At 41.9% G+C, this 236,363-nt stretch overlaps 10 protein-coding genes and 1 long non-coding RNA gene across 37 annotated transcripts; 3 read left to right on the forward strand and 8 right to left on the reverse strand.

Annotated features, from left to right (window-relative positions):
- Window positions 1–13,456: 13,456 nt before the first annotated feature.
- Window positions 13,457–16,111, forward strand: cfap300 (cilia and flagella associated protein 300). 4 transcript variants are annotated; one of them, XM_030411439.1, is made up of 8 exons: window positions 13,457–13,507; window positions 14,175–14,240; window positions 14,341–14,422; window positions 14,589–14,661; window positions 14,791–14,948; window positions 15,048–15,220; window positions 15,315–15,381; window positions 15,650–16,111. In XM_030411439.1, the coding sequence occupies exons 2-8, from the start codon at window positions 14,233–14,235 to the stop codon at window positions 15,776–15,778; spliced, it is 690 nt and encodes a 229-aa protein (XP_030267299.1). In that variant the 5' UTR covers window positions 13,457–13,507; window positions 14,175–14,232; the 3' UTR covers window positions 15,779–16,111. The 4 variants fall into 4 exon arrangements, with proteins under 4 accessions (XP_030267299.1, XP_030267298.1, XP_030267297.1 ...); XM_030411438.1 differs by lacking the exon at window positions 13,457–13,507 and adding an exon at window positions 13,680–13,714; XM_030411436.1 differs by lacking the exon at window positions 13,457–13,507 and adding an exon at window positions 13,926–14,005.
- Window positions 16,112–16,399: 288 nt separating this feature from the next.
- kcnq4 (potassium voltage-gated channel subfamily Q member 4) lies at window positions 16,400–67,674 on the reverse strand. Of its 9 annotated transcripts, XM_030411581.1 has the most exons (16): window positions 66,566–67,674; window positions 36,804–36,894; window positions 35,617–35,743; window positions 35,325–35,500; window positions 34,594–34,719; window positions 33,553–33,663; window positions 33,378–33,473; window positions 33,148–33,236; window positions 32,385–32,510; window positions 31,992–32,012; window positions 31,383–31,439; window positions 29,385–29,614; window positions 29,195–29,294; window positions 21,278–21,409; window positions 20,044–20,182; window positions 16,400–19,634 (listed from the first exon to the last, which is right to left on the reverse strand). In XM_030411581.1, the coding sequence occupies exons 1-16, from the start codon at window positions 66,865–66,867 to the stop codon at window positions 19,431–19,433; spliced, it is 2,127 nt and encodes a 708-aa protein (XP_030267441.1). In that variant the 5' UTR covers window positions 66,868–67,674; the 3' UTR covers window positions 16,400–19,430. The 9 variants fall into 9 exon arrangements, with proteins under 9 accessions (XP_030267441.1, XP_030267442.1, XP_030267445.1 ...); XM_030411582.1 differs by lacking the exon at window positions 31,992–32,012; XM_030411585.1 differs by lacking the exon at window positions 32,385–32,510 and having other exon boundaries at window positions 66,566–67,673.
- Window positions 67,675–77,215: 9,541 nt separating this feature from the next.
- On the reverse strand, window positions 77,216–100,999 carry nfyc (nuclear transcription factor Y, gamma). 8 transcript variants are annotated; one of them, XM_030411594.1, is made up of 11 exons: window positions 100,879–100,999; window positions 89,651–89,760; window positions 89,448–89,516; window positions 87,320–87,433; window positions 84,914–85,009; window positions 82,849–83,025; window positions 80,084–80,152; window positions 79,512–79,670; window positions 79,162–79,266; window positions 78,949–79,008; window positions 77,216–78,460 (listed from the first exon to the last, which is right to left on the reverse strand). In XM_030411594.1, the coding sequence occupies exons 2-11, from the start codon at window positions 89,747–89,749 to the stop codon at window positions 78,341–78,343; spliced, it is 1,068 nt and encodes a 355-aa protein (XP_030267454.1). In that variant the 5' UTR covers window positions 89,750–89,760; window positions 100,879–100,999; the 3' UTR covers window positions 77,216–78,340. The 8 variants fall into 8 exon arrangements, with proteins under 8 accessions (XP_030267454.1, XP_030267450.1, XP_030267453.1 ...); XM_030411590.1 differs by having other exon boundaries at window positions 89,448–89,519; XM_030411593.1 differs by lacking the exon at window positions 100,879–100,999 and adding an exon at window positions 97,680–97,806 and having other exon boundaries at window positions 89,448–89,519.
- A 480-nt stretch (window positions 101,000–101,479) lies between these two features.
- Window positions 101,480–110,974, reverse strand: LOC115579083 (uncharacterized). 3 transcript variants are annotated; one of them, XM_030412565.1, is made up of 13 exons: window positions 110,569–110,974; window positions 110,098–110,166; window positions 107,676–107,700; window positions 105,445–105,531; window positions 105,206–105,345; window positions 104,978–105,097; window positions 104,354–104,399; window positions 102,993–103,959; window positions 102,753–102,873; window positions 102,591–102,656; window positions 102,370–102,471; window positions 102,001–102,265; window positions 101,480–101,879 (listed from the first exon to the last, which is right to left on the reverse strand). In XM_030412565.1, exons 1-13 carry the CDS (start codon window positions 110,620–110,622, stop codon window positions 101,644–101,646), a joined length of 2,298 nt encoding a protein of 765 aa, XP_030268425.1. In that variant the 5' UTR covers window positions 110,623–110,974; the 3' UTR covers window positions 101,480–101,643. The 3 variants fall into 3 exon arrangements, with proteins under 3 accessions (XP_030268425.1, XP_030268426.1, XP_030268428.1); XM_030412566.1 differs by lacking the exon at window positions 107,676–107,700 and having other exon boundaries at window positions 110,569–110,783; XM_030412568.1 differs by lacking the exons at window positions 105,445–105,531; window positions 107,676–107,700 and having other exon boundaries at window positions 110,569–110,634.
- A 161-nt stretch (window positions 110,975–111,135) lies between these two features.
- On the reverse strand, window positions 111,136–118,595 carry LOC115579566 (regulation of nuclear pre-mRNA domain-containing protein 1A). Its single transcript, XM_030413130.1, has 7 exons — window positions 118,180–118,595; window positions 115,799–115,928; window positions 115,349–115,455; window positions 115,002–115,096; window positions 114,617–114,743; window positions 113,877–114,052; window positions 111,136–112,258 (listed from the first exon to the last, which is right to left on the reverse strand). The coding sequence occupies exons 1-7, from the start codon at window positions 118,328–118,330 to the stop codon at window positions 112,160–112,162; spliced, it is 885 nt and encodes a 294-aa protein (XP_030268990.1). The 5' UTR covers window positions 118,331–118,595; the 3' UTR covers window positions 111,136–112,159.
- Window positions 118,596–119,211: 616 nt separating this feature from the next.
- Window positions 119,212–126,893, reverse strand: LOC115579477 (uncharacterized). Of its 2 annotated transcripts, XM_030413023.1 has the most exons (13): window positions 126,684–126,893; window positions 125,425–125,523; window positions 124,584–124,630; window positions 124,420–124,497; window positions 124,137–124,279; window positions 123,925–124,047; window positions 123,785–123,842; window positions 123,286–123,597; window positions 122,673–122,809; window positions 122,439–122,555; window positions 122,263–122,320; window positions 121,744–121,809; window positions 119,212–121,609 (listed from the first exon to the last, which is right to left on the reverse strand). In XM_030413023.1, exons 3-13 carry the CDS (start codon window positions 124,606–124,608, stop codon window positions 120,477–120,479), a joined length of 2,250 nt encoding a protein of 749 aa, XP_030268883.1. In that variant the 5' UTR covers window positions 124,609–124,630; window positions 125,425–125,523; window positions 126,684–126,893; the 3' UTR covers window positions 119,212–120,476. The 2 variants fall into 2 exon arrangements, with proteins under 2 accessions (XP_030268883.1, XP_030268884.1); XM_030413024.1 differs by lacking the exon at window positions 125,425–125,523.
- A 3,754-nt stretch (window positions 126,894–130,647) lies between these two features.
- On the reverse strand, window positions 130,648–188,797 carry LOC115579427 (uncharacterized). Of its 5 annotated transcripts, none has more exons than XM_030412960.1 (50): window positions 188,616–188,797; window positions 169,341–169,409; window positions 168,813–168,837; window positions 168,683–168,700; window positions 163,128–163,190; window positions 162,357–162,493; window positions 162,143–162,259; window positions 159,853–159,910; window positions 159,707–159,754; window positions 159,416–159,484; window positions 159,019–159,158; window positions 157,798–157,929; window positions 157,650–157,707; window positions 157,483–157,563; window positions 156,981–157,267; window positions 156,806–156,874; window positions 156,662–156,686; window positions 156,547–156,576; window positions 156,009–156,077; window positions 155,789–155,928; window positions 155,424–155,543; window positions 155,162–155,216; window positions 154,863–154,907; window positions 154,710–154,766; window positions 154,467–154,624; window positions 149,739–149,840; window positions 148,449–148,497; window positions 148,277–148,357; window positions 147,306–148,031; window positions 147,145–147,222; window positions 146,689–146,825; window positions 145,912–146,013; window positions 145,670–145,727; window positions 142,999–143,078; window positions 142,059–142,797; window positions 141,829–141,956; window positions 141,620–141,733; window positions 138,584–138,641; window positions 137,684–137,806; window positions 137,332–137,406; window positions 137,069–137,254; window positions 136,134–136,202; window positions 135,698–136,003; window positions 134,574–134,648; window positions 134,343–134,476; window positions 134,097–134,228; window positions 133,820–133,877; window positions 133,651–133,731; window positions 133,442–133,537; window positions 130,648–133,071 (listed from the first exon to the last, which is right to left on the reverse strand). In XM_030412960.1, exons 1-50 carry the CDS (start codon window positions 188,640–188,642, stop codon window positions 131,234–131,236), a joined length of 7,722 nt encoding a protein of 2,573 aa, XP_030268820.1. In that variant the 5' UTR covers window positions 188,643–188,797; the 3' UTR covers window positions 130,648–131,233. The 5 variants fall into 5 exon arrangements, with proteins under 5 accessions (XP_030268820.1, XP_030268818.1, XP_030268821.1 ...); XM_030412958.1 differs by having other exon boundaries at window positions 135,698–136,000; window positions 156,981–157,300; XM_030412961.1 differs by having other exon boundaries at window positions 134,163–134,228; window positions 156,981–157,300.
- Window positions 151,874–157,146, forward strand: LOC115579429 (uncharacterized). Its single transcript, XR_003983643.1, has 3 exons — window positions 151,874–151,936; window positions 155,430–155,537; window positions 157,013–157,146. It is a non-coding gene; the product is annotated as an uncharacterized LOC115579429 (long non-coding RNA).
- Window positions 188,798–191,412: 2,615 nt separating the features above from the next.
- On the reverse strand, window positions 191,413–205,072 carry fkbp9 (FKBP prolyl isomerase 9). Of its 2 annotated transcripts, XM_030413069.1 has the most exons (10): window positions 204,747–205,072; window positions 202,977–203,122; window positions 201,022–201,211; window positions 200,785–200,930; window positions 199,635–199,824; window positions 198,575–198,720; window positions 198,293–198,482; window positions 194,926–195,071; window positions 192,645–192,808; window positions 191,413–192,535 (listed from the first exon to the last, which is right to left on the reverse strand). In XM_030413069.1, the coding sequence occupies exons 1-10, from the start codon at window positions 204,953–204,955 to the stop codon at window positions 192,359–192,361; spliced, it is 1,704 nt and encodes a 567-aa protein (XP_030268929.1). In that variant the 5' UTR covers window positions 204,956–205,072; the 3' UTR covers window positions 191,413–192,358. The 2 variants fall into 2 exon arrangements, with proteins under 2 accessions (XP_030268929.1, XP_030268930.1); XM_030413070.1 differs by lacking the exons at window positions 202,977–203,122; window positions 204,747–205,072 and adding an exon at window positions 202,324–202,633.
- A 758-nt stretch (window positions 205,073–205,830) lies between these two features.
- crtap (cartilage associated protein) lies at window positions 205,831–212,430 on the forward strand. The gene is made up of 7 exons (XM_030411188.1): window positions 205,831–206,568; window positions 208,959–209,108; window positions 209,901–210,072; window positions 210,176–210,304; window positions 210,425–210,570; window positions 211,362–211,445; window positions 211,989–212,430. Exons 1-7 carry the CDS (start codon window positions 206,104–206,106, stop codon window positions 212,064–212,066), a joined length of 1,224 nt encoding a protein of 407 aa, XP_030267048.1. The 5' UTR covers window positions 205,831–206,103; the 3' UTR covers window positions 212,067–212,430.
- A 4,598-nt stretch (window positions 212,431–217,028) lies between these two features.
- Window positions 217,029–229,635, reverse strand: susd5 (sushi domain containing 5). The gene is made up of 5 exons (XM_030411232.1): window positions 229,102–229,635; window positions 227,721–227,898; window positions 223,205–223,314; window positions 221,586–221,774; window positions 217,029–220,356 (listed from the first exon to the last, which is right to left on the reverse strand). Exons 1-5 carry the CDS (start codon window positions 229,409–229,411, stop codon window positions 218,417–218,419), a joined length of 2,727 nt encoding a protein of 908 aa, XP_030267092.1. The 5' UTR covers window positions 229,412–229,635; the 3' UTR covers window positions 217,029–218,416.
- Window positions 229,636–236,363: the final 6,728 nt, after the last annotated feature.

The raw sequence follows: 236,363 nt of genomic DNA on the forward strand, positions 1-236,363 counted from the left end.
GTCCAGTGTAAAAGCTAAGGAAATGGTAAGTGTTTTTAATTCAATTATCAGACTTTCACCGCACTATCATCGAAGCAAAATGAATTCACGATGACTTATTTTGTGTTGTGTTTTTGTTGAATTAAAAACAATAAGGCTGTCATGTTTGACTTTGTCTGCTGTGCGTTTGGTCTCTTTTCTCTTGAATTACACGCTAAATACGAGAGCAGCGAGATGGAGCTCGGGTCCGCAGCCATAACTGTGCGAAAGTGTACAAAAAGAGCAGTTACACTTAATGAGCTGATTGACAAAAGGACTGCCATGTCCTTGTTGACGTATCACTGATCGGTTTCAGCCAGTGGTCGTGATGAGTGAGCCAATGGTTTCCGGATTCAAAACAAAAGAATTCTGATATCTGTGAGGCAAATAAATACACATCCATCAGACAGTTTCACACACTGTGCCGGGCATTTTTTCACTGTATACTGGCTGCCAGAATCCACTGTAAAAAGGAGTGTTTAGGCGATGAGGCAGGTTTGCTTTTCATACAACACTGTAATTATAGATTTATCGCCTGTTACACAACCTCCTGAAGAAAAGGTGCTCCGAGCTATGTTAACGGAGTTTTATTGTCCCCACTGACTCCGTCATTATTGCAGGTTTTACTGTACATGTTTACCTTGCAGTGAGGAGTGATTCGGCTGTGCTAACATGCGAAGAATGTTATTTTTGCGTAGCTACTGGCAGCAAATGCGTCAAGTGAAGAAGAATACGGCCATGATGCTCCGTTGACGGTAAATGCACAAGATCTGTAGGAGGAGGTGTGTGTGCGGGGACCCTAATGGACCCCTTCATCAGAAGAGGAAGTCACCGGATGAGGGAGCGTGTGCGTGATTCATTTCCATGTCATCAGTCAAGACGAAGCCAGTGAATCATCTCGAATGGCTGCTTGAGACGCGTTTCACAAGAACTGTAGGCGGCGTGTTGTAAGACTCACGTATGGGTTCACATTTCATATGTACAAACGTAGGCCTGACCCAGCATGCAGTGAGTCAGGCCTTCAACAAGACCTCCAGATGTTTAAGCGTGACACTTGATTCTCCGGGGCAGCCGCAGAAAAAAGAGGAACCAGATATCAGATGAGCAGCACTTCTGTTTGTGAGGTAATTTCCCCGAAAATAGCCTGAACTGTGGAGGCTGAGGGCACACATGGTAACAATAGAGTCTATACATGCACAAGAAACCCTTTGGCAGGAAAGTCGGCACACTTATACCCACATGCACACATGAAGACGCTTGTGTGTACTTACAGATGTGCGTGCATGCATATGGGTGGACACTAGATTTGTGTCATAAAGGAACTTTCAGGAAACATAATCTGGCATTGACAGACACACGGCGTGGGCCCGACACACACACAGTCATCCTGAGGAACAATCCCTCTCTTTCTCTCCCTCTCCCAGTCATTGCATCACAACCCTCCCATGATGCCGCGCAGCGAGGCCCAGAATCCCAGCTGCCCTGTGTCAGGGTGCAGCTATGCTCTCCCGACCCCGTGGAGGAGTGGACACGCATCCATCTCCACGTTCCCCGGTGCATTTCCCTCTTCCAGGAACATGCTGGACGCGGGCAGCTGATAGTAAACAAGAGTGGGCGTGCAGGGCGTCGCACACGTGGATGCAGAGCGCGGAGTGCTTCGTGGATGTTTCTAGAAGGCAGCTTGCAGAAGGTGTACGGAACAAAAACACCCACATGTCTGTGTTGATGAGAAGCACAGATATTTGGAAGAGTGTCCAAATTTCAGTGTGCTGTTTTTTCTCTCCTCTCCTCTCTGGGCTACGACACTTTTTAGCTCTGTTTTTGAGAGCAGTCGATGTACTTTTGCTCAGAGGCTACATGTCCCAAACACCAGCGACTTGATGGAGTGTAACACGAGATACATCAATACTAGTGCCCTTTCTCTCCATAATCCTCTTGTTCAGGTCGGTTTCAAGCTCGCATTCCCTCTCGTGTTGTGTAAAACAGGTCCCCATCCTGTCAGGGGATCTACTGCTATTTGGTACTTCTTCAAGAGCACTTGCTGAAACACCGTCCCATAGTCAGCGAAGCAAGGACGACACGCTAAACACACCAAGCCCAACATATCTACGTTTTATGACTTGTGATGAGGAAATACCTCCAGAAAATGAAAGAACACACACACACAGAGTAGGTTAATGATGATTTTTTTTCCCCCAAAAATGTTTGACAGGGCTGATAATATTGTGACCAAACAGGGCAGGTAACACCAAATATCTCTGATGAGACTGCAGTTACACTGCAAACAGGAGCCTTTCCTGATCGAAATCGAGGGATGAACAATGTGCAGATAAATCCACCTAGTCTCTGATGTGCGTTCTTTCATTTTCCGGACGACGTAGGTATGTTGGGTTTTATCGGTGTTTTTCCATTCATCTCCCTTAGACTTTAATACAGCCGTCGCCACGGTCTGGCACCAAAACTGACATTCAGCCACCTCAGGACCCTTCCTTCTTTCTTAGGCTCCTTGCAGTGAAAAAGGGCTTTATCTGATGTTAAAATATAATGCAGAAGTTAGCAGATTTGAAACTTAACTGTGAAAAGGGGATGCAGTGCAAGTTTTTTTTTTTGTCAGTTCCCAAAATGACTGGGCACACACTTTTAGTATGAGTCTGTAAATTCTCCCCAAAAAAAATCACACCATAAACACGTTTTTCACGGAGAGCATTATCTTGATACTGTACGTTCAGCGCAGCGTTTCTTTTTGTAAGCGAGGGACGTGTTCTTGTTTTGGCACCACCTGCAAGTTTTATAAGGAGCTGTTTGCGGCAGATAGGAGGTGTATTAGCGGTGGACTTTGACACCTGAGGACAGGGTGTGTTCAAGTTAGCCCGCAAGTGCACTTTGGTTAAGGTTAGAAGACGACTGTGGTTTCGGTTTAGCTGCATGGGGAAAACAAATTAAATATGCCGTCACTGAATGCAGATACGTTTAAATCACTGTGTTAATTAACTACTATGTGTATGAAACAATATTTGCACGTAAACCTAGACAAAGACCTTTTCCACAGTTTCCATTTAGATCAAACACTTTCACCATCACAAGATGAAAAATCGTCTTGCTCAGCATGTATTGCAGGATGTGATTGGCTGCGAAGGTCATCCTGTCTGTCACCTCTGCCCCCTCACATGTCTGTCACATCACATTTCATATTGATTGTGAAACCGCACAGACTTGCAGATTGATGAATGCTGACTGGGAAGTGACAAATCCTGAATCAGTCAGTTGTAGGAAAAAAAAAAATCCATCTCACAACTTCAGTAGTGTCAGCAAATCAGACAGAGGTTCTGCTCGGAGAGGTTCATGGCACAAGCTCAACAGACGCTGTTTTCAACGGGCGCTGGAAAAAACACACCTACTAAAGAGGAATTTCGGCGAAGATACAGTCAGTGCAAGTCAGTCATAGATAATAACTAATGTCACCAGCTATGTTGTTTAGCACCGATTAGTTCATTACTGACAGTCATCACTTAAAAGAATAAAACAAATAAAAGGATTAGCATTACACCCAATTCCTAAAAATACTAAAAACACTAGCATGTCATGACTTATTTAAAACCACAAAGGGGAGAAATAAAAAAAAAAAGTCTCCTCCAGCGCCGTCTTTTTTATCACTAGAGAGATCTGAAAACATCAAATAGTAGCTATAAATCCGTCCGAAAAGGTCCTTGTTGACATATTTTATCGCTTTAAATAAACTGATAACACCTTCACAGCCAATGATTACACATTACGAAACTAAATCAGCGCCTCGAGGTGTCTCTTTGTCTAATTAAGTGAAGACTAGTCAGAGTAGAAGTTACTGTATGAGGCAGGCAGAGGCTTGTTGCTTTGATATCTTTGTATTTTCCAGCTGCACGTACAAATCTCTGCAGTGTGAATCACACGCTAAAATATTACACATTGTTTGGACAAACTGTGTTGAAATCACCTCAACAAGAAATCACTGGAAGACTTATTTGGGGGAAGGATTCTTTAACTTCCAAAGGGAGGAAATGTAACATTGGACAGAGAAGGAAACACTTGTATAAGGATCTGGCCGGGTTTTAAAGATGTGTGTCCGCCGGGAGACGGGAGAGAAACATTCTCCCTCTGATACACACCCTTTTCCTCGCCTATGATGTCATCTCTTCCTTTAAAACAAAAAAGACAAGAGGAGGCATCAGGTGGCGCTTCATCCACCACTCTCCTCCTGCATCCCCACAGGGACTGACCCAGCCGTGATGGTCTTTACTCCCTCACTCAATACCTGTCACACATCCTTGCACTCATCTATCCATCCATTCAGAGACAGTACTTATCTCTTCTCTTTTGGAGCATAATACATCCACAAAGCCTGATCTATGGATCTATTTCAAGGCCTTGTTACACCACATTTAAAACTACAATTTTGCAACAATCAGTGCTCGGAGTGGGCCTGTACTCACCGGTATGGAGCACCGGCACCAGCTACTGTCTTCTGCTCTCTTTATATCAGCCGTTGTTGGTGATTCATTTGTCGCAAACTAAATTGCACTACTGAACTGAACTATACTGTATGGCCCATTGTCGCTGCCTAAATCCACCTTTAATTGGCTCCTGTTGGAATATCAACTGCTCCAAAAAGTAGGAATGGTTTGCAGACATAAAAAGTCTTTTGCGTGAGCTGTGAGAGGATCTTGTCCCATAAACAACCAAGCTAACCAGCCTGATACCTGACGGATGATCCTCTTGGTCTCCTCGCTCATCAATACTTCCTATATAATATACAAACAATGTTCAGCTTCATACCATAACATTATAACTACATAGAGCGTGTCATTATTAGTGTCATACCTGGTAGTTTTTCTGTAAAATGTGACACAAAGGATTGAAAATAGTGTCACATGGACATGGCGGCCATTTTCCTCTGACATCTCGCTCACGCCACATTTTTCAAGGTAAAACAACACATTCAGCAGCCCGTTAGCTTCTGTCAGACAACACCCACTGTTAGAGTAACTACATCTAAGCTAACATTACTGTTTGATAGTGTGACATGATGCGATAGGAAAGGCATAAATTAATTATAGAATATGATTACACAGTTTTGGATAAATTATTGTTATTATAGCCTGGGAGCGAAACACACTGGGGGGAATCATACACGTTAGCTAGGAAGTGGTTGAATGCTAACGATAGCTAACCGGTTGTTAAATATGATTTTTTACCTTTTATATATGGCCCAATGACCCTTTTAGATTTTCACTATTCATCATCTTTTCCGTTGCTGATCAACTGAAATAGTAACGATTTGTCAGATTACCTACATTCACGTGACAGTATTTTGCACTTCTCACCCTGAGCGAGACGTCAGAGGAAAGGGCTGCTGTGTGAATATTTTTCATTCCGTTTTGGGATTTTTTTTCTTCATGGAACTGAAGCACATTAGATTGAAGACAGTTTGGATAATGAATAGTATATACAGTAAATAGTGAGTGATTTCTGACAAGCAAACCTATTTCACAAACAGTTTGCAAGCTATCCAGTTAGCTAGGAGGGTGACGTCTCACCTCCTAATTTTCCTATTTCATCAACTGTCTTATCGATTGTTTATTATGACTGTATTGTATGAATATATTTTAATTGTTTCGTTTTATTCCCATTGGATTTTGTGGATTTCATCTCACTGGTAAGCACCTTGTATTGCCATTTTATTGGAAAAGCACTATACAAATAAAGTTAAAGTTTATTAACGAAAAAGATGACGTTCAGTCGTGAAAACAAAAATGCCAATGTGGGGGAGTAAATGGCCACGAAAAGAGAAAATACAAAGAAACCCGTAGAGCTTGGCTGACTAAGACCGGCAAATTAGCTGTTAGCTCGCCAGCTGCCAACCTGCCCTGAAAGTAGTCCCTATTCTTTACCAAACCACAGAAAATGCTATTGACAAAGAAGATAATCATGATGACAAGAGTTCAAGTATGTTAAGATCTCATGTTAATATCTAAAAGTGCTGAGTCACCTTATAAATATACTTTATATCAGAAAGATAGTCCCATCAGCAGCATGACTCATTGCAGCATGACTCTTACGCAGCTAGATTTTTTTTAAGAAGTATCTTTTCCACTTATAAAGTGTAAATCAGGCTCAGAAGAAGGAAGAGTTCTGTTTTATTTGGAGCGGACTGGGGTTCAGAGGGCCAGCGGTGAGACTCAGGGGGGCGGCAGCATCGGCGCTCCTCACCTCTCCTGTGTTTATCATCTGTTTATCCTGTCCAACTCGCACAACTGTTACACAAGCGACCTCCACGGGTATTCGAGAATGAAGAAACATATCATGGTTTAGAACAATTTGGTTTCTTTGTTTATGCTGGTAAATTAGGATTTTTAAAGGGCTTGCTGAGTGTTATTTCAGGCCAATATTGGACATTCTCTAGTAATCTGATCTCTGCTCTCACTCCTCTCTCAGTGCAGCGAGTTCTGGTTTTGTTGTTCGGACACAATGGGACAGCTGAAGGTCTCATCGGCTACAGGAAGTGGGTGTGAGTGCTTTAAATAAGCATACAAACACATGCATGACCAAGGATTCAGGGCAGATGGCAGTACGGGGACTGAATGAGCATTACCCCTTGTTTTTTGCCATTTCGTGCCACAGAAGCAAGACTGTCTCCATCAGAGGCTACAACAGGCTGGCAAACACTTGAGATTCCTGGACTCCTGCCGAACATCGAGCATCATGTTCCAGCCGTGTCGTTCTATTGCCATGGAGACCTCCACGGGAAAGGGCCAAACAGAAGTGTCGAGAAGCGAGGAAGACGAGGAAGAGTGTTTCGGGTTGTCTCACAAATGTCAAGAGAGCGAGAGAGACGATATAAATGGAAAGTGTTGCTAATATGAAACGCACTTAATATAAAATGCACTTGGGTCACATGTTTGTAAATGGAATCTATTAACAGCCTCAAGTGAACAAACGAGAGCACATTATCATCCATCGCCGCTTCTCACTCACTCAGCAGATGCCCCGGAGTGACTTAAAGGTTTAGTGCGAAGGATTTATGGGGATCTATTGGCAGCGATAGAATGTATTATTCATAATTATGTTTTCATTAGGGTGTAATCACCTGAGATTAAGCAATGTAAAGTGAGTGAAGGAGCCTTTTATAGCTACAGAGGAAGCGGTTACCAGATACAGCCGCTAGAGAGGGCTTTCCGCATTAACACATTTTTAGAGCCCACCATGAGCTCTAGCAAACTCTTGATAGGGGAAAGGGGAGGGGAAGGGTATTTAGTTGGTTGCAATCTACAACCTCAGCACTGGATGTCACTAAATGCTACACACTGGACCTTCTAATATTTTTTTCTACACATACACTCATGGAAAGCACTCGTCATGTATTTGGGGTTCAGTGTTTTTTTGCTCAAAGCCCCTTTGACAAATAGACTTTGACAAACCAACCTACCCCATTAGCTAGCTGACAGATGATAGTTAGCTGGCGTCACATCACCCTCAGCCAGGATGCTTGCGCCATATTTCTCTGGTAACGTTAAAACGATTTGGAAAAGGACAGACAGGTTGGTTGCTGACTTATTTTTAAGATGACATGAGTTATCCTCAGCTAGAAAACATCAACAGCTTCCTTTAATGAAAGCTTTGAAATGCCTCAGTTTACGTCTTTTCGCTTAACATTGTCAAGATATCCTTCCATCGTGTTGTGTGGTCCCTGATGTTGGCGTCTTGAAGCTATTTCCTGACTCCCAGAAACTATCTACCAAACTCTGCAGCACCCGGTTAAATTGGACCGGCGTTGCCATCTTTCTTCAAGCTTATTCGACCTAGCAACAGTAACTAAGGGTTGGCAGGACTTTGGATCGGTCAATTCATGTCGCCTCGCTACCCACCAAACACATCAACATCACTTTACTCATGCACAGTGGATGTTTGGGGTCTTTTCTCGAGATTAATAGCTGCAACATCAGTGGAGCTGTTTTCTATGTGATAAAATATGGTCAGAAGTATGTGGACACTTCAACAAAGCGTTGTAGTATTTGAGTTTATTCACCGCTACAGTCTATTGCATGTAAACAAAGGCAAAGTCTGTTTTAAAATTGTTTTTACATCCATTCAAATAGGTAAGACGATTTGCAGATGTTCTATTCGTGCTGCTTACGTTCCAGAAAATATGGGATAGTCACTACAATCCACCCATGTTTTGTTTTTTCTTTACAGAAGGACACCCACACATTGTATCTCTCCCTTGAGCAGAAACCATGGTGCCTCTAAACAAAACACTTCCTCTTGTGATGAGTGAAGAATGCAAGCAAACGTATACTGTTTTTATGACCCTGTTATAATCTATGTTCTGATGAGCTATGCATAAAATACCCAAAACAGAAGTTGTTGTTGAATGAAAAAACATCTGTTATAATTATAAGGCCCCTTAAAAACCCTGCACATGACATGAAACAAGGCTATTAGTCCAAACTCATGCATCAGCTATTACATGTAATGGCCCTGACCTCTGACCCTTTTGAACCTAAAACCTTTTTGTCAGTCAAACCATAACACTAACCCTGTTAGACCATCAACACTGATCCCCCAAGACCATCCCTATCTGATGACAGCACCTGTTATCCATCAATACATGTTTCGCTCAGTGTCTGGCAGCAGCACGGCGAGGAGACGCAGAGCAGACAGTCCGTCAGATATTATCATTAAAGGGCAGCCACATCAGTGAGGCTCTTCCCATACCTCAACCTCCATCTCTTTTGTCTCCTCCATTTGTCTCCTCCTGGGCGTGTTCCTACATGGTTCCTCAAGGATTCCCAGAATATCTTAGATACACTATCACACAGCGCGGGGGGAAAATAAAGGGAAAATAATTGAAGAGAGTGTGCTTAGAGGAAGACATAACAAGGTAGTTCAGATTTCTGATGTTCCTGTTTTTCGTTTCATCTGCGTCCTGTACGGCACATGAACACACTATAGGGGCGTTTCTCAACCTGTGGTTCAGAGCCTCCTACAAGGTCTCCAAATGAATCTGAGGGGTCTGGAGATGATTGCAGGGACCAGTGGCGTGCACAGACTTTTTGAAGGGCAGGGGCGAAAAGAAGGGCACTTTAGCACGCATTTTGGCTCCCAAGAGGGCACTTTAGCGCGCGTTTTGGCTCCCAAGAGGGCACTTTTGCGCGTGTTTTGGCTCCCAAGAGGGCAATTTAGCGCGTGTTTTAACCAGCAAAGGGGTCAGTTTAGTGTGTTTTGCCAAACAAGAGGGCACTTTGGCATGCTTTTTTGGCTCCCAAGAGGGCACTTTAGCACACGTTTTGGTTCCCAGGAGGGCACTTTAGCGTGCGTTTTTCAACAATTGGGCAAAGAGGGGGGGTGACTGCACATCACTGGCAGGGACAGAAGAAAGTCAGTCTGTTAAGTTTCTGCCATTTTTGCTTTTTCTTATGCAATTCTGTTTTTTTTTTTAATTAATCTTTATTAAGCAGTAGACAGATAGGAAATATGGGGGGATGTGACATGCAGCAAAGGACCTCCGGCCGGAATTGAACCGGGGTCAGCTGTGTTCATGGCATGCGCTCTAACCACTCGACCACCTGCGCGCCTGTGCAATCCTGGTTAATGCATCCCACTGAAAATCCTTCAAACTAAACGACAAGAGAAGAAAAGTCACTCTTTTGTAACAACTCACAGCACATTACATCTCCAGAATATATGATGAGGCATGGACATTGCCTTATTTTTAAGGTGTCACAAGCCAAAACATAATATAGAAAGTGGATTCTCATCAAATTAATAAAAAATACATTAATAACAATAATTACTGATATAGCGCATTTTTATGGATTAACTAGGTGCTTAACCACACCAATTTGCACATCACTGGTGGTCTCTACCCAGGGACAACTGATGGCGATTAGCTGAAGTTCACAGCCAATTTTGCAGTAGTACTACAGTATTTTTAAATGTACAGCATATTTACTATGTTTTCAAAAACATTGTTTTCATACAATATATCTTGCTATATATGTTTATTGCATATTGCCTGCCCTCAATAAACTATGCAAAAGAACAGCAAACATTAAATACAGTCAAGCAACCCATGTGGTATCCATTTTTTTTTTTTTTTTTATGTAACACAAAATAAAACAGGAAAACAAAGAAGGATGTACAGAAAGATAACTACGGAAGCCCTAAAGGGCCATGCATTCATTTTATTTCCTCCGTTTTTCCATGATAACGAGTTAATTTCATTTGATTTCCCGAGATAACAGGATAATTTTCTCAAGATAAAGAAACTTTGTGTTCCGGAGATAACAATATAATTCATTCGAGATCTCGGGATAATGACTGTGATATGATAGGCCTGAGATATCCATCACAGAAAAGATCCACGCAGTGATCTATGCTCCTGCTCCTCTGACATTGCTACACTGAATGATGTTTCCTGCAATGATTTAAAAATGTAAATGATCCAGGTTTAAATGGTTCATTCAGCCTTAGAATAAGGAAAGGACATTTAAAAAAATCTCTTACTTTGGAGGAATAACAAATATTTTGATTGTAAGGGGAAACATCAACAAGTGAAGCACAAAAAACAAAGAATGCACCTATACAAGTGTTGAATTAATATGTCAAACATGTTTGGGTCTACTCGCTGTATCTCATTTTGACATGATCCGCTCTCAAGCCTCACAATATGCAATACAAACACAGGAGCCGAGTGCAGAGTGACTGAGAATACCCGGCTTCCTTTGGGACTTTGACAAAGAATGAAAAGAAGTTCAGTACCAAGTTCACTCTCACCATGACATCATTAGGAAAAGTTTCAGATACTGATTCACTCAATATCAAAAAATCACAGCAGGATTTTTCCATTGTTCTGCGGGTCTAGGCAAAACGCGTGGTTCCTCTTTCTCATGAGGAGTGGCACTTCAACCGTGTCTACTGGCTATTTATAAGTCAAACAAACGTTCCTGCATTTCTGACTGTCATATGTCATTTTCTGTTTGCTGTCTTTCCTTCTGATACTATGTAGAAGGTAAGAAGCAGACAACTCAGGGTTTTTTTCTCAAGATTTGATTTGAGATTTGAGAAGGTGACGAAACAACCATCGAGAATAATTGCCTGCAACTCAACTTCATGCGGCTCGTCTTCATTTCTGCTGTATTTAAGATGACATTATAAGATGAGGCGAGAAGATAAAGAGAAGAAACCACCAACAAATGCTAAAGATTGATGGTATGGCTTCCTCCTGAAAGACTGTCTGGGTGGGGCTGCAGCAAAGTGGAGCCTCTTAATGGTTTGAGTGACATTAATGCAAAGCCTCCAGCATGTTCATCCTGCAGAGGCACAGGTGAGTACGGGAATTTACATCAGTGACCATAATCTCTTGCTCTCATCTAAGTAGAGTGATGGAGAGATAAGGAGAGAGGTTTCAGTCCAGAAATGTTGCTGACGAAGGTAAAACAAGGAATTTGGAGTGGATAATTATGGAAGTTTCCACGATAAAAACATTGAATAAAGTTTTTTTCATCAATTTTCTAGCAATATTCTATATTCTAAAATACAAATAGTGTTTCTTATTGTTTGTTCAGAACATCATAACTTCAGGTATAAGCAATTATGCTGACATTACTATAATGACATTATATTATACTGACACTTTATATGACAGCCCTGTATGAGTTCATATTCTACTTTGTCCATCAAGAATATTCAAACAGATACAGGTAAAAGCCTGCATTTTGGACATGAAGCAGAGATGCATCTCTCATTTTGCAACTGTCATCATTTGATAAAGTGTTGGTGAATCATAATCTCTGGCACGGAAACATGCGATCACAGACAGCAAACATTCCTCGGCTGTTACATTTTCTCACCTGCCTCGCCTGACTGCTGGCCAGGTTTCCGATTACATCCTGACTGATCGAATGAGCTGGAATCAAGTGCAATGATAACATAGCAATCAGCAGAGAGCGAGCGTGAAACTTTTGTTTCAGTGCCCGACTCAGTCATGTCAGCTTACATATCCCTGACGTACACTGTCAAAACATCAATTTGGCACAATTTTCTCTCTCCTTCAATCTCATGTTTGGGCTGTGGCAGCTGGATCTGGCCCCATCTTTGGCCCACTGAAATGACACCGTCTAGAGACACTAAATTATCCCAGGCTGTTTTCATTATAACGTTTAGACAGTTCAGTTTATTGCTCCAATTATCATCAATATTTCACGGATGGACTTATAATAAATATATGGCTAATGGGTTAACACAATTACATCATAAGACATGTAATGTTAATAGTGTCGTCTGGCCGATAAGGGACAGAAATATATTTTAACATCTTCAACCAGCGACAGATTTCATGGCAAGAAACAGGATCATTAATGTTCTTAACCAGGACATATTATATAGTTATGTTCACTAAAGTAAAGAATTAAGTAAGGAATCAGTTCCCCTCAAGCTTCAGTCTGCAGTCGACATTACAGTACATAAACGATGGACCGTAGAGGTCACCTTTGCGGATCACTGCTGCAGTCAGGTTGCTTAAAAGGAGTGAAGATAAATCCATTTTTAGTCCAAAAAGTTTCAAATCTAATCTCTGAGCCCTCCTCCTGCCAGTCATAGATCAGAGTCTGATGCGACTTGGGGTGTTAATTCCTCCAGAAGGTCTAGCTCTGCACCCGACAACCTTACCTTTTGTTTGGTTTTTGATGGAGAGACCCCAAGCAGCAGAAATGACATATTGTGCATTTAACATCTGACTCAATGACTTAATGTCACTATTGAACTGTGACTTCATTCATAGTCTCTGTCCAACATTTGATCATGGTTTTCTGATACAGCGACAGATTCTTCACACCAAAGGGAGTGGGTTTAAAAACACAACACAACATGGTTAGATTGTCATGACTTTAGGGTGTCCTCCCACACCGGATATTGTTAGCTCCCCTCATAGGGAATATCAGGGTCTGGACGTCCTATACTGGAATGTGGATCAAAAGGATCCCACATCCTCCACCATCCTGGAATGCTGGAAATGAAATGGGTATTTGAGCCTAGATGAATAAAGATACATGTAGGGATGTGAGTTAGGCTGTACAAGTGTAAACATGTACAAAAACACAGAGGCGAATGCAGCCCGTCTTCCTGGTGAGAGGATTCAGAAGACACCCTTTTGGATCTGGTGTCGAGATGGTCTGTAAACTTAATAAGGTCGATGGTAAAAAGAGATGTTGCCCTTTTTGTTCGTGGTGCTCAGGTGTTCCTGTCAGATTGAAAAAGATTTACAAGAGAACATTTCCTCACTTCTCATCCATGTCGGTGCTTTCGACCACTTCATGGTCTTAATCATCTAGAGCAAGTTTGCAACTGGACTCTGGGCTGATGTTGTTTTGCCAACTGCTTGTTGCCAAGGTGAAGAATGAAGCCCAATACATGATGGCATTGGCACAAACCCTCCTGTATGAACGAGAACAAAAAGGTGAGGGGAGAAAAGGAGGCCATGAGCTGGATGAGATCATCATGGAGATGGTGGTGCAAGGGGCACTGAGGTGGAAAGATGAATGAATATAAGAAACACAACAGAAATCAGAAACAGTGAAGCCTTCACCCAGTGAACAAAGTTTGTAAAGGAGGACAATGTCGCCCTCTGGTGGCTGTGAGGACACATGTCGCCTGTCCGCTGCAGGTGAACCTTTTTCAGCCCGTGAGACGCGATGGAATTAATTCGATATGTGTCTTGAGTTTAATACAAACACTTCTGGGGAAAAGAACACGACGTTAACTCGACAAAATCCCAATAAAAGTCAAATAAGTCGGCGATATTAATGCTAGCTTTTTGAAAGTGAACGTTTGCGGAGTCCGTTGTCAAGGCAACAAGTACACGAATCTTCTAAGATGGGTGGAGAAGCGTGATGAACCACTCCCTCATTACTCCATGTAACCGAGACAAACCGTTCGTAGAGGACGCTGGTTGGCTGTTAGTGAGCACACCTGCCGCTGATTGGCCCGTAATCGCCTACAAACCTGTCACTTATTTTCTGAACACGAGTGAACCCTCTGTTTTTTACAGGCTAACGACACCCAAATATAGAGTAAAAAAAGATGGCAGGAGAGAAATGCGACTTTGACAAAACTTTTTCTTTCAGTCCTCTTCCGTCCAAGAAACTCCTCTTTCTACAGGACAAAGACACTTTGGCGCTGTTTATGAAATGGTGAGGGGTTTCTTTTTGGTTTTTTTTGTAATGTCAGTCATTAACTTTGCTGTGTTGTGGGTTAGCTTAGCTTGTGATTTAATACCTGTGTTGATTTCAGGTCCATGCTGGGGAGGCTCTCTGCTCAGTCCTACAGCTTTGACCAGACATTTTACCCTTACAACAGTGAGAGGTTTGCACTGGTAAGACCCATCACACAACCCTTAAATTATAATGTAATTGGACTCTAGAAAAAATATGCTGCTTCTCAAGCTCATGAAAAACAACATTTACTGGCTGTCTGTTTTGATTAAGTATCTCAATTAGCTCAATCATATGTGAATGCTTGGTGTCCCCCTGTATGTGCAGTGTTTCTTCAGAGATCCTGATGTGGTATCCAGCCTGTCCAAAGAGCTGAAGGCCGGAGCCTGGGTGCCTCTCGGTATGTCATGTCCCCCCAGGAAGCCTTTTCATCACTGATAGTATGAAATTGATCCCATCTGCTGGACAATATTGGCAGTCAAATCTCAGTGGAATGTTTTGGACTTCTGTGTGTGTGTTTTTGTTGTAGACAAGCCAGTGGTGTGTGTTGATGTGGAGCCGGTGCCGTGCACTCAGGTCTCCATGGAGCTGTTTGACCCAATCTACTCTTGTGGGATCCTGAGGCCCTCTGGACATGTAGTTAAATGCTTTCATGATGTCTACCCCGACTATGATGAACTCAGACGGGTCAGTTACTTCTCTCCTCATCCACCTGTCTGTCTGTCTGTCTGTCTGTCTTAATGCTTTTTGGCACAGATTCAAACAAGTCTCTCTCTGCTACTCCAGATGTTGCAGGAAGAGGACTCCGAGCACTACTACGTGGTTGGGAGGGAGGAGCGCGGAGAGTTTCTGTTTCGCATCTTCGAGCACCTGTGTTTCGGAGGAGAGCTCTGTCAGTATGAAGACACCATCGATCCTTACATCAGCACCACAAAGCAAATCTATAAAGACCTGATCAGGTGGGCAGAATCTCAGCATCTCTGCTGGAATCCTACATGTCCATCACTAGCTTCGTCATGATCTAATAATTACTTACTACCCTTTGCAATGTAGTGTTCAGAAGGATCCAGAGACTAAGAAGATCAGTGTTGTGTCCACAGTCCTCAGAGTCTGGGCCTATGTAAGTGACTGGTTAAATGTCTTTTTTTTTTGCCACTTTTCATGCATACCAGTTCATGTATTTGTCAGATTAAATGCAGTTGTGACTTTGAATTGGATGATGATTCAAAGCCATTTTAAGATACCTGTTAAATTCAATTCATGTAAACATACTGTATATGTACTAATCTAACATCTGTATATTGATATGATTTGCGTATTATTTACAAACGGTGTTACTTGTTCAAAATATAGCTGTTCTTATAAAACTTTTATTATGTTTCCTGTAGGACGAGTCTGGGAGGTGTTACCCCGGGAGGCGAGAAGAGAAGCAGACGTTTGCTTATTTGATTGTCGACCCCTTCAAACGTCACGTGACTTTGTTCTACCACTGCTACGGTGTAGTAGTTTTCACGTAGTGACAGCAAAGAACTGATAATTGTCTTGCAGAACTTGTCAGACCCCTGGCGGACATATTTATGTAAAAACACATGAGCTCAGACTGGGAGCTTGAAGGATGAGAAAACTCTGCCGTCAGTCAGCTTTCCTGCTCAGCTGTGATTGGTAAATACTCAAGTCAGCCATACAGTACTTGAGTAAAAGTCTTAAAGTATCTGAAATTAAATGTACCTAATATACTTAGTATCTAAAGCACAAGTAAAAGTAAATTGTACTACATATACAGTATTTGCATGTATGTATGTATACTGTATACCCTGAGTCAACTGATTATAATAATATGATTATTATTATATTCATCATCTTTTTCATTATTTGGATTTAGTGTTTTTGTTAATCCACTTGCCAATAAAAAAAATTAATTAAAAGATGTGCCCTGACTCTGATGCAACATGCAATCTACAAAATAAATTGTCACTAATATTTTTAAATCAATGTAGCAGAGGAGAAAGTAAAATATTTGCCTCCAAAATGGAGTGGAGTGGACTTACAGGAGTTAGATTCCATTGCTGAAAATATGCCCCAAATCACACAGTGTTGATTGAAATAGTTTCAGCACAAAAAGGAGACCACAGTCAGCATACAGTCCAAAGAGCTTTATTGAAACAAATAAATTAATAAGTTAGTCAAGTGAGCTAATTTAACCTCAGCAGATACACATTTTCATATCTCTTTAAAATATCAAATAGAGGTGTGCATTAGATTAGAAAACAAAGTAAGCGCCATATTTCATCAACCAGTAGCTACATCAATTGGAATTGGAAGACTTTGTCGGCTTGGCCTTTTGCTTATTGCTTTGATCAGTGTGTTTCATTTCAACAACAGTTCTACGACCTAAGAGAGCAGTTAAAGGGCAACGAGCTGGAATGTCAAATGGCAGCAAGTCAGTGAACGATGGATCGTCGGGCGTCGTGAAGAAGAACAGAGTGATAAAAAGAGAAAAGAGAGAACGTGCAGATTGAGTCATGCATAGCATTCAGTCAGTTAGACAATCAGTTTCTCATACTCGGTTACCTAGACTAGCGCCCCCTAGTGGCCTCAGAGGTAGTTGTGTGGAAGCCATAATTTGCTCTATGTGACATGCTTATGTGCAGAGTTTGTCCTGTGACGATACAAATGTCCATGCCTCCAGCCTCTGGATCTGGTGTTGACATACAGTGAGGGTGTGGATGCGAGGAGGTTACAATGATATACTAAACATAGTATTAACAGTATTATTATCAGAAAATATCAAAGGTTGCAGCACCTAAACCCTAGAATTACAAGTTCACAACAATTGATTTGGAGGCGTTTCTTTAGATTGATCAAGGTTAGAGCATGGCTATCCTCATGTGTTACCCCTCTGAAACACTCTTTAAAGCAGCATTAATATTTAAGTTTGAGAACACAACTCTATCAGTAACAGACGAGGACATAGAAGGCACAGGTCATTTCCTTTTACAGGAGACATCCTTTTTAAGTTTTTTTTTTTTTTTTTTCTTCCTCTAACACTGGGGCCACCACTAACAACAACATGCAATACAGTGGTCTCACATACATTTTCCTGAAGCTCAACATTCCAGGTGACAGTGAAGTGTTCACTCTAATAATGCCTCTAATAAGTAGGCATCTCGGCTAGCGTTTTTTTTCTATTAAATGAATGCAAAATTGTATGATGCCAACAGCAATTTCTGAGGTGCCATTTTATTCCCAAATGGCAGCAAGAGCATCAACTGGAACAATGTAGTACATTCACTGATTGAAGTCTAGGCTTGGTTTGTACGTGAAAATGCAGCACCTGAGTCAACTGGCTTGACCGGACCAAATAACTGAATCACTTGCAGGGACAGACAGAGTGTTTTCTTAGTGGAAGCTGGCAGCAATTATCTGATGACGTTAAAAAAATATACACGAGTTCTGCGAGTGGTGAGTGCGAACCTGATCAGCTGTGAGTAGTTACAGTTGTGTCATCGATGATTCAACTCGACAAAAAAACGACGAAAGGAAAATGCTACATTTTGTGAAAGATCGTATTTAAATGAATTAAATATATTAACTTGTATCCTACATTCACTTAAACAACCAAAATCAATTTAAAAAAAAACAAACATTGAAATCTGCCATTATTAGTTACACAAAATCGAGTGCATGAACATAATTACAGTAAAGAAATCAAAACAGAAAGACAAAAAAAAAAACGTGTTATATTTATCAAGTGCCAAAAGTATTTAAGTAAAGGAATTGCTTTCATTGTGTTCGTATGTGTGTGCATTTTGTGCACTCTCCAGTTTTGTCCACAGGCACAGAGCGTCCGCTGTGCGTCAAACATGTACGAGAAAGAACCAGAAAAGACAGAAGAGAGTGAGGTGGACTGACCAAGCCCAGCCCGGCACGCTGTCTGTTTGTAGTAGAGCTGTAAGGCTGGAGCCATTTCCTAAGACACGTGCATTCATGAGGAGGATAGCCCGGATTTCATGCGTTAGACCTGGACACCTTACAGGTTGTTGGTTGTTTAAAACTGGCCAAAAAAGTCTCTGCATCCTCTCCGCAGCTGCGAGAGCACTTTGCGTCTGATGACTGTGAGAAAAAGGTTGTTGATGTATTACCGTCTGCCCGACCTGAGGGTAGATGTGAGCGGTGCGGAAAAAAACATGACATAAGGTTTTATCTACAGGACTGGTCTGAGGAACATGCACGTCTAGAGAGGTGGGCTGCAAGACAGAGAGGTTTAATGGGCTTGGTACTGGACACTGAAAGGACATTTTGGCTCTATGAATCCTAAATAAGTAACAACATCCTTCACTTGAATGCCACTCATTTCTTGGGGAGGGGGTATTTTTATTTAAATTCTTTTTTGCAAGTGGGCTTATTGGATAAATAACTTCTGAGAGAGGGAATGGAGATGAAAAGAAACAACAATGTACAATATACACCAGTCACTCTAACACATTCTCCTGGCTCTGTTTTGGGCGATTAAACCAGGGCTTACACGTTTTAAACTCCCTTGTCTGGGGGGGGGGGAAGGTGTACCGTGGAGTCTTGGTGCTTTGGCGAGGTGGCTGTCAGCCCAGTCTGTCCGTCCAGGTTGCTTCTTTGTCCATCTGGTGGTTCGGGACCCACTGCAACCATCTTAAGGTACTGAACAAATGACTGGCATGGCACTTGCAAACTGTCAGTCAGTTGATTTAAGCAGAAATGAAGACAGGAGGAAAAGATTTCTCCAGCGATTTACAAAAATCCAAAGCTAAGTGTCTGAGTATCTACAGCTGAAGCTTAAACGTAGACATAGATATATAGCGAGAGGTGAAAGCGGGGGAAAGTGGTTCAGTAGTCAAGTCATAGTTGTTCACGTGTCCTCTTCATCTCTATCCTCATCTCGCGGGCTGAGAGTGTGCAGTGCGCAGCCTTGGCTGAGGCTCCTTGTCAGGTGGGGCCATCTGGTGGCCTCTGGAAACACATTCGCGTCAGGAATAAAGAGGAGGGGATGAGGGGGTAAAACGAAAAACATCCCAGGCAGTTATGAAATGTAGTGATTGGAAGACAACCAGGTCGGGCTGCCCGGAGTGAGGGCTGCAGGGAGACGTACTGTAAAGGGTTTGTGTTCAAACAGTCCCAGGACCACTCGTCTCGCTGTCATTCCAAGTTGCCGCTCTCAGACATGGAGATGTTGAGCGTGTTAGCGGAGGGGAAGAGGTCTCTTTGGTCCGTGGGGCTGTGGTAGTCAGACGTCAAGTCGGGGTCCAGGAGGGTGGACAGGGTGAAGTTGGATGAGCCTTTCTTTAGGCACTGGGAGTAGAAGCTGAGCAGGAGGTCCAGCTTGTTTTCTATAGACTGTACCTGAACAAACACACATAGATCGAAATGTGTCAAGCTTCTTTGGCACTAGTTCATCTGTCTGTCTAATGAGATGAAACATGTTTCTAGAGGTTTGGGCGAATAGTAACATTTGTTATCATTCAGAAACAACATATACTGTGAGTCTAAGCCACTAGCCGTCAAATCCACTTGGGAGCTGTAGAAATAAAAGAATAATGAATGAAAACCTCCTGGCATAGCTGAACAGGGACTTCAGCTCTTAAATACCAAAGCGCACCATTTCCTGCTTTCAGTTTATTTCACTTCCTGTCCTTTTTACAGCTCGACCAATGTGAATGAAGCAATCCACTGAGGTTTTGTTCCTGATTCACATGTTCGTGTGGATAGCGCAGCTCCACAAATGCTCAACAAATCAAACTCTTTCCGTTACCTGTTTTTCCACCTTGACTACACGTCCCATCATGCTTAGCTCATCCAGTGGGTCCAGTTCTGGTGGCGTCTTCTCTCCCTTTTCAGGGCGCGCCTTCTTATCGGGCTGGCTGGCTCCTCGCCCAATTATCTGGTCCACCCTTATACACAACAACAGATAACAATGAATATGATGACTTAAGACTCACAGGTTGGTCAGTCTTTTTATTGAATTGGTGTAAGCTTAAAGGAGAAGTTTGAAATATGGGGAAATGTTCCCTTTCTTGCACTTTTTTCTTCCTTTTGTTCATATGAGCAACTCCACCCTCTCTGTACAGTAAATATCACCTACACCCTGCCAATGCTTCTGCTGGCTTAGCTTAGCGCAGAGACTGGAAACGGTAGGAAACAGCTAGCCTGGCGACAAAGGCGACAAAATCCACCTACCAGCACCTCTAAAGCAAAGTTACTTGAAGTTATCCATTACAAGACTATTTCTTGACCAGGAGCACAGTCTGGGTTGGCAGTGACAACAAAACTGCAGAAAGTCACTGTTCCTGGTCAAGAAATAGTCACTTTAACATTATATTTTTGTACTGATTAATAACCTTCAGAGGTGCTGGTAGGTAGATGTTATTACCTTTGGACAGAGCCAGGCAAGCTGTTTCACCTTGTGACCAGTCCTTATAATAAGCTGAGCTCATTTTGGCCTTTAGGGTTAGGGGTCTCTTCCCTCTCCACGACATATAAATGCTGATGTAGGTCACTGAAAATGTCTTGAAAACACCTTCCAGGGTGAAGACTCCATTTTCAGTGTTAACGCCTGGACATGCAGAAACAGAGGCAGACCGGCGATGTTCTGTGGAGAGCTGTCATGTTTCCCTGGCTCATCATTTTGTGTCTTTTAAGACGAAATGAAAGTAAAAATAATTCATAGTATTTTCTGCAACTAAGCGAGGTACCACAAGATAACAAATCTGTTTCCTGTTTCTGATTATGTGATATTTTATTTCAGCTGTATGGACAGAGATTATTTCTGATACAGTGCAACAATCGTTTCATGTACTTCAGTGTGTCGATAAGTGTATTTCCCAAAATGTCAGACTTCTGTTGAGAAGGTAGGTTCGAAGGCACATATGAAAATCAAGTTATTAAACAATATTAAAACAATATTTTGATTGAGAGGTGCAAAGGGCAAAACAATCTTACAAAGGAACCCTTTTTTCTTATCACTCTTTTTGTTGTGTGCAACCTACCGCATCTGCAGGCTCTTGATACGACCCAGCATATCCAGGTGCCCAGCCGAGTACTGCTCTATAACGTCCTTCACATCATACGGACGCAACGTCTCCTTGAACTTCCTCTTGGCCACCAGGAACTTTAAGATCCTTCAGAAAACACACGCGAGATTCACTGTTAGTGCTTCAATGAGGACCTTTAAAGAGCCTCGCACAGCACATCCGCACATTTAGACGTACAGTAAACCTTTGGGAAAATGCAGGACAGCTATCAAACGGTGCGGGGGACCCTGAGAATAACAAGATTAATCACAGTCACAGTGACCTTATCATCCACAAACAGCCCCATAAAGGGAGCGGAGTCACATCGTACTAAGCCATGTGGATATATTGTGATGATGACAACATCTCCAAGACACATTTGCTTATCAGTACTTGCTGTTTCAGCAAATCCGCAGACAGTAATGCGTGACACACACACACAGGCGCGCTCACACACACACACACACACACCTCTGAGCTTTCCCTTGTTTCTGCTCTTTTCTCAGTTTGACAGCCACGTTGTTGCCACTGGTGAACAACAGCTGCTCCGAGTCCCAGCGCACACAGCTCATCATCACCACCCACATGTGGGGGAATCACATGTAGGAATGTTGACCCAGCAGTACTGCACCCGGCGGGCACATCACTGACAACCTCCTCTGCGGGAGTCAGACATCATGATGGGGGGGGTAGAGCAGAGGATGTGCAAGAGATAATGGGAAGGGAGCGGAGGAAGGAAGTTAAGGCATGTGCTGCGCTGGGAGGGTCAGTCAATTCCCTTCTAATCACTTATGTGATAGGCAGCTCAGAGATGCTGGCTCCGCACAAGGTCTGGAAACACCAAATGTAAGCGAAAACAAAATATACACACTCAAGCTGTCATCTCGCCCTGTGATGGATTGCGCCACAAGTCAAGCTGGGAGAGATGGCGAGAGTGGAGGGCGACGAGAGGGGGAGCTAATTTTACGAGGGAATCCTATCTCACACGACCAGACCACTAAGTCCACTATAATACTCTCACTGGCCTTCAGGGGAGAAAGAAAAAGAAATCACATCAAAGGTCCGGGAGGCGGAAGATCAAAAACACTCAGCTGTTCTGGGAAAACGTCACAAACACAACAAAAAAAGATGCCACAAATGCAAATACATACACACCCTGCACACAGCTACACATGTGGGTTAAGCAGGAGCAAGTGAAACCTGAACTCTGAGAGCGGGGTCACTCTCTGAAATAAATGCCGTAACCTTTGTCGGGGTCTGCAGCGCTTGCATTTTTTTTCGTTTAGTGACCCATGTTGCCAAAAAAAAAAAAATGAAGGGAAGTGTGAGAGGAAGGAGAGGAGAAGCAGGAGGAGGAAAAGGAGGAGGAGGAGTGGGGGTGGCAGCGGCGCTCTGTTTCTTGATGACTCCTGCATTTGCGGGTATTTTTGCAGCCCGTCCTTTCTTATTCTGCAGGTAGATGCAGATTTTTTTGCCAGGGTGGGTCTCAGGTGTGGGTGAGAGAAAAGGTTGGGGTAAATGGGGGCGGGGGCTTTCTGATTTGGATCCTCGGAGGGTTTCCTCAAAACGCTGACTCTCTCTCTTGGCCTTTTCATGATACATGGTAAGGCTTGACTGTGGGCCCCCACTCCACACTGAAGAAAAAAAACAAAAAACTTCCAGCTAGAGTGCGAAAGTCACTGGCAGTGGTACAGTGCAGCTTGCACGGCTCACGGAGAGATATCACACCGCGCTAGTGTTCGGAAGTTGAGATGTGAAAGCACAGCGATGATTGCAGGGACAGGAGGTGTCATCAAAATGCTTGCATAGCTAGTCCAAATATTTTTTGCAATTCAGCAAAGGTGGATCCCTGATAGTCTCCAATGGCAGGGTTTTATCTGTGACTTGAAAATGACTGTTATGCTGACAGGAATCCTAGCTGGGCCAAGTCGGGTGAGCCACTGCGGAAGCAAGTCTGATTCTTCACCAGATTAGACTACCGGCCTGCAACGTGACCAAAATCTGACGTACAAGCTACAGCGCGTGTATTCTTACAGAAAAACACACTGCGTAGACGTTTTTATTTCTTTAAAAATATGCTTCAGAAACTGATGACGCTGACTCAAGATGAAATGGTTATAAATAGAAGTCATGTCCGAGCTATTTCTTTACAAAGTGGGAGCTTCATCTGAGACTGCAAATGGGCAGAAATTTAGTGTTTTGTGCTACATTTTTTGTTGTTCCTGAGGATGGTAGATCACAAAAAGATATCAGGCCTTGGCGCGCAGGTGGTCGAGTGGTTAAAGCGCATGGCATAAACGCAGCTGACCCCCGTTTGGTTCCAGCCAGAGGTCCTTTGCTGCATGTCGCCTCCCCCTCTCTCTCCCATGTTTCCTCTCTGTCTACTGCTAATAAAGGTGTCTATGCCACAAAAAATCTTAAAAAAAAAAAAAAAAAAGATATCAGGCCTGGTTTTTCTCATCTCTCCACATCTTGCGGACTCCGTACCCAAACGGAACAGTGTATACATTTACCCAGGCAGCCGGGCACTGATAAACCACATGCATCTCTCCGAAGTGAAGTCTCAGCACTAAGTCCTGCTGCAAAATTCTGTGAAATCACAGAAATCAATCATGGACCATGCTTGGCTAAGATGCTGCGTCTCTGTGATGGTGTGTGTGTGTGTGTGTGTGTGAAGCACCTGCTGTTTACACACCTGCGCCATCTACAGGGACTCCCTCTCTTCTATTGTCTGCACAGAGCAGCTGAGGTCAGAGTTATTTGCTGAGTCAAGCGCGAACCAGAGGAGAGGTCATTTAAAAATGCTCTCTGTGGCTTAACAATAATACATCACGCTGCATCCAAAGACCGGAGAGTATCTACCTGCTGTACATTCAGTTTAAGTTTTATCATGTGAATAGGATCATACAGCAAATTAAAGAGTTCAATTTGAAGCACTAGTGAGAGATTGAGGCTCCTAAAACATTTATGAACTGTTTTGACTTCTGTTGTTCGGTGTGATGGAGGGTTATAATTCCTCTTTTTTTTCCTTTTTTTTTTAAGTAAAACTTCTTAACTTGTTTTCATTGAGAAACAATGGTGGGGTGGTTAAGCTGTAGGTGCTTCATTGTGACATCCTGAAGTCTCAAACGCACCGTCTCTGAGGCGCACACGCAGCAGTTCCTGTAACTTAACGAGGCTCAGGTGTGAAAAATGCAGCGGCTGTGAGACGTCAGTGTGTAAAGTTGAGTCACCGCGTGGAGACGTCAGTGGCGCTGAGACCCGTCTTGGGACACCGTCGAAGCTAAACAGCCCGACTGCTCCTGAACTTTGCGGAGGAGCAGTTTGTTTATATCTGAGAATCCAACCAAGCAAAGTAAAGACCAGCGCTGGGGAGGCTTCATGCTAACATGCTAACGGACCTGATGGCTGCCATCTGGTGAACTGAAAAGCAGGTAACCACCTAATTGTTAATGACAAAAAATATATGTGTATAGATATAAAACTCTGTATTTCATGTGTTTCTGATGTAGGTTTTCCTCACAAAATGTTCCATTATCCTTATTATACTGCTGTTTTGTGACACATTTTACCTTTATCAAAAAATGGCAGTTTCTTGTGATTGGGATATTGCACTCGCCATATTGTGATTTCAACCATATTTTGATGAACTGTGCAACCCTTATTGTCTTGTTACAATTCTTATTATTACATCTGCTCCATCGTCCTCGTAAAAAGAGACCTGTTTTGTTTTTGTTTTTTTCTTTTCCTCCAGTGTTTTAGATTTGGTTTGTGCGCATACAACAGGTCTACAAAGTTGTAAGCCCAAACTCTGCGACCTCTTGACATCACACTACGTCATCGTGCCAGGTTACACCCCCGCCTTTCCGAAACCCCGCTGTTCCGAACATAGACTTCAATTCATCGTAATGGCGGGGTTTCCCTTTTTTTCAAAGACCCCGCTATTCCGAAAAGGCTATTGGGGAAACCCCTCCATTCCAAAACCCCCGCTTCCGAATGGACACAATCAGAAAAGAAACGGAGGCTGCGCATTTATCCTTTTTTCCTTTGTGGGTTCAAACGTTTCATGTGGCTGATTAACTGCAAAACAAGCCTACTTCATATTAATGACATAACGCTCATTATGCTTCAGCTGGACAAATGGCTATGTTGAATTGAATTTTTTTTATCATGCTAAATATCCGAAATTGTATGAAAATTGCTCCATTATACCGATACTGATCCAAGTTATGTTAAAACGAACGACCAGAGGGGTCATTCCCTGGCAGATCTCACCCATGGGCCACAGTTTATTTCAGAATTGTGCGAGTGCGGCTGGAAGTGGTGATTTCAGCACCACGGATAGCGCGTGTAAAAAGATTAGACAAACGATTAAATGTGTTTGCTGCAAGCGAAAATATACTACATAATAAATGAAGATAGTGACATAGGCCTATTAGCAATAAAAAACAATGAGTTGTGTGAGTGCGGCCGGTGAGCGGACGGCAGTGTTTGATGTAGGAAGTAATGTAAACTTGAAAATCAATTTCGGAACAGCGGTGTTTAATTTTGGAACAGCGGTGTTTTGAGGGGAGGGTGGGAACAGCGGTGTTACGGAGTGGGGGTGTTTCATAATGGTGGTATTCCGCAATGGAGGGGTGTCGGAATGTCAGGCTGTCCCCATCGTTGCCACACATTTATGCCTAGTGGCTAGTTTGGTACATAAGAATTAATGATGCACAGCTGCTCTGTTGATGGCTGCACGGAACAGTATGGTGCGACGGACAACTGTTTCTCAACATTTGTAAGCTTGAAACCACAGGGTATTTTTAACATGGCGAGGGTCTGTAGAAAGCTAGGAGCTAAAAACACAGGACCTGCTCTATTGTTGGCTGCAAGAATCAACGCATAAGTCTCATCTGCTCCCTGTGTGTGTGTGTGTGTGTGTGTGTGTGTGTGTGTGTGTGTGTGTGTGTGTGTGTGTGTGTGTGTGTGTGTGCGTGTTTAATCTCGGACAGTTTAGTGACTTCACATCACAAATTGCCTTGCGGTTAATTTTGTCATTTAGCATCGTCAATCAGGACTAAAGTTATAGTGAGAGAAGGTCAAGAGAATGTTAAGCCTCTTAGTTAACGTAAACTTTGTTATTATATGAATCCTGAATCTCTAAATATGCAAACATGTCTTTTTAGAAGCTGAAATACTTTCACACAAGGATGTCTCATACTTTACTGTTAAGTCCATTCTCAGTGGCATCCTCATCACACATGCGTAAGTTGAAAACTGGACTCTGCACATACATCTTTCTGCACAGTGAAGCTTAAACTCTCAACTGTGAGGAAGAGAAGAAAAAAGATAATTTTTGAGTGGAAGGGGACTTTAAAGATCTTCTTTTGTCGATACAGACAAGGCGCAAGAAAGCGCTGCGCCATGCAACAAAGATTCCCAAGTGGAATTGAACAGACGATGATGTGATTATATGCATTTTAACAGCTGGGCCACCACCATTTTCACACACACACACACACACACACACACACACACACACACACACACACACACACTGTTTATTTCCAAGCACATTCCCACTTCATTCAAGGGCTTCAGAGAGTACGTATGGTATCACACAGACAGCGTCACGCCACTATGAGAAATGCTGTGAGGGAAACAGCGCTGACATCGGGGAGCAGCAAGAGAGCCGCTCTAATCCGCTCTCATCAAACCTCTCCGGAGACCAGCGTGGCCCCAACACCAGATGTCTGCTAGCAGTTGTAGTTTTTTTTCTGCCACCATCAGTGAAAAACTCTACGCACTAACTCTGCAAATGTGCGTGGGTGTATGTGTGTGTGTATCAGGGGGAGATTAAAAACAGAAGGTTGTGTATTTTACACATCATCGATTAATTACTGACTATTGTAATCATGGTCTAATGTGCCAACAGAGCATTTCTTTGCACACACCCTAGTTACGCGTGTGTGGTTTCACCTTTCTTCAAGACTATAAGCTGAAGAAGGCCATGTAGATAGATAGATAGATAGATAGATAGATAGATAGATAGATAGATACTTTATTCATCCCCTCAGGGAAATTATATATATATATATATATATATATATATATATATATTTATTTATTTTTTCCATTCATTCAGCACGTCTAAGCACACACAGTGTAAGGACATCCACCTCTCATATACGGCTGTAACAACACATCACAGCTTATAGCCAAGGAATTACAGGAAGAGATGACACAATGACAGCAATCAATATCAATACCAGCAATGCTTTTAATCAATTGTTATTACAGTTGTCCTTGTCTAAACTGAACAATATCGTTTCTCCCTGTACAATCATAATGTACAATGATCCTTCAGCTTTACTGTATGGATATGTGTGTGTGTGTGTGTGTGTGTGTGTGTGTGTGTGTGTGTGTGTGTGTGTGTGTGTACTATCACGCCACCTTACACATGACCGGCCTGAATGAGCTAAGCAACAAGGTCACTCGAGGGAACTAACCCTGCCTGCAAGAGGGCTCAGTTTCCTCTCCTAAGTGGATGTTTCTACTCCGTCAGCTAAATCGACACACACCAGCGTCTAAATGGAGGAGCAGCATGTTGTTCAGCCATTAACGCAGCCCGTAAATACCTCGAGAAGAGCTTACGGGCTGAATACGCATGCATAGGTTGTTCACCTGACTGTACTCCATAAGTGACCAGGGGGCCCTTTAATGGCTCTCTGTATTGTTTGCTTCATCGAGGAAATGTTGTTGTGGTATATTGCATTGTATATAAGTAAACCTTACCGAGCTCTCTCCTGCACGCAACTTCAATATGTTATGTCCAAATAACCCCGAGGGATGCCCTGATGTTTTACACACCAAACCTTTTCAGATGTTTCAGTAGTAAATCCATAACCAAAGAAAAAGCAGATGAAGTTTTAAAAATATGCTTTACCAATCGGCAGAGAGGTCCTTTACTGTAGTGGTAACCATAGTTTTGCTAACATTTTTTTTTTTTACTTTTAACATTTTAACCCTCCTGTTTAGCATTATAGATCCCAGTACAAACATTTCTAACAAAATTTGATGTAGTTGTACAAACATTTACAGTATTTACTATGTGCTACTAGACCAAGAACTAGACAGCAATGAATATTGTGTGACTTTGTGCGGATTTTTTAATGTTTTGTTTATTTGTTTTAAAAAATGTCATTTTATTTGTAAAAAGTTTTATTTATCGAGTTATAGATATTGCTTTTGTCTTTTGGACATGAACTGTTTGGTAGTGGCTCACAATTTTTCAAGAAAGTATGATTTGTTAAAAAAAAAAAAAAAAAATCTAATCCACAGTAACGTTAGCTCCTCTTGACAAAATCGATCCACCGTTTCCTTACGTTGTCATCCGAAGGAAACTTAAATAAGCTAACAGCGCCGTCACCCTGCACACTGTGGCATCCAGGAAAGATGCACAAGCGATGTGGAGGAGACATGACTGTTTAGCTGACTGGTTGGCTGGTTAGCTAGCTGCAAACTATTGTAAGCAATGCTATCCAAGACTGGAGAGCGAGTGGGTGAACCGCTGAAGCTGACGTGCTGAACGTATTTATACGACTTCCGCAGCAGGGCCGGGTTTATGCAAATCATAGGTGATTTGCATGATTTCTGACCCGCCCATTAAATCCTGAACACAGAAATGTTGAAAAACAGTCTGTGAGCCTAGCTCCAAAATTAAATTCAACATGGCCGAATGGCTTTTACATGTTTTAAGTAAACACATTTATGACCTGTTTAATGTGTTTAGAAGAAAATGGCTGATTTTGCTTTACACGGACTTTAAACAGTGTGGGACCATTACAGGGTTGAGAAAGGACCACAGCTACAGTAACATTTTTAGGAAAATGAACACCATGTTCTCACCTCACTGCCCGAATAAGTGTCTTCACTGCTGGGATTACCTCCTCCATGGCCACGTCACAATAGGGTTTGTCCTCCACACTGTCCTCCCCAACGCCCTCCACTGAGCCAAGACAGAGGGAGAGATGCTATCATCAAGAAATGAGCCTCGTGAGTGTGAATAAACAGTGTTTTGAACGTATACGTTGTCTACCATCAGCAGGTGGACGTGGTTTTAGGCGGAGGGAGGTGCGGAAGCGTGTGCGGTCATTAAAGCTCCAGCTCTTCTGGACCTTCCCCGGGCTGGTGGCCTCAGGAACGTTCTCCTGGCTGGGAGAGTGGCGGACACTGGAGCCCTGGGGAAGCGGCGACGCCTTGTTCCGAATGGTTTGGGACGATCGGGAATTGTTCATCCTGATCCGATCCCGGAAGCCAATCTTACTGCTGACAGTGAGGATAAAATAGTCAAACATCTGAAGGCAGAGTATTAAGTTTGGATCATGATACGGACTGGGTTTTTTTTCTCAATGATCACAATGTCCATGCCTTTGACCTTAGCGGGAAACTAAGCTGTGTTATCCTGGGAGTTTAGGGAAGCAGCAGAGGGGCGCACTGAGCTTGTTAGAAAAGAGTTTGTTAGTGTTTAACACAAAAATACGGCCTCTGACTTTTACCACAAACACACAAAACAGGGACACAAACAGACATTTACATTTTGTCTCAGCGAAGGACAGACTAGCTGACTTATCTAGGAGGCACTCTGACCACAGGGACCACTCGATAATGCTAAAAACTGATTCTGCCCCGAGGATTTGCTCATTTAATGTGCCTATCATAGCACCTGATTCAGCAAAATCACACTGAAACCTGATTCAAGACTCGCAGTTGTGCTGGAGAGGCGGAAAATGTTCCACCCACCATCAGAATGAAGACACGCTCCCTTAATCCCTCCAACAGAGTGAATGAGCATCAGGACATCAGCTTTAAAGCGCAGCCTTACAAAAAGGTGTCTCATTAAGCACTCACCACAACCCAAGGCAGGACGGTATGTGAGGTCATCTATTTACAGGAAAGCTATTTGGCGGCCATTCTCCCCCTAACATTGCCGTTATAGCATGCTCTTGAGACCACTCCTCCTCTGTAGCCACTTACACGTTACACACTGTCACGGATCCATAAGGCGACGCAGACATCATGCACTGCAGAGCAATTCCTGCCCAGTCGTTCACTCCCATATTTTTTTTCTTACGATGATATACTCTTTGTTAGTGCGTGTGTGTTATGGCAGGCCATTTAAATTAAAATTTAAATAGTTAGGGGGATGTTTGTGGGAACAGCGTTTCATACGAGCAAGCTGAAACGCTTCAGGCACAGACTGGAGGAAATGGGGGAAGATAGAGTGAAAGACCTTTTGCATGCTGTCAGGAAGGGAAGCTAATGATTTGGATGCATTCAGGACCGTAAACTTCACTGAATCTTTCCAAAACATTGAGAGAGTATCGCATGCAAACAGAGACATTTTAGCACTTAGAAACCTTTTAAAAATACAGCACAAACACATAGATTTTCTAAGGTTATATGACTAATTTGAAACAGGAAAAGCATGCTGAATCATTTAAACCTTCTCTCCAAGAAAACACTTTAAATGAGGCAAATAACTGGACTGAAAACATAAAGCCAGTCAAGAGCGGGGGAAATTCTTTCGACTTCAGCCGAAGACGTTGAGTGAATGTTTAATTTTGTCGTTTCATCAGATAAGCTTGATGAAACTTTGGATCAAAAAAACACAGTCACAGTCATAAACCATCGAGGACTTCTGTTGTATTTTCAACGCATGGTTTATCGCGACTTTCAGGCCAAACTAAGCATAAGCAGCCCTAGTTTCTCCAGCACGAGACTGAGCTGGAGAAACATCCATTCACAGCATTTCTTCACAGTAAATAAATGATTCACTCAAGCATTTGTGGACCAGAGTACAGTGGCTGTTATGTGCGGGATATGGTTGGACATATGACAGATCATGGCATCTGCTACCTCAGGCAATTTTAATGATGACTGATGTGCAACATTAAGCAAGCCACTGCGCCAGTCCACAAATGTTGAGTGTTTCAGGTAAGATGAGCAGGTTGTGTGTGAGTTAAAGAAGAAGTAGGAGTGGTGTTATAGATTTGGTTTTATCGTTCCCCGTGCACAGGCTTGTTGCCGTGGATACCTCTGCTTGCGGCCAGCGTGAATCCGGAAGAGACCCCGTTTTTTAGAAAGGAGCTGACTGGGGAGACACACAAGGCAGAGGGAGAGAGGGTGAGGGGCAGAGAGGAGAGCAGGGAGTGTGTGTGTGAAGGAGGACATGAAGTCCTGGGACACAGCTTGGGTACACGGTGAACCCGTGAGGAAAGAACAGGAAGAGAGGGTGAGGTGTGGCATCTCAATACTCCAAATTGCCCTTTCCTAGTGTTAGAAGATATACTTCTTAGAGGCATTTTTGGATTATGGAGACACACACACACAGAGTGAGAAGTGAGGAGGTCGGTGTGAAGGATCATGCAAAGGTAGTAGGTGTCACCTGAGCATATTCATCGAGAGAGAGAGCCTGGTAAACATCAAGATGTGACAACAACCCCTCACATCAAAGTCATCTCAACCAGCAACACTTGCATGATACAGGTAAACTAATGTGCTTCTCTCATCTAATGCATGCATAATTCCATTAGTCCCTTCTTTTCCCTGGTTTATGCTACAGGAGTTATGAACCTGATGCAGCTCTAGCTATATGGATAACCCTTTAAACCAACAAGCACAGCTCTGGACTTGAAGAACAAACCTGCATGGAACTTCTGCCTTCCTGAGAACAGATGAAGGATGGAGGGTGGACGGCACGGAAAAGGTGTGATGGAGATAAAGGGAAAGAAAGAGGGAGACAGGAAGAGGCAACCAGTGAGTGAACAGCGGGAGGCGGTGGAGATGGCGAAAGTATGAGCTAAGCAGACAAAAATGCAGAGAAGCCAGGGGGGGCCTGCAACACAGTGGTCTCAGATCAGCGTTAGTGACACATTGTTAGATACACAACACGTCCATGCAGAAAAGCTCCGGAAACCTGGATTTTCTTTGTGCACCTGTTGAATGTTCTGGTCTGCGTGTGTGCATGAGTATGGGTAGACTTTATGCCACCTGTCTGGATGTACTGTGAGGCTGTGTGAGGTGGCGGGGTGCGTACCTGTCCCCCGACAGGTAGGGGGAGCTGTAGGGCCGCAGCCCAGACAGCAGCGTGTGGTTGGAGTTGTAGAGAACCTTCTTGGTGTTACGCTGTCGCTGGAGGTGACTGAACAGTAGCGTCAGTTCTCTGACAACCCACGTGCACAAATAAAACAAAACAAAAAAAACACATGACAAATGAAAACAAAAAACAACAAAATATGAAAAACTCAAACAACAAAAAGGCCACTTGAATGGTCCAAACGCTCAAAAGAAGAGGGATACTTGAGAGGAAGAAGTGAAAATATGAATTTAAGTGAACGTTTTGAATGTCTTGAGTTTCTGTATGTGTTTCTCATGTTCCCCTCCTTTTAAGCAAAACAGAAATTAGTTAAATTAATTAAATTAGAAACCACTGCGTAAAAACCAAAGTAATGGAAATGTAACTATATAGTTGTGACAGAAGCTTTTGAAATGAATGGGCCCCAATTGAAAATAGTCATTTAAAAATCAGAGGAAACACCAATCTTAAAACTTAAAACCACCACAGGGTTCCTGTCGGACAAAAGTTGTAGAGTAATTGTGCGATGTTCGATTTTTATATTTTTCATGATAATATGAATGTATGACCAGGAACCAAAAGTATCACTGATTATTGTGATGCAGCTCTGAAATCTCTGTCTGCATTTATTACAACACTTCAAACAAAGAACCGAAGACAACCACAGATTTCTAATGGCTGGATCCACTCAGCGCTGCACATGGAGACAGATGGGAGAACCTACCTGAACGAAGGCAACATGCTGTCATAGAAGTACCATGTGGCTGTCAGATAGGAGTGTTTGGCATCTGTAGAGTAGAGACGCCATGCAGCCTAAAGGAAGACACACACGCATGACACAGAAATAGAAAGTCAAACGCCGGAGTGTGAATTTATTAAACAATAATGATCTTTTAAATGATTTGGCATTCAACATCGTATCGCATACTGTTGACTGTTCACTGTGGCCGTTACCTGGATCAGGTTGGCAGCAGGCATCCTCCTCTTCTCAAAGTGCTTCTGCCGGTGCTGCTCTTGCACCTTCAAGGCAAAGCCCGACCCCAGAATTCCCTATGGGTCAGAGGTCAAATCAAAGTCATGAGAAGAGCCACAAGCATAGTTGGGAGTCAGTGCAATAAAAGAGACTTACCGCAGGCAGGGCGAAGAAGGAGACTCCCAGAAGAGCAAAGCTGGCAGCTAGGAGTCGCCCCTGCCAGGTTCGAGGGGTCTTGTCACCGTACCCGATAGTGGTTAGAGTAATCTGGGTGGGTGAAAAAAATATAGATGATCTCAACACGCACAAAATGATCACAAATGCAAAGTGTGTCATTACATTTGCACAATGCTACATTTGTGTTTCCTCTTAAACTCAATGATTAATGTGTTTTATATCTCAGTTTGGCACACAAGCTTAAGTTGTCCACAGTACAAAAACTCCACATGAGAAAATATTTGGTGTTGAACTCCAGGAGATTGGGTTGTCCAGTGATCGGAAGGTCACTGGTTCGATTCTCCACCTCCCCTGTCTGCACAAAGTGTCCTTTAGCAAGATACTAAACCCCAAACCGCTCCTGATGAGCAGGCCGGCACTTTGCATGGCAGCGTCTGCCATCAGTGTATGAACGTGTGTGGATGGGTGAATGTGACAAGTGCTGTAAAGTGATTTGAGTGGTCAGTAGACTGGGAGAGCACTATAGAAAGTCCATTCACCATCCATTAAATCACATGCTTTGGGGTCGTCAGTTATTAATCACGTAACTGTTAATGAAAGTTCACTGATCTTGATAAAATGATCTATAATCTTCCTGCCTGAATGTCACACATTCTCATGTCAATGTGCAGTTTATACAACCGTTTTTGACTAAATGTTCTACCTAATATCATGAATTCAAAGCTTGCCAACACTCAGTTCTCTGTTGATGCCGGAAAAATCCTCTGAACAGTTATCATAAATATTATATTTCAAAACCGCACACAGTTGTTAAGGACTGTAGTGTGCTTTTGTTCTGTATCATTGTTAATTGGTTGCACTTTTATTGTAATTATTATGTTATTGTTATATACTATACTCACCTGTATTGTCTGTATTGCCTGCTGCCCTCTTGTTTCTGATCTGTCTCTTTTTGGAAATAATTGACTTCAGTGGTAAATCTTACATCTTGTATGCATGTGTGCATTATGTAGTACTCACAGTCCCCCACCAGAGGGAGTCTGCATAGGTGACAAAGTCATCATTGCTGTCTTTCTCTGCCAGGTAAACGAGGAAGGAGGCAAAGATCAGGACCAGGAACCCTATGTACCAGGCTGTAATCAGCTCCTGAGAGAAAGCAACAGAGAGGTTGGTATCAATCACACCTGTCAGCAGCAGCAGCAGCAGCATCCTTACCGCCATAATCCCTGTTGTCATTACCATATCACTATCATCATTATTGGCTAAACTCCCACCATCATCACATTTGGGCTTCCACTTTGACTTGGCTGCACGGTTCTGCTTGGACGCCCGATGCATCAATTCATCATCATCACCGCCGTCTGACTGTGTTGTGCGGTCGACCGGTGGGTGTGAGGTGTTTGGGTCAGCACAAAAACGAACAACTAATTGCCCAAAATGAGCGGCTTAAGGGGAGCCTGGTGTTTGAATGTAATCACATAACAGCTGGTCATCAGTAGACTCACCACATATTCCTCAACACTGAGAGTTATTAAGTTATTTATCCAATTTATCCATCCTGTCCATAATGGCCGGCCTTTTAATACCTCCAGCCCTCAATCTCCTTCCTATTCTCATAATAACCGCATTGTGGCCACCACGCATTAGTAGACTTTAAATGTTTTACTATCCAGTGTCTCAAAAATAAACAAGACAAAGTGTGCATTTGTAATCAACCATGTGTAAAAAGCAACTATATTTAGCAGTCCCACCTTGCTGTGAGCATAAACAACTGAGCCCAGCAGTTTCCAGGTGCCTCCCCGTCGGTCCATACGAACCATACGCAAGATCTGCAGGAAGCGCATGCTGCGCAGGGCTGACGTGGCGAAGATGTTGCCTTGCGTCCCAGCTGCTATCACCGCCAACGATGCCACGAACACTATGAAGTCTACAGAGAGGGAACGCAGACAGAAGAGTCATTAAGAAGCGATAAGATTTCACTGTTTTCTTACGAGCACATACAGGACTCTGGGGTGGGTTTGCGCACTGTTCACACACACTCACCTATGACACAGAAGGGCTTCCTGGCAAATCTCAGCCTTCCCTGCCATCCTCGGTATCTGCAGCAACAGCCAGCCGCCCAGATCCTGATGAAGTACTCCAACCCAAACACCACAATCATCACAAACTCCTACAAACCACACACACACACACGCATACAGAGACACAGACACACAGGTCAGTGACATGCACCAGTGTGTAGAGTGTAGCGTTTGACACACTACCCAAACAAAATGACCACCACTTTGTAAAGAATTGTTTTGTACATGTTTTTCTTTCCATTTAAAAGTCAAATATATATATATATTTTTAAAGATAAAATCCTTACATTTAGGCAATAAATCTCATATTAATAAAACAACTGTAAGTTGTAAGCAATGTCACCAATCATGTGAAGCTGCCACACTGCCTCTACTGAGCTGAAATAAGGATTATACAGATCATACCTTTGAGTACTGTTAGCAGTCATGTGTAGCTGCTACATATCTGCACAACTATACTGACATTTTTTTTTATTTACCTGGTGGGTAAAATAAAGGCTGAAATGTTTCAAAGCAAGATTGTTTTATTCCATGAAAGACTGAATTCAAACCATTAAGTTCCACCATAGCAGTCACAGCCTATTAACACACCACTTTGTCAGTCTTCTCTCTATCTCTCTGTCTCTCTTGCTTCATCAGTCTTCAAGACTGTACAGGCAGTTTAAGGTGCACTGGACCAGTCAGTCATTAGGGCAAATGTTTGTGTAAGTAACGTCCACTAATGGCTGATTGCCTGCTAATGGCCGGGTGATTGATCGACAGAGCGAACTGAGGGAATGTGAAAGACAGGAGTCCCACCATTAAATAACACGCGAAGATGAGCAAGGTGGGAAGAGAGAGCTGAGAGAAGACAAGTCAGGTTCAGAAGGTGAAAGCGAGTGTCCATTACCTTTCACTAAAGCAGCTGGAGCACAGAGGAAGAGGGGAGATTATGGGATAGCTATTAGGATTAGTGGATCGTGTCTGTGATTTCCTGCTCAGTCAACAACACCTGAATCCTCCCACCTGCTTACATGGCTGTCTGTGCCTCCACTGGCAAACACGTCAACACATACGCAAGCACATACGCTGCAGTAAGCGAGACCCCGTGTATAATAAGAGTATGAAAATTGATGCTGAAGCAGTCACGTGTGCGTGACAGGGTCTCACCAGGATGAAGAGTCCTTGGTTGGCGAACTTCTGGTGTTCGGGGATGGTGGAGAACACAGACAGCACCAAGCAGCTGAACACCAACAGAAAACTGAAACACACAATCACACAAAGGTCAGCAGGTCAGTAAACGCATTTCAAAATACATACCAGGAATCAGAACAAGAATAAGAACTCTTAACTGATTAATCATCAGTGGGCTGAATAAAACTCATTAAAGTGTGTTTTTCTCCCTCTTTGAGTGATTAGCCAACAGAGAAAAATGCAAATAGACAGGAAGAGATGATTGTTGATCCATAAAACACCGGCACAGCAAGTCATAAACAATAGAGCAGCACAAGATTCAGAGCAATGTAAGCCAGTACAGTGCAGTTTTATTATAAATAACTAATAATATACATTAATTATTATGTTATAACATGCTCAGACTGAACATTTAAGTCAGGTCAACCTCATGGTAAGATATTTGTTTAATGTTAAACTCTTGTTTCTGGAGAAATACCTAGAGACTAGACAAAAGGCAGCATCTACAGATGTGCTGAAGTAGTTTACTCTCATCCTGCCGGTAAATTGCACAGTAGAAAAGTGTTCTCTTGTTTTAGCACTTGTTTCAGAGGAAGACTGGGACCCTGAAGCTCTTACTTGGACAAAAATGACTGTTCGACAGAAGTAATGGCCACTTCAGACTAAGATCTACTCCAGAATAATACAAAACATAAATTCTCGTAAATTGTGTCTTGTGCTCAAGGTGCTCTCATGTTAGTATAAACAGGAAGTCTCTGCCACGACACTGGAGAAGTGAGAAGTCTCCACAAAACGATCTCTATCGCTAACTTGGGCTCAGGGCGAAAAAAGAGACGCGATCATGTCGCCTGTATGAGGAACACACTGCTGAGCACACTGCAAACAGTCGAGGAAATGCAATCGTTTTCAATCCGCAAACATTTTATCACACACATTTGCTGTTCATAATTCCAACATTCCACCCACGGCGTGAATTCCTCTTTTAGGAGAAACATGAAAGATGCTGGAGCGCTCTTATGTTTAAACCCTTGTAGGAACAGGCTACAAACTACCTGTCAAATAACAAGTACTCCTTCAAAAGATGTCCCTCACTTATGATGATGCATTAACTTTAACTTCACAGTTAAAACATTTATGTTTTTAAATGGTGCGCTGCAGAAAAGACAGATGTTGGCACTTATGTGGTTACAGCCACACTGGCCCACTTAACCAGTGGAAAAATAGTTATTGTTAGATGTTGTTTGAGTGGAACCGCTGACAGCGAGATTAAAAAGATCTACGGTATCACCCGACAGAGGAGAGGTGGAATTTCATTTCAGATAAAGCCAGGAAATAAAGCCCATTTTGTGCTTTCATCATGTTTCGTCGATCATTATATCCTGCGCCTTACTCTACACTACGTACGCTAAGTTCTTTCTTTTTGTGGTATATCATGGGTTTTATCATATCCCATTTTTTGGTATTCAAAAAAGAATATAAAGTCAGTCAACCAGAACCCTAGAAATAACCTGTTATTGTAGTATAAGTTGACCCCAAAATGTGTGAAAAAAAAAATAAGAACTGAGAGGGAGAGAGAAGTGAGAACACGCCCCAGCGCTGCCTGCACTGTGCCATGTGAATAGCGAACAGCGAAGCAGGATTAGCCAGGTGGCAGCTGCTGGTCCAGCTGGTCTACATGTCAGAGCCCAAAGTTAGAGAACACTTGCTGCCCGTTAAACCAATTCTCATGGTCTCACACAATGGTGCCCTTTCTCTTCCATCAGTAATGCGATCAACAGGTCTCTCACCAGGCTAATGTGTGTGAAATGAAACGCACTTTAACCATTGCATTAAAAAGCTCATTAATCCGAAAAACAGGAAGAGAAACTTGCAAATCACAAATAAACACATTTCAGCCAGCAGAAGAGGGCATAAGAAAGAGCCATTTCCCCTCAAACTAAAACAAGGTAGGCTAAAAGTAATCAAAGTGAAACAGTGAAATTGTTTATGAAAAGTCATGGATCATGGTTAGAATAGTTAACATTAGTCAAAAGTCATGGAAAAACTGTTGAAATAGGCTGGTTTAAGATAGCTAAAATTAATTTGAAAAAAAAAAAACAGCTTAAATAGTTAATTTAAAGTAATGGATCAAAAGCTAAAGTAGTTAATGCAAAGGATAAAAAGTTTTAATAGTTAGCAAATGTAAAGGATAAAAAGTTTTAATAGTTAGCAAATGTAAAGGATAAAAAGTTTTAATAGTTAGCAAAATATAAAGCATAAACAGTAAAAATAGTTAAATTCTTCTACTTGAAGTGATAGAAGGAATGCAAATTTGACCAAATCAAACCTGAACACTGACAATCCATTTGTCAAGAAATTTAATAGCTATGTCACAACATCACTTTTTGTCATGTTAGCAAATGAAATGAAGAGTTTGATGGGTGGGGGGGTGATGAGGGGTTAGCCCTACTTCAGCTCATCTGATACGGATGCGGGAGTACCCAAGTCTTAAAAAAAGGGCAAGAACGACCCTTGAAGAGGATTGCTGAGTGAAAGTTCATAACCACAGGAACATAGGGATGGTACATTACCAAAACAGAATTTCTGGTAATTCAAATATCTGATTAGAGTCCGCCGTGTTCGATCTGAAAAGCCTGATTCCCCGACATCTATTCTCTCTGTCTGACACTGCATGCAAAAACAGCGGTTTGTGTGTGGAGCTGATGAATGATCAACATCTCTGACAGCTTTGGTTCCGTATGCCCGCCCGGCCACAGTTTCCAGATGGCGAGACATTAAAATAAGAAGTCAAAGTAGATCTTAGACAGCTAGAAAGACGGCGGACACCAAGTGTGAATAAACAGAAACGCCCAAATTACTACTGTATATTTCTCAGCCCAGCGAGCCGTGCACGGAGAAGAGCTTGTGCTTCAGCCGCGGTGGAGTTAGTTTAAGACAACACACCCCGATGACTCTCTGCAAACTATGCATTTTGGCCGTTCATCAGTAATATGCTGACTAAACCGTCTGTCTTTTTCCCCTCAATTAACTCAATGCACTATGTGTATTTGGGGGGGCAGCATCTCAGGTGGTTTCATTCATTGACTCATGCTTTATGACAGGAAACAAGTTGCAGCGCAGGTAGTTGGATCGACACCTCGGCTTTTTACAAAATGCAGACGCACCATTCCCGTACAAATAAGTTATGAAGGCAACTCCGTATTTAACTGAATGTGATACCGTCCCTCACATGCAGTAACTCCAAAACACCGCGCAGAGTTACTGCCAACACAGCTCCACAGAACTGTTTACGCAGTCGGTTTGAGTAATCACAATGTAGAATTCTGCTTGGTGTCGTGTAACAAACCCCTCAAACCTCACCTCATTCAGACCACAAGCCACAGGCAGGCCTCAATTCACAATATCTGCCAAACTCACACATGGCTGCAATACACCACTAACACCATCTATGTCGCAGTCCTCCAAGAAAATGTCTGTGTCTTAAAGAACGAGTGAGGCTGACAATGTTATATCATTACTGTGGTATTTCTACCACTATGGGGAAAAGGATATTCTTTATTTCGATTGTTACTTGTTCACAAATCCCAAAGAAAAGACCAAAACCAGCTATGTATTCATCAATCTCTTCATACTCTCCAACTTCCCAGGTCGGTCTGTGGCTCTGAGCTTCGAGCCAAGTTGTTGCTGCTCATAACATAAATCTGTCACTAATCTATCGTTGCACTTTCATTCATCTTGCTAGCCATCAGTCAGTCTGTCAGTCGGTCCATTATTCCAAGTGTAAATCCACCGTGGTGTCCTCCATTGGTTTATAGCCTACCATCTTGAAACCTTGATTTTGCCATTACAGTCATTGCCATCCTGGTTTCTCTGAAGCCAAAAGTGCACATGTTTGGAGAGGTTGTAGCTGGAGAGCAAACACATTGCCGAGCCTGTATCCTGATTTGATCTGACTGAGAACCCGAGGACATGCCGTGGCAGTGAGTGTCTTGTCAATCACATGGTAGCCATGCCCTGAAGCACAGCCTGCTTTATTGTCTATCTTACTCTAAATGAGACCACAATTTACAAAATGAACGGAATATCTTCTAAAAAGCAACTGAAGTACAAGATTCGAGTCAATATTAATTCCAGTTTTAAACAGTCATTCATCTGACATCATCTACTTATGACTTGTACATAATTCATGAATGCAAATCCACAAATGCCTTCTTTGATCACCTCATCGTAAGTGTTTAGCTACACTTCCTCATACTGGATTGGATTTAAGTGACCTCAGAACGCCCGCCAGGACGACGCCTTTGCCCGTATTTGCTTAGTTGAATAAATAAATATATAAATGAACAAATACATTAATAAATAAATACATAAATAAATGAAATGAGGAGACTTTTAGGCCATGCAGAAAGGGAGTCACATTTCTGCTGAGGGCACACTTTCTCCACCGCCGCCCGCCCATCCACCCCTAGTACCAACATCCGCCATCCGCCATCCCTCCCTCCTTTCAGGGAAATGTCAATTAAGAGCAAAGCATCAGTCGAAATCCACCAAATCAGCAGGGTTGGTCCCATGGGGACATCAGGGTAGAAATCTGCTCAGCTCTGAGTGCTTTACGGATGAGCCTCAACAAAATGTCTCCATAATAAAATATTTCCATAAAAAACATTCACGGTTTAGGATTTAGAGAGGAGATGAAGTAATAACAGATTAACATTGTTCTCATGGCCAAGAAGAGTACATAAATCTTTAAAAATCTGTTTACAGGCGATGATCACAATGCCACCGCTCTGCATATGCGACTCAGGATGGTGTCTCGTCTGCTACAATGAGCCTGGACATGTGACCTGACCCAGGGTTGCAGTAAGGATACAGTAGAGTAAAAGCCTGACTCAATATACATGTCATAAGTGGGCATGTTAATGTATAGATGCACCACATATCGAGCAGCCAATCAAAGTCGCCATGACATAATGATTAAAACAATTTCTGAAAGTCATCCACTCGGGAGGTTTACTGTAAGGCTGTCTGCATTAGTAATTGCTCCAGAAGTTTTCATAAAGAATAATGCATGCTCGGCTGTATACACAGAATATCTGACTTTTCTCCAAAAGCGGAGCGAGTGCAATTTGTCTCGTGGACACTGCGGAGAATCAAGGAAAAAGCAAAAAGCAAGCGCAAGTAAGACAAAGAAAGAAAGACAGAAAGAAAGAGCGCACATAACTCTTTGCATTGTCATCTCTGTAAGTGTTATTCATTCACATTCACATCCCAGGTACAATATTATCTCTCCCCTGAAACTCTAACCGATCACTGTTACACACCACAAGCCCCTGTGTGTATAAAGTGCATACAATTTGGCTCCCGGCCTGTAAAGCTCCAGAGGGCCATGGCGCTGCTGGTGGGGCAGACAACAAACAAATGTACAGCAGACTACAGGGCAAACAGATTGCTTTTAACGGAAACTAGACAGGGTGCGTTCACTGCTGTTTTCCTGTAAAGCATACATATGTGAAAACCAAGCTATCACATCGCTTTGATTGGACTGTTGAAGCACTTTTAGTGAGATAAATAGGCATTACTAGTGCTGGTAAACATGTATGACACAGTGTGTGTTCCTGTATGTGCTCACTCTCCGCTTCACGCCAGTCACCGTGCCTGGAAAGAGAGAAGCTGAGCTGGACTGTGGGGGAATGTACTTTTGATTCAATCATCACTGGATGATAAAGCAGCTATCAGTTACACACAACAGAGGAGGCGGAGGGAGAGGAGAGGGGAGGGCGACGAAGAAGGCTGAAAGGGAAGATGCGGAGAAACTGAGGAAACTGAGGTAGAAAGATGTGAGGGCAGACAGATGATGATTGAAAGAGAAAGAAGGAGCAGCCTGAAGAGAAGGCTGTAAATCATATCCCAATATTTGCAGGCTATTATCGCAGTAAACAGTGTATCATTTGATGTTTTGAAATCTCCTCAAAAGATGCTAGGATGGGGTGACAAATTCAAACGTTGGAAAATGTAGAATGTTGATTCTAAATGTTATAGAAAAAGTCTCAATGGCATGATTTCCGGTTTGGAAGAGATAAGCTACTCTATGTCTAACGGTCCCTTTGTGGATCATGTCAGGGTGTCTTAACAGTGCATTTATTCATGTCTGAGTCTGAGAGAAACACTGTACAGCCAACAGTTGCTTCCACTACCTTCAACTGACGGATGGACTTTGTGTCAGTCCCTTTTTGTGACTGTGCTTGGTGTCCTCTGGCTTTTGAATACTCCACTAGAACTTTTGTGTCGTTGTGTACTGCTTAGTCATCGTATTTTGGTTTGCATGTTCAATTTCCTTATTTCCCTCCCCTTATTGTGAAGTACCTAATATATTTTACCCTGTTGTTTTTGTATGTGTGGGAGGGTACGTTTTGTTTTTTTGTGTGTGTGTTTTTGTATTTTGTATACTTATACAGTATTGGAAATGTCTTGATTATGAGAAGCATCACTATATGGACTTGGGAGATATTCAATAAACGCAGTGACAGATCATAATCCGGAATTTGCAGCCTATGTTGATTGTGGATTTTCTGGCCTCGGTTGCACAATAAAGTTGTAAAGTAACGTTTGCAGCGTCACCCTCTTGTATTGGACTGTGGGCAAAGACAAGTGGTCGATCTAAATCTGCCTCACAGCTATTATGAGGCACGTTAACTGTTTTCACCCTGAACTTACGTCTATAACCATAAAGAATACAGCAAGGACAGCTAATCAATAATGGACTAATAAAACGTTATCAACTTTGCCGTCCAGTTCTGAGAGGAGCAGGCAGCAGAATCATGTTTGTGATGTTCTCATGCCCTGTATGAGAGACGCCATGTGAAAATGTTTGTAGAACACCAAAGTCGTAATGCAAAACAGCAGAATCTTAATCGATTCTAATGATCCGCACCTCAAGTAGACATAATGACGACTGTAAGTGGGTAAAGTCAAGTATTAGAACAAGTAGAAAAGTCTGGTAAGTTCAGGAAATGACATCACTTCTCTATAAAGCTTAAAAGCATTGGACTGTGGGCAAAGACAAGCGGTCGATCTAAATCTGCCTCACAGCAATTACGAGGCACGTTAGCTGTTTTCACCCTGAACTTACGTCTACAGCCATAAAGTATACAGCAAGGACAGCTAATCAGTCATGGGCCGAGAAAATTTTATCAGCTTTGCCGTCCAACTCTGAGGAGCACGCAGCAGAATCATGTTTGTGATGTTCTCATGCCCTGTCTGAGAGACGCCATGTGAAAATGTTTGTAGAACAGCAGAATCTTAATCGGTATATAGTCTCATATTGCGATAATGATACAATATCGCTGCCGTGGAATGACTTAGAAAGAGGAATGGGAGAGAGCGAGCAGGAGAGGGATGAAGTTGGACATAGAGTGAAAGGACCCTCAGGTCAGGTCACTATACCTGTACATGTACAAGTGTATGTGTATGTGTGGCGCCAGACCTGATCAATGAGGCTCTGACAACAGCTTTCAGGAATTGACCCGCAAACTGTGCACACGCAGCAGGTGAACAAACACACAAACAGTCCAGTTATTGAACACACACCTGCAGTGACACCTTCCACAAGGACATCCGCAGGAACACACAGAGACCTGCTTAAACAAACGTACAGGAAAGGCTAAATCAGAGCGTGAGATTTATTTATAGCCGAGGATCACCGACATGTATGTGCACGTGTGTCAAAGTGTTGCACTTCACAACTTCTGCGTGTTTACAAAAGTGCAACTCACACACACCTGCCCTACACAATGCTAACGGCACCTAAGCGCTGACAAACAAGCAATAAAGAGAGGAACTATTGAGCCGCGTCGGGAGAGGAGTAAAGAGGCGAGCTAACGGTGAGTGAGAAGGAGGAGTGAGCCGAGAAAAGTGAAGGGGGAGGGAGCGGAGAAAAGAGGGGAGAAAGGTGGAAACAGTAGAAAGATATTAATAGCATTTCTCTCTCTTTAAATAGCGACTGCAGGCAAAATGTGCACAGGTAGGCTGCAAGAGCACTGCGCAGCACGGCTCAGAACACAGCTCCTGTTAGTTACCCCTACCTCCTCCTCCTCCTCCTTCTTCTTCTGGGACAGCAAACTTTTTTTGAGGCAGGAACAAAAAAAAAAAACAACACCACACAAACCAATCTGAGATGAAAAGTGCTTTTTCACGAGGAAAGGAGCTGACTGAGCGATTCAGAGGCTCCTGTACAGGGGGAGGAAGAGAGAGAGGGAGTGAGAGAAAACTTGACATGAGAGAGGAATGTGTTTGTTTTCCTCTGAATGCCACAACCTTCAGGAATATTACATGGCTAGATCAATTATTTACATAACTGAGAGTAACAGAGTTGCGTAATGCGCTCTGGTCACACAAAGGTGCACCCCGAGCGACGGGACACTTCCACGCAAATAATTTGCTTTATTACCTACACCGACCCAAAAGTGCCACACTCTCCGCTGCAGACACAAACCTCCTGTTTAAATAGGCGCTGTCGCACAACACACACACACACACACGCGCGCACATCCACACACACTGACTGCCACGCTGTTCCACCGTCTGTCCGCGGATGATGCATTTCAAACAGAGTGCCAATTAGACTGATACATTTTCCTTGCTGGAGAATGTCACTCGCAGTCACAGAAGCCATGGAAGTATCTGCCATCAACACACACACACACACACACACACAGTGTCTTTACTCTAACTCAGCCAATGTTACATCACATCATAATTGAGTTCTTTGTTCCCTGCTTTTGATTCATTGAAACTCTTCCTTTAGTAGCATCAAACACCGGGTAAACAGAAGGCTTCTTCCCTTCCCTGAATGTTTGCTCCCTGAAACTGTGCACACTGCGATACACACAGTGAAGTTCCTGCAGTCTTTAACTGTAGCGTAAGCAGCAGCGAGGATCTCGGTGATTCATTGGTGCCTTCAGAGAATACAAAGAAACACTTCAATTGGTCTTTTTTTTACAGAGAATGAGGCTTAATTACGCGAAGGCAATCCATGAACTCCAAGTGACATTTCCAATAACGAGCCAGTTGTTTCCAGCATTTTATAGTTTCGAGGTATTAATTCCAAATGCAGCCGTTTGGGAATAATTAGATCACAAGCGGGACAGAAAACACTCGAGCACAAACCTCTCCGTTGAATTTACTTCTCTGGGTTATGCTGTGTAAAATACCCAACTCAAAAGGGCGCTATGTAGTTTTGGAGAAGAAATTCAAACTCAGATGTTAATATTTACAATATTAACAAGGTAATAATACAAACTAAGAAATATTTATTTTTTCCATAAATGAATAAACAAGCTAATATCAGAAGAAATTAAGGTCCCCAGAACGCTGTTGGCAGGGTCCGCCACATACAAATAAAGTAAAACAGTATGAGATTGTGTGGTCCTCTCAGATCGTTTCATTAATTGAGTTTATTCAGTCACGAAAATAAATAGTTTGTTTATTTAGTTTTTTTAGGTGTAAAAAATATATATCAGTCGATGAAGATCTTTCTTTCCCAAAACTGCATAGTGCACCTTTAACTATAAGTCAAAACTTCACTTCCACTGCAGTCAGAACATTTGTGAGGAGTGAGGTCAGAGGGATTGTATCCGTTACGAAAAGTTATAAACTTTTAAACCTTAAGAGGTTTTCAGATGTCACGTTGAAGTCCATTAGCTGGCTTAGATACTTTTGTCCATTTTGGTAAATCTAGCACAATGAAAAACTGTGGAGTAGAGCTGGAACGATAAATGGGCCATAGTATTTGTCAGGCTGTACTGCAGGACATGACCTTGGCGTCCTCAGTGGCTCTGACAGCAGCTTTACTTCCTGAAACAAGTAACAGTTCTCTTGGCCTGTATGTAAACCAGTCCTAAAATAACATGAAAATGTTGCAAAATAAGCAGATCTGCACTGCATACTGGAGAAATGATTATCTCTTTCACTTGCCCATGAGAAAGAGGATCTAGAGACTGAGCTGGAGTTATTTGTGTGTATTTGCAGGACAGAGGAACATCATGTGTGACAGTTACACCACAAAACTACAGCCTGGATGACAGGGATTGCCTTGGCGTGTTATTGCAGCAGTTGCTCTTCTGTATACTTAATCTTTCACACCTGCATCATGACTAATGTAAACCCCTCTTCTCATCATCATCTCACTGATTCATGCAGCGTAATTAAGCAGCATTTAATTCTCTCTTGACACACATAAACTCCGGCTTTGTACCTCCCTGAATATACGCACTGCTTACACACATATGGCGCAATAAATGCATACTATAGATTCACGGAGCACTTGGTTATAAGGAGCAGTGACACTGGCGGTTTGCTTTGCCTCAGTGACATGACTCACTAAGGCACGGATGGTTAGAGAGGGAAGAACTATGTCCAGCGTGGTCACATATCTAGCCAGTAAATGGAGCAAAATTAAAGCGTAACCACAGATAAAGGATGAATTCATGATGTGAGAAAAGGGTTCATCATGGCTGGATTGGCGTGTGTGTGTGTGTGTGTGTGTGTGTGTGTGTGTGTGTGCTTGTGCGTGTAACAAGAACTAGATTAATAGCAATTAAGCACAATTTCTTGGTGATTGGAGGCAGTTTGACCTGGTGGGAATATCAGATGAGTGCGGTTTATGACATCAGGACAATTCCGTGTGAAATTGTCCACATACAATTAGAGAAGATTTATGTGATAATGGAAAAAGACTTGGGGGGGAAAATGAAGCCCTGGGGTTTTTATGCATAATACTGACATCAGTTCTCCACTAAGGTGGCAGAAACTGTGAACATCGTAAAGACCTGAATGGGCTTATAATAAGGTGTGAGCACAGGGAGGATGTGCTCCATTGTTTCTGATGCTTTTTTTCATTTCTTTGCTACTTATAGGCTTGCTGTCAGTGAATTGTATCACACAAAGCTTGGAGACACGGCCGGGGTCGAGGCGAAGTGCTGAGAGAGCGCTGACATTTAGCTGCGGTATTGTTAGCGCCATCTAGCCAATTAGCACAGAGCGGTAGGTGCACCGGTGTGTTTGTATAACGCTGACATTTCACCATTGAACCAGTGACTGCGCTCAACTTTCACGCAGCTTGGATCAGCAGAGCTAGAGGTTGGTGAGGGGTCTTTGTTGACACCAAATGGGAGACAGAGGGAATTCTTGGGACTTAAAAAGTGACAAAGTATTTTAAACCAGAAGAAATTTCAACTTCAACAAGAAAACATACCAGTGGAGGCCAGGACCGAATCATGCGACGTGCCAGAGGTTTATTGGGAGTGAAACCCCCCACGACCCAAAACGCATGTACACCCTACACTCCTTCAACCCCCCTTCCTTGACCAGGCCTACGACCAAATTTCAGGCCAATCATCATTACTCTGTGACAGGTCTAATCTTGTTACCATGGCAGCAGGGATCTCCGGTGATGGATTACAGAGGGTCAGGGGCGTCTCTCGAGGACTGAGAAACAACAAAAGGAAAGCGGTGACTGTAACATTTGAACTCAGGGTAATGGGATTGACGCAGCGGTTTGAGGCACGCGGCGTGAGAGAGTGAACCGGGGTCACGCACAACCCCGGTGGTCAGCGGATCTTGAGGAGGAGCTGACAGGATTTACAGAGGACACAATGAGGTGCAGTAGTGTTAAGGCCACTGTTAATAATGCGACGGGTTGAGGGTGCTGTGAGAAAATAATGATCTGTTATCCCATCCTAATAGTGTAGTTACTAAGTAAGTAAGTATTACTAAGTAATTCTCGAAAGCATTTGTATCAGCAAAAAGAGACTGAACGATGATGGATTTTTGAAGCAGATACCAATATTAAAGGATCATTTCGCCCAATAATGAAAATTCAGTCTTTATCTACTCACAGCTGCGACTCACAGCACTTCACTCACTCACTCACTACACTTGACTTTCCGTGGGAGTGAGTAGATAATGACTGAAGTTTAATTTCTGGGTAAACTTTTCCCTCAACAGATACAATAGATAGAGTTTTAAACTATATAGAATTGAAGTAGAGACATTGTGCCATCACTCTCTCAATACTCGGTACTCCCTATACTGTATAATAGACACCAGGGCTCTGTCAATTAATCAGTAAATTGTTGGGTCCATGCCAATCCCAGTGTCCTACAGCTCAAGACGGCATCTTCACATGTCTTGTATTGTCTGAACATCAGTCCAACACCCAGACAGATATTGTGTTTACAGTTTTAGAGGACAAAGGACAAGTGAGGACTACAAGACCTGCTGCTTAAACCACCATATTTTTTTTTTGTCACTGCTGTTAATGTAGTTGTAGATCTTTGACTGGAGCAATTGATGCTGATGGTCAGTGAAAACATACATGGGTTTGAGTTTAACAACTGATCTACAACAACTGATTTTTAAATCTGTGTGAGCAAGCGGTAAAGTTTAACACACGTCTTTAGTAAAAGGCAAGCCATCCACGCCACACTACCACTCTGCTGTTAGTTTGCAACCAAGTCAACGACCCCATGTCTTTGATGGTGATGTCGGTACAGCACAGATACGCAGTAGCTATGCGGGTGGTGACTGAAGGCCTCGCTATCTGTCTGTTAACGTTATCTCTGCTGTGATTACAAACACTGGTACCCGGGTCTCATCACATGGAGGGGCTGCACTGCGTTACTCCCCAGCCCAGCGTCAGCGCCGCTTTCTCTGCCTGTCAGACTGAACATCTTTGTATAACTGTCAGTGTCTTTATGTTATGTGTTGTTTTTCAGACAGAGTCCAGGGACGTGTGAAAAGGGCTTACATCACTCTCCGGTGAAACCCCAGCACATCGTACACAAACATGACACACACTTGCAGGGACTTTACCTTTTTAGACAAAAAAAAAAAAAAACACTTCCTGAACGAGACATGTTGGCCAACACTGGGGCTTTTTCTTTATTGTTTAATTGTATTTTAATCCCTTATACATTCAGCAAACAGACTTGAACGATCCGAGAAAGTGGGTGAGAGAGCACCGCAGACACATGTTTTTTTTATTAGTAGTTTAAAGGTTGCTGCTTGTCATGCATTGCTACATCCGCTTACAGTAAACACAGTGTTTTAAATCATACTGCACTGAATTATGTCATTGCAAATAGAACAGCTGACCCTTGTTCACTTATACGGCACAGGAAGTATGGTTTCAACACTTGGACCTGGCTGAAATTTTGGGTCATAAATATCTCACCAGTGCACAGTAGTGTAGTGTTGTTGTTTTTCCCTCTGACACACTCATTCCCCTGCGGGCTGACAGAAATGCGTAGCAGGATGAAGAGCATTTATGAAGTTTACTCTCTCCGGCCTCATGTTGATAAGTTCCTCCTTCATGTTGCTGGACTGGATGCTCGGACGTCCACGTTTGCTTTCAAGATATTAGTATCACAACAAACTGTGATATGTCATAGAAATCATGTTTTAAGTTGTTGTTATACTCTCCTTTTTGTACACCAACTATCTCCTCCTCCTCCTTCTCCTCCTCCTCCTCCTCCTCCTCCTCCTCTTCCTCCCCCTCCTCCTCCCTGTCTCTCAAGTGTAGCTGAAACAGAGCCAGGATCAGAGTGGACCACTTGTGGGCCTCTCAGCCTCACCCTCTCCCCTCTTTAACTCATTACGACCAATTAGGTGACAGGCCAAGGAGGGAAAGGCTGGATGAGAACGGGGAGATAATACTCTTCTGAATTATTCATCCCTCTGCTGAGTCGCACCCTACCTCCACCCCGCTGCTGGTCTCTCACTGCCCAGACCTCCTAGATCATATTCTTGTTGCTATTCTCTGTCTTCTGTCCCTCCCGTCTCTCACCTGACTCTCTGTTAGACGATGTCCACTCTAAAGGTCAGGGTGTGTTTTGAAATGAACAATATGTCCAACCAATGTTTTCTGAAAGGCCACAAATAGCCGCATGAAGAATCAAAAAAGGGTCTTTGCTAAAAGGAAGTTGCTAAATTTCTCACGTTTGCTGGTCAACTGTTGCAACTGAGTGTTTGTCAGATTGTCAATCGTTAACATAAATGTCAGACGCAGTCCTTGCAATTCCAGCGTCTGGAAGAAAGTTTTAGATGCTGTGAAATCATCCGCGAGGAAAGATAATTACATTTGTTTTGGCCTCCCATACATATGAAAACAGCAAGAATGATTTTTCGCACTTCGCAGCCAGCCTTCATACAGGGTAACAAGAATATCAGCTACAAGTCTTAGCATAACATTTTGTTGTCATTATTATGTGGGGGCTTTACGTGCCTTTATTTGCGAGGATAGCTGAATCATTGACAGGAGAGGGAGGGGATGACATACAGCAAAGGGCCCGCAGCAGGGACACAGCCTGGGGAAACGACTTTAGCAACTGAGCCACAGCTAAAGCTTATGACAGTCTCTTCTCGAAGGTATCGATTGTGTCACACACTAAACTGACAATGATAGTTGTGTGACGAAAGATAAGAGAGAGCATGAGAAAGTCAAAGTGATATCTTGCTCTGTACATCTGGCCAATCGCTGCATGAAATACGACAAGACTGCCGGGCAGTATCACTAATGGCAATATCGGGAAGATGTGATTGAATGTGGATTTAGAAACTGTCCAACCCTCCAGAAAAATTTTGCCTATAGCTGTAGTTTATTCTCTTCGCTCTGGGATCCCATCCACACTAAACTACAGGTATATGGTTTTATGTAGACTAACTATTCAAGTGTCATAAAGTTGAAATTCGTCAGCGATTATAAAACAGTGTTTTGATAAACCACGTTCATTAGTTTAACAGGTTGCATTCATGACCAACGATCAAAATCCTGTTTAACGCTTGTTTAAAAAAGATAAAATAAAATTTAAACTGAAATATTTGTAAAAGAGAACAACAACATTGTGAGTTTGGATGTATCAAAACAAATCATAGGTGTTCATGGAGAGCAGAGGGGGCCAGTGTGAAGGTTTCACCTGCTGTAACAGCCGTCTGTCCCACCTCAGACCAGATGTTGGCCGTGTTTTATTTCAATCAAGACGCAAAAAGAAAGATTTATTTAATTTTCTGTTCTTGTTTCTGCCGTGACATTTTCAGATTCGGTCTTGGTCGTCAGGTAAGTTGTGCTTGTACAGATAGCTTTCCTTACTGCTCTGCTCAGTTTTATTTGCCTTGACTGAAGTGCACTCTGGGACAAAGGACACAGCGCGGACGTCGCAGGACACCACAAGGTCTGGCACCCGGGGGCCAAAATGATCGATTGAGCGCTGATAAGTAGCAAAGAGTGAGAGAGAAGGAGTCCTAAGAGGAGACAGAGGAAGAGAGCGAGAACAGACATTGTGCCTTAACAGATGTATATGGATAGAAACAGGAAGGAGGGGGGTGAGGAGACAAGTAGCAGAGACCACAAGGAGCGAGTTATCAGTCAGACATATAGATAATGAGAAAAAATAGTGGACAAGAGAAAGAGAGAGGTGGCTGAATAATGGATTGGACAGACGAGGGGACAGCGAGACGAGGAGAGCCAGAATGGAAAAGAGAGAGAGAGAGAGAGAGAGAGAGATGAGGTATCGTCTGTGAGGTCTCATCACACACTTGCTGACATTGCTTTAATCTCTGGGCCAAGAGGAGACCAGAGGGCCCACCGACGCACATACACACACACACACACACACACACACACACACACACACACACTGTCATGGGGTGAACATGGTCGCCGGCATGTAGTGACAGATTTACAGCATGTTTACAGCGGCTGGTTTCTGCAAAGGGAGTAAAAAAAAGAATAAATTCCAAAAGTCAGGCAGGACTCCTGTGTGACATCACAACATACAAGAATGAGGACAGTTTGATGTGGCAGGTTTGTGTTTACATGTTTTGACATCAAGAGAAACCTTTTCACCATCAATAACCATTCATTATATTTAATCTGGGTTGTAAAAAGGGGTGTGAATTAGTGTGATGTGAGCTGCGGCAGATGCAGAAGGAAGACAGGAGCGAGATGACTTTTGGATTAAGTTTGTCCTCCCCTCCTCCTCCCCTTGAAGTGAAGCCTGCTGACATGGAATAACTTTTTTCTGTGCAGGGCAGGAAGGAACAAAACGAAAGCAAACAAATAACGATAATAGGGGAGGCGTAGAGGGAGAGGCAAAAAAGTGAAAGACAGACAAACGGGTTCAGCGACGAGATGCAAAGAGAACAAAGTTCTGGTGTAAACAGACTGAGATAAGCGAACAGAGGCGCACATTACAGCAACAGGAAGAAGAAAAAGTAACCGCAGATATAGAGGAAATGAAACTGTGTTCAAGTGGAAGAATTGTGCAAAGAAGGCATTTAGAGCAAGAGGGGGCATAACACAGGAAATAAACAATCTCACAAGAGTGGCAGGGCAGCCTGCGTAATTATGGCTCCGTCGTTAACATTTGATTATTGTTTATGCTCTGCCCACAGCGCCATTGGCCAGGCATTTACACACACACACACACACACACACACACACACACACACACACACACACACACACACACTCCATAACCCTACACATGCATGACTGAACATACATTTCGCAAATGTGCGCACGACAGTCAAGACCTTTTCTGACAGCATGCACACTCAGCCACATGAGCGATAACACACACACACGCACACACACACACATATATATATACATATCTACACATACACATTGCAAAGCGCTTTCTGCAGGCGAGGCAGGCCTTATAAATACGGTCCCACATTGTGATTTTGTTTGAGCAGCGTCTCCATGGCGCTGCTTCCTCACATGTTTATAGTGAGTGCCGTTATAAATTAAAATGATCTTAACAACACTTAAGATGGGCCTTGCATGCGGGCGCAGCCAGGCAGGGACAACAGGGGAGAGACACAGAGACCTGGGCTATCCCAGAATCTCCAGAGACAAGAGACAGACAACATGCAGAGAGAGAGGGAGAAGGAAGAAGAAAGAAAGGGCAGAGGTAAAGCAGCTCCTGACGAAGGTATTCTGAAAAAGCCGAGGATGTTTGAGCCGTCCGTGTGTGCCTCTACAACCACGCATACACCTCAGGTATGCCTGCACAGTCATGCAGCCTGAAAACTATATCCACAGCCCTCACGTGGCTGACGGGTAAAGTTACAAACACGTGGACGGAGAATAAAATGTAATACCAGAACAATAACCAGCCGGAGAGACACAGCCTGATATACAGAAGCTATTTGAGGCCGGACCTGAGCACGTCAATGAGCCCGGCCCACCTGTGCAGGGACAAGCTACGCACACCAGATTCAGTTCATTCAACCTTTATGTGACTTACACAGTAAAAATGCTCACATCTACTTCGTTTTCACACTTAAAAAGCTTGATGAGTTGAGTGTAGAGATTCCCAGCAGCAACTATGTTTGTGTTATATAAGGATAGAAGAGAGCGTAACGCCTGCACACTCACTCCATGCCACAAAAGTTTAACAAAGACAACGTTTTGATCCAACTCGGATCTTCATCAGCTCGAACCCCTCATCCACGCAATTGCCCAACAGACTTGCATCTACATGATGTGTGCATAACCAGCCTCTCCTTTCACTGATATAACAACATACCAGTAGCAAGACAAGATATTAAAATGTCGACTGTCAGAGATGTAGGCAATGTTGCAAATCAGTGAGCTCATGATAACTCACTTTTTATATAACTTTCCCCAAAATATGATCAACTACATTGATTTGTCAGGTGTTTTATTTGCTGGATTGGCCAAAAAAGTGACAGGCAATTTCTCAATTGATTTTCGATGAAGTGTACAGTATCACGACATATATCAATCTGACTGAATATCATTATCATATCATCAAGGATTGTATATCAGCCGTATCACTTCCTCCAACAAGCAACAGCAACTAATGATGATTTCCTCAATTAAGCTGCACAATTGTTTATTAAAGTGAAATCATTATCTTTTTGGAAAGTGCTTATGCTGCCATCTTGACCAGAACTCCCTGGGGGAAGAGATTTTCTATCCTAACTTTCATAGCGAAATATAGGACAAAGATAATAAATTAGTTGTTTGGTTTGTAAATGTCAGAAAATCATGAAAGAAATGCCAATCAGTGTTTCCTCAAGTTGAAGATGACGTCCTCAAACGTCTTGTCTTATCAGAGAGGTAAAGTTCTTTTTTTTTTTTTTTTACAACTATTCAATTTATTGTTGCAGTTTACTACTGACAAACAATTTAAACTACATTACTCATAACTTGAACATTATCATCTCTGAAGCCATCTTTAAATGCAGCACTACAGCACTTCCTGTTTATTTTGATTCTATTTCCTCAGCATCAGCAGCTTATCCTCTCAGTTCATCATTCATCTTTTAATGCTGCAGAGTCTTGGACATACAGACCAGTAAATCAGATAAGGAGCAGACTTTCCCACATTAGTATAAACTAACATGTTGATTCCTTAGAAGCGGTTCACTACAGTCAGTTTCCACGGTATTCAGCGTCGGATGATAATCTGCAGTGTGCAGGTGCAGCCTCTCATTAAGGTCAGACCTTAAGTGTGCGGCTCAGAGATGATGGTAAGTCTAAAGCTATTGATTTATTGTTTGCATGCATTACGATCCGCTCTGCAGACACTGGCGACACTGGCCGTGCCATCTAAGCAGTCTTCGTCACTCCAGTAAACACAGAACACCTTGATGAACACTCATCGCATTCATTTTTGCCATTAGACAGAAAGTGATAGGCGTGTGTGGACCTTCAAGGCTCAGCTGATCACAGACACTGAGGAAATCGCTTGAACTTTGAGAGTAAAACGTGCAAAGCTGCCTGCCAGGGATGGTTACTGGACAGAAGATGACAGTATGCCTGAGCTAAGGATGGTGTCTGACCTTCTAAACAGATTTAACAGAGGCGTTTAACTGTGTAACATTTACAGAGGGTGACGTTACAGAGCAGCTTTCCCATGGCTCGTGACACAATACATTTCCAGTCCAAAGAAGAGCCACGCTTTACTGGCAGGGCCGTCTATCGTCACCAAAGTCCTAATTGTCCTGTTTTACCTAACTGCTGGGTTGCAGGGTTTTGACAGTCCGCCGTATCGTTGATTTAAAGCAGGGCAGTGTGAGAACCAAAGCGGGGGCAGCACAGTAAAGTGTTTAAAGAGAAAAGCTCCCACAGAGGAGGTGTTGGGTGAAAGCTAGCAGCGAAACAGAGGAAAGCTCGTATTGATCACTCAACACGAATCAAGATTGAACTTCTTGTCCGACAGTGTCTCTCTTTTTGCCATATGGTGCAAACACACTGATTAGAGAGAAGTTTTCAAGTTGTTATGGTCAAATTTCAATGAAATGCAGGCATTTAAAATTACAAATTATGCCTCAAAAACACGCTTTCTCTGTAAGTTTAGGAGGTATTTTGATGCATGAAGTGGCAGGTGAACTCTTTACTGCTATCTTTGCAGCCGAGTTTAAAAAGGAAGCCCAGTGTTCAGTTCAGTCTCCTCTTTTGGCACAGCACAGAACAGATGTATCATCAGTAATTAGAGGCACGTCTTTTCCTGCTTTGTCGCTTGTTCAATCTCTGAATTTGAACATCAACATATTCTTATGCTCACGTGTGGGTTTATAAATGTAATGTTACTAATAATATGATAATAACAAACTTCATTTATAAAGCACTCTTCTTAAAGGCGCAAGAGTACATACCAGTAGGCCTGGATCTGAAATGTGCAAAAAGAGCGCTGCCTTTCTATAATAATATTTAAAATTATACTCTTAAACTAACAGAGAGCCGACGTTGTGGGGCCGGCACAGGGGTAATGACTACATTTATACGTACCCATGATCGGAAAACAAAACTTCCTGATATATTCAGGCAGATCCGATCAAATACTGATGACATCACATTTACAACCTGCATTAACACGTTTTTCCTTTATCTGGACAACGCGTCTGCGTGCGGATCACATTTGCAATCAGTGCAAAGGGGGTCTATGTACCAGCTCCTCAGCCTCGCTGTACACACAGAAATGTGTCAGCAGATAAGAGGAACATGTAGCTTGAACAATACAGTCTCCTGAGAACACTGGCAAAAATCCCAGAAAATTAACAAAACCTCCACCTCCGGCATTTTGTTCAAGTGAATGACTGCTACGAGAAAACTACACAACAATTTGTCCAAATTTGCAGCTCCTGTTGTATGTTTACACACTCACCACCTCTGCAGAAATCACTGATGCTATATACTGCAGAGAGCTGTAGTATTAAGAAGTACAGTAGAAGGGAGCTTGGGGAGAGACAGTCTCTCTCCTGATTTTCCTGGCTGGGAAAGCAGATCTGGAGTGTTTAGAGCGTCTTGACTAGTCAAAATAAACTCTTGGCATTTCCCTCCAACCTTCACGGCCAAATGCCACAGTATTCCTGGCCGGCTTCGGCGACAATAACATTACATAAACACAGATTACTGTAGATTAGGGGGTGTCAAGACCCCGACTGATCACCTGTCAGCAGGAGAATCAGACAGGGCCATTGTGTGTACTCTGATTTCACCTTCAGCCTTTCTACATGTTCTGCACTGTCAAGTAAATAAACAACAGCAGTTTGCTCTCCCCCCTCATGATCATAGTGTCTGTGTGTGTAGGTATACGTGTGTGTGCATGTCCTGTTCCTGGGTGAAAGTGAGCAAAGAGAGCAGGGCTGGATATTGGGGGGGAAACCTGATTCCTGGTTGGCCTTCCCAGGACAGACAGTCCCCTCTCTGGGGAGACACATTTTGCCCCGAAAGGAGAAATTAATACATCAGCTAACCTCGACTCTCCTCTCTTTCTGACCAACTCCTGTTCTCCCTTCATGCACACATGAAACACTCCCTTCCCTCCTCTGAAAGACGATCACACGATGAACACCTTCATCCTGACACATCTTTTTCTCTCCATTTTGGCGTTAAAGAGGCTGCCTTTCAAGCAAGCATCAGCCCTGCTTAAGTGCCCTTGAGCACGACACTGGATCCCTCGCAGCTGCAGGGGTGCTGTTGTGGTAGGGGACAAGCGGAAAGAGAATTTTCCAACAGGGATCGATAAAGTATCACGTTATAATCCTCGGCCACCAAAATCAGGCTCCCTCCTACGCCCTCCTCCGTCTTCTGCTTGTCCTCTGCGTCACACTTTGGTGTTAGCGGGCAGCAAAGCTGCACCGCGGAAAAATAAAGCCACAGCGGGAAGGGGAAGGCAAGGAGGTTAAAGCAGTTGCTGCAGAATGTGACAGGCCACCGGAAGAGACGTCAGGACACATGACAAGGGACCTTCAGACACACAGACTGTGACACACACACACACAGACACCCCCACACACACACACACGACAGGTGTGAATTGGGTGGAAACAGCAGAATTAGCAAGAGTTTGGGGAAATTATGGATTCTTAGACGTATCGTGATTTTTTTCTTGATTACAGACATTATAGGACAGTTTCAACATCATGTAACAGATTTGTAAAACTAATCGGTTATAAAACATGTGCGTCACATTTACGTTCTAAGTCATGGAACTTCTGGTACCGTTTTTTTTTTTTTTTTGGTTTAGTCATTTCAAGTTCCATTTTGTACAGTACTCTCAAGTGTCATGTCTTACTATCCACTTCCTCTGTTTCTGCTCATCTGTTTCTGTGTCATGGCCCTGCTTTTGTAAGTTTTTGTAAGTTTTTAAAGCCTAGCTTTTTGTTTTTTTGTACCGGCTAGCTTCTGTGTCTTGCGTTTGGGTCCTTTGTTAACCAACACTTCTCAAGTTTTGGTAAGAATTGCTGAGCCTGAGCAAAGATAATGGAAGTACATGTATCTGTTTATGTCCCTATTTCCATAAAGAGATGTACAGAACAATTTCTCTAAATTGTGCTTTCTGACCTTAAAAAATTTGATTTTTTTTGGTAATAAAACTGAATATCAGTGATGCATGTTATTTTGTAATACACCGCTGATCAACTGTTTTCCCCACAGGAAACACATAACATCTGATCAAGATGCCTTGACTTAAAAACGAAAGTGTGTCTGTTTCCAAAATCGCAACAACACAAATCAGCCAAAATCATCTTCTCTGTGTTCCTGACCAATCCAGTTGTCCAGTAGTCTGACCTCAATCTCATTAGCGGCTCAACTGGATGTTGGCTCCTCCTTCACTCAAATCAGAGGAAATGCCACAGATGCTATAGGAAAGACGCATTACTGGGTGCTGCACAATTGGTGACTTGCGTAGACTCACACTTTTTTAAGGTACAGGTCTCCAAAATTATTTAATAAAGTCTCAAATTTAGAACTGCAACTGATAACTTTAATTCGCTATTCAATAAAATACTAATTTTGTCAACAAAATGTCAGAAGGTTGTGGAAAATGTCCATTATAATGTGTAAGAAATGTATAATCATATATGACAAAGAGAAGCAGTTAATTGTCACACTTGAGAAACTGAAGCACAAAAATGTCATTGTCAAAAGGTGTTTTTCTTGCAAAATAACCATCTATTATCAAAAGGGTGGCGGATAAAATATTCTGTCAATAAATCGATTTAATGCATTTTAAATTTACTAACTTGAATCTTGTATGAGACCTTTTTAATGTACTTATCTATCCACATTTTTCTCAAGGCTTCTAGCTGATCTTGCATGCTCTTAAACGCAAGCAGACCAGCCAGTCAGGTCTGAGAGGAAGAAGAGGGAAGAGAGAGAGAAGCAGTCAGTGAGGAAGGGGAAGTCAATTAGACAGGGCAGAACAGCAAATGAGAGATGATATTCCCACTCAGGACGAAAGGGAAGGAGGGAACAATGGAGGACAGAGAGGGAGCAATGGAAGAGCAGAGCCGTTTGGACCATAAAGTATCCTTAATGGAGCAGAATTTACACGACCTGCTGAGGTGAACAGATTAAAAAATAAAAAATAAAAAAAAAACAGCAGCGGAAAAGGAACAACAAGCATCCAATGTGCAGTCCTGAGCAGGTTAAAAACCCCGCACAAAGTGCCGAGTGGCTTTCTCCCCTCGCTACTTTACGGTTTTCTTCACTCCACCCTTCTTCCTCTCTTACTTAGTCATCAATAAAAACACATTCATGTGCGGACTAAAAAAGCAAACAACAAAAACAAAAAGCTATTTTCTGATTTTCATGACTTAGACCATTAATAATAAAAAAAATAAAATAAAAAAGGGCCAACATCAAGCGTTTTTTTGGAGGATGCTGGCGGCAGTGAGGGGGGGGGGCGATTTTAGTGGATTTTGTGTCGCATGGCTGAAAACCTGGAAAAGCAGACCAGACTGTTTCCATGACCCAGGTGAGCAATTAGATTAGCTGGCTTGGATAGGGTTCACAGGGAGGGAAAACTGCAAGGATAGACAGATAGAGGGAACACATTCAATCAACACGCTGTCTGGGCTAAATGAGTTTAATAATGTCAGAAAGGCAATTCACCTTTAATGAAACGCTCGCGAGCTGCATTCTGTGTACAGCACTGTTAGCACAAAAGATGTGCGAGGAATGAACCGTATATATCAAAGCTTCTTCGACCAAACCGTCAGCCGAAAGGTTATGGAGAGCACGCGGAGTCCTGTTGAGGGTATCTCCCTCCGCATCTATAAATAATGTGGCTTTAGACCTAAGCTTTCATAAACAGACACCATCACTGATGGTTGTGCCATAAAAGGTTAAAGTGGAGGCATTCCCACACAGGGTGGACACTGAAGGGTTTATCTGGTACAGATTTATCCGACATATGAGGCGTTTACTTCCGAAACTGGTGAAGATACTGTTTCAGATCAGAGGCAGGGTTCTCCCTGTCCCACCTCCCGGATAGAATAGTGATGATTTCTTTAATAGCATTAACGATGCATTATCAAAAGCTGCAGTGTTCTCTCATACATACAATTGTTGCAGAGTCTGGTGTATTTGTTCAGGTTTACATCTAAATGTGCAGTTTGCAAGACAGACAGCTTTAAGTGGTACTGCCGGGATTTAGTTTCTCACTTGCACAAAGTTTAGCGATAAAGTTGAGAGAAACTGAAGCAGCGAAGGCCAAGATATCCTCACTATCAGTCCCTATGTGGAAGCTCCACGAACACTTCAGCCCACTCTCTTTCCATGAAACTTGATAACTTCTTTCTGTCAGATCCTTCCTCCGTGCTTACCTCCACAACTTCCATTTCTAAAACAGAAGAAAAAAACAATTGAATTTGTCTTTCAGGAAGCTTCCCAAAATAAAATGTGTTTACATGCAAATTACTAAACTTAAGCTGCCATAGTAATAATGACAGGCGCAAAGGAGGACGTCAGGGGCCGTTGTCATAAAGCATGAAAGTCTGCATAGAGAGGTAGAGGATGGATGGAAGGGTCGACGACGCATCAGATATTGTACTCTGCAGATCACTGGTCATTTTCTGCTTCAACTTACTACAAGACTGGTGTCCCTTATGACTTTAAACGTTCCCAAACTAAATCACAACAATGGTCGCCTAACCTACATATTTCACCCTTTCTCCCAGTGCGCTCCCAATTGGTGATTTCTCCTGTTACTCTCCTGATTTCATAGTGACACAAATAGAATGGGAGCGTCTCAGTTTGTTGTTGGTCGGGTGTTATGATATCTGGCAAGCCAACCCAGGGGCAGAGGCGAGCGCGCGCAAACAACTCTGCCTGACGCGCGATCCCTCATCCCTGGGCTTTCTCAAACCTTTAAGTGAAGGTAGGACATTTGCTGATACTCCAGAAAATCTCCTTCTTCTTCACAGCCCTATGACGGCAGATTTGATCTTACCGAAGTGCTCATTTTAACTCAAACCACGATTGTTCCCTATATCTAACCACATTGTTTTAAACGTAGGGTTGTGACATTCATACACTAATTTATTTCATTTGTAACAGACGAATGATGTCATCCTGTCCATAATTGCCACCAAGTCGTCATCTGTTTTTTTTTTCCCAGGCTTGACAAAGCATACAGAGAGCAACAGAGTAGGAAATCATAGTAGGTTTAGCCGTGACTGTTATTATTTCAGTTTGTTAGAGTCATGGAATCATCTTTGACTTGACAGCGGCCAATGAACAGACAGCCACAAGATATTCTCATGATCGAAATGTGCTATTGTTTCGATTAGCCTGTCAGCACTGTTTGCTCAGAGCTCCTCATGTAAAGACCTTTCTCTTCAACCCACTGATACGGATGATACTGCTCGAGCTCCAGTCTAAAAACTCCTTGTTATAATTTTGCTCCACATCTCTGCTCCTCCTCTGTGAGACATCAATAATACATGACCGGTATATTTTCACCCTCCTCAGACCCAATCAATCACTCTGACTGGTCAGTGCTCGGTCTTGGCTGCTTTTCCTGTCCATTCACATGTACTATCACTGCAGTTTTAGGCTGTACCAGGCTTAAATGGGGTATGGGCAGCCAAAGTCAGGATTAAGACTCAACATGACTTCTTGGATTTCCAAAGTGGAACCATGTAGTATGACCGGATCAGGGGGCTGTAGCCTGATTTTAGTCTGGGGTTCCACGGCCCCAAAGGACCCCCAACTGCGATGGATTACTATTTACAAAACAGGCGGCTTCTTGTGAGGGTCTATATGTGGCACTGCCTATGGTGGAAATGGGTAAGAGGTCAAAGGTGAGGGGAAACACTGAAACCGATCCCTCTCAATGTTGTCAGTCAACTGGCTTGCTCATAGATCAGGTTTACATACAGACACGCCGCATGCAAAAACACACACACACAGATGACAGGAAGAGTTAGTGCCACGGATAGAAAAAAAAATCTGAAAATCGTTCTCTGTTTCTTTTCTCATTTTAAACGTATATGGGCCTTTAACTAAGAAGATGTTCAAAAATACTCCCCTCTTCTCTGGGAAATTGTAGGTTTGGGTAAATCAGGGTTAATCGTCTGTTTAAGTACCTGGTCTGGAACTAAAAGGTTAAAACACTGCAGACCACTGATTGGTCAGTCCAAACAACTAGAGTTGTCTCATCGTCTGACTTTTGATTTCCTTTTTCTCGCTACCTGCAGCCTTTTTCTCAAGAAACGTTTGTTTCCGTGTTGTAATAAACAACCACACATGTGTGGTGTGCTGGCAAGTGTGTGGCCAAGAGTTATCTATTTAATAAATGCATCAGCTTCTCAGGAGTTGTTTCCCAACTGCTGGAAAAGAGAACCAGTAACACGCCCACCTGCAGCATAACCGCAGCAGAATGGCAAAACAGATCTGGCGGTTAGGTCCAGATATGGGTTAAGAACGGGTTCAGAGGTTACTATACTGAAAGTACTTTGCAGGAAGAGAAACTAAGGGTATAGGTGTATGCTTTCTGTTACTTTTCTCTGTTACTGTCAGCAATAAATACCCTTATGTGTCTATATATAATCGCATTGGGAGAGTGTATCTGTTGACGTATATCTGCAAATCGTGCAGAAAATAAACAATAGAAATCTGTCACGGTAAACACAAATGAACATCGTGTTCACCTGCTGCCTAACTAACTGCTTCCTCGAAACACACACCGATACTGTTTATATGTCAAGTACAATACAATGAGGTTCTTGGAAACCTGCTGTTCTTACAACCAAAACTTTCTTAATGGGTCCCCTTCTTTTTTTTCTTTTTTGCTTTTCTTATTTGATGAACTTCACCAGCTCAGGCAGCACAGACCATCCCTCCTGCTGACATTGTGGTTTCCCCTCCAGGCGAAACAAAGCGATGGGATTCAAAGGTGACAAAGAGGTCCGGGGCTCTTACTGCTGGTAAGTAAGTGAGAGGACCATAACGGGACAAGAGGCACTTAACATTTCAGACGGTCCACGCACCGTTTGAACCAGAGCCTGAAAGAACCTGTAGTGTCGTCTTGGCAACCGATCAAGTTGGTGAGCGGAGGAATTCTTTACAGATTCACAGACATTTTCCGGGAACGCTATTGAACACTCTTTTAACACGTTTGTGTGGTTGGTGCCTTTTTCGCAAGGCTTTGAGGAGAGGAGAGGAGAGGAGAGGAGAGGAGAGGAGGAACTCAGTGCCAGCCCTCAATTAGCATACAGCTGTTACACTTGCAGGGGGGTGTGTTTGCAGCAGTGTCTCACACACAGGAGACAGTTGACGTAGAGACAGGAAACAGTTTACACTCATGCAACTTAAACCACAGGATGTTAAAGTTACCGACGACCTCTATCTGCGAGAGAAATCTGCCTGTTAGAGGAGGCATCTTGTGTGCAGCTGTGACAGGTGAGGAGCGTGGTGGGACTTAAGTAGGTGCCCGTGGAGAGACATGACAGCGGAGAGCTACTTCGCCCCTTTTCTATACGTATCCAACACACACCTGCGAGGAGAGGCTATCTAGAAGCTGCGCATCTGTTCCAGCTTCCCCGGTTACAATGCTGGACTAATTAAAGGGATCAGGGGAAGTTAGCACAGCGCCCCACACAGCAGTGTACGGCTCAATTTAATTACAATAGATCAACGCCGCCTTAATTGAGCTTCACCGCACAGTGGATTTTTTTCCTCACACACGGTACAGCTCTCAGCATGCCGAGCGCCTCGCATGCAATCAATCAAAACAAATGCACAGCTCAGGGTGGTACAGCATCATGGGAATGGTGCACACAGATAGACATATGTGCACCAACATGTCAAAGTGCTGTCAAAGGATTTCTGAAAAAACAGAAGAAGATTTTACAACCTGTTAAGACGGCAACATGAAACAGGCCATCACAGACAGCGGCTCACTTCTAAAGTCAGGCCAGCTCCGTCTTTGAGGCATCCGAAACATGATCTGGGCACCTAAGAGCGCCTGCCCTGCCTTCTCTTTCTGACTTAGAAATAACAACAGCAGAGCTGCCATCCGCTCCAACACCCAGTCATGTCAGGGAGAATGTCACCACCAACTACCCTGCAAAGGCCAACAGTCTTAATGAGAAACGCACAGGGTGCTGGTGGTGCACGACATGTAGTTCTGCAGGCATGCTGCAAAGGCATGTTTGCAGTCCCCAGAAGGAAGGAAGAACCAATATAGAGACGTGAAAGAGGTGGAGGTGAAGGACGATCCGCGTTCACTGCGAACGGCACATGATGAGAGCACGTATGAGAGTCGTGGCTCTGCATGGGGATTTCCCTCTGTTATAAACACATGATGGTATTGGCAGGGAGACCGTTGCACTCGTCTAAACAACGACACAGAAAGCACGGCCCGGTCCAAGAGCTCCCACACTTAATGCTCTGTCCAAAGTGTGCCAGGCGCGGAAACAGCTGGATGACAGCTGCCGGTGCACAACCAGTCCGCGGAAGAGACTTAAATCAACTGAAAAAACTTGGAGTGAACTTTGACCGCTTACCCTTAGAGACACTTGGGCGAATCATTCACACCAAGTTTGCGCTTCTTAAAAATCAAAAGGCGGTTCAGTACAGTTTGATCTGGTCAAGCGAGTGCTGTATGTTTTACGGATAAGTCTCGAGCTGTTGGTCTTTCAGAAGGGAACAGCCACTGCCACCAGTGAGCTCACACTTTCCCAGTGTTTACATGTAGTGTACATTATAGAGCATATGGCACACAGGTACTTAAGAGCCTTGACAGAACAGTTTCTACAGTACAGCGTGGGAGTCGTTTTAGCTGCAGCTCTACTGTATGTTCACTGCATGTGTTTCATTGGTTAGCTTATCCTTCGCCAGGTTAACAAAGCCGCCGGGTAATGTGTTCAGAAGTGTGCGTTTTCACTTGTGCATTATTTACCTCACCTGTCAGAAAAGTGCTGCAACAAACAAGTCCAGTCACAGTCAAGTTTTTAATACACTCACACCTCCCTCGCATGAATACACTGACGTAGTTGTTTGACTTCCTGCCTTTACACACTTTTCAATACATCATTCACACCTCTACACCACGAACTGTAAACCCATTACTCAGGCAAAAACTGAAGAGGAACAAACTGCAAAGTAATTTATAAGATGTACTATAGAAGGGGTTTTGATTTTAATTATGATTTTTTTTAAAAAATACCAATAACCCCCTGTGGTTTAGGACAAATTCAATTAGGTAACAATGGTCTTCCTGATGATTTAGTCAGACAGAGACAGGGGGAAATTGAACAAGGGACCCCGTGTTGTGATGATGTATGGCATGTGACTGTGCTAATTGCGGCATAAGCAACTCTGCTTGGTTAATTGGCAAATTCATCAAATGACTGCTGGCAGATCAAAGCACAAGATTGGAGGCAAGTTTTAATATGGTGTATCCAATCGCATGTGGCTTTACTCCCTGACTTCACCAGACTTTAGAGGAGCACTATGTAGTTTAGGAAGAGAAATTTAGAAACCCAGAGAGCTCATATTTACAATATTAATCAGGTAATAATACAAACTCATAAATCTGTATTATTTCCATAACTGAATAAACAAGCTGTTCTCAGAGATAAATGGGTCTCCAAAACAAAGTTTGAAACTAGAAAGGTGGCAGGGTCCGCCACATGTAAACAGTGAAAGGGTGAAAGTGAAAAAGTATGCAGTTGTGTTGTCCTTTATGGTCAGTTTGTATATTCAGTTTATTTCAGTTGTGAAAGGGGAAGACACTTTGATTATTCAGATGGTTTAGGCATGACAATCTAACGATCAATTTAGCGTTTCTTCCCCAAAACTACATAGTGCCCCTTTAAAAAGTTGCTATTGGGAAGGAAAACACAGAAAATAGCCACATGTGCGGTTAAATTTGTCACTGACACATAAGAAACTATAATGATTCACTTACATGAACGCGTGGTAGATGAATGCGCATCCTCTCGGTCTCTCTAGCACGTTGTACAGACAGTTCTGCAACTTTCTGAAGCGCTTGCTTGTACCGGACGCGTTGGCCCGGGGTCCCGGGGGCCCGGGCAGCGGGGTGCCCAGCAGCCCTGTGCGGTGAGACGGGTGCCCGCGCTCCGGGGTGGACGGCTCGCTTCTCTCCGTGTGGACGGCGGTGAGAGCCACGAACTCTACCCGCCTGTCGTCGTTCGGAGCCGGGGGGACCAGCATTCTGATGCCGCCGTTGTTTGACGGACTTCCTAACATCTTCACTCAGAAACGCGGTTAAAAACTACATATGACCGGACTCTGGTTCACTCGATCAGCCGCAGGAGCGCACAGCAAAGTTTGACCGAGTCATAGTCCGGGTTTGTCTTGGCTTTTTAAAGTGGACTTGAACTAGTCTACCGATCAAAACACGTGGGTAAATTTCATCCCTGCTGGTTTCTCGGTCTCGGTTTGGTTTGTTTTTCAAGATTTCAAAGTTATCTGTAAATCAAGTCGCACACGAAAAGATGCGCAATGGTGGGACAAGTGCGTCGCGCTGAAATGTGACCTTCAGCGATCATTGTGGGAAAAGTCAGATATGAGAAACGGGCGGAGAGGCGACACACGCACCGACGGCGAGAAAACAAACCACGTTGCGCCGCTAACAACCTGCCATCACTTGATCCACAACCATAAATACACTATAGACGTGCGCTTATAAATGTGAGCTATACGAAGCAGGCGAGCGCAGTGGACACGCAGTGGCTCTCCAACTCTTGTCCAGCTACGGCAACCACACTTCTCTCATTAAGTTCGTCTCAGCTCTTCCTACACTTTGCACTGGCGGACTCCGCTATCATCCGCCTGCTCTCCTCTCCTTGTGCGCCTCTCTGGTCCAGCGCTCCTCCGCTCCGGCAGGCGGGGTGGAGCGCGCAGAGGTGCAGATCATCAGTGTGATGTCAAGAATCGCACACGAGCAGCTCTAAAAACTCGGCGCGAAGCGGTTTCGAATGCACGCCTTGTCGGTGTTTGCATGCGGTGTGATAAATGCTTGCAAAGGTGAAACACCGGCACCACCAGCACCACCTCTCTCCGGTGAGAGGCGAGGACTCCGCGCTCGGGATGGATATGAGTGGGATGCACGCAGTGACAGGGAGAGGGAGACAGTGATTTTTTTTTGTCCTAGTAAGGATGAGAGGTTCTTCTACTACAGCTGATAACTTCGATGAGATCTGCTGCTTGTGCGTATCGATGTGTAGATGATATATCGGGGAGGAGAAGTGCCACAGATTCTTGAGTCCAGTGGTGGAATGTAAATAAGCGCGAATCTGAGTACAAGTTCAAGGTGCTCGTACTTCATACTTCTACTCCACCAAAATTACAGTGACACATTGTTCTTCCTTCTCCAATGCTTTTCAGATTGCATCTTTTTTTTTTTTTATCTTTCTGATAAAGGCCTAAGTTTTCCTTTATTAGTTGAGAAAATACACTATAATAATAAAGTAATTTAAAATAAAAACACTCTTGGATGAGCCGGAAAATTGACTCAGCTACGGCAGCAAAATGCAACATGCACATTAAGGAAGTGGTTGTTTTAATCCAAAAACAGCAGATATAATAGTAAAACACTGACCGAGAACATTTTACTGAACAATAAGAACTTTTCATAATTGAGACTTTTTTTAAAAACTCACATACTTTTGTGCAGGACCTTTATTTGTAGTTGAGTGATAGTACTTTTACTTGAACTGGCAATAGACAAGTTTCCTGCTTAACGTATAATTATGAGGCAAATTTTAATTGCACAATGTCATGGCTATAGAATAATGAAACCATCAGCATTTACAGTCGTTCCATATAAACCTCGCTGCACAGCTCTGTCTGCCACCGGGAAGGTTTAGTGGTGATCCATTTCTATTGTGGACTAAATGATTCAATAATCCCATATCTTAAACACTAGGGGGGGGAAAGTACAGGCCTTTCTCTTGTAGTTAAGTATTTTCGTATTAGTACTTTTACCTAAGTAAAGGAATCTGAATATTTCTTCCACCTGTCTAAGTCAGAGGTGCCCAAACTTTTACCCTTCGAGGGCCAAAACTGAGACTTAATGGTGGACCACTGGCAAAAGCCACACATAATGTATTATATTGTATTGTTAAGATGCAAAATGGTACTAGGTTCCCAAGTTCCCTTATTGACTGACTTTCCATGCAAACTGTTACTCTCCCCGCCACTCTCAAATTCTGAAAAATTATTCATAATTTGGGTTCCTACAGTTTTTTCTATTTAAAGATATCATATGACAGGGTGGCCCAGTTTGTTTTGCTGAAAATACTTTGTTCCTTTGGCCTCACATTGGCCAGAAAATGTTACTTGTGTTTATTGTTGGAGGGGGTTTGAATCCATTAGTTTGGGACAGCAGCAGAGACAGGTGCTGAGGGACGCAGCGACAACGCAGATCACAGCCTCCTCGTCGGCGAACAGAGCTTTCTAAATCTATGACGGTGACACACACAGAAGCTTGTGGTTATGACAGAAATACTGGGGCTATGGAGCACAGTGCTCTGTAGAGAGATCACCTGTCATGAGGGCCTCCAAGGAATGCATTGTGAGGGTGGTCCCCAAACTCCTGCTGGAGCTTATTGTATCATCTGACCACCAAAAGTGACATCAGCAAGTGCTAAGATAATTCACAATGATCTAATATCTCCATTAAGTTAGAACTGGGACAAATGTAAACCTGCAGGTACTTTATGTTCAATTCTTAGAGAAGAAAAAGAAAGGAGCAGTTTGCCAAAGAATCTGTTCTCTCTCTCCAGAACCTCATCGCTCACATCGCTGGTCCCCGCTTCAGTGAAGCATTCCTCAGTGACAACACGACTGTAAAATGCAGGTAAAATAAATTATCCCCAAATCGAAAAATACACATTATCTACCTCCATCAAACAGACAAACTGACCATATACTGTAGACGAGTGTTGAGCATTATGCAAGCTTTACAGTGTTCCATAACAACAGCAGAGGCAGGTCACTCATCTTAACTATGTGCGTTCCTGTCCATTGTGGCGGCTGCAGTTTATGGAACATGCAGGTCTGTGGGATGACGTGTGGGAATGCAACTGGACTCTCTCACAAGTCACAAATCTAGACATTATTCCCAGGGCCCCCCTACCATTACATAACTTAACATCCCTAATCCTAAACTCTTTACTTAGCATCACACGTACAGACTGATGGGCCTACTGTTAACTATGAAATGGAATCAGTTGTTGACAGCTGTGCTGCTTAGAGCAATGTGTTAATACAGGCTGGGGACTGTTTAACATGACAAATCAGTCTGAAATGTGAGGGGAACTTTTCATATTACCGGTTGTTTTTTTTTTGTGTTTTTTTTTTGTAGATAATACTGCACTTACTTTCATTGATTTCTAGCTGCAGCGACAGATTTCTTGGAGATGGTTTTGAGACATGTCCTGCCCTTGTCATGGGCTGTCCCACACAGGTTCCTAAATCATTCCCAAATCAAATTCTTGAACATGTTACCAACATTTTATTGTAGACAACAAGATACATGTGTAGGAGGGCCCTTGTTGGGAACAGAGCAGTATGCATGAACAAAGAGTGAACAAAGAGTCAAAAGCAAAACGAGCATACTGGCCAAAAAGAGGGTGAAGATGGGGACTAGTGTTCCACGGACTGCATGGAGACTATGGAAAGGAGGGGAGGCTCATTGAACTCACCATCAATCCCTCCAGTCACAGACCTAGAACTACACTTACATCAGAGACAATAAATGCATTGTGGTTTGAGCAGCAGAGTAACTCTGAAATGTTAAAAGTCTTGTAGTCCTCACTAGTCCTTTGTCCTCTTAGGCTGTAAACAACATATCTGTCTGGGTTTTGGACTGATGTTCGGACAAAACAAGACATTTAAAGACATTGACCAGATCTGTGGGAAACTGGGACAGGCTCTCTATGGGCTCTCTCAACAATTAACTGAATCACTATATAGAGATGAATGATGTCCCTTAGCTCAATTCTGGCTGGTGACCTTTGCTGAATGCAAAAACACAACAAAATGTTAGCTGTCCTCCTCTGGAAGAAGTTTAGTGCTCATTTAGCTTTTGTGTGCATATGCACGTTTGTTCCATTTTAAATTCCGTTGGTCCATACAAGTTATTAAAATTACGTATTTTTTGGGGCGCCGTTTAGCTCAGTTGGTAAAGCGGGCGTCCCATGTGCAGAGGCTTTGTCCACGCTGCGGCAGCCCTGGGTTCGAGTCCCGGCCTGGGCGCCCTTTGCCGCTTATCTCTCCCCCTCTCTCTCATTCCGTTTCCCGTCATATCTTCAGCTGTACTATCAATAAAGCTGATAAAAGGCCCCAAAAAAATTATGTATTTTTTGTAGTTCGCACCATGGCAGTCAGATTCAAACTGTTTAGGTATTCATAATTGACATTTGTGTGGCAGTTTGACCAAGGTACAGATCACTAAGGAGGTCCACATCACTACATGTTGACTGGCTCATAAACTCTTAGTTCAGATATTCATGACAATACTTAACACTCTTTGGGTCATCAACGTGGCCTGGTGGTCTGGGATCTGTGCCACATGGACACAACGTTCTAAGTTGCATCCACCTCTTTCTTTTACCTCACATTATTTTTTCTGATACTCAACTGTTCTTTATGGTGGAGTAGCACCCTGGGTGATTTGAGGACAGGGATGGTTGGTTGGTCGGTTGGTTGCTCAGTGGCTTGGTTGGTGGCTGTGTGGATTGTTTGTTTGGCGGCTGGGTTGATTGATTGAATAAATGGTTAGCTGGTTGGTTGGTTGGTTGGTTGGTTGCTAGTTTGCATGGTTTGTTAGACCACACAAAAACTACTGAACGGTTTTCTACAAAACCTGGATGGATAATTTCACAGTGAATGTAAAGTGACAGCGATGTATTTAGGTGGCAGAAGGAATGCTGAGTGTCATTGTAGCTTATAAATTAAACTCTTTACATGTAAGTGGATTCATTTACATAGTGAATTATTGAAGGACTGAGTCTTTAAGCAACCAAGTGTGTTTCTGCCCTCTTGGAATAGTAATGTAGATGTTAATTACAAACATTAAGGACATGTGGATCTAATTTAAGAAGAAGGTCATCTAAAAGTACAAGCTTATGGAGCTTAACCACGCCACGCTGACAGGAGGAGGTACAATCTAAACATCAACACAACGGCATCCTGTACTGGGAATCTCCCACCACAAGCCCTCTGGTTTCCTCTCCTCCTTCAGTTCCCCCTGTAGTCCACACCAGGTCAGGGGGGTCGGCGGAGGATGGAGGTGTCGACGGACAGGCCAGCCCTGCTCGTACCCTCGGGGATTTACATGAAAGTTTCACCCCACTCTTTCTATTACGGTACCAGCCCTGCTCAACTGTTACTCTCCTCCCGCGATCAACACCTAGAGCTGGGCGGAGTATCCCACGTGGTCTCTGGGATGAAGGCTGCCCCTGTGACAACACGCAACAGCTGAGCAAGGTCAGACTGTAAAATCTGAATGTGGAACAGATGGTTGAAATTTGCCCAACCAGACCATAAGGTAAGGGCTCAGACACACTCATATGAACAAATTCAGTGGCACTCAGAGTGGAATTACAGTTAGGGATGACCCAGAGAGGACTACAGGGGCCCAGTGTGGGGGGGTAGCTGCTGTGATCCCCACCTCTCCCCTCTCTCTGTTGTTTTTCCACTGCAGTCCTCACTCAGAGCATTCACTCACGCCCCAAAGAGCCTGCTGAGCTCTGGGGAGTCGACAGCCACTCAGGGAATCTATGGGAACTTAAAAATACTCACATCAGCAATTGTGCGCTACACATAGTACAGTGCAAACCTGCTCCTTCCGACCCCCAACAGCCTTCTATTTCCGCACTTGGTTGTTTCCTTACACCACTTAATGGCTTTCCCAGACCACACTTGTTTGCCTTTGTTTAATCTCTTTTTATCTGTTTCCTCCTCTTTAACCCAGATTTCTTTCAGCAGAAAACATCAGAGAGGGAAGAGGAGGGGAGGACAGATGAACTGTTGATATACTGTCAGTTGTGTTGGATTACTGTTGTCTGGTTTTGAATGACATTGCGTCAAACTGTGCTGTGTTTGGAGCAAGGACTACCGCTGAGCCACACGCCGCAACCGTCATGTCGACACCGTAAAAGTGTCAGCTGACGTGAAGCAGTTTTCCTGCGTTAATCAATCTGACAGTCAGTGACATGAATATGTAAGTGTCAACCACCACATCCGGTGACTGGGTCAGGAAATTACAGGAGTTTTGGTCGAGACCTCACTCAGTGGCCCATTCATGACCAGTCAAAAGATCCTTTGTAACTCACTTCCACTCTCAGTGCTTTTAAAGCAGTGAGTGAGCACACTCTTAATAGGAGTATGCAGCGTGTTACTGACAAGCAGTTAGAGGGGTGGAGGGGACTGCAGAGTAGACACTACCTCACTTAGGTCAGGCAAAATCAACTCTGAGTTATAAAAAGATTGAGCAGAAATACTGGAAAGTGTTATAACATGAAAAAACACACAACCCACACACGCATACACACACACACAGACAAATCAAGTGACTTGATTTAGCCCATAAGGGGAAAAAAGTCAAAGTCTACAGGGTTTAAAGTGTTGGGAAATAGTGAAATACATGTGATCAAAGTAGTAATTTAACTACATTTTGCTTTAGCTTGCTGGTAGTTTAAATGCATTTTTCTGTATTTAAGTGGTTATGTTTGTTTGTTTTTTAACTATTTATCTGTTACTAATTCTTACAATTTTGGATAAAAAAAAAATACCATTGCTGTAATTAAACCCAATTTGATAAGCCCCGCCCCTTTTCTTTTACCTTAACCCCTGAAGTAAGATTCAACAAAACTGACGAGTAAGACAACTGGTCCATTTTTGACACAAGCACACAAGTCAGCTAATTGAATAAAAACTTGAAACTCTTTAGATGATATGCTAAAGAGTTTCAAGTTGAGTTTTTTTTTTTCAATTAGCTTTGGGGCTTTGTAGCCTTTATTTAGACAGGGCAGCTGGACAGGAAATGTGGGGGAGAGAGAAGAGAAGACATGCAGCAAAGGGCCACCGGTTGGATTCAAACCAAGGCTTCTGCTAAGGATTCAGTTGCTGCGTCTCAATTCACGGTCTGCATCCTTCGGAGGCCGCATTTGAAGGCCAATTACATCACAACACGGTTGATGCACGGCTACTATCCTTCGTGGCCTAACATATTCCAAGATACTTTGCGTGCCCAAAAAACAAGAAAGAAAGAGAGAAAATGCCAACATCACGTGGCGTAGATCATCACTTTTGCGGGCCTGGGGGGCAAAAATCGTGATGTAAGGGTAAAACATCTGGTGACGCATCCAGGAAACGCTCCAAAGGCTAGACCGTCCCATTTAACAACAGCTGACAAGGTTAACAAGGTCTCTCCAAAGGACTCGCCTTTGTAGACCACAAATGCTGCGTCCTTCAAAGGATGCAGACCCTGATTTGAGACACAGCAATTCTCTGTGCGTGGGGTGCATACAAGGACTGGGTATCACCAGGTACCTCGCAATACGATACTATCGCAATATTTTGCCCACGATAACGATAATATCACAATACAGCGATTCTGCGATAATCGATATATTGCAAGAAATTTCATCCACGATACATCACGATATCTGTGTCACTGAAGAAATTAAGAATTTATTGACTGCACTGAATCCATTTCACAGGAATTACAAAACAATGTTAATCAATTTCACATGAATGACAGCCAAGTAAAACAAAGTGTATACTGCACAGTGGCTCTTCTTAATACACACACTGACCGCAACTTAAATATTATTCAATATCAATATTTGAAGCCAGTGTATCGGTAACGTACCGAAATATCGCCATTTATCATAGTATCAATATTTTGGTGCACCCCTAGTGCATTCTCTACCAGGTGAGATACCAGGGCGCCCCGAGGTTGATATTGTTTTCCTGAGCTATGGTAACATCATTAAAAATCCAGATTTTTTTCGGTCAAAAATATAACATCTGTTGCAATTTTGGCCTTCCCCAGTTGGGATTGTTTGTTAGGACAGGTTTAGGTCAGGTTTATGGGTAATCCAGGATACTTGACTGTCAGCTCATCCTTGAAAATGTTGGCTGTAATTTTTAATTTGTCAGGGCAAGGCACATTTATTCGTATAGCACAATTCAGACACAAGGCAACTCAAAGTGCTTTACAGGGGCATAACAATTACATTAAAAGATATTAAAAAAGGACTTTAAAATACTTTAAAAGCAAATAGGAAGACATCAAGAAACACAACATTAAAACAAGTTAAGAAATAGGAAAGTAGGCTAAAATAGCATAGATTTAAAAGAGACAAGACTAGAAAATAATAGTCACAATTGCTTCAGTGAAAGGCAGTGGCAAACAGAAAGGTCTTCAGCCTTGATTTAAAAGAGGTGAGAGTTGGAGCAGACCTACAGTTTTCATGGAGTTTGTTCCGCGTGATAACTGAACGGAAGATCGAATCAGAAATGTCTGTCTGCTATTTATCCAACTAAATTGTTTTGGTTGAGTTGCCAAGTTTTGGAGATATGGCGGGAGACGTGTTCCTTCTCTTAACTATGATGGAAGTAGATGGCACTCTGCTTTTGGTGCTCAAAGCGCCAAAAACACATTTACATGGCTAAATACATAGATAACTAATCTAGCTAACATTGCAGGTCTTCCAAGGAGGACGTCATTATTTCTTCCATCCCACACTGTCACAAGCCATTCTTCCCAGAGCTGATGCACGCTACGTTCTGTGCTGCAGTCAGAAGGTGTAGTTTGATAAAGACAATAGTACCTCCATGAAACTGCTCACAAGGTCTGTGGATTATCTTGAGAAACTGGGTCATGATTTCTGAGTAGAGCCATTGCTGTTGAGTGTTAAGTTAATTCTGTTTTTCAGATGAATTTAAATGCAAGTATTTAATTTGTCCCAAGAGCTCCTTGTGAACGGTGATAAGGGATAAGAGAATTTCACTACCTGAATCACTGAGGTGTCACATTATTCTTACACAACACTAACATGCCAGGACCTGGGAAAACCATTGCATTATGGGTTGATGGTGATTAACAGAAACTCTCCCGACACCTCAGCAAGAGAGGAAAAGAGGATCAAACACAGACCCCCATCTTAGTGAAACGTCCATTCCTGTTAAGGCTTTGTCCCTAACTTAGTCTGACCAACTGGTGTTGTGGCCCAATCACAAGGGCCGGACTGCAGTCAGGGCAGACGGCCCCAGTTCATCTGGCCATGGTTGCCTTGATCTGACCAGACGAGCCAGCCAAGAAAAATACCAGCAGACAATCCTTTTCATGCTCGACTTAAGCTCAAACATTCTCACAATCCTCGCTGCTCTTATTAGAAACAGCCGAACATGAGTCTGCACTTGTTAATGCAGTTATTGTTCAGTGATTAAGTCGATTAAGAAAGGGCCCTCCAGTTTGACTAATGTTTACTTGTGGCTCTGACTGCCGTGGCTTAACCAGACAATTGTGCCGTTAGCGGTCACTTTGGGTGAGGGGAAATTCATTTCCTACACATCTAGATAGGAAAGGACGCTTCAAAGTGATACGTCTGAGCTTTGACTTTCAATGCTGACACAATGTTGAATGTGAGACCTTTAACTTGGTGTAAAGTGGGACATTATGAGCAACCTGCATCTCCCTCTGCCTGCTTAATTTTCTCTACCACCATAATTACCTCTCTTCCTTTTAAGATTTAGGTCGGATAAGGAATGCAGTCTGATCTCGCAGGAGCTGAGCTGTCTCCAGCCAAATAACTCGTGACTCTATTGTTAACCGCTTGCCCTTTTGTAGCGCATGAAGCTTTTCCAGCACTCGAGGAGGGCAGCAGAAATAAGATTAGTGGCATTCATATTGTCTGGTTCAGGGGCAAGGGGGAGGAGATATCGATTGCATGTGTTTTTGCCAGTGCATTACAGTTGTGTCTACGCTCCTTAAACAATGCACCTGGTGGAAAAGTGGAAACCCGTATTTAGCAATAAATCAGGTGCTCTAATACAGTACATCAGAGGCAGTTAGCTTTTTAGATCAGTGCTGCCCTCCTGTGGCCATCTCAGAAATCAACACGCCTCACAACAACAACGGCACAGTGAAAACCAGTATTTGTGTCCCCAATTCAAATAAACCAGAATATCTAAAATATGTTTCGTCTGATTATATTGGTTCAGCTTTTTATCTTTATGTACTTCCAGGGGAAAGATATTCTTATACCCAGATCATCCTATACTGACGTTTTGGGTCGGCAGCTTGAGAAGGACACCAAACGAGAGCATCAGTATTCGAAAACTGGGGATAAGAATCAACAATCAACCGTCTCCCTCCTCTGCTGATGGGATGTGTCTACCTGGAAATACAGTAGGGGGGGGGGGGAGTTGCTTCAAGTCTTGGTGTGCTCTGGCATTTCTCTCCCGTCTCCCTGTCTATTCTCCACGCACTAGTAAAGTGCCTAAATGTACCTAAAATAAAACAGTGAAAACAAAGATTAGTACCTGATGACATGAACTCAAATACACCATTAAAACATGACTTTTAGACAAGTTATGGTTTTTATTTTTTTCTCACAAACAAAGTTTGTTTACAAAAAAGGAACGTCAAAAATAAAATTGTACCTATCTATTGCATGTCATGCTGGCAGTTTTAACTACATGCAAAAACAACAATAATAAGAAGAACATTGATAATAATCATTACTGTACAAAAAAATGTGGGGAAAGGTATGAGGTGTGAAACATCATCTCAAAAACAAAAACACTTGTATTGAAAAAATGAGTTCTATAAAAAAGGGTGTTTTTCTTTTCTTTTGCTCCAGACGGAGTCATGTGTTTGTACATGAGACTTAAAACAGGGCACAAGACTCCAAAACCACCTGGGTAGAAAGGTTGTGTGAGACTGCGTAGAGGCGGAGAGAAAAATTCCCCGCTCTAAAGACAGAGGGGTGAGAGAAGGGTGAAGGAAAGAAACAACATGGAAGAGTAAAGATGACAGTGATGCATGTGCTTGAAATACAAGCACACGCACGCAGTTATCCTATACAAATCGAAGCCCTTACAACATAAAGTCATGCTTCATCGTCAACGTGGTAAAACGACACAACAAAGAAACTACATGAAGTTATTGTTGAACCTTATAACCTCTTCTTTAGATCCCTTATGATTGACTTGCTGTAGAACGTGAAATCTGAGGTATATGGCTTCATTTCATCTTCAACTACATGAAGGACAATAAAGAGGGTATGATTCATGTGTTCGCGGAAGGAAAGGTAAAGAATCCCACGGTTCACTTCAACCACAGATATGCCAAGAGCAGGTGGTGTAGACAGAGATGGACACTTTTTTTATGCAAGAATGAGAGGAAGAATAGAGTTGGTCTGCGGAGAGACTGTTGTCAGGGGCTGTGGCAGTGGATGCATATATGGTGTTGGTGCATGGATGCAACTTAACGAGAAGTCAATCAGTGTCCCTTTGGTTTTTTTTCATCCAGTGCAATACATTTATTACTAAAAAAGAGTGTTATAACATTACAGGTCACTCGTCTACATGAGCAGTGCTTAGAATTTGATGTTTGTTGTCGAAGTCGGTGGCATCTGTCGGCATCACATGGGCTGGTATGCGTGTTGTGTGTGTGTGGAGAAAAGGTTTCCGGCTGGGCTCAGTCAGTGCTGACCTGCGTGACCTGTGCGTCAGCTGTCTGGTTGGTGGACTGAATGAACATTGGTTGGGTCAGCTCCTGTCCTGCTGGCATCGTCACCTGCTGAATCTGATACAACTGCTGTAAAACAGAGAAACAGACAAGGAGGATGATGGTCTCTGTGGCATCTAACCTAAAGGTTTAACATTATAAAATAAACTCTTGGGTTGTTACTAGGTGTTTCTTGGATTGTTTCATAAAAAGAAAATTAAAAAAAAAAATCTTTACTGATTGTATTAGAAATCCGATTCATTTTTATTCTATAATCAAATGTTTTTTTCCATCATACTTCGGGTTTTACATCAGATGATATTTGTCTATAACTTATCGTTATTGCTGCTTTCTTTGGCCTAGTGAATGAGGCATTTTTAATACCAATGTGTTTAACTGTTAGATCATGTTATATTATTTTTTTTGTTTTCTCAAAGGCCACATGTCAGCTGAGTCACAGCCATCTATGGCCACTTGTTAAAATGAGAAATGCTAGCAATGCTGACAAGCAAGAAATAATGACATTAGGTCAGATGCCAAAACCAAAATGTAACAGTTACATTTATTGCATTTCTTACCTGTCCATCAGTAAACTGGTTGAACTGCTGCTGTCCTTGCTGCACCTCTGCCTGTGTGATCTGAAAACAAAACACGTTACATGAGATTAAAGATTCAATTATTTTATTGTTTTACAACTTGGCTGTACAATAAATGTAACATCTGAACAATATAAATACTTTGTTATCTGATCATATGCTTTAATAAAGCCTTTTTGTTGCTACGGCGATTACCTGCTGGGTGTTGGCGAGAGTCTGAATCTGTCCTTGGACTACTTGCGCTCCGGAGACTGGCTGAGCTAGACGGATGTACTGTAGCTGGCCCGTGTTTAGTTGAACCTACACTCAGCCAACAGAGGGGGGAGACAGAGTTTGGTTTAGAGCAAAGGTCATTGGAACACAGAGGTCACAGCCATTTTCCTCCTCTGGACTACAACAATGGAAATCAGTCAATTGCCTCTGTTGAAATTGTTAACTTTGGTTTGATGATTGCCATCAAAGGATGGATAATTGACTAAAACATGGTTGTGCAATCCCTCCTCTATTTCCCATCACTTTTTATCCAGCTTGACACAATCTCTTACCGGGATTTGCTGGATCTCTCCGGTGTTGGTTATTATCTGCTGCATGACCTGCATGGTCTGGCCTTGGGCTTGAGCTGTCTGAGCTTGACCTTGTGCTGCTGCAGCTTGGACAATCTGTACCTGCTGGCCCTCACTCACCTGCATGGCCACAGGCGCACTCTAATGGAGAGAAAAAAGAAGGAGGAAAGAGACACATATAACATATTAGTTGCTGGTCCACAGCTGCTACAGGCATGTAGTTTATGAGTGACACAAAGCAAAGTACCAGGAAATCACAAATTTCCCTAGAATCAGATTTTAACCAAGAAGTTTAGCCTTAAATTTGAAAAGTCTGTTAAAGTATCATCAGGCAGGTACAAAAGAAGTCGGGACATAAGGTGATGATGCAGGTTTCAGGTCCTCTCTTTCTCTTCTGTCTGTCACACTATCTACAAAAAGGCCACCTGATCTCGTGCTGCGATCACCCCGACAGACCTGAGTCACCTGATCAGAACAGAGCTCGTAACAAGCACCGGCCCTCCGTGGGTACGAGTGTGTGTGGTTAGTGAACATATAAATGCATGTGTGTTTACCGTGATGGGTGTGCCCTGTGATTGCACCTGCACCTGCTGTAACTGCTGCATTGTGGCGCCTTGCAGCATCTGATGGCAGCGACAGAACAGAATGAGAAAATGAGAGAAAGACACACAGTGAGAAAAAAGCAGCGACAGCAACAACTTAACACATGAATGTAAGCGTGTGGGACTAGTGGCGCAGAGTAGAAGCTTCAGTGTCAGAGCAGCTGTGACAAATAAGCAGCAAAAAACATTAAATGGTATGTTTGTGAATGATAAAGAAGCTGAGGTGAAATGTCAGAAACGGGTTCAAAATAATAATCATGGCCAGGTTTTGGAGAATGCGTGTACATCACAGTGGCGTTTACATCAGCTTCAGGAATGTCGACTGTGGTTTCATAAGTGCTTTTGAGAGTTGGCGACCTGAGAGAAAAATGACAGAATTGGTACAACAGCGACTACGAGTGACTCTGAAAGCGCTGCACACGGACACGCAGATGCATAGATAAAGGGTTGAATTGAGATCTCTGCCCATCGTCTGTCCCCATGCTAAATCTCACCATCCTTTTCTTTTTCTAGATTCTAAAGCAGCTCTGCCAAAGTGGCAGATGTGTCCTAGCAAAAATATGAAAAAATAATTTATGCTGTTTTTAGTGACGCTTTGAGCAGGAGGTCAGCAAATGAAGAGAACTTAAATTCATCAAATTCTGTTTTGAATCTGAATAATACAATACAAAAATACTGCTTCTGGCCCGTGGTTCACTATTAAGTTTCAGTTTTGTCCCTCCAAGGTAAAAAGTGTAGGCACCCCTGCTCTCAAGCATTTCTAGATAACACTTCCCTCCATGGACCAAATCTACTGGCATGCGCCTGATGGGCCTGATGCAAACACTTGTGACTTAGAATACTGACAAATGGGAATGGTTTATAGCCATGTGGTAACAACAGAGGTATGAGATGCCTCCAAGTTGTTATTTTTTCACAAAAGCACAAACCAAGTACATTTTTGGCGAGTTGACTTCAAAATGTCCACTCTCTCCCTCGAGGTCCACCTTTAAAAGTGCCACCTTGTAAATAACCTACAATGGAGTTCACGTAAGGTGAGTGTCAAACTGTGACCTCCCTGCTCTCAGCGGGGACTGCAGCAGCAGCAGCAACGACGCTAGTGAATCAGGCCAGGTCTAAATGAGTATGACAGCTCAGCTAAAGGCAGTATGCTGAAGCAGCATGAAGCACCACGGCGGCCCAAGAGCGCGGCTACACGACATGCAGAGGCTGAGCTGGAGAGAGAGGGCTCGGCAGCAAAAGCAGCAGGAGTGAGACAATTAGAAAGAAAGACGACTCAAAGGTGTCCCCTGGTTTGGCATTTTTGTTATCGTACTGACTGGTGAAAAGACGCTACTAAAGAGAGGAAACACACTCCCCCCAAAAGTCTGTGAGTGAGTGAGTGCGTGTTATAAGCAGTGTGTGTTTTTGTATGTGTGTGCTAATGACTTGGTTCCATTAAGAAACAGCTATTGATTTCCACTTTTTGTTACTGTCAGCTCATTTCTCTTTCACTGGAATGCAATGACGAGCGAGGATGAGAAACATAAGAATAAAAACATACACACTTTGATAATCGTCCTTTGAATTTCTTCCTCTGTTTTGCCTTGCCCTTTAGTTATAAGGCAACACATTAACTGCTTACTTCATGCTTTTAGAATCATTCAGAATCATTATTTACACAGTGACACTGTATATGTAATATGTTTAAATTGTGGAGGCTGATTTGCAAAACTGGCACTGATAGCACGCACTTACAGAGACGTTCCTTGTTTGTCTGTAAACATTTAATTTCCATTACAAATCATATTCATTATTACCGGAGAAGGGAATATAACACTAAATGTTTCCTTTGTAGGGATTCACAGGGAGGGTGTTTGTCTGGTTATGTGCACTGGGTGTGTTCTGAGGTTCAGTTATTCTTGCTGGCGGGAGAGTGGCGAGCTACTGAATGTGAGCTCAGACTTGCATCAATAAAGTCAGGTGTGATGACCTCGAGTAAATCAGCCTTTCTCAGCATGATTTCAGGGCACACTGGGTGGAGTTTAGAATGTGCTGCCTGTACTATTTGGAGAAGGCAGTCTTTTCAGAGAGTGTTACACAGGCTGCATTTCCATCAGCGTACTGTATTTTTGTGAACATTTTTAAGTAGGGCATTAGAAAAGGTTGATGTAAACAGCAAAATTCAAAACAAGCTTTTTATACTGGTTTGAGGGGGATTACTGAACAAAAGTTAATGTGCTCAGCAGGATATGGAAACACCTTTTCTCAGTAATTTCTGACATGGCAAACACATCAAGAAGAAGCTGTGTAAAACACCCTTCTGTCTTCTTCCTCTTTGGGGTTTTTTGGTGATTGTCAAACCACTTTACAACCAGTTTACAACCAGTTTACAACTTCTACTTCTGCGACACTGATGCAGCCGTGATGCCGTTACAGACACACACATTACTGCAAGTTCAGGGCGAGCTTCGTCAACTGGTAATTTGTGTTTCTGTGGGGACTGTTAGCTGTAGTCGGGACTTCACTCTATTCTCCACATGGCCTTTATTATTTCTATTATTATCATAATTATTATTATTATAATTATTATTATCATTATTATCATCATTATTATTATCGCCATTACCACAGCTGTATAAGATCTCATATACAGCTGTGGTCTCATTTCTTTGAATCTTGCCGTGTGTCATTTGCACTCTGTGGGAAACTCTGTGAAAACAAGGCATCAGTAGTACCTGTCCTTGCTGTGGCTGTGCGATGATAATCTGTCCGGGCTGGATGGTCGTGGCCGTCTGTGCGCCGGCCTGCTGGGCCTGCTGTGTGCCCTGCACCTGCACGGCTCCAGGCTGCTGGGCCAGAGTGAAGTAGTACTGCACCGGCTCTGCTGGAGCTACTGACTGACGCATCTCCTCCTGAAGATGACACATGCACACACACACATAGAAGGGGGCCTATCAGTCCATTACATCTCCATGAATTATTGTTGCAGGTGTAACGGTAGAGGAGGGTAAGTCTGATAAATAACTGATGGGATGTGGCTGGAGAAGAGTAATGTAATCTGGCCATAAGATCCATTACATGCACCATACTGGTCAATACCATAGACTGCAGGTCTGGAGGCATGGTAGGCTGAACATGGTCATGTGTTTCCGGGGGAACCACAGGTGAACATCGTTGTTTTCATGCACTGGTCAATTTTGAGATTTTGGGATGCTTTGCTGACACAGCATGTCCTCTTTCAGACTTGTGGAAAGAAAACATCGAATATATGTATTTAGGTGTTTATTTTAATACATGATTCTGTTTTGGACATTGATGGTAACTAGCAGATGTATATTAGATAATGCATCATTTTAATTTTAAACATAATATATTAAGAAACTTGTTACACAAAAGGTTATGTCCTAATGTAAGTGGTCAACAGGGGACTTTTCACGTAACTATCGCGTATCTATTAGTGACTTTTTACCATATTCAGCCTCTTTTTGTCTTTTTATAACTTATATTTTTTATAACTTATATATGCTGTTTTCCCATTTTTCTCATCTTTTGAGCCAGAAATCTGCAAACTTTGATTCCAATCTATTCCGATCCATCTATTCGGATAGTTATTAAAGAGGAGTTTGCTCATAAATCATTCATGGCCTGATTTGTATAACATTTTATTCCAATCATCACTGTAAAGTAGTATCTATATACAGTATTTACTGTGGAGTGATAAAAAGATGTTCAAAATCCTTACTGCTATAAACCATGGACTTAAATAAGTCAGCAAATTGAAAGAACGATGTTGCACCTGGTTTACCCAATGTTCAGATTTATTTTCTGGAAATATTTGCAAATTAACACATTTTCATATTCATATAGAACATTTCTAAAAAGTTGTTATGCAGAAATAAATTGCCGTAATTCAAGTAATCAACTGGGAAACTTTAGTGGTGATATGCCATAGTTAAGATTTCTAGTCTCCACTTTAACTCCGATTAACCCATTTACATAACAACAACAAAAACATTATCAAACATTTGTGACTCTACTGTAATATACAGCAAGTAAACTTAATCTAATGTTTGTGACAGCTATTGATTCATGTGTGCAAATGTTCTTTCTGTCCGCCCTCATCCTGGGTCAGCCACATAACTGCAGCGGTAGAATTTCCAGGTTAGATGCCTGCATGGAGGCTTGAACACAGGTATAATAATGATAACACATCCAATTATCAGTTAACAGTGACCTGTATAATACTGCTTCATAACGAATGAGCAAGGTTTCAGCTTGATGAGGTATCTCCATCACCAGAAGCGTAAACACCCCTCTCCCAGCTCCATGACAACACAGCTGAGAGTGTAGGATGTTTACAAGCCTGGAGACAGTCTACTTGACAACACATTTAAAATCGCTCTCTCTCCTCCATCTGGTATGCTACGTTTTTATGTCAATGTCCTGCTAGAGCAAAACTTCCAACATGATATGATGTTTTCTATAACTAAGGGCACTTGACTTTATCCTTCCTGGATTAGTCACTTGTAGAGGACATGAAGTTGTGCGAGAGTCATCGCTGAGATTACTGTTGGCTGTCAGAGGCAATAAGATGCTGCAAACATCCGACTGAAAGCCCTAGCTGTCCAAACCCCAGCTTCCAGTCAAGGATGTTTACAGCACCTCCGGGTTGCCAACAATAGTAAAGTACCTGGGATTAAGACCCCCGTCAGCTCCTTTCCTTTGCTAACTGTCAGCAAATTATTTTCAAACGACACCTTGAGAATAATTTGCCTTTCCTGGCAGTGCGTGTTTTCCTACCTGCCGTTTAGGTGGCTTCAGGTCGTCGCGGGGCACAATGTCGATCAGGAAGTCAAACTGGTCAAACTTTGTAATGGCCATGGCAATGTCGTTCCTCTGCAAACACAACAGACACACATGGTCAAATGGTGAGGTCAGGCTTTATTTGTGCTAATTCAATATATGCAGGGACCTATATATAAACACGCTTCATGTCCTAAGGTCAACTTTCCCAGAATAGCCACACAAGAGGCTACTGTGGAATTGAAACCAAGTTCCCAGTAGCACTGTAGCAGGTATTTGCTTTCAAAACTGAGCTCATAAGGAAGAGATGATAAGTTTAAAGCTGAATCAACAAGTCAACGAAAATGTATCGCAGACTGTTTTAATAGTCGATTTATCTTTTGAGTCACCTCTCAAGCAAAAGATACCGAACAGTTGCTTGTTTCAGTTTCTCATGTGTGACGATTTGTTTCTTTCCAGTAGGTGGCGACTGATGGTGGACCTTTAAAGGCTGATACAATGGCAATAGTTTGGAGAAGAACAAGCTGAATGCAGATTGACTGGCCAATCAGAAAAGAGTCATATTTGTCTTTGTTTCTAAAGGTCAAATGTTACTCTTTCTGATTGGCCAGTCAATCTGTAGATAATCTGTAAATCTGTAAATAAATACATGAGTCTGTCATAAACACAGTCGCAGCCAACCGCCACTATCGGAACCAAGTCCGCCCATACCAATAGCTTGTAAAATGGCCAGCAATGAATCGGTCTTAAAATAATACTGCGATATTTGTGCGCTATATCATGACATACAATATATAACAATAAGCAATGGGATTTTTGATGAATAATCATCAGTAATGCGGATATAATGAGTAAGTGGGTAAAGGCAAGTATTATAATGTGTTATGTCACAATAACAATAATATTGATCCATTGCCATTCTTAATCAATCCACCTCTAGTTTCCAAATTAAATAGTGAAAACAATCATTACTTTAAGCTCTTACTATCTTATTTGAGAGTTCAAAAACTATTTTCAAACTAACAGTTGCTTAAGGGTAAAGGATTCTTAATGAACAATCACCCTTGCATCACATTCATAGAGCTTGTGTGTGTGTTGTGTGTGTGTGTGTGTGTGTGTGTGTGTGTGTGTGTGTGTGTGTGTGTGTGTGTGTGTGTTTGGTGGAAATGAACACGACGCCATGACGTGCTCCGGTCCTCGTCAGCACAGCCTCTGCTGCTTCCTATATCCACAGCAGTGTGCTGTCTCTGTGGAATTTTCCACAGGATATTGGCTGTCAGGACCCCCCACCATGGCCCTCCCTGCACTACAGTCTATTTTTAGTAGCTTGATTAATATCTGGTAACACCAGGTCACATCTACACTTGTTCTATTGATGAGCGTTGCTATGGCGACCCCAACTGGCGTGCCCTCTTCACAATAGGCCTCTGCATGTGTGTGCGTGTATGTGTGAACATGTGGAAATGGAGGTTTTCCCTCACTTAGGCACAAGAAAATCACACATTCGTGTGGTTCGACCGTCACGCATCCCTAATGCATTATCTTTGGTGTTAAATGTAGTTAACATGTAAAACCTGTACAGTAAATCAAGTTTCTATTTAAAGCACAAAGTGTAGAGTTCCAACAATGGAGAGTTTTATGCTAAAAAAAGGACTAAGTCAAGACAACAGCAAAGAGAATTCACTTCCAAAGTAGGTCTTCAACACCCCTCTAAGACTGACTGCGACGAGTGAGATAACACTTTTTTCCAGCCTCTTTTTCGTACCTGTGTTGGCATACACACACACACACATATCCATGGGCTAATCTCTCAGAGGTATGTGAATGGATAAAGTCGACTTAAGGGCTTTCATGTTCTGCTCCACAGTTTTCCCTCTCTTGACGTCCAGGTGAGACAAGCTCTTGTCTGATTTTCCCGAATGTTCCCATCAGTACATTCGTGTTCTCTGTTTTCCTTTCTCCACCTCACATCATTCCAGAGTCCATCTTATTCAACTTTGGGACAGCGGAGCAGGCAAAATGGCACCGGGGGAAAAGTGGGTCAGCAGCACCCGCCTAGCTTTGCTTTCAAAGTCAATGGAGGGAGAAAGAACTAAACAGAGGGATGGTCCTCAAGGGGATGCTGGTATGGGGGCCTCTGCTTGTGTATGTACACAGACACAGGCACAGCAAACAGCCCAATGCTGCAAGGGTATGGGAGAGGAGTCAAAAAGAAAAAGATGGTAGAAATATAAAGAAGGAAGTAAGAAGAGGTGTAATTATTAGTATGGACAGAAGTGACTATACCAACTGATGGCGCTAAAAGAGAGTAAGAAGAAACGTGATCTGATCAGGGCAAAGCACGCGAAGGAGAGAAAAAAGAACGACGGAAACGCTGTTCACACATATCATCGCGTGTCTGACCTGTAGCGTGCGTCTCTTGTTGTCCTCAGTGTGGATCCACGCTCTGAGGGTGAGCTCTGTGATGAAGATCTGAGCTGCCTTGGCAAACAGGACCGGAGCCTCTGCGCTGATCATCTGTGCAGAGGAGACGGAGAGTCAAATACGCCCACAAACATCAACCACATATCAGCTATAATGTGAGTCACTCAGGACCTAAGTGACAAATGGCCGCATCACATTCAAAAAATGCTGCAAGATGAGCATTCATCTCTAAAAAGACCAGCATCTTATGAGTAAAATTCAAATACTTTTCAAGCACTTTAACGGAACCAAAACCAACAATTTCCAAAATCACGATGCCTTAATTAGCACATCTAAACTGACAAAAACGGCTTTAAGTATTTCTTTGAACCCATAGCAATCAATGTATGTTGTGTATACTGTTTATTTTTCTTGCAGCTGCTCATGTTAACTTTGATTGTATGTTTTAATAATGATTATTAGATGCTTGCAAATTCTGGCGCCAATAGACTAACACATAAAAAGGTGGCATAGTGGCATAGTTTCTTACAACTATCAAAAGTGTGTTATTGTGTGGATGGCCCACACGATTATGTTGAAAATCTAGCATTTTAAAGGAGATCATTTCTCGTACAAACATGTTAATAATAAAGTGTAATCCAAAAACTCTACTCAAGCAGAGCAATATTGCTCAGCAGGGGAATGTCATCATTATTCACTAAACACTTGAACGTTATCATTCTTTTCAGTATAATTGTTGGTTACCTTCAAACCTTTGTTTGTGCCGGACAAGACCTCTTAATGGCACTCCACTTTTAAACGTAAAGCTGAAATGTACAGCCTTGACTGTAATAAAACCACAGCGCTCACATGGACACATGCAGTGAAAGCTGCTGTGTCAGGGTTGACAGAAGGGTCTTGACTTCAGTTATGTTAGGAATCGCCTGATCTCTTTACCACTTTAAGCTGCTGCTTAACTAAGGGGATAGTGCTTCTCTTGACACGACACATTCAAGCCACACACACACACACACACACACACACACACACACACACACACACACACACACACACAGACGTTCCGAGGCTTTCTCTTTAGAGACGATGAACTGTTGAGGCTGATAATCTGGTGCAATAAGGGAAACAGAGAAAAAGAAACGCCTCATTCTATTCAATGCAGCAGAAATGTTGGGAGATGGGTAAGTTCCTTTAAAAAAAACTTTATGGATACATGCTCACAAGACTACAGTATATCCTTAGCTGATCAAAATCAGTTTATTACTTTGTTTTATGCATTTTTATTCTGACACAAACCAAAATTTACGGCAATGTGAAATAGGTTTTTTTAAAAGTCAACAAGCGGCTTGAAATCTTGAAAACTGAAGGCATTCTAGGCTTCATGTATTGCAATTTCCCTTGCGTTGATGGATTATTCCTGTGTGCAAACTGTTATTGTGTTTTGATGTGAACCGATTTGATGTAAATAATGGACTCCTTATCAACGGATATGGCTGAAAACGCAAGAGCTGACAATATGTTCCTATTATAAAATAAGTCCAACAGGCCATTCATGGGCACTGTGTGGTCTGAGCAACAAAAGGTTACAAATTAAGAACATGATCGGGCACACAAGGCAATTCAACGAACATTATTCATAGACCTGTAAGGCATAAAAAATATCATAACTCTGTATTAAAAGGAACTGAGTAAGATCTGACATGTAGTTTAAAAACCAGATCAGACAACAGACTGAAGCTATATCTCACCTAATTCCCTTTAGTTATCCTTAAGAACACGTGTTTAAGGTTGTGAAAACGTCTATTTTGTCCCAAATAATGTTTTCCGTTAACTTAACCAAACAAAGACAGAACGCTACAGAGAAACGGAAAATAAGTGAATTTAGAGTAAAAATTATACATGCACTGTATCATGATATGTTCCAACGAGATATGAACCCTGATCAGAGTCAGATTTGTAGTAATTTGGATTGCTCAGTTTTGTGGCAGGAATTTTATTGGAGCTCTGTATCCTTTCACATACTTGCACCTAATAATAACAATAATAATAATAATAATAATAATAATAACAATGTTATCAAAATGAACAATTATTTAGGCTGTTCTCTTACCTTGACATCCTCATCCAGCTTCATGATTTTCTTGATTCGAGCCAGAGGTAACTCCTGCACACGAAAATCCTTCTGGAAATAATGGATAGCCGTTGTGTTAGGGACAGGCAATAGAGCATGATCAAGTTGTTCTTAAGTATTTGCTTGTGTGAATGTTTGAAACCAAATGTGTGCGTGTGTCTATTTCAATAGCCATAGCGTACCACAGTCAGGTTCCTGATCTCCTCCATGACCCGAGGCCAGAAGGACTGCAGGGTTTGCTGGGCATCGCTGCCCCCAGCTCCAAACGCATCGGCGGACATCCTCTACTCTGCTGCACAGAGGGAATGACAGGGGAGGAGAGAGGTGGAAGCACTAGGTTAGTTAGAAGAAAAACAGAAATACAAAGATGTGATTTGATGATTCAGGCAGGTCACAGGATACAGTGTCAGTCCGACCCAGGCCTGAGCTGCCCAGAGCGCTTCACGTGTGTCAGAACCACATATCCCATCACAGCCTATAATTATAATACAGTGAAATCTAAAATAGAGCCCCAGCGGACTTCTATTCTTGTTCTTGTGGGATATTGACATGCTCACCACCAGGCTGGCTGCAAACTCCCTGATTATGAATGGCTCTATCACCTTCAAGCACATAGCGGCAGCTCCTCTGTAAACACAAGTGTGTCATGTGGAAGTCAGTTGCTGCCAGTGACCCGATACACTGAGGACAACGCTAAAGCTACAGATCTGAGATATGCATTGGGTGTTTGTGTCACAGAGAAACAATTTCTTAACAACAGCGATCAACTTTTTTGTGGACGCACACCTTGAACACACGCAGAAAGTTGTACAATGAAGGAAGTCAACTGTAACACACACACACACACACACGCATGTAGACATAAAAGCCAGTGCTTCTACAAGGGGTCTGACGGTTTGAAAGAGGATCCAGCAGGTTACTATGGCATGCCAGGAATCTGCTGGGGGAATATTGGCCTGCCTGTCTGAGCATGCAGAGCTCGGAGTGTCTGGATCGCACTCTTTCACTCTCTCCCTTTACTCTCTACCTCGCTGAAAAGATCTGGCAGAAGGGAGAAGAAAAAGAAACGGGGGGGGGGCAGAACAAGAGATGAGTGTGTGGAGCTACTCAAGAGAGACGGGTTGTGTTTGTGTGCGTGTGTTGCTGAGGGAGGGCTAGTAGTGCCTTGTCCAGTTCAGCATTAATCCAGCGCTAAGACAAAGTGCCAAAGGCTTTAACAGGGGGAGGTAAGAGACCGACGGGGCCGCAGTCAGACTGCTGTGAAAACTGGCTATGTGGGTCAAACAAGACAGAAAGACAGAGACGCGGAGAGAGAGACATGACAGAACAAAGAAAAAGAGTGTTAGGAGAAGGGGGGGGTCTCCTCTTTATCTTCTCTTTCTCTCTCACTCTGGGCCAACAAGCGTGAATGGCTGCAGCTCTGGTCCAGCTGACAGGCCAACACAAAACAAAAGACAGCCTCCAAGTCTAGCCCTCCATCGAGTGTCAGCGTTGTAGGGGGTTGTTTTGACTTTGGGACCACATCAGCGCCTTTCTCCGTACCACTCAAGTGCGGTTGTAAATATTTTACACGGATAAATCACCAATTCAGAAAGCGGGCCTTTAACCCGATTGATTTTTGACAGGAAAGACTGCATCTCTGGCAGTTGTGGAAGTTACTGAATAATATAGAAGGAGCACTGCTGTGTCCTGTCCTGTCACAGGGTTTTGGACAGAGAGTACCCTAAATCAATGAGACAGAATGGCAGCGGGGGGGGGGGGGCTTTATATAAATCAATCAGGCCGCTTGTAGCTACAGCATGCCAGGCTAGTGATTGACCTTGACAATGTCTCCCCTTCTCTGTCTGACGCTCCAGTGTCCAGTTGCATTTCAAGGTTGATTGAGATCCTGCAGTCACTAGAACAATCCCAGCATTCCATGGGGCAGGAAGGACTGATGGGAATTGTAGTTTTTACATCTCTGCCCGTCAGATGAGCTAACATCTGGCCTTTTCTTTTTTTTTTTCCTAAATTGCAAACAGGGTGGCAATGAGAGCTTTTTGTTTTTTCCAGCTGAACAGCGTTTCAACACCCGTATCAGCACTTGATCTTGTGATCATTTTGAACAAGACAACCTTGTGTGTCTCTGTGTGTGTGTGTGTGTGTGTGTGTGTGTGTGTGTGTGCCGTCTGCCAGCTTGTGTGGTTCTCTCCTACTGGTAGCCTGATAAGGAGTAATAATTAGGCAATTCACTTGACAGCATTACAGACAACCATCAGGCCAATTACCATGGTAACAACGCAGTGGCCCAGAGGAAACGGAGGAGGAGTTAAAATAGAAAAGGATTCAATTGATAAATAAAAAAGATAAGAAAACAGGCAGGCCAACCCTCTTTATTCACATGCCTCCTCTTAAAACTCCTGCTTTTTGTTTTAAAACGCTCGGCGAGGGGAAGCTTGTTATTAAATCACACATACACCCCAACCCCCTCTCTCTCTGACCCTGTGACCTTCAATCTAAACATACGGCCAGGCACTAACCACAGCAGCAGCAGGAGGAAGGGGGGCGGAGGGGAAGTCAATGTATGTGAGAAGAAATGAGAAGGCAAGTGTGGTGAGAGGCAGGCTAAAGCGTGAGAGAGGGGGAAAACGAAACAGAACAACGTATGTGTGAGAGACAAGAGAAGGGCTGACTATCAACACGCCCTTGAGCACTGCTCCTCCAGCTAGCTAACATGTTCTACCTTCAGAACACCAATATTACCATATTTCCCAAGGCTTTGCATCGATGGAAAGTTTGCGTGGGAGCCTCTTCTGCTGACTTCTTGCAACACCTTCTATGGTCTGGGTCTGGACTAGTCAAACAAACACTCTGAGTGGGGCTATCCGCTGCACAGAGAAAATCAATTTTGAAACTCCCCGAAAGCTAATAAATGTCAGCGTTATAAACGTTGTAAAAGGTCTGGAGGTTGATGCAGGCAACTATCAGCAAGCCAGTGTCGAGATGCCTTATTTTATCTGCAGTGATAAGTCCTATTTGCTTCTGTATTGCTAATCTATAGGAAGTTTTGCAATGCTACTTAAATGGAAATCTGCGCTACGAATTTGTCAAAGCTCTTTAGTTCAGTTCAAGCCTGGCATTGTAAGTCCCTATGTATAAAGTGTGCTGTAAATGTATTGTGCTTTCAATGTGAGCTTCCGGATAACACTGTGCATCACTCTGTTGTAATGATCCTGACGAGCTCATATCTGCTGTGCTGTTCTAAGCTGCTATATTAGGGGACACTGTGTTTTTTTTTTGCGCTATGCATCTCTCCTCTCCTCCTCTTCCATGCGGTTCAGTTGTCCTTCAACGGGTCATCGAGACAGAGAGATGCCGGTGTTGGGTTTCCGATGAACTCTGCTGCGTGTGTGAGTCTTTGAGGACAAATGTGATGTCTGCGCTTTGTTCGACACTGTCCAACACAGCAACTTGCTCTTCCTCCTTTGAGTGGCTCTACATCTCTCTTCCCGTCTCCCCTCCAGTACTTCCCATCTCTCTCTGTCACCCGTGGGTGGGTTGCGCTTCTCCCTTTGCTCCGTCTTACTTACTTTCACCTGATCACCCCTCATCCAACTTCGCGGAGAAAGTCAATGCTGCTCCGCTTGCAGCAGCTGAATCAGCGCTAATGTTGCCGGGATGTTGCTGCCATCCCCGTCCTGCATGCATCCTCTCTCATTCGCCCTCCCTCCCTCCCTCCCTCTCTCGCTCACTGGCACGTCACATCGAGTGGCCACTCACAGCAGCATCAGCGACTCGCTCCAACTCTGACATCACACCACTTTACATGAGCCTTCAATTCCTGCCCAAATAAACCTGATAGCAGCACAGGCAGAAGACCGGAAAAAAACAACAAGATAGTATCACTTAGCCATATTAATTTGTACTCCAAGACTGGTAAAAGGGCAAGGAAAGGGCAAAGAGGCCATGTTTCCCACGTCACTTTCTGCACAAAGACATTTTTTAATGAATTTGTCTTTGGTTAAAGTAAAATGTTCTGCAGTTGAAATGCCCTCTTAATGACCTGATGAATCGGTACAAACTGAGCTTAATTTTGCAGAGTGCAGTTGACAGGTAATGAGACAGTTTAGGACAACCTGAGGACCTATTTGTGGCAGAGGAGTGAACTTTTCCCTGAGGTGGTTTACCATCACATTGTTGCATTGTTGTTTGGCTGAAGAAGAACTCATCTCACCCCAGAGTGGACACTTTACATAGGAACAGATGTGAATTGAGAGGACCTAACCAACATGGAAATAAAGACGCATATATTAAGTTTAGACAAAAAATGCACTGCAAGTACCATGGTCTGCAATGAGTTTGTATTTTTGAACCTCTGTCACAGAGGATCTTAATCTCAAAATTTGAGGACCTCAGCATTATACTGTTTTCAAGGCATACTGTGGTATATTACGTGGTATATTTTGCAATCCCACACAGCTCAGTGATACTCTGATTTATTTATTCATCAAAATCTAGATCACTACAACTTTTTTAGAAGCATATTTCAGATAATCCTTGATAGTTTAAATGGTGATTCATTACAGCTCTCTTTAAATTCAACATTACTGCAAGGACAGAAACAGATGATTTATTTCTCCCATACTGCGACCTTTAAGTAACTCTGCAGATAGTTACTCTTCGTGGTTACTAACAGCTAGAGCATAAGGCTGTACAAAGAGCCAGTATGTACCCACATGCAGTGGTTGCCAACTTGTTTCACTATTTATGATGAAATCAACCGAAACACATATTTTTTCTCTTTTATATCATATGGTACCGGCTATGTGATGAATGTTGCTACGATATCGTGTCTTTAGCATTTGTCATTTTTCCACATGCTGCTGTGTGAAACTGTCAGTGATGCAGAGTGGGCAGTTAGGCAGGAAGGTCACTAAAGGTTAAAGTCTGCTGGGTTTTAACTGGCGTTCTAAGCAGAAAAACAAATGCAACTCTGTTTGCAGAACACGCATTAACATAAAACAGGGATAAATCATTGGACCACCAAGCAACCGGAGATGTTAAACATTCAGTATGTCAGTTTTATTCTTATTTACTATAATCATATAGATTGAATAAATACTCGTATACTAGGTAACAAATGTCATACTGATCAGTTTTCGAATTATGACCATAAATCAGGTGCGTATTTACAAATTGTAAACTATTAAAGCGCTCACCTCGATGAACCCACTCACACATACCACACAGAAGCAAACTGGCATGGTTACAGCATGCAGGGTAAATGATCTACTAAGGAAAAACAAGAAGTTCTCAGCCAAGAATTACAGATTAACTACTGGGACATGCAAAACTATTTCACAGATGTTGGTGCAAATGTTTTGTGATATCAAAAAAAGGAAAGAACACAGCGATAATGACTGACATGCGCACTGTGACCTGCGATGCAACATCACTTTGGCGCGGCTGGACCGAACCGGCCAATCAAACGGCTCTGCAAACTTTGCCCTTGGTTCTGCTTCAAGCCAACTCCAGGAAGTGCTAGTCACTGATCTCCCAAGGTCATTCAACAGAGGAGAGAGAGAGAAACCAGAGAGGGAGGAGGGAGAGAGAGAGAGAGAGAGAGAGATGAAAGAGAGAAGGGGAGGGAGAGGGGGAGGATAGAAAAGGACAGGTTTTTCAACTTTCACTGCAGCACTTAAGTGACCCCAGTAGTTCAAGCTGTGTTCTTTCTAAGAAGCTTAATAAAAGCATCTGATACTGTACATATTAGCGATGTTTCGTATCCCCCTTTGAGTTTCACTTCTGCCGTGTCCTCTCATCTCCCTCTACATGTTTCCTTCTCGTTGCTGACAGAGAGACTGCAGGAGCCAATCTCACATTCCTGTGACCTTCATCCAATGCTAGGCCCAGTCTCTGGCGTCAGTGTAGGCAGGGCTAAAACTACCTGCATATTACATGCAGGAACATAGCTGACACCCCCTGGCAGCCCACACTGGCTTTAGTGACAGTTTACACATGTAAAAACACAGGGAGGGGGGGGGCAAGGGCAAAAGAGTGAACATTCAGCAGTCGTGGTCACCTTAGTGATTAGCGGAAAGCTACGTCAAAGTGTTTAGCGCCTTTCTTTACTTTTTTCTCTCCCCGGTGTGCCCACAGTATAGTCCGGGGCACAAATGATATTCAAATCGCATGCAGACAGCAGCCAACCCTGGGATTTGGCAGCGAGGGCTTCAACTTAAGAGTTATTTTTAGTCTCCCTCTCTCAATCTCCCGCACTCTCTCTCTCCCTCTTTCCCCAACGGGACTTGGTTTTGTCAAAGGCACCAATGGAAACTTTCAATTAGGGAGCAAGGGAGGGGGAGAGAAAAGGAGTCAGAGGAGAGCGAGAGAAGAGGCGCCCTCCAAAGATTCCATCAGAAGAGATCAGATCAAACTATTAGCCTCCTCTGCCCCTGAAGCTGACAGGCTGACAGTCTGTCCCATCTGGGTGTCTGGCACTGCCGGGGTGGGGGCCTGGGGGGGTCCTGAGGTCACTGCAACCAGCTGCACCTCCACCCCTGGGGACCCCTGACACCAACAGTGACAACAACACTGAGAGATATCCTCTCAGAGTCCTCCTTTTACAGCAAATCTCCTTTCAACACGGATGCCATCTTTGCCTCTCAGCTCTGCGTCACTGTCTGGCGCAAGCGTGTAAACAAGGACGTCCGGAGGAAAAGCGGGGGTCCGGGCAAGCTCCGGGAGCCACTGCTGCCACGGGCCCCCAAGGATATCAGCACCACCAAGACAGTGAAGTTCATCTGAGCACAGAGTCTGGCAGCCATGCAAGTGTTGAAGTCAGTGTGCATGGCGTTTCAAAGTCAAAAAACACAACAAGTGACAGCCAAAGACAGACACATTTCACTCTGCGCTGCTACTTTGCAAAAAAAAGCATGAACAACTATCGCAGATTTTTATAAAACCACCGTCCGTTCTGTAAAAAAAGGCATCAGCGTGTACTAAAGTGATAACTGAAGCAAATGGATGAGGCGCACGCACACACAACTCCAATCCTCCAAGGAGAGTACTACAGGACAGGAGAGGGAGGGGGGACTGAGGACGGCTGTAAAGGACAGACACCGTCTCATCACTGCAGAACGTGATGGAGAGACATCAGAAAGTGAACAGAGATAAACAATTTATTCCTAAACTCAAAGCCTAACAAACTTGACAGGTTGTCTCTTCTTTCTGTGTGTGTGTTTCCAGCGGTCGGACTTACCCCTGTGCCCTTCATGGTGAACGGTCTGCCCCGTTGGAGCAGAGCAGAACAGAGGGAAACAGATAGCCCTGTCCAAGTCTCCTTGAGAGCAGCGACGGCGGCAGGAAGAAGAGACACAGAGGCTGACAGAAAAACTCTCTCAAGCTCCTTCACTTCCTCCAGTCCCCCTGATCGTATCAACAGACAAAAGGCACTCTGGCTCCACTGGACAGCTTTAAAAAGGCTCTCAGCCTGGACACACAGAGAAGAGCAAGCCCCCCTTCCTCTACCCCTCCCCCTTCTCTGTATCCACTCTCCCTCTACACATTGGCCCGTCTCCTTCAGTACCCCCCCCCCCACGTCCTCCTCCTGCCTAAACATACTGCCCCGTCTTTCCTGTTTCTCTTCTGACCAAGTCCCCTCAACTCACTGACCTTCTCCCTTTCTCTGTCTTTTTTCACTACCTCACCCCTCTCCCCTCTCTCTCGCCAGTGACCCATGCGTTTGTCTTTGAGCTGACCCCTGGCCCAGGCGAGAGGGAACAGAAAGCCAGCAGCAGCAGCAGCAGGCAACAGCAGGCAAACAGTACAGCGGCACTCCCGACTCACAGACAAAAATCTCTAGCCTCCTTCCCCTTTAACATTCAAGAGTAATCAATCTAGCTTGCTACATGATACTCAAACCCCGCCTCACACCCGACTCCCACCTCACTCTGACACTTGCAGCCAATGAGAAGACAAGGTCCTGCTATGCAACTGGATGGTGCACACACCAATCAGCTCTGACACATCCCCCGCTCCTCCCCTTTCCTCCGCCCAACCCCCTTTTACCGACAGCCAACTTCCTGCTCTAAGTTACCTTGAGCTGCAGGATAGGGGTCAGGGAAAAGAAAAGAGGAAGAGAGAGTAGAGAGGAGAATAGGTGAAAAAGAGCAAATAAAGTTGTGGAAAGCTCTTCAGGGAGTGTGCGAGGGCGTGCTATTGGTGGCTTGCCTCGGCATTGTTTGTCCTCAGGCGGTCCCCTGCCTCTCCTGCTGCTGGACGGATGAGAATGGTTCCACGGGCTGCTCTCTGACAACTGCTCTCTGCTTATTTACAATGTCAAACTAAATGTCTCCCTCTGCCCCGCCTCCTCTCTGCCGCTACAGGCTGACAGAGCAGTGATGCAGGCAGCCGTGCTGTCCCTCACTGGCTGAGGCAAGTGCCAGAATGGATGCCGCATGTTGCATCCACATGATTTAAAGTACAAAAGCATACTAGGCAGACTCGCTGTCTCATACGTGTGCACAGGTATACATGCACATCCACACACGCATTTTGCCCTTGCTTTCTCATTGCTCACAGTCACACACCGCAAACATCCAGCCTCTAACCAGCCTACTTGTTATAATGAGATTCATTGTACTGTTAATATTGTGCTAGCAGAGGAAAAAAAAACAGTCTGCATCCATGATCACTCATTATTCACTTGGAATATGAATTAGTTTAACTTAATTCAACAAATGACTCAAGGGAACATTTAGTTATGCAACCACAACATCAATCCGATGAGCCCCAAATTATGGTGTCGATCAAATTTACACACAAACTAATTACTGCACAAAAGATCACTGCAGATCCTCAGAACAAGGTGAGGAAAAAAAAACAGCTGACTGGTGAGAAGCCACGGAGGAGGGGGGTAAGGAAAGAGTGCATTTGATTCTCCTGCTATTTGTGGATAAACAAGACTTGAGAGATATGGGAGAAAGTGTGTAAACAAAGACATTGTTGTCTTGACCCCAAAAAAGTACGCTCACAGCAGCTTCCACCATTAAAACGTCATCAGAAAAAAAACACGTCAGCAATGTCATACAATGCCCTTCTTGTTAACTCACCACCGGCTCAATGTGCATACTTTCTACACAGTAACCTTTACTTTAGAACACCAAAGCAGGTCACTGTCGCGAATGTGCATAACTCGTGCACCACCAGCTATATCGACAATTCCACATCCTATATGCAACCTTAATAGGACACAGAAAAACAAGATAATTAATTGTCTAGAACTGACAGAAACTGAAGGTGTGATTGTAAAGACATTTAGGCCAGAGAAGCCCTCAAGCGATCACTTGTGCAAAGGATGGTGGTATGACGTGAAGCTTTATGCTGCATATTACTGCAAATCCTGACTGTAGTGGGGAACACAACAAGCTTAACTGAGAGAGAAAGAGAGAAAACCTGCCCCATCAATGAAAAATCTAGTGGGGGAGGGGAACCGGAAGGATGGAGAAGGACAGAGAGGAGAGTTGTTACAGGATGGGAGGGGTGGAACAAGTGGAGAGAGGGCGAACGAACAAGATAGAGACTCAAGAGAAACAAAGCTAAATGTTCCCTTTTCTATTTTTGTGAGGAGCATGGGGACAAGAGCAGGTACTACAGCCATCCTGTTAATGATTAGAGTGGAGCTGCACAAAGATTAATCTCTCCAGCGTAGCTGCCATGCCAAAGCCGTGCTCAGTGTAGATGTAGTCTGGTTACCCAAAATGCCTCAGTAATGACACCTGGCAAGGTCACCATACAAATGAGACCTTCCCATGACTTGTGCCGCCCATAGCAGGGACATGTTTGCTCTCAGTGATGCTGTTTAGAGATAAACATACACCAGCCAGACTATGGGCTTCACAAACACGCAGCACCCGCAGGGCAGCCAGGCCAAGCCATGCATTCACCTACAAACATGCAAAAACACACGCACACCTGCATGACTTAGGGGTTAGCTGGCTGATTTGCACACTGGTTGCGCAGATTAAGCTCCCTAAGGTATGACTGACCCTCATTCAGTCATTTTAGAGTAAACGTGCACAGTGAACAGTGAAATGAGAACAGAACATTATTATACCTTTTATAGATAAATAAAGCAAACTCAGTTGTAGGAAAGGCTGGAAGCTGTACACACCATTTGTCTCCAATTCTAATAATGAACAGGACAGGCTGAGGCACCTTGGAAATGTTTATGTTCACTTGGGATATGGCAGCAATGGCCTTGTGGTTATATGGATCAATGATATAAAAAGGAATATATAATAAGTATTTTTTAATCATTGATGACAAAATCTTGCTAATCCAAAAAGTGCAGCGTCAAGTTAGTCGATTTTATTCTGTTCTTATATTGTGTCTGATTTTTAAAACTATAAAATTATGCGAGCAGCATATGGTATATACATTACGTTTCATTGAGAACAGCAGCGTTGCTTACATTGACCTGGGTCAGAAAACAAAGACACATTTAATAAATGGCATATCGATGTTACAATGCGTTTATCCCACGTCGTGTAACGTTAAGGGCAACTCTGTGGTCTGAGGCGTTAGCCTTTAATGCGATGTTTCACTTTAACTAGGTCGCTATAGTATGCATTATAAGCCAGTTCAGACGAACAAAGCGGCTAGCAGGAGACAGACACCGATGCCCCATCCCAGTCACGCATACGGAAGATTGTGATTATCAGTAAACCTTTGGTTGCCCTAAATAAACTTAGTATTGAACGCAATGTAGTTCGAAATGTGGCAAATCGGCTGCTACACACTGAGGACAAACACAGAGTTAGCACTACTGGCTAACGTTACGGTGACCACTGTCACTTCGTGCTAACGTTAGTGAAATTAACATTAGCTTGTTGGAGATGCACACTGGAGACTGTAGTGCAACACAGGTGGACATCCACCGAGCGTGTAATTTTAATTACCACTGGACAACGTGTCCTGCCATCAAATGAAAGTTTGCAAAGCTTTCCAAAGCTAGGAAGAAGCAATCTAACCAATAAAGACAACGTTTGGATCTGTCCTTCAGACCAATCAAACCTCGGACTAGATTCCACCAATCAAGGTTTTTAGGGCTAAAGCTCGTTCTGCAACTGACGCCATTCGGGGTCGGTTAGAAATAGCCAGTCCGCCTAACAATCAGTTACAGACGAGCCAACATGGTGGACACAAAACATCAGTTTCCTGACCGCCCGTGATCCCTTCAGCGGGCCACCAATAAGCGCCTCAGAGAGCGGGGAGGGAAATGGCGCCTATGTTCATCTTCCAAAACAATCGTCTATTGGTCAAGAACAGCAAATGAAAAGAAGCGAAGTAATTGCCGCCTCTTCCACCCAACACGGGCCCCATTCTTGTAAACGTTCTAGACAAACACGAATTTTAATTTCTTACTCACTTTGTTTTACGGGTTCGAAGAGAAGTCCGGCTCAGCGTATTATTTATTTTATTTAGCTAGCAAGGGGAAACAAGATGGCTGCGGCTCGAACCGGAAACAGTTCAGAGCGTATACGCCATGACGTCGCAGTTACGTTCCCTGGGCACCGGCGTCTCTCCACCGGTTGTCATTGATTTCACTAAATTTAAATGGGATATGGAACATATTGTATTTCCCAGTTTTATTACAGTGAAGCATTAGTGAACTGGTAGAGACTGCAGTGACTCAAATTTTAATGTAGCAGTTAGTGTGAGCCAGTTAAGCAACATACACAACTATGCTCTGCATTACACTGTTATAAAAAATGACTGATTAGCAACAACAGGTTAAACTGACGTGACAGATTAAGAGCCAAAATGTTATATTTACAGTTGACTTCAACATTGGATCCCAATATAAACAAATGCAGGAAACTCTATGATCAACTAGGATTTGTTGAATTATGCTGATGTTAAATAAATGTGCCACACAGTTAACAACTATTATTGCAAAAAACAATACAACTATTGGCATTTTTACTGCTGGTGATGATGGTGATATGAAGAATTGAAGAAACGAGGGCTGCAGTAGACAAGTTTTAATGTTTGAGTAAACAGACTTTAAACTTTTTTTAAGAACCAAAATTATTCACAAATATCTAAAACAAATTAAAAATAAAGAATGCAGTTTAACGTTAACCTATATTTCTATCCAAGTATTTTATCACATATCTGGAAAATATGTCGACTATTTCCTTCCCACAAGTTCCAGGAGTGTGGAGGTGATTTTGTCCAGGTTGGAGTACCGGGGACGAGGGCCCCTGTCCATCCAGGCTTGTTCCATGAGGAGGGAAGGTGCCGATGAGTGGGAGTCCGAAAACTCCTCCGCGGCATGTTGGTAGTCACGAGGGTGCATGGGTTCTTGAAACCTTTCTGGATAACGAGCTGGCTCATCTGGATGAGTAGCAGGTCGCCCAAAAACCTCTGAAATAGAAACCATAGAAAAAAACTTAAAATGACGATGAGTATGAACTAACTCAATGTCTGGTATGCAGTGTTTAAATAAAAATAAATTCTTCATACAAATATACATTTCATATTTTACCCTCATAACGGCTTCTGTTTGAGTTTGTGTGTCTGGGTTCCCCCTGTACAGGATGGCGGTATTCTTGCTGCCGCTCATCAGGTATATGCTCATGCTGCTCCCAGCCTCTTTCTCTGTGATCTTCTTGAAAGTAGGGCTCTTCTGGTCGTCTAAGGTCTAAATCTTCTCTGCGTGTTGTCTCATACTGGTATCTGGTAGACAGCTCTGGATCCGGCTTTAAGTTGTTGTAGTCTTTGGAGACAGCTGCTCTACCGCGGCTGTTTTGCTACAACAAAAAAACATGCATCTGTAATTAATTTCTACTGCTTCTTAGGGAATTTAACTACATGTTTCCTGAGAAAGTGTGACCCTACACAGGGCTGCACATACCCCATTTTTCTCAGATTTTTTGGCCTTGAATTCCTTCAGCAGGTCACACAGTTTGTTCTTTAGGAAGTCAGCCTCTTGCGCATTCTCAATTTCAACGTTTTTCTAATAGAGAAAAGTGGCGGGCGAAAAAGACATAGTTAGGACCCACCCTTTAATGAATGGTAATATAACTTATAGTACATCACTGCATGTGTGTTACAGTTAAGGATTCATTATCTCACCAGCATATCAAAGACAGCCGCTGACTCAGAGCCTCCTCTTTGGTAGCTTTCAGTATGATGCGCGCTCTAAAAAACACAAACAGGTTTGGCATCACTGTAAAATATATAGCGCATAATAAAAAATATTAGCAGGTTACTTGTCAATTGACTAATTAATATTACCTGTGAATCTGAGTAAATGTCAGAATTTTGTATTCTATGGATTTCAGGTCTCAATGGTGTACCAACTGGTCTTGGGTGGCTGCCAAACATTTGATTTGGAGGTCCATACTCATCACTGAACCTTTTCAGAGGAAATCAAACACGTCCAAAATGTCATCAACAACGTAACATGTTTCAAAAGTATCAAAAGTAAAACAAAGATATCCCTATATTTAAACAACAAGGTACATCTTCACTCACATCTCCTTTGTCGTTTCCATCTCTTCTGCAGTGGCATCAGAGAAGCGACTCTTTCTTTTCCTTTTCCCATGTTCTTCGTCATCAGCGGCCCGTTTCAGGAAGCGCCGGAATGGCTCTGGGATGTCAGGCATGGGCCTGCTAACTTCCACTTGTCTCTGGGAGTTGGGGGGTCCTGGTCTGCTTGGCCCAGGGTTAGCATCTGCCTCCTCTTGATATGGTTCTCTCATTTGGTGGCCGTAATCTCTAATTACACTAAACAAATGGTCACGAGAACTGTCACTCATATGCGCAGGGAAGCTCCTCCTCTTGGCCTCTGGTTCACTCGACCCCTGCCCAACTGCTCTATCCATACTGTCATGTCTACCAGATTCCCTGTCCAGAGACCAACGTTGGTTATTACGTTCTGGAAATAACGGCTGTGAAGGCTGAGGCTCGGCAGAACGAACTTGCCCACGCCTAACCTCCTCAGAGTAGAACTCCTTCAGCAGATCTCTTTCTGGGTAGGGCTTCCTGTAAGGAGGAGCCTCTTCAGGGTAATACTTTTCATGCTGAGCCTGGCCAGGGGGCATCTCCGCCATTGAATGATACCTTGGAGTGCCACCGGGCTCAAGTGTGGCTCTTCTTTGTGGATCTTCAACAAATTCCTCTTCATAGTCCCTAGGATAATCAGGTTCCATATACTCTCGTCTGCGCAAATCACTTTCCCTGTGATCGGCCCTCTGCAGCTCATCCCCTAAACGGTCATGGCTGAGAAATTCCTTCCGTTGGTGCATTGGTCTGGCTCGGTTCAACATGTAAGGGTCTTCTGGGTGGGATGGGGGAACATTTTGTTGCTCTTGGGGATACCTCCCCCGTTGAGAGAACTCTTCCTGAAAGTCCATGAGTTTTGGTAGGTTTGATGCCACATGTTGTTTGGCCAAAGTCTGAGAGATATTTCGGTCCCTATTTTGCCTCTGCCTAGGGGGAACTTTGAAACAAGAGTAAACATATTTTAGTTATTTAAAATAGTACTCAATATAGACTAATGTGCACATACAATAGTGCCTTTACAGCTGCAAAGGTCCTCAACATCTTCCTACGTGCTGCCACACGTAAACTGGTCAACTGCAGGTGATATTTGGCCCTCAAGTATTCTTTCTGATTTACAGCAGAGGTCAATTCATCATTTGTTGACAAAAATTACAAATACATAATAATTTTAAGTAGGTGAATGCAGTAAGTCACACTAGGTTCCCTGGACAGTATTAAATGCTCCCAAACACTGAATTATACAGCTTGTGGGACTACATGAAATCATTTGTTGTCATGTGTGAGCCTATTGAAGAAATTCCCAGTACACAGAATTCACCGTATGAACATACCTCTTGAGATGTTTGATTTGCCTTCTATTCCCCTTTTCGCCATCAGCTGAAACACAAAAAAACATCAACAATGCAAATTTCTCACAATATTATTTTGTTATGATTTTAAATGTTTGTGTGTATATGTATGTAGTATGTATATATATATACTAATATATATATACTAAATATATATATATATATATATATATACTAATATATATATATATATATATACTAATATATATATATATATATATATATATATATCTCTATATATCTCTCTCTCTCTCTCTCTCTCTCTCTCTCTATCTCTCTCTCTCTCCCCTCCTCTCTCTCTCTCTCTCTCTCTCTCTCTCTCTCTCTCTCTCTCTCTCTCTCTCCTCCTCTCTCTCTCTCTCTCTCTCTCTCTCTCTCTCTCTCTCTCTCTCTCTCTCTCTCTCCTCTCTCTCTCTCTCTATCTCTCTCTCTGTCTCTTCTCTCTGTCTCTCTGTCTCTCTGTCTCTCTCTCTCTCTCTGTCTCTGTCTCTCTCTCTCTGTCTCTCTGTCTATCTATATATATATATATATATATATATATATATATATATATATATATACACACACACACAACATCTGTGGTTGCTAAAATCTGTTATTTCCCACCACTGGAGTTCCTCGACCATCTTGTCTCTCTATTATCTGTGCTCTGGCTCGGATGATCTTCCCTCCTTGGGTGATTATGTTTTGTTTATCCCAGGTCACCAGGTCTGGTCGTTTCAGTTCCTACATACACACAAAAGGCAAGGCCTCCTTATTTTTTTTTTTCAAAAAGCAAAGCAGGAACTCAAATAGGTTTGACTGGAGTTTTCTAAAAATGGTCACAATGCTTACCACATATTTCTGCCGATGTTTGCGTCCAATCAAATGACGGACCATTTCAGTTAGGATTGTAGTCTGATGACACAGCCTACATGTATATCTGGGGCCATCCTGTGGATTAGTACAAGGCAATTCTTCCAAATAGCTCAAACCTAAGGACAAAAAAAGAAAACATTTGTTTTTTTAAAAATACATTTTATTAACTTAACATGGAACAAAATGGTTAAAAAATGTGGTATGAAGTTAACCACCAATGATAGGCTCTTCCAATTTCATGTAATCGAGATAATGTACGATGTCCTCAAATATCGGTACGTTGCGCTGTCTGGCAGCAAGCCCTAAGGAAACAGAACACTGGTATTAATTTCCTTAATACGCACTTGATGTCAACCATCTCCCTCAAGCATCAATAGTGCTTGATCCCATGTTCAATTTGTATAAACAGGCCATGTGTAATATGCAAAGACTGTTTTCTGTAGCTGCAGCAGAAGGGTTGAATTCCACAGAAATCTGGCTACTATAAACGAGTACCCATATATGTTGTTATGTATGATCTCCAACTAATCATCATTGAATGCTCCTGTCCTCCAATTCTGCTCTACTTACATCAGCAGAGAAAACAAATGTGGGATTCAATCCTCTGTATCCCATGATTGTTTGGTCTTCCTGTGTAGATATCTTAAGGTGAAGAAATGTTGACCAGGATGATTTTACGGTATTGAAAAATAAGTAACACCTGGTGTGGCACTACGGCCTTGGAGTCCTGTGACATCTTATGACAAACGCAGCAAAATTCGGACGTTGTTTTGATTATCAACAGTAGAGAAAAATTTCTTTTTCCAACCATACAAAAAAAAAACCCTGAAAAAAAGTTGTTTGCCCAGGCTGCACAATAACATACTTGCACAGGCATTGTCGGGAGACATTTTTGTGGCTGTTTCTTTTATATAAATGTGATAACACGAGGCAACAAAATGTCAGATCAAACAATCAGCTTGTTTGATGTGAAGAGTTGCCCAACACATTGCTGATATTTCTTGAACGCAATGGCTTCTCTGGGTTGAACCGCAGAGATTTTTAATGAGTGATGGTGCACTTGATTGGTCATCTTGTCCATCTTCAGTCTGATACTGCCTCGAATCTAAACAACTTCAATGTAGGAGTAGGGTTCAATTATTCCTAGCCCATCATTAGACACCCATGTGTCCACCTGAAAAGAGCGTCATTTTAAGTCGACACAGATGTTTATAGAAAAGCAGCTACGATGATGGGCAATATTGATAAGACGGAGACAGCCTTGGTAGCAGTTTCCATCTTGTCTAAAGTGGTTGCAACTGTTCTTGGTTCCGGCTCACAGCTTGACATTGCTTCACAGTCCAGCCATCGGCGATAAATGGCTAATCGTTACTCCCCCTTGTGGTGCTCCTTGGATTGATTGTTTTTCAACTTAGAAAGCGTTGTTTCATGTCACCATGTCAGATGTATCTCAGTGGAGTAGAAGGATTCAAAAGTCTGGACCCAGTTTAAGATATTCCAGCAATCTATGTAGCTGTAGTGATATATGTAGCTGCCAAAATTGACTGCAAAGAAATTTGGGGCTGCCTTGAAAGCACCAGTAAGCCTGTGCTGGCCAGTTCTTTGAGGTGACTACTCAAAGCCAGCCAGTTGTGCCCAGAAGAAGCCCAGCTCACAGGGTGCTGAGCACAGCTCACCTGCTATCCAAGTTCCTGATGCCATTGCATCTGGGGCTGTATCCAGTCCAGGTGGTAGCTATATAATCGTTCTCCCGCTGGTAAATGAGTGCAGGTGTCAATGGAGGTAATTTCCTCCTAGACAATCAGTGACTGATCACTATACTAGAAGTTTCTCATCCAACACTTTAAGTTAAATTTACGCAATTTTCTACACAGAAGAACTGTGCACATTATGTGATTACAAGACCCGAACTAACAAACTTTCAGCATGCCATAAAAGATATGCTTATCCATCAGTCAATGAGATCTCTTGTCCCAGAGATATTTTCCCCAGCATGCTTCAACTGCAGAGAGCAATCATCTCATTCCCCAAGACAAGGTGAACCGTGAAATGTCGACCCTCCATCATAAACAAGGTATAAACACAACAGGCCATCCAAGTGACAATGGCGCTGACAACCAGTTCTAGTTAACAACACTCTGGGTAGCTTAAGGCAGGATCAATACCCAGAATAATGTGCCAGTTCTGGCACTTAATTTATCATGAGACCTGCATCAGTCTGGAAATCAGATGTGCTGGATTTGGACAGCTGTTTAGCCATTATCCATTATAACTATTATTAACGGATCACAACCAGTGATCTAAACATGATCTAGGCTGAAACATTAAAACCAGGCAACAGATAAGAGCGACCTCTGTTACCTTTGTGTGTGGACTGAAAAGACAGCAAATATACTCAAGGCCAGAGTAGAACAAAATTACATGGCTGAGGATGACGTCTACTTACCCGCAGCAACCAAGGCATCCTCTTTCTGCCAGGAACAAAGGGAGAGCAATAAAAATTGAGTCAGTCAGTGCTGGGTAAACAGGATACTGGTTAGAGTTCACCACTGCTACAAACAGAGAAAGAGTTATATAATGGGAAAAAAAATTCACACATAATGGTTAGCCAGAACCACAGCCCACTTGAGGTGCAGCAGAGGTGAGCATCCTTACCCATTATGATTGAGTTTTGTTCATAATAAGTGCATAAGGAAATAAGGTAGGAAAGTTAAAAGGAATGTGCGTATCTGCAAGTTTTTTTTAACAGACCTGCATCTATGAAGCCCTTATCCTGGAAAAAGGTTATTGTAACTGTTGAAGACCAGTTCTGATGTGAAAATTAGTCTGGAAACAGGGAAGTCGTATCCAGTTTTCTTCAAGATAACCAAAATGACCAAAAGAGCCAGCAGCATTTGCTTGTGTGCATTACTTCAATGGTCAGTGCAGTCTGCCAGTACTGAAAAGGACTGAAGTGCTACACAGCATGAACACGGTATCAGTATCTGTAATGCTCAGTTGTCCAATTATTCCCAAATTGTTAAGTATTGTGTCAGTGAATCTCCACTAAGACAAGGCCACCCACTTGAAGGGTGTCATCATTTGGTGGCATGCAATTTTCCTTGGCATCTGCCACTTGAAAAATGAAGACAGGATGACAAAATGGATCAAGCAGAGGAAGAGGAAATTACTATTTATCCTTGAATGATGACAAAGCTCATCTGACGTCACTGCAACCTGCTTGGAAGCGGTCACAGTCTTTCTCAGGCACGACTCAAACACACCTCAGCACCTTTATACGGTCATGCAGACCAACGGGGTACAGTTTGACTCAGCTTGTCTAAAAGGGCCATTGAATAAGCCCAGTGTCCAGCAGTATGCACTGTATAGACAGTTGTCCAGAAATCCTAAAAGGCCTTGAGGTAACAAATTTCCAAAAGGAGTTGGAAACATTTCTCTGCAGACACAGATCATTTCCAGAACATGTTTCAGTTAATAAAAGTTCCAGTATGAGAAAACCACTCAGAGGACTTACAAAAATAATAAGATGATCTCTCACGAAATACTGTTTCACAGGACAACTAAGGTCACTTGACCAGATTTGTCAATTGGAGACTTAAGCTTTACTCAAATCGTTCCAGTGTCCATTAAAGTATTCAGGATTTCTACTTGTTGTTGTGAATAAAACCATCAACAATCAATCTGGAAATTGTCATGGCTACAACCTGTACTGTTGTAGCCTTGAGTCCCAATACTTGACGAGGACAAAGAAAAATGCAAGTTCAAGAACAGATGATGACCTCCAGAAAACACATGGCTTCTTCGGAATCAAGATAATCAACACCTACAGTTCTTGCAAATAAGTTTGCTCCATCATAATCGATTACATATGATGATGTGAGACAAGGAGGCAAATATGTGTGTGTGCCATAAACTTAGTCCATCCCTGTCCAGGACCATCTCCTGCACGGGGCAATGTGCCAACAGGAGCGCAAGCGCGGTTGTGTTGTGAATGAAAGCAGTAACATTGCAAGCACATAAAGGGTCAGGTCCCTTTGAGGAAAGATGCTTTGACTCTAACCAAAAGAAGCCCTCATAACTCTACTGATGTCGATTTGAATCTGATGTCTCTACTTCTGTCCAGTTCAGCATCCAACACTCTTCATATGTTCCTTTTAAATGTATCAGATTGATGTTTTGGGGCCATGTAGATCATGAAAGAACATTCAAACTTGTTCAATATCAAATACATTTCAAGAACACTACCACAAAGCAGTTCCTCACTCGCCATGTTCCTGAGAATAACAAGACGTCTTCCACAATTAACCGGCCTTGCCCCATCTTCTTCCTTCATTTGCGTTTCATGGCAGCTGGGATCCATACATGTTTAATTACCCCATCTGCTGGACTGTCCTTTTTCCAATCTATACCAGGATTGCCACAGCATGTGTGAAAAGGAGCAACAAGGAAGTGAACGTAGGTGCATGTGAGAATAGTGATAAATCACTAGCGGTGCCTGAAAGGTTACCCCAGTGCCGAACCAGGAACTGTGTGTGAAAGAGACAATAGCCTTCTTGGTGACCAAAGACAAAAGTCTGTAAGCTTTCATTTTCCCTGTGACTGAACACTTAACAGTCACTCAGTTGTGGTGGCCAGGATCCAAAATCCAGATGTTGTCAATGACTTCAACAATAGCGAAATATCACTTTAAGATGCTCCTTGTTTCCTGCTTTGAGTTTTTTCCCTAAGTTGTAGAAAACCTTTGAATGAACAAAAAGGAAATAAACACAAATCATGGTAAAAACTCCAGTTAGAACTGAGCATTAGTTGTAGACACACAGCTGCCATTGACCGTAGATCTTCCTCCATCAGTAAACATTGCTGTGTACCTTTAAATGTCCTGGTGAAGTCAGGTGTATCTTGAACAAGGTATCGCCTCTTATGGATTTTTCACAGACCTGAATTAAAAGAGAAAAAGTGCATCTATCAATATCCTACCCAACTACGATGTGTTACCAATTTATTAGGTGAGTTGCACATAATTTAAGTAGTCTATGTCATTTGCTGCTGTAACAGGGATGCTAACATGTTAGTGTCACGCAGTTCTAGCAGTCAGCAACACAAACCACAAATAAAAATACAGCTTACGCAAAAAGTATCGTTACTTATAACCCTTGTGAAGAGGAGGGTTTATTTGGTTTATTTCAGGTGGGTTGTTTATACTGTATTTGATGGCTGTAGACAGTAGCTAATTTAAGCCCATGTTTTAACCACACAGCATTTCTATCTTGCACCTTGCAGTCATTAACTTCATTAGCTAAGCTAGCTCGGTGCATGTGAGCTAACGTTGGCTAGTTTACCGTGCATTCGATAAATTCAGCCTCTTCGTCGTAAGGTGTTTCGAGAGAGTCCATTGCTGGGTGGATGTTAAACGACTTGCGTTAGCGGTAACGTTGCAAGACACCACTTGTAGCTTAGCTTAGCTCTGCGACGTTTATCAAGCTAGCAGAAACAACGGAAGATTCCGACGCTACCAAACGTGTTTCAAACGGCAAAGTTGTCAGTTAGCTCGCAATTCGCGCGTTGTTATCATGCTCACGCTATCAAATTAGCCTATGCGTGGTCTGTATTGCATGTATTGGACTTCATCTAGTTCTGTTTATGTCCGACGGAATTACTGAATTAACAAAACATGTGGGCACTTCCTGTATGTTCGCTCATCTCGTCCTTGAACACCCGCATGAGCGGGGTCGCCCTGGTAAGCAGCAACCAACGTCAAAGAACCAACACGGTATACAAAACGAGCGCACTCCACAGGAAACGCGGAAGTCTCGATTAAACCTGATGTGCGCCCATTTGCGCCCCCCTTCGGACAGGATGTTGGTTGCAATCAGACTCAATGGTACACACTGAGGACAGGACTGCAATGGTTTGCAAGTTTTCTGTTTATTTGGTTCTAAGAAGAGTTTGCTTAGTATGTACAAAAACAATCAGCTTAAGTCTGGCTTTGGAAACTGGGGCGCCTATCAAGCAGTGTGAGGCAACTGCACAGCATGGTGTGGACTTAAGGATCAATCTATGAAGCAGTATGATACAGTAAACAAGACAGCGCACTCCTTTGCTCAATATGTCAGTAAAGTGGGTTCAGCATCACTATAAAGAAGTGCCTCAGTAATTTGTCCGAGTGAACATCTTGCAAGCCATGTTGACATGGATACAAATCATAAGCACTTACAGGTAGAACGCCCATTATATTTACATGCAAATTTGACTATGTACACACACACACACACACGCACACACACACACAACCTCTCACAAAGAGGCTTTACGTAAACAATAATTACATATTTTGATTCGCTTTCAGGGACATGGCTTACTACTCAGTTTTAGAGTGGTTTCCTAATGAAGTTCTCATGAGAAGGCCATATCATACTGCATAATAAACAAATGCTGCAATGATCTATAACCAAGAGTTGGACAGATACATTTACAGGAATGGTAAAATAAAGTTATGACGGCAATCTAAAATACAGCAAATTATTATGAATGATCACACTAAGGGCATACACTCTGGTGCATAATCTTAAGTCAATATAAATACAAAAATATCACACCAGTATCACCCATATCACCTTAAAGCTGATGTGCAGGGGCCAAAGCATGAGAAGGCCTGTGTATGGTTATTGTAAACCTTATTTTACAATGTACTGACAACATACAGCACATTGGGATGAGCACGCAGACAAGAAAAAGAAGACATTTCTGTAAATAAACGCCATGTGGATAAATAATCTGTAGAGAACAGAATGAGGACCACAGGTCACCATACAGGGGCACACAGACACTTTCCAAAATCAGGTATGGTAAATGTCACTGATCAAATTAGATGGGTTGAGGTGTTTCAGGAGGCAGGAGGGTAAGGTATCTGATCAGGAGGTTAAACCTGAGTCAGTTTGAAGACTTGTAGAGTCCTCCTGGTAGATTGTTCAGGCGTGAACGCAACTCCTTCCGCACCTGGGTCACCCTCGCCAGTTTGCGTTTGTATTCCTGAAAAAGTCCACAGCAGAAAAAGACCATCAGAACAAAAGTCTGAGGGAGTTTTTTTTTTCTTTTTGTAAGTCTCAACAGCAGTTTAGACAAAGACAATTAGTAAAAAGTTGTAAGCAATGTGATTAAATATTCTGATTCATTGGTATGAAGACCATGTAAAAATTGAAATAAGCTCATGTCACTAATGCATTAACTTTCTATTGATTTGTACATCACAGGCTGTGGTGTCAGTTAATGTCTAACTGCAGTTAAATAACACAAGTTTTCATTTCTGGCCCAACACCCCCATGAAAACATGTGGTCTCATCTGACACCACCACCACTTATATGTAAAAGGTTGTGTGAGCCCATTAAGTACACATTTTTGGCTGTTAAGCTTACAACCCATTTGCCCTCATTTAAACTACTAAATATGTGAAGACATTTACTAAAAACCACAGGTTAATGCTGCCTGCTTTTACTTTCACTTCCATCCATGAAACACATTAATGGCTGCTACCAAGAAATACAACTTTTCTTCTTCTAATAGTTTTAAAGAATGTACTAAGCAAAGGGGGTTCATGTCTTTAGCCTCATTTGACTCTTTGTAGTAAATAAAACCAATAAGTCAAATGTTTCATCTTTGCTCTGGATTTGCTGCACACATGTGTTTATTTTACTGTCGACGTTTCCCAAACAGCCGATGCAAGTAAGTGTGTTGTGCAAGAACACATTTCCTTGGGCCACAGGAAGCTACTACATCACATCATGTCATCAGTACTGACAAAAACCTCCTCAATGAGTTACGTTTACAGGGGAAATAATCTTGCTTAATACTCAGATTCCCCAAACCTTCCTTTTCTTTTCTTTTCTTGGCTTTGTATTGACATTAATTAGTTTTCCCATTTTTGAGCACACCTACAACTGCTATTGGATTTAACTTATTTTAACCGAGGGTGAAGCTAGCATATACTTTGTGTACAAAAAAAAAGGAATATCATCATTGAAGACCATCTCTGAAATTGGAAATTCTGCACACCATGAGCTCCAAATACAGCAAAATAAAACCACTCACAAAATCAGTTTTATTTTTTATTTTCAGTTTGTTTTGTTTTTTATTACAAAAGACTGCGTGAAGATACAAATATGAAATACTTTTTCCTCTGGGTGTCCTGTGGATAAAGGCTGGACAGTTTAAAAGAATGTCCATAATAAAACAACAACAAAAAATCTGCAGTGAAGTTTTTCCAAGATCAAATATTTTGGTCCATACTTACCTTGTGGGAGGCAAGTGCACATTGAATGAAGACTGAAACGAGCTTAATGACCAAGGCTAAAAAAACAAGCATTTCCCAGTGATGGGAAAAACTTGGATTTCAATCAAGAATCTTTCTGCTTATTGTATTGGAAACTGAAAACTACAGTCTGATTTAGAAACAAACGGGCACTCTAGAGAAGTAAGCAACATGCTGAAATACATGAAAATAAATGTTATGTCAAAAAGGTTGATAGACAAGAAGTGTGAGCACACAGATACACGTATGGATGAACACAAAGAATCAATATTGGTGACTCAAAGGTGAGGAAGACGGATAAACAATCAGTAATTAAAGGAAAGAAAAAGTGATTTACGCACTTCAAGTTTCTGCTCGTTCTGGGTCAGGCCATCCTTCTGACTTTGCAGGAAGACCGTTAGTGTGCGTGTGAGCTGCCTCCTATCGTCAATCTCTGCCGCCAAGCGGCCACTGTAGTCTGCTAGCAGCATGCAGGCCTCTTCCACCAGCCGGGAGAGCCGCTCCCCTGACTCCTTATCTAAAGTGAGTAGTGGACAGACAGCAGGACATAATGCTTAAACATAACCAGTCAAGGGGGGTGAACTGGAAGTCATTCAGCTATTCATCAACACTGGTACAATGTAAATAAATACTGTATAATCACTGGCAAATCAAACATTGTTCCCTGTGGAAGATGGAGACATTATTGTCATCTGTGTAGTTTGAGACAGTTTAAGGCACCTCAGTGTTTTCAAGTGAAGGCAAGTGTGCTACCCTTTGAAGCCTTTTAATGTGTAAAGTGTCAAATTATATTGAATATATTGTTTTCCTAACAATGATCAATAAAGTTTAGTGAACCATCTCTGAATCTCGAGAATAATCATCTTCTGTTTACACAGCAGTCACCTCTCTTTTTTCAAATAAAAAACAAATACATAAATGTGAACTCTGGTCTCCTGTATTGAATAGCAGTGTGTCTACTTAGTACCCCACTCTAATATCCTAGAAAACAATTACTGTACTTTATGAGCTATTAGTACATGTGTTGTTGTGTGTGTGTATACATTTAGTATACAATGGCATGCTGTGCCTTGCCTCCTACCTGTGATCCTGTGAAGCAGTGACGTGTCCTGCACCTCAGCAGGAAGGGAGGAGATTCGCTGACGCAGCACTGAGTCGCCAGAGGCTGCATTTTCCAGCTCCTGAAGAGCTCGGATTAACTCTGCTGTCTGAGGGAGAGAGAGGGTGATAAGCAGGGAAGAGAGGTGAGAGGAGCAAAGGCAGGAGAGAGGCAAAGGAAGAAGGCAGAGGATAGTTAGAATGAGTTTGCGTCAAACATGACAAATATTGGAGAGGTGGCATGGAATGGAAGTACTGCAACGCATCCAGCAGCTGTATTAACTTATAGTAAAGTATCAGTAAATTACTTCTATGTGGCTAAGTGTACACTTTGTAAGTATGATTACACTATTTGTCTATGTCAGCACCTGTGGAGGCTCAGCTGGGGAACTCTGGGTGGCAAAGTCCTCATCATCTGGTTGGATCTCCTCGTATGTCCTCTTCTTACTCTTCTTTTCTCCATCTAGGATTTAAAAGAAAAGACAGAGAAAACGTCACAATGGTGCACATTTTCTTTAAAGGGGCTCTGTGTAGCTTTCAGAAAACCCTTTTAATTAATGCATCACAAATTTCTCATGGATCTTGGTGGAAAAAAATCAGGCACATTTAGATGGATGGTGATGAGTGAGTACAAAAGGGGACTGTTGGGCCTTGGCAGGGGTATGAGCAGTACTTACAGCCTGTGCTGCTACACGTTGGTGTTGAGTGAATTTACCTAGGACCTGTGAGAGCTGATCCAGCAGGTTGTTTTCGTACACAGCTCTCTCCTGCCAGATGGACAAAACCCGACCCAACTGTTTCTTACAGCCCTCCTCCCCATCTCTGGACAGAAAAAAACAGCTTTGTAACATCAAATTTATATTAAATAATTTTCAAGGATCAACAGCACCCTTGCAATACCGGCAGGGTGATGTGAATCACATTTTCATCTCCTGTTTTTAATGTCTCTAAATCATCCTTGAAGGAATCCGACTACAATTTCCTTTATTCATTTTAAAATCAAAATTGTATATTAATACATTAAAAATGTCATTATTTCAAAACCAGACAACCAATTAACAAACACATTACCCACTCTTACTCTAACCCACTACTAACTCAACAATACATCCTCTGGAGTCATTTACAGAAATGTAGACAATATAAACATACTAAGGATTCCGACCTGTATACATGTTTGAATGCATCAACGATGATCGGCGCAAAGTCCTGGGTGAACTCTGGTCCTTTCTTCTTGCTGTTCTGAATGACGTCGTTGGCCAAATAAAGGAAGGTCAGCTTGCGTGACACCTGAGCTGCATGCAATCAAATATACATATACACATATTACACTGAGGGATTTGGTTATGATTTACAAGTCTGAAAATTTAAGCTGTGCACCACAGTGGTAGGAAAGCACAACAGGTGTGTTTTAAATCACAGGTTTAACATTTTAAGATAATAACTAATGATTCATCAATTAACTTAAGAAAATGAAAAACTACAAATGAAAAGTACTACAGAGGTTTCAAGGAAAAACAATAGCAATACAAAATGCAATTCCATGTTGTTCACCCCCAAGTCAGACTATTGCATATGTAAGCAAATTCTCCCACAGCTTTCTTATTAAGAATGAGGCTATTCAGTCACACTCAGTCAGTCATACACCATAGTTTATTATTCACTATAGTTACATCTGAGCCCATAGGGGTTCAGAAGTAAAGGGAAATAATTTCTCATTTAATTATTTACTTTCCTCTCTCTAACGACTCAGCTTGTTTTTTTTTTTGTCTTTTTCCAGTGTTATCCACAAACATGTACTTCCTACAGTCACATCCTACAAGTAATAATGGCTATGTCTTTGTTGTTTTGGGACTGGTCACAGTCAACACTGAGCTCAGCATAAAGCTCCAGAGAACTGTTTCATCTCTATCCCCACAGCCATGCATGGCTAAGACTAGCTCCTAAAATACAACATCCACTTGAGATATCATTAGGTTGTTTACTTGCTCCCTGAGGAAAAGTGTGCTAGTATTAGCCACAACTAATACTGGCACACCGAAAAATATCCACAACAGCTCAATTATGTACTCATTATACTGTAACTATGATTTAATGTGGATCGGTCTGATCGGTCAATTAACGTAAAATACATACATGTTCCAACTGACATGCTTTGAATGGCACCTTACTACACAGACCAGCACGGTGAAAGACTCTTTTACAAGTGTGTGACATGTTGTGATTTAGAAAACTATTATGAAACCATAGTGACCATTAGCCAAAAATAAAATTAGATATAGAAAACCCAATTAACATTGCAATTCACTGATCGCACTGTGTTACTTATTCAATGTCGGAAAATGTAAAAATGAAAATGTATGTCACCTGTTTGGTGTCACCTGTTTGATGGCGTTAAGATGTCGTATATATTATTGATGACTTATTCTTAACTTAAGTATGTCTGTGCCTTAAAGAAAAACATGATTGAGAGACCACTTTTGACCTAGGTAATGGTTTTTTGTATCCCACAAGAAATCCAGGCCCTCCATCAGCTTCAAACAGCAGAAACTGTATTATCTGGCCAACTGCCCACATTGAAGGTTATTTAATTCTAATCCTGATCCAGGATTGTCCACTACTCCACATGGCTCGCCTATTTCTGGTATTCAGTGTTCTTTAAGAGTAAAGTGTTTAAAGTACAAAATCGCTGGAGGTGAACTTCTCAGCAGTCTGTCAGGAAAGAAAGTTGATGTCAGGTAAACTAAAACCTGCAAAAGCTGGGGGTTTATTTGGCCACTTGGGGCAGAAGAAACAAACACTGTGAACCAGACAGACATATTACCACCTTTGTAAGTTGATACAACAAATTTGGTAGTAAACAGTTGTACAGTGACATTTTGGTATTAAAATATCTCAATTGTAGCTGCTTTAAAGCTGCATTGGTCGATTTAATGGCCACTTGGGGGCAGTAGAACGTGACGTTAACATTGTTGTTAGGTCAAACGTGTTAACGAACAACTGCATAGTTACAGGGCTCACAGATGGGGAGCTACATGCCCTGTTTTTGTCTTCACCAACAGTGATAAATACTACAACAGCCTTAAATCAGCGCTTAACTATTGACTATACAGCTGTTATTTTGTTTACTAAGGCTTACATTATCTTAGTTAGAATTAAGAAATCTTAGGGGTCAATTTACATACTAATGTCATTAGACAAAACATGGCTAACACATAAATAGATGAACCCAGAAAACACTACTGGTTTCAGGACATCTCAACATTACTGTTAGCCAATACTGACCAGTCATATCCTTTTTTTTAACTTGTATTACTCGAAAGTTGGCTAGCGTTAGCATGGCTTTGCTAACAACAGCTCATGGTCGACCTACTCTAACCTTAGCTAAGATAGTTTGTATAATAACAGCTAACTTTAAGGCTTTAGCCGGAGTTAGCCAGCTCCTGTAGCAAAAGGCTAACGTTATAGGTCACTTGTTTGTGACTTATCCAATCATTTTAGCGGTCTTTAATTGTGGGTAAACTAGCTAGATCACGTCAAACTTACCTTTTTTCAGTTCGTTGAACCAAACATTAACAATGGTCTTCGAGTGTTTTCTATGATGAATGAGCCACAACGACAACGTCTGCACACTTTGCTGAGAGTTGCTAAGCTCGGATAGTTTCTTTTCTAAAGCCGCCTCAGAGAAAGCTGACATCTTGGCGAGATTTAGGAGTACGAGACCCTCGGAGAGACAGCTTAAAGGTTTCTCCCAGATGTGTTGTCCGCAGCAAGTTAGCAAGTCACTAGGGAAAATGTAGCCATCCAAAATAAATGTCAAACGCTGCCTATTTCTATGCAAAGACCGGGTGTTTAAGCTAACTAGCTACCGCCGTCCTCCAGTAGTGCGGGGCGGCTTCTTTAGCTCGGGGCGAAGCACGGCAACCTGCGTGAGGGGCTTCCGTACGGCAGCTGTGTAGCGTTCACTGCACATGGAATTTACAGATTTCAAATGTGAAAAATCCAACCTACCGATATCTGTAACTAACGTCAAGCATTAGCTCTGGCATAACATATATTTAAAGTATAACACATTCCTTTTTAAGTCCAGTTGAACGCAAGCAAATAAATACAATATAGTAATGTGACAACTGAGTGTGCACACACCCTTAGCCCCCCCCCTCAGGTGATAGGCAATAAGCGATTACTAATGTAGTCAATGCGTTTAGTGGAGGATAGGATAGCTATATTTCAACCTCCCACATGTAAAATACTAAAATGTGTTTACAAAAATCAACAGACTATATCAAATGGTCACAAATACAGTCCTTGTTTATAGCAACATAGTATTACTGCTGAATGATGCTTTCCGTGGGTTTATGTCCTTAAGCTGATAAGTTACCCTCATTGTATAGCAATTGTGTAATGGTCTGAACACATCTTCTTTCTGACGGCATCAATGGAGGGTTTGAAGACTTGGACATTGATGCTGGTGTACCATAGGGAGTCATGCTCGGTCAAAGGCTGTGTTAACAGGTGAACATGTTGTTGAGCTTGGAAACTTTATACAGCAGACTACAAACACTTCACAGTAAGCAGTTGTGGAAGAAGTTGAAATGTTTTACTTAAGTTACAAAGAACAGTGTGAAAATGCTGTTACAAGATAAAGCCCTGGATTCAAAATTCTGTTGAAGTAAAAGTACAATCTTTACAGCAAAATGTACTTAAAGTATAAAAAGTCCAAAAGCTCACAATGCATCCTGTTCCCTTTCAGATTGTTAAATTATGAAGACTTATAAATCTTTTTGACACAATCGATTATTGTGTGCAACAAGATTTTAAAACAAAAATAATCAGGACTTAACGGCTTTACTTGTTAGCTTTGTTACAGGACAGTTTACAATTTCATCATAAAGTACATAATGAGTGCACGTAGGGCGCAGCATAGCTTTTAACACTTTTTAATCAGCAACACACCCGAAAACCAGGTGAGGCCTTTAATATGTAACAATGAATCATATTTTTAAAAAAGTTGATCATATGTTTATGTTAAATCAATGTAACTACAGCATTTAAGTAAACACAGAAGTACACTATTTCACTTTGAAATGTACACCAGTCGAAGTATAAAGCAAGATAAAATGAATATGATTAAGTACAAGTTCCTCAACACTGCACTTATAGGCTGTACTGAAGTAAATGTATTTAGTTACCACAAATAACAAAAGAAAATCAATTTGATCTCATGGTCATTCATACATCATTGTCAACATACATAAACTATCTTCAGTGGTAGACAGAAGAGGTGAAAATCCAGCCATTATATATATATATATATATATGACCTTGTTTTTCAACATGGACATTTTTTACAAAAGCTGATACAAATGTATTCAAGCACAAACCTTAAGTGAACCGTCACTTATCTAATGAATGTTTGTAGTTATTCAGGCACAGCTTGTACATAACATATTGGTCCAAACGAAAATGTAGGTGTAGGTAGTTAAATATATTTAGTGACCGCTGTAAAGCACAGCCTGAATGAGAGTTCAAACTTTCACTCTTGTTGTTCTGCAGTAATACAATTTACAAAAAAAGAAAAGAAAAAAAAAAATTACTGAAAAACTGTACTACAAGCAAAACATCGCTCCAGTAGGAGATTCCCATTTCTGACAAAAATCAGACCCGTTTAGCTTGCTTTCGAACCCATGCTGTGAGTGCGATTTCATTAAATGGAGACGCTGGTCCCTTGAGCAGAAATTTGGTCTCAGTTTGGTGTGGCAATATATTCATAATATGAACAGGCGCACATAAATGGAGTTGTTCAATTTAAAATGACCAAACCAACAATTCTGAAATCAAGGTTAGCGTGAGCTCCATATCACAGCTGGATGAGGAAATTGCTGGTCAGGGTTTGTCACAGGTCCAGTATTGTGGTTTGGGTCAGACATCAGTCCTTGACCCACTTGCATGGCTTGCTGGGCCATAGGTTGCATCATGTAACTTTGCGGAGCTGTCTGGACATGACCAATGCTGCACCCCATGTGTGTTTGCCATTGTCTCTGTTCATACTGATGAAACGGTATTCTCTGCACTGGTGCAATGTTGCCACTGTGAGGAAGGGAACCTCCTACATGAGGATGCATGTTGACCCAAGAAACTCCTACATGTGAAGCTAGTTCTCCTGACAAATCATCCTGCCCCACACTGCCTGTCACAAGACTTGTGGGATTTTGTGCCATGTATTGATCGTGGGGCTGTTGTTGGTAATAATACTGAGTAGCATCTGAGTTCATCTCACCCAATCTCTCCTCTCTTGACACATCAGCTCTTGTGTCACCTCTATTCTGTGAGGTTGAACTGTACCACGGCTCAGTGAACCCCTCCCCATGTCCAAAGGAAGAGTTATACACTGGCCAGTCCTGAATGTGGGAAACAGAAGGCGACAGCCACTTATTTTGTGTCGGTGGGCCTTTATACATCTCACTTGATCTTTCTTGATAACCAAACTCTCTGTTGTCATTGTATTCCCCATAAAGCCTTGGGTCTTTTGTCAAAGTTTGGTATTCGGACTGGTTAAAATGCTCATTGTCATTGAAAACACCATCCACCTTTTGATGATAACAAGCAAAGTTTCTCTCCGGTTTCGTGTATTGACCAGCATCAGCATCTCCGCTACAGAGGTCTCGGTGATGTTCTTCTGGCGTAAGTTCTGCAACAGTATACAGAGTGTCCCTGTCAAACTCACACTCCTCTGCCTGAGACTCTGGCGAGGGGGTGAGATCTGAGTCGGATGGAGGCAAGTATCCGGATGCCACAGGCAGGCTGTCCACGCTGAAAGATGTCCTCTCCAGCAGCACTGAACCTTTGGTAAGAGGCAGGCTTACCTTAAACACAGTATTTTTCCATTTCCTCTTCCTTCTCTTTGATGTAACCTTCATCACTACGGCACACTTCTCCGGCATTCCTTGATTTGAAGTCTTGTCCACAGTTAGTCCTTAAAGAAAAGTGTTAATTGGACCCACAGAGCATTAAAGGAAATCACAAAAATATTCACTTACTTGAGAAAAAAATTTTTTTTCGACCCTTTCAAGTGTACTGTTGCTTCCAAAGACGCACACAAACACACACCTTTGGAAGCCATTCTCTTCTTTTGGATATTAGTACGTGTCCATCCATTGCACAGCATCTTTATGCCTTAAAGAGACAAAAAACAATACAACGGGTATACAAAGAAAAAAATACAAACATGTATAAGTCTTTGCACTCAATTACTGAGGTTAAAGAATAAGTTAAGAGTTCAAATAACTGGTTCAGTGGTTGAATGCTGGAAAAGAATCACTGAAATGTTTGAACAAAGATAAAATGATGGAGTTAAGTTCTATGAAAAGAAAAACAAAGAATACAGTTTAAAAAGGGTGAATAGACAGTTTCAAACTTCAGAGCTTGTGGAGCATCATTAGATGCACAGTGACAAGTATCACATGAAAAAAAAAAAACACAAACCACTGTAATGTGAAAGGCGAGAGTTAATTATGCATCATACTTACATCAAAAATCACTCCTCTTGAGCAGAGATTTGGAACTAAAGATGTAAACGCTTTTAAGGCCAAACAAGAAAACAGTGGATGGAAATGCATCTGTACTTACACCAGTGGTAACTTTTGCCAGTCAGTTGGACACAGAGTAATTCTGGTACGTTTACCACCTGGAAACATTACATGATAAACATGACAGATGAGTCCAAATGAATTTCAGATCTTGGTGGTAAAGGAAATAGGAGTCATAAGGCAAAGATAATCTGTGGATAAAAGTGAATATGATACCTTCAGCTCTCCTCTGCCCTCCTCTTGCTCCACTTCCCTGGCCAGCGATTGGAGAAGCTGACAATGATCATTAACGTCTGCCGTTATAACGTCCACCTGCTCAGGATGAGTTTCCATCTAAAAAACAGATGTTTTTTTAGTTCACTTATAGTTCAACCTAGCTTGTTCTCTAAAGACTTTGAATGGTAAAGGATTTGTGGTCTTTTACATATTAATGATTTGCAACAAACTGACCAAGTAGTTCCTGAGATGGGATGAACTGGTCAGGTGATCAATTATGTCCCTTTTGCTGGACCTGATGCGGCAGCAGTGACATAAGAAACAATATGTGCGGCCAGCTTCGCTTCTGCACTCGACCACGCGGAAAAGACCTGTTGCAAAAACATATAAGCAGAGTTTTTGGAAAATACACTGATTCACTTTCTACCAAAATTTTAAAACTAACTACAGTGATAACGTGGGTTACACGTTGTAGGCTTATTGCTGCTCGCTCTTAGAGTTAGACTTGATTCTGAGGCAAGATACCACCAGCTTTTTGCGTACATGTCGTCAGGTCTGCAAAAGTTTGATAACATGATCAATACCACTCTCAGACATGAGGGTGGTATTGATCATCTCATCTCAAACAGAGCGCGAAATAATGTCTTTCCTTAAATGGTTCACTTTCCTTTAAAATTATCCATACACATGTTGTTTGTACAATTTTAGTATTTTCTGAACAGCTTCAACGCTGCAACAATATGAGTAGAAGAATCTCATCTTACAACCTACTGTAGCTGTGTACTTACTTAAATACTGATGACAAAAGTCTGACATCACAGTTGTTGCTTTCTAGATTTGTGCTTACCAATAAGAGGCTTGCATCCTGTATAGTCATCAAGAGGGCTGTTTCTGTTCTCAGACAGCAAAGGAGGCTCAGGTGACACCTGGGCATCGTCCAACAGTGACGTACATGTGTTGTTTATCCAGCCGTCTGAGATCAGCGATGGGGGCTTGTTCGTATCTTCTAAACTCCCAACGATCGTCTTGGGTGATCTTGGTTGGTTCCGGGCAAGCAATACAACCCTACTTGATTGGACAGGAGACTGCTCTGGCTGCAGCTCTGAATGTCTCCCAGGTTTACCCTGTCCATCTCTTAATACATTTATCAGATTTACTGCTGAAGTGTTAGAGACAGAAAGAGACCCATATGGAGTTATGAAAAAAAAAGGAATATGTACAAATGGAAATAATGCCACAAAAAACAAAGAGAGTGACAGACATAAGCAACTGGGAAGACCGAGAAGGGATTAAAGGACATCGTACAGGTTAAGACCACTGTTCCAAACAAGTGAATAGCCACTGACCATCGTTATCACTGCATGTAGCCATCCTCTGGTAGACGGTATCTTGAACCTCTAACAACTTAATATGAAGGTGCAAAAAGATGAGTACTTATAACCAAAACACTCAAACACTAAACATAGACACAGTAAAAACAACATACACAGACATCTCCTGGTCCCTCAATTCCCTCAAGTATCTTGGCTTTCTCCATCAGTGGCCAGGCCAGCTTGGAAAGGTCAGAGTTCTCCTTCCATTCAGACACTAAGTGAGGGTGCCAGATTTTCTGTCAAGCAAAACAGACCACCTGTTAAGGAACTAAATCAATGCCGCAGATGAACTTACCATCATGACCTCCTCTACAGTGCTACTTACAATGTAGTTGTATCTGTGGAGGCTTCCCATGATGTGGTTACGGATGTCAGCTTTACTGACTCTACACGCACACACCTTACACAGGTAAAGTGCTTCTCCTTTGTGTGTACCTGCTTTCACACATTCTATTATACTGCCCAGACCTGAATGTAAATAAAATGACAAATTGTTTCAATACACACACATACGCATGCACACACGTGCACACACGCGCGCGCACACACACACACACACACACACACACACACACACACATCCAAAACAGGGATTTGTCGCGACATACCAATAATGGGTTGTAGTCTGTTCTTGTTGTTCAGATACACCTTCAGAGAATTCACCAGCTGGCTTTGAATAGAAGCCCCTAAACACAGAGAATGCATCAGACAAAAATAATTACATCAAATGGTGTAAGCATGGTAGCACACATGCAGAACGTCAAATACCTACCCTTTAGTGCTTCTACTGGCTGCATTCTGCAGTTGTACAATCACCACCTGCACACAGTTGAAGTGAGGAAGTGAGCGATGAAGAAAATGTGCATTTCATGTAAACACAGTTTTTTTATGTCATGTGACCTTATGGTGTAATCAGTTATTCTGTGCCCAGCACTTGTTTTGCTTTGTGTGTAAGGCAGGACAGTGACTTTGATAAGAAATGAGGAGACGATGACACTAATTGTTGGACATAAATATTTGCAAACACATTGGAGGTGCATTGACATTGACAGGAGTCACGTAGGTAGTAAGTGTTTCATTGCGTATACCACAACTCTGAAAAAATGTTGATTGGTACAGAATATGAAGATAGGATCAGAGTCAGGATGGAAACTTTGCTCATAGCCTAGACGCCTTTCTGTGGTTGTAGAAGTATAGTGCCCACACAAGTGACGCTGGATTAAATACCAGAAATACAACTTCTTAGTTGTGAGACTTTCTTCAATCCTCACTTGTGATGAACAAAACAGCAGAACTTGTGTTCAGCCCAAAAACATGCCAAATCTTTCTCAGTTTTACCAGAAACCAGTTTGTTCACGTGACGTATGGGAGGAGAGCTCTGAGCACATCTTCAAGGTCCTTCTAATCATGACTGCCACAGAGAGTGCAACAAATATGCAGAGAGTTTCAACAAAGGTTACACTCATTACTGTTTGTTACCACTGTTATCATACATGGTGAGATACTTCTTAGTACATTTAGCCCATGTTGTGTGCATATATGGCTATATACAGCAATGTAACATACTCTAGAATATGGTTTATACGTCTTTTGGACAGCATTAAGATTTATACCTCAGAAAGGCAGACTCCCACACATTCCTTTACAGGAACAGAGACCGATCCTTGTGTGTGTCTCTTCTGCAGTGGGGGAGGATGTAGTTTGGGTCAAACCTGGGATGGTGTATGAGCATGTTAATCAAGCACTGTAGTGTCCTGGCCTACAAATCTCGTTCTCTATGTTAGACAACATGTTTACAGACACCAACAAATGTCACATAATCCTGTTTTTTTCCAGTGAAAATTGTGATTTAAAAAAAAAAAAAGATTGATCCCACTAATCATTGATTATATTTGAATTGCAATGTTTGTCAGAAATAATCACAATATGATTTTTTTTTTTTTTTTTTTTTTTTACCTTAACAGTCCTAATTCTGCTCTCATGGATCAAATTACTTATCTTGATTCACCCATCTTGCATGAAAACTTGTTACTACTTTAAATTATTGTGAGCTTTGGGACAAAATGTTTTACGCTGTTTTTGTTATATCCCTATGTCTATTTGGTGTCATTGTACTCCTTACATTTAAATAAAACAGCCAGACCCTAAATTGAATCAACCACCAGATGGCGATGCTAAATCATCATACTGTCCGGACAGCCCCCGTGTTCTCCCTGCAATGAGGGTCTGATGGTGATTTTTAAAGTTTTAAATCTAAGAAAAAAATTAACAAAACCCTGAGTCAACACGTTTTGAGCTGATGACTTACTCATTGTGGTTTCATGGTCCCGCGTCACATAATTTAAAAGGGTACAATTAAAACTGTTCCTTAATTTCAGCAACCGTAACTGAGGTGTAATGAAACAACCACATGAAAGATAATTAACGTTACGCCACTATATGGCTGACCAGCTTCAGCTAACGTAAAGACAGGACTTTAACACAGGAAACTGCTTATTTGGGTCACGGGTGGAACCAACAGTCAAAGTTGAATCACCAGAATAATGTTCAATAACACTGGAAACGCTTTCTGTCACTCTCCTGTCTGTCTGTTGAGCTAAAAAACATCAGTTAGCAAGCTAGTTAACTGACGTTTAACGTCAATTAACGTTAACTCTGTAGGAACACTTCTAATTATTACGTTTCAGTCGTTGTGTCATCTATCACTTTAAACTAACTTGAGCTCGACTTTAATGTGATTTTATTTTATATTTTTTGGCACAGCCGACCTCTTATCACAAACAGTAACGGGTGCCATTAACGTGACAAACTGAACCAACTGCTCACCTCGTGTTCGATTAAAACTAGCCAAACAACAGATGAGCTAACTTACCGGTTAATCGTCAATGTCCCCGCTGTCTGTCTGTCTGTCTCTGGGCTCCGCTGATACAGAACATCTGCGAAGAATACCTTTAACAAACACGAGTTGAAGAAGTTCAGCAACACTTCCACTGATTGATTGACTTCCTGTTGCGCCGAGAGAAGTGAGACAGAGTTCAGTGTGTTCTCTGACCAATCAGACAACAGGGTGTGTGTGTGTGTGTGTGTGAACCTGTATGCTATCTCTATGAGGCCCCATTTCAGATCCAAAGCATTCTTAGTGAGGGTATCTCTGCAATGGAAGGCAGTTAAAGCTCAAAGAGGCTGAGAAAGATTTCATCCCAAACACTCATGCAATGTCAGAAGTCGTCTTTAACATGTACGGCCTTTAGGTTGACATGATGGCCCCTCGACAGTGCTTCTTGAGCTGAAGCCAGTCTAAACCTGAGAGACATCATATTCTCTAAACGCAAGTCTACATTCATAATCGACTCTATATAAAGGGGGTCATTTACAAAATCAAAGGTTGTAGCCCATATTCTCATGTTAAACCAGCGCAGACCATGGTATTCATCCTGTAACGCTAAAATCAAGTTTTTTTTTTTTGTTTTTTTTACAAATATGCAAACAATGTTCCTGTAACTATACCTAAAGCTGTCACACACGCAATGGAGTATAAAGTACAATATTTCACTGTGAGATGTGATTGAGTCAACAACAAAAAAAAGGCTGCATAAAGAAGAATTTGAAGTGTACTTACCGTAGTTACATGACAAACTCTGTGACATCACTGGCAATGACAGCGACCCCCCTGACAGTGGAGGACTAAAAGTGCCATAATTTTATAAATAAATACACCATTAAATAATTGATTAAATGTGTCGTAAATTCATTAAATGTGTCATTGATTCATTAAAATTGGAATTGAATGTGTCATTAATTCATTAAAATACCAATTTATTTATGTAAAAAACATATATAATTATTTCACTATTTAATTATTATTTAATGGTCCTGTGTTGCAGTGCTTCATGAATTTATTTTATCTGTCAAACTCGCCCATCAAAGTCGGTGGACGGATCCTATGATCTGATTGGTTACCCTGCACACCAAGTCAAGGCAAATTGATATCAGATAATGGAATGATGCAATCAAACAAAACTTTATTGGCAACCGCAAAAAAAAAAAAAAAAACCTGCTAAAAATCAAGTGGACGATTTGGTCCCCTGCTAGCCCCAATGTTGATACAGTGTGTGAGCTGCAGGACTAAATGTCAAAACTTGCCCTCCCTAGAAAGTTTATGGGGGTCTTCCATCAACATTGGAGCCATGTTTTGAAAAACTTCTTCTTCTTCTTTTGGTTCAAGACTTCAGACCAAAGCAATGGATTAGACTAAATTTGCGTTAGCCCCGCCCACTGACTGATGGGCGAGTTTGACAGATAAAATAAAGTCATGAAGCACTGCAACACAGGACCATAAAATGATTAATTAAATAGTGAAATAATAATGTTTTTTTAAATAAAATGAATTGGTATTTTAATGAATTAATGACACATTTAATTAATTATTTTATGGTCTATTTATTTATTAAATTATGGCACTTTTAGTCCTCCGTACATGAGTGGCATGTGAGTCTGATTTCATGTGACATCAAAGAAGTCCTCACTGCACACAATATACGTTGTTCTGCTCCTGTCACCACAAAGGGTGACCAAGTGTTTTAATTACATGCAAATGCTCTATTCAGTTCTATGGTACGTAGTTGACGTATGGTAGAGAACATATCAGGATGTAAGAGGAAGACGAGACTCTCCTTCACCTGAGGTGCAGAAAGTCACACGAGGGGCAGTTCTCTTTTGCCCCAGGCGGCTACAGGAAGGTAGGATGACATTTACATGCCAATGCAACATGAAATGGTCGCTGTCCTGGGAAAGGCATGATCTACACACATCACAGGGTCATCGTTTTGGGAAGAAATAATTAACAACTGTCGTAAAAGTATGTGACCTCCCCCCCCCCCTTCTATTGTATTTACGTCTGAAACATTTGAAAGGCTTCAGAGACGAACACTCAGGGTCTTTTCTCCATGCTGCAAGTATTTAAGAGATTTGCTTCATCAGGCCGAGTGTGAAATTCTTCTGAGAATGAACAACTCTCTACCTCAACAAGGAGAATTTCCCTTACCGTCTCCCAAGTTAAATTGATGCAGACTTATACAAAAACCATGTGTTAAGACAATTATTACAGTTAAGGGGGAACTTAACTACAGAAACATAATGTGTTCTTCAAGTGTAGAAAAATTTCTCCCACAGTTAAAAGCCACAAATTCATCTGGCCTTGATGTGCATGACCTCAAAGCTCGAGCAAATACCACACATGTGGAGGAGGATAGACACAATTTGATAAACTGACACTGAAACAAAGCATGTCCCAGAAACTCTGTTCCCACTTCTCGGTCACACCATTCACAGGATCTGTAAGGCAAAGAGGGAGGGCCAGTGTTGTAGAAATACAATTTCCTTTACAGTCAAGAAACACACTGTACCTGGTAGATGTGAAAGCCTTATACTTCCCACCAATCATAGCTCCAACGAATAAAGAAATAACTCAGTAAGCTGCAGTTTTCCGTACTTGAATGAATGTAAGTTTAGTACAAACATGTCTGATCAAAGGAGACTTTAGCAGAACATTTGGGACAGTTTGACATCTCAGCACTACAGACAACTTTTTAAATCAAACAAAAGGGTACTTCAGGATCACACCACGTGGAGAAAACTCCCAGGTCACCAGTTTTTTTTTTTATGTTGTGGATGATCAGTGCACTTCACTTGTTTGTTTTTCAAAGAGCTTTCTGCAAAGAAAACGCATCTGTTTGTTACTGATCGTTTTTTTTAACCACAGCAGATTCTTTCATATTCCTGCTAAATGAGGAGCCGTGAAGCCATCCATCATTCTACTATTGGAAAAAGGCAGGGTGCAGGAAAAGTATAAAGGGCATCAAAATGACGGGCCTATCCATTAATTAATTCATTTAATTTATATAGCGCTTTTTAAGGACCCAAAGTCGCTTACAGAGATAGGTGTACAGATAGCAAACAGAGATACTACACAAATAAGGGGATAAAACAAAACAAAAAAGAGACAGGCAGACACGAAAAGGTAGTCAACAAACCAGACGCCAGCAGTGCTCTAACACGGAAGACAGCACATAGACAACACAACGACGTCACGCGTCGAATGGATTAGTAACATTAATTGAATATCACGATCCTCCCTGTAAGGTTTAAAACTGAGGGCTGTTTAGGAATGAGGAGATAGTCTGCTGCTGAAATTTACATTGGATTCAATCAGTGGTTCGTCGGTGTGCTTGGGATATCAAGGCTAAGTTTCTCAGCAGAAGCATTTGCTTTCATACAGAAAAAAAGAGAAAAGGGAACTGGTGTTGTGCAGAAAACTCTCTGAAGAATCACTCGGAGACGAGTGGGTTCTGTTCATTTCTGGACTGACCAAACATTTTATACCTCAAATTCTGTCCATCCTAGTTATACAGTTGTGCAGTGATAGTCTGGCAAAGGTCACGATGTTCTTTGTTTTTGTTCTCCCAATGTTACATGTCTTCCCCGGATAATTGTGCAACTTCCAGTCACTCTTCCAAATCTGTGTGTGTATGTGTGTGTATATACTTGTGCATGTGTGCATGTGTGTGTGCATGCTCTCCTATTTGGCGAGAACCCTGCATCAGGATGCTGTTCAGTGTGTGGTCAGATTTCCTGTTTTCGCCATTTTGGAGAGACTTGGACTTCCCTATGGTTATGTGTGTGTTCTGTATGTCCCAATCATACAACATTTATATTCAAAAGTCAATACAGGTCACATAGTCAGGCCAGATTCCCAATACTGGGAAGTTGTGCACCCATCACCCGTTATGCATCTGTCTACCACAGGGAAGTGGAGGTTAGGCACTAATTAGACACTCTCAATGTTAAAGGAACTTTATTTAAAAGAATACATGACGATGAAACAATTACAAAAATCACAGTAGATGACTGGCATTAACTCATACTCACAACGGAGGTAACACAGCAGAACTCATACATGTACACCAGTGTGTATATGTGAACACACACAATAAAAGTTGATGTAACAAGTTCCCCGAAACACTAATGAGGATTATTTTACACCTTATAAAAAAAAGCAATTAGCAACAGAACAGCAAACATCAATAAAATAATACCAAAGCTAAGCTTTCCCTTTGGCTACAGGTGTATAAGCAAAATGTGATTGTAACGAGTAAAACAAGTAACACTTTAACATTCATTGTTTTCAAGATGACAAAATGAAATTTCAAAAACAGAACAATGTCAAACAGGAATATTTTTGGTCCAAAAAAAGAAGTGGTTCTCTGAGTTCAGTCTCCTGATTTTCTTCTTTAGCTACTCTGTTATGCCCTGATGAGGCGTCAGGGTCAGGGATCATGGAAGTGTGTCACATCCATATAAAATAATCAAAGCAGAAAGGCCTTTATAGTCACACACATTAAAAAAAACAAAAAAAACCCACACCTAATTCATATTAATACCTCCAGGATAAATAGCAGGAGGGCTGAGATAAACTCTGGGATAGTACTGTGTTATTATGTTGTTGTCATTCTGCAATAGAGCCATTCTGTTGAGTCTGTAGTTGTTCAGGTCAACTAATGTTAGTGATCCGTCAGCTGGAGGGGTTAACGGAACAGTGCTCGAGTGAGCAGCATTATTGGCTCCAGTGCCAACGTGAGGAACAGCACCTGTCCATGGGGAGTACCGCTGCTGCCGCTGCTGCTGCTGCTGCTGCATTAACTGCAGTATCCGCTGGTGGTTTAGCTGCTGCTGGTGGATTAGCTGCTGCATCTCAAGTGTCACACATTCTTGGTTTATTGGAGTTGGTAAGTGCCCCAAGTAGTTTGCTTGCTGCTTTGGTTGAATCTGGCTCTGGTATAAAACATTTGGCATGTACCCTTCATGATAGTATAAGCTCTCAGTGACAGGAGGGTTGTCTGGTATTGAGTAGCCTGCAACATAAGGAGGAAAGCCTGAAACGTGTCCATTTGTGATGTGAGCCATTTGGCTGTACGGACCATACCCTCCTGAAGCAGCCAGTGCGTCAGTGGGATTTGCTATTTCAACTGTTGACAAACTGTTAGCAACCAGATGGCCTGTGTTCACCTCAGCATGGTCCTGTCCAATATAGCTGCCTAAGAAGTCCTTGTTGGCGAGGTCCCGTCGGGGGGTTATAATGGCGTTAATGGGCAACTGACGATCCACAGTATTTACAGTCTCTGGCTGTGGCATCTGTACTGGGTTAGTGTTGGAGACCACACAGTGGATGGTAGTAGCCTTTATCTGGCTTACATTTTCAAACTGAGCAGTGACACTCTGCTGTGGGTGACTGGGGTCTGCATTGGCAGGCATCATGGTACCCACTGCCTTGGCTTCAGTGCCTCCAAGAAAAAAATTGCCCTTGGCAGTAGGGTAAATGGATTGGCTCTCACTGTTGGAGACAACAGGAGCCGCTGCTGAAAACATCCTCTCGGATGACTCAGAGGAGGGTGGATTATTTGTCACTGTATTTGTAATCGACAGCGACTCTGAATCCCATCTGTTTTGTTTTTTTTTCGTTTTAGATTTAGACTGCACAGACTCTGAATCCCACCTTGGTTCCATACCACTTTCAAATGTATTGCCAGCACAGGAGGCTGTCGTCCCAGGATTATCTGGACCTGACTTCACCTCTCTCATCAGAGCAATTAGGTCCTCAAACTGTACCCGTTCCACACTGGATACATCTAGTTCGGTGGATATGGGCCCGGCGTCTTTGTCCTTAGGGCACAGGATGATAGAGGTTTCAGCAGGGTTAAGAGGAGTGGACTTGGAGGCTGGTTCGATGGTGGGCTGCAGTGAGCTGCATGTGCGTTTGGTTGTTAAATGGTCCTTGATTTGGGGGCTGTTGGAGCAAGGTTTGACTAGTGTTTCAATAGACGTGTCAGCTAGTCTTTTTCTGGTTGGAAAGCATTCATCTCTGGTAGACACAGACACAGTTTGAGTAGTTTTAGGACCAACACTAGGAAAGGATGGGGACTTTGAGCGCACATCCTCCTGTTTCACCTGCAACTCGGGCGTAGACCTCTGGTCCCAAAAGACCGATAGCCCTGGATCTGGCTGCACGCAAGAGCCACTGCAGGTCTCTTGTAAACTGTGACGTGTGCCAGGACCAGGTGGGGGAGAAACGACAGAATCAGCCTTTGAGTAGACAGTGGTGACATCCACATGACTCAAGCCTTTTTGTGGTTTGACACCATGCAAATCTCCCGCTCTAGAAGCCTCTGCAAAATGACGTTTTTCAGTGTTTTGTTGTTCTTCTTCTAAAAAGAAGAGGGGAGATGAATTAGCACGAGAATAAATAATTTGAAAGCAGCAGAAGACATGAATATATGTGTACTTCTAATTGACAGAGAATTACCAAGGAAAACCTAAAAGTATTGCGCAGTTTGTGGTTAGCTGGTAACATAAGTCACAAAATTAAATTAGTGTAGATTCAAAGCCTCGATTCAAAGTGTATGGTGAGGCTCAAAAGTAATGAAATAAATCAACATAGACTCAGTTGACTCATCATAACTCTACTCTAACTCTACTGGGTCACGTTTTTCTGAATTAGTGTTTAAAAAAACATTACTAGAGGGTGCTGTGAAAAAACTAAACAAAAATAAAACTGAAAAAACTAGACCATAATACCATTGTCACATCTTTGGTCTGTCTCATGTGACGTTGTTGGTTGCATCTCTGTGGAAAGGGATTCCATTCGACTCTGCCACGCCTCAGGCTGCTGGTCTGTGCAACAGAAAGGAAAACCCATCGGTCACACCCATGTTCCGTCTGTACAAGTCACTTTAGTTATACAAAGGAGAAATAAATGACCCTGTGACTGGGCCAACGAGAGTCACCGTTTTGTTGCAGGATACTGATGGATAGACGGAGGGTGCTCTGGTTCAGTTCTCTCTCGATGTCTTGCACCATTTTTAAAGCTAAAGGCAAACAGTACAGTTGAAACTTAGACATATTCCTGTGGATCATCAGAACCTCTGCAGACCAATAGATAAAGTTCATTGATACCTTCACTGAATGGAGCGGCCAGAACACGTTCATACAAGTCCTGTCTCAGCAGTATAACCTTTGTGAAACACAAACAGGGAAACAATTTCCACTTTGTGCTTCAACTCCAATAAATCACAATTGTGAAATATTATTTAACAATTCCTTAACACCATTAATAACGCAATCACTCTCAAAAAGACAATAATATATTTAAAAATGTATATCCCATATCTTGCCCACATTACTATTAAAAATCTTTAGATTAAATGCATCATACATAAACCTAATTAGTTACCCGCGCATCCATCTTTTTGAAACGCTCCTGCATTGAGATCATTGCGATGACCCCCTTCATAATTACCAGTTTACAGTCTTCAGTCAGGTCATCATTCAACCGAAACTCCGTATGCTGAGGGTACTTCCTCTTCTGGAAGACATGAACATCATATCATTAAAAAAAAAGAAAAGGTGAGAAATTGTGGCAAATGTTGGTGGCAAACTTTGTCAGCTACTATTGTCATTTTATTGGGACTCCACTCACAGCGTGGTTGTCCTGGTGCGTTCGGCTGACCATGTGTCGACAGATGCTATTGTGGGAGAGCCTCAACCTGCAGCTCTCGCACAAGAAGAACGGGGACCGAGAAATCCCTCGACACTCCCACACAGAATCCAGACCTGATGAGGACACACCATCTTTTACACACTGTATGCTTTTATGAAATGAAACCAAAGGAGTGAAAGGGGTTTTTTTTGTAAGTATGGACACACCCACCTATGATTTCTGATTTTTTCATTCCCTCCACTGTCAAGTATGTGGACAAATGGCTGGTGCCCTGAATTCTTTCACCTGTGACGGACATACAAAAGAACAAATCAGTGTTTTAAATGGCTGTAAAGGAAATTCTCCTTCCAAGTTTGAGAGCTGCTAATTCTCTGGAGAGTTACAGACTGAGTGTGATGAATCAGATCACTTTGAAACATGTGGCATGTAGAAAAGACCCAGACTGCTTTGACCTATATAACCTAAGATAAACAACAGGACAACAATGCTGAATTAATCAGTCAAACATTAAGGTGGTGATCATATCTTGGACAATGGCCCTTTATCAACACTAACCCCATCTATGATCTAGGTAGGGCAGAGAGAAGAACAACAGTTTCCAGAGAAAAATACCTATGTCAGCAAAGGTGAGGAAAAGTAGGGATTGGATGAGACCATGAGCCCATTTTCGGGTTTAAAAGAGGACACCCAATACTTAGAACCTTAGATCAGTTGTTCATGAACTTTGTCTGTGTATGATCTCATGCTTTGTCTGCCGGCAAATTAAGCTCTACTGCACTCAATGATTTTTGAAACTCTGAAAAACAGTAAGAAATGAAGGTATGGACACTAATAAGAAATGATGTGTGTGTAAGCTTCTGTTTGATCTTGCTTTATGAATGCATGTATGAGGATATATGTAGGTGTGTGTGTGTGTGTGTGCGCGTGTAGGTATATATGTAGATATATGCATGCAGGAATATGTGATTGTTTGTATTCTTTATCGTAGAACTCTGGTGAACCATGGAGTGAAAAGCTTCCCATGTTCAACTATATATAGTTAAATATGCACCTATTGTTTAAAAAAAAGAAGAAAAAAAAGGGCAACATTTGGATAATAGAAGAATGAAAAGTCTCAAAATATGTTGTGTGACTTTATCGGTAGTACAGCTGTTACTGTGTGAGAGAATGTACTTGCCAAAATAAAAAATATTTAAAAAAAAGAAACTCTGAAAAAACCTTTTGAAAAAACAAGAGATACTTCCTCAGAGAGAATCATACAGACATCAAATTTATACAGTCATTTCTAAATTTCTTAACAACCGCCATACACTCATATATGCACCTAAACCTACCTTTCAAGATTCTTGTGAGTGCCTGCGATGCACTGTGGTGCCTGGGTTCTGGGCTGCATCCCGAGCGTTTTGGTGCATCTTCTGTATTCTCGCTGGCTCTGGATTGGTTCTGCTGTTCTGTATTCACTGAAGCAGCAGAAGGGAGCAGGTCTGTTTCAAAGAAATTTGCAGGTGATGTCTTCTGAGCATCCCGTAACTCTGGGTCACTTCTCTCCCGGCCTAGGTCAGGGATTTGGGCAAATCCACCCGACTCTTTGTCAGTCGCAGGAGGATCTGCATTACTCTGAGGTGTCTCGATTTTCACTGCTGGGAGGGAGGGATGCAAGAGATCGTGGATTGTGTAAATGAGTGTTGATGCAGAAGGAGGAGGAAAAGGTACAAACAATAGCAAGACAATGCAAGATACAAAAGCTGAAAGGGAAGGCTCTGTGTTTACCTGGACTCTCAGTAGCAGGGTTGAAATCAACGGTAGCTGGGGCCTCCACTGCCTCCTGTTTAATATAGACTAAAAAGAGAGGAGATAGTATGAGTCCAGCTGGAAATATCATAATTATGATTTTCTGTCAGGGAATGTCATGTGATGACCAGGGTTGCCAGGTTTGTGGTTTTCCAGCAGAATTAGGCAACTTTTTGTTGTGGGGACCTTATTCCTCTCTGAGGATGGCTTGCGCATTCAGTCATGGCAATAAATCAATATTATTGAATGTGTATTCATGTGTATTAATATGGCAAAATACTACCTCTCTGAGTTAGAATTTTTCAATAACTACCAATTGCATCTTTAATTCAGCAAATATAAAAACCTGTTAACACAAATACATAGTGTACATAATAAAAAAACCTGGGAATCTACAGGATATATTGCATCACTTAAAATAAGGTAAACTAAAATACTAACAGTAAATACATATCCAATCTATATCTGTATTCAAAAATGTGATTAAAATACACTGACTTAATATTGTACTTTTTTTAGTTTGATTAAGGCATAGCATTAATGACCATAATATGTTAACATCTTTACATTCATGTTATCCAGGTAGGGAGGAAGAGGAACAAATGAAGAGAAAGCGACAAGATGAAACATAATGTGTCAGTCCAATAATTCACATTTCAACAAAGTTATACTTTAACTCTGATAATATCCTGTATCTACTTACATAGGGTCATTTTAGGACCAAAGCTGTTTAGGGAAAACTGATTTTTATTGCTTGCATACAGACAATTTATTGTGTTACTTTGTAGATATTGCAATGAATTGGACTGGACTGAACAGTAAATGGTTTTGGGGAAGCGCATATTTTGAGCTCCCATATTGAACTGCTGTTGTCACACAGACCTGGCAACCCTGGTGATGGTACACAGACATACCTGCTATGTCTGCGCTTTGAACACTAGGAGTAGTTATGAGGTTTGGTAGATCTGGTTGATTTTTTTCATGGGATTTTTTCGTGGAGGGAAGTGGGTCTGAAATCCGGTCATCAGCTTCTGTCTCTGAGATCTTCAAGTTCCAGGCTCCGTCTGCCTGACCCGCAGCAAGATTTTTATCCTCAGTTTCTGAACAGAGAACAGCATCATGTTAATAAGTATGGCATGGACCCAAGAGTCTTGGACAATATGTGTACGGGTCTCACCTGGACTCTGGACCAATAGTGGATGGAGCTGATGTTTGTCCTGCTCTGATTGGTTATCAGTAGAAACAGACATCCCTGAGAGACAAAATTGTTGTAATTGGTATGATGAATTTCCATACTTCTGTTTTCCATTCACAGGTCAGCAACACTTCATAATAACCATCATTAATAAATGGTTATGTATAGTTAATTAAACTTTACTGAATTGCTATATCATAGTTACAACTATGCAACGCTTTGTAATCTAATGACAGTATTTATTAACCATTTATCAAGGGTAAAATGTGTTTCTATGTGGACGTAAAATGCAGACACATTTGAAACTTGCTGTTCAGAGCTGACAAGGATTTACCATCATCTGGGCTTGAAACTTCACACTGACTGGGGGAGTCCACTTGCAGTCTCAACACCTCTGCAGCGTCGGCTGATGCTTCTGATTCTCTTTTTCTCAACATTGTTTCCAGTCTGTCGAGAGCTGGGAATAAAAAGAGAGAATTAATAATTGACAATGACCATATTTTTTTGCAAAGTTGATCATTTATTACATCGTATTTCATTGAATACAAATAAATAGACTTTACAACCACAGTAGCTATCCATTTCCCTTTTAACAGTCAAGTACACTTGAATTAAATATGTCAAACCTTAGCCCTAAAACAGCAAAAAAAATAAAGCAATAACAACCATATTAAGGTCAATTGGTTCATTATGTATCAAATGATGACAAGTGCATCACGTTCAGACAATGGTAGACTTACAACTCAGAGCTCTAAACTAAAGATTTATGGAATCTGGTCATTGCAGCAAAGAAAATGTTACTGTTGTTTTACTAAGCTACAACATATTTCATAATTCAGTGCCGTCACTGGCAATAAAGTAGTCTTTATACCAGCCAATGGGACTGCAGATGTAAATTAGCCCAAGGCTAACTCTGGTGCAATGCATTAAATGGTCACATTTATGTTTTAATTGCACATTGTCCCTTACAAATAAAATTGAAATAAAATAAACCTGATCATACTTATAAATTCAACATAGAGTCAGATAGTTTCTATCAGTGGTTGATTTGAGTGGTTGTCTTCAATTTAATTATATAATCATAATTCAAATTCCATCATTTTTACATTGACAATATTATGTGCTGAGTAACTACTAGATGCAAATTTTTCAAAAAATATTCTGATTGTGTTTTTTAGATAAGAATATAGATTGCTAACCACTGCACCACAGTGCTGCCAAGACCAACATTTACCTTCTTTATCTGGAAGAGCAGCCAGCTTGTTGTACTCATGCATTGTTACTTCAATTTTCTAGCAGAGAGAAAGACATACAATTACAATTTAAAAAACACATTCCATCTCACTTTACTACTCGTGAACATTTGTTCTTTCACAAGTCTGCAGTTCTTTCTGTTATTCCATCAATCTTGATTCCTTCAGGTATTTGATCTTTTCTTACAGTGAGTAAGATTTTATCAATTAGGGTTTGCAAACACAAGATTCAAAGTCGTAAGCACACCAGAAGCACACGCCCCCTGACACAGCCAAATGTACCACCTGCAGCCCTTATAACCTGCATGCTGTTATTGGCTGTAGATTTCACACCCACTTTACAAAGGCTGATGACCAGAAACATACCGAACACAGCAGAATAAGGCAATGGGGAGGCATTAGTTCTCAACCTCGGGTTGGCTAGTTTCCAACGGTTGCCAGATGGTTGTGGAGAAAAAAATACAATTCAACATTTCATACTGGGGAATATTTTTTTACATTACATTGCCAGTGATATAATTTACCTTAAAATAAGTAAAAACTTTAATTTAGTGTTTACAAGAGTCAAAGTGTGCCTGCTCGTGAGTACTGACTGAACATGCTAAGAAACAACCATGTTTTTTTAATTTGGCCCTTTCTAGTTGTTGTGAGTCAAAAGTGCTGTGAGTAGGTGGGTAGGTCTTGAACAGCAACCTGATTTTTTTGAGAATCGGGACTCGAAATTGTGTGTATTCACAGTTATGGCATGTGGAATTAAGTGATGATTAAGAATTTATTTTTGTATGAGCCTTTACTTGAAATGGAAAAGCTCAGTCTGCATTTATCGGTTTTATCTACATAAACCACTAGCTACAAATTGAATGTCTGATGGCAGAGCTCCTACAAAAGAAAATTTGTTGTATCTTGTGTAGTAGAAAAATGCTGCACATGGGATATCTTTTAAGTGACTGACTCCTTACATTGCCCGTCAGGCCAGGAATGTTGTTTTGGACAAAACCTTGGTGCCAGTACAGACAGGGGTAAGGTTTTATGCCTTGTTCTTATGTTTGTTATGTTACCAACCCCCACTTATCTCATCCTTGGCTTGGAGCCAAGTGTGGTGATGTATGATCTACAGATGTGGGTGTAAGTTTGGGTTGTGTGCATGTAGATAAGAAAACCCACAAGAGGATGTTTTGTGCCTTCAGCCACCAACATTGCATGTTGATGGCTGAAGCGTCCACTTGCAAGTGTTTGAATAAAGAAAGACTACTCTCTCCTTTGGTCGGTCCCCTGTTCACTAGAAATTGCCACGACATCTTGTTTCAATTTGTAATCTATATGTACATGATAAGTCAGCGTCTCCATAGATTCCCAAATATGTATGGGAGGAAACTTGTTAATTGTGTGTGTTATGGACAGTAACTGGTTGATCTCACTGGAAGACAACAATTATTTCTTCTGTCGTTTTTGGATTGATAAAAACGAAAAGTTCTTTGCAGACTATTCAACCAATATAACTGTACAATACTGATAAATACCAGGATCATAAATAAAGAGAAACTGTGTAAATATACCGACATTTGGGTAGAGCACAAGAAAAATAAATGCTATGCAGTCATATTGGTGTAGCGCTGCTGCAAGCGATAAAGATCGAAAAAGTAACTGATAAGACAGTTTACGCTACATTTTGCAGAATCACGTTTTTGTACAATCCAGTAAAACCTCTCATTGTTTTTAGCAAAATGGTTATTCACAGCTCACTTTAATTAATCTGCTTTAATGGTGGGGTACAACATATAGTAAAATTAGGTGTGGAATGGTTCATCAAAAAAATCTGTCCCATTTGGTACGCTTGTCACGGTTCAGGGCATGTGTGTACCGTTTGAGAAAAAGAAGTTGCGCGTGCCTATAAACCATTTACTGAAGAGGTGAAGCGTGTACACTCCAGAGCAGCAGGTGGCTTTACTGAGCTGGATGCCAACCGCCAGTAAACAAGAGGAAGAAGGAGCGAAGCGGTGTAGCAGATAGTAATAGAGTATCTTTGGGTCAGCTGTGGAGACGTTTGTGGGCGTGGCGAGTGGAAAAGAGTCAGAGCTAGAAGATGCGCGAGCAGCACTGTAAAGGTCTGCTTTATGGGACCACTTTGCATTTAGAGTGACCTACGATGACGGCGGTATGAAAGTTGTTGACAAAATTGCAACAGTGAGCAAGCATTGTGCAACACGTTGTTTATGCAAACAGTAACACGACTAACATGTTAGCTCATCTGCAAAGAAATCATCCCAGTGAGACAACTGGCAGCGCAAGGAGGAAAGGGAAAGAGTCGACAGGACAACTTCTGCTCCCCGCAGCTTTTGAACAGCCTTACAGTGACGAGTCAGACAGGGCAAAATGCATAACGAAAGGAGTAAGGTATTTCATAGCTAAAGATATGCAGCCTTTTGCAGTGGTGGAGGGTGCAGGATTTCGCTGTATGATGAAAACACTCGAGCCGCGATATAAAATAAAATCCCCTCCCGTAAACACTTCATCAACACAGTATTTCCCACACTTCATGAGGAGACCCGATGAGGAATTGTTAAAGAGTTGTCTGACTTGGCCTATGTAGCGCTTACTAGTGATAGATGGACCTCCAGGGCTACTGAAAGTTTCCTGACTGTGACTGCCTGTTACATTACATTAGTGACAGTGAATAACTATTTGTTCTTAGCATTTGTTAAAGATAACTTTCTTTGCCAAATAAATGAAAAGCATGTTGGAACTAGCAATATCACCTCTCTTGCAGTGCCAGAATTGACCTACTTTTAACCTGACACAATGATGTATCAAATGTCAGACTGCCTCATTCTTTTAGTTTCAACCTGACTATACAAGACATAATTGATATTCCTAACGATCAATGTATACCGAACCAAAAACCGTGACAACAAAACCGTGATATGAACCGAACCGCGGATTTTGTGAACCGTTCCACCCCTAAGGAAAATCAACAACCACACACAGACTGTCAATTCTGGGTGATTTTGAATGGTCACCTGCATGCACTGGGATCCCGATGCCCTTTCCTGTTCATCCAAGCGTGCCACTATCTCGTTGAAGTTCCTCGGTAACTCTTCTGACATGTTAGTCCACTCAGGGAACTTATTTTCCTAGTAAGAACATTGAAAGCATGCAGTTAGCGTCTGCAATAAAGCCTTGCTTTTCAAGCTTTTGACCTTTCTTTACAACAAGACTTCTCACATACCAAATACTTTAATTGGTGGCGGTGGCTGGCAAAGTGAATGGACCCGGAAAAGTGCAATTTAACAGAGCACAACAGACAGTAGACTTGCTGCCTTTCTTCACATGTTACTCTTACCATCTGGTTTAAACCTATTGAGACAAATACAACAACCTCAGATTAGAATGAAAGAAAAACCAATTCATAGAGACTTACTGAGCGATTGTCCCTATGTAATTCATAGACATACTTACCGACTTTGAGATGACGTTCACCTGGCTTTGTCTTACTTGCAGAGTGATGTGCTGGCTCTGCGGCTGGACTCTTGTTTCCAGACCTGACAGACTTGGAGGTATGTGATGGCTCTGTGTGTTGATTCTTGCTGTTGGACCTAACAGACATGAGCGCAGTCGGGTGCGGAGATACAGGTGCGTTACTCTTTGGTGCAACGTCAGCATTCAGCCCCAGTGAATTCCTCCTCAGTGCAGTCTTTGCAGAGGCTGCAGTATTTTCATGTGTCACCTTGGATTGAGAAACAGCTGGACTTTGGGATGCAGTTTCAGAACCTTTAGAGGCGATTTCAACTTTGGCGGTTGAACAGGAATTGGGTTTGTGTGCAGTCTGTTTGGTGTGGGTTGAAGTGGCACATTTGGAGGCAGCTTTACTAGATGTGGAGGTGGTGGGGCTGGTTGTGGTAAAACTGGAAGTGGTGACTCCAAGACTGGAGTTGGGTGCTCTCGATTTGTTGGTGTCTGACATAGAACTGGTTGACCTGGCTGCACATTTGGAGATGGTCAATGTGAATTCAGTGGTGACAGCATTGACAGTTGACTCAGACACTTTAATCTGGTTCATTTCGTCACCCTCTTTTGATTTACGGGTGGCTTGAGGTGGTTTGGAGGAGGTTCCAGTCATTGGAACCACAGCTGCAGTTACTGAGGACGGCTTTGCCACAGAGTCTTCTGAATCATTATCGATGTCCATGGCCATCACCTTTCAAATGAAACATCCATATTAACTAGACTGCTGAATTTTTAGCTGCCAAAGAACGATGCAACTAAACAGTAACTGTCGATCAAATGTTTGTTAAAGCAACATTATGTAACTTTTTACTCATAATAACAGCTTCAGAATGGGAGGAGCTCCTTCAATTCAACTTCTGTATAAGAAATGCTGATCTGATAATTGACTAACCTGGTAGTCGGAAAGGGCGACTGAGACAGAAGTGAATTCAGGCCAACTGAAATGCTGAACTGACCTCAGTGTCTTCACGGCTATTTGGATAAATAAACAGAATAAAGAAATACTGTACAGTAAAAAAGCAGACACATACGGAGCCCCTTAAGGGACATGGAGGAAAAAAAAAAATGATGGGTGAAAAAAAAAAAAGATGTCATTTTTGCGGGATCTCGCAAAGGTTTTGCGAGATCTCGCAAAGGTTTTGCGAGATCTCGCAAAGGTTTTGCAGGATCTCGCAAAGGTTTTGCGAGATCTCGCAAAGGTTTTGCAGGATCTCGCAAAGATTTTTTGCAAGATCTCGCAAAAACTTTGCGAGATCTCGCAAAACCTTTGCGAGATCTCGCAAAGACAATTCTCATCTTTAGCTGACAGGAACTCAAAATAATGACTATATTTCCAGCTAGAAAATGCGCATCTCTCTCCTCCCTTCATTGTTGTTTGTGTCTGTATCGCTGCGTGGTGTTACACGTGAGTTGTGCTCATGCTGAAAACGTGAATTGTGGCACACGTGACATCACTCCCCGAGTCAGGAAGAAAGCAGAACTATATATTTTTACTAAGGAAAATGACAGAAATAATGATAAGTAACTTTAATCTGATTACTAGTTTGTAAATGTTGACGTGTTAGATTACTCGTTAATGAAAAAAGTGGTCAGATACCGGCATCACTGTGCAGAGAGTCTTTTTTTAAGGGGTCCGGGGAAATTTTGAAAATTTTGAAAACTGGGCTGTTTAATGATGCAATTTCAACATAGTTTGAGAAGGAAAGGAAGGCCAATCGTTGGGTCCTCATCGTCATATTTTAATCACAAATAAAGCTAATTTTCCCTCACTATAGGCCTACTGAGTATTTTTTATATATTACAGCCTATAATAAGACCTGTGCTGTGTGCATAGGCTATAAGAGCAGGTAGAACATTCCTTATTATAATTTCTTGGCTTCATTGACTATCTGCATCAGGCCTGCAGGAGGCTTTGTAGGTAATAAGAGACAAATATCGTCATTTAACATCGTCAATAAACCCACAAACGTAATAAAAATCTGCAGCATTTAATGTTATAAACCCACAAATGTAATACATTTTCCACAAACGTAAGAGCCGCCGCCTACTATATATAGGCTATAGCGGATCCCCTGTGACCAAAGTGTCAGCTGGACTTCAGAAGGGCCAGAATTCAAAACTACTAGAGCGGCCGTAAGCTGTCATTTGGACCGCTAGATTTAAACTCTATAATCTGTCATGTAAATACCCAACTGAGTGATGAATGCATTCATGTGTCATGATATTTAAAAAAACAAAAAAACAAAAACGAAATAACTCCAAAATTAACACGTTAAGAAGTTTAATTATACATTTATCAATATTCACATCATCGCACATAGTAAACTGTAATCATTGCATATTTACACAAGATTTTAATAGAGAAACACATAGAAAATTAATAACTAAAAGTAACTTACTTGACTATGAAACATTTTATTTTAACACTTAATATATAATAAAACAATAATAGTAAAATAATTATCGAAAAAGCTGGAAACGAGCTGATCTAAAACAAACAAAGAGCCGTAGTGATCACTGGTCACATCTCCGCACATTACCTCCCCTCTCGTACAGTTACACACGGGCTTGTGGCATTTCAAGTGTCCGGTGTTTGGTTCCGTTTGCAGCGGACCGGCACTGCCTCCGTGTCCGTGTCAGCGAAGATGGCCAGTTGCGATCTTCTATAACATCCTCCTCGACCTGGCTGGGATCAATGCCCGCATCTTGTTCAAGGAGTGCTCAAAGTGATCGAAACGGCTCTTTTTTTTTGTTTTTGTTTTAGATCAGCTCGTTTCCAGCTTTTTCGATTATCATTATTTATTTTATTATATATTAAGTGTTAAAATAAAATGCTTCATAATCAAATAATTACTTTTAATTGTTTTTTCTTGTTCTGGGTTTTCTCTATTAAAGCCTTGTGCAATAATTACGGTTTACTATGATATCGATTAATGTATAATTAAACTAGTTAAAATGTACACTTTGGTGTTATTTCGTTTTTTAAAAAAATATCATGACACAATGCATGCATTCATCACTCAGTTGGGTATTTATATGAGACATTATAGGGTGTAAATCCAGCGGTCCAAATGACCGCTTACGGCCGTTCCCTGCGCACTCGCCCGGCTGCCGGCTGCGCATAGAGATCGGTGTTGTCCGTCGAGCTCGGAGGACGGCTTATTTTAGTACAAAATCAGGGTTTTGGTCCTTGTAGCTCATAGTCTATGCTATTATGGTGGGACAGAGGCATCATTTGTGTTTGAAAAACGTTTCACTTCAGATTTATTGATCATCCATTGAAGTTCGAATCTGTGAATATCTTTCCAACTTTACCGAACGACCAGCAGTGTTGCAGCTTTTGCGGGATCTCGCAAAGGTTTTGCGAGATCCCGCAAAAACTCTTTGCGAGATCTCGCAAAACCTTTGCGAGATCTCGCAAAACCTTTGCGAGATCCCGCAAAAATGACATTTTTTTTTTTTTTTCACCCATCATTTTTTTTTTTCCCCATGTCCCTTAAGGGGCTCCGTAGACACACAAGCTTTCGAAAATAACTCAAAATGACTGAAAGATGTACCCATACCTGAGTTAAAGTTTTGTCTTGAGATTTTATTGTAAGTCTCTTCATCCAGATCAACCACCTGAGGTCAAGACATAAATAACAATCAATAATTCATTATCAAATTTTGCTTGCATCTGTCAACTACTTAGACCTTTTCTTCAACATGATCCAGCTCTGAGCAAAGTAAAATGATTTCATTTTTATCTCAATTTATGAAACGACAGTTATAACCATGTCCACAGATAGAAGACCCATGACCAAACCTGAGCCGCTCCATATCCATTATCCTGTTCACACAAAGCAGCAGAACATCTTATGTCCTTCCCCAAGGGCTTAACTGCTACAGGTGAGAATTCCTGTGACCCCTAAGGTCAAAAACATGCACAGGAAAAGGCATTACTTCAACAAAGCATTTGATATACATGTACAGAAAATACTATAGACAGCAGAGAGAGCTCAGAGTAAGGGGTTTTGGAGAAAGGGCATGAAGCGTTTGTAGTGACCAAGATCTGTACTCAAATGTATATCACCATGCTTAAAGTGACCAGCTGCTCTCTTATGAGTAGCTGTGCAAGTCAATATTCTAGTAGATGTTTATGTTCTTTTTGTAACTTGGTGTAGCAGTTGTTAGAAAAACTTTCTTTTTAGCAAATTCTGTGTACACAAACAATGTTCTCAATGCTCGTGTTCATGTGTAGAGAACCTGGTGATACTACAAGCAAAGTTTCATGTTGTGTCGAGCCTTCTTAGTGTTTTAAAAATAACGATTTAGATGCTAGTGTAAGAGTGCCCCAGCACTCCACTGAACATGAGCTTGCCCGAAAACAAAACTACTGTAAATCTTAAAAATGCCTCTTACAACATAATTATGCTTTTACACAAAGGTTTAACTCATATACATTCACAAAAAAGGCCTAGGTTGCATTTTGGCGAGAGTTTTGCTTTAATGAGGGGATCTCTTCCGGGCCAGTATGGAGAGGAGGAACATTTTTAAAATCTTTAATGTACAAGACAGACGTGTAAAACACAAATGTACTCACAATCAGAAACATCTTCTGGTGGTCAGCTCCAGTAACATGGCAGATGATGTCCCTCTCTAGGATCTTCAGAGAGCAGCACCCACACAAGTAGATCGGGTCATGCTCATTACAATGGCATTCAATAAGTGCACCTAAGCCTGAAGGAAATACAATTAATATTATGGTGTTAATCTCCCCTCTGGCTCAAAATGTTCTTATTCACAGAAATGATTTAGTTTACAAATGAATGTAAGGCTAGATAGATGTGAAGGAATCAAAATATGAAAAGTGCATTCTGTTTTCCCATTTGCTCTTTGACCTTACACTTTGTTTGTTGTTTGTTACACATGTTTGAAAGCAGTTGAACTTTCCAGATGGTTGATACCCATAAAAATTTTTATAAAAAAGAGAGATTGGCTAACATTTGTGGGTAATGAACATGCAAGTTTGGTTAAATCTCCACCATTTTGTACTGACCAATTACAGGCTCTCTGTTCTTCATCTGGACATATTGCCACAGTTGAGCTGCTTGTTGGGGGCTCACGGCAGTAGGTACTGTAAGAACACCAAAAACTGCACTGTAGTAACAAAAACACTGAGAAAAATCTTCCACAAACTTCAATACAGCAATTACATACCATCATCCTTTGCATTATCTGGACTTGTTTTGCCACTCTTCCGCTTATCTGCCATGGTCACACTTGGCAGGTTTTGGGGTTCTTTGCAAGATGCATCTTGTTTGGAGTTGAGCCGCTGCCTTTTATGGCCAATTTCTTTCTCCACAGCCTCATCAGCACATGTATCATCCTGGGATTTTTCCAACATGCTGCTTGGCCTCTTTCTTTCACCTTCATTCTTCACCAGGACATCTTTGCTACTTTTGCTCTTTTCTTCTCCAGAGTCTGTTCCACTCGCTTTGTCTGTGTTCTGGCAGTTTTCTCCAGTCTCTCTGATTGGTTTTCTCACTATAGGCTCCTCTATCTTCAACTCCTTTATCACTAAAGGATCTTCTATCTTCTCCTCCTTTATCACTAAAGGATCTTCTATCCTCTCCTCCTTTATCACTACAGGCTCTGTCTTTTCCTCCTTTACCACCATGTTAGTCTCCCTACCTGCATTCTTTGTCTCATCTGAACCACTTTTTGAAAACACCTCTGTTCTCCTCTCTGATTCTTTTCCATTTGGTGAAGAAGGCGTCTTGTGGTCTCCCTTTCCTGCATTTTTTCCACTTCCTACACCATGCGTACTGGATATCCCACTGTTGTTTGTAGGGTTCTGACTGGTCTGTTTCACAGATCCCTGCATCATCTGGCGATTTTTGTTACTGTCTTCTCTCACAAGGCCTTTGAAAACGTTTCTGGGGACTAAGAAACATATAGATTTTCAAAATACATGTTTAATTTTAATTATCTGCAAAGCTTTATCAAGTATCCGCAACGTATGCATCAATACAAAGGCAAAAATACATCAAAATGAAGCAAATAATGGCTGAGGTGAAAAGGTAAGTCATGGTGGATTTACAGGCAGACAAATGTTCTCCCATAGTATTTTTCTTAGCTGCTACAACAAGTTACAAAAAGAACAAACATCTACCAGAATATTGACTTACACAGCTTCTTTTGAGGTTTTATTGGGGGTGCAAGCTTTCCATTCCCAGTTCTCTTCTTTGCAGACCCCAAGATGGTTACCGCTGGAATAGCATAAATAGCACAGGTATTGTCAAGGAACCAATTCAATGCCAATGCAAATAGTGAGTAAATCAGGGAAATATACACACTTACCTTTCTCGTAGGAGCAGGGCTCCCAGATGGGCCTGTCCAATTTTATTACCTTCAAAAGCAGACAACATTGAAACTTAAGCAAAAATGCAAGATTAGAAATGTTACATGAAGCTATACACTCAACTCTCATACATAGAACCAGGGGCATTGCCAGACACTTTTTACCGGGGCTGTGCACGTGCCCCGGTAAACATGCGCTGTGCACCCCCTGTAAAATTCCAGATGAAATTTCACGTTGAGTCTATTTTTCATCACAGACAGTTTATGATCACAGAATGGAGTAGTTGACAGCTCCTGTGACAGGTGAAAGCAGGAGAAGATGCAGGTGGACACATAGAACCCAAGCAACTGGCACTATTCAAACTGTTGTAGCAGCTGTATCTTTCCATTGTTTAAAGGTTAAAATTAGGTTAAAGCAATGACAACGCTTTCAAAAAGTCCCAACAGCAATTCTAATTGTATTACTATCAAGGAACAACAAAGATAGAATTGTGTTAGATCGCGCTAAAAGTTAATGTCAGTTAGTGTCCTTTCCTTTCTCCATACATTACAATATATGTAGGTAGGTAGAAAGGAGATCATATCATTTCCGTTGCAGTACATTGTTGTTCAGTCTTCACCAATAGTATAGTACATATGTGTTTTAACAGTACAATAGTGATTCTTAATTGTATCTCCACACACTGCTCCAAAGTAAAATCAAAAAACATCTACATCTATTAAAAATTAAATGTTCTTTAAATGGCATAATTTGGCTGCCAATTTGTCAGAAAACAAATTAGGTTTGGTCTCGCAATGTAGGCTATAATGTCTGGAGTTTGTTTTTGTTTTTTTTAAAGATTTTTTTTTCTTTTCTGGCATAGACACCTTTATTAAGCAGTAGACAGATAGGAAATATGGGAGAGAGAGGGGGATGTGACATGCAGCAAAGGACCTCCGGCCGGAATCGAACCAGGGTCGGCTGCATATGTGGCATGCGCTCTAACCACTCAACCACCTGCGCGCATGTCTGGAGTTTGTAGTGTTCTATCAACGTAATTTATCTTGCATCATTATTAAATTTTTTTTATCTACATATGTGCAAAATTGTGACTGATGCTTAATTTTAGGAAGTTGAGGAGTGCTGACTCTGACTCCGATTGGTGGGTTACGTCACAAAATGCCTACTCTGACTTCACAGATACCAAATCTGACTTCGACCTATGCTGAAAGGTTGGAACCCCTGTGGAGGTGTGAATGTACATAAAGCTATATAAATGGTACAGAAATATAAATTCTGGTAAAGAATACCTGTAACTGCGATACGCAGTGAATCCGTGCTGCCTGTTTGGCTAAGTCCAATAAGGTCTTTGCATCAGTGCTTGGAGTCAGCGAGCCTGGGTGGAAACGGTCCTGCACACACACCAAGCATAGAGATAAATGTTTAGTTGAGTAAGCAGTCAGTTTTTCCAACAAGTTTTTGTTTGTTCTTTCATGCATGCTCAATAGACAAAGCCACAATTGGCACACCTGAATTAAGGTGATGACATCATTTCACAATATACCCATGGTAATGCAGTTTTGACAAATCAGACTCTTGGAAGGCATTCTCAAAAACCTCCCCAAAATAAAATATTTGTTTTGCTTAGCCTATTTTGTGACATTCCTATTCTTATTTGTGTGTTTTTAGCAACTTCAGCTAATAAACAGTATTGAACAGTACAGCAACACCTTAAGACAGATAAAAGAGAATAAACTGTATTGAACACATAATATAATATCTGGCATTTGGTGGTGACACGTAGTATGGCATTTTATCAATCTATTAGAAACAAATCAGGAATTATCAATACACTTTAAAGTGCTGCAAAATTACTTACAGTAGTTTTTGTTTCTTGTATTATTAATTTAACAGCAGTCACAGTATCTATTATAAGGTAAAACATGCACACAAAAAAAGATGAAAAATGGCCGATTTAATTAGACGCTGCATCTTTAATACTTGATGAAAGATTAATTGAAAACCAGGTAGGGAGCAATCTCTCTTCCCACCATAGCTTTATAAATTCCTGATCATGTATACCATCAATAAAATGTTTCTAAAGTATTACATACATATCCAGTAATAGCTGAGCTTCTCAAGCAGTGTTAGATGAACTTGAATGGTATCATTTGACAGAAGAAGACCCTTTCAATGGAGATTGAGACTGATTTATTGTCTATGTGGAAAATGAGCATTTCAAACATTAACAGGGAAGTTTTTTCTGGATAAAATTCACTCTAAACTGTACAAAAATACCCGATCCCCTCTAAGTCCTCCTCTAGCAACAAAAGCATTTCAGACAGAGAGATATCACAACATTGTTAAGCAAACTAATGTTAGACAACCTAAACTCATATTGTAGCATTAAAAAGAAGCTAAAACTGATAAGGTTGGATATTAACAAAAATTGGTTTACTGTCACAGAGAATCATTGAAGGCAATGTTGAACTTTTATAGTGCTACTAAAAAAGCTCATAGGTTTTAAACATGGACCTATTAATGCTGGATACAGCCCTGCAGGTGGAGTCCCATTCATTCGTATGAAGGCTGCTTAGTTTTTTTTTTTCTGGGGTTTTTTCAAGAACATTAAATACACACGCGCGCACACACACACACACACACACACACACACCTCAACATTTCAGTCGGTCCTCAGCAAACCCAACCTGCAAACTGCTCAGTGGCGCACGAAGCTGAAAACGCACTGCTGTGAACTCCTCAGTAAGGAAAGTCGCTATTGGCTATCCTAAAAGTCGCTAGACGTCGCTAAATTACGTCATCACCTAAATTGCATAACTGGCGATGTGCATTTAGCTGTAATGAACATTGTAGGAGAGCTGAATAACGTCATGGGCGATTTTAAAAAAAGTGTGTTCAGTGCAGTGATCTATTTTAGACAAAGAAAAGTTTACATATAAATCAGCCAGCGGCGCCTTCGCGCATGTGCGGTGCGCAGAATGGACGCGGAGGGCTGAACATCTCTGCTCTGCCTCCGACTGCTGCTCGGAGGAACTGTTGCGTGAGGACCGGACCGCCTGTGATGGCTTTAGGACGGGGACAAAGTCGCTGTGTTGGCAACACTGCTGGAATGCTCGATTTCCAGCCGGGGCTCTTCCGCAGAGCTCCCGCATCGTGCGGCCCGTTGAGCGTGCGCACTAGAGACCGCCAACCACACCGGCTAACTTCCGCTATGTTGAATCAGGATGAAATAATTAAATCTTGGGGCTCTTTTAGACTGTCCAACTGTTATCGAATCGAATGGCTCAAATTATGAAAGTGAAACGAGTCATGCCGTGGGGGTCGTGCCGCTCAAAACATGTACCCACCGTTTTACAGACCCACAATGTTAGCTTATGGGACAAAATGTTTTTGGGCCGCAATGCATTAATGTTACGTGACAGTGACACAGTTGGCTTAGTTAGCGAGTAGCTTCTCTAGCAATTAGGTCTGCAGTGTTGGGTCACAGGTAATATTTTTTTTTAGTAATGTATTGTTAGAAAAAATAGACTATTTTCGAAACCAATTAATCTGTCATTGTTTCTGCCTAATCTATCAATCATTTAGTTTCCTTTCCAGCACAATGGCTAACAACAAGCAGTCCAATACTAACACAAATGTTGCTAGGCTACTAAAAATGCAGCAAATGCTCAAATTACAGAGGCTGGACAGGAAAAAATAAAAATAAATCGGAAACATGAGAGGTTATCACAGTAGTTTACAATAACCTTCTGTCAATCAATTATTTGACAAAGCTAGCTAACATTACTCATCCTGATAGTGCAGCTCTAAGTTAGCTAACATTATCATATCACAAGATGATATGATAATTGATGAAATAGATTATTTGTTTACTCACCTGCAACAAACCATGGCTTGTAACTACTTTTGGTTGGTTAAAATTTTTGCTCACTATCTTTTACTGAAAAAAGGATGGACTTTAACTTAACTTTTTAACTGACTCAATTCTAAAAAGGTAGCAACAGTAACCATGTTTTCTTAAAAATGTTCCCAAAAATAAACACTTATAGAAGATCTCCAGGGTAGGTCGCCATGATGTCTTAAACCTCTATGGTACTGTGTTGCCTTCAGGCAACAAACCCTTTTTTGGCCTGTCACATCTTCACAATGCATCCCTTCTTATGATGCAATAAATTAAAAGAGCGGGAAGACCATAAGGAACCCATAACAATGCTTTAATTTGTCTCATGACCTTCAGGAAGCCATTTTCAAACCCCCTTTCCCAGACATTTTCAAAGAAAATTTGTTAGGGATAACATTTCATATTTCATTAGCAGGACATTACTTCTCTCTATGCCTCGCTCGATACACACGCACACACACGCACATCACACTTCAGTGGCTCCATGTCTAGCTTGATACACACACACACACACACACACACACCACACTTCAGTGTCAGCTTATAATTAATAATGTCCAACAGCTACACATACATACACACTCACCCAAGCGCATCCTATGTTTATCATACAGATGTGAAAGTCTGGGTGTCTAACGGCTGGTACTGCTTCTAAGAAACAAGAACAAACTCTCAATACCGAGAACCTTATGTTGCGTGACCTTGATTCAACTTGATTTAAGATCTTGCGCATAGCAACAACTTCAAAACTAACCTAAGGAAGTGTAGGGTTTCCTCCCTCTTAGGGCGCTGACTCTTGTGGTTGGATAAGGACCATATTAGGAAGCTAAGACCAGCTTGTGTACCAACCAGGGAGAGCAAAGTCTAAACCACTAATCCTCCCCATCAGTTTAGACCAATTTAATAATTGCACATTTTCATATTAAGCTTTGTGTAAATCTAAGATAGACACCTTTCTCTTGGAGGTTGATTACAGCTAACTGCTTGCAGACTGTGATTTCCCAAAGAGCGAAGGTCCATGTACATGCAATTTTGATTTTCTAACTTGCTGAATAAATGTTCTGAACTTTAGACTCTTTGACTTAGTCTCTCCTTTAAGCAAATCAACGAATACGCTGACAAATTAGAATTACATGGGGGTCACCAAATTTGTCAGCGTATTCGTTATTGGTATTTGCATTTGCAAAGCTATTCTATCAAATGATTGATAGAATAGCTTTGCTATTTTGCTCCTAAAAAAGTGGTTTACTGGCCCTTTTCAATTCTCCTGGCAAGAGCTTGCTGAAATTCAAAGCTGAAGTTGCACATTGCCTTTGCAATGAAAGTAAATGATGAGGTAAGTCATGAGGAAGAGGGGAAGACCATCCAACAACGTTGACCTGGCTGAGAAGAGGCGAAGAGGCCCTGCTACACCAGTGCCTGCACCACCTTTGCGCCAGGACAATACCAGCCATTGCAAAAACCCTAGCTGTAAGGGTATTGTGACACTGTCATCGAATTTTAGCCAATGAGAAACAGGAAAGCATAGCAACCGTTTCCATGAAAAAAAAAACATTTCATTTTGTTCTTAGCTAATCGTTCTCGTTTGTTCACTGATTCCTCTCCTAGTCAGTCACTCGTTTTTGGCTTGCAGGCTTTAGCTGTTAACTGTTGTGTTGTCTAAAAGTATTGCCATCATACTTTTGTATTGCATTGACTGTAAATTTTCATAGTGGTTGTAATGCGTAGTTTAAGTGATAAGTACTAAGAAGTTTAATGAGCAATTATAAATGTGTTCCTACAAATGCATTTCGAAGTAGTAGCAACAATAGCCTACATCCATCAATTGGGGTTAAAAGAGATTTTTAGAAATATAACTCGGTTATAAATATAAAGAGCAATCAGGAGCTCCTACTCCCGTTTTTAGAAAAGTTCTGCCCTTATCTCCAAGAGGACATAAAAAAGCATAAATTAACTGTTAAACAGCTTGCTGACATAGCGATTCTGTGCATTTTATTAAAAACCTAACATCCCTGACTGTTATGCCATTGCAAGTGTCCAAATGCAGGCAAACCACATCAGTCTCTATTGATGGAAAAATCATGCACTGAGATGTGTTAGGAATTAAAATACTCACTAGAAATGTTGCAACATGTTCCCGACTGAACGTGTGTGCATAACATTCCTGGTTTGACAGCCTCCTCTCACAGAGTAAACACAGAAATGCCACTTCTGTGTCTGGTGTGGACTGATGCCGTTTGACACACACATCGTGCATGACCCGGAACTTTTCCCCTGAAATAATGAGTTGAACAGTTAAAAAAACATCAAGTGCTCTTCTGATTTCTGGTAAGACTCATTCCTCTCCAGTGGTACTCACCAAGCAGAGGAAATCTCTCATTTTGTTCAAGTTTGCTGAATGTTTCACGCCGTGGAACTGCAAAGACATAAAAATAGACAAATATGCGCAAATCAGATGGCATGGCAAGACTTCGTATTATCTAATTTAAGATGAAACAATTTTATCACAAACCTTCACGTTTTAAGAGAGAGTGGTGTAGTTGAAGGCTCTCCATCACTGCAGATAAAGTGAATGAGACACAAAACCATTTGAAAGTGCTATTTTAATGTTGCTTGATTTGACATGGTGGCGAGAATTACCAAAACGAGTAATGTCACAAGTTTGACCTGATGAAAAAATAGCTATGTGAGAAAAAAATACAGCTGCAAAGAAGAACTGCAACTTCTGTCAGTGAATTAATAAATGGCACTGAATGAAACACTTCTCCTCTCTGTCCAAAATACAGGGTCAAATTAGTTTAAAACACCTACCTTTATGGTAATTAGTCTGAAGGCTCCAAAACATGCTAAAGGGCATATCAAGTATCTGAGAAAGGAAAAAAATCTAATTAGTAAAAACAAAAGATTTGTTTGTTTAGTCTACAGAAATTAGTGCATTTTAACAAATGTGACTGTGGTACTGTTAGTTATTGCTTTTGAGACTGAACTTTCATTTGCATATTAAAATGATTTTTGTATATATTTCTACAATGATGTGAGGACCGTAGTATGAAGACACTGATTGTCATTTTACTTTCAGCATCATCTGATTTGGTCCTCTTTGCTTCTCCTCTTCCCATGCTGCTGCCTGCATGACCTTCACGTCCAGATGTTTTTCCCAGGCAAAAGGAAGTCGCCAGGGATTCTGGTACAGCTAAGAATATAAGACAAAAGATGGTTATCAATGGTGGGGTCTGTATATGATCTTTTCGACGAAAAGAGAACGAGTTATTATATTATTTTTACAACTTATTTTTATAATTATTATTATAAAATAAGAGCACATACATGTCATTTGGTATTCCTCATACACATTAGTGGCAACGCTTGGCACCCACACACAGCTGCACTGGTGCCACACTCAAACCTCATACAGACCTAACTTGAACAAAAGCTTACCAGTGTGTCTATGAGATGTTTTGTGGACTCAAAGTGTAGTTTGAGAGAAGACTCGGGGAAACAGTCCTCACAGGCAAAGCACACATAAATAGGTTCGAGCTGACCCTGAGTGCTGAGACAGGCCACAACCATGGGCACACCTAAACAAAATAAATGAGAGATTACATTTATCGTGTCTTTCACATTACAAAACACAATGATAAGAAGTAGGTCAGCTCACCAACAACTGGTTCATTTTTCTTCAAGCGCTCTTTGATGTACGCGTCCAAGCCCAGGCTGAGTGTCTTTTCTAACATTTAAAGAAAAGGTGAAGAGAAAAAGCTGAAAAACCACCAAAATCAATTGCCTTTTTCCTGAAATTATATCAGACATGAACATGAACCTTAACTTTATGTCAAAAACGAAATGCTAAAGAAAATGTAAAAAGATTTTGAGACTGTATTCACGAGTAATATTTGAACAGAAAGCTAGCTATCAAAGCTAAAAAACAGCTCTAGGACATTAAAAAAATATAATTATATCAAAATCGAGCCGAGGGGAAACTGCTGCTCCCATTCAATTTAAAAAGATATTAAAATATAAAAAATGTACAATCTCTTCTAGAAATATATCTATATATACAGTGTAATAAATAATGCTGCAGTTGAAATGAGGGTTATTGCACATTATTTGGTTTGTCAATATGGTACAACATTTAAAACCAATACTGTTTTTTCTGTATTTTTTGGAAGTAATAGCTCAAAGTAAGAAAAGTGTACCATTTCGCTCGTAACGGTCAGCTCTCTCATCTGGAAACAAAAGGAGAACATAATCTTATTTAAATGAGCTTTACAACACATAATAATCTGAGAAATGAGAGAAAAGTGAAGGTACCTCTGACAAAGTATTTATCCACCATCTGGGTAAGAACATTTGGAACAAATTTTACTTAAGGTCATTTTTTGTAACATATCATAAATAATCACAAAATCCTTCAATATAGGACTTTTTGTCTGAGGATATGAGAATGTATCATACCTTTTTGTGGTTCCCCTCTGACACATGTTGATAATATGCTAATATAGAGGCAAAGGTCTCATTGCAGTCCTGCCACAAGAGTGAAACAAAAGAGAAGTGAAACAAAGCTCATTGTATAAAACAATGCACTAATATCCAGGCTATTACAATGGTTTTTATATTTATAATTAATTACCTGACAACGTATTTTGTATGATAATGCTTCAGACATTGCCACAGACTCCGCTGCAGTCGCTACTGCAGACCTTCCTGCAGGCCCTGATGCAGACACAGATGCAGACCCTGATGTAGTCCTTGCTGCAGGCCCAGATATAGTCCTTGCTTCAGTCCCTGGTGCAGACCCTGATACAGTCCCTGATGCAGACCCTGACGTAGTCCTTGCTGCAGGCCCTGATGCAGATGCTGTTGTAGTCCTTGCTGCAGGCCCTGATGCAGACCCTGATGTAGTCCCTGCTGCAGACACTGATGCAGACCTTGCTGACTGAGTACAAAACTCTACAAAAATATTTTAAAAAGCATGCATGTGTTGGTAATTCCATGTAAAAAATAGACAGTAGTATTAATATCTGACTACTTTCTATTTCAACAGTTTGGCTGATAGGAGAATTTCTCTTGCAGGAAATAAGTTATCAATCTGAAACACAAAACTAGCTAGCTGACAGTGACATAATACATACCCAGCTTTTTTCCTGGTATGATGCTTACAATCAGGCTGCTCTCCTTCTTTTCCTTTGTGATTGACTCCAGTTCCTTTAAAGCTGCAAGCCACCATAAGCTCAATTAGTCAAACATCCTATATCTGGGGAATATGAATACAACCAAGTTATGAAAAATAAACACCAACCTTCTGCATAACAAGTGAAATTCACTGATCTGAATTTCTCAGGCTCCAGCCTCACTTGCTGTAACACAAAGTCATACAGTTTCACATTAATACAAACAATAGCATCAGTTTGGGGAAACTGCAGTTAACTTTGTGTGGACTATATTACCTTCATGTCAGTGTTTGCAGTGCCATGGATTTCCTCTGTCTGTTTTGCAAAACCAAGCATCATGGAGGGCAAGGACTTGTCCCAATGCTTGTAGCATTCTTTTGACATCAAAGTTGAGGGGTGCCAGGCTCTCTGTACAGATTACAACTGATGTGAATTACACCGATACACCACAGGGAGACAAACAGTACTGATTTCAGTTGTTGTAGAGTCATTACTCAACGTCAAAATTAGGATATAGACGACTATATTAAGTGTAAATATTGCAGGCAATGCAAAAGTACGGGTAGAAAACCCCACGCATTGTTTTATTGTTTTATCTCATAAATATTTTTAATTTTAAAAAAGGGGTCAGTTGGGCCGGCAACTTCAGCAGTAAATGGGACAATTATAACTTCCAAATGGTCAGTGTATCATGCTGACAAGAACTTCACTCCCTTCCCACGAAAATGATATACTCTTCTTGAGTAAACAGTCCCCCTGATGTGGTTTAACTTTGTCACTTTTGAGGATGTATGATCAGTCGGGATCTAAATCACGACTCATTAACAGCATAATTAACAGTCAGCGGATATATGTTTTGATAAACAGGAGGACGGGGGACAGAGGATGGGGGGAAATACGTTGGGGAAAAAAACACAGATGTCATCGTCACGCCTCTTCTTGATCTGTAGCGCCAGACTGAAGTATGAATTGACACCCTGGTGCGGCTATATGCTAGAGCTGCTTGGTTCTGTGTGAACAAATAAATGCGGAGAATTGGCGAGCCTCTGCTGCCGAGGTAATATGGAGTCTCTGAGTGAAAAGGGCTAATAATTCACTTTGTTGTACAAGATGTATACAACATGTGTATGTTGAAGCCAAAACTGTTTTTTTGCCTCAATGTTCCATATCTTCCTGATAATTATGCAACTTCCAGTAATTGTTCCGGAACTTGTGTGCATGTGTATGTATTTACGTATGTGTGTGTGTGTGTGTGTGTGCGCTAATTTGTTATGATGTCATTCGTATTTCCTAATCTTCTGTTTATCTCAGACCCCAAAACAGAATAGCACATTCATATTTAAAAGTCAATACCGGTCACCTAGTCAGGCCAGATTCCTCAATAACTCTCACTGTTCACCTCTATTCTCAGTAGAGCTTCACTAAATGCTTCTGTAAAAGACATCATCTGTCACGAGTTAAAGCAGCTCTCAAGATGTCCGTCATGCAGCTACTTACAAAGTAACAAAAGATGTGGTCAAAGCTCAGGACATGCTTGATGATCATGTGGGTGGCGAAAGTCAGGTTGCAGAGCGTGCAGAGGTAGTATCTCTTTTCATTTGGTCCCACGCAGATGCATTCAACCACATGCTGCATGCCTGCAAGACCACAATGACAGAAGAGAGGAAATTTTAGTTCGGAAAATAACAACAACAACAACAACAACAAAAAGTGAGATGGCCAACAACGTCTATTCAAGTGTAAATTACATGCATGTATTGGATCCTTGGATTAATTCGTTTTAATTGATTGGTATGATGTGATCTTTTCAGTCTCTTATTGATCCCCTTGTGTTCTCCATAATTAAAAAGGAATTGTAGGGATATTAAAAGGTTATTGAGTTCAATTTACAGACCCAGAAGCGGATGCTTCCTGCTGCTGTCTTTTTGGTACGTTTGTATCATCGTCCTCCTGGGCTTCACAACTGGAGTGAAAAACAAAAATGAAGGTGAGTGGCCTGAACACACAGTATCTCCCTTTTTTTCTGGACATGGTTTCCTAGCGAAGACTCAGTCATCACCTTTTATGGGCACACAAACAAGACAAGACAAGAATTCTTCCTCTAAGGCACATGGTGAAAACAGAGTAATAGAAGCAATTTTACTTCAACGAAGAATCAACAGTACTGAGAAAACTGTGCACACACCTTCAAGTAGCTTCAGAAGATTTTCATTTTCACTGAGAGTGCGCATCACTGGGGAGAGGGATCAGATCGTTTACAAAAACATACAATTTATCCAACTCTCAAATACATATTACATACATTAAAAAGTGACACAGAGAATTGTATACCTTCAGAGTAGGTACTTATTTTTAACTTTTCCAGCAGGTTTTTAGGTAAATCCAATATCTGCAAAGGGAAAATGTGGGGAAAATAGATACGTTTATAAAGGCTTTTAATACAATATTTTAATCTTTTATCAATACAAAGATTGCAGCAAGACTAACTGTAAAAACAATAGTAAGACACAATTCTGAATCTCAGATTTATCACATTACACTGTCAGTGCAGTGGCACCGTTTTTGTCTCCACCAACTCATGAAGGAAATATCTGGGACCAGATGTGCGAGCGATCTGCACACACAGAAACGACGCGTATGCCTTTTCCCACATAAACTGGCATTTATAAGACAAAGAATGTGGGATAAGTGTGCCACATATTTTAGATCATGCACGTGAAATTAGGACATTGGCATGAAATAGAAGGTGGGGATCGTGACATTAGAGCAAAACATCTAGGTTGCTTAACCCTAACCCGGAAAATAAAAGGAGTGCTTGACCAAGACATTATCTTTGTGAGTTTTAAAACAAACCTTTGCAAAGGGATCAGTTCAGCGTCATTTCAACACTGACTGAGGTGGAATATCAAGTGTTCAGCATTTTTAGAGGGTGATGCAAACAACACAAGCCATGTCAAGGTCAGGCAGATGTCGAAACAAAATCATACAGATGGTTTCGAAAGAATGATCAGTTCAAACAACTGTCATAAGAACAGAAAGTTTAACGTTTCTTGTTTCTGGTTTTAACCCAACAGACAGTGACTGTTTTTCTCCACTGAGTGTAAATGTCTCTCAGAGGCACATTCGGAAACTTAAATTTTGACTTTTTATTTATAATGGAGCAATAACATCCCCATTACTGATTGTGAGACATTAAATAGTTTTTAATTCTGTAATTAATGTATGGTGGAGAACGCATCAGGATGTGAGAGGAGGGGAGATTCCCTTTCACCTTTTGTGTACGGGTCAGGAAGTCACGAGGGGCAATTCCAATAAAACAGCAAATGGTCACTGTGGTGAATTAGCAACTCTCTATCACAACAAGGAGAATTTCCCTTTACACGATCTTTTCGTTTGATCCTGAGTTTTGAAGCCCCTCGTAAAATCTGTTTCAATATGAGCTCTATAGATTCGTTACAGGAAACTCAGTTAAGGAGTTTGTGTAACCTCTTCTCCATATATGTGTTCTGAAAATGGTTGATGTGTGACACACAAACAATGTTTGTCAATAAACAATAGTGTATAGGAAGTTTATTTTTTAACCTGAGGTGGATGTGGAGAAAATTGGAATCTTGTTTCAAGTGAGTTCACATGCAACCTTGTGACTGCTGCAATTGTGGGTATTGTTTTTTCTTTACAGTCATCATCTATACGCTGCTGATGGGTGATTAGATGTCTGCCATTACAAATTCAGAGCTATGATTCTAACAGTTTGTTTTTCCTTATGGTGAGTTAAGAAACGTCGCCGGTGTGGGGTTTACATGTCCAGGGGCCCCCGGAGCCATTAATCAGCTCTGTGTGTGCATTCAAAGGCGCTACAGGGTACTAATACTTAGTTTAGCTCTCACTCCAGATGTTCGAAGCTGACTTAATCTACACATTTTACACATATAAGTACAGAGAGACATTCCGGTCAATTTAAGCTCTATGTATTGACATCAGCAGAGTTAGATAATGTACAGAGGATGAGTTATTTCAGATGGAGTGGAGGCAGATCAACTCCTCTTTCTCCTATTGGATAGATGGACCTTCAATCCACCAAAGTGACTAATTAGAAGAAGTAGGTAGGTACGGGCGAATGGACCTAAAAAGGCCCACACAAGCAGAGAAAGTTAGGTGGTAACTTGTAGATTTCTGAGATCAAGGGTTCAAGAGGATTTCTGGTGGAGCAGAGGGCAAAGCCTTAGGCAGAACAGAATTTGAGAACACCGGGTGTGGCCACACTGTTTCGGACGCAGGCTTGAGATCTGTTTCAATAAAGATTGCTCCATCATTCCACCCAGCCTTGCCTCCGCAGATTCTTTTATCACCAAACTACACACCGACACCTCTGATGAAGACAGCCCAAAGACAACAGTGACTCTTGCTTGCAAGCAATTAAGAACTTCTAGAAGAGAAATATTGTGTCAAACAGCCTACAACACTACAACAACAGTTGAACTGTGGGCTGTAAAACTGAAATAACAAGCTTAAAGTCAATATGAAGCTCCATAGAGCTGAGGGGAGAGTTTGGTGATAATTTTTGCAGTTCAACTTTTCAATATGCATTTACACTTATGGCTGCAGGCCTCCAGCTACAAACCTGTAGTCGTCCAGGCCCGGTTTGTTTTACTTCCTTCTGGCGCTCATGCCGCAGATTGACGCTCATGTTCATGCTGGGGGTCCACGAGAAAATCAGCACATTGGGGTTCGTGTAGTTCTAAAATAAGAAATATAAATTAATAAAATAAATAAATACAAATTGTGCTTCTAAATTAGAAAACTTTAGGTAATTTTTGATGATACTCTGCACTTACAAAGTAGTTGCTGCAATGGTCACTAGAACAGAGGTGGCGTATGATCTCGTCTGAGGGACACTTTTCCTCACAGACATGGCACAGGTAAAAAAAGATGCCAGTGTCTGTACTGAAACAGAAAGTCAGCAGAGACAAGCCTGGAAGAAAGTAAAATCAAAATAGATAATTACTTTCAGCAGAAATACAATACAGCAGTACTAGTACAATAATGCTCAAGTACATGAACATCTGATGTCTGACACATTGCTTTGAAAGTAAAAAGTAACAGTTCAACCCAAAAAGTCAGGTGAAGTTTTATAGTCCACAAAACATTTCTGGAACTTCACAGCAAAACAGTGTTGCAGCATTTTCCTAGACAACTGCAGTAGACAGGGACTTGTCTTAAAACATAAAAAACAACTCAACAAAACCAATAAAATGGCCCATACAGATCCAACAGAGGCACTTGTCATTTGTCAATGTTGTGTATGTCTCTTTGAATCAACTTGGGATCTCTGAGATCTGGAGACTTGGATTATGCCAGATGATCTGGAAATACCGTTTTGCTGCAAAGCGTCATTTAAGTTATGTGGACTACCAGGCTTATGCCGACTTTCCATCTGCAAGGGGGTGAGCAGATAATGACTGAATTTCATCTTGGGGGGAACTGTTCCCACTATGTAGTTTTGGGGAATATTGATGCTTCACCTAAACCCTTTTCATGGCTTTTGTTGTAATAATGAATCTGCACAGCCAGGTCATGTCATGTACAGGTAAAGACATTTTACTAACCTACTATGGGTTGAGTGTGCTGTTTGGCTAACAGCTTCATCACAGCAATGAAGGGAACGATTCCTGTAGAACAAACATCATAAAAGAAACAACGATGACATTAGAGCTATTTAGGAGAGCCAAAGTTATTTCAATCTTAAACTTCAAACACGTACATGTACATTGGCAAAATGAAAGTGACATTCTGTTACATGACGTTACATTCGGTCTCATTGCTGCAATTTTCGCGTGGTTTGCTTCTTTCATTGTCTCTCTTGTCTCTAACTTTGTTAGCAGTCTCCAGCTGTGCTTCTTTGCGAATTTACTTGTGAGTTAATCATTATATAGTTGTATTATATAGCCTGGTTGGCACCATGGGCAAACAAAAACGGCAGTTCCCCCTCCGTGAAACAGCGAGCGGAGCTGTTCACAACACAAGGTGCTGAAATGATGTGAGTCTGACTGTGTAGCAGGGGAAAGCCGAGGAAGAATGTCTGCATCCTGAGCACCGTGCACACAGGTGTGGGCACCTTTAGTGGGGCGAAGGCAAAACCAGAGTCTGTGATTTACTACAACAACGGCGTGAACGTCCCAGACCAGATGGCGAGGGCGTACTCCGTCAAAAGCGGTACGCAAGGGGCTTCCGGTTTGGTTTTGATATGGAGTAGACGTGTGTTCACCATTTGCCTCGCGTATAAGACATTTAATCATCATTTCATGTGTCAGAAGTGAACTACAACATCTTAATGGAGATGAAGAAAACTGGTAGAGGGAAGAAGCAAGATAAATGTCCTGGGCAGGATGACTTTGGCGACCACCGTGATATGCTAGCAGACGCATATGAAGCTGACGCTAGCATAGCTAGCTCCCCGGCTCCTACTACCATTGAAGACATCTTGACAGCCATAAACACCCTGGGTAGTAAGGTTGACATGAGGTTCACCAAGCTCAATAGAGTTATCTCCGATTTTAAAGCTGCACTAAATGAAGTCAGCGAGCGGGTGTCATCTACTGAGGCCGCCACCAAGTCGTATCAGAGGCGACTAGAGGTGCTGGAGAGACGATACGCCGCGTTAGCTTCCCAATACCAGCTGCAACAAGCTAAGAAGTGGACCGGGCCAACCGGAGCTTGGCTCCGGCTAAAGACGGCAAAGCGAGAGCCATCATTGCCAGGATACACTACTACCAGGTGAAAGAGCTTGTGCTACGGCTTGCAAGAGAGAAAGCTCCTCTACAATATGATGGACGCCCGGTATACATCTTCCCGGATCTCACTTCGGCCACGGTGAAGAAACGTCAGGCTTTTCAAACTATCAGGGAGAAATGCAGGGCCAAGTCTATTCGCTACGGATTCCGACACCCAGCACGGTTTGTGGTCACGGTCAACAACAACACCGGCACGTTCAGCACCACACCAAATGTTTTCTTTTTATATGTACAATAGATATTTTCTATGCTAGCTGACCTACATAGACACAGCAATGGTAAAATCTAAATAACTAGCTGGAATGTAAGAGGGATGAACAGCCCTCTGAAGAGAGGGAAGGTGTATGCACACGTACGGGCACTTAAATCGGACATACATTTTCTTCAGGAGACGCACATTAAAAAAACGGCAGCAAAAATACTTTGTCCCTCTTGGGCTTCACAGGTCTATCAGTCAAACTTCAGTACAAAATCAAGAGGCGCTGCGATTATGATAAGAAAAAATATACCATTTATTCACTCCAAAACGATCTCAGACCAGAGGGGCAGGTATGGGATAGTTAGTGGGACTCTGAACTCCATACCATTAATATTGGTAAATGTATATGGGCCTAATTTTGATGACCCGCTTTTTTTTCCAGAATCTTTACAACGCTTTAGCAAATTTGTCGGATTCAAATATAATCATGGGTGGTGATTTTAACTACGTTTTAGATCCTGTTCTTGATCGTCAGCACTCACAGAGGAGTATATTTAGAAACAGCGGTACACTCAATAGTCTTATGCAGTCTTACAATTTGGTGGATATCTGGAGGCTGCTCCACCCCACCACGAAGGATTTTTCTTATTTTTCCACAGTATATAAATCCTACTCTAGGATTGATTTTTTTTGATGGACTCTAAGCTGCTACAGTCAGTTGTTGATTGCACTTACCACAATATATTAATATCAGATCATGCTCCTGTCTCCTTAAGTCTTGACTTGAACTACGAGAGGGGTTAATATAACTGGCGTTTGAATAATACACTTTTAAAGGATAAAGAATTGTGTACCTATCTTTCTGGTAAAATAGAACTTTACTTAAGTACCAATGATACTGGCAATGTGGATGATTCCACTCTGTGGGAGGCCATGAAAGCTGTCCTTAGAGGCCATATAATATCGTATGAGGCAGCAGCGAGAAAAAAAATCTAAGGAAAGACTAACTGAAATTGATGATCAACTGACCAAGTTAGAATCTTTATACAAAACTGTACCTAAAATGGAAGTACTAAATAAAATAACTGCTCTACGTTACGAATATAATTCTATAATGTCAAAAAACATATCAAAATTGTTAGTACAAGTTAGACCGAGACATTTTGAGCATGGCGACAAGCCTCATAGGCTATTAGCCCGCCAGCTGAGACAAATGCAGGCTTCCAGAGCCATACATTGTATCAGATCTGAGAGAGGCACTTTACATACGGACCCGGTAAAAATTAATGAATGTTTTGCAGATTTTTATGCTAATGTCTACCGGTCACAGGGCAACCTAGTCTTTCAAGCTTTTGATAAATTTTTTGAGAATCTGGATTTACCCAAATTATCGTTGGACTGGGTTGATCTGCTAGATAAAGATATTAATCTGTATGAGATAACCCAGGTTATCTCTTCCTTCCCTAATAACAAGGCGCCGGGCCCAGATGGCTTTAACGTAGAATTTTTCATAAAATTTGGTTCCAAGTTGTCACCTCTGCTCTTACGCATGTTCAACGATACAATGCTCACCTCGGGTCAGACACCCACCTTATATAAAGCTAATATCTCGCTAATCCCAAAGCCTGGCCGTGACCCCCAGATGGTATCATCATATCGCCCAATTTCGTTATTATCCATTGAAACTAAAATCCTCGGAAAAATTCTGGCCAATAGACTTAAAAAATGCATATGCTCCATCGTACATCCAGATCAAACTGGCTTTATGCCTGGTAAGGAAAGGCATTTGCAACATAGGTGATTTATATATTAAGGGCATTTTTGCCTCATATCCGCAGCTTGTAGCCAAGTATGACATTCCTAAATCTGGCCTTTTTCGATTCTTTCAAATTGGAAATTATGTCAGGACGTATTTACCCAACTTTGAAACCCTGGTGGAGCATGAGGCCCTTGAGGCAATAAATAAATTTGACCCTGCCGCTAAAGGGGCTGTTTTGTTCTTTTACCGGATCTTGCACAACAATACTCCATTGAACACAGTGAGTCTTAGACAAGCATGGACGGATGAGCTGAATACAGAACTAGGAGATGATGTATGGGATGAATGTTTAAAAAGTATACGCGATTGCTCTGTGAATGTCAGGCATTGCCTTATACAGTTTAAGACATTACATAGGCTCTATTACTCTAGAGAAAAACTGCACAATTTTTTCCCTGATGTTTCACCCATTTGCAACAGATGTAAATCGATGACTGGTAATCTGGCACATTCTTTTTGGTTATGCAGTAGACTGTATACATACTGGAAAAGTATTTTTCATTGCTTCTCTATGGCTTATGGGAAATGTTGGGAGCCTGATCCACTTGTAGCCCTTCTTGGGGCAACTACCCCTTTATCTTCCGCCAATAATTATGAGAAAAAGGCTATCATATTTGGTACTGTGATTGCGAAGAAGCTAATCCTCCAGACATGGAGGTCAGACACTGCACCCACGTACGATCTGTGGTTGAGAGAAATGGCAAATATGCTTCACCTGGAAAGACTGAGACTTTATAATGAAGACAAGGGAGACACGTTTAATAGGATGTGGGACCCGATACTGCAACTGTTTCAAGGAAAGGACTAATGGGCCGATCACTGTGAAACACCTTACTGTGTGTATCTCTCATTTTACTTTACACCGTGTACATTTTTTTTCCTTCCTTTTAAATCTGTATGTCTATTTTATTGTCATAAATGTTGTTGTTGTTATTATTTCTTACTTATGATGTGCTGATCCTGTTCATGTTTTCTGTTTTTTCTGCTAGTTTCGGGGTGGGAGTGGGAGGGTCCTTTTTTCTTTTTTCTTTTTCTTTCTCTCTCTATTATCTGGTTGTCGTGTGTTCTTGTTTCAATTTGAAAAACAATAAACATATAATAAAAAAATAAAAAGCGGTATGCAAAGATAGCCAGTGACAGTCTTCTATAACATCCTCGACTTGGCTGGGATCAATGCCCGCATCTTATTCAAGGAGTGCACCAGCAGCAGGAGAGCCCAGAGGAAAGCTGAGGGCAGAATACAACGAGGGGAAAGAGGCCGCAGCAGTCGCCACAAGGTGGGCAGCAGCTGAAGCAACCACCGCAGAAGCCGCAGGCACGGAGACAGAGGCAGTGCTGGTCCGAAAGAGCTGCAAATGGAACCAAACATCAGACACTTGAAATGCCACAAGCCTGTGTGTGGTAACTGTGCGAGGAGAGCAGAGGTAATCTGTGTAGACTGTGACCAGTGATCACAACGGCTCTTGTTTTGTTTGTGTTTTAGATCAGCTAATTTCCAGCTTTTTCGATTATTATTACTATCATTTTTCTCATATATTATTATAAAATGTTTCATAATCAAATAAGTTACTTTTAATTGTTACATTTTCTTGTTCGGAGTTTTCTGGTCTGACTGGAATGAAGCCGCCACAGTGGCTGGTAAACTGATTCAATTGACCCGCCAGCACACAAATTCACCCCCATTTGGCAGGTGGCGGGTGCCAATTTCCATCCCTGGTTTACACACAGAAAGCAGACGTGGACACCTGCGGCTTATAGTCAGGTGCGCTCTATAGTCCGGAATTTACGGTATCAGCTTACAACCATGTATCCTTGAGTCAGTATAGTGCTGAGCAAAGTGTTTGTGTGCTATAAACACACACACACACACACACACACACACACACACACACTCTCTCCACCAGGCAGGCTGCACCCTGTTGACCAGAGAGGAGGGAAGTAACCAGATCCATTATGCTGTTTATGGAGTTGAGCAACACCATTAGTAGGACAGAAGTCTTATTAAAACCTGTGCCTTATTTGGACATTAGAGCAGCCAAAATCCAGTTCACAAATATGTTTTGTTAGCTTGGCCTGACCCCTTAAAGGAATGTGCCGTTACCATGAGAAGGATGAGAACCCATTGGTGGAATCAGCGCCAGAAGGATGACTTTCATAAGGTGGTACTAATATCGAAGACTATATAAAAAAGTGTATTCTTATTTGTATTTGGATGCCCTTGCAGACCAACCCAGGTCTTTGTCCTTTGTAATAAAGTTCGTTACTGCAAACCACTTCTGCCTCGATGATTTCTTGACCACCACAGTTTAAAAGCACCTTTAGAAAAAGACAATGAGATGGCAACATGCTTACCATGATCCCTGAAGTTATCTAAACGGGTAAGAAAAGAAAAAAAGAATCAACTTAAGGGACATATAAACTGAGTAAGAAATGTTTCCTCATGCAGGACACACATACACAAAATTAAATGTGAATAACAAACCTTTCTGGAAGACTTCTGTCATTTTCTGTTGGTAAAGTACAAAGGAAACATGAGGTGATTTGTTAATACTGTGACTCATGTAGCAACATAAATATGATGACAATCAAACACAGGACTGGTCACTCTGGTCTAGGTTGGCCAGGTTTAACTCTCAGTATGCATTTCAGCCTTTTTCTTGTGCCATTCATAAGGCTGAGAAACACATTTTTAACTAGCAATCATCACAAGATTGCACTTTGCATTCAGGCTGGTAATTATAACTGGAGTGACCCTCTGCCTAGGCAATGCTCTATGTAGAGTTTGCAGGTTCTGCGTTTGTTCACGTCCTTTCACATTTAACAGACCAAGACACTTTTAGTTGACCGTGCATGTGCAAATCTCTAGGTGAAGCAAACAGGAAACCTGAATTCATCGCCAAACCCCTTGTTTTAATTTTGGTTGGTTGGTTGGTTCAGAGTGAGAATTTTGTAACTTTGCCAGCAAATACACAGAGTATAATCAGGTGTACATGAAATTTATAATGCCCACCTTTTGATGCGGCCCCGAGCGCACATGTTTCTTGAATTGAGATATGTTTTTAAAGGTGGTGAGGCAGACCTAAAACAAGAAAAAACAGAAAAAGGGTGCTTTAGCAACACTCGAATGAATAAGGGACATTTCTGAGCCAAATCTTGTTCCAGCCTTCATTTGACATAGGTGGAGGTTTGTTCTTTGCTACTACACAACAGGAAACTTCAACCGCTTTTTGAAAATCATGTTGATAGCAACCACATATCAATTAGGCACATCACAATAGCAAGAATTGGGGAGGAAGGCAGGTTGGTAGGTTTGTTTTTCCATTACCAGTTTAACAGCGGCATGTTGTGTACAAGATGTACCTTCCCCAGAGTAGAGCAAAACGCATGCTTGCTCGCCTCCAAGCAGAGCCACGAGTCATCTTGCAAACACGGCAAACCCATGGGGATCCCCATATCCCCCTCAAACAAGAGTATGTTGGGAGACTAATGCTGCAATCGATTGGAAGTCAGAAGACGATATTTCTGAGTCACTATTCCCAACTCACAGTCTAAATATGTTCCATGTTTGTGTAGCAGTCTGTGAACTTCTCAACTACAACTACAAAGTTTTACCAAAAAGCTGCTGTTACTGCACGTTTCACAACACAAAGTCTACATCACTTAAAAAGTGATAAAAAGATAAAAGGTTATTGTTCACCATGTGCAATGACATACTGCAGTGATGTCATCTGAGTCAGAATTTTTTTTTGTCACAAAATCCACAATGCCTGACTTTGATGATTGCTCCATTGCACTTTTCCGTGTCAAAATCGTATTTTTCCAAGTTCATAGTGCAATGAATTGCAGCATTAACTCATGTCTGTGCATGAAACCTGACACAGGCATTTTTAAAAATGCACTCAGTAGATACGTTTCTCTCCTACGTCCCGGTCTTCATCTTTCAGAAATCTGCTTTAATTGACAGTTTTGTGTTCACTTTAAGCCTTTTTCTAAAAAATAAAAGTGATAAATAGTTATTTAGGTGATCACTGTGTTCCATAACCCATGTCCCCTCGCTCATGCAGTATAAGAATACCGACATTTTCTAGTATCCCTGCCCACTTTATCCAATCAGGACAGAGGAATCCATATGGAGTCCATCCTGTCTGCCTGTGAATGCGCAGAGAACAGGATACTTCCATTTGCTGCCATGTCTGACGATTACTGCTACACATTCTTGTGGTGATGGAGAGAGGACGGACAAGATTGCCAACTGCGAAATGGACAGGAAGCTAGCTAAAACTGTTCATAATGAATTCCTATCATCTGATCAACCTAGGTAAGGAGGGAGATTCAGGAGATGTGATGGCGTACGCTTAAGTATTAAATGAAGCTCGCTCAGAGAGAACAGGCTCAACAGTAAATGTAGTAGCACAATGTAATGCAACGCTAGTTCTGAAGGACACCTCACAGCCTGTGTCTACTGTCGTGTCACAACTTCTTATTCTTTGTTCAAAAAGGTTTTTCATATTTTCAAAAAGTCACCATTAAAAATTAAATAATCTCCAGGAGTCCTCAAAAGCTGAGTGCAGTAATGTTTAACTGTCAACAATTAAAACATTAGAACTCACAGACAAAAGCCCATGAAAGAGAGACCCAACTTCTCAACATAAAATACTTATGTTCACTAAGATAAGGGGTCAGATGAGGATGAGGGGGGCCAACATTCATCAAGACCGCCTCTTTCCCAGGAATACACTTTGAACTCCATTTGCAGCTGGTGGCCTTGAAAATCAGTTGAAATCCTTATCTACAGAGCTGCAGCTGGCCGCCTTGGACTTCATCTGAATTCTTCTCTACTGTACTGTGTCTGTGAGCCGTTTATTTTTTTTTTTTTTTAAACTCTAGGTCTCCTCCTTGATATATTCCATTGCTTTACTGACTGTATTTCTTTTAAATTAATAAAGGGCTTTAAAAGTAATAAAAGTGTTGTATACAGTATCTGATTACATGATCCTTTTCTTGTATGTTTGGTTATATTTTCCACACTCGTAGGTTCTACAATACAGTGATTCAACTGATGAGTGCACATTGAATCAACTCGTGCAGAATAATACATATTTCAACAATCCATCATAATTTCTTCACGCTTGATTCTTCTTCTTAACAAAAAGTGGTGCTGCAGGCTAAACAGTGCAAGGGAGGGCGGTGCAATTTGGAGGGTTGGTCCAGACTCCTGTGAATATCTCAGACACAAAAAACTACATATGTTCGCCTGCAGGGGGCGCTATAACCTAGGCCAACACGTTTTTGCCTATAACTCCCACACCGTATATCGCACATTAAAAAATCTTGTATCCCCAGATTCCCTGAATAGAGCTGAATCACTTTGCGATGGCCTAGAAAGTACTTTTTCGAACTCCTCCTTGGGAATTTGTCCGATCCGCGTGAAACTTGGAACGTACACTCTTCAGCTGGACCTGATCTAAAGTTATCAAAAGATTTTTGCTCGGGCAAAAAATGCGCAAATTATTAACGAACAAATTTCTGTAGCTAGCTATAAAAATGTAAACTGTTTGATATCTCAGTCAAACTAAATGCTATTGACACTAAATTTGAGATCCTTGCTTGCTATGAGACTGGGAAGGGCCGAATTTGGCGAAGTTTGGCCACTAGGGGGCGCTAAACATATGGTTAGTTTATATCTCCTGAACGGCTACACCGATTTTTACAAAATTTGGTCGGTATGATGTAGGGCCAATCCTGAGGCCATATCTTGAAGGTGGTCATTACTAGTCAATGTGGGCGTGGCTTAGTACAACAAATCCAAATCGGCACACATTCAGCCTTTTGCACTTCCAGTGCACTTCCCATTACAGCGAATACCACGGCTCAGACGTTGGCCTGTGTCTTCACTTTTGCCCCGAGCCCGTCATCCTTTGGGCCAACTTCCGTGGGCTCTGCGGTGCGCGGGGTCCGAATCGCGCGGAGGGGCTTGGCCCCCGTTCATAACTGCTTGCAGTTCTAGTTCACGTTGTAATTGATGAGAGCATATGGAGATTGCTCTTACGTTGAGCGAGCCCATCTCTCATATGAGACAGAGAGAAGAGGAGATTCTAGAAGAAGAGGAATGGGACCCAGGTTGCATAGGAGACTGCTCACCTCATCTCCCCAACTGCAACTGCAACTATTCATCCTCTCTACTACGGATGAGATACAGTTTCGAGAAGGGAGAGATACCTCTACACACAGAAACCTGTTACCCCGAGTATGACCCTTAGGGTAATGCTACCTTCAGGGTCAGCAGAAAAGGAGATATGTTAACAAACTTTGACAGTGAACTTGACAGTGAAGCAATCCAAATAACTGGGTAACACAAGACTTTACGTGTGAAGTTAATTTAAATGCAAATATAGACTTGCATATGGGAGTCATGTTGCTCCATAGAATATTTAGTCACCGAGTCCAAAAGCTTGAACAGGAGTCAGTAAACAACCAGACAAATATCTAATAGTCTACTGGAAACCCCTATATGGCCCATACTAAACCCAGAAATGTGGTTTCCTATAAACTTTTATTATCAAAACTAGTGCAGTGCCCGTAGGAAATATGTATTCCTATAGAAAAGTGGGAGGTTAAGTAGCTTTTTCATGGATGGCCAAATGACGCTGTGTTTGAAGGTGAGACGTCAGGGATATTTAGGCTTGTTGTGAAATCCGATATTCCAGGGTATAATGGGCCGTTTTTGACTATTTTTGATTTTGCCATAATATTTCACCTTAAAAACTATTTAACTTGCCTTGCTTGGTGTCATTATTTTCAGCACAACCTCACAGGTGTGACTGTATAGTTATTCATTCATTTTGACAAAGTGTTATAACACAATGGACCTTAAATCACAAAAAACATAAAATCCGAGTAGATAAAATTTAGATTTTTTTACTGTGAAAACCACAAATTAGGGCTGTCAAACAATTCATTTTTTTTCATCGCGATTAATCGCATTTTGTCCATAGTTAACTCGCGATTAATCGCAAATTAATCGCAATTTTTTTGGCACATTTTTGTCTGTTCTAAATGTACCTTAATGTATTTTTGTTCATGTTCTTAATACTTTTATCAACATAAGAAAGGGTTAGGGTCAGGCAAATATGCTTGCTTTATGAAAATGTTTATTCAACACTTCAAATCATGCAGGAAATAAAAAGCTCAAAAAATATCCCCTCACCCTAAATGGGATTAAAACATGGTGATGTCTGCTTTTGGCGAGGGGGGGGCAGTGGGCTCTCTGCATCTGCCATGTGTTTTGCTTGCAAATGATATTTGAGACTCGACGTACTTTGATGGTCATTAATTTCATGTCGGCAGTACGTGCAGATAACTTTTGTCCTATCGACCGCACCATCTGGCTGTGTTTTGAAAGTGAATTTGCCGTTCATAAGTCCTTTGTCCATTTCCTTTTGCTTTCGCTTTTCAGTCCACCGTGATTTTCCCGAACCGCCAACCCTGCTTCTTCTTCTTCCCTTTCTTATTCTTCTGCCACCCTCTGGATCAAGACTACAGGTGCCATCGACTGCCGTAAATCATACAATGCGCGTTTCTTTTTAATACCGAGCGTTAATTGCGCATTTAAAAAAATTAACGGCGTTAAGAGGATGTTGCGTTAACGTGTTAACTTTGACAGCCCTACCAAAAATATGTTTAACTATTTTTATTACTTATAATGCAAATATATAAATTGCTGTTTGTAAATTTCAATGGTTTTTTTTAGCAAAGTTATACATAGTGATATGTTTCCCCCAGCTCCTTCCAGCCTGCTGAACATTCAGCAGTCTCCTCATTGTTTTGCTTCATTAAACAAAAAAACAACAACAACTCCACTACACACTAAACACTACATAACACACTAACAATACACTCCAAACACGCTTAATGTCACAGATCTCTCAACTCTCAAAACTCGCCATCTCTGTCGCTGTCTCCGACAACTTCCCCCCGTTCCTAAGCAACCAAATCAGGTAGTTTGCCATTTAATTTTGTGATTGGTTGGTGGGGTGCCTTTTTCCACCAATAGGAAAAGGAGTAGCACAAAGCAAACACTTCCTTGCTTCGTGAGAGAAGCCCGTTTTGACCGTTTCTTCCTGCACCAAACACGCAGCAAACGTGACCGCAATGTTCGCGAAAAAGCGTGGCGGACATTATTCATCATAAGTCCGGTTTTACTTGGCCTATCAACATGATTTAAAAAACTGGTATAGTTTGAAGGCAGCTCCAACACATACGTCGGAACCGAGACTCACAGAGACTGCGGCTTGCTGCTACGTCATCTTAAATTGGTCATGTGACGCACTGGCATGTCCGTCGACTCAGGAGGAGGTGGATGTGGTGGTGGGGGTAGGCTAGCAGCTAGCTGCATACGAACATCCACAGTTTGTTGTCCTTGCGTGTCCGGATCTCCTCAGACCCGAACAGACTCGGCCCGGACTCGTTCAGTCTCATGAATCCACAACAGTCAGTTTAGATGCACAGAACGGGACTGAACCGCCGGCAAAATCCCGGTCTAGCTCGCGCCCTGCAGCTATAAATCTGCTTGTTTCTTAAGGTGGGGGGTGACGGTGGGCTCTGCAGTGATTGGCTCTGGTGCGCACGTGGCTATGGTATGCAGTGATTGGCTCTGGTGTGCACGTGGCTATGGTGACTATGGTTAGCAATGCTAGCAGAATTCGTAAAGCATTTCTGAAATAATTTATTCACGGCATTATTGTAGTCCAAACAAATCCGACGTTGCACACCCTTAAACCAAGCAGCAGCCATGTTGTAAGTCTCAGGTCAGTCTGATCCTGAATGAAACAATAATTTTGAACCTGGCTTTATCCAATGTTTAGATGTATGTTCTGGAAATGTATGCAAATTAGTGCATATTTAATTAGATAACGCATCATTTGCATATTCAAACCTACAATTTCAGAAAACTCATAATACAAAAAATAATTGTCTTAATGCAAGTACCTCCACTGGGGAAGTTTCATGGTGACATATATTAGTTTAAAAAAATCCCTATTCTTCACCGGTAGTGTCTCCCCTTAATAAGCTAATTATGCTAATTACGCAAATTGCCCAACTTGCAACTTTTAGCAACCAAGTTGAATTTCATCCACTAGGCCTATAGATTACATTTCAATCATAAAAGTTTGTAGGAAACACAATTTCTGGGTCCAAGAAAATTCCAGTATAATGCTAGCGATCATCCTTGAACAGAGACAAGAGCCATATCACAATGGAACCATCTCCATGCAACCATGCAAAAACACTGCACCGACACAACAGATTGCATGTCTAGCAACTTATCTGCAAAGATTAAAACAGTACGACACGACTTTTCCTGCTAGGCACAACCTGGTTATCTGTCTGGTTCTTACCGCCAAGTATACTCAAATCAATGCAAATGCTGTGCAGCATGTCCGTGTGTTACAACATTCCAACAGACAGGCTGCATTCTGTTCACTTCAGTCTACGTATATCAAGTGCTCTGCAGACCAGCCCCTCATTATACTTTTTAATAAAGATCTTGACTGCAATCCACTTCAGCCTCAATGTTTTCTGACTACGAAGAAACCACCACAGAGGCTTGAATCAACTTTCCTTCGCATTTAGATGTAGAGATTCCACAAGCTCTACTCATGGCCGTCACTTAAAGGTTCGAGATCATTCCACTCAGGTAGGAAGCTTCCTATGCAGAAAAGACTGTTCAACTGCAGACTGCAAGTCTACAGCACTGTTATGCAAGATTGTATATGGTCAGGATGCTCTTCAAGCTCAACACTAATGTGGGAATGCTCATAATCACAATGCTAAGATCAGTGTTCGGTGTAATGTGTTACAAAGTAACGCATTACTGTAAACAAATTACTTTTTTCATTAACGAGTAGTGTAAGGCATTACTGTTCTGAATGTAGTAATCACATTACAGTTCGCCAAGCTCGTTCCTTACATTACATTGCTAGTCGCACGCATCACACACACACACACACACAAACAACAGGCGGGGGGGGGCATCAATAATGGAACAGTGATTGGTTGGGGTTTGGCACGAGGTATCTTTCACCATCACCGATTGGTTAGTTGCCACCCCTAAGGGGAGATGGCAGTGGGGAACCTTCAGGGCCTTCTACGCCTTCAGAGAAGGCCTAAATAAATAAGAAATAATAATAAATTCAATAATAATAATGAAGTATTCAATAAAAAATTTTTTTTTTTTATTTCTATCGCATTTTATTTAATACAATATATTAATACATTTTCTCTCATCTATGTTCTAAAATTAAGCTTACTGTCAAGTTCATGTCCTGAAAACCTGTTATCCAATCATAATCGTCTGTCTCTATTAAGGCCCGGTTAGCTGGCTCATTCATTGGTTAGGACTTCACGAATCCCGGGGAAGGCCAAGCTATATGTTTTGGTGTGGTGAGTGACGGGCAAATCGACCAATCACGGTTTGATTTCAAGAGGGCGGGAATTAAACAAAAGATCGTAGGCCTTCATGAAGTCCGAGCAGCGAATCTATGCAGAGTGGTGAGAGCGGTTGATTTAAATGGCGGAAGACGAGAGTGACGTTGTGGCTAGCTTGATAGCATCGCCTTTTTCAAGGCGGGCCTTCACAGAAAAACTTGAAATAATAAAAAACGGAAGACCAACTCCAGAGCTGGAATTAAAAGAAAAGGTTAAGAAAGTGGAAAGGCATTTCAAGACCGAAAATTATCAGCGGTATCCATGGATGACTGGCTGTAAGGAAACAAACAGGCTGTACTGCTGGAGTTGTTTACTTTTTACAACTGACAAGTCAGCCACCTGGGTCAGCGGCGGATTTGTCAGCCTTACAAATCTGACAAAGTCAGCCCATCGACATCAAGATTCTGCGGCACACCTGCAAGCGATGGTCAATTTGAAAACTTTTGGGGACACAAGAATTGATCTTCAGCTAGATGAGCAGCGCCGGAATCATACAACGGCCCACAACAACAAGGTCAGGCAGAACAGAGAAATCCTGAAACGTCTCATCAATGTCGTCACATTTCTTGGAAAGCAAGAGCTGGCATTTCGAGGACATGATGAGAGTAAAGATTCTGAAAACAAGGGGAACTACTTGGAGCTTCTGGAGTTTTTGGCGGGGTATGACAGCCCTCTGCGCTGTCATCTGGATTCGGCCACTGTTTTCATCGGCACCTCCAGCAAAATTCAGAATGACCTGATTCAATCGGTGGCAGATGTAATGACCGAAGCAATGAGGGAGGAGGTGAGGAACACGCCTTTTGTCTCCGTTATGGTAGACGAGACAACTGACGTAAGTAACTCTGCTCAGATGTCATATGTCCTGCGTTACACCACTGACGGTGGTGTCAAGGAGCGCTTTTTCCAGTTTGGTGATGTCAGTGGTGATAAGCGCACAGAGGCCATAGCTCGTCAAGTTTTGGAGTTTCTGGAGGACTGCGCCTGCACCAATAAAGTAATTGCCCAGTGTTACGATGGAGCTGCAGTCATGGCCTCTGGACTGAATGGGGTGCAAGCTAAAATAAAGGAAAAAATACCACAAGCTCTCTTCCTTCACTGTTATGCGCACTCTCTGAACCTCGTCATGTCTCAAAGTGCTGCCAAAATCAAAGAGTGCAACATTTTTTTCTCCCACCTAAGTGGCCTCGCAGCCTTCTTTACAAGGTCAGCCAAACGCACGAAACTCCTGGATGAAATATGCCAGCGAAGACTGCCCAGAGTGACTCCAACACGGTGGAACTTCTCATCACGTTTGGTTTGCACTGTGTATGAGCGGAGAGAAGAACTCTTGGAGCTCTTTGAATTCATTGTTGACAACCACAATGATTTTGATGCTGATGCTGTACACAGCGCTGATGGATACACTGCACTGCTGACGGACTTCGAGTTCTGCTTTCTCCTCGCCACATTCAACTCCGTGTTTGCCTACTCCGACGTGCTCTTTGGGATCTTGCAGAATAAGGAGTGTGACATGCAGTTCTGTTTGTCCAGCATCGAGGACTTTTGCAGCACCACAGAGAGAGAAAAGGCAAAATTTGACTCCATCTATGAGGACACTGTGCGCGAAGTTGGGGTTCCCAGCGGGCGCAGGGCACGGAGAGTCGGAGATGTGCGCGCAGCGTACCAGCGGCTGCATAGTGAAATCCTGGACAACATCCTCACTCAGCTGAGGAACAGGTTCAAGGATCATGAAAAACTCATGTTCCTTGCCCTTCTGGACCCCAAGAAGTTTACCTCATACAGAGAAAACTTCCCCAGCTCTGAGTTCCAGAGCCTCACGGAAAGCTACGGGCTGCATTTTGACCTCCCCAGGCTCAAGACTGAACTGACGGTCATGTACAACATGGCAAACTTTGAGGCAAGGAGCCCACCAGACCTGCTGCACTTTCTGACTCTTAAAGAGCTGACTGAGAGCATGCCGCAGCTGTATCACCTCACCTGCCTGGTGCTGACCATCCCCGTGTCCACCTCCTCCGTGGAGCGGTCTTTCTCGGCTCTGAAGCGCATCAAGACGCACGCTAGTAACAGTACTGGACAGGACCGCCTGGGAGCTTTGGCACTGATGTCCATAGAGAAAGGACTTCTTTTGGAGCTCAAATCAAAGGACAAACTTTATGACGCCGCCATCGCCCACTTCACAAAGAGAGACCGACGAATGGACTTCGTGTTTATTTAAGGTAGGCCTCTGTTATAATACACCTTGATTATTATTTCAAGGGATTAAGATTACTGGCCAAGTGGACATTTGGGAATTTGTATTTATTGCGGAAGTTGTCCCAGCGTAAATTGCCTTGAATTCAGTATGTGATCAATCAATCAATCAATCAATCAATGTATCAAACGTATCATAAGTGTGTGGTTGGATTTTTCAGAGGGTTTTTATTCTCATGTTCACTTGTCTGTCCCTTTCTCTGGAGAATTAAGGAGGTATAGTAGTAAAAATTGTGACTTCAATTTATTTGACATCGGTATTCATTGCGCTATGCGTAATTGCGCATGGAGAGGCATTTGCACTTCATTGCAACTTTAAAAAATAGTCTTTCTATTACAAGCTTTGTGTAACTTTTGAAATTGTATTGTAGATTGATGATGCTAATGAATTTATATGTGAATGATTTGTAATGCGCCGTGATTTCATAGCGCTATCCATGGTGATGAAATGAGCCTCAGTGTCTGTGTCCGCAGCGTCACGGGGTGACATTCTGGGTGACCTTTTATATTTCCAGATTTTCCGAAGTTAATATTGAGAATGTTTCTTGTTGCGGAGAATGTTATTGACGTTATGGTCTATTTGTTTACATCCTTGTCATCGTTAATTAAATTTGCACTTGTTAAACCCTTTTAATTCATTGTACTGTTGCTTTTTTCCGCGATGATTTTTTTTTCTTGGCGGTGAAGTGAAGGCCCAGCTGTAGTGCTCACGGTTCGCCACTGGGAGATGGGATAACAATGGCAGCGTCAACAACAGGAGCAGAACATGCTGCTGCATGTGACTTGCCTGAAGACCCCCCGCTGCGTAAAGCCATTTTTGACTGTTGAAGATACAAACATTACTTTGAATTTGTTGAACTTAAGGAAAATAACTTGACTGTAAGGTGCACACTTTGCCTGTGTTGGAAAATTCTCTCCACCGCTGCTAACACTACCTCAAACTTAACGAAGCACCTACAGAGACAGCACGCACAAACAAAGCTTGTCGCTAAGGAACCGTGGAGCAACATGAATGTAACGAGTAATGTAACTAGTAATGTAACTAATTACTTTCTTCAGGGAGTAATCATGTAATGTAAGGCATTACTATTTTTGAGAGTAATGTGTAATACATTACTTTTTTGAGTAACGAGCCCCAACACTGGCTAAGATATTGATGTTGAGTAGGTATGTTATGTTCTTTCTTAGTTTCACTCAATAAGAATGACAAAAAATACCTTGGCTGTGGTCCCCATAGTCAAAAGAAATACATCCTGACTGTTCCACAACACTTTTCCTTGACCTTGATGGAAAGCCTCATGAAGTCAAGGAAAGATGTGAAGGATAATTAATGAGGACTTAGGAAAAACAAATGTGCCGCTCCATCATCTCCATCAAGAATTATGCGACAGCATCATTTCCTTCCCTCTCATAAAAAAATGCTCAAGTGCACCCTATGCTAAAAAAAAATAAGAAGGAACCCTTGAAGCACCTTTTCTAGCATCTAGAAAATTCAACCAGATCTTATGCCTTTTAGATACCTCTGGGTCATTTTACTGGCTTAGGACGCTTCCAAAGCAGAAAAAGACTTTTCAGCCAAAGCCCTTAAATAGCAGTTTACATTCTCAGATACGATTTGAAAAAAGAAGGGTCTGACATAGAAACTTGTTATTCCAACTAAAGTACAACTATAATATTCTCAAAATCTTGCCTGGAAGCATATGTGACTTATAAAGCTAACCCTACTCATTCACCTTAATTTCATCACAGATTACTATGTGCTTTTATTTCTTTGTTAATTTCCAAAGCACTCAGTTCTTTAAGCCTTTTCTCTATCAATCACACATTAATCAAAAGTGCCAGTTATCTCTTTCAGTGACATCAGCATTCCCCTTCAGAAATCATCAATATCATATCATTGGATCAATTTTTTCCGTATCGCGTACAATACTGTTACGCATCTCTGAAAGCAGAGCAGATGTGAGGCTACTTGTGTCTTAGTCAGACATGGTCCCTCATGCAAAATGGTTTGCCCTGACATAGATGCCAGTCCTTTGTGTTTGATCTACTGTACATTAGTTGCTACATTCCCACAACAACACACACACACATTCCAAAAAGTTCAACTTTTGTCTCATCAATCCACAGAGTATTTTCCCAAAACTCTTGGGGATCATCAAGATATTTTCTGGCAAAACTGGGAAAAGCCTTTATGTTCTTTTTGCTCAGCAGTGGTTTTCATCTTGGAACTTTGCCATGCAGGCCATTTTTGCCCAGTCTCTTTCTTATGGTGGAGTCATGAACACTGACCTTAAAGCCTGTGTAAAGCAAATTCAGCCATTTTCTTCTAAACACATTAAAAAGGTCATAAATGTATTTCTTTAAAACATGTAAAAAGCCATTCAACCATTTAGAATTTAATTTTGGAGCTAGGCTCACAAGCTGTGTTTCAAATTTTCTGTGTTCAGGATTTAATGGGCGGGTCAGAAATCATAGCCACGTTACATAACGCCGCCATGATTTGCATAAACCTGGCCCTGCTGCTGAAGCGGTATAAATACATTCAGCGCATTAGCTTTGGCGTTTTTTCCGCTCGCTCTTGAGTCTTGGATAGCATCTCTTACAATAGTTTGCAGCTAGCTAACCAGTCAACCAGTCAGCTAAACAGTCATGTCTCCTCCACATCGCTCATGCATCTTTCCTAGATGCCACAGTGTGCAGGGTAACGGCGCTGTTAGCTTATTTAAGTTTCCTAAGGACGACAACGTAAGGAAACGGTGGATAGATTTGTCAAGAGGAGCTACTGTGGAGAGTTCAAAATCACCACCGACACCCGTCTCTGCAGTGTCCACTTTACCCCCCATAGTTACAACAACTATCACCAGGTAAAGTCTGGATATCTGAAGAGTTCATTGACGCTGGTTAGTGGGGCCAAACCGACCCTCTCTGTCCCCGGCTTGCATCCTCCCATCCCGCCTACAGCGGGTGCCACCATCATGGCCACCGGCATTATGTGCCTGCCTGCGAACCCTCTCTGTCGCGCCTACAGCGGGTGCTGTTATCTCTGCCACCGGCATTATGTGCCCACCTGCAACCGTCTCCATCCGGCCGACAGCGGATGCTCTCAACTCTGCCGCCAGCATTATGTGCCCGCCTGCGACCCTCTCCGTCCCGCCGACAACAGGTGCTCTAATCTCCACCACCAGTATTACGTGCCCGCCAGAGAGTCTAAGTGTGCTTATGTATGTTATAAATATTGTACATTTGGGCAATTAAATGCATTTTGCTGAAGGTGCAAATCCTGAATTTACATCGTGCATCCTGTCATGCCCATGTAATGTTAGCAAATGTTATTGCATTTAATCATGACATGATTTGGCCTCATTCCCTGAGCGGAGTCCATCTGACAGCTAAATGATAATCCACAGGTAATCTTTTATGTGCACCAAGCTATGACAAGGAATTATATGTCGACTGGGGTTTTACATTTGTGTGTAATGTCAAACATGGACTGTGAGGAACGAGGCTGAGCACTATCAGTGTCTGACTCAGAGTCAGTTTCTGGCTCTGATGGTTCAAACAGGTAGGGCTGGGTCTGTCGGATGACGCTGCTAGCTTCCATTGTTACTGTAGGTTACGTGCTTGTACAGTACACGGAGAAAGCTCCCCTCCCACACATGGGCGTGGTTCCAGTGCCTCTAACTGACACGCCCCCAATGTTTCACATCAGAGAGAAGTGCTTGTTTTTCCATGATTTTGAGACCTAATTTTATATACTTGGCAATTTTTTTAATCTTTTAAATTTGGCTCAGTGGTCAATGACACGTTTCTGTGGTGTGACAAACCAATTACACAAATTTATTTCTGCTTTACACAGACTTTAACTGAGGCAAGTGAGGCCTGCAGTTCTTTGGATGTTGTGGGGTCTTTTGCGACCCGGTGGATGAGTCGTCCGTGCGCTCTTGGGGTAATTTTGGTCGACTGGCCAATCTTGGGAGGGTTCACCACTGTTCCATGTTTTCACCTTTTGTGGATAATGGCTCTCACTGTGGTTCGCTGGAGTCCCAATGCTTTAGAAATGGCTGCATAACCTTTTCCAGACTAATAGATCTCAATCACTATCTTTCCTATTTGTTTCTGAATCTCTTTGGATCTCGGCATGATGTCTAGCTTTTGAGGATCATTTGGTCTACTTCACTTTGTCAGGTAGGTCCTATTTAAGTGATTTCTTGATTGAGAACAGGTGTGCCAGTAATCAGTTGTGATAAACCACAGTTAAGTCATGTTTTCAGGGTTTTTTTTATAATAAAAACCTTCATTTAAAAACTGTATTTTGTGTTATCTTGTGTTATCTTTGTCTTATATTTAAATTTATTTGTTTATCTGAAACATTTAAGTGTGAAAACATGCAAAAAAATAAGAAATCAGGAAGGGGGCCAACACTTTTTCACACCACTGTACATGTGCATAGTAAACTTAATAGCAGGAAGAAACAATAACAATATTAAAAACACCAACTTTTCAAATCTGTGTTCATGAAAAAAAAGCAATGACAATGTATGAATTTATTGTTGTTTTCTAAACCCATGTTTAAAAAAACGACAATAAATGTACCTTGAAACAACGATTAAGTCCTTGAGTCTTGCTACATCTGTTTTAGACAATGGAGTGTTGAGGATGAGCTCAGAAGTCTCACGACCTGGAGAATGAAGATGTTCCATAGTCTGGTGGTATGGAAGCAGATACTTCTGTATCTTTTGCCAGATGGCAGCAGGTCGTACAAACTGTGGCTTGAGTGGGTGTAGTTCTTAAGTACCCTTTGGACCCTGTGCAGACATCTCACATCACCAAAGACACCGAAACTCTGTAGATGGTACCAGCGGGTACCATAGGGTACCTTCCTAGGTCAGTCTGTGAAGTTTCCAGTCAGAATGCATTCTGGATTAGGTGCTTCAGTCGGAACTCATCCACTGTCTTCTCCTGCGACCAGACAATAGCCAGAAGAGGGCATGGTAGAGGGACAGCTTTTGGTCCAAGTTGGGTCAGCTTAGCTCCGATGTCATCCCTTTTTCCTCACTTCCAGGGGCCGTCACAGTGCTTTTGGTGACATTTTGTCCCGCTGGTCTGGCTGGCCGTTGAGCAGATGTCACTGGTGGAGATGCTCTCACAGTCTGCACACATAAGTCCAACCCCCACTCTTCCTTTTCCAATGTTGGTAAGTGCACTTCTATTGTAGGTAAACTGTGCTTAAGTAGAGGGCATAGAGTGAAAAAATTCTGAAAAATATATCAAACATGTAAAGATGTTTGATGGAGATCCTGGCTGCCACAGCTGCATGTTCCACCATTATCATAGCAACCAGTTGTTTTCTATGAGTCTGGTTGTCAAACAAAGAGTTGGGAGGGTTGGATGTTTCCAGTCCTGCTGTCAGTGCAGATGTTCATCATGCTAGGATGGCTGATACTGGTAATATTCTTAGTAGCTTTGGACTTCCTGTTTTGGTAGTATCAGAGTAAAAAAAAAAAACAAAAAAAAACACACACACACACACACACACACAACAAAAAACACAATTTCCAACTTGAAGAAAATTGTCTTCCGCTAATATTGACAGTAACAAGAACAGAAAAACATTACAAAAAAAAAAAAAAAAAAAAAGGGGGACTCTACCAAATTTTACATTTGAAATTGAGGTTATCCCTGTCACAAAGACAAGCATGTGAAAACAGCTGTATAATGTATTATGTGGCTCTGGGGGAGCTTGCTGGGAAAAAAAAAAGATTCAAAACCAGTATGAGAATTATTGGATCCAGTGGTTCTGAACCATCCTAGAGACCATGCTGCTCTGATTCTGATATTTTTTTAATCTGTATCAAGTCAACAAAATTGCTGGAGTAAAGTACTAAGGAAAAACATTTTTAAAAATTAGTTTTTCTGCCTTTAAATGATAAACCATTAACTGATTCATCCAGGCTGGACTGATTCAGCCTCTTGTTACAAAGGGGTGGAGGTTTCCTCGAATCTAACTCGAGTCCACGTCATGTGATTTGAGTCCACACCCCTGGAGATTTCTAAGAATCTAAAAGTTTTAAGACCACCAAAAGAGAATGGCCTTGATCAGCAGATCTCTGGAGGTCTACTGTATCAACCAGCAGCATGCTCTGCTTTTTGTAACACTCTCGGCGGGATACGCAGTTGCATTTATGACAGTACACAATGGCATCTCACATGTAACGTCATAGAAATGCACCCTATGGAAGCCAGGTGTCAGTCTTTAGCTTTGTTCCTCCTGTGGGTATGGCATGCTGGTACAATGTGTGCTTAGCCTTTGCTGTGTCCTAACATCATAACAATGCCTTTCAGTAAAGACATATGGAGAAGCTGTTTAAGTTACCAAAGTTGTTCTGCTGCCACAAGATAATAGGGCTGTAACGATACACCAGACTCACAATTCAGTTTGTATCAAGATTGTTGACCCACGGTTTGATAAAAACCTTAATTATTATTTTTTTTTTTTAATTAAACATTTTATTTATGTAACATTTCAATAACTTCTGTATATAATACTCGTCTGATAGTATCAGAGGCGCAGTATTGGCAAACTGAACCAGTGTGAATTGATGAGCCGGCTGCACGTATGGAGGGCGTATCCATCAGATGGTCTGTTAACTGCACAGGTCCCTCACTCAACTTAAAAAAGAGAAATGTCCCGTAAAGCAACGTTGCAGAACCAAACTAAGGTAACGTAGTAACTGTTACCGTCTTGGCAACGAGGAAAAAAATACTGCAGCTGTAACGTTACGCGGCGATGCGTCTGTCCACCTGTCCGTCCTCCCTCCTGTCCTACCGATTCCTCGTCACATTTCTGCCCAAAAAACAGCATCGGTCACTGGCAAAAAACTTCAACTCACCAAGTGCTTATGATGGAAAAAAAATCTCTGCAACGGTCAGCCCTCTCGACGAGACCTCAGTGAACTTTCCCCCAGAAAACAGCCTCCGTCCTCGTGAGTGACAGAGTCATACAGCGACCTGTTTACTGATGGCGATTATGTAATTATGTAATTTAGAGCGAAAAACGTAACTTCGTCACTTTCCAGGATGTTTGGTGGGTCAAGATCTCAATCACGAAACATTAAGCATCCATGTGATTATGACTTATCCACAGGTTTAAATTGGCAGGGGGACACCGGGGAAACACACACACGTCCTCATCATGACGTGAACCGTCACGCCTCTTTAGGAGCCGCAGCGCCGGCTTTCTGTGTGAATTACAAAGCGGTTTTACTTTACTAAAGCGATGCTTCGCTCTGTGTGAACGACCAACCAAGGGGCTTCTTATAACTTATAGGGTTGGATCTGGACCGGAAGTTGTGTCACGATTCTGCCTTCTCACACCACAAGACAGGTTCGTGGATCTGAGGGTCGCGATTTCAGTTTCGATACGTGCATCGTTACAGCCCTACAAGTAAATGATTGCTTCTCACACATTAATTTGCATGTCAGCAGAGGGTAGTGCGTCATAGTTTTCCCTGCCTAGCCAATTCAACCATGAGGATGCTCAAACACCAATAGTACTATTACTCATATCCACACATAGAGCATTTATCAACCTCACTAAAACTTAATATTGTGTTTGTAGCTGTGCTAGCACAGCAGCTCTTGGATGGCAATGTCAGTCTGCAGGTTGATCCCCCACTTTGGTCCACAGTGTTAATTTCCAAAAATGTTTAAAATTCCATTAAATCTGTACAAACAGTATTGTTGCATGCCATCAGGTCAAAACGTAAATACTATTTCAAGGTGCAATATGTGACATTTGTATTCATAGATTTGTGTCTGTTGAATTCATACTCAAAACAAATCAGGGGCAGCATATTACCAGAACAGCTAACTGTAGTTGTGAAGCTAGCAGTCCAAACTGAGAGCATGAAGCACCGGGGATGTGTTAATTTTAGTAGATATCTCTGCAAAACAATACGTACTGTAGATGTCAGAGTTTCAACATTTATCTTCCTCATTTATTCTTCTTGATATTTCTAGTTCATTTTTTGTTTTCAACTTAAATTCTTACATATTGCACCCTTAAGACCAAATTCCTGCAAAATTCATGTAAATCATCCTCAGCTGTGCTTTGTTTATAGCACTAAAAAGCAAACATTTGCATGCCAACATGCTAAACTACGATTAACATTGTTAGCAATGCAGCTTGTAAATATTTGCATTTTAGCATGCAGGTCAAATGTGTACAGATTCAGAGCTGCTAGCATGGCTGTCAAGTTTTTTTCCTTGAATTTGTCATCCATCTAGGTCTCATAGTACAGTGGTGACCAAGACCAAGAAGTTAAACGAGTATTTCTTCTGTCTTTCTTTTTTTTTTCCCCAAGGTCCCTGTTCCAAGTTGATTCTATGAGATTCCATGATCTAATATCCTTACAACACAGAATTCATCAATATACATCATTTCAGATTCCAGTATTCAAGTATCAAATATGGATTTCACAATCCATTTTTGTGCAGATACAGTGATGTCTTGCCCCCACCCCGTGTGGAGCAGACACACACACACGCATCTCAATTACATCAATAATATAAAAAAGGCTGAGTGCAGAGCATGCAAGTTTAAAATCTCATATCGAGCAGGCTCTACAAATAACCTGCACAGGCACATTAGAACTGTACATCCATCAGTGCAATTGAACGAAAAAAGTTGTAAGTTAAGTTATTATCAAAAATGGCCAAAAATATAGCATCTTAATGACAGAAGACACGATAGATGACAGAAAAAACATCTGAACATCCGATAAGGTAGATTCGTGTGTCAGGTTTGGTCACTTTGATGGAGACTGAGACTTATAAGACACTCCTCTTTCTTTCTTTTTCTCATTTTTTTTCCACCATATAATGACTCCGAGCGTAGATCGACTACAACATACCATGACCTAAACCTAAAATCCATACTGTATTCTCATTGTATGCTCTAAAAATTGGCAGTCCCCAGAATTTGCATTTACTGCCAATCAAATTCGAACAGGTGAAGGTTTTCACCCAAAAAGGTGGCAGCGGCATGTCGGGACATGTCACAGTTCCCCTCAGCAGACACCATCGTTTCTGAACGTCACACTACCTCTTTGCGATTTGTTTTGGGATAGTGCGTGATAATTCTCATCCCGCGCGTGCACGTTATAGCGCGCGGGACGACGGTATGAGAACCCCCCCCCCCCCCCCCCCCCCCGGTTATCGACAGTGTCAGCGGGGGGGGGGGGGGTCTGCGCTCCGATCCGATCATGCCACTTTGGTGGGACAAACGCCATGAGAGGGACTTCATTTGCATGAAACTGCGTCCACCTTATCTTCAAAACACTTCAAAAGTAGCCACAAACCGCGGGAAAACTGCGGTAGACTTGATGCTAAGTTCATGCTAATGCAGTCTTGGCCCCGGTGGCATGGGAGTGAGGCACAAACCCAAACACAGACACAGAATTGAAACTGAAAGCCACGGATAAAAAACCTATCAAACTAGTTTGCAGGCACACACAAACACGCACACACAAACACACATTTCACCCACCTGACAGCCATAACAGTCGTCATCCATGGTCAAAAACTTTTTTTTAAAAATGAACAGGAACTCAATATGTAGTCATCTTGAGGATAAGAAAATAAAGCGCAAAATCGACGCTTGAATCGACGCTTAAATCAGGTCTGCAGAAGTTTCTCCTCCTCTCTTGACTTGAGGTGTGGTGGGTGATGGCGCTCCTGTGTCGATGAGCTGCAGCTGTGCGGCTTTTAACAGTTCTGATGGGCCGACTGACTCCTCCCTCCTCTCGGCTCTTGTGTGATCTGCAGACGGTGATGGAGGAAGTTTGCAGATCAGACCATATGGGTCAGACACTTCAGTTAAAGTACTGATAGCACACAAATTGCAGTTATAGCTTTTATTTTGTCAAAGCTCATATGACTCTGCAAAATAAAAAAGGGAATCAACAAGAACAACAAACACGTGTTGATAAAATGAGTCAATTGAGTAAAATAGATAATCTTTTATCTGTAAAAGTTGTCAACTAAAATGTAACTAAAGAGAAAGTCTGCGGGTGTAACCATGAAATTGTACTGAGCCCTTTCATGCATTGTGTCCACACTGCGGATATTTAGAGGTCATTTTTAACCCATCACCTTAACATTTGATCAAATCATCATGATCAAATGTTAAGGTGTAGTATAATGTAACCATAGTAAGTAGTTAGTGGTTAATGAAAACTGGTAATAATTGCTGTAACGTTAAAGAGAATAATCAAGTGTGACGAAATCACAATGGATGGTTGAAATATGTATTCCTCTGCACCATTTGATTGAACATGCACCTATCGATTGAATCACTGTATTGTGATGAAATAAAGTGTGAAGGCCAGAGTTACTAAAAGCTAATGGTGTATTCTGAGGAAAAACACCTGTTTTTTTGTTTGTTTGTTTTTAAACCAAGGAAAGAGAGAAGGAGCTATTGGTGTCAGGCACAGCAAGGCATGGCTATGTGCAGGGTTAGGCGATTTCAAGGTCGAAGGAGGGGAGTTCCAAGGAGAAATACCTGCGTCATCAGAGTTGAGGAAGATTAAGGACTGGATGAGACTATGAAACCATGGGAGTGTAGTAAATTGTAACCATAGTAAGAAGTTAGTGGCTAATGACAATAACTGTTTTAATGACAAAAGTAAGAATGAAGGTTAATTAAGTGTGAAGGAGATGGTTGCAACATATTGCTCTGCACCAGTTGACTGAATGTGCACCTGCTGATTAAAACTACTATAGTGTGATGATGTGAAGGGTGAAAATGTAACACCAAACGTAAGAATGAAATCATGTAACCAAATATACAGCACTGTTATTGTGATGGAAATGTTATACTCCATGTAGGGACATGTGAATTGAAGTCTTACACAGCCATGTTCATCTAAGTGTCTAATGTGACCTTATATATATTATTATATATATATATATTATTAGTATATATCTTAAAAGCATTCCAGACCCTATAAAGATAAAGATATATACCCTTCCTCATTTCATGTCTCTGTAATGGCTATTACGCACTGCACATTTGAGATATTGAGAACATTTCAATAAAAAAGATTTTGAATTAACAAAAACAACTGGCCATTCTTGGTTATGTGTGACGGAAGGATGTGACGTCTGTTTTAAAAACATAACCAAGAATGGTGAAGACTTATTTTAACACATTTTTTTTTAAATGCAGTGAAAAAAAGTGATCAGATATAATGGCATATATCAAGAGGGTCACTTTGTTGTTAAAAAGCTTGAGGCCAGGGCTACTAAGAACTAATGGTGTATGATGAGGAAAGTACCTGTTTATTTAAAAATACCAAAGGAGTGAGGTCAGGAGCTGCTGCCATCACGCACAGCACAACAGAGCGCAGCGAGGCACGGCTCCGTGCAGCCAAGTAGCTGCGAGAGTAGGAGCTAAATCATTAGCTTCCAGAGAATAATACCCGTGTCAGCAGAGGTGAAGAAGAGTAGGGACTGTGGTGTCTAAAAATTTGAGCTGCAATACCATCACCATATTTAGAAGTGCTCAGTTGTTCTCTGTAAACACAAGGAAAGTATCCAAGAGGCCTGCATTGCATTAGAGAAGGAACTCCAAGAAGTCCACTGGAGTCATATTTACTGTATATGGAGATTATAATTGCTATGTCTGAAATAAATAAAAGATGACTATTGCCAGATGACACCCAAGGCCCAGAGGAGGGAGGGGGCTGAGAGTGGGGTGTCTGGCTATCTTTTTAAGGCCTTATTTAGAAGGTATTCCACCAGTAGAATCCAAAAATGGAAGCTAATCGTGGATAAGGATATTGATCAGGCCAAAATGAATGGAGGATCCTGGGGCGTGGAAACCCCCGGACCAGAATTGTATACAAGTTGGAGCATCAGACAGAGAAGTCAGTTCATCCCGGGAGAGCTCACTGCATGTATCCTGCTGTGTGAAATAAATGCCTTTGACCTGAAGACCAGCTGTTTCATCCTTGATTTAGGACTCTGCCTGTGAGTGTTTGTATAGCTAGTAAGACAGTTAAAGACAGTTAATTGTTTATTTAGACAAGCAGTTTCACACTACAGGACTGGATAGGACCATGAGGCCATAGGAAGACACTACCACTGTTTTGGGCTTGAAAGAATACACTCAATGCTTAGAACGTCACATCAATTGTTCACTGTGACGTGTATGATCTCATGCTTTGTTTGCCTACTCCTCTACTGCACCCAGCTGTGAAGACTCCTGGTGACTTTTGAAACCTTGAAAAACCTTTTGAACACACAAGAAACGAGAAGTCGTCACACGACACATTCAAGGCATGTTTTTTTTTAAGTCAAGTCATTTAATCAAATTAAACTTTGTGCTGACATTATCATCAACAAGCCTCAGTATTCTCCTGAATGAACTAGTAAAACACAAACCACATTCACGCACTTTTTTCACTCGCTGTATCATTCTATCGCTCTCTCTCACACACGCACACGCACGCACGCACACACACACACACACACACACACAATCAGGTGAAATGTGGATGAAGACAAAACCAAGCAATGGAACAACTAGACTAAAAGACTAAAAGCGACATAAAGACTGAAAAGACCCAACAACATTTTTTTGGGATTTTCAGTGTCTGTTGATCTGAACAGCAGAAAACACAGAAGGCATCCTGACATTTTAACATAAAACAATGGAAGGTGTCAGCTTAAATATCTCACTTCAAACCCTCACACTCATTGCTCATGGAAGCTATTTCTCAGAGACGCGCTGATACCCAGTGAAAAGAAAACAACGTTTCACACGCACAACCACAAAAATGTAAACAACAATAAATGTCAGGAAGGAGTGATGAGTGTTGTGGAGTGAGGCCTTGGTTTGTTCTCTCAGACAGGAGTGCTTTTGTACCCTTCAAAATAAAAAAGTCATATAAAATAAGACAGACGAGATTAAAAAAAAAAAAAAAGTCATTCACCGTCATTAAAGTCCTCAGATCATTTGTTTTCTTTCCAATAATCCTCTCATTCCTAAATCCTCCCCCTTCTTTCTCCACCTCATTTGGCTCTATAAGGACAAGATGTGCTTTGGCCATCCTATAAGTCTTCAAAATAAAAATAAAACATCTCTCAGAACATTTCTCATCCCACACTTGCTTACTTTACGCATACAACTCCGTCTTTTTCTACTCTACCACCCACGTATGTATAATAATCCCCCTGATGTCTGACCCCACAGCCTACACCTTGATCTGAGTTTTACACTCAGCTCCGTCATAGCTCGTCATGGGCGGGTTCGTCTGCTTTGAGTTTGAACTCTGCCTCTGTGATCTTTCCATCCCCGTTGCGGTCCTGGTTGGAGAACATGTTGTCAATGATGCGATAAGGATCGAAGCCCGGAGCCAGGCGGCCTTTACCCTCGGTCACCTGCCGCATGATGTAGTCGGTGAACTGTAGAAACAAAGTAGGGACGGAGGAGGCTGAATTAAGAAAAAAAGGCAAAAGCAAAAAGGGAAAATGTTTCGGATGTACATTAAGTCATCAGCAGGTTATCACGTACCTCAGAGGGCTCCACCTGCTTGTTTTCATCTTTGTCCATCTCAGCGAAAAGGTCAGGAGACACATCGTCGTTCCAGATGAACATGTAGCCCTCAGGTAGTCCTTCCTCCATGTCTATCAACTCAATGTCAAACACCAGCACTGCGCTCCCTGGAACCTCGTCAGCTACACACAGACAAACTGCATTAGCAATATAAGTTTCCCTCCCTCAACACCACAGCTGCTTGTGCTTACACAAGAGAAAAAGCGTTTTGGTGCAACATTTTTCAACGGGTTTATGTTTCATTGATTGCTGTTTTTTTATCATGGTTTACTGCTCTGCTTTGTCACTAACTAGCCATCAGCAACAAGCCGACAGAGAGGAGTCTCGATGTGCGGCAGCCGGTTTACGCCAATCACTTTTTCACCTCGTGCTGTACATCAAGAAATCTTTTCCTGGTTAATGCTATCCTAATTCCTGACTGATTAAGTGGCTAATTCACATTGATGAAGACGTGGATTACAAAGACAAAGTGTTGGCTGCTTCTGGAGACTTCATCTTTGAGTCAGATCAAAGTCAGACAGAGAATAAGTCTGTTGTCTTTGGCTGCAGCAACAAGGAGGGCTAAGTCTCTTTTTGACTTGATTAATGGCTTAAAAGATAAGTAGAGTCATTTTATGGGCCTTCCTATCTGTGGTTCCCACAAGGGTCACATCTGTGCAGTGTTGGGGAGACTTAAACTATGTAGGAACACAAGCCCTCTCATCTCTGCATCTTAAAGAGGTCCTGTTCCGGCCGTGATTACGTTTAACCCAAATTGACTCCTCTTTCCAGCATATGGGCCTGAAAGCCCCTCACCTCTTGACCTGGCAGACCTTCTCCTCTCCACCGAATGGGAAGATGTTGTTTTTCTAGCTATAAACACATCACCAGAGCCCTTCTTTTGTTAAAGGGGACATATTATGCAAAACCAACTCTTTAATCATTTGATTAAGTACATTTGGGACTCTGGAGGGCCTATCAGCAGGCAAAGTGTAAAAAAGGTGACTCAGTCATGTTTTTGTGGGCTGCCTCAGTCAAAATACAGGAGATAAAACAAGCAATGTAGACTTCACACCAACTGTGATGTCACACTTCGGTTTGCGACCTTTCACCCCAAATGTTGCCAACATTCCAGGAAGTTTACCTCCTTGTTGTGTAGCAGAGCTCCGCCTTGTCCCTATAAAACTTGAAAGTGCAAAGGGTGGAAGAAGTGGGTGGATTACCTGTGTCTCATTTGCATTCAAAGAGACAGGCATTCAAAACTGACTGTTCTGAACAGCGCTGTTTTGGCAGGGTGATTTGGCAGGGTTGAACTGATATTGTGCTTCACCCTTATGGTATTTTCACCAAAGCATGTCACACTTGTAGAAATAGGGTATAATACGACTCCTTTAATTTACAACGACTAAGCACATCTGGCACCTCAGGTCAAACAAGGTCAAGCCCGATAGAGTCTTCTCTCTCCACATCAGAAGAAATGAGAACTGTTTTCTAACACAGATGTTGTGATTTAATGTGTCTTACCGATCTATATATCTCTCCCTCTGAAACAGTCTCCAGTGGGGGAAGGCTAGGTGGGAAACCTAATCTGTGTGTTCTTCCACCTCACGTGTCAAACTGTTATTTACGACTGTTGTTGTTCCAGGGGTAGAAATGTAGTTTGTTCAAACTACTGCCAGGCAGAACTACATAGTACATAGTAGTGTTACAAGCTACGCTTGCAAAGTAGCTTCCCCAACACTGCATCTGTGTCTGGTAGTTGTCAAATCTGGCATCCCAGGGGGTCTTAGTAAAGTATATTGGGATTGATACTACTCATCTGGGTTTTCATTTTATGAAGCTTTCTGTTGTTTTATAACTGCAGTTTTTATCTGGCAAAGGGTCTGCAGTTTCCAAAATTTCCAGGGAACTACACACATACACATGCACACTGATTCCAACTCATGTGGAAGTATACACATTCCCTTGACCCTGTTTTGTCTCCTCTTCAAGAATCACTTTTCTTATAACATGTCCCCAGACAAATTAATATAATACAGTGTGATAAGAAAGAAGAGAGTTTAATTCAATCTTCTAGTTGTAGTTGTAGTCCATCACACATGAAAACCGACTCATCAAGAAAAGTGTCCATCAATCAAATATTCACACAACTACACGCTCAGCTAGCTGCATGCATCAGAAACCACCACCCACATGTATTTTCCATCATCACTGCAAATCTGTGAGCGTGAGTATGTGTGTGTGTCTGCGTGTGACTTACTGACTCCTCTCTCCCCGTAGCCCAGGTGAGGAGGAATTATCAGGTGCCTTTTCTCCCCCACACACATTTCCATCAGTCCTTCCTCCATCCCTGGGACCACCTGGTTTGCTCCCAGGACGATGTTGTAAGTCTTTCCATAGTTATACCTGAAATAAATTGAGTTGGAGTACAACATAACTGACTAGTCACTCCTTTTAATTATCATTTTAAAGAAAGCACACGTAAGAATACCTGTAAGAAGTAACATATTACTTCTTCCATTGCCCTTCCACATATTTTCTGTAATAGAGCAATGTTTTTCCCCTGATTTCTTGCCTTCCTGCCAATACTTACTGAATGATTACTCATTCTTAAAGTTGGCTAAGTGTGGATGAAAGATTATGTAGTGGACAATTTCCACTGAAACTTTAGTTGACAAGGGCTGTGATGTGCACCTGGGGCATAATAGAAACGTTTTATTTTTCTTTGTAGGTCAGTCTTGAAGGCAAAGAGAGTAACAGATAATCAGCATATATAGGGCATATGAAGGAAGGAAATTAACTGGCTACTTCCTCTTGGCACTGACGGTATAAAAACTTTTACCTCATCCTGTGCAGGATTACAAGACACGCTACAGATTTGCACATCTGCAACCCACTGTAGATTGTTGCTGTACTAAAGGGCCATGTTTGACAATGTAGGAACACCAGCCCTTATGTCTCCATCACGAGGCTCTGCTTCCTTTCCCCGTCCTCTGACCTCTTACCTCTCAACCACAAGACAAGATTAACTTAACAAACAAAGCCTATCTGTTTGACTGAATATTCGCTTCTTCTCCCCCCCTCACAAAGAAGATGAACTCCTTCTTCCTCAGGCCAAACTATGGCCTCTTCTCCCTATAGAGTAGGACGATGTGTTGCTCTTGCTATAAACAGATCATCGGAAACCTTCTCTTACTAATTACAATAGAATCCTAGAATCCTCTCTCTCTTCACATCAGATGACAGGAAGTGGGGGTAGATGTTGGTTGGGGTAGAGATGACCCAGTCCCCCCCCTCACAGGCCCAAGACGTTTTTACGACCCTATCCGTGACATTCCAATCTTTGCTGCATTCCCTATACTCATCCACATTTCAATATGTTCTGAATAACTATTAACTACAATTTCATCTTCTTAATTTTATCAGATTCCCAAATAGCCAAGAAGGCCATACAATAGATCTTTCCCATGTTATTGTCAAGCCCAAATGACATTTATTACTTAATGAATTTGGGGTTTGAAAGAAACCAGCCCCCACCTTTGCGATGGGCACAGACTTGCATATCATGATTGTCTTTGTGTGTAATGCTTGTGTTATTCACCAGTTAAATGTCTGATATGTTTTGTTAAGATAGACCTACAAGGAATATATATAAGTCCTTGGTCCTACTGTGTATTGTATGCTTTATTGTTTATGTTGTATACTTCATTGTTTTATGTCTTAACCAGGTTATAATTCTCTTGAATGATAAGTGGTCATATTCATGTTACATCTTTTAACGAAGACAAAAATTAGACTTTTAAGATGGTAAAGTTTTTGGGAAGTTAAAACACGATTTCGAAACATTAAAGCAATAGCTTAGTTAAATTAAAGTGTTGTGGGTCAAAACTCCAAACACAAAAAGAGCACTGGCAGCCAGCCCCACCCCTGTTCTCGGTGTGCCTGCTGTAAGCTCATAAAAACAGAGAAGATGCATTGCATATCACTTTTGGGTCCTGACTTCGGTCATGACTCATGACTTTGAGTCATCTTTCTTCTCTCAGCCTGTCTCCTCTCTGTTTCTCAACTTTTGGGTCCGGACTTCGGTCATGACTTTGGGTCACTTCTCTGTCTTCTTCTCCTTCTCTCTTCTCTTCTCTTCACCTCTTTGCTTTTTATTTTTATTTTTATTTTTAAAGTAATCTTTACTTTTGTTTTTGCAACAAGCTCTAAGAAAGCGAATTGAATAACTACTTTAAGTGCTCTACTTTTATCCAAGTCTTTAATAGAACAAATTCTTTTCTTTTTGATTTTTGATTTGATTTTAATATAACGTTAAAGTATCACCGCCTGATCCAGAAGAAGTTGAATTAGTGAAAGGATCAGAACTTGAGAACCACCTTGAAACATCAAGAAAAAGTCTTTTTCAAGACTGTGATCATCTGATGAAGAACGTTGCAGTCCATCGGTTGCCTCAGAAGCCGTGCAAGGAGTCTCCAACAAAAGAGACTTTGTGTGTTCCCAGCCGAGATCGACTCTGCCCCCAGCACTCCCAAGGCGGAAAACCCGCTGGGCCTTCGAACCAAGAGTTCCTCAACAGAGTACCGGCCTTCCCTCTGGCTACTGGACCGACGCGCCGTGCCATGGTCCAACCCAGAACTCTCAAAGAGACCAAGTTTCAGTGCCTCCTGACGCCCAGACAAAACAGGCTGAACGTCTTCATACAGCTGGATCCACACACGTGAGAATGAGTGGTGTCTAAAGTTCTGACTTCTGTCTCAGGTTCTGACTTCTGTCTAAAGTTCTGACTTCTATCTTATAAACTTAAGAAAGTTGAGGTCAGGGTCTCGTTAGTATCAAAAGATTACTCCTGTAATATTTAATATATAAAAACCCGACCCTTTAACTTTACCATCTACCGACGGTCACATAACTTTATTACTTTGCTTATTACATTCTTTACCTTTTCTGTTATCTGTTGTTCGTCTAAAATTGTCAGTTAATTTATGTTACCCCAAATTATTTAGTCAATAAACATATATAATCATTTGTCTTTGTGTGGAACTTAATTTTAATGTGGAGAACCGATGGATACGTGCAAAGAATTCACTGCTTCAGAATATTGAGATTGAATAAATTGATTTGAAATTGATACTCTAGCTGTCCAAGTCAAACTTGTACAGTTAGATGTTTGGAATAGTTCCCTGCGGCCTATTCCAGTAAATCAAACAACGGAGGTGGTGCCCCCTCTACGAGTGTATTATTAATCGCCAGTGATTAATGACCTTGATTATCAAGCAATGATAGTCCCTTACATTTATATTTATGGTGCCGTCCATGTGAGGCCCGCATAGTCTCCTACAACAAAGTGTAGAAGTTGAGAGAACAGACTCAAATACAAGAGTCTGTTGGGACCAGTGTGTCTTTTTTCCAAAATGCCGTTTGTCATCATATTCTGTGATTTAGACAATTAAAGTGTATCAGTCAGTCAACCACTTTGTGTTAACATATTTCATGGACTATTAGATGGATTGCGATAAGATTTTGTGCAGTCATTTATGGTCCCCCACCAGCACCAATCCAAATGGTCATGGTTATCCCCTGATTTTTCCCCTAGCACCTCTAGTGTCTCACAGGCGTTTACTCACGTGGAGTCGATGGATGTGCCGTCCATCAGAGAAGCGTTATAGTGATATTTAATAAAGTCTCCCTTCTTAGTCTGCCTGCCGCACTCTTCTGGCATGTATGTGACCTTGACCTCGGTGATGTCTGATGGGTTGTGGAAGTCGATGATGTGAACGTCAAACACCAGCACGGCTGAACCAGGGATCTTTGAGCCTTAGGGGGCCAAGGCGAGGGAATGACAAAGACAGAATTAAAAGCTGCAGACAAACGAGTTGGAAATCGTGCTAAAGATAAGGATAACTAACCCGTGCCCTCCTCTCCGTAGGCGAGATGTGGGGGGATTGTGATGGTGCGTTTCTCTCCGACACAAACGCCAATCAGACCCTCGTCCATGCCAGCAATCACGTAGCCTCGGCCCACATAGGTGTCGTAGGTACGATTACGAGAGTAGCTGCCAGATGTAAAATATTAACAAAAGTATTGTTACACTGCTGCATACAGAAGACACTCACAGTTAAACACAGTTTGATTGTATATACCTGCACTGAGTTGTCATTTAATCACATATAATGATGTTTCAGGCACAGAAGTGCGCAACTGAATGACACCTGCCAACTTGAAGAGCTGTCGTCAGGATACAAAATAAGTCTGTTGCAGGCGTCAAGTTCTTACCCCAAAAACCCCTGTGCTTCCGTTGCGACCAACAGTTTGTTTTGTTTTGGATTAATTTGTGGGTAACACACACGTGTGATGGAATTTATGAAAATCAAGAGCGTCAAGTTCGGGGAAAGAGTGTGTAAAAACAACAAAGGTTACAAGACCTAAACCACCCGGCTGGGATGTGGAGCTGACTCAGCTGCAAGTTATAGAAGGAGGTGTTTCCATTTGTTCAAGCACTTCAGATATTATTATTAGACTCCTTAATTTGGTAAATTCTACAGTACATGCTGATGGGGAGCCTTTTTTTAGTAGTTGCCACATGCAGTGATAGAAACGATAAGACAGCCAGGAGCTTATGATATTTTTACACTTTAAAATCACTTTTTTATATGAACAGATTTAGACCTTAAGGACATATTGACTGCTCATCATTCTGCCAGTCTCCTCATAACTGTGACCACATATTGACTAATCTGCTGTTGTGGGTAGCAGCACAAGAGCAAAGGAGTTTCAGAACTACTCAGAGGGCACATTATTAGGCAACGGAAACAGGACATTTCCAGTAGTTGTTCTTAAGTTTCGATTCATCGCGCCATGCATCATCAGTGCAAAGAGTAATGCTGCCATCCTCAGGCTGAATGAGGAACAACAGAGACTTAAAGAGTAATAAGTTAACCATCCAGAGATTTACTCTGCATCACACACCTGGAATCAAAAAATGTCCCGTCGAGGAGGCTGCCGTTGTAGTGGTAGCGCACAAAGTCTCCAGAGACAGACTTCCTGGTGCAGGACTCCGGCACCACCTGATTGGTCACCGTGATCCCGTCTCTGGGGTTGTGGAGGTCCAGAAGTACGACGTCAAACACCAGGGACGCCTGTCCTGGGATGTCGCTGCCTGGAGACAGAAGGACAGGTTAAGGAAAAGAAGTGATACTGGTGTGGAGACAGAGATGAAGGAGAAGATGACATGAACTACAAACATACTCCTTATAATTCTTCTTCTTATCATGGCTTATTCCTAATAATAACTAAGTATCCTCTAAATGGACCTTGAGTCACAATTATCTAGGGAAACTATCCCGAGAATAAAACATCAGTACAAATGTAAATGTGACTTAAAAAATATGATACAAAAGAGCAAAGAAACATTCATTTCTGCGTTTTTTTTTATGTGGACTATGTTGTTATTTTCTCTCCCTGAGACTGGACATATTTTGCTTCATCATTGTTGGAGATAATTATTCCTAAAGATATTGCTGGAGGACAGAAATAACTTTAAGACCCTGACTTCTGTACGCCCAGTAAGACATTTGACTAAACTGAACATTGTGTCCTTTCACTTGTAACCAGCTGTGAATTATCACGCACACACTCCATACCCTTTGTGTTTACACGGGCAGACATTGTAAAAGCTCAGCATGGCCTTAAGATAAACTGTCCGTGTAAGCATCGGAGGGAGCTTAAAGTAGCTCACACTCGTCTAAATCAGTTTGCACTCTGCATAGGTAAAGAAAACTGAATGTCCCATATCTATCTAAATAAAAATCATATTTATGAGTAAAAATACGTTAAAAAGTTGCAGGTCGTGCAAAGAAATTGGTCAGAGTTAGAGTCTGAGGAGGATAGAAATCTGTATTCTCCATCTCTGACCAGACTGTGAGGGTAAATGTGGTGTAGTTTTAACTGTATACGTGCGTCATGTACTGCCATCTTATGTTCCAAGTGTGCAACTACAGCACCTGTTGCTTTTGCACTTTGGTCTCTTGTTATTCTTAAAGGAGTTGAAGCTTTCAAGGGCAACAGGAACAGGATCAATATTGAAGGAAACAGATAGTTAAGAACTGTTCGTACGCACCGTCTCCGTTCTCTCCATATCCAAGTGAGGGAGGCATTGTGATGATGCGTCTCTCTCCGACACACATTCCCAGAAGGCCCTGATCCATACCGGCAATCAGCCACCCGATCCCAACGTAAGTGTCATAGGTACGCATGCGGGTGTGGCTGCCATGAGAGATGGAGGAGAGGTGGTCATGTTTGTGTGTGTGTGGGTGCATTTTGACTGTGTGTGAATGAGATATTATACAGAACAAACCTGGAATCAAACAGCGTCCCGTCCAGCAGGGTGCCATTGTAGTGGTAGCGAACGTAGTCAGACACCTCCACCTTTCTTTCGCAGGTAGAGGGCGTGTGGTAGGTGTTGATCTGGACGCCGTCCTCTGGGTTCCACACGTCGAGCAGCAGGACGTCAAAGTGGAGGATGGAGTCCGCAGGGATGATGTCGCCTGGAGAGGAGAGGAGAGTCATTCAAACAGGCTCTGGATATCTGTTTGATTATAGAACGAACAGTAGCTGGCTGTTTATTATGCTTATATTTAGGTCAGTATGGGGTCATACTGTGAGTAATCATGTGGCTGATTGTCAAGAAGAGCCAAAACATTTAGTTCATGAATCAGTGAGTCAACTGACATACACTTAATCAAAAATTAATTAGTTAATTAATCATTCCAGTCATTCTTAAAGCAAAAGTGCCAAATATTTTTCAGCTTTTGTTCATAAACTGAATCTCTTAAATAAAGTCACATAGATGTAGTAATTAGAATTTTATACTTTTTAGGACATTTTACTTTCAAAAAAAGATTACTGGATGAATCACATTAATCAATAAAGGAAATAATCATTTGTTGTAGCCATATCTTCCATTCCTGTCTCATGCTTACAACCACAATAAATCTCTGCACTCCCTGCTTATCCCTCTTTGTTACCATCTGGTCACAAGGTACCACTTGTAATATTAGGAACAAGAGTTTTATCCGACCAACAGCTTTCTGCTTAAAGGTGCTATTTGTAAGAAAAGTTGATTTTTGAATATCATTCCAAACGCTTTGGGTCGGTGGCCGACCCGTCCTACAATTTTTTTTCCAAACCAAATGATTAATAAAATAAAATAATCTACAGATGAAGCGATTATGAAAAAACAATTGTGAGTCGCAGCCCTGGCACTAAGTGTGTAAATGTACAAGTAAACTCCTCCGCGTGTTATCAAACCTGCGGTGTTCACCACCACGCATTATCTCAACCAGCTGTGTTTGCAAACATGACCACGAGTCGCTTATTACTCACTTACTACTCCTGAGAATACCATGTCTGAAGCAGTTTTCTCCCACTGTCGCTTTTGGATACATGCAAAGTTGTCTTTAGAGCCTTCAGCAGCGCGACAAGTGTTCAGGAGGCATAATAAGGAGCAGAAGGAGAAGCTAAGGAGATGGGAAGTGGAGGAGGAGGAGCAGTGCAGAAAGGACTGGGTGTGTGGCAGCCATCACATCTTTACTCCTGATGAGCTGGCAGCAGTTCTCTTTCCGGTTCAGATCTCTGTCTATCTCCTGCAGAATCTCACCTCTGTGTTTTCTTCTTTCTGCCTGATGTTCCTTCTAATGCAGACTGGAGTAGAGGACTACAGCCTCAGATTTTTCCTGTCCACACATGCCTCCTCTCTGTCCCATTATTTAACTATTTCATGCACACACACACACACACACACACATATATACACATACTGACGCACCAGCCTCTAGAGCCTCAACATACAATCGTACTAACAAATTCTGGCAAGAACATACAGTGGACAGAGGCCCGGAGAGTTTATCTGCCCGCTGCCGATGCTCCAGTATCTCCAGTGCAGTTAGCTGAGTTAGAGTCTTGATCAAAAGCAGCTTCCTCTGGCCTGCTTCCTGGTCTGTGGTGTCTCTCTGACATCATCAACATGGACGCTTGGGGGCAGCCCACTTCCTCTCCGCTTTGCCTGACTCGAGTACAACAGGGTTTCTACTGTCATTTTTGTCAGTTATGCTCCTGCCAATATCTGACCCAAGTTCTCTCTTTGTTACGGCGAGCAGCGCCAGCGGTGTGCTCACTCATCTGTGTTTTTATAATGACTGTCGAGGGGAATAAACACCGGCCTGTCCTCAGACTGTTATATTCTGTCCTGACTGATTCAGAACAATCAGTCATGTTGACACAGGGACGACGACAAGTTATAAACATACACACCGTATCCACGCTTTCCGTAGGCGAGGTGAGGGGGGATCTTCACCAGACTTCTCTCGTTGACACACATCCCCACCAGAGCTTTGTCCATCCCTTCGATCAGCTGCTTCTTGCCAACAAACACGTTGTACGTGCTGCCACGGTCGTAACTGAAACAGATGGAGCACAATTAACAGAAAGAAAGAAAAAAAATAGGCAGAACATTTACATGATGTCATACTGACCAGGGACCCGGGAGAGAGTGGATGCACCAAGATCTCGTAAAAGTAACTCATGGAAATTATATATTATATCTATTTATTTACACACTGCCATTTTGTGCCATTTTCTCCAGTTGCGAGATTCAAACGCTCCATCTTTATTGCATGTAATTTCTTAAGATATGTCATCCTGGTACACACTAATATATGTGAGCACAGGGCCACCAAATTAGTTAAAGGGTTAGATAATGTATCCTTTTTCTTTTTCGTGTGTGTGAGTGTGTAATAAAGTTTCTTCATGTAAAAAGTCCACATCAACAAAAGCTCCTCTCTCCTACAGAAATCACTGCTCCTGAAATGCTTTGTCAGAAGTCCTGCCTTTAGTTCCGTGACTTTATGACATCACACTAAGCAGCCATGTCATACATTTTCATAATGTATGCCTATATTCACGGTAGAAGTGAAGCTAACCTAAAAATGAAAACATGACAGAGCTAACCGGAGACACAGTGGGCGGTGCTGGCTCAGGCGTGCTTGAGCTGACCAATCAGCCCAGACTGGGCATTCAGGAGGAGGGGCCTTAAAGAGACAGGAGCTAATTCAGAGCATCTTAGACAGAGGGGGAAGTCAGTGCTGCAGCGCTGGACAGCATGAGAAAAACCTCATGTGTTTTTAAGCACATATTGAGAAATATGTCTCCTTTAATGCAGCAGACATTGTTTGATTAATATTGCACTTTATTTGTTCAAGTTTTTTTGAACAAATGTGCCGTCAATTCATATATCCAGCGATGGAATGTAACTAAGTCAATTTACCTAAGCAGTTGAGGCACTTGTACTTTACTGTAGTATTTCGATTTTCTGCTACTTTACATTTATACTCCTCTACATTTCAGATACAACTATTGCACTTTTTACTTCACTACATATATTTGATAACTTCATTTACTGTAAAGATTCCGATTATTCATCAACAATTAGATTAAGAATATGAATCATGATACATTATCAAAGATAAGACACCCCAGCAGTTACATTAAGTAATCAAAATGAGCACTATATTAAGCAGCTCCATTTTTAAAGTGATTAATCCATTCCTACATGAATAATTCACATATAATTTGCATAATGGGCACTTTTACAGCTGGGCAGGTGATCACCGATACAGTGTCATAATTGTTGTATACGTCAAAAGTTCCCAAAATGGGAGTTCAGGGACCTTCAGATGTCCTGGAAGCGGTTCAACTTTGAGCATCAGGACCTGGTCCCCAGGTTTCAATGAGCATTGAGCTAAAATTACTCTATAAAGTCTCATCTAATGAAAAAAACCCTCAAATTTTTGGAGTCACTTGTGTAAGCTCGCTGTTGGTAGTTGAGATGATAAGTTTCGGAGCTCTTGGTTGAAGCATTCGTGGACCCAGAGCTCAGCCTGGCTGCCTGCGTGGCTAACAGGGACGAACCACTAAACGCGCACTTTTACGCATCGCGCACGGTGTTCTCACGGTGCAGCCGCTCCGCTCTGCACAGTGAGACACTGACGGGAGGCTCAAATCATTTCTTGGCTCGATACTCACCTGGAGTCGAACTTCTTGCCGTCCGGAAACGTGCCGATGTAGTGATACCTGACATAATCCCCTACTTTGACTGCGCGCACACACTGCTCTGGCACGAAAGTTTTCTCAATGAGGATGTCGTCTAACGGGACCGGGGGAGCGTTGCAGGCGGCGAACGCCACCAGAACCGACAGAAATAACATTCGCAGCACACACTGGATCATCTTCATTGCCGACAAACTGTGAGCCGCTGGAGATAACTGGGGTACGGCCTGTATGTGTGTACGCTGCCTCCCTGTTCTCTGCTACTTCGGTTTCCTTTACTCCGACTTGGACAGAAGTCCTGCCCCCCGGTCCCAGCGCAGGAATGATCACGTGTCAAGGCGGACGCAAAGTGCACTACATCCGGTTCAACCGTGACGCCAAAACATCACCGTGCCAACCTAAATGCGACGTTTTGCTAATAAATCTCGGATGGATGAAGATGAACACCTGCGCTCATGTGTTTGTGCGAGAAATAGTTCAACACAAATACAGCTTGAGAAACCTGTCGTGCTTTTATTTTGAAACTACGGGCAGTGTTTCCTGCCCCGCCCCGCTTCTCTCTCGCTGTCTTGACGCACTTTTAGATTGAATGGGGTCGTTTTGGGCACCACGTATTGCTCCTGCGCAGTGCAGCCTCTCAGATGTGTCAACGTGGAAACATAGGGGTCTCCACATACACACCACACACACACACACACACACACACACAGCTGCAGCAGACACATCCACCTCTGGATCCATTTAAATCACTGTAATGCACACATCTGGATGCGCCTCTGGATCGTTATAAAGTTGAACATAGAGCAGGACGCGTAAAGCTGATGCTTGGATTCTTGTTCTACATGTTTCCTCATGTTGTGTTGTTGGGGTTCAGGCCTGTTGGAGGGGGAGGGGGGGGGGAAGCAGGCAGGAATGTCTCTACGTGGCAGTGGGAGGGGGAGGATCACTCCAGCCTGGCCAGAGGTTTTAATTAGTGATCGAGAGGAAGCAATTTATAACTCTGAAGGGAAGTATCTTATAGAATAACGTTCAATCACAGTGGTGATGAATGTCAGCCCCAGAATTTCTACCTCGGCCGTGATGTTAAGTTATTAAAAGTCCCCTCTGTGGCAGCAGTGTAAGTGTACTGTATTTGGACAGAGCAGCGACAGAGTGATTTAGTTTTGTGATTTAGTGGGAGGAGTAGCTCCACCCGCTGGAGAGCGCCTGCTCCTGCCCGGGGGAGGGGAGGCCTTGTCCGGATACGTGGTGGAACTTGAGGCGGTCCTAGAGACCCACGCACACCGACAGTACGGGACCATCCCAGCCAGCCTCGGCACCAAACTTTCAAAAAATGGCACCCTCCACTTCTTCTTCCCAACTCTTCTCTGCGCTCTTAATCTTACTCGCCGCCTCAGCTGTGGACTCCCAGTATGAGAAATACAGCTTCAGGAGCTTCCCCAGGAACGAGCTGATGCCGCTGGAGTCCGCGTACAAATACGCGCTGGACCAGTACACCGGGGAGAAGTGGAAGGAGACGGTGGAGTACATGGAGGTGTCCCTGCGGCTCTACCGGCTGCTGCGGGACAGCGAGGCCTTCTGCAACCTCAACTGCAGCTCCATGAGGCTGGAGGACGAGCACAAGTTTGCGGAGTTCGCGGAGCTGCGGGCGTTCGGGAACGTGATGAAGAGGGCGCAGTGTCTGAAGCGCTGCAAGCAGGGGCTGCCTGCCTTCAGGCAGACCATGCCGAGCCGGGACACCATAGACGAGTTTGAGAGGAGGGAGCCGTACAAATACCTGCAGTACGCGTACTTCAAGGTAAGCGAGAATATGTGGGGTCATCAGGTCGTCGGGGGTCAAACCTAGATTACGTTTAGGACTATACATGATCGTTTACCTTTGGTGGAAGATCGGTATGGTTTCATAGAGCATCCGCACTATTTTTATTTTAACTTGACTGACGGTGATTTTTCTAGAAATGCGTTCTGACGTCACCTACGTGCCACGGATGCAGGGGGGCTCGGTTTTGCCAGAAGGGAGATCCGAGAACTTCACTCTGTGTTTACTTGTGTTTACTACTTCCAATTCATAAGTAAAAAGCAGAGAAGCACTAATAAACAGTGGTCGAAAAAGTCCTCAGGTCTTTTACTCAAGTAAGAGCAGCAAATGCGTTAAAATTATACTCTCTTAAAAGTAACTATTTACTTTTGTACTCAAGTGATAGCTCCAAAACATGCTTAAAGCACCTGAAACAAAAGTACTCATTATGCAGAATACCATACTTAAATAACAAACAGTATATGTTAACATTATGTTATCATTTTTGATGCAGTAATGTGTTCACCATTTTAATGTTGCAGCTGATAAAGGTCGTTTAACTACTTTACAAAGCTTGTCAATTTCCCTTTGCAGCTCAATAAGGTTTTATCTTAATATATGATATGTTACATCATGATTGATCATGATGTTTGCTTGATACATTTTGCAATATTATATATATAATATTCATGATTACCATGTGCATCTGTTGTTTATGAGTTCATGTGGTTGCTTTTTCACAAGTCATTGAGTGTAGTTGTCCTTTTTGAACCCTTTTTGGATCAGTTATGGTTACACTTCCCTACACTCATATTTTGAGGGTAATTTATTTATAAAAACGAGACACAACGCGTAGTGAACCAAATCTTGGATCGATTTATCATATTTCTATAGATATCATGATTATATCGTTACTGTGAATTTGTTTTCCCACATTAATCTTATTGTGGAAATCTGACATTGTGACTGACTTGTTTTTTATTATTAAACTAAATCAGCAAAGTACCTGGTGACTTAACTAATCAAATAAACGTAGTGGAGTAAGAAGTACATCAGTTGCCTCTGAACTGTAATGGAGTAAGCAGTGGCGGTTCTAGACCAGTTTTAATAGCGGGGTCAGGTTGAGGCCGGCTTTTTTGTAGGGGGCACATACAACCCGGAAAAAAGGATAAATCCCTCATTCAGACAAAGCAGTGTTTACAATTTCAGCAATTGTGATTGGGTAGTAAACTGCTGAGACACTTTATTTCTGCCTTTCCCTTTAGAACAAAATCATTGCAAGAAATCTGTCATTGTATTATTGATGCAGACTCCCTGTCAGGGGGGCCACAGGGGGGTCCAGACTCAGAGTAACAGGGGCACTGGCGCCTGTTGCCCCCCCCTAGAACCGCCCCTGAGTAGAAGTGTAAAGAAGCAGAAATGGGAAATACTCAATGCAAGTAAAAGTGCCTCAAAATTGTACTTAAGTGCTTAAAGCTTGAGTAGATATACTTGATTTCTTCCCACCACTGACAAGACAGACGCATTCTGACATTTGACTGGTCATCACCTCCACAAAGGACTCCTGTAGGAATAGTTTGGATGTAGGATTTGGATCATTAATGGTCATGTAGTCAAATTAAACTAAAGACCTGGAATATTCGTAAATGAGTTGAGAACACTCATTTACGAACACACTCAGATGCTTCTGTCTAGGTATGGTTCATTTTCCAGGCATAGTTTGCGCACTGTTATGTGGTATTACAGTAATACCATCATATACTGAATATTTGTGGGCTGTAATCTGAAGACAAATTAATCGGAGTGATCACGTTTGTCCTATGAGAAAACATTCTGTCCTCACTGTCTCTTCCAGAATGGTCACTGAACGGTTATTTTTTGAGTGAAGATTCTGCATGTAACACTGGGGGATTACAAAAATAGTCTTTCAAGGTAATGATTTTTAGAGTAAAGGTTCAGGGGTCCTTTAGTTGGTGGAACAAATGCTGGGTGTTTAATTTTTCTATAATGCCACTGCCTCGATAATGGCACAACATACAACCATTGCTTTTGCTAAATATAATGTATAAAGTCCAATATTAAATGAAGAAAAAAATTCACTCCTCTGCTAAGAATTGCCACCAGTGTGACTTAACAATAGGTCAAATTAGATAATGAGTAGTTACATAAAAATGACCTGATAACTGGCAAATCATTAATAAATGTTTTCCCCTATAAGTCTGAATCAGCTGCTGAGCATCACAAAGCTCACAATATTCAAATCATCTACCGGATAATACAAGAATTATTCATACCATGCTATAGCATTTGCATGGCATTTATATTATATCCTCTATTGTTGAGCACAATGAATAGGTGTTTACAAAGTGTTTCTGTGTTATTTCTACCAGTCCGACAACCTGGCCAAGGCTGTGTCTGCTGCCCACACCTTCCTGCTGAAACACCCCAATGATGAGATGATGCAGAGAAACATGGCCTACTACAAGAGTCTGCCCGGAGCCGAAGAACACCTCAAAGACCTGGAGACCAAATCTTATGAGGTACATGCACACACACACACACACACACACACACACACACACACACACACACACACACGCACACGCACTCACAGAATCAGAGTCTCTTTAGTTTGCACAGTGAGAAGACAGAATGAAGAGGCTACTTGCATGTAGGAGTCACACCCTCACCCACATGTCCTTGTGGACACACACATACACAAACCATCCTATTATTGGCTCTGTGGGTGTGCTGATGTGGTCAGAGCCTGTGGTGAACAAGCCACATCATAGGAGGATTCATTCATTCACGAGTGCTTGCCAAAGTGGGGCCAGGGGACCTTTTGCGGACCTCGGCAGGGCTTGAAATAAAAAGTGAGGATTCATCTCCACTCTATAGTTTATTTGCTGTAAATAAATGTTTGGCTAATAATTATGTTTTTCCTGATGTACTGTCTGAGATTCTGAGAGAAGAGATATTGTGTTTTTATATCTGAAATGACAAATAAACTTAAAGGTCAAGTCTGTAGGATTTAAGGGCAGAAATGGAAAATAACACTGATTATCATGTTTTCATTAGTTTATAATCACCAGAACCTAAGGACGAGGAGCATTCAGTTGGTTACAGTCTACAACTGCACTGCTAGATGCCCCTAAACCCAACACACTGGACCCCATAAAACTGATAAAGACCACTCACTTTGAATTAATTACCATTAAAATGGTTGACTTTAATAGGAAAGTGATTTTCATCCATGCCTCAGTAATAACACTTAAAATTAAATTAAAAATTAAATGATGGACTGATATGTTCCTGTGTGTGTGTTATTGCAGACATTGTTTGTGCGTGCGGTGCGGGCATATAACGGGGAAAACTTCCGGACCTCGGTTTCCGACATGGAGTTGGCATTGCGGGACTTCCTGAAGGTCTACGATGAGTGTTTGGCTGCGTCCGAGGGCCCCAGGGACGTCAAAGACTTCAAAGACTTCTACCCCTCCATCGCTGGTCAGCTCAGCTCAGTTCGGACTCTAATCTGTTTCCTGTTTCTTGTTGTTGCTCAGTTAAATCTTATTTTCCTTTCATCATCTTATTTTAATTTGGTCCTCAGATCACTACATAGAGGTCCTTGACAGAAAAGTGACGTGTGAAAGTGACCTGACACCTGTCGTAGGAGGCTTCGTCGTTGAGAAGTTCGTGGCCACCATGTACCACTATCTGCAGTTTGCCTATTACAAATGTGAGTAGCTTGTCATTAACATTTGTGTTACCGCTGACTCACGTGATGTCAGACTTTGCTTAAAAATGTAACCATGAGAGCAAATCACTGCATTTACTGTTGTAACTGTTGTGTTTTCAGTGAATGACCTGAAGAACGCAGTGCCATGTGCAGCCAGCTACATGCTCTTTGACCCCAACGACGAAGTTATGAAGAATAACGTGGCCTATTACCAGTTCCACAAAAGCCAGTGGGATCTGACAGATGTGGACTTTCTCCCCAGATCGGTGAGACAAATTAATGACTACAAATCTTATAGCAGAACAACATGAAACAGAGGAAAACAGCTAGCCATGCTCTGTCTGAAGCTAACTAAATTAACCTTCCAGCACGTCAGGCTCACAGGAAAACCTCGCTTTACTTTAAAAAGAGTAGTTTGACATATATTTGCGTTGTTTTCTGTGAGTTACATGAGGCGATTGATAGCTCTCTTGTTGGAGCCAGCAGTCAGTTAGCATTGCTTAGCATAAAGACTTAAAACAGAGGAAAACAGCTATGCTTGTTCTGTCTGAAACAAACAAAAGACATCTACCAGCACCTCTAAAGCTCACGGTTGTACATGTTACATCTCGTTTGTTAAAAACGCCTACAAAGTAGGCGCGAAAACGACATGTTGTGGTTTCCCCAAGGACACTTCTTGGCTGGTGCAGGGACTTTGTGATGTCTTCTTTGGACAGAACTAGGGTCCCTTTTTCCCTGTGTTAGCAGTTTTTTTTATGTTAAGCTAAGCTAAGCTAACCAGCTGCTGGTAGCTTCATATGTCAAGGACGAATATAATGGTGGTATCAGTCTTAGAAATGTGATTCCTACAATAAAGCATATTAGCTTTTATTTCCCATTTCTGAACTACACTCATGTGAAACTGAGTTAGCACTTGGAATCCAGCTTCTGTCCCTGTTTCATGTCATTCAGTCACTTTAACGTACATTCTACCTGTGTGTGTGTGTGTGTGTGTGTGTGTATGTGTGTTTGTGTGTATGTGCGTGCTTGTGTGTGTGCATGCGTGTGTGTGCTGCAGGAGGCATTGCGGTACTACAGTCAGACCACCATGCAGCTACAGATGCTGGAGTTCTCCAGACAGCGCCTGGTGAGCGACGATGAGGTGCGTGCCAGTATTTACATATTTCTGTGTTGGTGCATCACAGGATGCCTCTAGCCTGGAGGTTATCTTTGGTCAAGTGAAGGGAATCTGCATGATTCCCATGAAATCAGTTAAAGTCTGGATCAGGTTGTTTGCAGCTCTCTCGGGCTCTGTCCTTGTGTAACTTATGGAAAAACCCTGGATACCTCACTCTGGTCACATGACTCCCTGCAGTACAATGTGGGCCCTGTGTTTACCAGGCTGCAGTATGACAGATGGCCACAGGGTGGCAGTATGACACAGGGATTTCTGTAAATTGTTATGATGCAGCACAAGGACTGTGGCCATCAGGGCAACCCAACATAAGCCAGGATTACATGCTGTATGTGGTAAATACCATTCAGTTCTTGACTGTAATCTCTTCAGTAATGCCAGGTATGACAAATAACAGATAAAACTGAATTGTCAGATTTTTATTCTAATTCACTTGGTGCAGATGTCACTTTGAAACAAAGCACACCCTCCTGAGCTGTTTTCTCCCCCCCTTCCCCAATGTGTCTGCAGGGGGAGGTGGTGGAGTTTTTAGATGAGTTCCTGGACGAAGATCATCATCCCATACTGGAAGGTCCACCTCAACACTGAGAATCCAAAACACAAACAACAAAACAGCACAAACACTCCCCAGTTTGTATTTATTGGGTTTTGTACGAGGCTCTGATTGGTCACTGTGTTCTTACCTGTAGATCCAAAACCCTGAATATTTTTGTTTTGAATCTCCTATTTTGTGCACTAAATATCCAGTTGAGTGATATGGACATACTGTACAGCACAGTGGCTAAATGACTTAAAGATGGTTACGAGACTAGAGATTTAAATATTTTTACTTGCTTGTTTTTGGAATCATTCCTTCACTGTGAATCATGTTTGTTTTCTTGCAAAGACGGCAATTTTTTTTTTTTTTACAATGAAATGATAATAAAACTTCAGGTGTTTGAAGTGACTGTCACAGTGTTGTTGTAATAGTCCAGCTGTTTTTGTTCATTACGTGTTGGTTAATTTCATGGAGTCATAAGAGTACATATTCAAACAAACAAGGAAGAGGAACAGAATGGGTGTATACAAATTAAAACAAAAGACAAGACATGAGCTAGTAAAGTTAAAAAGGGTGTAAAAAAAAAAGATAATTATATTTTTCTTTAAATATATCAGTCTTAAAATTAAACTGTTAATGTTTTAAATGAGACTAAATGATCAAAAGCATTGGTGTTTGTGTGTGTGCCTTTCGATTCATGAAAGGAGGCTAAGCCATGAGTTTGTCTTTAATGTAGTGAAGAAATCTTTTCAAATCTCTTTTCAAATAATACCCTTCCATCCTGCGCAGCAGAGAGGAGGATATCCATTTATATGCGGCAGCCCTAGCGAGCAGATTATGCCACTCTGTGATTGATGGTGCGTGAGCTGACTTCAGCTGTCAGATGAGAAGTCTCCTACCAAACATGACCGATTCAGAATGAATAGAGGGAAATGTGTATTTTGAGGTGGACGGGTCCCTCAACAAAAAATAAACGGATGCAAAAAGGGACTATTCTCTGGACACTGGTCATTTTTCTGGGAACTGACAATGTTACACTTCAGTAATAGCATAGAATAGTAAAGTGATGCTTCATGACCCCTACCCTTCCTTTTTGGGAGCTTAGTTTAGTCAAACAGACAACCTACTTTTTTCAGATCTGGCCCTTTAAAAAATTGTGCCTAAGGACAGACCTTTTCAAATATGAGGTGTAGTCTTATTTCAAATAGGATTATTAGTCTACTTCGGCTATAATGTTGTCCGTCTGTGGGCTCAGTCAACATAATCATGATCTGATAGGCACCCAGGAATGGAGCGAAAACAAGGGATGGTAGCAAGTCAAACTTTGTCTGAGATGAGGCTCACATTCTCAGACTTTAAAAACTCCTGGACTATGAAATGTCTGTAAATGGTGAAATATGATCATAAGAATTTCCTAAAAAGAAATGACTTCAGATGCAACCAACTACTGATAAAATGATCTGTGATTACTGTCACATAAGACACGTGAACCAAGGGGTTTTTTGTTTAAAATGTACTCAAATGATTAACGATCAACTATTAATACCCTGATTCATTCTTTTTGATCTGGAATGAGCAGATGGAGAGTGTTAGGGTTGAACAAGCAAAGCAGGATGTTTGTGTGGGTCCTTCAGACAAACCCCAGGGCTGTGCTGAGCAGAGACGTCCAGAGAGAACACTGAGTTGTTTAATAATGTTTGAACATTGAGTCTCTGTGCAGTTTGTCACACGGTGATGTTAAAAACCCGCTGGGGAACATTCTCGCTGTGTTACAGTGCCTCTCTCTGCATACTCATTCCTCTCCTGCCTGTATTTATCAGTCTCTTTTATTACTTCTCCCTTGCCAGTGCTTTATGCTTCCATCTGCCCCCTTTTGTTCTTTTGAAACATATTTGTAACACACCACATGGCTGATAGGAGGGGCTTGGTTTTAAATTAAGATAATAAGCTGATTGTGAGGAGTCAAGGATGCAGGTCAAACTCACACCTTAATATGCGACAAGGCGGCAAATGTGTCCATTTGACCTTGATAGAAATACAATTTTAAATCAAGACTTAAAAACCACATGTTAAGGAATTTATTGTGACTTAAGAAAACACATATACAGTACACATTTCATCCCGACATCACACACATCAGGCTGTTTGAGATGAAGAGGAAAGAGACATGGAGAAACAATAGCAACTTGTGAATGAAAGTCAGTAATGTCTTTCCCTTTGTGTTCCCTACATTTTAATAGAATGTGTCACATAACTCAGGTGATCTCTATATTGTAACATTTCTGATGATTCTCATCAGTCTTCAGGCATGAATCATGTGAAACCTGGTGCGTAATCTACAGTGTGGTCTTAATTTATGATATTACACAGTTCTTTTTAATGTGAGTGTCTAATAGTGGGTGAATTGAGAGGCAGTGGAGATGAGCTGACAAGAAGAGGTAAAGTCTACTGTCAACTGTGCTTGACGTCATTTATTTGATTTATTTCCCTCACGCCAGTAATTCGTAGAGCAATTAATTACAGTTCATATTTACAGGAACATATAGACAACAGGTACTTTATTCCCCATTCTCGCACCACATTAGGTCAATTTAGGTTCAGACAGCACAATATGGAAATTATAAAACAATGGAGAAACTCAACCAAATCAGAAAAAAACATGTATATTAGACATACGCATATTTAACAATCGTTCATGACAGATGACTGACCGCCACCCACTTCTGTCATCAATTACAAGTGAAGCACTTTCTATTTGAGTTATTGCTGTTATGTTGTCTCTTCACATCACCAGAATTACAAACTCTAAATATCTAAGTTTCAAACCCTTTTATTGCTATCTAAATTTATTTACATTTGTATTTTTTTTTCATGAGCTTTTTTTATTTTAACATTTGACTTTGCTCAAGTATTTGGCACAGTATGGAAACACCAGGAGTGTAAATATCACAGAATCATTCAGAGCTGTAGTAAACTGCAAAATCCTTCATTTATTTAAACTAGGACTGGACAATAAACTAAATGTATATATGAATTTCTAACCAAGCTAAATTGAGTTATATTGCATTTGATGAGCAAATAGTCTGAATTCACAAACACTTAAAAATAGTACAACAATCAATACCTAACTAGACGTTAAAATAACAAATCTTCCCCTGCTCCAGTCCAGATACACCTCTTTAACTTATCATACTGTGATTTATAAAACCAAACAGCAGAACACAAATAGGACATTTGATATTATTTAGCATTATGTTATCATTACAAAGCTGAATGTCAAAATTTCTCATAATATACATTGAAGGCTATGTGGTCCAGCCCTAATTTGGCTTACCCATCTCTACATTATACTTAGAAATCTATTTACTGTTTATATTAAAGACCCCTTCCCTTATTACTATTGGTAATCCTTTAAAGGTGCAATATGTAAGAATTGTCCCACTTGTCCAAGGACAAAAGGTTACTGCTGTTCACTGTACTCGTTACTGTTGCTATCTTCAGCCCTTTTTAAAAGCCTGCTCAATGTGGGAAGTTTGTGTTATATTATTTTTCATTGACGTTCTGAATAACACCTACAAGGACAGAATGAGGGGGAATTGGGATGGGGGTGTGATGTGTTGATAATGTGTAACATGTGTGAGCCGACACTCGGGGATTAAAAAAGGCAGCTACCAGAAGCTAGCAGCTAACTCAAAGAAGAGGAACAGAAATAAACATTTTTCGTAAATAGGGGAGACAACGATGCCTGGGAGCTCCTTGCTATCCAGAGCACGTTCCAGAGAAAGAAAATATTAGTTTTTGCCATGTTGTACCATTGTTATAGTTTAAAATCACTGCCTGAGGCATGTGGTCTATGTCACACTAGACGCTGACGCTGTTGTGCTACATGTCTCGCTTCTTGTACTTCCAGAACGCCTGCGTGCTATCTAATATCTCAAACTGGGGTGACGTTGCGCCTGTGTTGTTTTGTTCATTGCAGCAACATTGCATGATCTCTGTGTAAAAAAGGCAAATGGCTGTGGCTAGTAGCTGCCCCTCAGCTAGTCTGCCCTTACGCTGACTGAACTGGGCCAGACTGATGACAGTAGATACTAGTGGTGGGAAAAATAATCGATTCTTAGATTAATCGCAATTCGGACGTGGATGATTCTGAATCGATGTCAAAAATCGATTTTCTACATGTTAATTGACAACGTAATGTTGACGGAAAGCAAGAGGCGGAACTCGGAAGTGCGGAAGTGCAGCGCCCGGACGGTCGACGGCGTGCACACAACAAAAAACATGGAAATGTCATGAATGTCTGTACTCACAAACAACTCATGGATGGAACAGTCTGAGGCATTTGTTCACGCCGAGCGGCTCGAGAGCAGCGCGGAGACCACTGTTGGCTGTTGGCTGTTACCTGTTAGCTGTTGCGTTGAGTGTGCAGCATCCAGGCTAACTTGTGACACCTGTAACTATTTCTGTCATTTCGCACTGCGTTCAAATGGTTACTTAAAGCCATCCCCAGCCGCATACAACGTTATTAAGCAGAATCCAAGTCGATGGGAAAACTGTACACTGTCATACAGCCCGCACAGTATGTTGAAATCCAGCCCGAGCTCAGCGTGAGGTCAGTCAGCTGCGGCAAAGTGTGAGACATCCAGATCAACCTGTGATACAAACACCTGTATCAACCGTCGACCAGCTGCTGCTGTATTAATGTACTACATGTGTGCTGCTACAGGAACACTTTTCTTTTCCTTTTGGTTGTTTGCAAAGTAGCATGTTTGCTAGCAAATATAACCTTCCTGTTGACTTGCCACATTTCTTTCATTTGTTTTATTAATCAAATATATTGGAAGTAAATTAAGTATGGATCATTACAAGTACCAAGTAGTCACACAGTGAGAAAAAAGTAGGAAGAGATTAGCAAACTCAGATTTAATTATTATTAATTTTTAAATCATGCATGGAAATGTACATTAAAAAATTGCTGCATCGAGATGCATCGAGAATCGGTTTAGAATCGAATCGTTGACCTCTGAATCGGAATCGAATCGAATCGTGAGGTGCCAAGAGATCCCCACCCCTAGTAGATACAGTATGGAGGTGATTTACAGTGGCTCTGGCCAGGACTGACTCCCGGGCAACAAAGACACAGCAGGTGAGGACAGGAGAGCCTTGAAGCTGAGTAGGCTAGCTCGCCACTTATATCTCCCAGTCTAAATTATGGGAGGCCATACTATCAGACTATCACCTCCTGAGGTACAGAGTGGTAATACAAGGCGGAACAGACTAGCTGGTTAGCATGCTAACTTTTGTAATATAATATCTTTGACATAACATGAACACTGTTATTTCTTCACATTCTGTTGATTATTTTCGTTAATCTTTGAATGTTTTCAACAAAATTACATATTGCACCTTTAAGTTAAAACTATAACATTGGGGGTTGTGATATGAGTTTTTCTCTGTTGCCATGGCAGCACCGGGAATGTTTGATGTCTGCTGAGTGCCGACAGCAAACACAACACACCACTGACCGGCAGATTGCACTGACCTGAGACACACACAAGCACACACACACATTCAGAAAACATAGAAAGGGGCTGAGTCTGCAGTCTGGACGGACACTCGCTCTACATCTCTTGCCAGCCGACTGTCAAAACCAACAGGGGCGGGAAGATCTTCAAATGTTTTACCTGCCATCCTTCTTTCTCACACCTTTTCCAAGACTTTTCCCTTTTTCTCTAAAGCTGGTTTGAAACAAGCCTGGTCGTTAATTTCAGCCCAAATCTGCTGCAATAATCTGAAATGCTCTTAAATTCAACGTTCTTGTCAGGGATCAAAAAGTGGAATACAGTATTTTCATCAATACATAACTCACACAGAGAAAGATTGAGAATCAAAACAACACAGCTAAATCAACAAGCAGTCAACAAAGTCAACAAAACAACAACGCAACACGGGAAGTCTTTACCATACTGTCCAAGAGTTTCGGAGGTTGAAGTCTCAGTTCATGTATTCATGCGGACAGACATGCCTTCTTCTTGTGGTTTTCCTACTTGGTAATTTCCTTGAAATCTCTTTTTTCTGTTACTGGAGTTGAGTCCAGTTCAGACACAGCCCCTCCACCTGTCCAGCTAGACATCAGAGCTTTGAAAATAATAGGTGGGTATAACCAAGATGGGTAATTGGAAATTGTTTCACTCAGGTTTCTTGATCTTAATCATCACTGTCTTACAGAATTTTCTGCATCCCTTAGGTAAGTGTTAACTCTCCAAATCTGGTTATACCTACCCAAAATCTTCACTTACGAAGTATTCTCTAGCACAATGAGGGGCTGTGCTTTCCTCTTAAATTCATCTGAATCTTCCCGTCCCTCCTAAATGTCTCTTTCCCCATTTTCCTATTACTTTTACACTTTTTGCTGCATTTCTATCTGTTGGCCCTGTCTGGTCTGACTTTGGCCCTTCCCATTCATCTCGTACATCGAGCTCTTCTGCTGTTGCCGTCTGTAACACCACACCCCAATGATGACCGACGCGGCGACCACACACACCAACACGGTTATGGCCGCCACTGTTGGACCACGGCTGGAGGAGCTTGGAGGAGGGCAGCTCTCACCTGTACAGATCGTCTCCCCAATCTCTCCCTCCATCTCGCCCCTCTCCCCGGTCTCACCCGGTAGGTTTTGCACAGTGTGTTCCTCTCCCAGGCTGTCACCGTCATCCATCGGTGGAGCTGCATCGTGATCCAGGAAGGGGTGTTCAGTGAGGTCATCAAGCCAGGAGTGGGTGGGAGCTGCCTGTTGTGTGTCCGAGTCTGAAGGCTGTGAGTGCTCAGGGGAGGGAGCAGCGGTAGGGATGATGTCAGGCCAAATCTCCTCCACTCCCCCTTGCTCTACAGCTGGCTCAGTGGTGGTAGACTCGGGCACCTCAGGTAAGCTGGTGTTAGGGGCAGGTTTACGAATTTCCACCTCATTTGGTCTGTCTGTTATCCTGACAACTGTCCCCCTTTCTCTGTCCTCTGGGCTTACTCTTTCCGTTGCAGAGTCTCCATTATCTGCTTCCGCCTGGACGACAGGGTAGCCGTCCAGCCAGGTGTCATCTGTGGTGGCCTTTACTCCTTCTTTCTTCTGTGTGACGTTCTGACTATCATCTCTGGCTATAGAAAGGATGACGTGCTGATGACCGTCATCAACATTTTCATGGCTGTCATGATCATCGTAGATGTCATGATCATCGTGGTCATGATCATCGTGGTCGGGATCGACATGTTCATGATGTTCATGATCATCATGATCATCATGGTCATCGTGATCAGTGTAACGGCTGTTACCATCAACCTCCAGGTCATGGTCATCATGGTCATCCTGGTCTGGATGTTCTTTTGAGCTGTCATGACGTTCTGTAACATCGTCACCATGATCTTCACTCACATCTTCATGATCTTCATAGCTTTCATGTTCATCATAAGTATCATCTCGATCATCATACTCCTGGCTGCCATAGCGTACGCGATCGCGTTCACGATCACGATCACGATCACGCTCCTCCTCATGTTCACCCATATCGTAGTGGTCATCATGATCATCATGATCGTCATAACTATCGTGGCTGTCCCGTCTATCCAGATCATCACGCGGAGCTGGAATGTACTGTTTGATATGGTCATCATGGTCATCTTTGTCTTGATGACTGTCACGGTCATCTGGATCCTCGTGGTGGCTGTCGTCTCGATCATCTCTGCCATCTGTGTCATGATCATCATATCTGTCTGGCTCAGGATCATGATCGTGGTCATCAACATCAACTGGATGCTGGTAGTGGTGCGTTTCTTGGCTTTCGTTCTCTTTACTCTCCTCCGATTGGGCGCCTGAGGCCCTCTGTGTAGTCTGTGTGACTGGACTGATGGATACAGGGCGTCCCTCTTCCTGGAAAGCCTCAGAGGGAAACCAGAAGAGGTGTTTCTGGGAGAGAATAGAGACAGGTGCGTCTGTGCCTGCAGCTGCATCAGCTGTTGCCACCGCCCTCCTCTCCTGCTCCCACACAGGATGGCCTACAAAGTCCTCAACAGCCCGTTCCTCCTCCTTTTCTCCTCCTTCGACAGCTCCTTCAAATTTCTCCTCTTTCCCCACATCATGCTCTCCATGTTGGTCTTGATGTGCCTCCTCTGCTTCATCACTGAAGCTCGTCTCTTGCTGCTCCTGACTTATTTTCCCATCCGTGTTGGCAGCTCCGTGCACCTCCTCGTACACTTCACCATTAGCCTCTGCAGGTCTGTCACTGTTGGGCTCTGCCTCGCCATAGGAGTCCAGGAACTTGTCTTCATAGTCTATGTGACTTTCAGTCTGGTCTGCAAAAACAAAACAAGAACACATTTAATTGATCAGGTGACAAAGCTTCATCAGATCTCGAAATTCAACAATTCAAAAAGGAATTTTGAACCCAATAGGGATAGTTTGACATTTTGGGAAATACACTTATTTGCGTTCTTGCTTAGAGTTGCGTTAGAAGATTGATTCTGATTTGCTCTGTCCCTTCAAAATAAAGCTATGGCCAGTAACCAGTTATCTTAGCAAAGAGACTGGAAATAGGGGGAAACAGTAATCCTTACCCTGTCCAAAAGTAAAACAGTCATCCAAAAAGCATCTCTAAAGGTCAGTATTTCCTGTAGTATGGCGAGAGTTTGCTGATTGGGAAGACATTGAAGAGAAGTTGGCTTTTGGTTGACATATTGGCAACATCTTCCAAATTATCAAACGGTCCCTATACTACGTCTTTCCAAAGTAACTCACTCCGACGTCTGCAAGACATACTCTATGTGCACTATTGGGGAATAACTCATCCATGAACCTGACATCTGCCTGAGTCTCATCAGACAGATTTCCATCGGCAATGGCGGTCGTTTAACAATGAATACAACAGCACTTCTTCACAACATCATCAAACTACGTCAATGTTATGTCATTTTTCTCATCCAACTTTCAGAAAGAAAGCAAATGAATTTATTTCACAAAATGTCGAACTATTCCTTTAAGGTAAAACAAGATCTTCATGTTTCCTTCCTTGAAGCATTTCCATAGGCTTGACTGGGAAAGCCTCCAGTATCACAAGAAAATAGAAAAATCTAGAGCAAAGTCAGAAAGACTTTGTTCTCGCTTTAAATCATCTTGTGACCCTGTAGACTTATCTTTGGACAGTTCAGGAATCACTGAGGACAAACATGACTATGACTCTCTTAGCTAGCCATGGACTCAGGCCTGGCTTTCTGTCTTCACAGACAACTCTTGCTCCCTTCTCTCTCTGCTATGAACCAGGCCACACTATGGCATGTAACACTGATGTGTCAGAGCAGCCATTTTCACTTCAACTCACAACTGAGAGCCTGTTTTCCAAATGCCACGAATCTAGCACCGGTCACCTCACAACAATGGAAGCCAACAAGCAAGAAGTGAGGAGGTTGACCTCAGCATGGTCTCCTGTCTGGGTCAAAGCTCAAAAGCTTTGAGGATGACGAGCAAAAGAGGGCTTTTTCATTTCCTATCCCACTCTCCAACATAAACAGTTTAACCACCCTCTTACCTTTGACACATATCTCCACCAGTCCATACCACTCTCCACAGCTGTCGCACAGCAGGCTGAAAGCACTGCGCCCACTGGGCATAACATAACCCGGCACACAAGTGTACAGCAGCTCATCTCCCATGTCGTATCCAGAGTGCTCCTGTAGACGGGCATAGGGGAAGGATGGAGGGTCCCCACATGGCACACCTGTCAAAACAGACACAGAGATGCATATAGCATACAGTGGTTAATGGTAATATATCTATAAGTGGAATATAAATGCTTTAAATTGTTAAATAAACTATTAGATAAAGATGATGCAATCCCCATTCAGTATAACACAGTGTGGCTAATGAAACATGACTCATTATTATTATCCGGCTTTACAGCGTCACTATCCCATTTGTAAACAGAAAGAGATAAGAACGTCTCAAGGGACAGGAAGCAATTGGCTTTGTGGAAAATGTGGATGTAGTTTTGACAAACACGACCATTAACAATGCCACTGGGGTGAGATAAAGGCTATGCATTGTCTCGACTCTGGTCTAATTTTTTATGGTAATTATACTAAGGCAACACAGTTTATTTGACACATAATAATATGATGATGATTAACTAAAAAATGCTGGTTTTCAGTTTTATGATTTACTCTGCGCAGTGAAAACCTTTAAATTATGCATTCAGTTGCTATTTCATTGTATCAAAAAACAATACGAATCAGGTGTTTTTCTCCGAGATGAAATTCTACTTAAAAAAAAATAAAATTACTCAGTTAACATTAATATTTCTATAAGACTGGTGTGATGCAGGTTTGAGGCCACTCACTAGAGAAAATCTTCTACTTTACTGACAAATATTCTCAAACCTATTGATGCTTTTACTTTTCTTCCATGTGGGCAATGGAAATGTAGATTGGTACTCATCAGTTCAATGGCTGATTTGTAGCGCCAGAGAAGGCAGCATGGAATCTGATAAATTACCTCCAGTGATGTCACTAAATTGCATTGTGGTTAACTTTCTGGTTTAGCACTGAACTCCTATAAAACTGCTGGACTCATTATGGTCATTTAAAAACAAATTTCCCTTTTTATTCCACACATTCCTCCTCCTTTTCAAAACCCAGAGAAACAAAAGGCTTTATACTACTTTTTTCGCATATGCAAAAGTACTCCTCGAGACCTGTAACCACACTTTCATGTGTAAAAATTGGTGGAGTTACCCTTTAAGTGGACATGTGCTGTTCGTTTTCCCCACAGCAGGGTGTTTCGGGGATTTGTGTCGTATACAAACAGTCACAGTAGCTCCACTGTTAATGAGGAAGGACTGGAGATCTCCTCTGGTGGGCATCCAATAATAGTCTGATCCAAAACCAACGATGGACTGGGCCCGCCTCTCTACTCGGATCCACAGAAGGCCGATAGATCGGTATTTAATGAGTGATGCGAGAAAAAAATAGTAGTGGCGAGCACAAACACGCACACACATCCTCATTCACACTTCAGTAAATATCTGAGGAAAGAGACCTACGCACACTCTGCACACACAGAGCGCTTCCATTCGTATCCTGATCACAACTCTTCAAGTACAGATGTATAAAGATTCGGTGTATATATCTGTGTTTGTGTGTGTTTCCTGACCTTTGTCTTTGATACAGAAGGCGTCCAGGTGTGTGCCGTCCACCGTGGCATTTTCTGTCCTCACATCCACTGCTTTCGGTGCACTGCCCACAGCATTACACACTGTGGTCCTACAAATCAATTAATAGATAGATCTAAGCATGTTTGAGAGCTTAACATTCAAACACACACACACACACACAAACACACACATACACACACACACATGCACACACACACACACACGCTCATTAATTACAATGACATTGTGAGAGCAAATGGCCTCCAGCGAAGCATTTAAGCAACCCTCAGGGACTGCAGGATTGAGGGTGGTCATAATTAAACCCAGTGTGTTTACTTTTAACGCACTCACACACTCTTACACTCACACATACAGAGAAACTACCTCCCTTAAGAACACGTCTATAATTGAGGCATCACAACAGAGGAAGATACAAACCTTTTAACTGAACTAAATTTATCTTGACAGCTTCAATTACAGCTCACCTTTGGGATTAAGATTTAACATAAATATAATAATAAGGCTCGGCAATAAGGTCTTAAAATAATATTTTGATATTTTTTGGTTAAAGCGAGACACGCAATAAATATTTTTTGTATTTTGTAAGGACTTGTTGCTATAATGCAATATTTTGGACCAAATACCTCAATATTGAGGTACACTGTCAGGATAACAATTGCTAGTTTTCCAAAATATTAAGACAATGTGATTCATGATAAATGTAAGATAAGTTAAGATAAGATAAGATAAGATAAGATAAGACACGTATGCCTTATCATAATATATCTATATTGAAAATCTTAGACGGTCTCATATCACAATGACAATATAATATTGATAACCCTTATAAGCTGTAATTTAGTGTTAAGGATCAAACAGACATATTTCTGATGACTATGAGTTCCACCACATTTTCTTAGTTAGACAATTGTTCAAGGTCTAAAACAGTAAAATAATCAAACATTTTACCAAAAAAAAGCAACTATCAAAGGAAAGTCCAATCATTTCGTACACAATTGTGGAGCAGGGCTTTGTTTTTCCATCTTTCCTCTCCCATAAATCATCACCAACCCTTCTTCCACCACTGATTACGCTACTGATAAAAGCGAAACGTCTGCTGAACAGCCAAACACATTACGCTGCAGTTCTGGGTTATAAATGTGTTAAATGACGACACACATGAACAGCACTCACACTCACTGCTCCCTCGGTCCCCGCCTATTCAAATATTATTACAGCGTGACATCAGTCCAGCAACACACATCACGGCTCAGACATGCTGCAGTATCAGCAGTTGTAGGCTGTGGCCCAATATTATCACACATTACGAATAGATGTTCCCATGCAGGAGCCAACTTCTTATAGAGCAATCACAACACGAGGGACTTATAATACGAATTCCGCGCGGAGCAGATGAATGATGCAGTCAGTGCACAACGCCTACAAGCCTCAGTGGCAAAAAATGCTGAGTAAACAGACTATTTCTGTTGCAATATTAACGTTTATAGCATCGTTAACCCATTTGTCATCTAACAGCAGCTGATAAGGCTGACTCAAACTTCCCAGGCCAATCAAATCAAGTTCCCATAGCAGCTCCCGACACCACTCAGTGTCTGGCTGAGTTCAGAAGCGTCAGACACATTACACTTTTCATTAATAACAGGTTTGACTGCTAATGACCAAGCATCATTAGATGAAAAACATATTGGACCTGACTTGAATGTGGGCATGTGTGTGTGTGTGTGTGTCTTTATGTGTGTGTGTGTGCACTTGTGTAACCGAGTTAATCAAAGCATCAGTAATTGGAAAGAATTTGACTGGCAGTGCAGCGAGACTGTGTGAGTATCGGTGTGAGTCATACCGCATGCTTGTGCCATGCTAACTTCAGCTTATAAGGACAAAAGTCTGGGAGAGAAAGAGAGAAGAACGGGCAGCGAGACAGAAATCGCCAAGAAAACACTCGGAGAGAGAGAAAAAACCCCACAAAGCCTGTTTTCACATTAAACTGTAGCTCCTGCAGGCATCTGTGTGTGCATGTGTGTGTGTGCATGTGTGTGTGTGTGTGTGTGTGTGTGTGAGAGAGAAAGAGAGAGAGAAAGATTGACCTCTGTTACTTGAATGAAGAACCATTTCTCAAAACCCTCACCTTATATGACACTATTGTAACTATTGCAAGGAAAAAACCAAAGGTGTGTGTGTGTGTTCACATGAACCAGTGTGTCCACTCAGTTTGGTGCCATTATTGTGTTTGGTTACCGCGGCAGCACATCGATGACTGACAGGTGAGAGGGAGACGTTAAAGGAGTCGGTCTGAGAAGCACACGTTGTTATGCAACACACTTAAAAATGATGTCAGTGCAACTGTGCAGACTAAAGGTTATCTGCTGTAACACCAGAGCGTTATCTGGAGAACTGTTCGGCTCCTGAAAATGTCCAGCTCGATTGTAATTGTTTGGGTGTTTTAGCTGTATAATAACTGAAAGCATTCGGTAAAGAAGGCAGGCAGACAGAAGGGGGTGACATGCAATAAACGTCCCTTGCTAGAAGGGAGATGTTGTGGTTTAAAGTTTTGGTTTTACATGTTTTAGAATAATTGATTGCAAAAGGTAAACAATCTCCAGTGCCAATAAATCTTTTGTGCGCTGCAGATGAGAATCAACATGTGCTCTAAAACTCTAAAACTTGGCGTCTCCTGTCACCAGCGGCGGGAAGGGAGATCAACTCTCACATCCCTGTCCGGCGAGCGTCCGACACACAGTTGTCACTTTCACTGGGGACGCCGGGGACACGTCCTGACCACTTTTTGAAATGGCCAGTTTCGTCCCCATCGCTTTCTAACAGCATAATTTGTTTTTTGAAAAATGCAACAAGAAAATGTGATGAAAAAATGCCTTTCTCCCCATTGGGACCGTCATCTGTAACCGCCTGCTGCTGATTCTGGTTTAAAATTAAGACAAAAACCTAACCCAGGACTGCTGCACGTGACACCGACCAACACGAACAGGAGATCTGCAACAGGAAGGCAGCTTTAAAGGGAGCAAGAGTAAAATGCCCTCATTTCATGATGGAAAAATTCAGAAGAAGTATAAACAGTAATGGAGATGTGATGTAACACTGGCCGTTATTTTATTTAACTTCCATTTTCTTCACTCCCACAGCAGCAGGAGGGGAGTGCAGGTGGGAAAGGCTCGAGGGAGGGGTCCGAACTCAAGGCAGACGGAGCCACGGATAGAGTATTGTCAAACATGGTAAGTGGGTGTAAAAGCTGATGTCCACTGACCGACACGTAGAGAGAAAGGGGTGTGTGAGCTTTTCCTCTGACCAGGCATTCATCGCTCTGAGGGGAGCCACCATTTAAAAGCAGGTTCAGTTTCGTGTCTTTGATCATTTCCTCTTTGACAAAGGGAAAATATAAGTTGTTCTCCATACATCATAAACAGACTTCAAAAATGTTGGTCCAGGCTGTGCCTAAGCACCCCTTTGACTAATTTCTTTGTTCTTATTGTCTTCTGTCTTTTTTTTAATGCCCGTCCTCGTTTATATCATCCATGACTTTTGTAGTTTAGAGAACAGCTGAAACAATAAGTCAATGAACTGTTTGGATTTGCTGCTATTCATGATTAATATGTTTTGTGTTCTGTGTGGTATATTAAACACATCACTCACTTGGGCTCTGGGAAACTATTCAGCAATCCTTTTTTTTTATGTTTTCTGATATTCCATGAACAAAATGAGTGGTAGAACAATAATTCAAATGATAGTTTTAAAATTTGAGTAAAAAATGTGTTTTTTTCTGTCTCATAGTGTTTGAGGAGGGAGTGGATGGACAACATGCTCCTTGTGCACTCTCTTCTCTTTCGGTGAGAAAATATGTCAGTAACGTCTCTCGTTTTGGTAGAATTCAGGGCCGCGTTTCGACTCAGCTTTGAAGGAGCACAAGCACAAAACCACCACCCATGGAATATCGAAAACTTCAGGCTACTGATCCCCTTATTACTGAAACCACACAGACCAGGAATACTTTCTGTGTAACCTCTGCAATTACTGATACAAGTTGTCAATCAAACTCCAGACTGCAACGGTGTACCTGTCCTCCTCGGCTCTGTCTCTGTCTGTCTGTCTGTTTCTGTCTCTCTGGGTGCTGAGAGCTGTGTGTCATGTTACTGTGGAGATGAGAGGTGTAAATGGAGGCAGTTGTCGACATGACACCCCGGCTCAGAATTCCCTCCTCCTCCAAGAGGGAACAGAGGAGTCTTTCTCCCTCTCTTCCTCTCCCTTTTTTTCTCTTTCCCTCCTGAAATGTGTCACTCTCTTCCTCCCTCTTCCCACTCTCTCTATAGCTGCCGCTGGTGGCTTTACTTCCTTTCTCTTTCATCCGTTCCTGCGACCTCCGTCACTCACACAGAAGCGCACACTCACCAAAATGACCTTTGACATCTTTTAGAAATCTCAGGTCTCCCATACCTGCGCCCTGGAACAATGCACACATATATACACAAATGCTTCTTTTCTTACCCCACCGTGCCTCCGTAGAGCCACCCACGGGTGCACTGGGAGAAGAAGCACTCCACCACAGCATGACGGAGCTCTGCCGATGACGCCAAGCGGGCATGTCGTGAGGCACAAGCTCGCTCGGCGTCTCTGAAGCCGTGCAGGCCGGAGGAGTTCCTCAGGTCCAACACGAACACTCGACCTGAGGAGAGAGACAGCAGGGAGTAAGAGGAAAACCTCTCGACCTTGTTGATATGTGATTTATATCTTTAGAAATGTTGCTTGTCGACATATGCTCATAAAATACATCCAAAAACGTGAATAATGTCCAGTGCAATTTCCCAGAGCCCCAAGAGGAAGCTTCAGATTGTTCCTTTTCATTCTTTTTCATCACACGTGACAAAGAAAAGCAGCAGATGCCGACACCACAGAAAGTGGGACCAACATATGCTTGACATTTTTAATTGAGAAGTGACTCTAACAATTAATTGATTATCAACATAGTGAGAAGCTAATGTTGATTGACTAATTAATCAACTTATCATTGCAGCTCTACCCAGGATTAGTTGACCATGACTGTAAGATTTAAAAAAAAAAGAAGGCTAGAAGTTATTGATCTTAGGGGAACGACATTTTTCAAATAGATTATATTTGTGCTTAAAATGTCAAGCAATGTTGAAATTGTTGCAATAAAGCGACAACTAAAAACAACACACACACATTTACCACTGAATCTGAGTTGCAAAAATATGATACCAAGATTTATGTCCTAATCATGTGTGCACTAACACAGAGTTGCAATACACTACAAATGCATGTGTATAACATCAATAAATCAAGACATGTCTCTGCAAAGTGAAGTATTATCTCGTATGATATTAATTCCAAATGTCACAATATAGTAGAAGATTATATTTAAGTTATTACACAATGAACCAGTGTCATTACTGGAGTGGAGCTGAGCAGAGACGTTTAATATCCGAGCACCTGCCAATCAGCCAGGCAGGTGTGATCGATTAACCGACTCACTGGAGCGCACTGTCCCCTTCATTCTCACTTCGTCGTCACATCATCGTTAGAGTTCGGTAAATGTGCTCTAACGTTCGAAATCCTGAGAGGTTACGATTCTAAAATGTGGATCGGTTGGGACTGCGCGCGTACCCATTACGCACACTTTTACGCATGGAAATATGTATTTGGGATCGTGCGGAGAGTGCCAGGCAGGTGCAATCCCCGATCCCTTACTTTCATCAGTCCAATTATATTCCAGTAAGAACTTATACATGTGTTTGGGAATCAATTTTGGGTTTGTAATGACGCTTATAGTTTTTGGTCTAGTCTTTTTTTAATATACATTTTTCCCTGTCCTCCAGTAGCTTAAAAATAAATCAATACATCAACTTACCGTCTGCATTTACAACAGAGCTCACCACAAGACAAGCCAGGCATCCAAACAGCAGTGACACAGTTCGGTTACAGCGATCCAGCATCTTCTGAAACCTTCTAAATCTCACTTTTAATGTTTTCCAAACGACTTGGTATTCACAGTCCTGCAGCTCAGAGTGCCGACGAGGAGTTAAAACTGCCTGTGCTGTCTCCCTCCTGGTGGACAGAGGTGGACCGAGCAGGAGGAGGAAGGTGTGGAGCTTGTTGACAAGTGCGGGGCTGATAACGGAAAGAAAACGGTCCGGGGCGGCTCGGGGAGCGGGGCGCATTTTATCCCGCACAAATAGTCGCCCCCGCAAGCAGATGGAGCACCGGTGTGAAAACTCGCGTGTGTGCGTGAGTACACGTCACGGCTCAAGCTCTTGAGGGTGGGCAAAGGCGGTCAAATAAACTGCCGGTCTGCTCCTTTACAGAGACAGAGAGGAGAGACTGGGGAAAGCAGGATAAAAGCTGCTTGGGCAGCAAACTGAAGCCCTGTCATGGATAGAAGTCTCATCTAAATGTTAAAAATGTAAGGATGTGTGTGTTCGTGTTGAATAATAACACACTGACACTGCACTGCTGTTTAAATGCAATTTAACACCCTTCAGCTAATAAGGGACCTCAGGTTCAGTACACCCAAATGGAGCTGATCCTTTGAGCATAAAAATCTTAATTAAGGTTTATTGTCCCCTCTGCTGGGCCACACTTCCCTCTGTCTGTCTGTCTGTCTGCGTGCGTGCGTGTGTGTGTGTCCCATTTGGTGAGGGAGATAAAGACGGATGACCAAAGCCCAAAGGGAGCTCTCTGGAGCGTGCAGGCATTGTGTCAGTGAATCTGCAGGTGGAGATAACCAACCCACGTAGAACCAGCAGCAGGATCCACACCATTAAACCCGAAAGCAACATTATAACCTGTAAAAACGCCCCACACAGACAATGAAAAATTATCACAGTGTGCACATGTGCTTTATTTTTTAAAGAAGAAATGCGCTTGAGCACACACACAAGGATCATGTAGGATGGTGCTGCAGTAAGAGAGCTGTCCTCCTCAGTCTCTCACCTGTAAGCTGGTTTGTGGCCTCGGAAACAGTCGTTATTGAAATGGGTCTCGACAAAATTAGTCCAGTTAGTAGCAGCTCTGGAGCTTTCACGTCGTCTTCCTCAGGAGAAGGTCGTTGTGCAGTTGTCTTGTTCACATTTCCAATATCTGAAGTCTTTAAAGTGATCAGAAAAAATGGAAATAAGTGATCACCCCTGGGCATCTCCGTCTGCTGAAGAACATCATGACAGATGATGAAAGCTCCAGAGCAGCTACAAGTTGACCCAGGCAGTGAGACTGTCAGTGGTGGGAGAGGTAGTCAGATTCTTTAAAGGTGCAGTTAGTAAAATAATACATTTTAAAGTCTCAGTTTTGTAAAATACCCTCATTTGGTGTTTCTCTGGAAGCGCTTTTTGCCCCTCCATGTAAGAGAAGCAATACAACAATTCAAAAATACTCTGTTTCAAGTGGAAGTACCGCATTCCAAATATTTATTGGTTGGTTTGTCAGCAGGATTACACAAAAACTGCTGAACGGATTTCCACAAAACTCAACTCAGAATAGACCCCACCATTAACTTTTGGCATGGATCTGAATAGAGGGGACTGATCCAGGAAGTTTTCATGACTTTTTTAACATTGCGTTATAGCACTTAACAAAATAATGCATGGACCTTGATGAAAGAAAGCAGGCATATTTAGATGACTGGTATCTATGTGTGAGTGTGAAAGGGGACTTGTGGCCCATTCTAGTTTTTCTTCACAGATGACTTGATTGTAAGTGTAATTGTAAAAAAAAAAGTGTTATTTGACTTATTGTGTGGTCTGTCAAATGATAAGAAACATTTCTGCTGCTTGTTTTCTCTACGAAATAGTCCTAACCAAATTGTTCAGTTGAATTTAAAACAAGGAAAAACGGCAAGTGTTCACATTTGAAAGGCTTGAATTTGTTTTCAGCTTTTATCAAGCAGAAGAAGAAGAAGAAGAAGAAGAAGAAGAAGAAGAATCTTTTTTTATCACTTGTACTGCAGCTAGATATCTTAGCTATCAGAGAATTAACCCCATGTGCATGTTTTTCTTTTATGGTTGGGGAAACTGGGGAGTGCCAGGAGGAATCCCCTGCAGACACGGCAGAAAACATGCACATGGAAAGGCAATTGGAAAGGGATTCAAGCCCTAACCCTAACCTTGGCTGGGAGGCAACAGTGCTAGTCACTCTGCCACAGTGCAACTCAGTTTTTAGATACATTCCTACATCACATTTTATAAGCTCATCATATGTTTTGTATGTGAAACCTTGCAAAACAGAGAAACTAGCAACATGTTAGGGATCGTTGCAAAAACAATGTGTATATATCGGCTAAGGTGCCTAATTGGAAATCGAGTATCAATCGGGCTCTACTCAGAATTGTAGGTGTTTAGAGGTATAATGCAGCGTGAAATAAAAATACTCAAGTTAAGTACAGGTAAGGTAAATTTGTACTTGAGTAAAAGCACTATCCTCCGGCTCTGTTCAAACCAAACAGAAGTGGCCCCTGGAGGAGGGGACGGTTGTCCTGCTCCCTGACGTAGGAAGGATGATGGATATGATTTTAAAAGAGAGACAACTGCAGACAGTAAGTCAGAGTGTGAGTGTTCGGGTGTGGGCAGACTGAAATACAGGGTTTTTTTTTTAAAAAGGAAAACAGTTGAAATGAGAAAAAAAAACAACCCAACAATGTAGGAATTCCTGAAGGAGTGACACCTTTATTGAGGCTTCACACTTAATCATCTCCTCTCATGTCTTTCTTTCACTTCCCTCCACCCCGATGGAGTCACTCGTAATCCCTCTCTGATGTGCTCGCATTACACTCACTCTTCTCTGTCACAGTTTTCCACTGCTCTCACCTCCTGTTTAGAGGAGAAAGGATGAGTGGAAGGTGGGCTGGGACCCTGACTCACGAACAGGGGCTATTTCTGGAGGGGTGAGGGTTGTGGAGGAGATGGGGGAGACGGATGGCGAGGAGGAGAGAGACGGTGATTCACACCTGCACTCATCTCGGAGAGGCGGGTGAGAATTATGTTTGCTGCAGGTGTCTGGGCGGTGGGAGGAGGGGGCCTCTGTCAGGGGACGGACTCGCATCCAGACTTCACACAGGTGTGTAATCTCATGGGGCCTCCAGCACACACCCATCGGACAATCTTCGTCGGGGAAGTAAACACGCAAACACGCCAGCCGCAAGACTGTCCCTCTGAGTATGTGCGAGACCAGAGACTTCCCATGTGAGACACGTCCTGACAGAATGAGGTGTAGTGCAGGTGTGTGGCTGACTCACAGGAAATCAAACTGGTCATACTGGTGACGGGAGGTATGGTGTTGTGTCCATGGCAACAGTCTCTTTAAACCTCCATGAGGACTGAGGGGTCCAGGAAAAAAAGGAACAGCTGTGAAAGGAAGTCGGAGCTGTATGCAGGGAAAATTGGTCTGTTTGAGAGAGATGATTGATATGTGTGTGCGTGCATGCGTGTGTGTTTCCTATGACAACCATCTGCAAAATCAACCAGCCAAGGAAAAGAGGCTTGTTTTTAGCTTTGTGACAGAACATTTGATAGTTTTTATATTATGTTCAGGTTTAAGGACACAAGGCAACATGTAATCCTACAGTAAAATTCAGCAAAAATAAAAGATCAACTACATTTTATTCAATTTGACAGGCCTTACATGTGTGGCCAAGGCACAATCACAGTAATTAAAAAAACAAAAACCAAGAAGGAAATTGACAAAAATATTGTGAGAGAATTATCACTTGATAGAATGAACGCAGATAGAGAACTTGTATGACATACCACAAAATATCCAAATTTGGAGATCAAACGGACGGTGACAATTAATTTTTTCGTTTTCCTGTTCATGTCCATCGTGGACATCGTTTTTCTTTTTTCTTTTGTTAAACTGTTAAGTACATTTACTTGAGTACTGTGCTTGAGGATGGCTTTCAGGTACTTGTGCTTTACCTGAGCATTGCCTTTTTTTGCCACTTCATACTTCACTTCTTTTGGAGGAAATATTGCACGTACATTTGATATCAGATACTTTCAGACTTTTACTCAAGTGCTATTTGAGTGGGTAACTTTCACTTTTACCAAAGTCATATTTCAACACCATATCATTCTTCGACTTTTACTCGAGTATCACTTTTGGGTACAATTAACAACAAACTACATATTTTGTTTATTTCTTTATGTTGTAATAAAAAACACCCATCATTAGAACAAAGCTTTGGCAAAACTGTATTTTGTAAATGTCATGCCAATAAAACTTTTGAAGTTTGAATTTGACAATAAACAGAGTAAGGACTCATACAGCAAAGAGAAAGAATAGTAAGGGAACATTTAATATAGATAAGAAAATCAGATAACCACACAACACAGAAGGCAATAAATACAAATGATGACTAAAAGGCCAAAATAAAGAGAAGGTCAATCAAATCACCGTTATCTACATAAACCCTTCTGTAGCAAACAGCTGAGGGGTTTAACAGAGCTGTCCTCGTTTGACACCAGTGGCGTCACCTCGATCATCTGGACACATTCAACACCGAGCTGCCAGCCACAGCAGAGTCAGAACGAGCAGGGCATGGAGCTATTCAAAGAACTGAGCTAATTAATTTGACTTTTGATGAGGGATTGTTAATTACCATGCAGCGCAGTGAAACAGGGTGGCACGCAAATGAAAGACTACATTTTAGCACAGGCATCATGAAATGTATGGGCTCATGCCAACATGCACGCACATTGTCTGTTCCTTCTGTCTGAGTCATCTCTGTTCCCTATACATGGTGCGCAATAATACACTGTGTACGCCTCAGGAATAATTGATACGATTGTGAATGACTAAAGGATTATATGAGTGTGTTTGCAGACAACAGGATGCACATTCTGCCGTGCCTACCATAGCCTTTGCTGGCATGCCATAAAGAAAAAACACTTTTCTATGCACATGATATCTTTTTTTCCCAGGGGACCCAGAGAACATAAGGTACTGTTACATGTAATGATTCTTACCATCACAGAAGAAGCCCCGATGATCCTCAAGGAAAAGACTGGTTATGATTTTGGCTATGGTTAGGACTGAAGTTCGCCAATATAGTGCAGAAGGTGTGTTTTATGTGCAGCCACAGAGATTCTGATTGATCCGACAGGCATCAATGGCAGGAAAAACCCCAGGTAGATGTTATGTTAGGTGCACCACTAAAACATTCCAGTGGATTAGCATGCACAACACCAAGGCCCTGAAACCAGCACATCTGGATATAAATCATTCAATAATGTTATCAGTTACAGCTTGTACTGAGTAAATACTGAAGGCAGTAGCATTCTACATTTAACTTGACTCACACCGGCCTTACTTTTCTCTAAATGTAGTACTGTATATAAGAACTTGTTTAAAAATGTGACAATTTTCTGATGATTATTTACTAAAGTTGAATTAATCAGTTATCAATGACTGTTATTACGAAGTGTTACTTTATTGTTTATGCCTGTGACTTTCCTTCTGCAGCATGTCAAAATGTCTGCTGTGAAAAAAGGTCTACCACCACACCTACACAGGTGCAGCTGCCTGCTTTGTCTGGTGTGGTGATCATGTTTGTAGCTCTTAAAAGACCTGGAAGAGCTTGAACATAATTTGTGTCTTATTCCACTCAGTCCTGAGAGAAGCAAATCACACCATGAAGCACTCGTCCCTCAAAAATGTACTTGAGTAGTAATGTAATTGCCAGCTTAATGGACTTAAAGTATCAAAAACGAGAGTGCAGAATGGCATGAGTGGAGATTCTACAAATTTGAGGTACGTGTACTTTATTTTACTACACATTTTATGTAACTTTATACTTCTGCTCCACTACATTTCACAAGGAAATTGTTCTACTTTTTATTCAATGATTTTGATTTTACAGATATAGTTACTAGTTGCTTTTCAGATTACAATTTTTCATGCCCATCCCGTGAGATGCATGAAGTATGAGATATTACAATAGGGTACAAGAGTAAACACTGTGCAGGACTGATAATCCCCCTGTGGTGTCAGTACAGAGTGAGCACAGATCAGGCTGGCTGTATGAGCTTGCCCTCTAGCTGTGGGTGTGGAGAACTACTGTCAAGATATTTTTATCAGGGATGTGTAACTCACTACCCAGTCTGTCTGCAGCCCTGTCTACAAACCCTGCAACAGTGTAGGAGATAGCATTTAGATCTTGACTAAGAGACAGCAGCAATACATTAATGTAGAAATACATCAGTGTATGTAAAAGTCCTTCATTTCAAATCACATCTAGGTTAAGGTCTTACTAAGAAACAAGTTTTAAGTACATTTTACTCCATTATTCATTATGCATTATTGTTGTAAATAGGACATTTTGGTCTCCTTGTCTTCAAAGTATTGCATTAAAGCTGCAAAAACCTTCATCTTAAAAAGGCATTTATGTCAATACTTTACTGAAAATCTTATTTAAAAAAAAAACAAAAAACAAGTGAAACAAATATGACAAACACATGTATTTACATTGAAACTGTCACATTACAGGACTGGCATATCATAGATAAGACAAATGATCGGAAACAAGGATTGTTGTTACTGAACAATGCAGGTTTTAGAAGCTGAAAAAAAATTATATACATACATATATGAAAAACAACTATAGCTGTCAAATACATTTCTATAACGAAAGTCTACCCTATGTGCTGTCAAGGATCTGCCTTATAGATCAATATGATACCCAGTGAATGTAACTTTTACTCAAGTACTGTACGCGAGATCAGTTTTAAGGTTGTACTGTTCTTGAGTATTTCCATTTTATGTGACCATCCCCATAATGGTATTTCATTAGCTTAGGTTTTTGAGACAAACATTGTACTTTACACCCAAGTTATTTATATATCTTGCATATTAGTAAATCAAATCTTTAGGGTTTTTTTTTTTCAAAGGTGTTGGAAGATCTGCTGTTCTAGTATATTCATTCTTGATCCAGTGTAAATAAACATATTTAAAGAATATTCTTAGTCTTTTTTTCCATAAATCTACAGCCCCAAAGAGATGTAGTGCTTGTGTGTATACATTTTTTTTTTGTTGATTGAAGTTCAAAACAATCCAGTAATGTGAAAAACATTTTTATTTTGGAGTTAATTACAGACAGAAATGTCTTGATTACTTAAAGTTTTTTTG

The sequence above is a fragment of the Sparus aurata genome, chromosome 3 (genome assembly GCF_900880675.1).
Source record: "Sparus aurata chromosome 3, fSpaAur1.1, whole genome shotgun sequence".
In the NCBI taxonomy this organism is placed as follows: domain Eukaryota; kingdom Metazoa; phylum Chordata; class Actinopteri; order Spariformes; family Sparidae; genus Sparus; species Sparus aurata.

Coding starts and splice junctions, on each gene's coding strand:
- cfap300 (XM_030411436.1), top strand. CDS start 13,941: ATGAACCACTCCCTCATTACTCCATGTAACCGAGACAAACCGTTCGTA. Junction 14,423..14,588: donor ACAGTGAGAGGTTTGCACTG/GTAAGACCCATC, acceptor CTGTATGTGCAG/TGTTTCTTCAGAGATCCTGA. Junction 15,221..15,314: donor ATCTATAAAGACCTGATCAG/GTGGGCAGAATC, acceptor TTTGCAATGTAG/TGTTCAGAAGGATCCAGAGA.
- kcnq4 (XM_030411581.1), bottom strand. CDS start 66,867: ATGTTAGGAAGTCCGTCAAACAACGGCGGCATCAGAATGCTGGTCCCC. Junction 31,440..31,991: donor AAGGCAGAAGTTCCATGCAG/GTTTGTTCTTCA, acceptor GTGTCTCCCCAG/TCAGCTCCTTTCTAAAAAAC. Junction 29,615..31,382: donor CACGCTGGCCGCAAGCAGAG/GTATCCACGGCA, acceptor CCTCACTGTCAG/CAGTAAGATTGGCTTCCGGG.
- nfyc (XM_030411590.1), bottom strand. CDS start 89,749: ATGTCCGCCGATGCGTTTGGAGCTGGGGGCAGCGATGCCCAGCAAACC. Junction 89,520..89,650: donor AGATCAGGAACCTGACTGTG/GTACGCTATGGC, acceptor CATTATTTCCAG/AAGGATTTTCGTGTGCAGGA. Junction 87,434..89,447: donor AGCTGGATGAGGATGTCAAG/GTAAGAGAACAG, acceptor TCCTCTGCACAG/ATGATCAGCGCAGAGGCTCC.
- LOC115579083 (XM_030412565.1), bottom strand. CDS start 110,622: ATGGACTCTCTCGAAACACCTTACGACGAAGAGGCTGAATTTATCGAA. Junction 103,960..104,353: donor CAAATCAAACATCTCAAGAG/GTATGTTCATAC, acceptor CTTGTTTCAAAG/TTCCCCCTAGGCAGAGGCAA. Junction 102,657..102,752: donor ACATTTACTCAGATTCACAG/GTAATATTAATT, acceptor TGTGTTTTTTAG/AGCGCGCATCATACTGAAAG.
- LOC115579566 (XM_030413130.1), bottom strand. CDS start 118,330: ATGTCAGCTTTCTCTGAGGCGGCTTTAGAAAAGAAACTATCCGAGCTT. Junction 115,097..115,348: donor TCAGCTCTCACAGGTCCTAG/GTAAATTCACTC, acceptor TTTAAATCCTAG/ATGGAGAAAAGAAGAGTAAG. Junction 114,053..114,616: donor ACTGCTTCACAGGATCACAG/GTAGGAGGCAAG, acceptor TACTCACTTTAG/ATAAGGAGTCAGGGGAGCGG.
- LOC115579477 (XM_030413024.1), bottom strand. CDS start 124,608: ATGCAGCCAGTAGAAGCACTAAAGG. Junction 122,810..123,285: donor AGGATGCAAGCCTCTTATTG/GTAAGCACAAAT, acceptor TTTTTGCAACAG/GTCTTTTCCGCGTGGTCGAG. Junction 121,610..121,743: donor GAAGAGAATGGCTTCCAAAG/GTGTGTGTTTGT, acceptor CTTTTCTTTAAG/GACTAACTGTGGACAAGACT.
- LOC115579427 (XM_030412957.1), bottom strand. CDS start 188,642: ATGGATGACGACTGTTATGGCTGTCAG. Junction 136,203..137,068: donor TCAAAGCGCAGACATAGCAG/GTATGTCTGTGT, acceptor CTCTCTTTTTAG/TCTATATTAAACAGGAGGCA. Junction 134,477..134,573: donor GAAAAAATCAGAAATCATAG/GTGGGTGTGTCC, acceptor TGTCCTCATCAG/GTCTGGATTCTGTGTGGGAG.
- fkbp9 (XM_030413069.1), bottom strand. CDS start 204,955: ATGAAGATGATCCAGTGTGTGCTGCGAATGTTATTTCTGTCGGTTCTG. Junction 203,123..204,746: donor GGCAAGAAGTTCGACTCCAG/GTGAGTATCGAG, acceptor CATCTGTTTCAG/TTACGACCGTGGCAGCACGT. Junction 192,809..194,925: donor CTACGGGGAGAGAGGAGTCA/GTAAGTCACACG, acceptor GTCTGTGTGTAG/CTGACGAGGTTCCAGGGAGC.
- crtap (XM_030411188.1), top strand. CDS start 206,104: ATGGCACCCTCCACTTCTTCTTCCCAACTCTTCTCTGCGCTCTTAATC. Junction 210,305..210,424: donor GCAGTTTGCCTATTACAAAT/GTGAGTAGCTTG, acceptor TTGTGTTTTCAG/TGAATGACCTGAAGAACGCA. Junction 210,571..211,361: donor TGGACTTTCTCCCCAGATCG/GTGAGACAAATT, acceptor TGTGTGCTGCAG/GAGGCATTGCGGTACTACAG.
- susd5 (XM_030411232.1), bottom strand. CDS start 229,411: ATGCGCCCCGCTCCCCGAGCCGCCCCGGACCGTTTTCTTTCCGTTATC. Junction 221,775..223,204: donor CTTCTGTATCAAAGACAAAG/GTCAGGAAACAC, acceptor CTGTTTTGACAG/GTGTGCCATGTGGGGACCCT. Junction 220,357..221,585: donor GGTGGAGATATGTGTCAAAG/GTAAGAGGGTGG, acceptor TTGTTTTTGCAG/ACCAGACTGAAAGTCACATA.